This window comes from Larus michahellis, chromosome 6 (assembly GCF_964199755.1).
Source record: "Larus michahellis chromosome 6, bLarMic1.1, whole genome shotgun sequence".
Classification (NCBI taxonomy): Eukaryota; Metazoa; Chordata; class Aves; order Charadriiformes; family Laridae; genus Larus; species Larus michahellis.
Genome location: NC_133901.1, coordinates 27,199,950 through 27,429,676, shown reverse-complemented (window position 1 = coordinate 27,429,676; position 229,727 = coordinate 27,199,950). Strand labels below are relative to the sequence as shown.

Here is a 229,727-nt window from a genome sequence, read left to right as displayed (position 1 = left end):
TCCAGCTCTCTCAGCATCACTCCAGTCAGTACCGCCGAAGGTGGCTGGCAAGCTTGGTTCTCCCACATCATTACTGGCTGCAGCTTCTCTAGGGAAGGGACAGGTCACGGGCCATCACAAGTTCTTTCTAGGCACACACCTAGAAAGCACGGCGTTCAGCCCTTTTAAAGCAGAGTGTTCAACCTGGTAGAAACACGGAAAAAAAATAATAAAATTGCAAGAGACATAGCTACATATATTCCCCCAAACCGGGTAGAGGTCCCACAATAAAACTTACCGTCTCCTTTACAACTTTTTGTGACTAGAACATTTTTTACACTTGAATTTTCTCAATTGCTCACTCCCACCACCTTTTCCCCAGTGTCGAGGGCATACGCTGTCTTCCGTGTCCGGCTTTGCCCCACCAAACCCTGTACTCTCCCACGCGGAGGCACAGATGTGCTGAACAATGCTCATCAGGTATATGGCATTTAGTGAGTCTCAGGCTGACTAATCACATTTTATGTGCTTTCCCAGACTGACTGTATCCATTCTTATCTCTCATCTCAAACTGTAAATCCTTCAGGGCAGAGACCAGCTTTGTTACCTGTTGTATATTACCCAGCTGACAGGGGCCAAGGATTTCACAAGCTCGGGTGGTAAACAGCGTAAATATAATTTTGCTTTAAGAACATTTGCAAAGTTTTTCTCCTTTGCACATGATTTCTAAATCAGCCAGGACAAGAACCTATCTGGAGATCACGTTTGTGTACGAAATCTGTCCTGTGCCAAAACTAAGATATCCAAGTAGCAGAGAAAATAAATCAAAACCTACTGTTTATTTATTCAGTCTCTTTAATGTGTATATATTAGTGTGTTCCACCCTGTCTTTTCTGGTAGGGCTGTATAAATATGTGCCTTAGCTCAGAGGAGGTATGGGACCCACCTCCGCAGTGCGCAGGCACCCAGCTGGCCACATCTGGTCCCAGAGGCTGCAAGCACACCTCTGCTAGCCCTGGGCCACCAAGCCCTGCCCAGGGACACCTCTGGCCCTCTTTGTTTGACTTTCCTGGCAAGGGTGTGAGATGCTTAGGGGATGAAGTCCCCTGCCCACTCTCTCTAATCCCCATTATAGGATTACAGGCAAATAAGAAGAGCCTCATAAGAAAAGGGGCTGAGAGTGGATAAGGCTCCATGCCTTCCCCAAGTCACAGAGGGGAAGGACTTGGCTGTGAATGGACATGACATTCCTCCTCCTACCTCTATTTGTTTTCCCTGACCTCAGTTGCTTGCAGGCTCTGCCAGCTGAGATTTTCAAGTTCAGCAGGTTGGCAACAGCAACGGCACTGCTGTCACACTGGGCTCTTAGACGTGGGCATAGGATCCGCACAGGATCATCTGACTCTTGAACTAAGTGCCAGAGCTTGTGAATGCACAGACAGGTATATAGTGACCCATGAAATGCTGGTTAGCAATCTGCAATTACAGTTTCACTCTTCAAGAAGGTGATACACATGCAGTTGAAAGCCACAAGTCTTTAAAAGTCTCATTTGAAAGCTCCTTTAACTACTTTGGCAAACCCGAGTTGTTAAACAATTTATTATCACTCCTCTGCCGGAAGAGCTTGTGAAACAACTTAAAGAGCAAATTGTACAAAGTGCCCAAGATCGTCACAGATGAAACCTCTCTTTTCTCTTGTGCCACTCAATCCTTTTTCCCCTCTTTCACCAGACATCCGGTTCATCTTGGTTTAAAATAGTCTGGCTAGTTATTTCCATTACAACAGCAGCGTATTTAATAAGTCATATGCCTTCAGCAGCAGGCAGAGTGAAAGGGGAATTCATTGCCCCACTTGCTGGAACAAGATCTTAAATAGTCACTTTTTATAGTAAATGGAATGAAAGTGCTTTCCAATTCCTCTCGCTAGCCCCACGACTGCCATGAGAAGCAGTAAAGGAAGTCACTCCTACCTCCAGGTTACTTGTCAGGACCTTTGAAGACGCTTCCCTCCCCAGAAGTTACCATCCCCTCTTCCCTCCTGTCTCCCTGCTGCCATAAAGCCATAACTGAATCACTGTGCCGCTACTTGGCGCATCCTTTTTCTTGATACTTGTCCTTTTTCCCCCTCCTCTCTTTATTTTAAATAACGCAGAAGTCTTTCAGTCAATAGGACTGCCAGACTTTGCCTAGCCCATATCACACCCAAAGAAAAGTGAGATATGAGCGCCTTTACCTGCTTTCATGCCTCCACTGTATTATTCTTAACCCTGCCACGCAGCGCACAGCCAGAAGCTCGCTGATGGATCATCTCCACCGAGGACACTGGTCTCCTGTTGACTTGCACAGGTCTTGTCACATCCAGCCCCTGGGCTGGGCTGAAACCCTTGGGCACCACATCAGCACTGGTGATGGTAAGACCAGAGCAAAGGCTGCTGCACTGTGCAGGAGGGGTGAGTTTGGTAGCAGTTGTCCCAGCCAGAGGGAGAAATTGCCACGGGCACCCAGCAGGTACCTGCAAAGCTACTGACTTCACTGGGATGTATTCCTGTAAATGGGAAGAGCTTGCCTCACACCAACGGACAGCATAAATGCAATAGTACATAACCTATTTACAGGTAAGCTAAGAAAAATAAAGCAACTATCTAAGCAGACCTAAAAGAAAAAAATATGCAGGTGAACCTCAAATGCAGGACTCTTGATAAACCATCACTTTTACCTCGCAGAGTACAATTGGCGAAGTGCAAGTGCTTGTGCATTTATTATTTGGCTCCAAGGAAGGGGACTGTGAAATGAATCTGCCTCTCACTGCCCACCCAGCACTGAGGACAGGTTCAAGCTCTCTGGCAACTTTCCTCGCTGGAGAAGGAGATATCCTCTCCAGCAGAACAACGCACACATACCTCTAATGGGCCTCGCCATCTAGCAGCACGATGTTTTGATTTCATATTAGAATTGCTTGAAAATAGGGTCTTTAATACCTCTATTGTTGTACCTTTCTCCCTCAAAGTATGTTTAAAGGACTTAATCAGACTCATTTCCTTAATTTCAGGCATATCTCTGAAAACGTATTATCTCAGGCTGATGGCATCAAAGAGTGAATTAGGAATATAGCCAAGTGAATAAAAACAAAGATATTTCCTTTCAGTTACTGTGCAGCCTTCACAGGCTGCAGAGCATTAGAGCTGATGAAATACCACTGGCGCATTCTTCAAGATCTGTGAATTAGCGCCTTGCTTTCATACCCTCAGCAGGAAGCGAGGACGCGATCCCCATTACACTGAGCCCGACAAGGGCCGTGCTTGAGCGATGAGCAGCTTTAATTTTGCAACACTGGAAAAATGTCTTTGAACTACTGCTGTTTGGTTTCCCAGCTTCCGAGACATATTTATCATAGCCAAGTTCCCCTACTGAACAAAAAAAAAAAACCCTGAATTCGATTTTTGTAACATGTGCAATGCTTGCTTTCACCTTCTGTCTTTGTGCAATCCCAAGCACAAATACAGATTGGGCAGAGAATGGACTGACAGCAGCCCTGAGGAGAAGGACTTGGGGGTGCTGGTGGATGAGAAGCTCAATATGAGCTGGCAATGCACACTTGCAGCCCAGAAAGCTAACCGCATCCTAGGTTGCATCCCAGCAGTGTGGCCAGCAGGTCGAAGGGGGCGATTCTGCCTTTCTACTCTGCTCTCGTGAGACCCCACCTGGAGTACTGCGTTTGGAGTCCTCAGCACAGGAAGGACATGGACCTGTAGGAGCGGGTCCAGAGGAGGGCCATGAAGATGATCAGAGGACTGGAACACCTCTGCTATGAGGACAGGCTGAGAGAGTTGGGGTTGTTCAGCCTGGAATAGAGAAGGCTCTGGGGAGACCTTAGAGCCCCTTCCAGTACCTAAAGGGGGCCTACAGCAAGGATGCGGAGGGACTCTTTATCAGGGAGTGTTATGACAGGACGAGCAGTAATGGTTTCAAACTGAAAGAGGGGAGATTTAGATTAGATATCAGGAAGAAATTCTTTACTGTGAGGGTGGTGAGACACTGGAAAAGGTTGCCCAGAGAAGCTGTGGATGCCCCATCCCTGGAAGCGTTCAAGGCCAGGCTGGAAGAGGCTTTGAGCAGCCTGGTCTAGTGGGAGGTGTCCCTGCCCATGGCAGGGGGTTGGAAGTAGATGATCTTCAAGGTCCCTTCCAACCTGAACCATTCTGTGGTTCTATGACATCAATTGCAGAGAAGCAGCAGCTCTTACAGCCATCCCGGGCCAGGCTGAAGGTCCATGCAGACCACCATCTCCTCCATCTCTGAGGGGAACTGGGCCAGAGTGGACAAGCATGCAGTAAAGAGCTGAAGCACACTGAAACCCAGGATAAGGAGACAGCTTGTGTACCCTCCCCTCAGGGAATCAAACATAAACCTCCCTGTTACTGCTGCTTCACCAGGGACTGCAACATGGGCAGGAGGGGTAGGAGGGAGGCATTTGGCATCCCTAGCTGCTCCAGGGGTTCACCACAGATCTCAAACCAAGATGCCCCTGTCCTGCCAGGTTAAAGAACAACTCCTAACCTGTGCTGTGCCTGGAGACACGATTTTAACAGCGTGGTCCAGGGCTGAGCAAGCAGAGTTATTGCTGAAGTGACTTATGCAACCTTGTTCTCACAGCACCTCCTGGGAAATCACCCGGCAGACCGGCAGTCGGTGCTGTCACAACAAAGCGGAGGGCCGGGAAGTCTTTCTTCTGCTTTATGCTCTCCAAAGTAAGGCTGGGCCGTGTCTGCTTTCAGAGAGCGGTGCGTCCCCTCTCCTTGGCATGGCACCTTGGAGAAGGAGGCTAGACAGGTTACGCTGTCTGGTCATTCGGCCCACTGTCAGTCATCTTCATTAATAACTTTTTCATCTCTGTTATTTCAACTAAATGGGCAAAGCCCACAAGTTTGTTACGGTCTGAGAAGCTATGCTTCTGCAATGCCCTGTGCCACCTAAGTGGCTCCCTGACCGCCCTGCAGACTGGTGGCATCGCTGCCCTTGGAACCAGTGTGCCCAGCCCCATGTGGCCCGGCACCAGCTGGAGCTAAAAGTGCTGGTGTGCAAACACCTTGTGCAAGAGCCAGAGGACATCAACTCACCCACAAGACACTGAAAAGCAGTTCCTAGGGCAGGCAGAAAGCCTTAGGAAGACAAGCAACAAGATCATGTTTGAGGCTCATTTTGCTTTTCTGGAAGTACAGACTTTAGAAGTTACCTGCTGTCCCTTTGCCCCCTGCTTTCCAAGCCGCACTGCTCAGGCTCCCTCCATCTCTCCAGCCTTTCCTCAGCAGCAGCCAGGCCTGGAGACGGTGCTGCAAAGAAACCGTGAAGGACAGTCACTTGCTGCCAGGAGACAGGGGTTTTCCATGCCCAGTGCTGCAGCCTAACAGAGATGGGCAGCTCCAGGCTTTCTCCTTCCCCCAGCCCATGCCAGAAGATGGTTTTCCCTAGCCCTCCTTCACTCAGCTCAGCAGGTTGGCAGCTCCAAAGCCACCACTTCTAAACAGCAGCTAATGCTGAACAAGAAGCAGCTAGATCCTCTCCACCATCCCTTGCCCTCTGGGGTCCTTTCTTTTGCATCTGTAAGGTATTAGCATAAGAAATGACTAATTGCTTTTGCAACTCCACCCTAATGAAGCAAGCTCATCTGCCTCCTCAGGACAGGTCATGCCCTGACAACCATCTGCCTGCTTGCTTGTTCCAGACATCTCTTGGGCTCTGCAGACATTGCAGGCTCCAGGGTGCGAGGAGACAAGTGGTTGCTTGTAGCTATGGGGTGAAGCAGTTTTCAACCCCCTGCCCCAGGCTGAGCGAGCCACTGCATGCTCTTGGTGGCTGGGAAACCTGGAGGGAGGACTGTGCAAGGAAGAGGGGACCTTGCGTGACAGCACGTCTATCCTGGTTTAACCCCAGCTGGCAGCTAGAACTGTACAGCCACTCGCTCACTCCCCCCAGTTTGGGTGAGCAAGAGAATCAGAAGAGTAAAAGTGAGAAAAAGTCTCGTGGGTTGAGATAAAGTCAGTTAACAGGTAGAGCAAAAGCCGCGCACACAAGCAAACAAAACAAGGAATTCATTCACTGCTTCCCATTAGCAGGGAGGTGTTCAGCCATCTCCAGGACAGCAGGGCTCCGTCACACACAACGGTTACTTGGATAGACAAACACCGTCACTCCAAATGTCTCCCCTCTTCCTTCTTCACACAGCTTTATAGGCTGAGCATGACTTCACGTGGTATGGAATATCCCTTTGCTCAGTTGGGGTCAGCTGTCCCAGCTGTGTCCCCTCCCAGATTCTTCTGCTCTCCTACCCTGCTTGCTGGTGGGATGGTGTGAGGGGCAGAAAAGGCCTTGTGGGTTTATCAACAACTAAAAAACACCAGTGTGCTACCAAAAGCATTTCTCACCTCAAACCCAAAACATAGCACTATACCAGCCGCTAGCAAGAAGGTTAACTCTGTCCCAGCTGACACCACGACAACGTCCCACTGGCTCACACGTGCGTGTGAAGGAATGCACCCGTGTGCTCATGCCTGTGCACTGCACCGGGGCTGCCTGCAGCCTTCCTGATGGAGATGGAAACCTTCCTGTGCTGATGGAGACGGAGACCTTCCTGTGCTGATGGAGACCTCCCCAAAGGGCTGTGTCCATGGAGAGGACCTTCTTGGGGCCCTTGATGCCTTCATCCAAGACCACACTGTTCCAGCAGCTGTGCCTGACACCCAGGGACCTGGCTGGACTCTCCTTCCCTCCCGTCCACAGCTACAAAACCAGCAGAGATTAATGTCCCCCTTCAGGCCCAAAGCAGGTGAGCTCAAGTCACCCCGTGGTGCAGAGGACACCCAGAAAACCTACTGAAACCGCTATGTCTGCCCAAACCTGACCTGGTGCCGGCCCTGGCCCTGGCCAGGCTGGTGACCACGGCATCCCCTGCTCACCTCTCGAGGAGGGGGAGCCCAGGCAGACGGATGTGGCTGCAGCCCCTCAGGAAAAGCCTCCTCCAAAGCTGCGCCCGCTCAGAGCATTCCCACCCTGGCCATTGTTTTGGAAATGGCTGGAAAAAGTCAGCAGGGCGCTGGGTGCGGGTGGGGGGTCAGGAAAAAGGAAAAACAGATGATTAGATTTTTTTTTTTAAATCAGCCAATAAATTATATTAACTTTTCCATTGACCTTTTGTCAGGTCACATTATCAGACTGGTGAATGTGGTTCATGAAGATAGTATTATGCTCAGATTTCAAACTGTGCAGAAAGTGCATCCCAAGCAATATGCCAAAATGGAAATGTCGGCTCTGCCGGAGGGGTGTGCTACTCACTACCCTCCTGAGGAAGGCCAGATCCAGCACCCACAAATATTATACATATTATTAAAAAGGTCTGGTTCCCAGGGAGGCTGGGGGTTTGATAAAGTCTGCCTCTGTCAGTGATGCCATTTACTGCTCTCTTCTTGAGGTTGTGGTGGCACTGGAGCTGCCTGCGGAGGGACCGGCTTGCCGCAGGCACCCGGGGTCGCCATCCTGCCCGTGCTCGGCCAGCAAGCCATGGTGCAGGCAGCTGGGAACAGGCAGCTTTCCTTGGCCAGGGCACGAACACTGGCCTCGCACCACGGTGCCACCTTTAGGATAGGATAATGCCCAAAGCACGGGAGGGAGGAGGGTGTGAGGGTGCAGCGACGTGTGTTGAGTGCCTGCACAGGTAAGGGGGAGCACTGATGGTGCTGCCTGCCCCAGCCTCAGGCAGGGTTTAGCGGGTGTCGGCAGGACTGCAGCATCGTGCTGCATTGTATCGGCTCCGTATCACAAAGCCAGTGGCAACAGCTCCTTCTGCAGCCGTGGCACCTTCCAGGAGTGCCGGCAGGGAACCAGTGTGACCCTGCTGCTCCTGGGGCTGTCCTGGTCCTCAGGGCTCGAGAGTCACTCTGCCCCTAGGACCACGGCGCCGGCACAGGCAGAGGTGTCCTCTGCCTCTGCCAGCCCAGCAAGACCAAAATTAGCTTCCCCTGCGTGTGTGACGGGTAGAAGAGCCACATTTGTATCTCAGGAAGGCATTATTGTACTCCATGAGCCCTATCTTATCAGGGAAAGGAAAATGGGACTTTGACAAATTGCCTCTGTCGCAGCTGGGGTAAGCACATGATTTTTGGTAATCGTCCACCCTGCCTGCAGCAATGCCACGGCCACTATTGTTCCCAGCCCCGGCGCTGCATCGTGCGGGGTCCAGGCAGCCGCGACCCTCCCGAAGGCGAAAGAGCATGGGGGGGCCCGGCCACACTCGCTTTGGCTGAGCCCCGTGCATTGTGTTTGCAGCCCTGGTGGGGATGCCGTTGGAGTTAGACTGATCCCTTTATCAGGAGCCTTCAAGTGCTGATAAAGTGACATCACCCTCTGGGAGCAGGAGCGGGGACTTGAACTCTTTTGCAAAGGGAGATGGTTATCAGCAGGCTCTGGCAGGGCCGCGCTCACTCTTCAGCCCCGCAGCTGGAAGCAGAGCCACCCTCTGAGCCGCTGACACGATAGGAAGGGTTTGTTTTGCTTTGCACAATGGCTGCTCAGATCCTGTCCAAGAGCAGTGCAGGGCCCTTCAAAGGCACTCACTCAGCTTTGTGCTGCCCCGGCACGGGGGGTGCAGCCTGGCCAGCAGCCGTCCTGCCCACAGGGCGCTCAGCCTGGCTCTAGGGACGGCTCGGTCCCTGAAACACCCCTTGCAACAGGAGGCACGTTGTTCCCAGTCCCAGGGCAAAGAGGATCATCGCCTGAAGAGCTTATGTCATCTCACTGGGAAGCCCAAGAGCAGCCCACGCACCCATCCCCGCCTGCAGAGCATCCCCGCAGGGAGGAAAGCAGGTCACTCCTGCCATCTCTCCACTCCTCGCTGCTGTGAGGCCACCCAGGGACCTGCCCTGGCAGGGCTGGGAGCACTGAAAAAGCCTCTTGAGTGGGTCCAGATACCTCACAAACCACATCCACTGGCAGAGCAGGGAGCAGCAGGTGCTCCACTCACCTCTGCTGCAAGCCACAGGGCAGAAGACGACCTGAAAGGCAGCTGTGGTGGCCATCAAGAGAGCCAGAACAAGCCTGCAATGATGTCACGCAGGGGACGCCTGCCTGGCCCACTCGGTCCACTTGCCTGGGAGGGGTGACAGCACAGAGGCCATGCCGGGTGCATGCAGCCAACATCATCGCACAACTGCCTGAGCAATGCGTGGCTGCAGCAGGTCCGTGCTGGGAATGCTCCAGTGCGCTCTGTACAGAGCTCTTCATCCCCCCAAGCGTGACTGTGGCTGCTGGTGTGGTGATCTCCATCAGAGGTGCCGGTGCCATGGGTAGCTCCCCAAATACCCCAGCAGAAGCAGCCACTGAGGGCTAGAGGGAGTGGGCAGAGAGGTGGCAGCAAACCGAACTGCACGGATGTGCAATCCTGCCCCGTATTAACGGCGCTTTGTGCCCTTTGTTGCTCTGCTGCCAAGTCCTGCTTCCCAAGGCAGGACGAAGGGGCAGACTGCCAGGTGCTGCAAGCATCACGACCGTCAATCCAGCTGCCACTGTCCGGATTCCTGCATGTCTCCCTGTGCCTACAGCTCAGCCCTCCGCTTCCCAGAGCTGGGCTGCCAGTGTAAAACCAAAGAGCAAAAAACCCCGGTGGGCCCGATACAAGACCTGACAGGGCTGAGACCACTGATTTCCCACCACTGCGCCCCAGGGCAGAGAGTGGGTAGAGCTGCAAACCACAGCGATGTGAGATGTGCCAAAGCCTCAGCACCCTCTTGCAGAGCTCCTCCTTTCGCCCGGGTCCGTGCAGCCTGTGACATCCCTTCCCACAGCCCGAGCAAACACTGCTGTGCCCCTTCACAGCTCCCACCCTGCGACCCCCCAGGAGAAGCGGGGCACAGCACCCATCCCGCTGCCGTCTGAAGTTCTACTGTTAATGATGGGACACTGAATCAGCCCTCGGTCCCGGGAGTGGCTCAGCTCTGGGGCCAGAGCGGAGCAGGGCAGCGCGGGGTGACCTCCTGCAGCCGCCCTGCCGCTCCCGGCGGCCACAGCCCGGGGCTTCCTGAGCCACAGGGGCAGACCCGGCCTCCCTCCCTGAACTCCACTCATCATTCATCCCCGTCTCAATGCCCAAAATAGCCCACAATGGTTTCCGCAGTTAATTTGGGCCTGCTCTGAGCCCGCAGGCTGTAATCTGAACTTGTCTCTGGCCAGCTTCACTTCAGACCTCCCTGTCCCCGTGCTCTGAGATGCAGCAGAGGCGTTCATCCTTTCCTTTCCTCTGCTGCCCTGATGGCGCCCACCCCATCACATCCCCTCTTTGGGACAGGACACCTCTTCAGACACTCACCTCTGTTCTTACTCAGAGGCCACTCTTGCTCCTCTTCTCGTGCCCTGCACAGCTCTGGGCGCTTTGGGGGATGCCCAGCCCTGCACACACACTGGCATGTCACGGATCCATCCCAGCAGCTCCCACACAGCCCTTGACCAGCCTCTCCTATGGCAGCAGCTAATCCTGCTCCCAGCTCTGTCCACATGGACACGCTCTCTGTCCTGTCACTCCGTCCCCCAGCCACTCAGCGGTGCTAGACCCTTTCAACACATTCTGCCACCAGCTTTGGGCGCTCTTCCAGAGCATTTAAAGTAAGATTTCTCTTGCCAGTGCGCAAATGATGGACACGGGTGGTCCCACGGGATGGAGCAGGAGCAGTCCAGGCTATCTGCTGCTCCAGGACTCATTGCAAAGCACCGCAAACAGGGCTGCCCTGTGCGACAGCCACCCGCTGGCTTGGGGATCCTGGCTCCCATAGGCATCCTCCCGCGCTTTAGAGAGGAGCCGAGGTGCCCACCCCACCGTCTGCAGCTGAGACTTTTGTTTCGCTTTGGGTTATCTTATCGCCATAGGAAAGGCAATACAGCAGAAGAATTTCCTTTCCTTTATGTTTCCAGCCTTTCCATTGTCTGGCGTCTGGATTTCTGAGCCTCGCCACTCAGCAATTCGCCCAGGCCTTTGGAAACATGAATGCAGGCGCTTCTTATCAGCAGGGGCTCTGCAAAGGCTCCTTTTGCTGCTGCAGACGAACCAGTCAGGGTCTGGCCACCCCAGGGCCCCATCCTCACCCCACTAAACTTCACCCTGTGCATTTGCCACTGCCCAAGGCAGGCAGCTCAGCCGCTCGCCTGGAGGGGTGGCAGTGCCAGGCAACGTGGCTTGATGAGATTTGACCATGGCAATGAAACACCGTAGCCTCCTGTTTCTTTTTCTCTTCCAGTTTATTTAGCCAGAGCAGAGCCCAGAGGAGGATGTGTACCATTGGGAAGGAAGAACAGCTACAAGCCACTAGCACCTCAGAAAAGACCGTGGAAGACACTGTCAGCCCAGGGTTATAGCAAAAAGCTCTTTCCCTGATGTGCTCCTTGTAGGAGCCACCACCACCACCCACCCTGGGGCAAAGAGCTGAGCTCCGGCTGCAGGGAGCAAGCTGGCCCCAGTTGTGCTCTCTACTGCGTTCCTGTGCAGGAAGATTTTCTCTTCCCCTGTGCTCTGTAACAGAGAGGAGCAGGAGAGCAGCCAGACAGGTCCCCAAGTCCCCATCCTGGACCCTCTCCCTCCAGACGAGTGTCCAGGCCGGCCAGGTCTTCCCCTGCAGCGTCCTGGGGATGGTACAGCAGGGCACAGCCCATGGATTTGAAAGACACAGATGAGATTTGAGCCAAAGCAGTGCTTCACGTGCAACACATCCATCAGCGTGGGCTGCAGGGTCCTGGGGATCCCCGCGCTGCAGCTGCACCAGCGCACACGTGGCCCAAGGCACTTCAACACGTCATGCCCCGTGGATGCAAACGGGCTGCTCCCTCCTGACCTTTCCGTGGGCTCCTACATTTCTGCAGCTTCCCCTGATCTGCACCATGCACTTTTTATGCACAAAATCATGCCAGGGCAAGAAATCCACCTCCCCATCACAGGAAGTGGCAGCGCCCTCCCTTATGGCAGCCGGCACCCACCAGGGAGCCCACGAGTGATGGGTCCATCCCCCACATACAGCACTTAAGACACATATAATCTTCCAGGTGGGTTTCTGTCTCGCTGGTCCTTGGCTTGTGAGGCTAGTGTTCAGCAGTCAGGGATGACCAGGAAGCATGGCAGCCACAGTGGGGACTGTCCCTCTCCTGCCTCGCTGGGCGGATCAGCAGGCTTCCACTCCAGAGGCTGCAGAGCATGACCGAGCAGGGCTTGTAACCCCAAGGCTGGGGAAAACACCAGCCCAACCAAGAGAGGACACTGCTGGTTTAAACCCAGCCGTGAGGCTGCACCTCTCCCGCAGCCCCAATTCCAGGGAGTGCAGCCAACAGCAACAGGAAGGGGGACCCTGCACCTCTTTGCAGCGGGACAAGGGTGAAAGGAGACACTGGAAGCTGTCACCACTCCATGCAGGCAGTGCTCCAGGCACAGCATGGCAGCCTGTGATAGCACCCCACAGCTTATCACCTCTCCCAGGAGAGCCCCGAGGAAGCACCTTCTGCTGGTTACTGCTTGCTCGGCTGCGGGGATGGGTGCTTGGGGTGTCTCGGAGGGGCTGCAGGTTGTCTGAAGGTGCCGGGGCTCAGCACGGAGCAAGGCTGAGCAGCAGGGCTGGGCCGGCTCCACTGCACTGTCATGTCTTCGAAGTCCCACTGTGAAGAGAAAGGAGCAGGTGGTGCCGCAGCCGGGTGGGAGGGATGGCCGGGCAGCACCGCTCCCTGGGGGCAGCACGGGGGACACGCTGCCTCCTGCCAAAAGGGGAATTGGCTAGGTTGGAAAATAGAAAGTATTTGGTTCTCCCTTTCTCCGCAACAACGCAAGCAAAGCTCAAAGCAGAACAAGGCTGGTTTCCATTTTTCTCACGTGCTTCCCCCACCCTGCCCAGGAACGTGAGGGGGGGGCTCGGGAGCACACGGGGGGGGCGGCCAAGTGAGATGTGGAGTGGGTCAAGAGAGGGAGAATCCCTTCTCACTGAGACCCCCACAGCAACAGTTCCTGAGCATCCCCCTGTGCTGCTGGGAGCAGAGCCGGTTCGGAGAGCCACCTCAGCAGAGACAACTCTTGCTAAACACCCTGTAAAGCCCCAGATGATGCTCAGGCTGGTTCACCACCACCAGCTAACATAAAGGGGCTCTGCAGGGGCTTCCAGCTTCCCTTGGCTCTGTGCAGGCACAAAAACCTGACTGAACGGCGGGAACTTCCCGTCAGGGGCATGACGATGTTTCTGTTTCTTTGCCTCAACTGCTATGACTCCTCAGTGACAAGGGGCTGGGGAATCAGAGGGGAACATTTCCAGGAGGGCAAACCCAAGCCTGCTCCATCCGGCAAGTGCAGCCCTCCCGCCCTGACACCACCCAAAAGGGACAGACCCTTTTCCCACCGCTGCAGCAAGAAAAAAAAACAAAAAAAAACACTGGGGCCGGGTTGTTCCTCTGACTCAGGAGTCGTTTCTTTTCCTCTTGTCCTCCCCATGACCTCTCTTTTTGGGCACCTCAGGCATTTAGCGCTGAGAGATTATACTCTGAGGTGGCCTGGGGAGCTGCTCCCTGCCCCTCTCCCAATATTTTTTCTGCAAAAGGGAAAGAAAAAAAAAATAACAACTAAAAAAAGGACCCCAACTCCTCACTTGCCAAGGCAAGAACTGCTTCTCCCACCGTGGTCCTCTTGACCACCGTTTTGTGCAGGCTGGCTGGGAACAGCTCGTTGGTGTGCCACCCTGCAGGGGTGTATGGTGGGGGGTCCCTGGGGACCAGCACCTCTGCTGGGATCCCTGGCTGGGACAGGACCCAGCACTGCTGCTCTGGGGATGCCCTCCTGCTCTGCCAGGGCTGCTCTCCTCTGCCTTGGAAAGGCCGGCCCCTAACGGCAGCAGAGAAGGATTTCAGCCTCCTCCAGAGAAGTAATGAAGTAGTTTTGGACCAGGCAGTGACTGCAGAAAGCTGGCGAGATGCTCGCACAGCAGCCCCTCGCTGCAGGACTCCCTGGTGCAAAAGTCATCATCCCACTGACCCTTGGGCTGAGGTGTCAGGAAAAAGTCAGAGACACCTGACCCTGCCAGGCAAAGGACTTTTTTGTGTAGTGCTGGCTCTGCCAAGCTGAGGGGACTGAGGCTGGTACATCACCTGCCATGGACCACAGCGTTAGAAGAGCCGCAGCACCCCGCAGCAGAGCAGCTCAGGGATGTGCAGTCGGTGAACGCATCCTGGCATCCCTCTCACTTGCTCACCCACGGTGCTTCCATTTTCAGGGGTAGAGTAAAAAATACTGCTCTCCCGCAAAACAGACTCTGCAAAGCACATTTTCTAGTAGGTGGATGGCCTCGGCAGCAGCTCTGACGTGCAGTGGCAGCCCTCTGTGTGAAGGACAGCCCCAGCCTTCTGGACCTCCAGGGCAGAGCTGGGGCCAGTGTTGCACCAGGGTGACCTGCACTGAAACCCTCTTGCAGCCAACAGCAGCAGCCTGGATGGAAAAGGCCCTTTGGAGAAACTAAGCAAGACCAGGTCTTGCACTAAGGAGGTACCAGGAAAGCTCTGAAAAGGTGCAAGTCTTGCCCTTCTCCTGATAATAAAACTCCACTAACTAGTAGGCAGACAAAAAGAGAAGGGACAATGTAACACTACCCAAGGGGAGCCCTGTGAAATTCCTTCTTTTCACAGCATCTTCTCTGTAGGACCACGTCAGCTACAGCTCAGAGTATAAAGACCTTTGAGTGAGCCTGGGACAGCCTAGAACCCTGGCTCCAGCCTTTTCAGGAGGAGCCATGGATGGGGACTTCCCAGGTGGGCAGGTGATGCTGCGAACAGGGCTGGCACACTTGTGCGAGATTCTGTGGTGGCTCACCTGCCTTGATAGAACAAGCTAGCCTCCATTCTCCTTTTCTGAGCTCTTCTGCAGAGCAGCCTGTGCACCTCAGCAGCACCCTGGGCATGTCTGAACAGGGATCGAGACCTGACCCTGACACCAGGGCTGTCACTCTATGGGGTGGATGCCTTAATGAACACAGTGCATCAGGGCAGAGCCCCAAGGGAGAAGAAACAGCGCCTGAAGAGCCAGGAGCAGACACTGACCTCGAGCTCCGAGTTGATGGAGGTGGCATCAGAGGAGCTGGATGGGGAGACCCCAGGGCACCGAGCCAGGAGCGGGGGGCAGGCAGGTGGCTGCGGTGGCACAGGACCTGCTGGACCCATCTGTGCCTCCCCAGGCAGCCTCGCCACGCTGTGACCACTCTGATAGGGGACAGGAAGCAAGAGGAGGACATCAAAGGGAGACATCACTGGGGAGAGCACCAAAACCCAGCAGCCCCAGTATGTTCACAGCACCTCGGGGCTCACATTGCAAAAGCATCTGCAAGATGCCGGCCTCTCCCTGCTGTGCAGGGCAGCAAGGAAGATGCATCCACTCCCGCCCCCTGCAATCTGGGCACACAACCTCTGCAGAGATCCCATTCCCTGCCAGAGGGGTGAGACCATCCCTGACACCCCCGGACCCTGCCCCAGCCCCAGGGGCTGCACCGGGCCCCCGGCAGCCTCTCACCTGCTGCACCAGCCTGATCATCAGGTCTAAGGAGTGGCTGGTGGCCACCATCCTGGGCCCAGTCCTGGGTTTTGGAAACACGTGAAGCGGGACCCAGTTTGCAGCCTGCAAAGGAGAATGAGCCACATCGGCTACAACCAGGAAAGCTGCGCCTGCACCAAGGGGCACAGCACCTGTCCCCATCCAACAGTAGCGTCGCTCCAGCCACACCAAGAACTGGGGACCTGGGTGGGTGCAGGATGGTGCTGAGCTGACACGTCTGGATCCTGCAGCCAGGCCCTCCCCACCTCCCAGAGGGAGTAAGGTGATGAGGGACCCCCACCAACCTCCCCCCCTTGCAGCAGCCACCGGGGCCAGGGGAGCATCCAGGAGCTGCACACCAGTGCCAAGCTGCTCCCCAGTCAGCATAGTAGGAAAATACATGTGGTCCTGTGGTGAGGGTGATGTTCCCAGCATCAGCCATGCCCTGCAGCATGCTGACCCTCCACATGCCTTCTCTGTGGGCCCCCAGCCCCCACCATCCCCCCACCCTCCCCTGGGGAGGCAGAGCAGTAATGCTGCTGAGCAGGGCAGCTCTCCTTCCTGCCCTTCAATCAGAGAGGGAGGAAAAAAAAAATAAACCTCCTCCTCTTCTGCTTCTCCATCATCTTCTTTTGCCTCCCCAGCCAGGGGGGCCCAAGCATCGGGGACCTCTGGTACAAGACGCTGGCTCGTCTGGCTCTTGGCGGTGCAGGCGATGAACAGGAGCTGAGCCCCCGTTAAGGGTATTTCTGGAGTAACAGTGCAGCCCCCTCCCCACACCCGTCCCACAGCCTGGGCACCTGGACCAGGAGAGGAGCCCCATCCACCTCCCAGCTGAGAGCAGAGCTGGGAAAGGATACAGCCACGTCCAGCGCAGCTGACCCCAGGGCGACAAGGAGCCAGGGCAGGGCCCTCAGGACATGCGCAGGCTGCCAGGCGTGGGTGACAATCGCTGCCGCGTAGAGGACGCCGGCTGTGGCCGAGCACAGGGTGGCCCACAGCCGCCTCCATGGCCATGGCTTTGCCCTGCACTAAGCCACCCAGAGCCTGCTTTGGAGCCACAGACCCTGTCCCCAGCCAGGGACACCGTCGCAGCCGGCACAGGGACCCTGCACCCCGCTGGGTATGGGGCAGCTGTGCCGAACCCTGCAGCTGACCCGAGGACTAAACAGCTGGGAGGGGCACCCGGCATCCCCCCCAGAGCTTTTGCAATGGGATGCAGGAGTCACCAGCATGGCTGGGAAGCCCTGCCTGGGACTCGGGGGCATAAGGGCAGCCGTGCCAGGCAGACACTTACTGCTCTGGAGAGTGCAGAGATCCTGGCCGTGAGGGCAATGAGGGCAGAGAGCAGCCCCAGGACAAAGCCCAGCACTTCCTTGTTGTCCTAAAGGAAGAAGAACAGGGGAAGCAGGGGAACACCTCCATCACAGCCTGCCCAGAGAAGGGGTCTAGAGAGAGCTCAGTGCATACCTCCCGACAGGAGCCCTGTCCCCACCGCCCCCGCCAGCTGCTCCAGGTCCCCTGGTGATCCCAGGGACATCACCCTGACCAGAACTGCCACGGTGTGGGGGGGCTGCCTCTCCTGACCCCAGCCCCAGGCGTGCAGGGGCTGGGTGTGTCCTGGGGAACAGGACCGGCCTTGGGCACCCCAGGGACACAAAGCCCCGGGAAGCCGAGATACCAGTTTGGGCAGTGCCAGGGCTGGTAAAGGGGAAAACGCAACAGAACTGAACCTGCCGGTGCTCAGAGCCCAGCAGCTGCCTGTGCCCTGCCTGCTGCCCACCCAGCCCTGGGGGGACGAGGAGAGGGCAGCTCACCTCCAACACCACCCCGAGCAGCCTCCGCCGGGCTCCCTCCAGCCGCTCCAGGGAGGACCGGGAGCTGGGGACCCACAGAAACCTGCCAGCACCCACGGACAGGGGCAGGGCAAGGGCAAGCAGACCATCCCGCAGCATCTGCCGCCGCCTCCTCCTCCTCCACCGGCGGGGTGGACCTGTGTGGGACACGTGGTCACTTTCAGGAACAGGTTTTGTCCCATCCCACCCTCGTGGGCAGTGCTGGGGCCCCCACCCTACTCCTCACCCATCCCGGCGGCCACCAAGCCACCCTCTGTTTGCCCAGGGTGCCACGCTGCTACCCCAGGTGCCACTGTCCCCACGGTGCCTGTGCCAGGCTGCCCACCCAGGGGCACGCGGTGCTCCTGATGCCCTCGGCTCAGAGCAGGCTGCTGCCAACCCGTGCCGATGGCAAGGAGGGATATCCCAGCCCAAACCTGCTGTCTTCTGGGACTGAGGCGGGCATGGGGGAAAGAGGGTGAGCAGGAAGCGGATGATGTCGGCCATGGCCATGTAGGCACCTGTGAGGACCTGGGGAGAGACACAACAGCTGAACCTCCCTGAAACGCAGAACCTCTGGCAGCAGCCCACAGCCCCCCAGGCGAGGGGCTGTATTTGCCGCGCTGTCTTAAGCCAGGCTGTGAAAATCCTCCCCCTCCAGGGCCCAGCACTCCAGGGCAACAGAGCAGCACACCTCCAGTCCCCCCCTACCGCAGGTAGCCTTTCCCACCTGGATGCCGAGCTGGCTGGCCAGCAGCGCTCCGATCGCGTTGCAGACGTGGCCCAGGAAGCTGTACAGGAGGCAGAGGACGGATGCCTGCCGCCGGCCCTGCCCTGGGCACCCGCAGGACAGCCTAGGGCAGAGGGACAGGCTGCTCTAGCCACACCGGGCACCGCGGGATGTCGGAGCAGAGCAGCCCCACAGCCTCCCGCAGCCCAGCCCCGGGGAGTTACAGGGAGCGGGCAGTGATCCAGCACAGCACGGCCAGCATCCAGAGCCCCCAGGACACACAGCCCGGCTCCCCGGCCAGGCATGCTGCTGGCCAGGCAGCAGAGCCACTGTGGCCTGTGGCTGGTGTCCCCATTATGGCTGGCTCTGAGCGTCCCTGGGCAGGGAGTGCCACCACCCACCCCACAGGTGCGGCACCCAGCACCACCTCCGCCCACGGTACAGCACCCAGCAGCTCCCCAGGGGTAGAAAGCACCGCACACTGCTGGGAGCAGACTCCCAGCTGGAATACAGCTCCCTAAACTCGGCAGAAGAGACCTGGCAGCTCCAGCTCCTGCTCTGCAGGGAGAATTGTATTTCATACTCCAAGTGCAAGATATGGTAAAAGGGAAGTTCACGTTCAAACCATATTCCCAAATCAGCTCTGCGTTTCTGCTGCAGGTATCAGTGCAGCAGGCAACATCACTAGCCAGGAAAATGAACCGCTGGCATTATAAAGCAAAGCCCCCTAAAAGGGGAAGCAGACCACTGGGGTGCGGAAAGTGCTGCGGATCCCAAGGAACAGACTGGAGCCGGTCAGAGCCCACACGCTCCCTCTACACGCACAAGGCACTTTAAGAGAACAGCACTCAGAAATGGAAAGTTGCCTTCCGCGGAAGGCGACGGGAGCAACCGAGAGGGGCTCATTCAGCAGGTGGCCGAGGCAGAGCACAAGGTCTCCTTTGTGCCCGCTCCACCAGCGACGCAGTCCCTGCGTTGTCCCACGCCTGCCAGCTGCTCCTGTGCGCTGTACGGAGCCGTCAACAGCCCTGCCAGCATTCCCCAGCCAGGGTAGGGCAGGGTGGATGCAGTTCAGCAACAGACCAAACCACCACAGGAAAGCATTAATTTAACCACGGTCCTCCCCTATCACCCAGTTTGCCCACTGCTCAATAGCAGCATAAAATATTAACAAGCCTTTGGTTCCACAGCTCTCGTTTACGGTCCTTCTTCTATCAAGGCAAGAGTCCTTTAGCACAGCCAAGGAGCATTTTGCATTTATCAAACCTGAGCAAACATTACTTGCTTCGTCATATTTACATTACCGTCCATCCATTCACGCAAACACTGCAAGTGGTTTGGCAGGTCTTGTGGCCAAAGGTTTCTGTGAGCAACAAGCAGAGTTGTCCCAAGCCCCAGGCTCTGGGGATTGCTGTCATTGACTAGGTTTGGAAGGGTCTGCACCAGGACACAGCCTGTCCAGCAAGAAGGGTCACGGAGACCCAGTTGGCATGAAAGGGCTGAGAATGCAAAAGAAAACTCGGGTACGTGCAACAAGAACGAAGAATTCAAAATGCTTTGAAAGGAGAGACATAGAATACAAAAAAATATTTTAGTATTCTTCAGTAAAGTATACCCCCAACTTCAGTTTGACAGATAGTAGCTTCACACAAGACAGGACAAAAAGAAATGGGTTTCTGAGTAATCAGGTCCCTAAAGTATTATAAGGGACAAAAGCAGAAACCATCCCTCCAAAGAGGGTGGGAAAACCTGCTCAGAGATGGATTTGGCTAGGGCACAGCCTCTTCAGGAAGAAGAGGCAAAAATCATCTTCTCCAAGAGAATCAGATCAAATAGTCTCTCGAGAATTGAGAGATTCGGTACACTGACTTAAAATACCACCGATCATATTCATTCAGTGTAATTATGCTTTAGTTTTACAGGTGGCAGGGAAATACCTTCCCTCCAGTGATGTAATTAAGAACTTGCGAGCAAGGACTCCAAGGGAAGCAGGAGCCGAGGCGAGAGCTCTGCTGCCAGGGGACCCTCTGCATACACGATGCAAATTGGCTGGACAGGACAAGCAGAGAGTCACAAAGCCAGAACTAGCTTGGTTGCATGCCCCACATCTGCTGTGGCTTTACTTAGCAGTTGCTTTCATCTCTCCATCCATAGTTAAGTGCTGGGAAGTACAAAATTACAGGACAGCAATCCCTTTTTTAGTATCAGAGACCCGCATCATCTGCTACTCTGCTTCACCACCTAAAAACACCACCTTCACCGAAAAACAAAGCACATTTTGTCTTTGTGAGCCTTTCCAGTCCTATCATTACTCCCTGTGATAGATTAGGAATGAAGAGCACTGACCAAGTGCACAAACACTTTTTCTGCAGGGTGAGCAAGGAGTCAATCTCACTTAAATCTGACCCCAGATTTTTACCAGTCTTTTTACCATCAAATACTAATGTACTCATTCAAATCTGCTATTATGACACTTCTGCAACTAGGCCAATGCCTACAAGGTCACTGAGAGAGAACATGACACCACATAGGAAGTAAAATCTCAAGTATATTTAAGCACAAATTAGCACCAGATATTTGGCCAGTCACATAGAGCTAATGTTTTAAATTACCAATGGGAGGTCACACAGAAAAATAACTGATACCAGCTCAGTGCGAAGGACATAAAAGCAGCGTTTTCCTTGCACGGTGTGGCTTTCCTTCCTCTGCTCTGGTTTAGGCTGGGAAGATGAGTGGTTTCAGTACCAATTCTACAGAATAGGGCTGGTACAGCAGGGAAAGAAAGAGGGCAAAATAAAGATCCTTTCATGTAATTTTTCAACACACTAAAGTGTTCTGTCAAACCAACAAACAAGTTTGTTTTTAAAAAAAAAAAAAAGATGAGCAATACTGTCTCAAAATGTAACAAACATCACTCATTGAGATTCAACTGTTTAAAGATTTTAGTCAGTTTTACAGGGCTGCTTTGATCCCAACAGCTATAAAACACATCCTTTATAGGAGGAAAAAAAAAAAAAAACAAAACAAAACATTCCCGCATGGCTCCATCTGCTCCCATTGAAAGGATGTTTCAGCAGCAGTCAAACGGCTGGGCTGGCTTCCAGATAACACGAATGGACAGGTCTCTTTTGTTCTCAGAAGGGACGAGCTCCAACTATCAGAGCCCACGCTTATCCCCTGCACAGGCCAATCCATCGTACAGAGCTCCCAGGTGAGCTAGCGATGCTCACTTATCCTTTTTTTCCTCCCCTGCTCAGTTCAGGCCTGCAGAACAATGCAGTCTCTGCCCTGGAAAGGCCAGATACCGCTGCCACAGCTAAGCCTCCAGGTGCTTAGTGATCCTGCGAATTTTCTCCTTCCTGTTCCTGTTTCCGTGTTTTTTCCAAGGCTTTCTTACCACATTGCCAGGATTGGAGGTAGTCACAGGCACAAGACCGCTGCCGGGCCGGTATCCCATTGCAGCCCGGACCCCTTTCATCAGGGCACGAACGTTCTCCTGGAAGAGGAGACATAGTCACCATGAGACGAGAGAGTCACCACAAGGAGAGAGACCCATAAGAAGATATTTAACAAGGAACCGTGATATGTCAATAAAGCCAGACACAGGCAAGCTCAAACCCATCAAGACCTGCTCAGCCCCCAGCTCCAGAGCTGCAGGAAAGGTCAGGCCACAGAGCTGAGACAAAGCCTGCCAGCACGCTCCAGTGGTGTCTGCAGCCACGCCTCACCGCACCAGGTCTGCCACTGCAAGCAGAGGCACAGACGAGACACTGAGCTCCGCCAGACATTAGCTACGGCGCTAGGATTCATTCTCACAGTCTCTGCTTTGCACACAACAAATTGTCTTTGCAAATAAATCTGGTGTCTGTGAAAGCCAGAGACTAAAATAACTTGCTAAGTCTGGAGCGTGGGTAGCACTGCCGGGACTCAGCTCGTGCCAGCACTTTGGGCAGCCAGAGGAAGAGTCTGGTAATCCCAAAAATTCTTTTCAGGTCGTAGTTTTCCAAAACAGCTCACTGATTTTTTGAGAAGAGCCCAAGTTCTTGTTTTCAAAATGCATAATTATCTTTAGCTGTGCTGAAACAAATACTGTCCATATCCAGCTAACCAAGCAGAATGGATCAAACCATCTATGACCCATCCTCTTCACTGCTGAACACCTTGTTCTGGTCTTTGTCACGTGTGCAGACTTCATCAGTTACAGATTTGACATTTCATTATGAGTTACTAATAAATTATTTCAGTAGTGTAGGGACTAAAAAGGTCCTGTAGGATCTAACCAGAAGCATACAAGTTAAGAAAAATTCCCATTTTCCACTTCATTTTGACATTTCTCAATTAGATTTTAAATCAATTTGCATGCTTTTCATCTGATTTCAGGTTCTGAGCCAAAACAACCAAGTAGTACTAAATCAATTGTCTTAAAGAAGCTTATCATGACCCCTAAACGCATCACTTCAAGAAAGGAAAGTTAGTTTGCAGGATCTGTTAGTCCAAAAGAGCCTCCTTCCTTGTCTTTCTTCCCTCTCCTGTTTGCTCAAGATTGATGTTAGGCCCATAACGCTGAGGGTCACCCCGCTGACCTTTTAAAAATCAACCATGCGTACCTCATTAGCCATCTTTCAGTCACCTAGGACACTCCCAGCAATTTAGAAGATAATAAAAGGAACAGAGCACTCTTGGGTAGAAATTACGTGCAGATGCCAATGGCATCTAACACCATTAATGCAACCCAGCACCCCTCCATCTTCAAAGCTCTTTTTTCCGGTAACTATGACACACCAGTGCTGCTGTAAAAACTCCTAGAATAAATCTCCTCCAGAACTTACCTGGTGGAAGAATGTTTTGTCTACCACATTTTCAATTTGTTTTGCTTTGGTATTCTTCTCAGGCTTCACCTGTCCACCGGCCTGCATAGTTCTGCTCTCTGGGCACCTTTGATGCTGGTGCTGAAAATCATTTGGGTCAATGCCAGGAGGCGGATGGCAATATAACAGCTTCCCCTGCGAAAGCAATGGGATACAGTTTTTACCAAAAAAAAAACCTTGGAGAGACACACAGAGAGGAAAGAAAACAACTGCAAAGCTGAAGAAGGGCCCCAGGGGCTCACGCTGGCAGAATAACTATTAGTACACTCGATTTCTCCTCCCAGGCAACAACTGGCTTGATTTTAAACCACCATTCTACCTCTACTTCAAAGCACCATTTCCAGCTGCAAACAATACAGTGCAAAACTCTCAGGAGTACTGGAGGATCCAATTAAGAAACGCTCAATAATAAGTTGCAGAGCAGTGCTGTAGAAGCACGCAGCATTACAACGCTCTTAACGGCAGTCCTTAGCACCAAATACTGATCCAACTATAGAAAATGGGTTTGTTTCCTGAATATCTGCTGCATGTTTTAAAGAAACGATAATTCGTTTAGCTAGCACCTTATTTTTAAGCAATCATCTTTTTCAGAATCAGCAGCAGGAGAAATTTCATTTATTCCTTTAAAACATAAAAATAACCCAATTTAGAGTATTTTAATATATGCTGATTTTATCCAGAGAAATAGAATTCATTTTATTGTCCTCCTTCCTGCTCCAGTGAAACCTTCAATTCACCTCCTGTCAGGAAAGAAAACCCAGATGTAGGAAAGCACTTACACTAACATAGTCTTTTAAGACATATCGAGCTGATCTTGGCTGGTCTGGCTGTCCATGAGATGTCATAAAGCCTCTCATATCTGGAAGACATATCCAAAGTACATTCTCTGTCAGTACAACAAGAGCATTAACACATCCTCCTCTGCCGCTTAATTGCACATTTGTATCTTCTCTCCAAAAAAAATCTCCCTTAGAAAGTGGGTTCTGTTGTGGAAAGCAGGGAGGAAAGGGGAACACTGCTGGCTGTAGGGGGGCTGCAGAAGCATCCTATACCTGAAAGGAATTACGAGAGCTGACATCCCCCTACCACCAGAAAACCTGCTGGCTTTGTATTTTTGTTTTAAGGACAGAGAAGATTAACTGCATCAGAGAATCAGACAAGGGAGATAAACCTTCATTGCTTTCTTCCAAAATCGAATTCAAGACAGTTGATGGGAGGTATCCCAAAGGATGAGAGCCCCACACCACACTACACAGACTGGCAGGGCATTTCACTAACATCCTCAACACAATCACTACATCTGTTGGATGAAACTGGCAAAGCACCACTGCAACACACACGAGATTAGCTGTTACCGAAGGCCTTTCCCGAGAGAAGGGGAAGTCCTAATGGGGAGGTTCAGTGCATGACAAACCTGAGTCAAGCTTAATTTTAAAAAGTTCTCCTAAGGTCACATTCAGGACCACACACACAGCCTAGGCGACAGGTTTTGAAGGGATCATCACTCACATCCATATGCTGTTAGCAGCTCTTCAGCTGTTGGCGTTCGATCTGGATCCTCGTCTTCCCTTGGCCTTATGATATTTATTCCATAGGTTGCTTCCAAAATGTTTCGTGGGATATGCTGGCAAACGTAAGCTAGTGAAGGAAACCACCTGGTGACTTTCAGCTGCACAAGTAATCTTGCCCTAGTTACTCCAAGGGCACACATTAAGAATTAATTTTGTCCAAAACCAGAAAAACAATGCAAGTCTGACAACAAGTTAAACTTGAAATGAGATGGGGCAAGACCAACACAGCATGGCTTTTTTTATCTACTGTGTGTCCCCACCGCCCTCAACACATGAGAACACGTGACCCCAGCAAGGCTGGAACATGCCACATTGCATACTCCAGATTCAACATGTGCAGACTCTCTCACAAACCCCATGCAAAGGATATTAGAGAAATGGGTGGGACATGGTCCCTCATCTGGTCTATGGGCAGAATTCCAGAACAAATCATTTCTGCCTTGGTAGAGATGAAAGATGGCATCACCAGACCAGGGCAATCGCAGAGGCATAGGCCAGGCTCCACATACAGGGTCTACACAATAAATAACCGATGAGTTCACCAAGGCAAGCCAGTGTCCATGAAGGAAAAAGGAACAAAAAAAAATAATAATCAAATGCATAGATGAAACAAGGATGCAAATGAGAGTAAGCAGAAATTCTACTAACACAGACATCTGCCCTGCTGGCCCCAGACAACGAATTAAGGAAATCTGATGTGGAAGACAGCAGCACTTCCAAGGTTCATAAATAAGGTGTCCAGATGAGGGCAGCAAGACCTTCAGCTCTCCGATCTGATGGGAGAGAAGAAAGCGCTCCAGAAACCTTTAACTGTGTCGGACCTTTTGAAACAGGTAGGAGATTCCACAAGTACAAATCCCACAATGCTCATTATAGCATTGGAGTTGCTACCTCAAAATGAAGGGCTTGATCAATATGAGAGCAGCGTAACTGGATTTATTCACAGCAGTGACTGTGGACAAGAAAGACCGTTTGAAAGCTTGACCTTAAGCTATTCAGAGGTTTTCTCCTCATCACTGGTGTTGAAAAAAGAACGGCCAAGCCACTTAAATAAAATCTGGAGATGGAAAAATATCTTCCATTGCACATCAGCTCCCATGAGTGACTCTCAAACTGTACCAAGAGTTTGGAAGAAAGAACTGAAGTTCCAAAACTATATACATCAAGCCCACTCCTCTGCAACCTACTCTGCTGGGCAGAGTTCAGGGTGACAAAGAGTTCTCACTGAGTCCACGTGGTTGCAACTAGTTAATAGTGAAGCACTCTTCCATGGGGTGAGAAAAAAAGAGAATAAAAAGATCAATGCTCTTTGTTAGCAATACCTGAAAGTGTTTCGTACGGCCTGGTGTAGCAGACACTGACACCTTCTTATTTCCAAGGATTGTGTTGATGGTCGAACTTTTGCCAACATTAGGGTAACCCACCTAGATGACAAAGAAGTGGAATGGTAACAGTGATACCAGGCAGCGGAATGCCAGATGACTAGCAGAGCTCTGACACAGAAGTACTTTAATAAAACATACTAAAAGAACTAAAGCAAGCAGTGGGGCACACTGAACTCCAGGAACTTCAAAATTAATCTTTGCACAAAGCACTCAGTGATTTGTGCTTGCTAGATTTCTTCACACTTACAGGAAGCCAGGCTACAGGATTAATTTTGCCCGTGGAAGGCATATGGAACTAAAAATTTAGATTAAGCAAGTTCTATTTAAGCACAAAGTCCAACTCACCAGCCCAACATTTACTTCCCCATCCTTCACCCTTGGTCCATTGTGCATGGTTTTGAATATCTCCAGCAGCTCGTTTCTCTGCACCAGATGGCTGAAGTTCCTGATGTTCCTGTTCTGCTCCTGCACTACTTGCTGCACTGCAGCACCATCAGTCTTGCTTTCCATCCTCTCTGGGGCAATAGCATTTACTTTGTCCCCACCTTCATCTTCAGAACAGGTTTGCCAGGCCTCCTCTTCATCATCTTCACAGTCTTCATATTCATCACTACTATCATCATCACTAACCAGAACTTGGTTTATGGTTTGCAAAGCATTGCCTGTGGACGTGCTTTCTGCACTATCTTGTACTGTATTACCTTCTTCTTCTTGACTGTAGCTTTCATCCTCAGAATAACTCGGATCCTCTGCTACATCTTCAGTGTCTGGCTCCTGCGTGAACAGTTATTTCATAGGTGAAATGTAAAGACAACAGTAAGTCTTGGTGTTGACTGCAGTCGCTGCAGCAGAGTCACCTATTTTTCCATTAGCCAGATCCCGAGGACTGACAATTCACTCCTTACATCACACAGTGCTTTTTAAGGGTCTTAAGTACAACAAAGAAACAACTAGCCTGTTTTAGGACAATGACAAAAGTATTCCAAGAGGGACTGTTAGCTTCATTGTGAAGTTGTTAGAGGTTTCTCCCCAGAAGCACAACTATGAACACACACACACACCCCCATAACATCCTTACACATAGCAGCAGCAGAGCCCAGGAAATATTTTTTTTTTTAAATTATCCAATGCTCCTAGTAACAGGAATGAATGTAAGAAAGACCTTTTCATAACAGCAGTATCTTGAACTTTCCTTCCAAAAAAGACAAGCGACCTAACGCTTTCAGTCTCACTTTTAAAGCAATCTGTAAAAACATTTTACCTAAGAACTGTGAGCCACCTGAACAGATTAGGTATTTTTGAAAAGAGACGTGGGATATTCCATAGTTGAATAGTGATGGCTGTAACTGATGAAGCCAGTAAAACACGAAAGTAGGATTTACAGATAACACGTAACTTGAGGCAGCAGCAGAGTTTGTTCCACTGGGCAGAATGGGAGAGAAAAATCCTCTGTACAGATAACCATGTCCCTCACCGCATCCCTCTTGGAAAGGATTCCAATTCTTTCAACAAGTTAAGAGTCTGCAAACAGATCTACAAGGGCTGTTTCTGTAGGTGTTTATCAGTAGCCTCAAGGAACAAATTTACATTCTACTTCAGTATTATTTATCAAGTCATTAACCTTGAAAGAGAAACTGCAAGCACCACCAACAGTGTCTGAAGGACGTACCACTTGGTTCACCGTTTTCCTCTCCTCACTTTTGTCTCTATTTTACAGCCACACAGGTCCTTAGAATAACCCTTCCCCGACAAAAGGACGGTGCCTTTCCTAGAAAGGTACTCGGGTATATCACAAGCATAACTGCAAAGCAAGCTATCAGAGGCAGCCAGCATGTACCCAGTCGGAACTGGTCACCTACAGTACCTTTGCCTCCCCCGAGAGCCGTCTGCACTCTGCCAAAGCTGACCAGAACACCACCTTAACGCCCTCTTTCTCGAAGAACCGTGCCCAAGCAGACCGCTGCTCCTCACTCAGCAAATCTGCTTTGTTTATCAGGATCATGTTCTCCTTGTCATTGCTGACTTCTTTAACATAACTTTCCTAAAGAAAACAAGAGAAGGATCAGTTCGTACTCTGGATTAGGCTCCTCCTCCCCCCAGGGAGATATAAGAGCAGCAAGACAAGTTACCCCATCCAGATCCACATGACTGTAGCTAAATTTGCCATCCCCTGGGCTAGATGGAACTGGTGTTTAGCACACAGCTACAAGAACAAATCGGAGCATGCAACTACTGCAATACAGGTTGTTTCTGGCCCCGTGTGTGAATGAACACCTTGTCTGCTTAGAGCTACAACAAGATATTAACCAGCACCTCACAGGAGAAACTCCTAAGATCAACTATTTGAGCAATTTCATATCTCGTTGATGCAGTGTTCTATAGCCTATCATTACAAAGTCGTCACTTCAATAATTCTTGATCCTTCACTTTCAGTGCAGTAATCCTCAACCATTTTCATTCCAATATGCTTTTAAACAGAACAATTCTTTTAAGTGCAGACACTTTTAATTGGTAATGGAGAGCAATATAATAACTGCAATATAACATCTGCAAAACTACCTCTAAATCCACAATACTCTATGTGTAATATTAAAAAAAACATTGAAGAAAAATAATTTGATGCCAGAATACTTGCATAAATAAATCAGACATCCACTTAGGCACAACAGCAGAACAGCTTCAAGGTAGCTGAACGTGTTAAACGAAAAATAAATCATATAAACTCTAAGAAACAAGTTGAAGACAACACTCAAGAAAATGGTTTACTTACCAGATCTTGGCATCTAAACAGAAGGGGGTTTCTAGCATCTACTATCTGGACTACAATATCACTGCAAAAATAAAAGAAAGCTGATAAATTATTCTTTCTTACTCGCCTCAAAGAAAGCATCAAGGCACAGCACATGGCTCGCTTTTAGATTTTGCTTGGAATTTTAATGGTTTTAACTTTATTATTCTACTAAGCACCTTTACTGAATTAACAAAGCGTCTCAGCATCCCGCATGCCCCAACAGAGCCACACATGTGCTACATGCCAGCACTGCTGCGCAGTATTTCTGCCTCACATGCCTAATTCTCCTGTACAGCCAGCAAGGGGAAAACAGCCCTGCAAGTTTCGCCAATTCATCCACCCTTCAGAAATGCTCAGCAGGCAAGAACCAGAGCAGTGGTATCCCATCCTTTAGAACATTACTAAAAACTGTGGTAACAACTTTACTTCTGTTTATTCTCATCCCCAAAGTGCGGCAGAGTGGCTACAGAGAGGAAGAAGAGGTGGTTTTCCTACACAGTGAGATATTCTGGAACACTGTTGCCCACTTTGCATGGAGCAAGATGTACTAAGTCTCCCACAAATGACTTACAGATACCAAGCGTTTGCTGTCAGGCATCTTCCAAATTTATTTTGCGCTCTTCGTGTCACACAAAACATAGAACAGTGAAAGAATTAGACTCCAGTAAAACATGTTGCTCCCCCATGCAAGCAAAGCCTAAAAGTGTGCTTTTAGGAAACATCTTCCAAATACAGACACCAGGTTGCCACCATATATGTGAGCAAGACTCAGTTCTACAAATTAAATGCAGCAGCTTCAGATACCAGAGGCACCCATGTTTCTTTCTTCAAAAGGAAGGGGAAAATTTAACTACACCCTCTCCCACTAAAACTTCTCCAGGCATATAATTTAAAATACTGGTTGCCAGATATTGATTCTATTTGTTTGACAGGGATTCCTGCTAACTCAGGACAGCTTCAGGTTGAATGGAAGAATTTCAAGCCTTGCTAGGCAGTTGGTTACAAATAAATAAATAAAAATCAATAAAACCCCCAAGGGAGTCATTTAATAAGCCACATGGGTACAAAGAGGTACTGAACAGTTACAGCAATTCAAAGATCAATATGAGAGAAAGCTGACACCACAGTACTGGGATGGGATACAGAGAAGTCACTGAATCACGCCACTGGGAGCTAGTTTGAAGCAAACACAATAAAAGGCTGACAACAGATCAAATTATCCAGCAAGGCAAGGGACTGGACGACTTTCATGTTCGGTTCTGAGACAGCATCCTCACTCTACACAAAATAAAAAGCTCCAACAATAGAAAGGCATTAATAACACATTCCAGCCACCTCAAAACACACAGTACACTCACACTGCACATCATGATACCCTATAGTGGATGCGCCCTACCCAGCTCTCTCCTAGCCAAAGACCCAGTAGCGCCCAGTACAAAGCCACTTCTGTGAAAGGACCAGCTCACCATGACCTCACTGCTGAAGTATTTTTCAATTTTAGGAAAATCAGACGAGATGATCTCAAACTTAATTACTAGTGAAATTAAATGCCCCAGTTAGATTAGTGTAGCAGATAGCACTCCTATTGTATTACAGCTCGGCAGAGCAAACAAAGCTATTTCTGTGATATGACAAGCTGTTGCCTTTCATGCACTGGTGCAATTTCTCTGCATGGCAAGAGGCCAAGGACCAAGAGGCTCTTTCTTTCTCAAAGTTATTTAGTTGTTCTCCCTTGCCTCCTGCCCCTGAACGTCAGGCTGCAGCTGCATGGTTGAGAAAGAGGAGAAAGCATTAATCTTGACAAAAGATCTCAAAAACACGTTCTCAAAGGAGGCCTCCCACACAGAGTTACTGGAAGAGGCCAAGAGCAGCAGCATCGGAAGAATCATCAGAGACTCGCAGCGAATCGCCTGCAGAATTGCAGTGCTGAGAGCTAGCGTGCACCACTACACAGCTGCCCTTCTTCACATCACATTTTGATCACTTCAAAACCAAGTCACTTCAGTGCTGATAACAAAACATTATTAACTGTAATCGTTTTTCCTGTGCTCAGCCACTTGAAGCTTGAAGCCACTTGAAGGCTGCAACTCAGGAAAACACATTAGATGTTACTTTTAAAAAGCAGACAGTGATATCCTTTACCTTCTTTCAATGACTCTCCAAAGCTGACGCCAAAATTCCAAGTTTCGTTCAAATGGGGTTAGAATTAACTTTTTTTCTTCTTCAAGGCTAAGGCAAAACAGAGAAAAGACATCATATTTGACCCATTTCAGGTAATAATCACACCACCAGCTCTTCCTTAGATCCAGGCGGCTTTAGTTTCAGAGACAGCTATCAAGTCAGACTCATACAGCAGGTACTATTTCTGTTAGTTTTGCATTCTGGTTCAGCAGTAACACAATGGCTCCTGACCATGCCAGCTGAGAACTGGTAAATAACAGCAAGAGTAAAAGCTCATCAAAAGCCTGCCACAATAATAAACCAGGGAAGTTATCCCAAACGCCAGCAGTTATTACTCAAAATGAGTACCACTTTGAAAATGTAACAAATTTGAGGATGGTACCTGACATGGTTCTACACAACGTTTGACTCACTGTTACCAGCATGCGAGGGCCTTTGCCCAGGGCAAACCTGGGGTCACAGGGTGTGAGCAGATGCCACCTGGCTCTCCAGGCCAGCAGATGCAGCACAGGACCAGCACAAGCTGCTGTATGCAGGCTGGTAGCGCTGCACTCTGCTCAGAGCAGCACTGTTGCTCTTAGGAGGCGCATTCACCACTCCTCCACTTCACAGGCAAAAGCAGAACACCACACTCCATCCTGAAGAATTTTAACATACAAGAACACGCGCACACAAGACAGCTATGCACAGCTCACCACAAAAACATGTCTGGACTGTGGCTGGGCTGTCCAGCCTCCTGGAACAACTACAGGGAGCCACTGACAAGACGTTACTTTTATAGGCCCAGCAAGGACAAATACAACCCACTGCTTCCTGTGTCTTCAGATGCCAGCAGCTACTTACCCAGACACTAGTGGCATACTCACTGGGCAAGCTGTCGCCTCCATTCAAGAAAGCTCTCCCTCTCGGCTTGCTTCAAGTCCTCTGCACTGGTTGTCCTATCCCAACGTGGCCTGTAGAGCAAGCACATTTTGGAGTGGTCAGAAGCAGCCATTAGACCCGTTACATTACTGCAATAAACACCGATAAACAACACAGGCACCACGCATTCAGCTGTGCTGAAATGGTTACAGTTGAGATATACATGCACCTGTTTTCAATAGCTTTAAGTACACCTTTTTTCATTGTTCCCTCAGAACTCCACTAGCTAGGAGAACGCTATCCTATGCATATTAGCTCTCACAAAGCTGTTTTTTTAAGCTAAGATTTGCAGGGCATTTAAGATGGGGGACTTATCTCTCTGTCCACCATGCACGCATGGCACCCGCATGGCAGGCGGGCACCTGTGCCATGGGTTACAGCAAGCTCGTGCAGGCCAGGTGGTGCCTTCCCCAAAACCAAGATATTGACACAGCAGAGGGCTGCCCCCAGGCTTGCAGCCACCGAGGAGCTGAGCCCACTCAGCAGAGGGGGATCTACGGCTGGCCGTGCAGGACTCACCTCCGCGGGATGCGCAAGAACTGACGGTTCTCCTCATGCAGCTGCCGGACATGCTGGGCCTCCTGGGCCGTGAGGAGGCCCGTGCGGCTCTGGGCTGACACGATCTGGATGTTCAGACGCTCTTGCAGGAAGGGCGAGACAGTCATACAAAGCCAGCTGTCCCCATCCCTGCCTGTCACCAGCCCTGCTGGTCCCTGCCACCCCACCCGCTCCCTGTGGACCCCCAGCCCTGGCTCAGGACCCCACCCTAGCCAACCCCAGACCCTCTCCCCTAACCCAGAACCGGTCCTGGGCGCCCCCCGGATCCTCCTACCCAGCCTGGCACCGGGTCCCTCCCCGGGCCCAGCCGCAGCCCAGGACCTGTCCCGGCCCCTCACCGGCAACGAAGCGGGTGCCGGCCAGCTCGGCGGTGGCCAGGAACTCCTCCAGCGGGCTCTGCTCGGCCGCCGACCGCAGCTCCGGGCCGCGCTCGCCGCCCACCTCGCTGGCGTGCAGCTGCCGGGACAAGACACCGCCGTCAGCCCGGGCCTCCCGCCGCCCCGAACCCCCCGCCGCCCCCGGCCCCGCCGCCCTACCCATGAGGCGGCGCCCCGGCGGTCCGGGCCGCGCTGCCGCTGCAGGCAGCGGCCCAGCCCCTCTCCTCGCTTCTTGCCCATGCCGCCGCCGGAGCCGGAAAGGGCCGCCCCGCTTCCGTCTGCCCGTCTCCGGGCCCTCCGCCGCGCCCCGCGCTCGCGGAGCAGCGTTCCGGGCAGGAGGGTTCCGGGGTGGCACCGCCACACTCCCCGCTCCCGCCGCCGGGCGGCGACACGGCACCGGCCCCCCCGGGACCGACCCCCCGGGACAGACCCCACCGTGACCGGCTACCCCGGGGCCGTCCATGCCCGGCCAGCCTCTCCATCGCTCCATGCACTCACAGACCATGCATCCACACGCTGTTCTAGCCAGCGAGCCACCAACACCTATCATGTCCCTCTGTCCATCCCCATGCTATCCTGTCCATCTATCCATCCATCCACCCAGCCCCACTCTGCTCTGCCCATCCTTCCTTCCTTCCTTCCTTCCTTCCTTCCTTCCTTCCTTCCTTCCTTCCTTCCTTCCTTCCTTCCTCCCTCCTCCCTCCCTCCCTCCCCACACTACCCTGCCCATCCGTCCATCCATCCCAACGCTGCCCTGTCCATCCGTCCATCCCCATGGCGCTCAGCACAGACACAGGCCCCTCCAGCGCTCCCCGCCCCAAACCCAGCTCTAACCCTCTCACTCTCCCAGCAGCCCCCAGCCCCACCATTAACGCACAGGCGATAACAAACCCCGGGGCAGGTCCAAACACAGCGCCCCGAGGTCTGTGGCCAAGGGGGGATGCGTGGGGCAGCCAGCCCCAGCAGAGCCCACGGCAGCACTGATGGCTGCAGGGGGCAGTTTCGCCCGCCGGTTCAGCCTGGTGCAGATGCTGTCTCTGGAAAGCAAACAACGCCGTCAGCGAGGTGTGCGAAACCCTGTCCCGGCAGCCAGTGATGGGGCAGGGGTTTTGTGCGTCCCTCCAGGGGAAGCCACGAGCTCCCATGGCTGAGGTTGCCTCTGTGCCCTGTAACACACCCAACACAACGCAGGATCCCCATCCCCGGGATCCATCATCCCAACAGAGCTAATAGCACATACAAGGAACGACGGTGACTACAAGAGATCCTGGGTGGAAGGTATGCTACAGCGTAGCTGCCAAAATCTAGACAGAGCCCGGGCATCTCTGCAGGATGGAGGACGTTGCCCGCCCGGCCAGGGAACCATCAAACAGGTTTCGGTGGCAGCAGTTGTTGCGGCCAGTCCAGGTCAAGAGGGAAGAGAAGGTGAAATTAATAAACAACTCGATCTGTTCTTGCACAGTGAACTGATTTATGAACCATTTCTCCTTTATAGGTGTTGGGTGAAGGCCAGGCATTTTTGACCATAACTCTGTAACATGTATCCTTTGTAACTGGAGAATAACCCAGCTAATCCGTGGAAAACAGAGGCTCTGCCTACACAGGCAGGCAAAGCTCGGCTTGAGGTGCTGCACGGCAGCGTACAAACCCCCGCGGGCTGCAGTGGTCTTTTCTCACGCTCAGCACTACGTGATGCCTCCCCATGATAAACACTCGTTAGGGAGACGCAGTTCTTCCTTTCTTCTCCTTTTCAAAGCCGGCAACCGTACGGCATAAATTTCCTGAGTACGTCTGAACCCTTGCCATGCTCATCCCAGGCTCTGCCACCACCGCCAGCCTGGCCCGGCCCCTCCTTTGCTTCCCAAAGGCAAATAAGACAGATGAAAGGGGACTCGGCGTTCGGCTTTTCATTTACACAAAGTGCTCCAGTGGAAGGCTGGTGGGCTGCAGACAGCATGCAGCGATTTAGTAAATTCATTTTTAATCAAGTCATCTTTAATAAAACCATCTCAGGTCTTTATGTGGGCACTGAGGCAGTAATATAAGTGCTCATTATTGTATTTCTTTTATACTTCAGTTAAAAGTTACCTTCCTTCTGTGCTGCATAATCATCAACCAGAGCAGCCAGCCAGCCCGGCCTTTCCCCACGCCTTGGGTCTGGCAGCACTTCTAACCCCACAGCCGAGGCACACGCCATGCCGTTCCCAGGCTGCCCAACCAGGGGTAAAATGCTTTGATAATCCCATCGGCACAGCCCCGGCACCGCCGGGGTCCTTGGCTGGCAACACAGCCAGCAGTATGGAGCGCAGAGCTCGATGGCCCTCCATGGGACATGGGCAGTCATTCCGGTGGCATGGACTGGAAACAGAAATGCTCGGGGACAGGCAGGAATGCCGGCACGGTGGGAAAAGGAGACTCAGGCTTGCTCCACCGCCTGTAACCCTCTGTGCATCCTGGGGGCGGTGAGGTTTGAGGGTAACCCAAAGAGCAAAGAACTGTGCGTTTTGATTGGGATGGTTTTCCCACATGTTGCCCTTTTTTCCCATGACATTCCCTGTTTCCAGAATTAAGTGCTCCCAGGACAGTCCCTGCAGATATTTTCTGCCACCTTTGTGGGAGCTGCTGAAGAAATGCCCAAACTGCCCTCGTTCTTGCAACAGATCCATTTCTGGGCACTTCATAAACACTAAGGAATTATTTTTGTCCGCTGATGCCAGCAGCACAGCGAGGATCGCTTTGAGCAGAGCGGTGTTGAAGGAGATACAGACTGGGTGATCCCAGTAACAGAGACATCAGAGTTTTTGGCTAGAGTCTTAATTGCCTATTTCTAATTGCAACATTTCTCATCCCGCTCCTATTGCTCTGCTGTACCTACTGGAACAAGATGGGCTGCTTCTGGTTTTACCTAAACACGACAACTTGCTTCTCCTAGAAGACATTTCTGCATGGATTAATCACAAGCGGAAAAGGGCCACCAAGGAAGAGCTGCTGTCGCAGGAGCTGTATGGCAGTGGCTTGGCACCTGCATGTGCCTGCCGAGAGCACGGACAGCCACGGAGAGCATGGAGGAGAGGGGCACGCTGCTGCGAAGTCATAAACCTGTTGATTTGCAGCCCGCTCCCTTACGACGCAGCGGTGCCCACGGCATGCAAAATGAACTCGATTTTCGCTGCCGGGCCTTGTTCTCACAACTCAGTTCTTTGACAGCAGTGCTCGGGCTGGAGCACAGTGCTGTCCCGGGAGAGCAGTCACCCCCTGCGCACCGCCGAACCTCTCACCGCTCCTTTGGAGCGCGTTAGCCGAGCGCCCAGTGCTGCCGGCTCTTTGGAGGGGGGCCGTGGCTTTGGGACTTCTCACGAAACCCATCGCACGGACGAAGTACAATCTGCTGTCCTTCTAGCGCACCGCAATCATCGACTTGTGTCAAAAGGGCTGGCTTCCCTCCCAACTTCTTCTGCCCTGGAGCCAAACCACCGCTCCAGTTTTTGATGCAAATCCTGAGAATTATTTAGCAGCAGCAGCTCTTTTTCAAAAGCCAACGACACCAGTGCGTTTTTGCCTAAAGGAAACATTGTTCTTTCTGGACAACTTTTCCTCCATTTTCCTCTAAGGGAGCACTGGGAGATTTCAGGACTGTGTCTCTAAAATATTCATGTGATGGCTATTCATTATTCATGTCGGCTCACAATGCTTGATTCAGCGGTACCGCCAGCCTCAGCCTGACAAGCAGACCCATTAAGAAACCCCCCCCCAAAGCACCCCTGCAAGAACACCAAGACAATTTTGCTCTGTGCACAACTGCAGCTGCTTGAACCCTCTTCTTTCCAGCTGTTCTCAAAAGCATGCCGGCACCGTAGGAACAGGGGCAGCCCGCTCCGCAAGCTCCCCCATCTTTGGGTTCCCTCTAGGAAGAGGAGCACCAGTGATGCTCTGAAGCTGGGCAGCCCGGCCAAGGCTCAGCCCTGAGAAGGCACCGACCCCGCCGGGGCCCTTGGGCGAGTTTTTTAGACTCCGCTTCTTCCACCAGCCCTATGAAGATAAAATCACCTCCCCCGCCTGGCAGGGTGGGGGAAGGTAAATTAGAGAGAGCTGCCTGTGTCTTTGAAGGCGCAAAGCACTGGGCAGGAAGCCGGCAGGGGATTTCTCCATCTCCCCGCATGCCGGCTCTGCCCGGGCAGGCTCATCCCCGCTGCCCACTGCTGCCCGCACCAGCTCCCCCTCAGCGTGGGCAGGGATGGCCCCATGGCGGCAGCCCCCAGGACGGGGCGTCGAGCAGAGGGTACCACCCCAGCACCCCTTGGCTGGCAGCATGGCGGGAGGACGGGTGCCCAGCACAGCCCTGCTGGACCAGTGACACCTCCCTGAGTGTGGCGTGACCCCTCCAGGGAGGGCTCTGCCCCCCTGGCCTCCGGCTGCCCTTCTAATTATAGCTGCGGGCGCAGGAAGCGCCGTGGCAGGAAGCGGGGTGTGCCGCCCTCGGTGACTGAAAAACAACGGCGGCGGAGGTGTGCCACCACCGCCACGGCCCCGCTGAGCAGCACAGCCACGGCCCCGGGGCTGCCACCGGGCTGCGGCACGCCGAGCTGCGCCAGCATCACCCTTGGTGCACACAGGGGGACCCAGGGCCATCGCCACATAGACCCCCGCCATGGTCCTCACACCGCTCCGGTATCGCCTGTGCCCCCAACCCCGACCCCCAGAGCCCTGCCGGAGCAGGACAGGGTGCTGCTCCCCTTCGGAGAGGCAGGAGAGCTGCAGGGGTGGCGTGAGGCAGCCATTAAGGGACTTTAAGGACCCTCCTCCCTGAGCAGGAGATGCTGTCCCCCACCCCGCCAACTCGCTCCCGCAGCAGGTAGTCGTTTGCAGCTGCTGTCAGAGACACCTGTGTGGCAGCCAGCAGGGCTGGGAGTCACGGCACCCTGCTTGCCCCCAGTGAGAGCCCATGGGGCCCGGGCACCGCTCAGCCCTTCCATTTCGTGGAAAATCCTGACAGTTCAGCGTTTCCTTTGTCCTGCTTCAGAACAAAGAGTCGAAACTTCGACGTTTAGCACAGTTACAGAGCTTCTGAAATACTTTGTTTTGGAAAATACTGAAATGCCGGTTTGAAACGTTTCGCTTTGACTGTGTGACTTCGGCTGCTGCCGCACGACGAGCTCTGTTGCTTTCTGAGAGGTGAAAGCCAAGGATGTTTTCATATGCTGACAAAAATCAATCCATGCCCATGAAGTATATCATATCAACTTGTCATATCAACTTTTCCCAGTGCCTTTTTCCCCTTGCTCTCCCCAAGCAGAGATCCACATCAGCTCCAGGTCCCAGTGCTGGGCACAAAAGCCATCCCGGAGGCAGGGCTGCTCTTCGCAGGGTTTTACCCTCTCCCATCAGGTAGAGGCCCCGGCATCTCCCCGTGCCACCGGAGGGCAGCCAGCACAGGCAGCCTGGCATCACCCCCCGGAGCCCAGCGTGCACCCCACAGCCTACAGGCTCATGGTGGGGCTCCAGCGCAGACCAGAGAGGCCAGGAGAGGAGGAGGATGGAGGGAGGAGGGTCTGCCAAGGGCCAAGTGCAGCAGTCGCCACTGGGCTGCGAGGCAGAGATGGTATCTTACAGACTTTCCCACGCCTCGCACAAGCTCTCCAGGCAGGCGCACGCAGGCAGGCAATGCTCGGTAGCTGCTGGGGTATTGCATAAATCCAGAGCAGGCTGCTGTGCTCCCCCCGGGGCTACAGGGCTGTGCAGATAAGCCCCCAGCGTGCGTGTCCTACACAGCGCGGGTGGCTGCTGGCCTCACAGGCAAGGAGGGAGCCTCGTGCTCACTGGGAAGCAGGCAGCATGCCCTGGCCCCACGGGGCAGGATCCCCTCTCATTGTGCCTCAGCTTCTCCTCCTGGCAGTGAAATACAGATATCCAACATCTCAGGAATAGCCCCACGCTTAGGGCTGGTACCTTAAGCTTAACTGGGCTGCTCCCTGCTGCCAGACTGCACCCAAACGCTGCGGCACAGCTCCTCAGCCCAGCACAGGACTAGGAGGGGTCAGCATCTCCTTTGGGAATTGCTATCACAGGCCACCACAATTTGCAATGTGCTCTTCTGTTGCCAAAGCATGTGGCGATCCTCCATGCCCAGAACGGAAGCAGCCACCACACAGCAGGAAGGAGACAGTCCTAAAGCTAATTGGGCTCATTAATGAAGCAAGGAAGGCTGCAACGGTCTGGCACACCAACTGGTGAGCAAGCATGGCGAGGAATTGAGCTGAGACAGTTTCCATCCTCGAGCAGGACTGTCACCACAAGACACCTTCCCTGCAGCTGCACTCCCAGCCAGCCCCGAGGCAGCCATGCCGGCGGTGCTGCTGCTCCCCGGACACCCGCTGGAGCCCCCAGTGGGTCTCTGAGGGGCTGAGAAGGAAACCTCTGCCCCGAGAAGGCACCACAGAAATGGAAGTGCTGCTGACCTGGGGGCTGGGGAGGTGGTGGGGACGGGAAGGGGATTGGAGCTCCTCCTCACCTTACACGCTGCTGGGGTTTGCAGACAGGTTTGCCTATGGGCTGTCGGAGAGACACGGGGCTCAACAGCCTGCACAAGACATGCTGTGAAAATTCCAGGTCTTCATTCCCAAACATGGAGCACTTTAATTGGGATGGCAGAATCCCCCCTGGCACCAACCTCCCTCCAGAGGCAGCACTGCAGGGAGGCGTGGGGGCATCCTTGCCCACTCCATCCCACCTGGACCTAACACCTGCCTGCAGAGCCACCAGCCCGAGACCCAGAACAGGCTCCTCTGCCCACAGCTGGAGAAGGCAGGGCTTTGGCAAGCCAAGTCTGGCTCCCATGGAGAGGCTGCCGTGCCCACACATCTCAGAGGAGCGGCCGGGGTTGCTCTCGCCTTGCAGCTCGCCGGCACTGCTCAGGCAGGTGGCAGCTGCTGAGCAGAGGGCAGCCATGGGTCTGGGGGCATGAGCCCGGAGCTGTGGGCTTTCAGCAGGACACCTCGAGGGGAGAAGGCAGCTCTGTGGGCGCCATGGGAGTGACACACCATGTGTGGGTGTCACATGTCACCCTAAGCCGTTGGATTTATTTTACGTGCACAGCAGCGTCTTCTGTTTTCACCTTGCAAGACAAAGGAGACAAAGGAAAAGCACACTGGATGCTGCTGGAGGTGAAATGAATTAGCTGCACAAACCAAAGCTGCACAGCAGGACGGTCCCACAGGCTGGCAGGAGCTGTCTGCGACGTGGCTGCAGCGTGGTGCGAAGCCCCTCCTGCCCCCGCACCGACAGCACTACGGGGGGTCCCAACGGGTGCCCAGCACCCAGCCTGTATCAGGGCCGACAGCAGGGACCCTCCCCAGCTGGGGCAGGCTGCTGCTGGGCTCCGCTGGCTGGGGCAGACCTCAGCCCCTCGCCTGCCCTCCTGCAGAATCCAGTGGGACTTTGCCCTGGAGGCAGAGGGCTCGGTTCAGCATGGTGCCGAGCCAGGATGAGCATCTCCACGGGCGCTGGGCTTTATGCCAAGGGGTCCATCCAGCTTGCCCTATCTGTCCAAGGGCTTGTGTGTGCTGACTGGTGCGTGCCCAGCCTGTGCAGCTCTCCGACTACAGTTTTCCCATAGGAAAAATGGAACGTTCACTTCTCAAGGCCTGCAACAGCCTTCCCAGCAGTGTGAACGTGCTGCGCTACAGCCACCGAAGACAGGAAATGCAGGGTGTTACAGCTCCACACCCACCATCGGCCTCTGGAAACCATAGATGCGGTCAGGTGTCCCCTGGTACGAGCTGTGGCTGAGCAGCCTCCAGGGACGGCGTCAATGACGCTGCCCTCCAATGAGGGGATATTTTTGAAATGTAAGCAAATGGGCAAGTGCTTTTAATACCGGTCACTGTGGTTACTTGCAGTTCCCAAGTAATCTGCTAGATGGCATAATGTAATAATAATAATGATAATAGCGATAACGATACACGGGTTTGTTTTAATTGATCCAAACTCGAGAAATGATTTGTCAAATAATTTAAGCAGGCGTTTACTTATTTTACTGCACGAGTACGTACCACTCCCCTTCTGCTGAGCGTTTATTCAAACCCTGACGACGTGCCGTTCTCTGCAACCCTGGAATTTCTATTCTTTCTGGCAGAGGATATGATCCATGACACGAGAAGCTATAGCAACGACACAGAGACCAACTTTCTCATTGTGTCTGTGACTGTACCCGAGCAACCCCAGCGAGAAATTACAAGACAGTTCCTTGTTATTCGGCTGCCGCGTATAAATAAAGAGCTAAGCATTACTCATACATAATAGCTTTTATTTGCTGCAGGCCCTTCGGCTCTCAGAGCCGGACTAACCAAATCAAAGGGAAGATTATGTTGCAAGAGTGGGACTCCTGCACGGCACGCCCAGGCCGGGAAGGCTGCTGGGCTTTGGGGACTCCGGGAGCGTGGGGCCCCGCCGCGACCGTGGGATTTTTACCAGTTTGGGAGGTTTTGAGTTCCCGGTCCGTCCCCCCCCTCACCCCTCCCGGCTGCCCTCTCCATCCTCCCCGCCCCGCCGTAACACCAACCCTCCACGCGTGGTCGTGGGGACAGAGACGGGGGGAATCGCGGGCCGGTTCCTCGCTCCCCTGCGCCCGGTGCCGCAGCGGCCGGTGTCCCCCGCTGGGGGCCGCGCTCGGCGGGCCGGGACGAGCGGAGCCGGGAGGGAAGCGGCAGGAGGGGGGGGGGGGTGTCCGCCCGTCCGGGCTGGCACCGCCCCGTGCCCGCCCCCTGCCCGCCCCACGTCGCGGCGGGGCCGGGGCCGGGACCGGGTGGCGACGGCGGGCGGCGCAGAGCGGCGGCGGCGGGCGGGCGGCGAGCAGCGTGGCCGCCGTCTCGGCGGGCCGCGGGGCAGCGGGCGCTCCGCCCTCGGTGCGCGGGGGCCTCCCCCTCTCCGCGCCCGCGGAGCGCCGGCGCCCGCCTATATCTACGGCCGCGGCGGCCCTCCGCCCGCAAGGATGTGAGGCGGGCGGGCAGCCCAGCCGCCGCCGTGGCATGCCCCCCCGCGCCCGGAGCCGTCGGCGCGGCGCCTAGCCGCGGCTCCGCGGGGCGATGCTGCCCTGGAAGCGGAGCAAGGTGGAGCTGGTGGCGGGCGAGGGGCGGCGGCAGAGCAAGCCCAAGGGGTACGCGGTGAGCGTCCACTACTCGGCCCTCACCTCGCTGGCCCGCGCCTGCCCCGAGAGCGCCCTGCACCGCGTGGGCAGCATGTTCCGCTCCAAGCGGCGGAAATTCCGCGTGACCAGCGAGGACCCCACGTACACCGTGCTCTACCTGGGCAACGCCACCACCATCCAGTCCAAGGGAGAGGGCTGCACTGACCTGGCCGTCTGCAAGATCTGGAGCAAGAGCGAGGCCGGCCGGCAGGGCACCAAGATGAAGCTGACCATCAGCGCGCAGGGCATCCGCATGGCCCACGCCGAGGACAAGGGGCTGCGCCGGCCCGGCCACCTCTACCTGCTGCACCGGGTCACCTACTGCGTGGCCGACCCGCGGCTACCGCGCGTCTTCGCCTGGATCTACCGCCACGAGCTGAAGCACAAGGCGGTGATGCTGCGCTGCCACGCCGTGCTGGTCTCCAAGCCCGAGAAGGCGAAGGCCATGGCCCTGCTGCTCTACCAGACCTCGGCCACGGCGCTGGCCGAGTTCCGGCGGCTGAAGAAGCGGGACGACGCCCGGCACCAGCAGCAGCAGCTGGTGGGCGAGGAGAGCATCCCGCTGGTGCCGCTGCGCAAGCTGCTCAACGGGCAGTGCTGCTACAAGCCGCCGGTGGAGCGGAGCCGCAGCGCGCCCAAGCTGGGCTCCATCACGGAGGACCTGCTGGGCGAGGAGCAGGAGGAGCGGGCCATGCACTGCGACTGCGAGGACATCCTGGAGGCGCTGGGCGAGCCCGAGGGCGAGCTGCTGCGCGCCGGCGCCGGCCGCGGCGAGGGCCCGGAGCTGGGCCAGCTCCTCCGCGATTTGGGCGAGCTCAGCCTGGGCAACGACCTGCGCTCGCTGCGCGCCGACCTCCGCGTCCGCCGGCTGCTCTCCGGCGAGAGCACGGGCAGCGAGTCCTCCCTGGAGAGCAACGGCCCGGACGGCGCCGCCCCGCCCTGCAACGGCGCCGAGCAGCCGCCCCCCGGCGACCCCGAGACCGGCTGAGCCCTCGGCCGCCCCGGGGCTGCGCGGTCCCTTCCGGGCGTGCACGGCCCTGCCGGGGCGCGCCGGGGTCCCTCCGGGAGCGCACGGTCCCTCCGGGACTCACCGGGTCCCTCCGGGTCCCCCCCGGGAGTGCATGGTCCCTCCGGGAGTGCACGGCCCCGCCGGGACGCAGCGGGTCCCTCCGGGAGTGCACGGTTCCCCCGCGGCGCACCGTGTCCCCTCCGGCCCGCCGGGGAGCTCACGACCCCACCGGGGGTCACCGGGTCCCTCCGGGAGTGCACGGTCCCTCCGGGAGCCCTGGTTCCCTGCGGCGCCCCCGCGTCCCGCAGCATCCCGGGCAGCGGCCGCCCCTCCCGGTGCCGGTGGCCGCCGGAGCCAGGCCCCAGCCCGCCGCGTCCCGAGGAGGGGAGGCGGCCGCGGGCTGTTTACCTCCGGCTCAGCCCTTGAAGATCTGCCAAATTCCTGGAATAGCTTTCCCCGGGGAGGGCGGCGGGAGGGAGGTGTTGCGCCTTGTTTACAGTCAGAAATCTCACATCCGAGAGGGCCCCTCCCGCCGTGTTCTACATTAAAGTCACTCCATCGTGCTGTCGTGTCCGAGAGGTTTGCACTGTTGTGAATTTTTTTTTTTTTTTAATTATTATTATTTTTAAGTTAGACCCTTTTTTTGGGCCCCGGTCCTGTCCCCGGTCTCCATGCTCTAGATCTTTTGCTGTGCAAAAGAAGACTCTACTTGTGGCTGTTCACCTGTACATAGGGAAATGTATGCAAATACATTTTGTTATTTTTAAGAACACCACCATTGCGATCTCCTCTGTTTGCACATACGTGAAGAAAATAAAGATGACAGTTAATTTAAAAAAAAACTGTGGCGATTTGGCCTCTGTGTGTGTGCGTTCCTGTAAGGAGATGGGGGCGGGAGATCCCTTGGGATGCGTTGTAGCTGCTGGAGGGCACCGCGCAGAAAGGCCCTTGCAAGCACCGAGCGTGATTCCTGAGATTTCCAGCTGGAAATCTCACACTGTGGGGAAACGCACCGGGCACTTAAGGTCTCTTATAAAAGATGCAAGAAAGAGATTTTCTCTCCGCAGCCTCCAAAGATGGGGGCAGGAACGTGCGAGGAGCCTCGTGTTGGGGCTCTCTGGCTGGATCAGAGGCTGGAGAACGGTAACTGCGTGGGGCTGAGGCTGCCGTGGGGCTCAGGCGTGGGGCGAGCACCACACAACCCTCCCGGGGTTCGCAGTTGTCTGGTCCCTCGCCGCTTGCAGCGCCAGCCCGAGGCGATTCCATAACCTCAACCAGGGTAAGCAGTGAAGTTGATTAGCCACGGGAGCGCCATGGTATTTTTAGCTGTAAATCTGTTTGTAAGTGGCAGGCTCCCAGGGCAGCAGAGATGTTCCGGTTTCATTTGTCCCCAAGTGGAGGTATCAATTAAGACATAATTAATCTGGCATTTCTGATGTCTAAATGTTTTCCACCGTGCCTGTGCTGCAATCGGACGAGTTGCAGGAATGTCAATGAAAAGCCCAAGCAGCCGCCGGGGCCAGGCCGCACTCCTTGTGCAAGGAGCCAGCCTCTGAACTTGTAAATACCTCATTAAAACAGATTGCAAAAGCTGCCACCGCACGGGCGAGGAGCTTTTACTCAGTGTGAGTCAGTCCGAGGAGGCAGTACGCGCCGGGGTTGGTTTGCACGGGAGGGGGTAATGGCGACAGGGGGGAGCCCCCCTCAGAGAGGGCACCTTCCTGCCCAGGTCACGCTCCACCCGTGACGGGCAGTGCCATGCCGCAGGTGACAGTGAGCACGCTGAGGCCGGCGCTGCCGAGACACACCTCACAAAAGAAAACGTGCATCTTGCAGCTCTTTCTCAGGCGAAGCTCCTTCCCCAGAGAGGGAAGGGGCCGGCGATGAGGGGGAAATGAAACACCGGGGGAAGCGTACCCTGCAGTGCTTCCCCCAAGGTGGGGACTGCGAGGCTGCCTCCCCTGCAGCAGGGGGACCTGGGGTGCCCTGGGGGTCCCGAGCGCCCCAGGTCTATGCCCAGGGCTCTCCGTCACTGCCCGCTCTCTCCTAGGGTGCCAGGAGCCAGCAGAGATATGGCACCCCCAGAGCAGGGCACACCGGGGAATTCCCAGGCTGGTTTTTGCTACCCCCAGTTGCTGAATGACCGGGCGGCGTTTGCTTTTACATCCTCTGTGCGTGCTTTAAAGGCAGTTAATGGCATTAGCTCAGTCAATGCCTTTCCTCTCTCCAGAAGAGCCATCATGTCTGCAACGGTAAGGAAAGGTTTTTATCGCACGCCGGAGCTGAAAGCAGAATTCCCAGAGCAGCACCAGCAGCAGCCAGGGCCTGGAGCGTTTCCCCTTGAAGCCATTAGCAGGGCTACTGTGCAGATTCCTTAGAGGCCTGTACAGATCATTAGCTATAAATTTAGGGTCCAAATCCCTTTGTGCCTGGGATATTTTGGTACCAGAACCATTGAAAAAAAAAAATAAATCACAGAGATGTCTGCATTGCTAGTGTGAGGTTATTCATGTGGGCTTAACTGCTGTGCCCTGCCTGTAGCAGCATGCAGGGACCTGCAAATGAGAACAAGCGCACGTGAGGAGAAGGTCATTATATTTTCCGCACAGCAAGTCTGAAGGAGCATCTCCCCAGGATAAGGAGAGGAGAGAGCGAGACCCTCTCTGCAACAGGTTTGGATAAAGAGCTGAGCTGCTAATGATTTTCCTTTGGAACAAGTAGCTTCTTGTCCAGCTGAAAAGCCTGCTGCTGGCTGATGGCAGCCAGGGAGAAGAGCAGGGCTTTGGGAAAGGCCTCCGTGGGACACGCAGGCTGTGCTGACTGCCGTCAGGCTGCTCCCATCGCAGGCAGCGCTCCCATGGGTAGAGGACAAACTGCTCTGCGGTGGGCTCTGCTCAGCGCTGGGGCTGATGGCACCCCTGTGCCAGGGCTGCTCCCCACAGACGAGGTCCAGTGTCCCGCCGAGCTCAGGCTGTGGGCAGAGACTCGCATTCCCCTGGCGATTGGGCTCCATCCATCAGCGCTAACGCAGCTCTATGTCCAGGGATGGTGAATCAGCCAGCAAAGAGCAGCGCAGCTTCCAAAATGCAGCTCCCCACCAGCCAGCAGCCCTGTCCCACCGCCGCCTTCCCAGGGACAGGCCTGCAAAGGGAGGGCAAAGGCTCTGATTGCTCTGCCGGTGGGTTTGGACGGTGTGGGGAGAAGTCAAATGTGGGAGCAGATGTTTGCGGAATGACAAGTCAGGCCAGCAGTGCAAATCTAGTTACCGACACATCAGCCGGGGCTCGGTGGGCCGCGCTCCTGCCTGGGCTCCAGCAGCCCGTGGAGGTTTCCAGCCCAGCAAGGTGAGCTGAGCTCCACACAGCGCTGACCTAGCAGCCAGCATGTGATGAGTTGGCCAGAAAATACCCATAACAAATGATGCAGCACCAGGAAAGGCAACGATCCTTCTCCAGAGGCTTCAGCCTCTGGTTTGAATCCGGCATGTGGGGCTGATGCTTTGGCAAGTCAGCTTAGGTACCCCACCAGGCGCCTGAGACTTCCAGAGCGTGTTACGGCTAAACAGAGCATGTGATTATTCCAGGAAACAACAACGATTCCCTGAAGATGAAGAGATTAAGGGAAAAGAGCACTTGTTGCTAATACCGTTTGTTGACTTTGTGTATTTGCTGGTGTACTCCAGATTTGCTCCCATACATAGGTAATGAGGCTGGGGGGGGGGGGGCACACAAATGTGGAAGTGTTTGCAGAATCCCACGTGCAGCTTCTTGTTTTTATCTGCCCTTAGCATGCTCTTCTCCTGTCCTTAGATCTTCCTCATCCACAACAGGAAAAAAATATCATTTACAACAAGAAAAATTAGCCAGCGGTCAAGTGGAACACGCCAGGTCATGAAATGACTTTTAGCCCAGACTGCAGTACTGATTTAGATACCGAATTATTTGCTGTTCAGTTTGGTCGCATGCCCATATGGGTGACATCCGGTTTGGCCAGGGGTGAAGCTGCGAGAATTGCCGGCTGAGGGGCTGGTCCAAGGTCTGGTTGCACGTCACCATGTCAGTGGTGAAAAGCTCTTGCTTTTTGGGGTCTACAGGCAAAACCCAGTATGGAGTAGAGCTCCAGCCCCTGGGGCGGTTCTGAGTCACCTTCAGCACACACACACCGCGACTCTCGCAGGGAAGCAGGAAGGCATCAGGATTTCCTCCTCGTCGGTGTGCTGGAGAAGAGCAGCTGACCTGTCCCACTGCGGTTAGTCACCCCCAAGACACCACAACTATCCTATGGCCCAATTTTTAGCCATCACACCAACCCCCCCCCCCCCATTAATTAAGGGGAAAGCCTCCAAATCTCAGCCTGCAAAGGAGGTGTGGGGCCCGATCTCCTGCTCTTCATACCTTCCAAGGGGGTGTGGGTGACAGCAATGCACAGCCCCCCGCTGTGAGGACATGTTTTCTGGTCAAGGGTGGCCAGGATTCCATCGGTGATGGAAAAAATCTGCAGGGCTGCCCAGCCACCTGTGCCTCACCTCCCGCTTCTCTCTGAGTCGGGAGGTAAAAAAACCACAAAAACCTTGCATTTCCAAGGCCCGCAGCAGCCCCAGCTCCCGCAGAGCCTTGCGTGCTGCGAAGGCGTCTCCCCCTCCGCACCCCAGCCGCTGGTGGCAGCAGGGGGCTGTTTTCCCCAGCAGTTGGAGGAGGATGATGTGAGAGGACAGGAATGTGAGGGCAGGCAGCTGGGGCACAGCATGGACAGCGTGGGGTCCCAGAGGCCAGGCCAGGTCGGTTCATCCGCGGGGCTCGAGAGCCCCGCGGATGAACCGACCTGGCCTGGCCTCTGGGGTTCTGCTTCTCCCCGCAGCTCCATCACCCACCCCAGGTGAGGTGACACCTCCAGCTTCCTGGCCGGTGGTTCGTAGGGGGGGCTGCATCTTGGTAAATGCCCCGCAAGGTGCGTGAGCTGGGGAGGGGGGAGGTTGGAAGTGGCCGCTGCGACAACCCAGCGTGAAATCACAGCTATGCATTCCTAAAAACATGACATTCCCCCCTTGCCAGTGGGGGCTCTGCCCGGCGGGAGGGCTGAGCGTCACGAAAACACTCGGAGAAATGGTTATATAACGAAGGACCTGGGCCTGATCCTGCCCTCGGCTTGATACGGCGGCTCGTCAAGGAGCTGAGCTCCGGGATGCAGCTGCCCAGCACCTTCCAGGATCTGGCCTTGGTCACTGCGCTCCATGCTGCTGCCGAGGGGTGGAGCGGGGAGAAAGGCTGCAAAATGCTTTTTCTCCAGCTGGGAGATGCTCTGTGTCAGTAAGCCAGAGCCCAGCTCCCATTGTGGGCTTAAAACAAGCCCCACTGGTGGCAGAAGCTGGACAAGGTCTGGGATGGGATAGCCCAAGACTGCCGAAGGGCAGGAGCTGCTTGCTGCAGGCATCTGGGCTTTCATGGTACTGCCCTGCAGCTCCATCCCAGGTGACCTGGACCCAGTGGTGGCACATTATGGTACACATCATCTGTCCCTGTGCCCCAAACATGTCCTCATCTCCATAGGAAGGACGTGAGGTCATCTGTGGACAACTGTTCCCAGCAAAGGGATGTGCCTATAGATCTCCTCCCATGCTCTCCTGCTCGGAAATGGGGGGCAGCCGGCGAGCCCACCTCCTGTAGCTGATCCTGCTGCCACCCCATATAGAGGGGTGACATGCTTGGCATCACGTCCAGACCTGGACATCCCCACTGCTCCAGCACAGGTGCTCTGCAGTTGCCAGGGGACACAAGGAAAAGGCTGTGTGGGATTCATTGTTCTTCCCGCAGCACCGTGAAGTTGCACGCGGTCTGGTTGGATGCATGAGCAAGCTAAACTGTGACATTAATTAGAGCTGACAGCGTTCCTGGAGGGAGCCGGCAGAGCGACAGCACTGAAGCCGCTGCTGCTGGGTCCGTGCGCAGAGCTGGGCTCTGCAGCAGGCTGGCCTGGGCACGCCATGGCCCTCCAGTCCTGCTACACTGAGCTCTGTGCTCACTCCGGCTCCAAAAATCAGGGTGGCAGGTACACCCGCAGCCCCGAGGGACGGGAGACGTGGTGCCTGAATCCAGCACTGTCAGACGCCTCTTGCTGAACGTCTGCCCGGCATCACTCTGCCCTTTCCAGCCAGCCCTGCGTGCAGCTGGGCGCTGCCTTTCCCAGCCCCGCACGCTCCCCTCCGGCTCTCCCCTCCTGCTGTGGCTCCTGGCACCCGGAGCCCTACAGCCCTCGGGGCCGCTGTCTCTCACACGGCTCTTTTCCCATCCCAATTTCATGCTGAGTAAGAGCTGCCACTCGTTGCTGTTTCAGCAAGTACTGGAGAGGATCACCTGCGCTGGCACACAGTGCGGGCAGCCCGGAGCTGTGAGAGCTCCTCCTCCTCTGGGCAGGGAACGGTTAAGGGAATTAGGATGAAAAGTTGATATAAATAATTCGGTAGCTCCTGTAGGAAGATTGCGATTTAGCTTAATTATCATAATTACATTTTCAATCTCTCTGCTAATAATCAGGAGACAATAGAGCCAAACGTGCAGGCAGCTGCCTGCTTTCCCTACCAGCGACTTCTCATTCTGCTGCACGAAGCAGGTCCGTGGGGACGGTGAGGCATCCCTGGCAGGGATGGCAGGTAGGGATGCGGCATTTCCCCAGCACCTTGTTCTGGGCAGTGGGAAGCCTCATTGCCCTCTGCTTGGCACAGAGATTTTAACTTCAGCTACAGGGTCAGCAGTGGGATCATCTGAGAGCAGCCTGCTTCAGTGCAAAAACATCTTCTCTGCCCCTGAAAGTGGGGGAGAATAGTCTGGAATTACTTGTTTCTGAGCAGGGAGACCGGCGCTTTCTCTGCCCGTGCACGCTGTGGCTGCTGACCCCCAGGGGCAGGTGGGCACCCCAGGTCCAGCGTGGCCCAGGAGATGAGACCAGTGTGAGCAGAGAGCCAGACCCAGGCTGGAACATTTGTTGGCAATAGCTAATTAAAGTGAGCGTTAGCAATGATGGCTTTTGAACATGGACAAGCCTTCACCCTTCAGCCTGTTTCTGTCTTCACCCACCTGGGAGGAAACGGAGGCAGCCCAGCACCTTCCCTGGGGGGTCCCAGGAGAGCACAAACCAAAGGGCCCCAGCAGCGACAGGAACCCTAGCCAGGAGGCAACATGAGGAAGGGGAAGATGTGGCTACAGAGAGCAGAGGATGTGCTGCATCTCCACCATGCACCGAGGGGCAGCCAGGGCCATAGGGAAGCCATTCCCCATCCCACCTTTCCCCCTTGGCTGGGATGTAGCCTGACCCACCTGGAGGCATCCCCAGTGCAGGAACAGCAAACAGGTTTCTGCCCTGCTCCACCCTGGATCGGCAGCTGCAGCGCCCTGTGTCCATGTCCCACATCCCCAATACCTCCGCACATCCAGCTCTGACCAGTGCAGGGCTGGGGCAGGTCTACGAGCTCGGGCTCCCCCGGGGCAGTCTGTCACTGTCCCTGCAGGTGACACTGTGTCCCGTCCTGCTTCGCGCCTGCCATGCTGCTCTGGAAAGGTGCGGGATGAGAACTGAGCTGCTTATCCTTAGTGCTGCTCTGATCTAATTTTACTTTCTTAAGCAATGGCCAGGCTTTAGAGAGTGTCTCATAATGCACATGTATGTCTCTGCCTGGCAAGGAGGGCAGCCCCTGCACCAGTACAGCAGTTATCTCCCCCTCATGACTGCTACAAAAAACCTCTGGCTCCAGCCCTGGCTGGAGCAAGGTCTCAGCAGATTTCTAGCAGAGTATACAGCATGGTACAGCCGTGCAGAACACCCTAAGGTCCACCAAGATCTGCTGGAGCTGGCAGCCAGGAGGTACACGGCCATTGCTAGGAAAGGTCACCAGTAGATCTGCCTTCTCCCTTTTTGTCTCCCAGCCCAATCCCACAGACACCTTTTGGTTACTGATGCTTTGAAGTCCACCAAACCTACTGCCTTGGACCAGGTTTCACTGCCATTACTGAAGAGAGAAATGCCGAGGAAAGGAGACCCTCCAGGGGTCCCATCAGTGAGCGAGAGAGAAGACCAAGGACCGCTGCAGGCACAAGGTATTGCAAGGACCTGCTGCACAGCGATAAAAAGACTGAGAGTCCTTATCACTCACCCAGACTTGGGGTTCATCAGCCAGGCCATGACAGTCATTAGTCCTTCTCCCCAGTTTGGGCTGCCAGGACATGAGATATGACCTAAGCACGGCCACGCAGCATCACAGTTCCTGCGAAAGTGGTTCCATGGACACTTACACCCACGCTTCCTTGTGGCACCTTTGCAAGTAACACTGCCAGAAAGCTATTTCAGGACCCAACATGACTCTCCCAGGTGTCAGGTCCAATTAGTTATATCCCGTAAGGGAAAAACGTCCCCTAAAGCCTACTCTGGTGGGACAATGACAGTAAGACATGCCAGGTGCTCATCTGGGTTCCCCAAGCAAACCAGGAGCTAAACATAGCCCAGGGAAAGTGGCAGGAGGGGGTGGCTGCCATCCTCCACACCGAGGTCTCCTGGGGAGGTCTGCTCCCATGCTGGCCATCCCTTCTCTTTCATAACCTGACCTTCCTCTGATCCTACCTCACCAGGCAGCGGCCAGGACTCACCTGCCTGCAGCAGGACTACAGCAGGGATCGGTCTGAGCTCATCTTGGTGGGGCTGACTCACGCTTTACCCCCACAAACACACACACACACACACCAGCGCCCATCAAATCTCACTGTAGTTTTCCAAGGAAATACCCATTTGAAGAAAAAAAAAAAAAAGAAAAGAGTGAAAATAGTGAGAGACGGAGAATTTTAGGTATTTGATATTCTCATTGTCCTCCCCCACAATGGCATTATCCTTCTCTAAATAGACTCTGAGCTGAAGACATAACAACACGCTACTTCCCCCAAATAGCCCGAGCGAAACAAATGCAGGAAGCTTGGAGGGGTCGGAGCAGAGCTGTGGCCGGCCGGGAGCCTGGGCACCCCCGTGGCCTCCTCAGGGCCACCGGGGCTTCCAGGGACTGGCAGCTGAGCCGCAGCGAATCAAGACCCAGGGTCCCCCCCTCCAAAATGGGCGTGCTGCCCTCGTACCGCAAAAGGGCAGGTATGGGGGGTTCTGGCCATCAGCCCCCATGCCTGGCCCCGGTGCTGCCCCCCGTCCCTGGGGAAGCACCAGTGGGGCAGCCCTGAAGTGTGGGAAAGGCGACAGCGGGGACACAGACCCTGCACCCCGGCACGGCTGGGTCCTAAGAGAGGTCCTGCCTGCTCCCAGCATGGTGCCAGCCACTCGGGAGTGCCCGCCAGCCCAAACAGCCCCGCTGCCGGCTCCTGCCATGGGGCGACGGGGAGGGAAGCCGTGTCCCCTGGTTCGGTGCAGCCAAGCTTTGCCACTGGCACCGTTGCAGGGAGCCGTGCTCCTCCTGCTGCGCTGTGCATGGGGTGACGGGGATGCCCCGGCCTGTCAGCAGCCACCGCAGGGAGTTGCTTCATACGGAGACTTGCAGTTCCCCTGTAACGGCTGTGTGCCGCGGGGACAGCCCCCTCCCTGCCCTCTGTCCCAACGCAGGGGGGACATTCCCCATCCCAGGCTGGTGCCAACACCCGCCAAGCACCCGGGGCTGTGCTGGGACCCCCAGCAGGGGCCATTTCACCAGAAGCAGGGCACCTGAGGGCAGAGCCCCCTGCGAGACTCACACTGCCATGGGCAGATGGGTTTCGACCCTGGGGAGAGGCAGCTGAAAGCCGGAGGGGCAGCACCCGCGGTGAGGCTGTGCTGGCCCCTGCGGACATCATCTGCCTGCAATCCCAGCCAGCATCCATCCAGGTTCAGCTCTAATGCCGGGCACGGAAAATCTGCTGCCGGCAGTTACGGCACTTAAGCAACTTTTCACAATCATCTGTTAATGGCAGAATCAGCAGTGAGTCGCTCGGCGGGGCAGTCGGGCTCTCCCTCCCCGAGGAATACTGTTAACTGAAACCCAAGAGCAGAGGCAGGGATATTGCTCGATGAAGTGGTTTGGTAATTGTGAAAAAGAAGAACTTGTTTTCTTTGTCTTGCAACAGTAAATTGCACAACGTGACCTGCAGTGGCTTCAGCTCGGCAGGTTTTCAAGAGGAGGCTGTGGGGCGATTTAACGTTCAGGCTGTACGGAGGGAAAGGAATCCGAGGCTGTTATGGACTGTATGGTATCCATAAGGAGCCACGGGGGACTGAGGTGACAGTGATTGCACTGGCTTTGCCACTCAGGTGCCCTCGGCGGGCAGAGGTGAGCCCTCCTCTCCCATCGGGGGGGGGTGCTCAGAGAGGAGCTGGCTCAGCCCCAGGGCTTGCCCGTGTTCCCGGGGTAAGGTAAGCACAACAGCCCGCGTACGAGAGATGCATTAAGCAAGAAGAGCTTTTAAGAGCTCAGTTCGCTGGGTTGCCATAAGAACCATTACAGTGATGACTTTTAGCCGTTTGACATGAAAATACTCTTTGACAAGTGGCTCTGCAGGTCAGCCCAGGGTGGACGGACAGCAAAAGCCACCGGGCCAGCTCCAGGGCTGTGTAACAGCCCACGCTCAATTGGGATTAATTCCTTGCCTTGGTGTCACACCTATGTACCCCAGGCCCAGAGGTGAGCTGGATGTGCCAGGTGCAGGACAAAAAAAGAAGCAAAAATAGCGCTGAGAGAGGCCAGCAGCAGAGATTAGGATGAGTCCTGGCCAGGAGAGCCAGGTGAGCTGAGGACCCTCTCATCCCCTTCTTCTGCTTCCTTCCCTCGCCAGGTGTTCCTGCCCTGCACTGGCTTTACTGTTTGGATGCAAACGGGAATGCTCCAGCGTGAGGCAAAGGCCACGGACACCGTATATTTAATTCAACTCAAAAAAGGCTACTGGGTGTTAAAAGGAAAATGAGAAAAAAACCAAAAAAAAAACACCAAACCCCACAAAAACCTCCCAGCTCTGTTTTGTCCCAGTTTTAAATGGTAAAAATCTGTACTTTGTTCTCAGCTATTGTTGCAAAATTGAACCACTTTCAGCCTCACACCTTACTTAACCGCAGGCCACCTTCACGCAGAGCTGCTGAGCACAGCACGGAATCAAAGCTTTCACTTGGCCTAGAAACCTGAAGTGTGTGAAAGTCACTAAAACACACAGAAGCAGCCCGGGCTTTGAAGTGCAGTGAAGTCAAAAGCCAGCGAGCCCCTGAAGGACAGCTGGAGTGTGCTGTTCCTAAGTCACCGAGCGCATCTCCAGCCGAGAGACATGTTGTACCTCACAGCCCCGTAATGCCTTCCCAATAACCGCCGTGGCCTAGAAATAGCTCGGTGCTAGACGATGCTCTTAGGAGGCTGATGGATGTTGCTGATGTTCTGCAGCAGCCCAGCCACTGGCTCCCACCCAGCCGTGCCGCCCCTCTGCTCACCAGCACCAAGGACCTGGCTCGAGGACGTGCAGCACCCATGTCTGATGAGTGTTGAGCTTTGCTCGGCTGGCCAGGAGAGCAGCTCCTCTCCTGGGATGGTGATAAAACATCTCCTGTCCTGCAAATGATGCAGGTGCATTGGGCTCCCCCGGGGGCTCTGCCTCCGTGAGCAAGTCCAACAGGCAGAGCTGCCTGGACAGTGTTCCCATTTCTCTTTGGAGATGTATTCCTGGGATGGGGCTGAGCTCTGGCACCTCCTCCAGCTGGGAGGATGCCAGAGCTCAGGATGCAGGAGCATCCTGGCAGCTGGTGCCCTCCCAGTGTCACCGAGTCCTGCTTCAGCCTCAGGCTGCACACCCCACTGGACTCTGCAGGGCAAGGGATGCTCCAGCAAGGAGGACCACGGCCACTCCAGCCCCATTCCCAACCCTCCACATACCCACTTTGCTGCTGCCATTTGCCTGAGCTGGCCATGGGGCAGCTGCCCCCTGAGCTCCCCCCGCGTCCTCCTGCACCTGGTGGCTGCTGGAGAAGCCCTGACCTCTGCCAGGCCCTGGACAGATGACAGCGAAGGTAATTGCAGCCTGCCGGTGGCGTTCCTCCTGCCACCCCACCAGATCCATGCCCTCAGCAGCCATGCAGGATCACTGTGTAAAGCCGAACAGCTGCTGCACTTCATTTCCCAAGCGGCCGCTCTTCATCAATGAACGCAGCGAGTCCTCACCCGTGTGAGCACCGTTCACAAGTGTTTCTGCATGAAGCAAATGACCAGCAGCCCTGGAGGGTCACAGTCAAGAAAGTCGTGCTCCCAGCCATCCATCCTCTCTCTGCAGCGAAGGCAGGATGCTCCCGCTGCCAGCAGGTAATGTAGGGAGGATAATTCACTTATCAAGTCATTTAGTACAATTCTTAGTTATTAATACCATACTTTCTATTCCTTTTAGGTCTTGTGTAATCTCTCCTCTGCTCTGATTCATGCTACCCCAGAGAGTCAGAGCTGTGCACCACGTTAGCTCCACTTGCGAGACACGTCAGCTCCTCAGCTGCTGCCTGGCCCTGCCAAGGGGACCCTCTCCCCTTCTTCCTTCAGCATCACACCCCGACCGGTCCCCTGGAGCGCAGCAGGGACAGCCCGACCTCCGAAACCTGCCCCAGCTCACGGGCCGGGGCTCACTCGGCAGCACTGACTTGCCTGCAGCCACTCTACAGGGGAAGGAAAAAGCTTCCCAGTGTCTGTTTTATCTGTGTCCATCTTAAGCACTGCAGAAAGGTGTTATTTGAGCTCAGCAGATGGGTATATTTTTTTTTTTCCACAAGATTGAAACTAGAGTTATATGTGCAAAGCCATAAACTGTGTCTGACACCCATCTGCTCTTGTGCCCCTGCAGTATCTTTCAAACGCTGGCTCCCAGATCAGCCCTATGGGGGCCTGATTTGCACCTACAGATCCCTAGAGACCCCAGAATAGGCTCTGGGTGCTTTCCCCCTCTCCAGTTTGCCATCCACGAGGCCTATTGTCCTGCTCCTGGAGGCTGCGTGCGAGCAGCCTGGCTCCTGTCCCAGGCTGCAGCCCCGCGGCAGGGCTCCCTGCCCCTTTGGGGGGTTAATGGAGTTGCCACTGCCACTGGAGACACCTTGCTTGGCTGCAGCTCTCATAGCTTCATGGCAAACGATGTATCTCATATCAGGGGGGATGTTATTTACACAGCAGCTCTCGTCCTCGGACATCTGCAGTGAGATGACCGTGCTTCCGTAGAGCCCAGCATGGTGTGTTTGGCTGACCGCTGGTTCTGCCTCAGTTTCCCTTCTTGGTGGCCAAGCCAGAAGCTGGCACCCGCAGCCCTCCATGCTCCTTCCACAGGAGCACAGCAAAGATCCTGCCGCTCGTGCACTTTCCCTTTGGGACCTTGGTCCCGTCACCCCATCTGCGGGCAGGGAACCACAACCCACACCAGCCACCATGGGCACCGCTGGTGAGACTTGCAGGGACGTGCACAGAGGCGTTCGACAGCAAAACCAACGTCAGCCCTCCCTCTGGCATGGCCTGGAGAAAGGGGACGCTCTGCCTGGGTCCAGATGCCCCGAGCTGGCACGCGGTGGCAGCCAGAGCTGCTTTAGGTAGCTGGCCATGGGCTGTGCTGGGCAACCAGGCTTCATGAGTTATTTATAAGCTACAGGAGGGAGACGGCAATAAATAATATATTGGCACTCTCACATTCTGCACGCGTGTGGCTATAGATAAATATTTCATTCTCCAGGAATACGCATAGATGCTTGTTGATAAATAAAAATTGGAAAATGTTCTATTGGATGTTTTTAAATGTGACTCTCAACTTGCATCTGAAGAACAGAGTGTACCTTGTGTACAGCACAAAGATGCTAATTTCCCTCAGCAGAGGCTGCCTTAAATGTATCACTGCAGCGCTCTGGGCACAGTGCCTAGGGTAGCACGCACACCCCAGAAACATACGGCCCCAGCTTTTCCTTCCACACCATTATTTTAACATCACTTTTATAACAACACTATTCAAGCAGCTTCGCTAATTATACCTTGTACTGACTGGGCTCGGGACACAGCTGTCAGCCTTCTAAATATTAGCAGAGAGACCCAGAAGGCAGCACAGTTCCTCATCTAAGTGTCATTGGAGTTTGCAGTGTGCTCAGGCATGGTTGGTGATGCCAAGCTCGTTACTGCTGCTTAATTAGGCAGGTGGCTTTTCCCATTGGAAAAGCATGAGATACTGAGTGGGATGTGAGCAAATCCATGCGTCCCACCAGCACGGAGCTGCCGTGTGCTGCTCCCTATACCAGCCTCAGGGACCCCTGGGGACCCAGTGACCTCCTGGGCTGGAAGGCAGCCCGCAGGGTGACACAGCTGCTTGGGAAGCCCCAGAGCCTGCTAGCCAGGGCCAGCACTTGCCCTGCAGCATCGGCCTCCCCCAGCCTGGCACTGAGGGCAGATGAAGGGGTCACTTTTCCCAGGAGGATTGGGTTTCTTGAGCAGGTCACAGTGCTGGAGGTGGAACGATTTAGTGGGGCCCTTGTTTAACTTGGATCTCACCAAGAAGGCAGTGAACCTGCACGATGAGGATGCCCCGGCACCAGCCACTGGAAGCAGCACACTCCGGCAAACAAACCAAGTGCTGATCGCGCTGCTCCTGGCCGGTTCGCCTGGTAGACACCGATGCAACATATTGACATATTTGGACTTTTTCCAGTGGCCAGGTTTGGCTGCACTAGCTTGTGATTTTTTTTTGGGGGGTAACCCTATTTCTCTTCCGTGCCAAGTGGCTCCAATCCCAGTGGCACACAGGCAACTCCCAGCACTCACCACGCCGTCATCTGTGCCACCACCCAGAGCAACACCAAGGGATTTCCCACTTGGAAATCCCAGGGAGCGGGCCAGGCTGCAGCAGCAGAGCTCAGCGGGGAGACTTTGATCATCAGCCAGGGCTCGTCCCCATCAGCGGTCCCAAGCGGTGGAGCACAGCACATCAAAGGGCAAAGAGGAATAACTCCTGCTGAGCACAGCAGGGCTCTGTGCCACGAGAGACAACAACAGGCCCCCGGGAAGGGCAAGGCACATGTTTCTCCCTCAGCATGCCCTGCTGGGCATTTCACCCCGGGCTCCCCCCAGGAAACCGCCTGCCCAGCGCCTGCTCCATGGGGCACGTTGGCCCCATCACTCAGCTGGAGGAGGTAGAAAACACGAGATTCCACAGGGAGCCGGGAAGCTCCAGGTTTTGGAACCTGCGCTGCCAAGGGGACATGCCTGGCAGTGTGCCAGGGATGCAAGAGGCATCCCAGAACCTGCCCAGACCATGCGAACGTGGTGGCACAGGATCATCCCATGCAAAACACGACTTGGCAGGCAGTGGTGGTGGGGAGAAGCACTTTGATGTCGTGTCAGGCAGCTGGAATTACAGCCTCGTCGGCTCTTTCCTGGGGGGAGATCTACATCGCTGGAAGGAGGCTTCATGACAGGCGCGCAACAGGAGGGTACCGCATCAGTGCTGCCTGCTCACCCCAGCCATGTGCCACCGTCCCTGCTCACACAGCACCTTCATCCCCCAGCACCTTCTCCCACTTACTGCGCGGCATCACTGCTGTCTGCCAGGACAGGCTCATTTTCCCCATCCGCCTCCTTAGCAAAGCGGCGGCACCTTTTGCTTTTCCCCCACCTGGTACTTGCATGAAGCACAGAGGGAGAGATAATTTTGTTAAGCCTAAGAAGTCTGGAACCACAGTATGTGTATCTCCAACATAGGAAGCAGGGTAATTTTATTTCTAGTCTGATCTAATCCCTATGCCACAGGTCCCCACTTCTTCCAGCCCCATTAGGAAACATACAGGCTGTGTTATGTGGCAAGAAATAGGTTCAGAAGGAAGATACATCACTCCCATGCCTCATCGCCTCCTTCTTTAATACTGGTTTATCACCCTGAATAAACTGGAGTAATTGTGCAGAAAATTGGTCCATCCACATCATGCCCATGAGGAATTTCTTCTCTGAGTAACTGGCTGTCACCAGTGGCCAGACCCACCACTGAGAGCAGTTTCCCAGGAACATCAGGCAGCATAAGGGTGCTGCGGGGGCCAGGGCCTTTACCCTCCAGGGCAGCAGGGCAGGACCTTGCAGAGGGCCTGTCCCACCACCCTGGAGCAGGGTGCTGGGGGCAGCCCCAGCCCTGGGCAGCTCCATGGTTGAGGTCAAGGTGGGAAGCCCACCTACAGATGTGGATCAGCAGGGCCCACGGCTGGGCAGGCACAGCGTCTTGGTGCTCTCCTGCTCCCTGCCGCTCTGGAGAGCGACGCCATCACGTGCATGGGGTAGGGGCAACAGCATGCATCCCCAAAAGTAGGTGTTTCCTCCAGGCTGGTGTCCGCAGGCTGAGCAGGCAGGGCAGGCTCTGAGCGGTACCCAAGCATGGGGCTTTGCTCCCTGGAGGACGCTCACCTGGTGTCCTGTCCCTGCTGGTCCCGGCGTGCTGGGCTGGCGGGGACAGGCACAAGCAGGGTACGAGGACAAGTGGCTGAAGTGTCCTACATAACAGCGCAAGGGGTGGAGAGCCTCCACCCCAAGGACTTTTGTGCTGCCTGTGACAACCAGAGAGGAGTAAAAATAGTGCCTATTGTAGCGTGCAGGCAGCAGGCTGTGGCAGGGTTGTGTAACGGTGCCAGCCAGTGTGGGGTGGCTCTCCCAGGGATGGCGGGGCTGCTGCGGGGATGTGGGTCACCCGGGCACAGCCCAACACGGGGCCGGGCAGCAGCGGTCCCTGTGGGAGAGGAGGGGTGTCCCAGCCACTCTCCTAACGCCCAGCTGGGCCACCCCAAGTCCTAGTCTGGGGCTGCTGCCCAACTGCTGGGAGCAGCCAGCTCCATCCTCTGCCACCAGCCTGCAGTGGGAACCGGCGGCTGCACCCGCATCCCCCCAGCCTGCCCTTCCCTGGAGCAGCCCAGCTCCCGCAGCCTCTCCTCCCCACGCTCCAGCCCTGACCAGTATGCCAGCTCTCCCATGGATGCTCTCCAGTTCCCCTGCCTCCTCCTGAGCTGGAGAGCCCAGAGCTGGCCAGGGGCAGCCTCACCGCTGCCCAGGAGAGCGGACACCCACTCCCCGCTGCGCCCTGCTCTGCACAGGGATGTTTTCCCTAATGCTTGTCTGCAAAACCATGAGATTAAGACGGGAAAGAGCATGGATCACTTTCCAGCAGCCAGCACGGCACATCAGGAGCCATCCGGGCTGGACCTGTGGCTGTGCCAGGGCAGTCATGCCTCTGTCCTCACCCTGAGAGCGCTCGACGTGCCTGATTTTGCAGCTGGTGTGCTGCCGCGCTTTGCCGATTCGCTTGCAAATTGCTTTCCAATAGCGTGGTCCTGTAAAGTGTTTTAGCAAAAGCTGGATTCTGCTTTTTTATGGATTAAACACAGGTCCGTCGGCACCAGCAGGAGCTGGTTCCTCCGGCGTGACGCGTGGCTGCAGAGTAAGTGGGTCAGGGCAGCGGCTTTTGCAGACACCAGCCAGAGCCACCTGTGAGACGCCGTGCCCAGCACCCTGCTTTCCTTGCAAAGAGGCTCAAATAAAAAAAAATCACTTGCAGACGTGGCTCAGCACAGGAAAGCACCCGCCACTCAGGCATTTGTGGTTTTCAATGTACCACTGTGCCTTAACCTGGCCACAAAGCCACTGGTGTCACTCCTTGTTGGGAGTCAGGCAAAGGTCCTGAAAAGTAGGTCGGCGTGACTGTCCCATCCAGTGGCCACTATCCTGACCCACGCTGGGGAAGCAGGAGGGACGCATGTGCACATCTGCAAGGCAAGGGAAGGTTGTACCCCCCACCCTGGGCAACACAGCTTGTCCTGACGCTCCATCTGGCTCCTCTGCTCTCCTTAGTGTTGGCAGAAAGCAAAGAACTCAGGTAACAAAAGCAGAAATGCCGGTACCCACCTGCCCAGAGCATCCGAACCATACCCCGACCCATGGCAAAGTGTCTGCCACAGCAGGCACCATCATGGTCAGTGCTTTACTCATGTTCCCCTCTTTAAGTCCAGCTGGGTTGTCAGTGGGAAATGAGGATTGTGCCAAGAGAAAACAAACTCCATTTGACATTGCCCACCCAGAAAACACCACATTTTTCACTGCCTCCTTCCACCGTTGGGTGCAGACAGGATCAGACCCAGCCAAAGGAGCACCAGTGCCAAAAGGGGTGGCTCGGGCCAGTATTTAAGATATTTACCCCAGTAGCAACCCCCATCTTGCTGCTCCATGACAGCTGTGGGTACAATTATTTCTCTTATAAAAAGCCAGGAGAGCATCTCACTATAAATCTTGACTGTCCTCACCAGCACTTGAAGTTTGTCCCTACTTAATCCCTGTGTGGCTCTTTCCCTCCTTCTGGGGAGCATGCAAATACCTTTGGAGCTGATAAGTCCTTTCTATGTCAACTTTCAGGTTGGTTTTATACAGCAAAATATCACTTCATTATAATGCAAATGGAGGAATCCCTGGGAAGCAATCAGAGCGAGCAGGGTGGTTTGCTCGCATCGTTTCGTGTCAGACAAGCCGGGATGAAAGGACCGGCTGGCAGGAAGCACTGCCTGCAAATGCCACCGCGCTTTTGCCGTTCCTGTGCTGATCCTGCTCAGGCGGGCACAGGGCTGGAGCGAGCCAGGGCTCTTCTCCGCCCTGGCTCTGGCAGAAAACCTGCCTTTCCCCTCCCGCCTGGCTCCCACCAGGCTGCCTGATCTGTTGGTGCCACCAGAACAAATTCCCATTAATTGCGGCACCTTCTGCGGCAGACCCCAAGCCTGGTGCGTGCTGCCCAGCCAGCTGGGCACCTCCTGGCATCGCCCTCGTCCTCTGCAACCCCGCGCCCAGCAGCCGCCCAGCCCGTTGCCCAACACCTAACCTTGCCCCACAGCCTCCTGCTCAGTTCTGTCTCCTTCTCCTGCATCCCTGCTTCCATCCTCTCCACTAAGAGAGCAAAGCCAGCTCCGAGTAGTTCACTGCAGCCCTTGCCAGATGAATAACTGATGATCAGAGGACTGGAACACCTCTGCTATGAGGACAGGCTGAGAGAGTTGGGGTTGTTCAGCCTGGAATAGAGAAGGGTCTGGGGAGACCTTAGAGCCCCTTCCAGTACCTGAAGGGGGCCTACAGGAAAGATGGGGAGGGACTCATGTTAGGATGAGGGGTAACAGTTTCAAACTGAAGGATGCTAGATTTAGACTGGATATCAGGAAGAAGTTCTTTACTGTGAGGGTGGTGAGACACTGGAACAGGTCGCCCAGAGAAGCTGTGGATGCCCCATCCCTGGAAGTGTTCAAGGCCAGGCTGGATGGGGCTTTGAGCAGCCTGGTCTAGTGGGAGGTGTCCCTGCCCATGGCAGGGGTTGGAACCAGATGGTCTTTAAGGTCCCTTCCAACCCAAACCATTCTACAATTCTATGAATAAGCAGGTCCCCAGGAGGGGACAGGCTTGGGGCTGTTGGTCCCCTGCCCATGCATGCAGCAGGGGACCACAGTAGGCAACAGGAAGGAGAAGGACAGCAGCAGCGGGACCACCAGGAAAAGAGCTGGCAGGGGAGGGCATGGTGCATGCCAAGCAGCCACCACAAGCACCAGGCCACTGGCTGTCCCCAGGGGAAGGGATGGGGACCACGGCCACCACTCCCCGGTGTAGGAACGCCCACCTCCTCTCTGGGCATCCCTCAGAGCATACAGGGGCATGGGGACAGCACACCCTCCCCAAAGGGACACCCTGCGAGGACAGGGGTGTTAGCAGGTGTTGGTAAGGCAGGTTAGCTGGTTCCAGCTAACCTTGTCCTGGGCACGGGCAGGCAGGGCTGTGCCCGCAGCCCCAACCCGGGCATGGAGCATAGGGAAAAGGGGGACTTTGTCCCCATGCGGCCACCCTCTTCGTGCACAGGGAGACAGGCAGGATCCATGGAGAAGGAGAGGCTGATGGAGGCTCACAAGCCACAGACATCCCGTGCCATTTGAGTGCTGGGTATTTACAGTCTAAGAGGAAAGCCTCTGGCAGGGCTTAATCCAGCTGAAGCAATTGCGCTTAGATAAAGCCACGAGGTACAAATGGCTCGTAATGAGGGAGTTTAGCTAGATGAATATTTCTGGAGTAATTGCAGCTTTGCCTGATAACACAGGCAGCCTAAATGGGTCTGTCACAATCCCACTAGGCAGGGAGCAGGGAGCTCAGTGCCTGGTGACAGTGTTCCTGGCCCAGCTCTCCGGGGGTGCCCAGCTTCTACCCCCAGACCAAAAGGGCTGATTTCCCCAGGCACTGTGACATCCTGCTGTCGCTGCTAAGGTGTCTGCTGCGGGAGCACCAGCCAGGTCCTCCTCTCTGGGAAAGGCTCCTACCTGGCTAGCATCAAATATTTAGCTGGAAAGGGTCCTGGGACATGAGGCCACGTGTCCCGCCTGCCCTAAGGGGGCTGCATGCCCTGCACACCCCGGCACGAGGTTGCCCTGCTCCAAGGGCCTCCCCGCAGGAAGACACCAACATCTCTGCAATAATCAGCCCACTTACAAAGGTTAGGAAGGCTCCTCGCAAATCCTCCCCTCGGTTTCCTTCCCCCGAGCTTTTTCTCACCCTCTGCCTCTCCCTTGAGATAGCAATCAACGATACCGCAGGTTTAATTAATGTTTTTGACTTGCAGCACAGGGATGTGATTTCTCCTCTGTGCTTTTGCCAGAAGTCGCCTTATCCTGGCAAGTGGGCAGGTAACCCGGGCAGGCCAGACTGGCTGCATACCCGCAGCTGCTAACGAGGCGAGGGGTCGTGCCTTCAGGATCCCCAGCAGTGTTGGGCCAGGGGGAAGATGGCCCGTGCTTGGGCCAGGTATCGCATGCCGCTGCTGGAAAAGCTGTGAGCCATGCCAGGACCTCTGGCTGCAGAGCCTTGGGTTTGAAAAGCCCCTGCAGCGACTTTTCCCAACAGCGAAGAGGGACAAGGTGCTCCCATGAGACCCCATCCCACTGCCACCAGGCAGAACCAGCAGGGGCTACCGGCACAGGGGCACCCAAATAGCCCTGATAACAGATGGTACATTGCCGTCATCCAGGGCTGTTTCATGGCCTTTCCAGTTTTATCCAAGATACTCAGACGATATAAAATTAGGTTTGAGCCTTACTGCTAAAAAGAAATGTTAATAACATTCAGCCCGAGGGCTAAAGATGGAGCCACGTCTATTAATACACTGGCATCTTCACCCTCTGGAGCGGGATTTCTAAGCCAGCCTGCTCCAGCACAGCTGAGGGCTCGCTGTTTCTCAAGAGCCAACTTTAGCCATGACTCCCTTTCATGCAGGGTGGCAAGAGCACGCAAAGCAGGTGGCTACCTCTAATTACAGGGAGGGCTTTTTCCCTGGGGTGTTTAATTAGTCCTGATCAGCAGAGATGCACCATTAGAGCCCAGGCAATCTCTGTAGGTCAGCGTGGTCTGGAAGATGGTCAGGTAGCCCTAGGAACAAGGCAGCGGTGGAGGCAGGAGGAGGGGGGAGCTCGCTGCATCACCGGCACTCAGCAGGCACAGGCTGGTCCAGGGGCAATGGGGGCTTCAGGTCATTGGAGACATCAGTGCCCAGCTGGGAGGGGGCAGGGAAGGGGAACAGGGCCCTGAGGATGCACCGTGCCATAGGCCCCTTTCCCTCACGCGATGTATGTGTGAATGGGAAAGGGAAAGCTCGGACTCGCTCCTCTCCCAGCAGCACCTGCCCTGTCCTGGGTGGAGCAGGGAGACATGGGGTAAGAGGAGGTGATGATCCTGTTTTTCCCGGTCCTGCCTGCATTCCTGTGTTACTGCACTTCTGAGAGCCCCAGAAAACCCTCACATGGAGCATAGGATTTTGCTAAGCCTATTAATCAATTATTAAACTAAGTTTGGGAGTTAAAATCTTCCCAGAAAGGCGCTGACTGCACCCTCAGCAGGAGATGCCCAGCTTGTGTGTGGGCAAAACATACTCTTTGCAGTGAAACAAAAAGCCACGGGTGGAAAATGTACCCCTGGGAGTGGAGCCATGCCTCTTCCCAGCCCTAAATCACCCATGAGTGGGCTGTGACATTCTCTGCTGTGCTTGTTACCCCCACAGCACGTGAAGCTTCCCCACAAACACCCCTGGCTCTGCAAACTGCATGAGTACTGCCTGTAGGATGAGCAGGCTGTGCCCTGACCTCTCTTATTTTACTGCCAAAATCCCCGGGGTCCCTGGATTACTGCAGCCTCACGAAGCCGGGGACCAGCTAACCAACAGGGTGTCCCCACGCAGAACCAAGGACGCTTTTTGCTTGTTCTGCCCCAAAGCGTGTCCCACCGACCGTGACAAACCACACCTCTTCCCCATGGACCCTCCACCGCTGCAATGACCGCAAAAGCCCCATCTCGCATTGCCCTCAGCTGCCTCCTGCCCCCCAGGCCATGGGCTGGGTAGGGGGGCTGCTGGTGCTCTGGACAGCCTGCGCGTGGTGGGTGAGCGCTGGGCTCCTGCTGCAGCCCTGCCAGGCACGGGGGCCATCATGCAGTGCCTGCTCCCGCTCGTCTCTGGGGCCCCGAAATGAACCTTGTCAGCAGACACCCCTGGAAGGGGAGGAGATGACCAGGCGGGCACCCACAGTTGCACGGCCCTTGTTTCCTTAAGAAACCAGGACAACAACAGCCCTATTTCTACACAACCAGGTCAAAGTAGGGATGGGGCTTGCTGGAGGAGATGGGGAGCAATCCCAGGGGTGGTCACCCAGTCCTGCTCGCACTAGCCAGGCTCGGTCCCTCTGAGTACAGCTGGGGGATGGCTGTGCTGGACCTCAACCCCTGCCTGCAAGGAGAGGGCTGGCAGCTCTTCCCAAAAACAGCCGGAGCTGTAAACGCTGGGTTGTGCCGGCAGCTCTGCTGCTCGTTCACCCACCCCAGGGTGCTGCTGGTGGCTGCAGCAGGCAGTAACTGGAAGTGCTGGGCACAGCGTGGGCTGCCTACCAGCCGCTTTACAGCTCTGATGAGCAAAGGGCAGGAGGGACAGCAGGTCTCTCCATCCCCCCACCGGCACACGGCCGGGCTGCTGGGAGCCATCAGCTGGGCTGGGGAGGCTGCAGTCGGCGCTGGGGGGGGTGGAATTTGTTAAACGCTTGCCATGAAATGCTGTGGTTTCTGTGAAACTCGCAGCAGAGACCTGCTCACTTCCAGGCACGCCTGCCCGGGCGATCGATGCACACCGTACCTCGCTGCTCGCAAGGGTTTTTGATCAGTGAGCTCAGCCCTGCCTGTTTCCTATCAGCTGCTTAACTATTTCCCTGGCAGCGGGAATGCAGAGTTAGCAGGGACACTGCTGGAGCTGTGGGTAGCAAAGATGGAGTCAGGGATGCTGGGGGATCTCCAGGCTGGGCCCCTGCTGCACCAGACACATTGGGCCAACGCAAACCTTCAGGAGCATCCTTGTCCCTTGCTCCTGGTGGTACCTGGCTCTTCTCGGGGACCCCCAAGGCAAGCTGACAGGCAGCATCATCCACCCCCTTGGTCTCCAGCCATCATAGGGTGGCCATGCCAGGGGTGTTGTGGGAGGGGACCTGCTGGGCAGGGAGGCAGCAGAGCTGCAATGCCCAGCACAAATCCCGTTAAACACTCCACGGTGCTGAGCGGCAGCTCCGAGCCCTGAGCCTCCTAAAGGAGGTAAGGCTGCTTAGGACACCCTAAGCTCTTCATGCAGATGAACGCTTGAGGCCATCAAAAAGGTCTTAAAAAGCTTAAGGCAGGTAAATGTTTAAACTGCTCTAAGCCCTCACAGTGACACAGCCAGGCCAGAGGGAAGTCCCCAGTGTGAAGCCATCCAGGCAGAGCAGACCTCCAGGGCCACCAGGTCCCCATGTCCTCAGCTGCCCCCGGGGCTCTGTTTCTCCCCCAGCCCATCCCTCCATCCTCCCAGACCACATCCGCATGGCAAAGGGTCCGGCTGCCACGTCCCTCTCGGCACTGTATTTATTTTCTGTCTAGACACTGCTGGATTTGATATGCAGCCCTCCGAGCCCCAGCCACAGCTTCTGCTCCCTCTCATCAGGAGAGCAATAAAACGAATGGGTTTTTTTGTGGGCAGTTACACACTTAATTCAAACTCTACCCACTGAAAAGCCTGAATGAAATTGCAGAGTGCAGTTGGTGCCCCAGGAGTGTTTTCATAAATAAATCTGGAGGTTTCAGTGGGATCTTGAATACACAGTAAATAGGAGTCTGTCACAAGCGTGTGCTCTTGCTAAGAGACAGCAGAATATATCTCATTCACAACAGCAGATCAATCCACACAGATTTTCCTCAAGTGGTTTCTCAGTGTCACTAATGACGCTTCCCTTCTGGTTGCAGAGAAGTGAATTTGCAGTAACCAGATACCGCAAATTACTTCACTTGCTTCCAAGATGCTGAAGCTGCCCTCAAGCTTAATACTGCATGTTATTGCAGGTATCTGCTCTTCTTTTCTCTGAGGTACCATGAGAAAAGCCTTGCTGTCTGTCTGTCTGCCTCCCAGGTCTTGTGTTCCTACATGTTTATTTTCAGTGTGGGAACAAACTGAGCTCTCCAGTTCAGGCCATGCATTGGCCCGAGAGAGGACGCTGGGTGCAGGATGCTCACCCGGCTGGGCTTCAGCCTCGCACCCACAGTCGTTTCCCTCCCCAGGCTCCGTTAACTCAGCGAGTGCTGACAGCATAGCGTTTCCAAACCTACTCCCATGAGGCAGGAACACCGCGTTCCTTCCCGGAGCTGCCTAGCTTGGAGCAGGGCTTAATCTCAGACTCACTCTTTACTTTTAGGAATATTTATTCCTACAGCATCAACCTGCAGTTTGCTATTTAACTGTACTGGGATACACACTACCTGAAGCACACGGGCATTGCGAAGGCAGCAGAATAAATTAGTATTTTACTTTGACATAAGAAACATAACATCCAGCCAAGTGATCCGACATCTGCACACCATCCTTTTCACCCTCCTCCCCAGCCCAAGCCACCTTCCCACCATAGCAACCCACCCAGTGCACAGCACTGCTGCCACTCCTGCTCCCAGTCTAAAACGACCCCAGAAACACCTCTTGTGACCTTCCCAGCTTTTCCGGGGAGACAATACAACCACCAGTTGTGACCAGGGCTACCGTAACCTGCTGCTCCCTCTGCCTGGAAACTGCCCCGGCAGCCACATCCCCAGTCCCGTGCCATGGGAGGGAGGGAGGGGTGGCCGGCATGTGATGGATCACCACTTTTAGCCCTGTGACAGGCATGAGAATCTACTGTTGGGTCTTTCATAGGTTTTTATCTTGATGAGGAGCCATAAAGAAAGCGGAAAAGGCAGCCAAGCACTTTGATGTGGATCAGCACAGAGAGTTCCCAGCGTTCAGGCGGACACCTCAGACTCCCCAGGTCACCAGAGGACATTTGCTTCTTCCAGCTAAGGGCTCAGACCGCTGAGAAAACCCTGCTCCAGCCCCAGGAACCTGGCATGGGTGAAAATATGGTTGGAGGGAAGGAAGGATTTCCATATGAAAGAAGGAATCGACTTGGGAAGAAATAGGGAGGCTGCGGTGTGATGCTAACATGAAAAGCACACTCATGAATATGGACTTGGTAGAAGAGCCTATAAAACCCCATCTCCACACTTTGCAAATGCAGATTTATTTTGCATGCAGGACGAACGCTTGCATGTCCCAGCTCGGTACCGATACCCGCACTGCCAGAGGGGCTGTGGGCCCTTCCAGCAGAAGCCTGCAGCGGCACGCTCAGGATGCTCCAATGCTGCTTCCACGAGATTCAGCCCCTGCGAGGTTTCATCCCCAAAAGTGCTGCTTCCCACTGCTGGAATGGGAACGAGGGGTCTGCATCCTACTGCCTGCCACACCAGCTATTCCTTCTCTTCCTCTGTACGCAATCCCGCTCCATAACTCATCTCACCAGCAAAGCCTGGGAGACCCCAGGGTGCCAACACAGCAAATACCAGGTGATACAGTTCCCTAAGGCTGAAGTACCTTTTGTGTTGAAGGATTCTCACATGTAGTTCACGTTTTCTTTAAACAAAACCCAAGCCCTGATCAGCAAACTGAATCCTTCACCGTGGTGCTAAATTTCATACAAATTTCTAAACCTAAAAAAAGCAATCAATTATGACGCGATTTAAATAATAACCACACAATTGCATCATAAGAGACAGGAAAATAGCGAGAGAATTTATAAAAAGACAGGCTTACTCAGCTTTTAATGTAGCACGAGCGTTCACTCAGGCATCCTTGGAATGATAATTTTGAATTAAGGTTGATGATAGCCTGAAATAATAACCTCCATACTGTCTACAAGGCCTTTATTCTATTAATTCCTGCGTCTCAAGCGGGATGATAAATTCACTCACTAGTGGTCAATTAGCACTTTTCCTTACACCATGTATTTTCTGCAGATACAGTCTCTGCAATCCAGAGCGCTTGCAAAAAGCCTTTCCGTTCAACTGACTTTTAATGACCGAGAAGCTTTGCTGCTGGAGAAGCTTTGGTCCCTGGGATGAAAATAAATGGGACGTGCCTTTATGTCTCACTACTTTGTGCTTTGCCAGTTCTTTTTTTGTACAGAAATATCGCCTGAGTCCCCCAGACACGGACAGGCACACTCGTAACCCTCGCCCTCTGGTCTCTGCCACCTGGTTCAGCTGCATTTCTCCTCTCTAGGTTCAGACCCCCTCACGTTTTTTTAGGAATATCTTGACTCCGTGAATTGTCATTTATGTCCCACACCTGGTCTGTCACCAAGTTTGTGCCAGGATTCTTGCAAGGGTGACAAGGACACACACTGACAAGTGAGGCCACTGAGAGCAGGCACCACGAGACCTTACTTCATTGCACAGCCACCAGCATCCTGAGGACCCTCCTCTCTCCGGGACCCTTGGAAACTACTAGGGAAATAAAGTGCGAGTGACTCACTGCTGTGAGCTACAATGAAATACAGAAAACTTAGCAGAGGAGCAGCTCCCCTAGGTCACAGCAAGGGGCTACCCTGCTCAGGATCCGCTTTCTCCCAACATCCCAGCTCCAGCTCTAGCACACAGCAGACTCCCAAAGAAGGGTGCAAGAACAGGGTAAGTTTAATGGTACATCCCAGTCATGAAAATTTTGTGGCCCTGGGACTTCCTGAGCCAGGTGATATCTTGCCTTTATAGCCTCCAGCAGACGCAGCGTTGGCTCCCTGCCTCTGGCATTCAGCCCCAGCGGGGGACACCAACCAAGGTCCTTTTGACCGCAAAGCATCTTTTGCAAACGGCAAAGCCTCTCCAGCAATGCAGCCTCCGTGTCAGCAAGGGACACCACGGTGAGGCACTGAGAGGCTGAGGAAGGAAGACAGACAAGTTTTTGGACAAGTTCTGGGTGGGAGCCGAACACGGCATGGATTCCTCACCCCCAGCACAGGCCACAGCAGCACATCTGCTCCCAGGATGTTTCTCCAACCCGACGTGCGAATTTGGGAAATGATCTGGTTAGGAAAAGAGGTCCGAAAGAGGTGCAAGGGGAGACCCTGTGGGGACTGAGAATTGCCTTAGCAGCAACGCCTTGCAAGACCAGGACCACAGGAGATAAGAGGTGAGGAGAAGCAGAAAGCCACTGTCCTCAGCATCAATGAGATGCCATGGAGAGGAGGAACAGGGTAGACTGGTCCCTGCCACTGCCACAGGAGTACAGAGGTGACTCGAACAAAGCATCAACTAAATACAGTGTCTTGTCTATGGGCAGGAAAGGCAGCAGCAAAGAGCTTTTCTGATTTATACTCGGGACACAGGTACAGTAAGCAATTCAGTAAATAAAATGAAATGCCAGCTGGGAAGGGCTCAGGCTCCCAGGGCAACTTCCCCTTCAGAAGAGCTGATTCTTCAGCAATCTGACATTTAAAGTGTCCTAAATTTCTTAAACTGGACTCATAACTGGAAAATGCAATGGTGGCTACCACCTCTGTAGTGACAAAGGGGAAAATTGAAGTCCTGATTCCCCTGGCCCCTTCCTCTGCCTGGTATTTTTCCATGGCCTGGTTACCCTTTGGACACATCCCAAGTTCCTTCCTGTGGTGGTCTCTGAAATTCATTTAAATCAGGAAATTACCCTGCCTGTTTTTCTCCATAGACTACATGTGTCCAGGCTGACAAGTCACAGCAGGACTGGATGTCAACCATGATTTAACTCTTCACGTCCAGGGCCAGGTCCTTTTGAAGGACATCTGCCCTCTCAACTCCATGACACAAAACCCATCGGGTTTGATGGCTCCAGGCAAGCGTGCAAGGTCCACCGCATCTAGGAGAAGCCCATTTCAGCTACCCTTTGCTGGATCCTCTCTGACTCCCCTTGATCCTCCTTGCAGGGCAGACCGGGACTGCTCACAGCACTCAGGACATGGGTGCACCCCAGCTTTATGCAGGCGTATGCTCTACTGCTTGGTGGCAGCCGATGCACGAAGCAACATGGGGATGCCATCAGTATACAGGGTGCTGCAGAGAGTGCCAAGACATACGGCAGTGAGACCGACAGCGCTGCTGTGGCAGGCTGGAGGAGGGCAGGACATCTGTCAGCACAAGGGAAGGGGCTTCAAGGAGAGGAGCCACAAGGCTGTGCAGAGAGCGAGGCTGTTTCTCAACGAGACCAGATATGTTGCTACAGGATGGGACATGGCAGGGGTTGTTCTGCAGCCAACAAGCTGTGGGGGCTGAACAGATCTCATCTCCCCAAGGTACAGCTGAGCCACAAATGCCTTTAGTGATTAACATCAACTTCTTACAGCTACGTCAGCCTTTCTGGTGCATCAGCTCCAGACTTGGAAAAGTCTGGAGCACTCCTGGCACAGATGCATCCCCAGCGACCAAGCACAGGTGCCACACAAGCTCTTGCCATGAGCACTGGCAGCTGTGGAGGCCACAGCTGCTTAACAAGGGAAGGATGGTCACTTCTGCTTTTTAAAAGATCCCCCTGGTCCCCAACTCCAGAACAGATCAGACCCATGGTGGGGCATGGCAGCCATGGTGTATAGACAGATAGAGATTTGGGGTTGACTGTAGCCTTTAAACTTACATTGTGAATGATTTTGAGAGACCCCGGGTCCTTCTGTGATGATGATTCACTTGGAAAGCTCATATCTATGGGAAAACTTCTGATCTAGAAGCATATCTCAAGCAGACCAAGTGCGTGATGCCCGCTCCTACCACCAAATTGCCCAGATCAGTGCCACCCATCCTGGCTGGTAGGGCTTTCTGCTGAGAACCAAGGTCAGGAGAAGGGACCTTAAAACCAGGGCTAACCCCAGCCAAGGTTCCCATATCCTCCAGCTCAAACAGGCGAGAGTAGCCTGCTGCTAGAAGACAAGAAGAGTTGGAAAAGATGATTAATAGAAGCTTGGAAACAAAGCTGGCTTGATTTCTTTTGAAATGGAGAGCAGTTCCTCAGACAGCAGCCAGCGTGAGCCTGCACAGCTTCCAGTGGGAAGGAAGATAAGCGCTTGCCTGGACACAGTCCAACCCAGTGCGAAGGGAGACACATTGAGGAAGTGAGAAGTTCACAAACAAACCCATGGCTCTCAGTCCCAAGGCAGTGATGGACTCACGGGACTCCAGCTCGGGCTGGGGCCACCGTGGAGCACACTGCCCCTTACCCCTGGAGTCAGTGCCAGGCAGGGTGGCACGGTCACAGACACCTGAAGGTCAGCCACATCTGCATGAGGCAGAGCAGAGATCGGGCAGGAGATGAACCCTTCCAGCAAAGCCAGCCGGGCCAGGAGATACGGGAAGCTGGTTTACGGCCTTTGGCAGAAGCTCCAGGAGCTGTGACAGGAGCTGGGCAGGATGGAGAGCAGAGCTGCTGGCTGTTTCAAAGTCTACATTGCACCAGCCCTATAAATCAAGTGGGGAGACATAGTAAACTCATGGTGGGATTAAATGACTTTCTCGCTGGTATTATGCCAGTGCCATCGAGCCTTGCTTCATCCCACTCATTTCCAGGGGCTCTAAATAAAAGCTTCTTCCCTGCACTGTTTGTGATGTGGGTAAACGTGGGCAAACAAAGAACCAGCTCCTGGCTGGGGAAGGCAGCACCGAGTGTCCGTGCTGCGCACCGCCTTCTGCCAAACAGGAAAGATGAGGGCGAGCTACTCCAAACCAGTGTGGGCAGGGAGCTCTGGTCCCCCTTTCCCAGCAGGATTGCAAAAGACCTGGTGGCCTCCACTGGGCCGCTCCAGCTTGCGGACGTGGCAGGTAGTCCAGCCACAAACCACACATGCTAAGGGAATGATTCTTTTAATTAGAAACAAGCCCTATCTATGAAATAGCCTGCAACACTTAAAGTGATGTTTGTAAAGAAAATGTTTTATTTCCAGGGAGATGGCTCACTTATGACAGCTGTAAAACCCCATTAATGAGAGGATAAGAGCTTTAGAGCTGTTACGAAATCCACTGGCTCATTTCTTGTCTTTAGTGTTGCCTACAATTCAATTTGCACTCTGGATCATTTGTTTAGCAGACATTGGTTCAGCAAAGGCGAGTTAACTGCATCTAGCCCTTCTTCGTTCCCAAGGCACAGCCATGTGCTCCCAAAAGCTGGTCTGCGTGACCTGCAGGGTACAGCCACAGCCCCCCTGCCAGGATGGGGCCAGCACAGCCTCTCCCCACTGCAGACTGGTGCAGATGGGCCCAGTCGCTGTGTGCTGGGGCCTCGGCAGCTCCCCTGGGTCCCACCAGGCGTCTGTCCCCCGGCAGCCCACCCAACCCAGGGGTGCTCCTGGGTGCCTGGGGCAGCTCTGCAGAGCCCCAGCATCACCTTTTGGGCTTTACCCCCCCACCTCCACAGTGCTCAGAGCACCTTGCTGTAGCCTGTCCATGAGGGCAGGTCCCTCTGCAGCTCCTCTCTTGTATGGAGCAACAACCTGGACTCTGGCTATGATGGCACTGGAGGTGGGAAGAGTGGGGCAGCGCTCCATCCCAATCCTAATCCCTCTCCCACAGGGACAATAAAAAAAGTTAAATACATATATTCCCATAGGAACACCATTCAGCTTTGCACATTGAACGGAGAATCAATTAAACCAGACAGCCTCTCCTGGAGCTCATTCTGTACAGTATAATTGAACGCTACCGAGGGCTTCACCCACCCGTCTTTAACAAGGAGGCAGGAAAACTCCGCTGCAAAAGCTGCGGCACAAAGTTACACCAGGGCAGGGACGCCGACCCATGGGGTAGGAAACGTCTGGGGCAGGAGGGCTCCCGCCGCCGCCAGTCCCGGGCACCTCCTGTCATTGATGCCTTTGCGACGCCGAGATACGAGTGCGGCTCGTGTTGACTGTTGAGCAGAATTGCAGCGCGCTGTCTCCATTTATTTGATTTGTATCGCCTGAAGGAAAAATGCTTTTGCTGTCTTCATGCACTCTAAGCATTTGGCTTCAAAATAAGAGCTCTGGGGACCTGTCATCACACGCTCTCCTCCCCAGAAAGAAAGGGCAAGATCCAGTCTTTTCGAGCTGAATTGCAAAAAAGTGCTCCAGCCTCTGCTGCTGCTTCTTCGCCTTGCTCAGAGTCGACCTTGCAAAGGTTGTTTTTGAAAGCAGCTCTCTCCTCCTGCTGCAGTTTCACATTAGAGCTGTCACGTCCTGACTTCCCTGCTTTACCTGGAGGACTTTGATAGCCTTTGGAGGAGTCGGAAAAGTAGCAGCATGGCTCAGGCTCTTCCACCCTGAACAAACACTCTCAGGATGTGATCCGACATACCCTGGTCCACTGGCACAACACAAGTGCTCACCTGCCCAGCACAGCCTGCAGGACGGGAACAGGTCCTGCCTGCTGGGCGTCTGGGTCATTCCTCCCTGTCCGGTGAGCTCTGGCAGGATTTCCTCCTCTCCAGGCGTGCAGGGGGCCACGGGGGAGGTACATGATGGTACGAGTGTGCTGAGCTCAGCCCGGCTCCTCCAGCCTCAGGGTTGTGCACGGATGCACAACCCAGCAGCTCCCAGGGACAGTGACACGTTTGCAAAAGGCCTGGGTGAGTCCAAAAGAAAAGCACAGGGTAGAGCTGCTGGGAAAGAGCTCGCCTCTGTTCTTGGAAATAAGGAGTCAAAAATCCAGCTCCCCAGCTTCTCCCAGTGCAGATACTGGTTTCTTTCTCATCTCAGATTCATCAGTTTTGCGTAACGTGCTTTCCGTCGTGTGTAACCCAGACACCCATCCCAAAGCACATTGTGGGGGATGTCACTGCCTGCAGGGACAGAAAGCAGACGCAGTATGCCCTGGGCTCCACTTGCTCCCAGACCCCTTCACACAGCTATCTGGCATCTCCACAGCCCTGTGCACCCCCCCAGAGCGGCACAGCCCCCCTCCAGCCTGTGGCAGCCTCAGAGCTCATTCCTTACTCTCAGAGGAAGCAATGGATGGGGCTTTGAGCAGCCTGGTCTAGTGGGAGGTGTCCCTGCCCAGAGCAGGGGGGTCAGAATTAGGTGATCTTTAAGGTCCCTTCCAACCCAAACCATTCTGTAAAAAAGAAATATTTGAATTATTTATTTAGCAATTGACTCCAGTCCCTCAGATCAAGACAGTCAGAACAGCAAATCCAAAATAATGTTTCCCTAATTGTGCGTTACTCCAAAGCACTGTTTTGCTCTGAAATACTGAGCTTGCTCTGACAACACTGTTAGGGTTGTACCAGATCTCACTCCTCCTGTCTCTCACTTTCTCTTCCCCTCTCCTCCCTCCCCCTCCTGTTTTTCCCATCTGTGTTAGGAGCAGAGGAAGCGGAGGTGAAGCGCAGGCTGCTGGCTCTTCCTGCAGGCTCCGAATTGCCCAAACCAGTTGATTCAGTTCAGTCTCTGCATTTCTTTGCCCGCCACTGACAAGCTCTGCAAAGATCACGATGTGTTTACGCTTCTCCCCGCGCGATGAGGAAGACAAAACGGGAGCGCTCAGTGTACTGTTAGAGAAACTGTGAAGAGCAGCTCTGCAAGCGCGATGGTTGGAGGATCCAGAAAAGCTCTGGCCCAGCACAGGACCCTGGTTAAATGATTTACCGAGGGCTGCCAAGGGGCTGTGCAAGCATCATGCAAGGCAGCCTGCTGCTGGCTGCAGAATTTACCTGCTTATTCCCTTCGTTAGATTCCCCCCACCACTGTCTCCAAAGGAGGAGGAAAAAAAAAAAAAAAAGTCTTGAAAGCTCCAAACAATTCCGCAGCGAGCTGTGGTATTCAGGATGCAGAGGGAGGTGACCCCACCAGATCACGGTTCATTCAGCAGCGGCCCGTGGGTGTTGCTCACCCAGAGAGCGGAGCCAGCTCTGGCAGCTCCCTGCCCTACTTCTCTTTCATAAATGCATAATTGTGACATGGCGTTACATAATTTATCATGTTACTTCGAGATTGGGGCCATCCTTGTGCAGCTTATTCCTCTGGGTGTTGGAGCTGCCAGGGAGGAGAGACAAGAAGTTCTTGCAAAGGGGGTTTTCTCCATTGGAGGGTTGATTTTTGGGAGGCCCCATGCTGCAGCCCCGCAAACAGCCACTACTTCAGAAAAAGCTTTTAGAGTTGAGAACGGAGTCTGAGAGACCCTGTCCCATAGCACACAAGCTAAATGAGTCGCACAGACACCAAGGTCTTAGTCCAGAGCCATGCAGAGATGGCATCCCCTGCCTTGCACCACGCACATCCCAGACCTTGCACAGCTCCCCGGCACCCTGCTTTAACCACAGGGCATCTGCAACGACCCCAGGGCATCGCCAGAGGCTTCCCAAACAGCCTGCTGCTTTGCCAGTGCTCCTACCAAGGACACAAGAAATGGGCAGCCACAGAGGGGTAAAGCCCTCCCCACCTTCGGTGCCCATGGCCAAGGGACGGGCTGCAGAGCCACACACGGCAGCCTTTGCTGGACTGGCGTCCTCCCAGAGCAGGGTGACACACTCACAGCCACCAGTCAGACTAAACCAGCCGGAAAACATCTGTGCGGAGCAGCAGGAATTACGGCGCGAGGGCTCACTTCCCAGAAGGTGCTAACGCAAGCAGGGGCTCTGGGTGCCAACACCCCCACGGTGCCTCCACACCTCCCACGGGACAAGCTGCTCGTGTGCCGCCTTTTGCCTCCTCCACCCTCCAGGAGGACAGGGCTCAGCCCATCCCAGGACACGCATTGCCTGGTCCCGGCTCAGCCCCTGCACTCCCAGGGCAGGCACCACAGCCCCAGCTGCAGCTCCCTGTCCTTGGCACACGGTATTTATTTCACTGGGATCCAATATCTTGGCTCATCCCACGAGCCGCCGCTCTCATCCCAGCAGCGGCAGGACGGCCGGCTCCATCCCTCATCCTCCCTCGCGCCGGGGCGGCAGGCGCCTCTCGCCTCTCCCCCAGCCCGCCAGGGTGATGAGTTCTGCAGGCACAGCAGGACTTCCCGCAGCAACCCACTCAGCTGTTTGACCTGGAAATGAGTCTGTCAGCCCCGGGAATGATGACACTGCTCCAGCTCTGGAGCCTCCAGCCTTCACCCCAGGAAAGCATGTCCAGCTACGGGACCTACCTATCAAGGAGGGGGGAGCCAGCCAGCCACAGGCAGGACAGAGGCACCACGCTGCTGGTGGTCATTGCCGATGCCATTTCTCCCAACGCCACAGCTGTGACCCTGTGCGTGCACACCATCGAGGAACCCCGGCACAGCCTTGTAACCACTGCCTGCCCCCAGACCTCCCCACGAGACAGGGATGCTCAGCAAGGCACCACCCGGAACCGACGGCAGGCAATAAACAGTCCTTGATTTCCCCAGAGGGAACTTGCTCCTCCCATTAATATTTTTAATTGATTGCCACTGATTTTTGCTGTGTCGAAGGCTGTGGAAGAGAGGAGTTGATGCAGCATGGTACACAGGAGCTGTGGGAAGGACAACTGCAAAGGAAGGGCAAGGAACACCCCAGTGCCACCAATTCACCCCATAGCCAAATGGCCAAGGCACCAAGGTACAAGGTGGTGCCCAAGCACAATTAAGCAGCTTATACTCTCTGCCAGCACGGTTCTTGAGAGAGATTCACTAAACAGAGCTATTGTCCCTTTTTTTTTTTTTTTGGAGAAGACTACAGCCCTGCCTGACAAGCTGGGCTGCTGCCTCACGATACAGTTTCCTCAAAGTTTTTAATGCCACCTGACAATCCGAGCAAAAACATCGCATGCAAACAGATGCTCTGACCAAGCTCAAAGTACAAGAGAGAATTAGAGATGCCATTTGGCTGTTACAAGCGGCTCCGAGGGGATCAGCTCCCGGTGTTGCATAATTTAATATTTTAACCAATAAACTAAGTGACTAGAAAAATCTTTCCTGATAAGGCAAGCAGATGACACAGGCTGACAGTGCCATAAACAGCAAGGAGCACATGCCACTAGTGCCAGTGATCTGAATCACCCAGGGAACAGCCACAGCCCCAAATACACCTTGAAACCATGAACACAAGGTCAGGCTGGGACCTGAGGGCACAGGTGCTCTGAAGGATGAGAGACTCGGTACAGGGAAGCAATGGCTGAGGGCATGACCTGGGGGCCACAGCTAATGAAAGCCACCAGGTTGTCCCGTGATGGCAAGACCATTGATAAATGACTGTCCTGTGCGGGACATAGCACCCAAAGAAAAATAAAATGCAGGTTAGGAACGACCCCTGGAAGCATCTGGTCCAGCTCTCTGCTCCCAGCAGGACTGTTGCAAACGCTGGGTCAAGACATTTGAGTTTTGGAAACCTCCAAGAACAGAGACACCTCACAAACACTTCTCTAGTGACCTGGTCCAACACCATACCAGCCTCCTGGCACAAAAAAATGGGAGAAAGCTGCCCAAGCAGCAAAACAAGCCTTCAAAGGAAATAGCATAAAGGGCAAGACATTGCAGGCACAGTTAGTGAACACAGACACGTGGGAAGGGACACCAAGCCCTCCATCATTGCAAGAGGAGACCAAATAGCACCAAAGGGCTAAAACATGACACTCAACAAAAGCCATCTCAAAATCAATAGCAGTTTTTCTACAGCGCAACAGACCAAACACTGACCAGCTTACCAGGAGCTGGGGAACAGACTGCCACTGCAGGTCTTGAGCATGAGGAAGAGCAAGCCATCCACACACAGAGGAGAGCTGATTTATGCCTGCTTGCATGGCCTAAATAGCCTGGCCAGGACCAGCTGGGGTGCATGAAGCCCGTGGGTGGCCAATAAAAAAAAGTAAGTGAGGGCAAGGCACAGGTGAGCTGTGGTGGATTGGGTTGGGTGCCAAGGAGAGCTGTCAGCCTGACACAGCTGCCAGAGCCCTCCCAGGGCTGAAGTGTGGCTGCGAGAAGCCTCTGTGCCAGCTAAATCAGCCTTCCATCATACTCAGATGGAGAAGAGAAGGCTCCAGGGAGACCTTATAGCGGCCTTCCAGTACCTGAAGGGGGCCTAGAGGAAAGATGGGGAGGGGCTGTTCGCAAGAGCATGTAGCAATAGGACGAGGGGCAATGGCTTTAAACTAGAGCAGGGTAGGCTTAGAGCAGACATTAGGAAGAAGTTCTTTACAGTGAGGGTGGTGAGACACTGGAACAGGTGGCTCAGAGAGGTGGTGGAGGCCCCATCCCTGGAGACATTCAAGGCCAGGCTTGATGAGGCTCTGAGCAACCTGACCTAGTTGAAGATGTCCCTGCTCACTGTAGGGGGGTTGGACTAGATGGCCTTTAGAGGTCCCTTCCAACCCAACACATTCTGCGATTCTATGATGGTTACCTCTGTTAGCCTTTTTGTCCGGCTCATACCTACAGCCATTTGTCATCGCGGCTTCCTCGGGTGTGGGTGTGCGGGGCAGTGGCCGGGGAGCAGCGCCCTGTGCTCTGGGATGCTGCCCATCCTGTGGGCACTTTCCTATTTCCTTCCCCCTTCTTACGCTGAGTCAGTGCCGGTGTGGTGACAGTGAACCAGCATGCGAGCTCTCGCATGGGACCTGCAGCCCTGCGGGAGGTGCCTGGGTGCTGGGACGGGTGATGAGGCTTTTCGGGGCGTGAGGGAGTGAGCTGGGGAAGAAGAGATGCTGGATGTACAGCCCGGGGGCTGCCACGCAGTTTGGTCTCCGCTCTGTGGATGGGCAGCCCATGGGTTGCACCAGGCTCTGCTTCGACATGAGGCGCTGCTCAGGGAAGTGGAAGCAGATTTTGGGGTGAAGAGCAAACCATTTGCTGGGGTGAAGGTGGCCACGGTAGGAGAGAGGGGCTGGAGGAGGGTGACAGCTTGGCTGGAGAGCTCGCCATTCGCCAACCACCAGAAATAGCTGCCAGACAGCTCTTTGGTGATGCACAGGCAGAAATATGTCCCAGCCACACAGTGGCCTCCTTCCAGCAGTGTGCAATTAAAAAGCAAGTTTGCAATTTGATAATTTGTAGAGAAGAAATTAATTGCTACCTGTATCTTACCTGGGTCTGCGTGCTGCGATGACTGGCGCACACGCCCGGTCAGGACCTCCCGGGGAAGGGTAATTACCGGGGGAGGGAGCTGCAGGAGCCCGGCGTGGTGATGAGAGATGCCACTCGCCCTGCGGCCTCGGCCATGGCCATGCACCCGTGTGCATCAGGCACACCAGAGTTAGAGATATTCAAGTGAAAGAGCCCGTCCCCTGCAGCCGGGGTGGGACCCTTCCTAGATGCTGAACGTGAGAGACCCCCATCCTCTGCCACAGCCCCGGTCTGGGAACCACCAGCCTGCTCCGACCGTGCTCTGCTTTGGAGCAGGAGGGAGATGGATCAGGTCCCGGCTTGAGATGGCGCTGAGGTCTCGGCTCTTCAGACTGCCATGACACACCTTTGTCAGCAGGTTTCTTTGTATTTTCTTATTGCTACTGGAACAAAAACATGTTATCTGCGCGAAGTCCTAGCAACCCAGCAGCCGTGCTCCGTGGGGAGGGGTGTGCAGGGACCCCATCCCTGCCCAGCACAGCTGCGAGGAGCCGCTCACCCCGACGTGGGACTGGTCCTTTGGAGCATCGCCGCGCAGGGTGCCCACGTTCCCGCTGCCAGAGGAGCCCCCTCCCCGTGTTTTGCCTGCGGGCAGGTTTTGGGTGTTGGCTCCTGTGCTTTTAAGCGCATGTGGGGGTAGCATGAAAGGCTTATCTGCCTCTCCTGGGGATGAAAGGCAGCCATTGCACCCACCCAGCAGGAACCTGCCCAACCGCCCACCCCCATCTCGGCTCTGCCGGGCGCTGCTGCGACGCCATGGCTGGAGAGCCCAAGGGGAGCAGCACCCGCAGGTCGGTGCCTACACAGAAGGGACAGGGAGCAGGATGGCACCGCTGGTACCACAGCCCAGCAGAGCGGTCGGTGGGCTGGAAAGCCCCACACTGAAATATAGAAATGATCTGCCGGGGATGGGGCATGCAAATAGAACCTCATCGCGGTGGCCGAGAGCCAACCCAGCACATGCCAGCCGGCTCCCCAAAGATGCCACTGGGAGAAGGTGCAGGTCTCCATGTCACAAGCTTCGCAAGAGGTGAAGGCAACTGCAAAAATAAAGATCAGATTAAAAAGCATAAGTTCATGGCAAACTGCATCTACATCGGGAGCTCCCAAGACTGATGAAAGAAGCGGCGAGCACAAGGAGAAACCTCTGCCTGGCCCAAAAAGGCAGAGGATGACAAATCAAGTAGGCAGCAACCCAGAAAAGGAGAAGTGTTTGATAAATAGTTCAGCATTTGGGAGGCAAAAGCCAAACAATACAGCATGTTATAAAATAAAATATCGCAGTTATAAAACACTTTCCATCCTATGAGGGCTTCAGGAAGATGCTAAACAATAGCTACGGAGGTTAGATTTTTCAATCAGCAGGTCTGACACATCGGCGAGTGTAAAGGAGCCGGGTAAGGAGCCGTCTAATTAGCGCCTGCGAGTCCCTGGGACTTCCCCCGGGGTCCCAGCGCTGGCGCCCTGCCCCGATGTCCATGGAGTAAACAGGATGTCCCAGGCCGGTCCCGCTGACATCAGTCCTGTGCTGAGGGGTGAAACGGCCACGGCCGGCTTCTATCGATAAAGGTTTGAAGTGGGGAAATATCATTAGTGTCAATTAGCACCATTTTATGGAAAAGAGATCTTGGCACGTCTCTCTTCTTGAAATTGCCCGTATCAGTCAAACTGGTGACAGTGGTGATGTAAGAAGCTTGCGTAAGGCATTTGGCACTTCCAGCTGCTTGGAGTGAGTGCATTGGAAATCCAGACACTCCCGAGGTCCCAGGGCCTGGCTGCAAACACGGCACCGCCGCTCAGCCGGGTGCTTCCAGGGGCCTCCGGTGGGGATTAATTCTCGTCCCTCCATTATTTAACACCTTCTCAGTTTCTCAGCAAAGGCAGATGCCCAGGTTCCGTCAGGGTGACGCAGCCCTGGGAGCAGGCTGTACCGCTGGCACGGCACCCGGCACCCGGGCAAGGGAGGGATGCATCCGGGGAGGCTGGGGACTCCCCCACGCCCAAAAGATGCCTCCCTAGGGAAGGGGCTGAACGCAGCCACCCGGCGGGGTTTGCAGCCCCCGGAGAGCCATGCACAGCACGGGGTCAGCCTTTCAGGAGGGGGCGGGGAAGCCGGGTAAAGCCCAAAGAGGAAGCTGGGGAGTGGTGGAGGGATGGGAAGACAGAGTTTTCATGGAGAGAAATTCCTGGGACACCATCCACATGGGCCAGAAAAAGAGGTTAGGGGGCTAACTTGATCCCGGCTTATTAAAGCTCTTTCTGATGTGATTAAATCTTTGGCAGTGCCTCTGTTTGGCAGGCAATGATGAAAGAAGGCAGCAGTTGGAAATAAGGCATGGATATTTCAATGGGTGAGGGTAGCTGGCCCCTGAGATGCTCTGCCGAGGACTGCGGTGAGTTCCCCATCCCCGGCAATGCGGTAACCGAGGGTTGGGTAGGCTCAGCCTGCGTGCCCCTGACCTGGCTGTCCTGCAGGCTTGTCTCCGAAGCAGCACGCGGTCCCTGTGCACGAGACAGGTCTTCACGAGAAAAGTGTTACGGAGAAATCTCGAGCGGGTCTGTTTCCACCCCAGGAGGAGCCCGCAGAGCCTGAGCAGCCCCAGCCCTCAGGGGACATCCCACCCAGCCACGCTCTGGCACTGCAGCTTGCACGGGAAGTCTGGCCTGTCGTTTTCCTGCTGGGGACACAGCTGCTTCCTCACGGATGGGGACAGACACATCGCCTCCACATGCCAGGTGATGGAGGGCACGTGGCCGGAGGCAGGACTGCGGCCAAAGTGGGCGCAGCTGCCAACACCTGGTCACCCTGGGAAGGTCATGGTGCCCAACCAGACGCACACAGTGATGAGCTCCTGGGTGAAATGGTCCCCCATCCCTGGATCACAGTGGCCCCCAGCATGACTGTCATCTGAGATGAACACGTTTCAGGTGGGCAAGGAGCGTGACACAGCTCTGCTGCTCCGCTACGGACAAAATCAGTGCTTGCGGACCGTCCCCCTGCCATGGGGCTCACCTGCCTGCCAGCCCAGATCAGGGGGGCACTGGGGCTGTGGGCAGATGGAGGAGCTATTGGTGGGCTTTCATAAATATCGGCATAAACACAGCCTCAGGGAGGGATATGGATTTACAGCTGGCCTCTCCCTGCCTGGCTGAGCCCCATCCTTCATCATTTACCTGGAGCAACAAATCATGGCCCCCGTGTGCTTGCCACTTGCCGAGTTTCGATGGATGCCTCTCCTAGGAAAATCCAGGTGAAGACACCTGGTTGCTCCTTTTTAGAAGACAGCTTGCTGCTGACAAGAAGCAATAAAGAAAACTTGGCTGATTAATGTACTGTCTTCTTTGACATGCATGCTAGAAAGAGAAGAGTGGATAAGAAGGTGATGATGAGCAGCATGATTAGAGACCCACAAGGGGAAACGAGCATGTTCTCCAAATTGGAGGCAGCAGAGCGCAACACCTGAGCCATGATTAAAGATGGATCCTGCAATCTGTCCCTGTGTGGAGGCCACCGGCTTCTCTGTGATCCGGCTTGTAATTGGAGTAATTACTCAGAGTTCACCCTAAGGAGCATGGTGGAACATCGTGTCGGGTTGTTTCTCTCTCTGGTGACGTGGCAGCTCCTTCTAAATGGCTCTGAAGTACCTGGGTGTGATGCCGAAGGAGGTGGCCGCGGGCAGGCAGCTCCGTGCCACTGTCATCGTGCGCCGTGGCCACAGCTGAGCAGGGCTGTGCTGGCCCCTGCACCCAACCTGTGGAAATGGAGCGAGAGTCCCTCAGCCCAGCACACTTGGCAGCAGAGGTAGTGCCCAGAAATTAATTACCCGGCAATCATTTAATTCACACTCCTCTTTTCCCCTCAATCCTCCACGCCAGCACCGCTTGGCAGGCTGGGCTGCCCGTAATCCCTGCTCCATGTTCGGATCTGCAGTTAATCCCTTCCAGCGGGCAGCTGCCCTTCCTGCTCACTTCCCTCTGTGCCAGCCTCGGCACATCCCTCCTCGACAGCTCTCTGCCGCCGGCTGGCTACCCAGCGGTAGCCGGTCCCCAGGCCAGCTCCGTGGGCACGGTGAGGCTGTAGCATCCCCCACCTCGCTGCCCGACCAGACCTGCACAGGGCCATGGGGCGGCTGGTCGAAGGGCCGCAGTCCTGGTCCCCTGGTTCACACGGTTAAGCCCTGTGCCAGCCATGGGAACAGGAGATCGTTTATTTGCCACCTCAGGAACATAAGCCGAGGAGCGTGTTTTGCAAAGGACACGGGGCAGCTTGCAGCTCCAAAAACCAGGCCCACGGCACATGGCCGGATCCGGCCCCTCAGAATAACAAACCGTCAGCGCACGTGAAACATGCCATCCCCCTGGCAGGCTGCAAGGACAACAGGAAGGCTGAGGCCGTTGTTCTGTCATGAGGCGGAAGAGGGGGGAACCGGGTGGGCTTGACATTTGACAGCCCCCTCCCTGCCTCCTGACAGGGACCTACCTGCCAGATCCCACAGGAGACGCCCGTGGCCCCATGGGGCTGTCCGTGGGAAGGACAGCTGGCAGATCTTGCCCCGGCCCCTGCCCCGGCATGGTGGGGATGTATCCCGGGGTCTCACCCCCCTGCTCCCTCCCTGGGGCTGGTGCTCACCCAAGGCACCTTGTTGCTCCAGCCTCTCCAGGGATGCTGCTGGTGCCAGGCGGTGGGGATGGTGGTGTCACAGTCCATGTGTGGGGGGTCCATGGCTATGAGCAACAGGACAGGGACAGCCACTCGTGGTGTCCCATCTGTGTGTCTGATGCTGCGCTTATTCCTGGAGCCACTAGTGTAAGGAAGGACAGGGAAAACCCTGTTTCGGGAGTCCCCAGCTCGGTTGGGATCAGGGATCTGGGTCCTGGCCAGCAGCCCCTGGACCACGTCCAGTCACGCGTTGCAGTTGGGGATGGGATATGCAGACCCATCCCAGTGCCTCTGTCTGTGCATGGGCAAGGAAAGACCTTGGTTCCTTGCTTCTCTGCAAGCCTCATGGTCTCCAACATCACCAATAGCTTCAGCATGCCCGCCTTTGACACTGCAGGTGCTTCTCCTTTCACCCACACCATCAGCCATCAGCGTTAGGGGCTGGAAGGGACATTTCTGCCCTGCCCACAGCGACTGCTGCTGGCGCTTTGCCCACACTAGGAATCCGGTGGGACGGCGAAGCAGGGGCAGAGGGACCTGGCCTGGCTCTGCTCATCCCCACTCCAGCACAAACCAAGAGCACCATACATATTTTGTAACTTGAAGGGCGAACAACTTCGCGCTCCACAAGCAGCAGGGCGCAGACTGGCCCACGGCCCAGTTTCGGTGGCTCGTCTTCCCAACAGAGGAGCTCAGCAATGCTGGAAATCAGGCTGCGACGTTATGCAAGACCCGCGCACGGCTGATCCTGCTCCCCCGCGCCCCGCAGGGTAACCTGCCAAAGGCTCCAGTGCTGCCAACCACCAGGGCTGTCCTCTCCACGGCCGCAGCGCCTGGGGGACTCGGGGACATTGCCCCCCGGCAGGCACGGAGCCTGTGCTCTGCAAAGTACCCACTTGGCTGGAGCTCGTGGGGCTTCCCAGCACCGGATCAAGCCTGCAGTCTGTTTTCCTGGCTGCAGCACTGCTCTGCCAGGAGGTGTTGATGAACTTGGCTGGTTGCTAATTGCCAGGAAGAGCCCAGCATGGAGGTCGCGGCGGGGGCTGTTCTCCGGGAAGAGGGAGGTCAGGGCGGCCTCCGTGCAGGACCAGCTTGGTTAAACGGGAGAGAAGGGGAGAAGGGGTCCCTTCTTCTTGGAGAAGGGGTCGCACCAGCGGCCAGGCTGGAAAAGCCCTGCTGCTGGAGGGATGTTCCCTTTTAAACACCGTGGATTGACATTGGTTTGGAAAAAACACAGCCAAAGCCCTTCAAAATTTCCATCTGGGTCTCACATCTGCATCTCAAATGTAGATAGAAAAAAAAGACAAGACCACAATATTCAAAAAGTTCCTCCAAGGTGCATTGAGACCGCAGGGCCACGACTGTGTGGTAAGCTGCTGCTTGCCCCTCTGTTTAACAGCGACCGGCACCTCCCTCCTCACTTTAATTTTTTTTTTTTTAATATTTCCCCCCCCCGCCGCAGGTCATCTGCAGTTCTACCCTGGGGCTCCTGCCTTAGCTTCCCCCAGCAAAACGCCTGGCCGTACAGGCAAACACCCACCCTCCTGTTCGGCAGCGCTACCTCCTGTGCCAGGAAAAGCCCCGTCCCACCCTCTGGCAGGACACTGCCCGGAGAGGGTGACGTGGGGGACGTCACATACCTGCATGCTGTTGCACACCCATGTGCGCTCGCCCTCCTGCGGGCACTCGCCGCCTCCCCTGGCCTTGGCCAAACGCCCCGCAGCGCAGCGGGAAGGGACACGCTGCACTCGGGGCCAGGCCTCGAAGGAAGCCAGGCTGGGAGAGACGGTGAGACTGCTTAAAAGCCTTTTTTTCACTCGTGATGTCTAATAACGATAAGCCGCCTCAAAAGATGAAAGATGCCCTTTGGTGCACTTTGGAAGCAAGAATAAGGCAGGAAGAAGCGCCAGCCTTAAATTACTGTGAAAGCTGACACTACCTTTTAACATTTAATGTGCAAAAAGCCCGTGTCCCACCACGTCTTGAAAGAAGTCTCTTGCATTATAAGCGTGACCGATAACGACTGGAGATAATTCATGCCTCCTCCTGGCGGGTGCAAAAGCTGCCAGCAGATAATGTCTTTCATGCTACCATTTTTCCCTCTGGAGGCGTAGGTTTGCAACGTGTGAACATAAATCCATGCAGAAAGCCCAGTTGATGTCCTCCCAATGCAGAATATACTGTGGAGAACATGAGCCCCAGCTACGGCATGGCTCGGGAGCAAAGAACGGCCAATGTTTGGGGCTTTCACCTGACCAGGCAGAATAAAGCACTGCGTCTTGATTTATTTTGTTTTTTGATTTATAGACAAAGACTCTTTGATGCAAAGCCTCCCATGCGACACACATGGGAAGTGTTTCGTCGGGACTGAAACTGTTTATCAGACTTAACACGACTAGCAGCAAGTTTTTAGTTTCCTTTCAAGCTCTCAAGGCTTTAAAGGCAATACTCTTGGCAGGTATTTTCACCTAGCGTCATTCTGAAAGAGGGAAAATAGCTGAGGCCTCTGGGATTCACTCCCTTTCTGTGAGAAACATTTATCACCGTTCGTACAGCTCTCCGCAATCTTTATTTCTATCAGACGCCTGTGACCAAAGATCTTCCCCTATCTGAAAGCATTTCTTCCCCATCAAACACAGATCGTGTGACGCTCCCCCACACATACCGATTTTGTTTCTCGAAAATTACAGTTTCCAGATCAACTGGGCAAGGCGTTTTGCTGTCCCAGTACGCTCTGTGGGGCAGGACCTGCTGTCCCCAGAGGGGAGGCTGAAGCAAGGGGAGGACGCAGGGGCGGTGAGGGGCGATGCCTCCATCCTCCTCCAGGAGAAGGGAGCCCAGCTCCAGGAGAAGGGTCCCCACGCGTGGGACCTCCCCGGCATGCTCTCAGCCTGGGTTTGCAATGCTCCCCAGCAAGAGCCGCCCCATGGGCCAGGAGAGCATTGAGGACCTTCCCAGGAGATGCTCCTGGACACCAGGAACCTACCTGTGCCCTGTTCTAACAGCGGCGCTCAGAAGAGGTCCCGCAGGCTCGGCATGGGCGTAAGTGGGCTGGGAATGAGCTGAAGGTGCTGAGATCAATTTTTCTCCTAAAACAGCAAAACACTGACCACCATTCACTAGGGGGAAGGGACAGCTGTGTCCCACCTTTCTGCCCCATGGCGGGACACTGCGGAGGGAAGGGAAGCAGCCCCACAGCCTTCCCCACGCCATGCAACAGGCTGAAAAGCTGGGGGCCACTTTCGTAAAAATACCCCTCTTTTCTAATTTACTTTGTTTGAACAAGGAAAAAGTTGGCACAAGCAGAGGAACTGCCGGAGAGCAATCCCCAACGGCGGGAAGAGGGGACCTTGTGCTCAGCGTGGGAATCAGGCTGGAAAACCCACACCCTTGCACACAAACCCAAGTCTTCCTTCTGCCTTGTCCTACCACTGCCCTGAGCTGCTCTCCGCAGGGAGATCCCCCACCGGAACATCGTGCTCAGGATTGGGCTTCCCCAGAGAGGTTACCCCGGGTTTCTGCTCTTCACAATCTGGGCAGGGAAATGGCACGGCAAACATTTATATTTATTCATAACTCTGGAAAAAGCATGTATATGACCCCCAAAAATCCCCTCCCACTCCCCCCTTTTGTTGCAGAGGTTTATCAAAGGGCTGGAAGGCAACGGCAAGGCAGGTTTTGTCGCAGTGCTGGGCACGGCTGCTGGGGGCTCTGAGCTGCTGCGAAGGTTGTAGGAGACACCGGAGATAAGCAGCAGACAGCAGTTACGTGTGTTGGATACAATACCTTGGTTCTTCTTTCATCTGGAAAATAAACTATCAAAGATTTGCTTGAAAGGGGCATTTTCTCTGTTTTGCCATTGATTCTTCCAGCTGTAGAAATATCAGAGTATTTCCAACAGTTGTTTGTTAATGGTGGTTTGAAAGGATCAGAAACCATCGCCTGATTATTTCCAAGGCGGCAATGAAACTGAATTAACAATATTTGAAAACGTAAAAAGTAAAGTACAAGCAAATGGTTTGACCTTCAACAATATTTGCAGCTGATAATGGCAACGTTAAACTGGTGAGAGACTATCCTAATCACACACTTGCGGAAAATGAGGAGGAATATTTGCTTCCAGCTAATTGCTGAGCCTGTATGCCATGTAATACCACAGAGTGCTTTCTAAATAAATTATCGTTTGATCTTGAAGGTTGTGCAACAAAACTTTTCAATTGCCTTTTCTCATCATCAAAAGAATTTCGGGATTACAGGGGAGATTTCATTTTTTCGGCTGTGCGTACGTGGAGGTGCAGAGGCGTGCCCTGACAAGCCGGTCAGCTTTATGCTTTGCCATCTGCGACGATCTCGAGATGTTTCCCAGCTCAGACCCATTTCCTCGTGTGTGAAGCGAGGGCTGCCAAGCTGCTCCAGTCGGGGTCGGGGTGGTGGGGACCGGGCAAAGAAGCTGCCAATGCCTATGCCATGCCGCGAAGTCCAGGCAGCGGGAAGCAGCGCAGACTTTGGTACCACTGAGAGCCCAGGACACCCATTTTTTGCTGAACACAGCTCTAAAGAAAAGGATCCCAGTGCAGCTCCCTGTGCCCCCATCCAGAGCATCTCAGCTGGGTGAGGGGCAGCACCTCCTTTCCAGAGAGGTGGTGGAGGCCCCATCCCTGGAGACATTCAAGGCCAGGCTTGGTGAGGCTCTGAGCAACCTGATCTAGTTGAAAATGTCCCTGCTCACTGCAGGGGGGTTGGACTAGATGGCCTTTAAAGGTCCTTTCCAACCCAACCCATGCTGTGATTCTGTGATTCTGCCGTTACCCCTGCGCCCGCCCCGCTGCTGCTGAAGCGCTGCCCATGCAACCTCGGCGATGAGCCACTGCTACGCTACAAACCTCAGAATTCGCTGATTTATCATTTTCAGCTTAATTAATTTGTTTGTGCCATCCCAGGCAGGTGTCCCAGAGCGAAGCCTCTCCTCTCCTGGGGCAGGCGTCTGCCCCCTCCCCTGCCGAGCCGAGCCTCTTGACTCTCCCTTGGCTTTACATGGCTCTTAATTTCTTCCACAATGCTTCATACTTTTTTTTTTTTTTTTACAAGGCCTGGTTAAAAATAACGCGGCTTGATCTTCCGTATGTGAAAAACCTCAGAGAACATCTGTTCTCTGAAGGGGAAATTAGAAAAAAGCAAATGAACTTGGCTTTTTGCTATTACAAGACAGCAGCAGGGCACCCCGCTCTGCCAGGGCACCTTCTGTAGCAGCACCACCGGCCCAGGTCTCCGGCTTCTGCAAGCAAAATGAATGGGATCACCTGTGCTCCCCACACCTGGAATTTGGAGGAACTAGCATGCATTTTACTGTGCTGAAATTTGACAGCAGTATGAACCCAGGTTGGTCTGTAGCAGGAACCCTGAGATCCTGGTGCCTGCGCAGGCGATGGGCAGTGTGCGGGTGGGCAGCCCCCGCAGTGGTGCCGGGACCCCCAAGACATCACCAATGTCCCAGTGCCCTCCCTGTGGCTTCCAGCCACTGGGGATGTCTGCAGAGCAGGCTCCATCCGACAGCCCCTTCCCTGGGCAGGCGCGGGACAGCCACAGACGCCCTCCCGGCCAGCCCCATCCCCGCTGCCGGCCTCAGCACTGATGGAGCTCGAAGCAGGCCCACGCCTGCTCTTGCGTTACCAGAAGGTCGCTATTCTACAAGCAACTATAAAGGGCTCAGAGAGTACCAATTATGGTTTTCAGATAACTGATCTGCAAAAAGCAAAGTTATTTCGAGAAGGGTAAATGTAGCCGAGACCATTATATATAATTCATGTCTGCCCACAGCATTCCTGCTCTGCTGAGCATGGTGGCACTTTGAACTCCATGTCCTGTCCCAGATGCGATGCTGGGGGCAGGGGGACTTTGCTTTCTAGCACCTCTGCTTCCCCAGGAGGACTCCTGATAGCAGGAGGTCCCCCCAGAAGCGTGGCCTGCCACCCTCCCGTGCCGCTCTGGCTGCCCACACGCACCCCTGCCACAGCCCCGGGGCTTTTACAGGCACGTCCCCAGCACCCCGCGCCGCTTCCATCCCACCGTGCATGCCATGCTCTGGGTACCTGCTGAACCCACCCATCCCACCGGAGCAGGGCGGGCATCACCGCCCCATGAGGGATACGAAAATGAAACAGGGAAAAGGAGCCACTTCACCCCAGGACACCTGGTTTCCAGGTCGGCGTCCTGCCCCCTCTAGTCACATTTGGCACTGGAGCTGAAAGGATGGCCAGAAAATCTAGAAATTCCCTCCCAGCTCCATGTCAGACAGTGGTTTCTCAGCCTACGCTTCTCTTTCCCCTCTAAGATCAGGGCAATACGGTCCCTCCGCGGGGAGGCTGGGCTGAGCCCCGGCTGCAGAAACCAGCGGGCAGGAGGAGCTGCAGAATGGCAAACAGCGGCGATTCCACTCTGGAGCCCACGGAGTCATTTTCAGGCTGTGTGTGTGACGCTGCCGGGAGCCCCTCAGCCTGCCTGGTGCTCCTGCCCAAATTCAGCTGACACTTTAATTCATTAAGAACCTGGCACTCCGCTTTCATGACAAGTGTATGACTGCCTTGGCACTCCCTGCTCAGCCCAGCATTATTTAAATGCTTCCCCTATTATTATTCGATAATGCATCCTATTACACACAGCTCTTGAGGGAAGGAGAAGATGAAACACTCTGTGCATTTTATATCCTCGTTCTTTCCCGGAAAAGCTTCACTGAAGCAATGACTGGCAAAAGAAATTTAGTGGCATCTGCTGAAAAAAATTTTGAGGTTTACAAGTAAATGATTCATGATAGGATATTTTGTTACATTCGGTTTAATAGCGCTGACTTCTTGTATTTCCTATTTTTGCAATGTCTGCTGCTTTGAAAATGTGAAGCAGTGGTGTGTCAGCACGGGCAGAGCGTGCTGGCCTCCAGTTTCTGTGTGCTATTTTCTGAATGCTATTTATTTTCCTCTAGCTCAGTTACTGCATCTTTTAAAAATGCGGTGTCCGAAGCCTTGTTGGCCTCCCTCTTGCTCCAGGTCAGGCTTTTTTGACCTGGAAAATTTAATACCCGATGAATCTTACACCAGTTTTCCCATTCTTTTGCCCAATCTGGGAATCAAGCTGCTATCTCGGAGTTGCCAGCCTCCTCCTTTGAACACCAGCACGGGACTAGTATCCTCCTTGCCTTTTGCACAGGCATTGTAGTTTATTCCCATCATTTCACTGGGATATGCCCCAACCCCCTGGACTCCAGGCACTGCTGTTTCACTTCTGCTGCGTGCAGTGATTTACAGTGCCAGGACACCTTTTCCAATTACCAGACAAAAATTGCTGCTGGACACCTCTGCCTTTTCTATAGCACTAAGAGTTTCCCAAACCGCTGGGCAGAGACCCTACATAATTGCAAAAATTCATTTGTTCCCAGGAGAGGGGGTAAACGCTGCTGATTCTCCTCAATTGCACCATCCTTGTCCATAACCTGGAGGCTGCTTTAACCCCCGGAGAACCTCGTTGCCACCCTCCGACCTGACCCCAGCTCTGCAACACCCACGGGGTGTCCCTGCCGGGGGACCAGCAGGTGTATCACGAGTCACCCTGGTCATTTTTCCCCTGAGAAGGTGCTGAAGGCCCACAGCTTTCCCCCACGAACAAAGATTTTCTCCCTGCAGGCTCAGGCGAGGGCTCCTGCGGAAGGGATGGCGGTTGGTGTGACAGGAGGCGGCAGCCACAGCTGATGGACGTCGCTCTGCGCAGAGACCAGCCCCTGCGCAGCGCGGGTGGGCCGATGGAGCGGAGACCTGGGGCTCCGTAAGCGCAGCCTGCAGGGACAGGCACAGCCAGGCAGAGCACGGACCGGCGGCTTCGGCCAGGGAACCCCTATCTGCTCCGTATGACCCACATTTTCTGCAGCTCTTTCCATCAGCTCTGCATTTCTGCCTCCTGAACAGCTCAGCAGCAGCAGCAGGTGTCACCACTATCCCCCATTTTCCAGATAATGGGTTTTGCCGCAGGACCATAGGGGCTGTCGGTTCAGCTGAGCATCCTTTACCTGGGCAGCTCTCCGTGCCCCATTCCATGGTCGAGGGGCTCAGCGTCACATCCCTGTTCGTTATTTCCCTGCTGCTGCCGGTGTTTTTAATCACTCCATATAAAACTTCCCTCTCTCTTGACCATGGCAGGTCTTGCTGGAAGGGTAGGGCTTTGCCGTGCTTCCCAGGCAGCCAGAAAAGTCTCCCAGCGTAGAAAAGAGATGAGTTTGAAAGTAAAAAGTGTGCAGGAAAAAAAAATACACCTTTTCTTTCTGAGACACTGCCTAAACCCCCGTGTGCCACAGGGCACCCGCAAGTGTTTTGTTCCCTGAACGGAGACTGTCCCTACCACTGAAAAGGGCCTGTTTACCCTGAGCAGCTCCAAGGAGGGCATGCGTTATGACAAAGGCCCCAAATCTTTCAATAGCTGCAAAATGCACTGAGAGCGAGTGGTCTGTAGGCAATAAATGGAGCGACTACACGTAGTGCCTCCTGTGAACACGGCTCTGTGTGCAGCCCATGGCTCGCAGGGCTTTAGGTTTGTCACCAGTAGGGTCTCAAATGGCTGTTAAACAGTGGCTGAGCGGGAGCGGGAGGAGAAGCTGGCACCGGCGACAAGCATCCTGCCAGGGCTGCAGGATGACAAATCGGAGGGGGACTATTCAGAGGGGGACGGGAGCCCTGGGACAGGGCTTATCCCACAACAGCAATGTGAAAGATGGGCAGGGACTCTTTTATCAGTGAGTGTAGCGATAGGACGAGGGGTAACGGTTTCAAACTGAAAGAGGGGAGATTTAGATTAGATATCAGGAAGAAATTCTTTACTGTGAGGGTGGTGAGACACTGGAACAGGCTGCCCAGAGAAGCTGTGGATGCCCCATCCCTGGAAGTGTTCAAGGCCAGGCTGGATGGGGCTTTGAGCAGCCTGATCTAGTGGGAGGTGTCCCTGCCCATGGAACTACATGATCTTTAAGGTCCCTTCCACCCCAAACCATTCTATGATTCTATAATTCTATGAATGTGAGCAACATCTGCCCCAGGAAAAACACATCTGGCTCTCAGGAAAGCCCCTCAAATCTGAACATCCCCTTCCCCGGGCGGGCAACGCCAAAGCCTCCCATCAGGGCCAACCCGGAGCCAATTCTGGCAGCTCCGGACTCTGCTTTCTTTCAGCTTTTTCTTCCGACAGGCCAATTGCCTAAATTAATGTTGAGACTTTAGGTACAACACAGCTAATTCCCATGAAAAATCTCAGCAAGGTAATTTGCTCCAAGGGCTCCCCGCGTTAGCAGTCGGTTAGCAAACAAATAATTTCCAGAGGAGAACTGCACAAACTGACGGCGCTGAAAAGGCTAACAGGAGCGGGCAGCAATTTCTTAGCAATTATTAATTAAGCCACAGAGGCTGACAACAGTCAGAGACGGAGCTACTAAAACCCTGGCTGCAATATTCACAGGCGAGGTGCTAGGGAACGTGTCCCTCCGTGGCTCTGCAAAGCGTTTGAGGAAAAGCTCACAAAACAATGCAGCAACCTAACAAAAACCCGCGTTAAAAGGAAAAACCAGCAGTCGCCAACCTGTGCCCCAGGCTTACTGCTCCTCTTTGTGCCTCTTTCTGCATTCCCTTGGGGCAGATTTCATGCTGCCCACAGCTCTGCTGAAGGCAGAGGGGTGGTTCGAGTGCCCGCATTTCTTAGGGGAGGCAAAATAATAGCCTGGCTTTTTTTTTGTGGGTTTGGGTTGGTTTTTTGGTTTTTTTTTGTTTTGTTTTGCAAAGTCAGGAACTCCATCTGAGCGCTTCAGCCCGTTGTTATGGTTTGTGTTATTCTTGGCACGCTGACCGGAGAGCGCTCCGTAGGAATAGCAGAGAGCTGAAAAGTAAATATTGTATCCTGCGGGAGCAGGCGCGAGGGGAGGGGGGTTATATCGCTTAATGGAGCACCCCCAGCGCCTGTTTGGGTTAGGCTTACAGTAATTGCTCCCTAGGTGAGTTTGTACCAACAATCGATCATTTCAAATGGGAAAGAAGTACAAATGAGTAAGAGAATAAACACTGACAGTGTTACGAAACGCAGGAGAGGAGAGCAAAAAATCCCATGCTGCTCGAGCGCGGGGCCAAAGGCAAAGCTGGCCAGAAAACAGGGGATACGGTTTGCTTTTATGTGCGATTTCTCGTGAATGCTGAATCATACAAGGAAAGAAATTGAATTTTCTCCTTCAGCTCAAGCTACAGACCTACCTTCCGTGGCCTGATCTTCTACAAAGAGTTCCAGGAGACCCCTCTGCTCCCCCATCTCCTTCTCCATCCTGGAAAAGCAGGGGGCCCTCGGCCCGAGCCGCACTTTGCTATGAGCAAGCGGGTGAGGAGACAAGGAGCAGGAGGCCCACAGGCATGATGGAGGAGCTCTGGGCTGAGGAACCTTGGTGTAAAACCCAGGCCACTGGGTTTTACCAAACGGGTGGTGCCCAGTGGCAAATCGGTGCTGCTTAATGCTTTCTGAGCATCTTTTACCGTGCTTCTGCCAGCGGTTGCTAGTGCTGGTTGCGATGGTCCCAATGACAGTGTCATGGGGACCAGGAGAGGATGCTCAGGTTTGGCCTGGGATCCAGGAGAGGATGCTCAGATTTGGCCTAGGATCCAGGAGAGGATGCTCAGATTTGGCCTGGGATCCAGGAGGGGATGCTCAGGTTCGACTTTGTCCGCCAGGAGCAGCATCTGTCTAAGGCTGGGCTGTGCAGAAGGAGGGTGTTGGAGGGCAGGGAGGGATGGGGACGGAACGTCCCCATTCTTCCATGAATAATCACCGGAGGGCAGGCACAGGATGGCCTGGCAGCCGCCAGCAGGCTGAGCACTGGCTGTGGGGTGTCCGCGGGGGTGCTGCCACCCCGGCCAAGCACAGCAAGCTCTGCTTCTGCCCCAGCGTGGACCCAGCGGCAGCACCTTTCAAAAAGGCTGAGCTGGCAGCCCGACGCCGCTGCGGCTTCTGCAGCTGAGCTCATTAGTGCCTGCAATCAGCAGGGCATGAAGGGGAGATAATTACACAGGCAGCACGGCCCCGGCTGCGTGCAGGGTCTATATATAGCGCCGTGCGGGCCCATGCTGCCTGCGGTGCTTAGTCACGGCCCCGGGGACGGTGGGGGCCAGGGGGTGCAGGCACTGCTGCATGGGGAGCTGTGCCGCTGGCCGTCTGTGGCGCCTGGGGGAAAACCTCCCCGAGATGAATTAAAGGTTTCGCTTACCATGTTTTTCCCAGTCAAAAAAATGCAGCGAGTTTCCCAGTGGACTGCCATTTTGCACAGACAAAAAATGGAAACATTTTTTGCAAAATACCCAGGCAAAAGGTTTCAGCCTGGGGCCAGGGTGGCTGCATGGAGGGGTACCCCCCCTCTCAGCCCCCTCGCACCCCATGGAGAGGGAAAGATGCTCCCAACCCTGTGGAGAGCATCCCTCGGCCACAGGTGGAGGGTGCCCAGCGCCTGGCCCATCTCTGGGGGTGGCTGTGGGGCAGGGGGACACCTGTCCCCACACTGCCCTGGCTCCTGAGGCCAGTGTCACCCTGTGGCAGTGCCATCCCAAACCCACTATGGTGTTTTCAGGCCATCCCCGACACCCAGAGCCACCCCAGAGCTGCTCAGCCCCGGGGAAAAGCCACGTTTGCTCATCGGCAGCCGCTCCCCAGGGCCAGTGACATGAGCTGCCTGGCCTGTATTTCCAGCACAGCCATTTCCAAACAGACAGCAAGGTCCCGCCCTGGCACGCGAGGCCCACTGTGTCACTGGTGCCACCGGTGCCACCGGTGTGCCCTGGCTGGCGAGCGCAGGGCTGAGTCCCCACAGCAGCATCCTGGGCACAGCAGGGGCTGTGCACAAGGGGCAGCCCCGGGAGACGCTTGGTGTGGCCTCAGGACATGCCAGGGTGGTTGCAAAGCACCGATGCCAACCACGGGACTGTGACATTGCTCCAGGAAGCCCTGCCCTCTCTCCGTTTCGCCCAGCAAGCCTGGGAAAGCAGCCTGGCACTGCCAGGGCAGAGGCGAGGTGGGTGGCTCCCGGGGCTGCTCCTGACCGTGCAATGCAGGGATGTCCCCACCCAGATCACATCTAAGTGACAGCGGGCACCGACCAAGCGAAGCCACCCTCCAGAGTCCCTGGGAGGGTGCGTGCCCGCCGGGTGCAGTGCTCAGCGGAGCTGCTGCAAACCCTCCTCACTGCAAACCCCTCGTCCTTCAGGGTGCATCGCCAGGGTGCATCGCCCGCCCCGAATCCTGTCCCACTGCAACCTCCAGCACCCCGGTCCCTTGCCTTGCCCGGCACTGTGGGCCCTCATCATCATGGTTTTTGGTGAAAATTTGAGTCTAATACAGCAGGCTATTGCTTCTTTCACTCACCTTTAATCACTTCTTCACTGTTCCTTCCCTGGGGATGTGAAAATACTTAAAGCTGAGCTTTAGTGCTATTTAGAAATGGATCGTTCAGCAAAGCGGAGGGCTGCAGCCCGCACTGCAGCCTGGCATTCCCCTTACGTCGGTTAGAGGGAGGAGAGCCTCTCCCTCGGCAAAGATAAACATTCATTCACGGGCACAGGGGAAGGAGCCCAGGAAACTCCCGCCACACACTGCGTGGGCTGTTATTAGGTTAAGCCATAATTAGGTCCCCATCCCTCTATCTTGCACGTGCACGTCTCACAAACACACACCCAGACGCACAGACAGGCACACGCCAGCTCGGTGTGAAAAAAGCAGGGCTGAAAGCAGGTTAATGCCCTTGTGACCTCCTCCGACAGAGACCTGCGCAGGACCTGGTACGTGCTGGCCGGGCCGTCCCAGATGGGATTTATTTAGGGAGCAGAGTGCTCATGCCTGAAGCCCGCTCATTCACAGCACGGACAATTCCTGGCTCCTTCCAAACCAGCCCCGGCTATGGTGAAGATGATAGTTTTTTAAAATCCGGTTCGTGTGCCGGCCCATTTATTTGCATCCCTCGCTTGGGAGAGACATGGGATAATCACAGCGATAAGCTACTTGGGGCACCACATTCAACCGCCCAACAGATATACACCAACTACTTTTTAATCATGATAAGAAAAGCATGAAACCTCCTATCGCACAGGACTTCCGCTGTGCCGCAGAAAAACAACCGGGCATGTTTTACATCTGCAGCTTTATTCTCGTACAAAAGGTTAAAGGCAAAGCTAGAAAAATGAACCTATTGGTACACGCTCACTGAACGCTTTTAAGACAAGACAGGGCAGTAAAGCTTTTATTGCTAAGAAGAACCAATGGGAGGCTTTAAAGCTCATCTAGCATTCAGTTTTTGTTTGTAAGTAACCCAATTTAAAGCAGCATTTTAGTCTTTAAAACCCTCTCGCCTTTCTGGAATGCTTCAAAAGGAAGATGACCTGAGAACGGTGTCTGCTTTCCAGAGGGACCAGACGGATGTTCTGCATGAGGTGCAGAAATGGGCCACCGAGGAACGCCAAAACGAAACACAACTGCCCAGCTGTGGACTCCCACTGATCACGAGACAAGCCAAAGCTGCACAGCATCCATGGAACCGCACCCTGCCATGTGCAAAAGCAGCGGTCACCTGATGGCTCCTCGGCTGTCCCCATGTCCCAGTGGCCGTGTCACAGAGGGGCACCACGGACTTGCCCCAAGCAGAGCCAGGAGCTGAGCCCCAGGCATGGCGACTGCGAATGTTCTGCTCCAACTACTGGACTGATACTGGACGCTCCTGGGATCCCTAGGGATAGCCCTGGGATGCAAAGGATCAGGGCTGGCCACCCTTCCCGAGGGACTGCTGGTGCAGGGCGTGCTGCAGTCAGAGCTGCTCCCAGGGGCGGCGGGTGCCCTAGTCTTCAGGGATCGGGGTGTTGCAGTTCCCGTGGTAAATTTTGACCTCACCCTCACACTGGAAGTACTGGTCAAACACGTCGCTGTATCCATGGTCCCTCCACCATGTGCAAAGCTGCCGGTTCCACGTGCAGTCGAGCACGTGGAAGAGCTCTGGGTGCTCCATCCCCACCATGGTGAAGAAATCCTGGTCCCCGAGATGGCCCTTGAAGTGGTACTTCTCTGTCAGTTTCTGCACCATGGCGGGCTCCAGCAGCTGGTTGTAGAGCTTGGACTGCCTCATGGCTTCAAGGTTCAGGAGTAGGACGCCGCTGTTGAAACCGGGCAGCCCGTCAGGAGGGGGGTCCCCCACTTTGGTCTGGGGGTTCTCGCGGCGATACTGCCAGAACGTGTGCCTGCAAAGAGAGGAAAAACAGGAACAGGGGAGTCAGGGAGTGCAGCCTGAAGAGCAGCCACCTCAAGTCTGGGCACGTCTGAATCACAGCACAGGATCTACAACCCACCCAAGGGATCTTGCCGTGCTTGTCTTCTGCTGGCAGGAGGCACCCAGCCTCCTAGAGCAGCCCAGTGCTTCACAGGCTGTGGCCCTCTCCATCCCCCCGCACAGGATATCGTCCAGACCTCAGACCACTCTTCTTGCTCTCTCCTAAAGCCCTTTCTGTTTCTACCAGCATCACTCTGGTGAGCCAAGAGGACACATGATTGCGTGACTGCTCACACGGCTGTGCGGGGAGACAAAACCACATCCCCGGTGCCTAGGGTGAACCACCAGAAGTGCCCCCACTCCATGGAAATGTCCTGCAGTTAATGGGATCTCGGCAGCAGAGCTCCCAGCATCATTATTATTATTATTATTTGATTATGGGAAACTTCCGGATCAAAGATGGGCCCCAGTTTGAGGCTGTGCAAAAAGGTGGCTTGAAATAAATCTGAGCGGCAAAACTATTTCTTCAAAACAAAAATAAAAAAAAGAAATCCAATGGCAACACCTCATTAGCTAAATAAGCACTGCCTTCAGCATTTGCAGCCCCAGGAAGGCTCAGCTGTAGCAGCTCTGGCAGACTCAATCTTCACCATCTAATTTCCAGCTGCCAAGGAGAAGAGAGCGGCATAAGCCTAGCAATCCACTAAACTAACTCCAGTGGGTGATTCAAATGGGAAAAAATTAGACTACCTAAGCAGGCAGCCCAAAAATGTCTTTGGCTCCTTCCTCAGCCCTGGGGCAGTGAGCACCCCACCATACACACACCGGCTGCTCCCACGTGCAGGAGCTGAATTCATCCCATGCTATTATCCAAGCAGCTGGGGTTGAATCTGCCCTAAAAAAATCGTTTCTATTCAGACTGAAAGTCTTCTGCCTCAGGCAGCATCCTTTGCTGTAAAGCCGTGCAGCTGAGAGCTGACCGAGCCTGCGGTTCAGAGGAGGGCAGGAGGGACCCACGGCCCCCACCCCACCGTCTGACAGCCCAGGGGTGCCAGCACCGTGCTCTCCTTCCAGCCCTAACACTTAAGGTAAAGCTACAGCAGGGTTTTTTGCACCTTGCTGTGAAAACGTCTGGAAGAAACACTGCTAAACAGAATAAGCCAAGCCTGCCACTGGCTCCTGTCCGAATCTGTCAGACACCGACTAAAGCCTCCATGCACCTCCAGGACACAAGAATTTGTTGCTAGACAGCATGGATTTAGCACCCAAAGGTTTAACGTGGCCCCATTCTTGGAAGCTGAAGCTGGGCTAAGTCAGATGTAAGAAGACGCAGGGACATTAGCCCCTGGGACAGCTCCAGAGTAGCAGTAGGTACTCCCCCACTGGAAACATTTAAATTGAAATTTTTCTTGTAAGCAGCTGTGTTTGGCTCCAACGGGCACTCGCTCAGGAAATCCTACAGCTTCTACAGAGATCAGACTATTAAATCCATCCTTCTGGCCTGTCCTCTGGATCCCCGCACAGCACTGACAGACTGGCCAAGGCAAGAGCCAGGATTCAACAGCCACCAGCAGAATTATCCCGTCAGAAAACGTGGATCTATTAATGATGTCAACCGTGAGCACTTTTTTTTATTTCCTGATCCAGAAAACCACAACCATCACGCAGCATCACTTCCATACAACTTTTCATTTAGATGCTTTAGATTCAAACTTATGATATTTCTCATATCATTAAGGGTCTTAACACCACTCCCTTTCACCTGATTCAGGATAGAATGGGTTTTTCCAAGTGCCAGTTTTCCATCAAAGGAAGGCTCAGTTTTTTGAGCAGCCATCTCCATGCCTCCAGGGGAAGGGGAGCAGAGGACTCGCTGCCTCATCAGAGCCCATGGGCAGCAACGCTCATTTGATCTAAAGGGCAGGGAAGTAATAAAAGGGCTCTGTCCGTGCAAAGAGCAGTTATGTCTTGAGGACAGGCACCAGGCCACTGCAAAGATGACTCGTGGATGCTCATGAGAAAAGGAAGGCAAAGCGCTCTCCATGCAGCATTAGAGGGAAGCTCAGCCTGCAAAGACGAGACCCAGCCTTGCACCGATCAGCCTCCCGAGGTGCTCAGGTCCAGGGCTCTGAGCAGAGACCGGCTCAAGCCCACCTCTGCATACTCTGCTTTCTGTTTCTCCCTAGCAGTGCCAGGAAAGCCATCCCCGTGCCCAAAAAATGATGCTGAAAGCTGGCAGGAGGGAGGGGGGGAGCAGTGCCATGGAGGGAGGCACCTTTCCAGCTCCAAAGCAGCAGAGCCGACTACTCCTTTCATGTTCTTACCTCCAAAAACACACCCCGCCCAAGCTAAGGGATGAAATTACAGCGCCTGCAAGCAGCTACAATAGGTAAAGTGTGAGTGCCCAAGCCCTCAGCATCACCCTGCCGCAGCAGCCAAGCTGCAGTGGGGAGAAAGCACAGCTGTATCAAATGACTCAATTTTTGAGCAATGCCGTTCCCCAGAGGATTACTTGGCGATGGCTGGTAACGAGAAGGGAGCAACTTGCCCTTTTCTGCAGCGAGAGGGGACAGAGCGACAAGCAGCAATTGTTCAGCCCTTCCTCCCGGCGCTGGCGTGACGGGGCCATCCTTCCCCGGCCGTGTGTGGGGCTGGGGGGGGAGGACGGGCCATCCCCGGGGAGTGATGCTGGGGTGAGATCCAGGATGCAACGAGCCACAGGCGGCTTCGCAGCACTGACAGCTCAGGAACCTGCTCACAGCACCACGCCGCAGCCTTTCCAGCGCTGGGCTCGGGCCAACCGAGGGGAAGGTATTCTGGCAGGGCCGCTGGCAGCATCTGTTTAGCCTGGATTTCGCTCAGCTTTTGTCCTTCTAATAGAGGCTTTTGGCTCACTCCTTCTGCAGGGGCCAGAACAGAGAAGAGCGTGGCTGGAAGGCACCTCCACCCAGCTGGCAGAGGAAGGAGCAGCAGATAAGAGACCATCATTTTCTTTGGAGGAGATGGGTCTGGGGAAGCACAGCAACCAGCCGCTGCGCCCTGCGCTGCTCTGTCCTGCCTGACATCGCCCTTTGGCACCTGGATTAAATTTTGGCAAAACATGGTAGGGGCAAATCACAAGGGCTTGATGAGTGTGCTGCCAGGATCCGGGGGTGGCTGTGCTGCTGAGGGTGCAGTCCCCCCCAAGACAAACACTTTCCATTAAGGAACTAAAACTCTGGTTGGATGCAATGAAAATGTCTCCCCCTCCCAAGCCTCTGGAGCAGCTGAGATCTCCCTTGGGACTGGCGGTTCAGGCAGGGCTCCCCGCTCCCCCGGCAGCAAAAGCCAGGGCAGGACAGCATCCTGGAGATGCCGGCCACCGGGACGCAACAGGGCAGGAAGCTGCTGGCTGGGAGGAGGGGAGGAGAAAGGAAGAGGAGGCATTTCAGGCTTTTGTTAACCGCCCTGGCCTCTCTAGACGGGAGGGAAAGAAGTGACACTGGGCCCCCGACCCCATAGCAGGGTGCAGGGGAGCCGTACGGGGCTGCTGCCATGAGCGCCCGCCCGCAGCCCCGACAGGCTTCGCTTTGAGGAGCTGTTTATAAACAGACCCGGCGTGTGCTAGGAAACATCTGGAGAAGAGCATTTCCAAGCATTCAAATGCTGGGCCCGGGCAGCCCAGATAAAAAAAACCCTGCTTCCACCAGGACTTCCCTTGCTGGCCCAGTGCAGGGCACTCCGGCTGCACCTCCCCTGCTCGCAGGCCGGCGGCCACAAGCCCCAGCTTGCAGAGCTGCCATCGCACTCTTTAAAATGCCTCAGTGGGGAGAGCTGCCAGGGGAAGAAGGGACTGCTCCACCTATCAGCTGTATTTTGCAGGTCCTTCTCCTGCTTTCTTGCACAGCGAGGGGCAAACACCGGGTGGGGGAAAACTATGTCCAAACCCATGAATTTCCACTCATTTACTTCAGCTCTGGGTTATGGGACAACCTCATGGGATAAGCTGGAAACTGCTTGTAAAGCAGCAGGGTGCCCTTGCTGGCACGAAAGGCAGAGTGGAGGACTTACTGCCAGCTGGGTGACCAGCAGCAAGCCCGGAACACTGTCCCCACAGGGACACTGTACCCACCTGAGATGTTCAAGAGGCTGCAACCCTGCCACACCAGCTGCGCAGTAGCCACTGGCCTTGCTGATGAGGACGTGGATCCTCCCCATGTGGCCGCATCTCCAGAAACACGGACAGTCTGTGGGATCCCCTTCAGGCACTGCAGCCAGGGAACTGAGGAGCCAGGTCAAAAAGAAGTGAAGTGAAACCAGATGGCAGGCCAGCCCCAGGGCAACTGCGGTCACAGGATGCCCCTGGAAGGCTGCAGGGTCTCTGAACGCACTGCAGGAGCCTGAGCAGCGTGGTACCCGGAGCAGAAGGATGCACAGCCTCTCCCTCACCAAACAGGGAAGAGAAGCCAACAGCCATTGGATAAACCCATAAAAATAAGGGGCCTGCAAGACTGTGGATGCAATAAACATCCCTGGACCAGTAAATTCCTTGCTGGAGCTCACTCGTTTGCTCGCACTTCTTACAAGCACTGGCAGTCTGGGCCAGCTGCTTGGGAGGGCAGGACAGGCAGCAGCAATGCGCCAGCACCTCGAGGACATACTTTGTCACTGAGCCTCTGTCCTGGGGGTCAGGAGCTGGGGGACCCCAAGCCCCAGCCACAGCCAGCTGGGCATGGGGCTCCTGGTGCAGAAGGGAAGCATGGGCTGCCGGTCATCCCTCTCTGTGCCACTCCGACAGCAGCCCTGCCAGCCCAAACACCAACTAAAACAACAAGTGCACACTCTTGCTACCTCTAAATAAGCCTTTCGGTTCCCGAGCCAGAAAACAGACGGCTGGCGGCGTTATCCCCAGCTGCAGCTGCTGGCAAATGCCGCTGTTCCTGTGCAATAAGCTGCGAGGTGCGAGCGCGCCGTGCTCCTCCGCTCCATGCAGCTGCCTGCGCACCTCCAGGGCGGGCGGGAGGACGTGTGGCTGTGGTCCTCACAAGCAATGCCCAGCTGAGTGGCTAGTACCTGTGGGGTCCTGGCAAGCCAGCTGAGAAGACGGACAGGATGGGAGACTCAGTGGGAAGTACGCAGTGTCCTGATGGGGATGGGAGGACATGTTTGAAATGGAGGGGGAGAGAGCAAACAGAGGGGGCTAAATAATTGTAAAGACTTCAAGAGACAACAGATACAGGCTTAAAAGCAACCCAAGCAGCCTGGAGCACCCCGCCGACAGCAGCTTCTGGCCCGCCCAGAAGACAGGGTGTGGGTGGTGGAGAGGGAAGAGTGATGGCATGAAGATGATGGTGTCTTTTCCCCCTAATCCTCAGCAAGAAGTAAGAGCACTGCCAAGAAACCTCCCTGCACCCTTCTCCTCCTCTTGGCTAACCCTCACCGTGGCAGGCAGCTGCCAGTCCCTTACCACCTCTCTGACCGAGATTAACCCTCGGGAAAAGTCCGTCTGCCTTTCCTCCACCTCGCCGCCACCAAAAGGCATCGCTGCAGTCAAGATGAGCCCTTCCAAGTTTCTGCTGCAGTCTGAGGAAGGCAGCTGCCCCAGGGCTGCATCCAGAGCAGGATTTGACCCAGGCTCCCCCTTCCCGCCCTGGCACTGCCAGACCTTGGCTGGGCAAGCTCAGCCCTGCTGCAGATGGATGCTTTGCAACAAAGCAGCCCTTGTTGCTAATTGCCCATTTCCCATGTGCAAATGCTAAACCCCTTAAGGAGCTGGGGCGGCAGGTTCAGTACCAGCCTGGCCCAGAGCGCCTTAGTGAGGCTGAGCAGCTTGTGTAACCCAGGAAATCCTGGCTCCACGCTTCTCGGGAGCACCATGCACCCAGCCATGTGCAATGGCATCGCCAACACAGCAGCACCGCCAGCTCTGCAGGGGAAAATGTCACCCTGGGACAAAGCAACCCCAATTACTGGCCAGGGACAAAGGGCAGGATGCGTTGGTGCACACACGAGGATCACCTTACCCTCCTCCGATGGGTTCAGGGCGAGGGTCCAGCTCAAGCAGGACCTCCAGCCCTCCCCTGCAAAACGCTGACAAACCGCTGGACTGAACTCTTCATTGAAGACGTCAGTAATTACTTAATAAACTTTTCACGTAATGCACAAATTATGTCTCGTCTCTACTATAGCACAGCCTGCATGCCAAACTTTTAAAAGGCCTGTATTTGGAACAGCAAATTGATTCTTGATGATTACATTTCTGCATGGACTTAGCAGTCCAAAAATGGACACACTTAAATAGATGATTAGCAGCAACTTATGAATGCAGCTCACAAGTGAAACATTTCCTTGGGACATGGATTTTCAAGGCCAGGCCCCCTCACCATCTAAAATTTTTGCACCCCATGTCGGTGCTAAAATCACCCTCCGTATAGAAGTGGGACCATAAATCCCTGTCTGGGTCGCATCGGTTTCCTTCCCTGTATAGATACGATGCCCGTGGCACTAGTGGTGGTGCAGAGCCATCGGCTGAGTGCATCAGACCATCCGCTTATTCAGCGCTGGGGAATGACAGAGGCAGCCCATTCATGGGAGCACTCTAAAACACCATCCCTCTATCCCTGTTCAGGAGTCCTGGCCATAGGACATTGTGCTGCCACGGAGGAGTCCTGGCATGGAGGGAACTGCCACTGAGCTTCAGAGAGCAGGAGGGCACTGCAGGAACCTCCAGAGGATTGTTGGGAGCTTCCCTGTATGGCCCCAGCACCTCATCACTCCACAAAGCATCCCAACTATGCAGCAAAACCTCTCAATTTCCTGCTGTTTGTTTGTTTGTTCTTCCACCAAAGGGCTTCGGCTCCTTCTCCACAAAGTGGCGGTGAGGAAGCCCTCTGCCGAGCGACCCCAGCTGCCCTCCGGCTGCCAGAGCGGCCCATCTGCTCCTCCTGGCCCACCTCCGAATGCTCAGCCCCACCAGCCACTTTCCACAGCAGATTTAAGAGCCAAGCAGGGCTGGTTTGAGACCTCTGCAAGCATCTACAGCCCAGACTCCCCCCCCTACAACCCTGCAAACCCTTCACTGGGGCGCAAGGAGTCACGAATACCCGCACTGCACAGGCCAGTTTGAGCCTTGCCACTACCCATGAACAGCATTTTTCTTGGCAACACCAAACCAAACAGTGACCTCCCAAAATGCATCATAGCCCTGCTCTTTCTTCAGTTTATGCTCTCCCATGTCAAAAAAGTAACCACTGCAGATGACAGCAGTTGTGTAAACACCCAGGTGGATCTAATCACCTGCTCAGGAGGTTTAGCGTGCAGGGGCTGATGACCTACCAGTGCAAACAGGTACCAGCAACCCCAGGATGCCACTGGTGTGACACCTACCTGTAGACACCAAACCCAAGATGTTCAGGAGCTGAAATTGAGAAGTTCAGGACTTGAAGACAAGTGCAGGTACAGTAACCGATGTGTGCTCACCTGACACACCCTGGACTTGCGTGCTATGGCCAACAAAAAAAGCCCCATAGCAAAGTCATGGTGAACTTGTCAGGTAGCCCTTGCAAATGATGGTCACCACTGACATGTGCTCTCTGCAGACAGCAAAGTCCTTGGAGGGAAAGCTTGAATCCATGCTTGGAGAACCCCAACTGCCTTATCCAAACACACACAAGCTGGTTGTTGGTTGTCGGAAAAAATCATGTTTGTAATGCCCAGTATCTCAAAGGGGACAGTTATTATTATTATTATTATTAATAGTATTCATGCTAATTGATGCACAGTTGTGGTTGTCAGATCTTGTCCAGTTTATTCATTGTTTTTAAATGACACTTCAAGTTTGCTTGGCAATGGGAATAAGTGCAACGGGTCCCACATAATAATGATGTGCACAGATGTAAACAACAAAACCCTTTCACTTCTTGGACATATTTTTTTATCAGAAAGTAACGCTGAATTCCTGAAATCAATTCTGCTGCCAGTTTCTTGCAGGTTCTGCCTGTTCTGTAATTTTGACTGCTTCTGGGCAGTCATTGCCAAAGAATTCCTAGAAGTGTTCCCCCCATGTATCAAGCAGCAACAAATCAAGTCAAAGCCTCAAAATGGTTTAAAATCCAAAGCGTGCAGGGTCCGGCTTGCAGGACTGTGGGCAGTCACCATTGGCATCACCATGCTGGCGGGGCACAGGGAAAGCAAATTCTCCTGCCTCCTCCGACTGAAGGGCTTGGGAAACACAGATCCCATCGTGGCAGGCAACTCCCTGCTCCCCCAGGGCAAAAGCACTTGGAAAAGAGCAAAGTCTCCAAATCAGGGCAATCTGCCTGCAGGAAGAACCCACTAAACCAGGTGAACTCAGGGAGAAGCACCTGCCTGCTGGAGATGGTTATCTCCAACTCTGGAAAGCTCCATCCCAGGCAACAGCCCACCTGCATTGCTGTATCTTAACAACCACCAGCACTGCCTGGGCTGATACGCAGGGAATCCAGCTGCTCCTCCTTGCTCGCAGCTGTCAGCAGTACTTTGGGGTGTTTTTTTAGATCCCAAGAGAAGGTACAGGATGTACCGTCTCAGCCCAGATGCGCCAACAGCCCGGCCTGGCTGCGGATTCAGCGTTAGCCTGCTCACAGCCCAGGATAACTCCGTTCCTCTTCCAAACATCTGACAAACTGAGTTAGCACTGCTGCCGCTGAGCTCCCAGCAAATATCGAGCACTGCAAGTGCCATGCCTCCGGGTCTGGAGGTTGCACAAGCTTGCTTCCACTCATTAATGGGCTTCTCTAGGTTATTTTACCAGCTCTTAAAACAAACAAAACCCAGCAGCGCACAGCACACCTACAGCAGCTCCCACACGATCACAAGCAGAAACAAAGCCTTTGCTTTCCACAAAATAATGTCCTGTTCAAGCTCTCCCTAGATTTTAGGCTGAAACAAAGGCAAATGGCCTTGCAGCCATACAAGGACTCAAGCGTCGGTCCTTTGTAGTCTGTAGCTGTCCCTTTGATGTAGACATCCTCTCCTGCAGGACAAACTTTCATAATTTCCAGCACTGTGGATTCCCAAGACGCCTCCAGCTTTTATTAGCAGTGAAGATCTGACCCAATGGCAGGAACGGAAGCAGCAGCTGCCCATCCAGCCCCAGCTACATGCACCCTTGAACCTGAGAAGGTCTGGGACCTCTCCTGAGGTTCACCATCACAGGCAGTTAGCAGGTACCTTGCTCCAGCTGGAGCAAGGGGGTAAAAGCACCTGCCTGAGGACCTGCGGGTTAGGTCCTCCCCAACAAGACCTCCAAGGCGAGCAATGTGGGGGCAGCACTGAGGACCCCAAGCAGTGCTGGCACTGGCGGGCACCCTGAACCCACGGCCATGTGGCAGAGCCAGTAACAGCACCGGCACCACGTAGGAAGCAAAGAGGCAGGGATGGCCATGGGGATGGGAGCGGGGAACACGGTGCAGCACACTGGTCTGGGGTCAGCCCAAGGCTCCTGAGAGCAGCTGTGCAATCAATACGGCTGTCCTGCTTCCTCTTGCACACCACCAGCGTGACCAGAGGGACCTATAACCAGGAAACTCAGTAAGAATAATAGGGTTCAGGCTCTGCCTTCTGTAATCAGAGAGTTTTTAGGACATTTTTGGGAGTGCCGTAGTGTTTCCCCACTTCATTCATCTCAGCCGCAAGGCTGCTTCAAAATGGGGAGGCTTCTCCCTTTGGCACCCAGCAGCGCTGAGCCGAGTCAGGCTGGCCCAGAGGCCCCCAGGGAGGTCTAGGCTGCAGCAGCATCTGCATGCAGATGCCCTCACGATGCCCTGATGGAGACGTCCGCTGTGCCCCCACGCAGCCTCTGCTGCTCATGCCCGCTCAGGAGGCTGACCCACAGCAAGCTGTGCTTCTCTTACCCATCACTCAGACCCATCACAGCTCGGACCATGGCTATACCACTCGCCACGCCAGCCATGCACCTCATTCATGCCCTGGGGACAATGACTTTGCCTGCCAGCCTGGTAGCTGGCTTGCAGGCTGCATCTGCAATCCTTGCTTGCATGTTTCTTAGCAAGGCTAAGAGCACAGGAAGGCCTGGACTTCTCAATTTGGTCAGGATCCGGAATGGAAGGCCCAGTGCAACATAAATATTTATACAGAGCATCACCGCCCGCCCTTTGTAGCCCGGTGAACAGGACACTGCCAAGCACGCCTGAGTAGCTGAAATGCTGCAGGGGACAACAGGATTTTTAATTAAGGTTATGACTCTACAGAAGCAGTCCTTGCATGGAAAGCCTTTCGAACCAGGCAAACTTTAGATGCAGATTTTAATCTTTCCATCAAAATCTTTCTTGCTGAAGCAGGAGCTCCCGGTCTTGGCCGTGGTGTGGATCCTGTGCAGGCAGACACATGAGCAGGCATATGTCAGTGCTGGGAAGAGGCTCTGCCTGCAGGCCAGCATAAAACATCAACCTGGCAGGAGGCAGCCAGTGCTGCCACGGAAAGCCCACAAGTATCTATGAGCCAGCCAGTGCTGCCATGGAAAGCCCACGAGTATCTATGAGCCTAGTGTATGATACCAGTGTCCCCAACAATGCCGGCAGTGGGGGTAGCCCCTTGTGGGACAAAGCTCTGCCTGCGACCCCATCCACAGGGGTGTTGACCATACCATACCCCATGTCACACATTGGGTCCAAAAGCCTCAGGAAGGACAACATGACTGACTTACGGACAGAGTGCCGCTTCCCCCGCTGCGGCTGGAGAGAAGCAAATCTGACGCTGACGGCCTCAGACCGACTCCAGCACCCACCATGGGCTCCTGCAACCTCCCCCTCCGCACCCAGGACCCTCTGCCAGACACCATGCTGCCGGGCACGGAGGGGAGGTGGATCTGCAGGGCGACCCATGTACAGCTTCAGCAGCAGCTACCGCTCCCCACAGGCCACTTCAACCCACCCTGAGCCACCTTAAAGGACAGGCCAGCTCCAGGCTGCGCAACAGTTAAACCCCAGCGCTTGCCTTGCAGGAGGGCCAGGAGATCTTGTTGCTCAGAGAAATGCATTTGTCCAAGACAAACAGCAGCCGGGCATTGTTTCAGCATGAGTCAAACAAGTGGAAACGCTTCCATGCCATCCTGTTTTGCTGTCTGGAGGTTTCCCCCTACCTTCAGGATGTGCAAGCAGGCTCTGGGACATTTCCTATTTGCTGTTCTCTTAGTCCTCCGTTTCCTCCGAGTGCCTGTGCCCAGCACTGCTTGGTGCACCAGCGCAGCAGCCCCAGCCTTGTGTGGTCCCAGCCCGTGCCTGGGAAGTGCAGCCTACAGCCGGACAACCAACGGGCAGCTGCTGGAAACAGCACTGCCTCCCAGAAAATGGTGCATCGTCTACAAAATATGCTGGTCTGCACCCATTTACCACCTGCACCCATTTACATGCCAAGTAGGTAACAAGGATCCAACACAAATGGATTGATCTCCATCCATCTTCCCTATCGCTGCGGAGATGGGAAGATGGCACACAGACCCTTCCCAACCAGACCAGCCTACCCTGCCCCAAGGGTGACAAGTCCACAGCTCCGAAGCAAGCTCAGTAAAGCTCTGCTGACTCTCCCCAAGCTCTCTGACATTTTGCCCCATGTTGGCTACTCTGCTTTTAAGGCCTTGGTGTTGGATGCGTGCTGGCGCAGCCATGGTTCACCCCCACACAACTGCTGGCAAGGCTGCACCCACGCTGCTGCAGTGTCACAGCCACAGTCCGCAGCTTCAGGCACCCCGTCCTGCTTGGAAAACACCTCCTGGTCTGCTGTGGGAACAGATACCAGGATGCTGGCATCTCCTTCGTCTGCAAATCCAACCACATCACGTTGCTGCTTTTGCTGGGAACGCTTTGAGTACAAAGGAACAATGCTGGGATAAATCACACTGGGCAGCACTGGTGCGGCAGAGAGCTGTGGGTGAAGTGGTGAGGAAAACACAAATGGCGAAGGAGAGACCCCACCATCACCCTGTAACCCTCCCCCACCCCCACAACCACTTTCTCAACTGATGCTTCAAGCCTGCGCACACGGCAAGTCACACGGCTGGAGCTGGCACCTCTTATTTCACACCTAGAATGCGTTTTTATCTTGCTAGAAGTATAAAAATAGCGAAGATTGTTAAAAAAAAATAATGAAACAAAGACACTCAGGCTTTATCAGCTCGTGTTTTTGTCTGGAAACCCTTTTAGCAGCGAGGTGCGAGCCCCGCAGGGCGGAGGGCTCGGCGGGAGGGCAGGCTGGCGTTTGCACAGCTCGCCCCACGCCGGGTGATCTGGCGACAAGAAGGATCAGGAACTTGTTTTCACATGAAGATCAAAACAGCACAAGAAGAAAAGCACAACATAGCCCAAAGTGACCCAGAACATCCAAACTGCAACAACAGAAAGTTCAGCCCAAAAATGCAGCCTGTGAGGGCTGTTATTGCTTGGCTTGTTTGTCCCCACTGCAGGCGGCAGGAGCAGGGAGAGCACAGCTTCGGCTCAGGTCAGATATTCAGTGCTCAGCCCCGCGGTCCCGTGCCTTGTCCCCTGCCGTGCCAGAGATCTCTCCCTCCAGCGGAGCACCCCAAAGCTTAAATCTGTCCCCCCCGGCATGCCCTGTCCCACAAACCACATCCAGGCATCAGAACACCATCCCTGCTCTCTAGTTATGCGTGAATGTAATGCAGAACGGATCCCTGCAGAGACAGAAACACAGGGCAATTCCACTATGGACTAATTGCAGGCAAACAGACACTTAATTTATCCCACAGAGGCTGGGCTGCTAATAAACGGGATCTGCCCTGCTGGGCAGCGCTGACTGAGGCTGACAGTGTGACACGGCCCTGCGGTCACACTTGGCTGTCGCTGTTCCCTCCATCCCACTTTAAGGTCTAACAATTTACCATTCTGGGCACTAAAATCCTGCCAGGACACCCAAAGCAGATCCAGGAGCCCTCCATGTTCCAAGCGTGGTGATGCCCTATGAAGACAAGACCTCACCATCCATGTTCCTCTGGTCCCAGCTCTCCCTGCTAAGAGCACAAGCCAGGAGGGGAGATGACACTTCTGCCACGGGCAGAGAGATGTCTTTTTCCAGCGCGGGAACAGGGGTGACTTCTGCATTTTTAACAAATAGAAATGCTCTCATGAGCATGTTCTCAGCTGGCTTGGGCTTCTAGGAAACAATCGGTTGTGATTAATGACCATCAATCTCCTGCTGGTGAACTTCTCTCTGTCTCCACCCTCATCCAATCCAGATGTACATGCAGCAAGAACGGCTGCTCCAGATCTTTGCAGCTCTGCCTTTGCCCAAGAGTGCTGCTGGACATGTCTTAGGAGGTTCAGTTATTGATCTCACTATTAAGGCTTCCAGTAGGAAAGGAAGAGACAGAGAGAGCTCTTAAGCTTTTTTATCTATTCTCCAAGAACATTTACATTAAGATTAGCCAATCTAGCCAAGCCATCTCAGACACTCAAACTCTGCTCAGCTGTGAAGCCATTAAGGCATCCTGACTTGATGATCTGATTCACCCTGGATTAAAACAGAACCTGAGGTTCAAGCTTGGAACAATGCAGGCTAAACTAAAGCAATTTCTTTAAGCACCACCCTGAAGCCCACCAGTGGCCCATGAGTGGGGAAAGCTAGGCCACCCCTCGGTGCATGCCTCCCACCGCTAGCTGCCACCACAGTCGGCACCAGCTGGTGGACCAAGGGTCTGAAGAGCAAGTGACCATGGGACTACCCTCAAGTTTGCAACTCCAGGTCACCAGAGTTGCCCACTCAGTCTTCCCTGGCGGAATATTTCTTCAGCAGAAGGCACACAGACACTCCAGGGACCCAGAACCTCACTGTTGCCCAAATTCAACCCCTACTTTTTGCACTATTCACAGCCAAAACTCTGACCCCCGACATACAAACCGATGCTTCAGAATGCAATCACAGCGTGGCTGGGCAAACACACCTCCAGCAGATGTGCTATAATCTAGGCATGGATTTTGGCACCGATGACCAGGAACTTGGCTCTGGAAGACTTGCGATGGCGCGTGAGAACAAGGAAACCACAGCAACACTGTACGCTCCATTCATACCAACCTACAAGTTTCAGATTAAGTCCCCCTGCAGCGATTAAAGCAGGAAGACTGCCTCCCCCTTGATTTACTTCCAAAGATCAATCTGAGTTGAAGAGAAGATACGCCAGCCGCCCGCTGCCCACCCCCTGCCCCCCATGGGGAGCGGGCTGTACCTGTACACTGGCTGCATTTCCCTGGCAATCCCAATGACTGCTCCCTCCGGGAAGTTGTCAAACTCATCAAACAGGTCTCGGATGTTGGTCTTGTACTTCAGGTCCAAGTCTACCTGGATGATCTGTGTTATTTCTGAAAGCACAAAGAGAAAAAGTCATCTATGTAAGACAAAATTGTAACCAGTGATTACCAAAGACTACTTGATGAATTACACCCAATGAGGATTTGGTGCAATCAGCCCCATGGGCAAGACTCAGCCAATTCAGGGCAAACGCAATCCAGCTGCAACCTCTACATAAAGCTATCAACCTCCAACCATCACGACAGCATTTACCACCGCATATTTTAGACATTATTTACTTCAGAAACCATTTCTGGTGACCTCCTACTTCTACCCACGCACTCCTCCCCTCCAGAAGACTGGTTTTCCATACAACTGACAAAAGCAAGAGGTGGCTTCAACCCAGGCTCTCCATTTCTGGAAGTGCTTCTGCAGGAGCAGCCACCCAAAACCCCATGCTTACTCTCTGCTACCTACTTGTGGGAAAAGCTAACAACTCCACAGGTGTTTCCCAGCTCCAGCCCGCAGAGCATCCATCCCTGGCTTGACGTATCAGAGCAATTCCCATCACGGACAACGTCCATAATTCAGTCAGCCACCTGACACCCTCAGTAACACCTTCAGAAACTTATTAGCTGCCAGCAGCCTGACAGGGGCTTCCCCAAGGGCAGAGATGACAGCCCCCTGCCTGTACAGAACTGCTGGCGGTCTGCAGCAGCTTGGAAAACTTTATTATTGCCCATGGTACTCTGTCAGAGACAAGGAGGGTCGTGCAGACATGGAAGCATCTTCCATTTGCAGTAGGAAAGTCAAGGACGAGGAGAGGAAGGAGGACACTACCAAGGCCAGGCCTGAGCTTGTCAACAGGGTCAGGCCCCTGCCTGCATTCATCAGTCTCCTCTGCAGCACATGAGACCAACTGATGGAGATGTTGCTTAGGAGAGGGTGCAGGAGATAATGCCTCATCAAGACTGCTTGCCCCAGGCGGATCTGGGGATGTTGTACAGATTGCAGCAGGCCAAGTGGAATGTAGCAAACACTACAAGAGATCGGACCATCAGACGGGTTCCCCAAGGCCCGGGCAACGCCACAGTCATCTTCTAGCCAGCCAAACTCAGCCCTACTTGGTGACTTTGAGCAGAGTGGAGCCATCCCCCACAGCGTTCTGTAACGTCACCGCTATTTATATGTGTTATAAAAGCCAAGAGCAAATTGGCCAGCTTGCTTAGCATTCGGCACTAATTGGATTATAAAGACTGTGTCAACCTGTTTCGGCCCCGCTCACCATGCACAGGTGCCATTACAGCTTCCTGCAGGTTAGATGTGCCTGTCACCATCGCCTCCACAGCAATCGGCGAACACAGCCCCCAGCCCTCCTCCTGCCCACTGCTGGCAGGCCGGAGGATGAGCCCAGCCTGCCCTCACCCTCTGTGGCTACAGGCAGGGCTTCCCGTCAGGCTGGCACTTCCGCAGTGCTGCCCACGCTCCAGCCTTCACAACACCGTGGTTCCTCACCCCCTCGCCTCGCCGTGCTCGGGACAGCCTCGACAGCAGGAGGCAATTGCTCTGTTTTCAGCCCCCAGAGCCACTGTCGGGACGAGAGACCCGGCGATGCTGAGAGCAGCCAGGCATGAGCAGCTATCCTCCGGCGCAGGAACGTAGCTTTGCCATTTCAAATACATTCGTCACTTGGTGTTTGTGTTTCAAGCAGTCGCTGGGCTGTACAGCAGCTCTAAATTTTTTGCAGATCCTGCACTAATCCAGGGCTCTTGGCCATTGGTCCTATCTACCATGCTGTCCTCATTTAAGCAGGAAAAAGCCCCATGAGGTTAAGCAAGAAATATACTGCTTACTCTGCGAAGCATCCAAGCAGAAACATAAATCAAGGAGAAGCAGTATCTAAGCTACAACCCGGGCTGTATCTCAATTTATTTTTTAACATCCATCACTCTCTATTTGCTAAAGGGAAAGGCCACACTCCCTTCAGCCGGCAGAACAGCAATCCCCAGGCCTACCTCCTATTTACCACCACCATAATCTTCTGTTTGCAAAGATTTAAAACCCAGGCGTAGTAATTCACTACAGGCTAAAGCAGGTCTTGACCTGAAAGCAATTTCCCTCAGCCTTCCTAACTGCCTCAGAAATCGCGAGTGCAACTCAAGCAGATGAACAGGCGGCATGGAGGATTTCTGCAACAGGGAAGGAGACATGTAAGCCAAAGACCCCAAACCTCCCCAGCGATCCATACCACAGCCATGCAAAACCACAAATCCTTAATGCTACTGCACTTGAGAATATCCAGACTGGTGACAAAACTCCAGGGCGAGGAGAACCAGATCTCCAGGACAAGAAGACCCTGGACCTACAGCAGAAGCTCAGCCCAAGAGAAACAGGGAGGGGAGCCTGAGCCCCACAAAGCACTGCCAAGGACAGGGAGACGGGATGGGGTTCCCAGGGGATCCCAGCACAGCTCACCCCACTGCTCAGCAGCCTTCTGACGCCTCATCAGGTTTCAATTAAATCAGCCACGAGGCACGTCATCCAATTGTTCTCTAAAATTACAGATGAGCGTTAACTGCAATTAATCACAGCGGAGAATGAAAGCTGAGCTTGGGGGAAACTCTAATCCCAGCCCTGCCTGCCCCAGCATCAGCACCCTGCACGGGTCCCACACTGTGCTGGGGAGCCCCCCACGAAAAACTCACTAACAAATTAGACCCAGAGAGCGCAAAGTACTTTTCCTTTTCCTATTTTTTTTTTTTTAAAGCAAGCATGAACTGCAACACTGAGACAAAAATGAGCGCGGGTGACATTAAGTGCCACTTTGCCAGATGCAGCTTGCACGGATAGATTAATGGCCAAGACGATTTCTCTGCCTGGGACTGGCAAGGGGCCAGGCAGTAATATTTATGATGTATCATGCTCTTTCGCCCTTTTACCAAGCGCTTTGTCCTGGCTGCCAGGACAAAGGGGTGGAGGAATTGCGTGCTCTCTTAGGCACAAACTGCTTGCAGGGGCCCAGATGGAAATATGAGAAAAGGCTGAGAGTATTTTGCTCAGCAAGTGAGTTTTCCAACTTTGCCATACTGTATATTACCCTCTGCTTCATTCAACTCCAGCTCTTCCAGCCACGTGTGTAAAGGGGAGTTACGCCACTCAAAGTGGAGATGATCTCCATTAGCAGTGACAGCTTTACAGCACAGGCTGGCCCCATTTAACGCTCGTAATGTTTTACTGCAGCCTCATACCAGCAGCTGCAGGAGGCATGCTCTCCAGGCTCGGCTCAAACCCTCCCTCCAGCCACATACAGAGGAGAAAGACCAGCTGAAGGGATGCGTGATCCCACTCAGGGTCTGCAGTGCTGGAAACCAGGAGAGAAAGCCAGCATCAGTGCTCAAGCTGCCTTGCACCAGGGCTCAGCTGCTGAAGAAAGGGAGAATCAAGGTTATCCCAGAGCAGGACTCTACAGGGATGCTGGTGCAGACCCCCTCTCATGTGAATGCTCCCTCCTTCCCCCAAGAGCCTCCATCCAGCAAGGGGGCACAGGTGGGCAGAGGTCACTTCTCTGCGCCCTGCTGCCCAGCATCCTCTGCCGGGACCAGCAGAGCCACCCCAGCACATGGGCAGGGACCCTGGGTGCATGCCAAGGGGCCTATCGGGTTCTCTGGATGCTCTGAGCAGTGCCCAGGAGCCCCTCTGGCAGGACGCAGCTTCTGCAGAAGTCTGATGGCTCTTCCCAGGAGGCACCAACCCCATGGCAGAGCAGGGACAGAGCAGGACGGGAGCAGGCGGCCATGCAGTGAGCTGGACAACCCCACTGACACTCGTGGTGCAAGCCTTGGGAACAAATCACTTTTCTCAGAAGAGTCAGGTGGGAGCATGAGCAGCAGCAAAGGGGCACTGGGAGGAGAAGCACTGCTTTGGCCGACCCGGCTCTGGGGATGATGCTCAGCAAGCAACCCTGCCCATTGGTAGGCTGCAGGTCAAGAAGGGCTGGAAGGGTAATAGCCACTGCCCATAGGCTAGGATTATTTTCCCCTAGTTGAGAGGATGGCCTGCCAGAGATTTAAACAGTGGATGTAAAACTACAAGAAAGGGGATAGATGGAGGGTCAGGATGACAGGAGATGCGAACGCCGGGGACTGCACAGAGCCTGTGGGAAGCTGCCAAGCACATGAGCCTGCGGGCATGACTCCCTTGGCTGCTCTGGGAATGCCAGCTGACAGCTGGAAACTGGAAGGGAGCAAAGGAGATGTCCTTCTTGTCTACTTGCCTTTTCCTGCCCTGGCACCCTTGCCACCAGTGACTTGCTACCTCTCCGGTGCTGCAGGCAGCCAGGGCAGAGGCAGGTAGCAGCAGCGTGTACTCCCCATGCACGCCAATGCCGACACCCTCCGTGTGCACTCAGGGCACCCACAGGTCACCTAGTGATGGCCAAAACTAGTCTCTGGAGTATGACGTGATTTGAGAGGCTCCTACATGAGCTACAAACCTCCTGAATACCAGGCACCCCTGGGCACAGGTGTGGAGCGCCCAAGGTGGTTCACCAACCGTGTATTGGGCTCTAATATTTAGACAAGGCAGGAAAGCAAGACCCTGCAGCCCCCAGCTTGGCCTCTGCAGGCAGCACAGTCTACTCTGCAAGCAAACTCATTTATGCTCATTCCAACAACTTTCTCTGTACGGGGGTTGCTACCCTGGCAAAGCCGAGCCCAGAGCGCAGGTGCCGGGCTGGGGTGTAAGCGCTGGCCTTGGCTCCAAACCCTCTTCTTCCATACAAACCATGCCAGATCTGGGGCAGAGGGATGCCACCACCAGCAGCTGCCGTCACTCTACAGAGAGGGGAAAGGAGTGAAAATAATAACACCTTGTATCCAGGAACAAATAGCGAAACGGAGAGCTGTCATCACAACGCAAAGGGCAGAAGCTGTCTAACAAATAGCTTAGTCTTAATTGCTATTAATTGAGCTGTGGTTTAAACAGCTTTAGAGCAGAAGCAGCAAGAACTGAAACCTCCTGGAGGTGGTGCAGCTCTCCAGCCCATCGACAGGCTCGTGTTGGCCCAAGCTCAGCTCCCTCCTCAGAGTATAAAATCCTGCCTGCAGCTGGTCTGGCAACAGAGCCGCTGCAGGGAGTGGTGGGATGTCAGGAGGGGACAGGCCTGCCAGGCTGCACTGTACCCAAACCTCAAACACGCTCCTGAGGCAGACGCCTGTCACCCATGCTGGTAGTGATCTGGCTCTGCTTCTGACACCCACTGCACCAGGGTGCCTGTCTCAGCAAACCTGCTTTTAAGGACCTAAGCGCCCTGGTGGACCACTCCAACAAGGAGAGACTCCTCCAACATGTATCGGATGGGAGCATCCCGATCTCCCTGCCCCTCCTCTGTATCCCAGCAGCAATTTCTAGGGCCAGAGGCTGGCGCCTTGTGCCCATGCAGAGCAGAAGAGGTGAGCTCAAGGAGGACACCACTGCAACTGCCGATCGTGCCTTGCATTCTGTGCAACCCAGGCATGCCGCTCCGCCTTTCCCCATGGAGCCAGCAGCAGCGAGTCCTGCAACACAAGGATGCAGAAGCCCTCTCCATCCTTATGGAGACCGTGCAGGGGGTGCAATGGCCTCGCAAGGCCAGGGTGATGGGCAGGGACAGACAGCTGCCAGACGCTGAGCAGCTCAGAGACCCTCTGCAGGGACAGCAGTGGCTGCAGCCAGCACGGGTGACACCAGCCAGCAAAGGGACGGGAGTGTCCCCTGCTGGCTGCAGCTCTGGGTGTTGCGGAGCTGTGGCTGGGGGTCTTAGGAAGGGCCAGGGAGTGGCTATGCATTTTGCACTTGATTTGAACCATCAGAAGGAAGAGGGCCGGGTGGCCAGGCTCTCCAAGTTGGGTTCAGTGGGGCTGGAGGACTTAGGTCTGCTAGTCTGCAAATGCTGGGCACACCTGGACAGCTTCCCTTCCACTTTTCTTCATTGCTTTGAGTTTGGCTCTAACTACTGATGATTTTTTTTTAGCTGTCCCCATCACGACAGGATGACATCCCAAGGAAACCAGGAGCTGTGAAGGACCAGCAGTGACTTTTGGATAACTGCCCTGGGCAATAAACCTCCTGGAGCAGGGCGGCATCAGACCCTGCTCCAGCGGGCAGAGTGCCTGCCAGCAGCAACGCGTGGCTCTGCAAAGCCACTTGTGCTGGCTGCAAAACCAGGATCCTCCGCCCTCGCCGGCTCAGAGGGACCCACGGCCAAAGAAAACACCACTCCCATGTCCAGCACTGAGGCCAGGCGTGGGCGCAGGGCAGGCGACAGGCTCTGGAGTGTCCCCAGACAACCCAGAGGGTGCTGCCCAGCCAAAGCAGCCGGCTGCCCCCAAAAGGCTGAGCTGCAGCAGGCCCGGCATGGATATGCATGGTTTATTTACACAAACACACAGGGTTCTCCATCCTGCCCTTCCTTAGAGGCTCCCTGTGTTTGTCTTGCCCCCAGCCCCGCGCTGCCAGCTGCCCCTGGCTGCTCTCCCTCTTGCTGTCAGCGGGGCCGTGAGCGGCTTCCCCTCCGGCTGTGCACTCCCCCTGCCAGGCCTTATTTTCTCCACAGATAAAGTTTCCCCCTCTGCTTACAGGATTAATCACCACTGCCCGCACAGATGACCCCAACAACACCGCAGAGCCTTGCCCAGCAGGCGGCAGCCGAGGCAGGGGCACGCAGGCACCACATGCCCTGCAGAGCTCGCTGCCAGCACACCAGTGACTGCAGGGAGCTGCAGTCCCCCTCCCCAGGACCTGGTGCTGCTCCAGAGCCCACCCTTCCCACAGAAGACAATCCTACAAAGCCCTGCACCGGCGGGGCTTGCCAAGGTGCAGACAGCTTACCTTCCAGCTGCCACTTAAACACAGGTCCTGCCTCTGCCGTGCAGCCAAGGGTCCCCTCTGCACCCTGGGGCAGCCTAGCAGCCCCCCTCCCCATCAAGCAGCCTCCCCTCCCTCCAAACAGGGTGCCAGGGGAGGGCAGGAGGCGAGGGGGGATGTGCCCAAGCACTCTGGCCTCTAACCACACTGTGACACACGTTTCTGTAGCACCAATTAGGCACCCAACAAAGCAGAGTAGCGGCTTCTGCACAGCAATTCCAGCCTATCAGCTAATTAAAAAATTAGGCTGCCTGCCAGAGACAGATGACAAATCATTGCTACCACCCACGCAGGGCAGGCACCTGGGTGAGCCCAGGGGTCTGGTGCCGCAGTGATGGCCCCGGGTGCTGACAGCAGCATCGCTCTGCTCGCCTTGCTCCACACCCTGCAGCCACTTCCAGAGGGATGGGGAAGACTCCACAGGAGATGGATGCAGTTTGTTCCAGGAAATTAATTTTTCCTGTGCATCCAAGTGTCTCCTCGTAATCCATCAAGGTTTGAGGGACTAATATTTAGTGGTGCTCAACACCTTGGCTCTTATCCGGACTCCAAGGCAGAGATCGCTGAGCACACGACAGCTTTCAGGATGGAGCCGTAAGTGCTGCTTGCTATGTATTTTATATACAGTGCTGCTGGGGGAGGAGTGTGAAGATACTTTTTGGACCTGGAGGAAGAGCAGCAGGAAACCTTATAATCAGACAAAATAAGGTTTAGTTCCAGGTTGCCATAAATTACAAAGCAGTGCGGATGGAGAGCTGTGAAGCAATGAGCGGGTGAGACGGAAAGGGAAACCAAAAAAAGAGATACAGGAAAATACATGCATTAAGGTAGATGAGTTCACGTCCCGATTAACTGCACATGGTGGGAGAAGGAGCTGCGGGGCTGCAGGCAAATTTTGTCCTTATTTCTTCTTGCTAAGCTCTAACGAGCTACAGCAGAGCAGGGAGCAAGGCTGTGGGGGAGAGCAGCCCCGGCATCAGCGCTGGGTGACCCCCAGCAGCTTCCACCCTTTGGGGATGGAGGAGCGGGGCTGGCTGGGGAGGGAGGAGGGCAGCACCCACTGCAGCACTGGGTGCCAAGACCCCGCCACTCTGTGGGGAGGGGGAAAAACAGCCACACATGCCTGCCCCGGCCTGACAGATCTAGGACATCCAAAAATAATCGATGGTGGCACTGCAGCAAGGGGCGGCCAGCGGAAACGATGAGAAGCGACACCACCCCCAGGGCTGCGGGTCACGCTGGCCCCCAATGGCGGCAGTGCCGTGGGGAAGTGGCCTCTGCCGTGCCAAAGCTCCTGGGGTCTGCTGGGCACCTGCTGAGCAGCATCCGCATCCCCCTCATGGCAGCAGCCCTTTCCGGGCTCCTCCACAGCAGGGCGGGGGCCAACGGGCTCTCCTGCCAGGAGGGGCACGTCCTGCAGGCAGCTGGCCAGGGTTAGCATCTCATTTCAGCAGGTGAGGACCACCCTACAAGGCCACAGCCTCCAGCATTTACCTGGGGTGGGCTTATTTAGAGGTCTGCTGTTGCCTGCTCCCAAAAAGCACCATGAAAACAACTCCTATGGCACAACAGGCTTGCCCCAGCAGGGAACAATGGCTGGCACCGCTCTCCCTATTGCTCACAAATCCATCACTCCAGACTCCTCTCTTCTCCTCGCAGGATCTGACATGAGTGAGCGCAGCCCAGAGACAGGCTGGGGAAGGAATCTGGCTGTTTTTCACGTGTCTGCAGCGTGAAGCAGGGAGGGAGGTTATGAGAGAACATCAGAAACTATTAACGCTCCCTCCACCCCTGTAAAGATGGAAACATTTTTGCCAGAAAACAAACCCTTCAGCTATTGCAGTATCCCAGGGGAAATGTGGCTTGGGAGCATGCGGCTCTGGGGCCATCTCCCACGACTCCACCGCAGACCCCAATTTTCTGTGCCTCTTCACAACATCTCCACTTCAATAACGCATGATCGGGCCTGGAGCATCTGGGACACGGGTGTTTTCCTCCCAGCACCCTCCGAGCCCACTGCACCCCGGCGTACCCCAGTGTGGTGGGGCTCAGTGACAACGGCAACATTCAGCCAGCCAGGAAAGGATGAGGAGTGACACACCACTCTCAAAATGCTCATTTATTACAATGTAAGTCGCTGAATTTTGTGGGTAGCTGCACCAGGAATTGCTCCGTAGCTGACAGAAGGAAGACGAGGAGGTGGTGCTCCCCCATCTCCCTCTGCTGGGCTCCACCTTACAGACCTCTGATGCACATTTATTTTTTCACGGTGTGACACAGGATTAATGCACCATAACTCACTGCACACAGGTGCTGTCAAGGGGAAACATTGCGTGCAGTCACCTGGCACAAACAGAGCCCGACCCGAGCAACCCCACATTACGGATTTGAACACTGCAGCCGCAGTGGCAAACCCTCACGCACGCATGCCTGCCTACAAATTCCTGTTTTCCCAAATGCAATAGATCATGATTCTCAGGATGCTGCCTGCTTGCTCTTACAGAAGCGCGGTAGCAGAAGACAGCTACTTGTCAAGGCGCTGTTCCAGCAAAAAGGCAACTTTCCTCATACCTGCGCTTCACCCGTTCCCCCGTTTCCCAGGCTCTCCACCTCCCCAGCCAGCAGCAGGAGCGCTCCGGGTGCCCTGAGAAGGCAGCGCAGCTCAGCGCTCGCTCCGACACGTCTCCTCCCTGGCCTTTGCCCTCCCTCCATCTCCGCTCGGTGGGAAAGGCGTAAGCTGATGCTCACAGAGTTCGCTGTCTCCAGGCCGGGACTCCCAGGGCAGGCTAAGGCTGATATCAGTTTCCTGGGAGACCACGCTGGAGACAGCAGCTGGAGCCTGCTGCAAGCAGCACCAAACCTCAAGGGGCTTGGTCATTAACAGGCAGCTTGGACAAACATCATTATAATCTGGTCTACGCTTAATAATCACTACAGCCGTTGATAATGAGCTGGAAAAATGGCTCCATTCAGAGTCTGAGGCCAGGGAAACCACTGGACCTCCCGTTTGATCCCAGTGTGTCACAGATGTCAAGTCCAGACACCCGCTACGAAGCCGATGGCACGGCTCCTTGCCGGCAGCTGCTTCCCCGGACACAGTGCTGCTCACTCACCTGCAACAGCCAGCCGTGCTTCCCACGACCACACACAGTTGAACGACTCTCCCTCAGCCCACCAGCTGCTGAGGACACCCAGTTGCTAAACTAATTCCCCCTGAAAACTACCTGACTTGAGCTGAGGATGGGGGCCAAGAATTCCCTGGGGAGCCCACAGCTTCCCCAGGCTGCCCCTCTGGCACCCCCACTCTTCCTCCCCTCGTCCGCGGCACCAGGAGTCCGTTTTGTGATCTTGTCTGCCAGGCAGACCTGCCCAGTCACTACTCCTTCATGAGTCCATTAGGAGGGTGATAAAAAGCTTGCCAGGTCCTCTTTAAGTTACACAACTAAAATGACAAGTGATTAGAGGGATGGAAGCCAGTTGGGAAGTGAGAGGCCACCTCTGGATGGGCATACTGAAAAGGAAAGTAAAAAGGTCCAAGTCCTTGTCGTCCTTCCTCCTCCTCGCGCTGCTCTGCAAGTCCCAAGACGATTTCATGCTGGCATCGTCCTCATCCTGGCAGCTCCTCCCAAGCCTGAACTCTGCTTGTCCTCTCTCTGTGTAACTTTCCCATCACTTCTCCCTCGCAAAACCATTGCGATGCATCAAGCCCTCCTCCAGCTCCTCAGGCCCGGCCACACTGCATTAAAATAGGATTTATGAGCCTCAAGCACAGACAAGAGTTATGCAGTCTGCACTTCTGCACGCTGCATACCAAGTCCCCAGCTGGTTTAAATCAGATTAACTCCACTGATGTAAGACATTTAAGGCAAGAGAGTTCCATGATTTACACCAGCTAAGAAGCTGTTATATTATAGTTTGGCAGCTGCAGGTTTTAGATCTGAAGTTTTTTGGGCAAGTATCCCAAGCAGCAGTGAAATACAGAGTGGCTGATTGGCAAAACCCATTTATTCTCAGTGCAATATGCACGCAGCCAGCACATGTTCCACAAAAGTATTTAAAAAAACCGCAACAAACCAACCCTTGGCGTTCAGTTTTGAGTGCCATCAGTCTGTGAAGTCAGTGCAGCGTCACAACCCTAAGGCTCCAAACAAATCACTAAGTCATGACACTACAGAAACGCCTCCCTTCAAAAAGCGATAAATTTGGGAAACTAAAGCCAGGCAACTTCAATGCAAAGGTTGCTAGCTATTGAAAAAAACCTACAGACCAGCTAACACAAGTGCTAACAAATACACAAGAGAGCTTAATATTCAGATCTGGGCCTTCATTTCTGCTGAAGGATGCTTAATCTTCCAAGCAAATCTGGCTTCCACAATAAAAGGGCGCTAACACTATGGAGCCAGATGTGCCTGCAAAGGTGCACAAAAAGATGCAGTCTTTGGGACAGGTGAAATGGCACAGAAATGCAACAGGAAAAACGCTAACGCTGCCTGAAAGGGAGGGCTTAGTCCTTTCACCTTAGCAAAGTAGCTTCTTCATGCTGGTAGAGGCTGGTTTGTCAGAGCCAGGACAGCGGCAGAAGCCCGGTGCCATTCCCTCGCCACCTGCAAGCCTGGAAGTGGATAGCAGAGCTGCAGCCTTCCCTGATGCCTCCTGCCTGGTGCCAGCTGCACATCGGGAAACAGGGAAGGGGCCGGGGAGCCCCGCAAGCCCTATAAATCACCAGGCACCCAGCACAGTAAACATGACCTCCCTTGCAAGGGAAATATAAATCAGCTTTACTAGCAGCTTCTGAAACAAAAACTAAGCTCGTGAAACTGTAAAAATGCCTCTTTAAACATCCTGTGCCCCGAACAGACCATTGAAAGCCTCGTCAGGCTGAGGGAGAGCAAACAAGCTTTCCAAGAGATGAGACAACTCACAGGTTGACGAACTGAGAAAAGGCATTTCAGACTGAGCAGCTTCTTGCTGGCAGGCGGCACGACATGGATATCTTTAGCACACAGTTAAAGACAGGGTAGGGAATCGGGAGGAGTGAATTAGCCAGCATTAATACTGTCGTTTGTATTCAGCGTACTTCAAAGCAGTTGCAATGCAGACATCACCAGACAGAAAAAAAAAACCTACCCAAGTCTAATGGAGACCAAGTACAGCACATTCACTGGAGACCACAGAGCAGGGGTTGGATGGGACCCTCGGGCTGCCTTGCCCCACAGCCCCTGGGGAGGATGAAGCAGGCTACCTCCCTGCCTGCTCTTCCCTAATGCTTGCTTGCACAAATTAGCCATGGCCCAAATGCTTAATGAGCTAACATGGGATGGTTGTGGCCCCCAGACAGGGGCATGTCCAGAGGAAGCCTCACGAACCAGTGCAGAGGCAGGAGCTACTCGGCAGAGCCAAAATGGGACAGGGCTCAGCAGGGGCACTGGGGAGTCTCATGCGCCCACATCCCAGCAAGAGCAAGACTGTGCCTGAGATCGATTGCAGAAAATCTGCAGGGAATATTATGGCTGGGCAGAGGCTCCAGATGCTGAGGAAGCTGCTGGTGCCGGTGGTGCTACCCATGGGAACAGCTATTTCAGCAACACACACATGTGGGAACGGGCCACCACCGTGTGCCATCCACAGGCAGCTTCAAGAGGCTGGTCACCTCCCCCAGGGGCTCCCTGGCACCACTGTCACCCACACCCTGCCCTGGCACAAGGAGCTCACATGGCCAGCGGCTGGCCCAGGAGAGGATGCTTCCCTCACCAATGTGCCAGGCCAGCGGGGCAGCCAGCAGGGAGAGCCAAGGGCCAGCACCAGGAAGGGACAGGCAGGGCTGGGGGAGCTCCAGGGAAGGGGTTTGGCGCCCAGGGATGCAACACCCTCCTCGTGCGTCCAGTCCAAGGCTAGAGAGCACACCAGTCCCAGGAGAAGCACCCACGTGCAGCTGGGGAAGGAAAACACAGCATCAACTGAGTCAAGCCCCTTCTGCCAGCTGCCTTGTTTTCCTGCAGATTTATTGTTGTTCCCGCACTCGATAACAGCAGAGCGAAGGCACAATAAGGAAACTTAAGCGATCGGTGGCCGCTAATCAGCAAAGCTTTCCAAGAGCTCACCGAAGCCAAGAGGAAAGGCTCGACAACCGCTCTCTGCTGACGCTTGCTAGCACACAGCCACACCACTAGCATGCGGCACCTCTTTCTGCTGACGCCCACGGGGAAGGGGGCCGTAAGCACACACAGGGCAAGCACGCTTGCTCCTGTCTCTCCTCTCCTACCATCTCAGGGCACGGCGGCAGGGCCAGCTGCCATGCAACATGAATAACCTCCCACCACTCACGCCAGTGGAGACCTGGATGTGGGCAGTCTTGGACCGAAGGGTCCATCACTCTGCAGGAAGGAGCAGAACCCCAGGAGCCCACCCCAGAAGTTTATTAACTTTCTTTGCATTTCCAATAGCACTGGGTAACATCTCTGTGCAGACGAAAAAGAGAGGCTGTGCTCCTAGAGGCAGCCGCTGCGGCAGCTCAGTGGAGGCTTACCTTTGGGCATGATGCGATGCATTGCAACCGACAAGAAGAAGATTGAGTCGCTGTAGTAGGTCCCCGATCCGGCGCTGAAGTGCTTCTGCATCGCTTCAACGATTGGAAACAGCTTTTCTGTCAGCTCGTTCACATCATGGACTATTACCTAGGAGAGACACCAGAAACACCACTCAGCAGCCACCTCTGGGGACTGGCCCAGCGCTGACAGCCTTTGCTCAGCCTGCCCCGGCACAGGGCCGGGAGGGGTTGTTAAAGCATGAACACTGCTGGTGGCACCTCAGCTGCACAAAGGGGCCCAATTGCCCTGGCCCCTGCACTACCACCACAGGGTGAAAGCCAGCTAAGGCATCAGGGAAAGGAGGGAAGGATTTTTACAACCATTTCATAAAAGTGAGACGGACTCAGAGAGACTCAAATCCACTCATACAATCACGGCTGTTCAATAGTGGGGGTTTTGTTTTTTGTTTTTTTTTTCTGGTCTGTTCCCACTGCCTAATGCAACCACTTATCTGGTCTCCCATATGGAGTCCATCAGAAGAGGTGATGGTTCGCTCTGGGCTCTGGCATCCTGCCGTTCTGAGGCAAGCCAGACCACGTCACTTACCCTGAGGACCAAGACTTGCTCCCTGCTGCAAAGGCAGGCTGCCACAGCGCCAGGGACGCAGCCCGGATTTCCTGAACCTCAGCCCTGCATGCAGGCGAGCTCTGCAGCACGTCCCGCCGGGGCTGGAGGGAGAAAGGGAGGATGGGCCACAGCACACTGACAAAAATCCAAATATTAGGAGTTAAAGCACAGCCGAGCATCTTCTCTAGAGGGATCTCAGCCTGCTTGTGCTGGACTTTTGCTCGTGCTCAGACAGGAATGCTCTGAAATCCTCAGCCCTACAGCAACACCATCCCTGGGACGCCTGCGCAGGTCCTTGCTATGGGCCAGAAACAGAAGCAACTGCAAATGTACCTCGTCAGTTACTGAAACTTCACAAGCTTACAATTAATTTTGGTCAAAGTCTGACAAACAGGAACTTTCATGCAGCCTGATGCTCGTTACACACACAGAAGGATGCAGATCACTGAATCATGCAAGATAACAGGAGGGATTTTCAGGGTAATTAAGAGAGACAAGGGACACGACCCCAGTGCGGATAAGGGGGAGTGCAGGAACTCGAGTGTGGAGACTCGAGGTCACGCCGCCTTCTTCAGGCCAGGGAAAGCAGGAAGAGCACAGCAGGAACTGAAGGCCAGCGAGGACACAACTTTGCAGCAGTATGTGAATTTTGGAAAGGGGAGACTATACCCCTTGTTTGAGGGATACAGAGACACTTCCACAAGCCTTCAGCAGGAACTCAATCCCACAAACTCCACAGGTCCCTTCCAAACTAAATTATTCAATGGTTCTATGTTCACTCCTTTTTCCTACGAAAACTTCATCTGCTTAAGAGCAAGAAGCCCTGCACCACACACCTAAACATACAAGATACAGCATTTGCTTTTTTAAAATCTAAACCAAGTCAAGTGTTTCAGAGGGAAAGGCGGCTTTGGAGCCTGAGCTGGTGCAATGGCTGCCTTCTCTATGGGATGCCCCCTCTAAGGGGCTGCTTTGATGCCCAGCGAGGCTGGCACAGAGACAGCGAGTGGTCCAAGGCTTCTTCCTCCTGCACTTTCTTGCAGAAAACGTTACTCAGATCAAAGTGCTCTTGTGTCAGAGCACAGCTTGCTGGAGGCGGGGAGCCACTCGCGGGACTCTCAGTATGCCAAACAAGGTAAGGTGATAGGTTCATCCTGACCCCAGGCACAACAGCCAAACCCACGACGGGGTACTGCTGGAGGACAGTCACAGCAGAGTCCCCCTCCTGGGGAGGGCATCCCAAACACCCACCCTCAGCCACTGGCCCTCGCTGTCAGCCGGGCGCTGTATGAGAGCCCTCGTGCAGGCTCCACGGCCAGCATGTCCCTCGGCAGGGCGGCCACGCTGCTGCCGTCCTGGCTGCTGGGCTCGGGGCCAAGCCCCTGCAGGAGGACGGCAGGAAAAACACAGAACAACACGTACCAGGAAAGTGCATTGGGAGAGGTCATCAGCAGCCACACCTGGCTTTGGATAGCACAGCGTATTCCCCAAGACACCGCAGGGGAGGAAACTCCGTAACCGGTACCTTTTAGGGCAGCATCTCGCCCCGGGCCCTGCCAAGCTGCAGGAGCAGCTTCACCATCACAGTTGTCACCAGCAGCGCTGCAGGAACAGGCGGGAGATCGGCACAGCGGCGGGGAGCACATCGGCAGCACCAAGTGCTGCTGCCAGCAGTGATCCCAGGTGACCACACACAGCAAAACACCACCACTCTGCAGGTGCAAAGTGTGTGGAGCTGAGCACTACCAGTACCACCACCACCGAGATGCACGATGCTCTGCTCCCAGCCCAGCTCGGTAGGGGCAACGCTGGGGTCTGGTCAGACTGGAAAAGCAGGGAGGAGAAATACAGCACCTGTAACCACCCTCCTGCATCCAGCAAAGGCAGCCTGAGGTCTGCACAGCACATAAGAAACAGCTGAGCAGGGGGGAAAAAAAGTCAAACCAATTCCAGCCACCTCTGAAATGAGCCAAGCACCAGTGGACAAAAATCATGGGAAAAATACTCCTGAAACTCCAGACACAGCATCATCTGCCTTCCCTCCCCTGCCAAAGAAAATAGGAAAATTTGTGTCTTTTGCCCACCCTTTGGTTAGGCACTTCTGCAAAGCAAACTCCTCAGCAGCTCAATCTTCCTTCCGCAGCCACAGGCCGGCCAGCCCTTCCAGGACTGCGAGGGCTTCTCCTCGCCACACTGCTGACTTTAGCACAGCTTGCTGATCTGCTGCTAATTTTATACTTCGTTATTTATTTGTGTAGCAGCTTTCAGTAAATCCCTGTAGCTAAATCTGACCACATTTGCTGAGGACGTTAAGAAAAGTAAGTTCTAGGGGTTTCCTGTGCAAGCACAGTTTTATAAACACACATCCCGCACTGAGAAAAGACCCTTCCAATTGATTCACTAGGAAAAAACAACCCACGTTTCATTTCTCCTTAACTTTCCCTCCTCCTCATTCGGAGTATCTTTGCAGCTCTCTTGTATGCGCGGGGTGACGGCAGCTCAGTTACCTTCACCCCAGCATGTCCTCCCACAGCACCAGACCCCCATTTGGCAGCATCCTTCACGGGGCTGATCTAAACAAGCAACCAGGAAGAGCAACGAGCAGGGCGCGCAGTTAATTTTATTCTCGGAGGGGAACGGAATAAATAAGCGATATGAATCAGCACCGAGAGTCAGAGCGCGCAGCCCAGAGTTGCAGGAAACGGGGCGAGTCAGGGCTTTTTGTAAGCAGAATATTGGCTGCTGAGACATGCCCAGGCTCGTTCCCGAGCACTTCCCGCTTGCCAGGAAGCAGGAGAGGCTGCAGACAGAGATCACCCTGCAACCCACAGGACAGGACACGCTCTCACCAACTGCGGGCATAAAGCCCTGGTGAAAGCCCAGCAGAACCTCCACAAGCCAGGGCTTGGAGGACAAGCAGGAAGGCCAGGTCCTGGCTGGGTGCCGGCGCGCGGCAAGTCCTTCCTCCGACACGGATGCTTCCCGGCCAATTTCCTCCGTCCTCCCTGATCCCCACGCCAAAAAAGCCACACAGCGCATCGCAGAGCACCAGCTCCATCTGCCGCTCGCCATCAGCATGCTGCACTCCCAGCTCCGCATCTGGGACACATCTGTACAGGCACGGTGATGCCACGTCAGAACTGCCCCGTGAGTGGGACAGCCCAGCTCTGCCCTGCCCTGCACAGCCAGAAGGGCTGCTGCGCCCAAGCTGCTCCCATGCACCCCACTGTGGTGCATCCCAAAGCCCCTCTGCTCCCACCCTCCGTGTCCTGCCCTGGCACACTGCAGCCGGCTGCTTCACCCTTCAGATTTCAGAAGTTCATGACTTTGCTTAGGGAGAGACAAGAGCTGGCCCATCACCTTCCACTGGGGATGGGATCCAGATCTGATTCCTGGGCTTCACTAACAGAGGACCCAACTGATCCCAGCTCTGCTGGGAGGGGAGGGCAAGAACAGCTCCAAAACCAGAGCCCGAATCACACCCTCATGAAGAAAATGCAAAGTTCAGGGTTTTTAATCAATCCTGCAGCTCAAGCTGCCCTCTGAGCACTTTATCAAGCCTCATCTTTGGGCCTGCTCTAGGAAAAGAGCGTAAGAACCAGGAGGGTGTTCTGGGGACACCAAGAGAACCAGGAAAGGAGGGGTCTCAGGATGGAGCCAGGTCACTGCTGGAACCACCTGAGCATCAGGATCAACCACCTTCAACATCTTAGCAGCACCAAAGATCCGAGTTAGGGTGATGTTTCCTGCTGATAAAGAGGAGGAATGGGGTAGGCTACAGCAAGAATAAAGAGATGCTGTCACCTGCTGGCCTAGCAGAAACTGGCACAGTATTAGGGGCAAGACCCTATGCTTGAGAAGCAGCCTACGGCCTCTGCTCTGTACTAGGAACTCTACCTGAGAACAGGTAAGTGGATAGGTGAGAAGCATAGTGCCAAGCACGGGCTAGCTAACGAAACCAGGATACATCAGGCGCTGCCAGGAGAGAGGGAAGAAGCCAACCCACCGAGGAGATCCCAGTGAGATCTCACCTGAGCCTTCCAGACCACGCTATTCGCTTACACCCAAGAGATCAGTTCTGGTGCAAGATCTCCTCACCGAGCTGTGAGCCAGGCTTTACTGTGAGTCCACAAGCACCTACAAAGGCCCATGCCACAACACACATCGCTGCGTGTCCCCACCTCCCGCACCACTCCACTCGTGAGCCCGTGTCCCCTGGGAGCAGCAACGCTGGCAAGGCGGCCCGCAGAGGAATTCGGGTTCTGAGAAGAGCAGATGGCAGCAAGGCAGCCACACGCAACGAAGGGTGTCTGTCTGCAAGGGATCTGCGTGCCATGGTGGCTTGGGGGTCCTCCCACTCCAGGGGGACACAATGCAACAAACCTGAGCTAGGCTGTCGCACTGCACCCTCGTGCGGCACGGGGAACGCTCCTGAAGGTGCACAACCCCTCCAGAGTGCCGAGCACTGCGGCGCAGTGAGGAGGTTGCCCACCACAACACGTGACCCGACTGAGCACCAGCACTAGCAGAGTGCTGTTTAAGAAAAAGGAGAGGTACGAAGGACGTTAAGGTTACACCCCAGCAGAGTTCAGCTAATATTAAATACCTGAAAGACGAGAGATGAGAAGTTACAGGAGGAGCAGAGGTCGCTTCCAAGCAATACTCTGCAGCAGCGCCTCAGGACAGAAGAGGCAAGTTACCTGGGGTCTCTGAACTTAGCATTCCTCCAGTTTTCAGACACCTGTTTAACGTGAAGAAAAGCCTGCCTTTGCACGGACTGCACTGACCACGTTTTTGGGAGGCAGAACCGTTTCTCTGGCAGGTAGCAGGATGAACATTCGCACATGGAAGCACTCCGACCTTTGCAGGCTCTCCAATCCCTTTCTCAAGAGCCACCAGCAGCAGGGTGACAGCCTTTTCTGATCCCAGTCCCGCAGGACCCCTTGGGAAGCCATCTACGCACAAGCAGATGTGGTCCTTGTGCTGGGACGCTGAACCACGGCCAACAACAGGGTCTCTGGAAGAGGAGCTGCACTGCCCAGAGCAGCTGCTCCTCTCCAGCAGAAGTGGTTTCCCGGAGGGGTTCCCAGGCCGCGCAGCTGAGACCATCACACCAGGACACCTCCCCACAGGCCAGGGGGTCTGGGCTCACACAGAACAAGCCCTGATTCACAGGATTCATGAAACTGGGGAGAGATGCAGCCTTCTCCTGCAGAGATGGGAAGGAAACACCCTCCTGTCAGGAGCTGGACGTGGGCCGTCAGTGGAGAAAGTTTCTTTCCCCTAGGCTGCCGCCCCCTTTGTCTTGGGGGCAGGCTCCCTCCATAAGGCCTGGCGAGGCCCCAGACGACGCTCTGTCCGGGGTGCGCCCACCAGCCGAAGGATCCCGACGGCCGAGGCCGGGATCCCGGTACGGCGGCGCTGGGCTCCCCACGGGCAGGCCCCGCCGCCCCCCGCCGCCCCGCACCTGGTGCCGGAAGGCGGCTCCGCGCAGCAGGTCCCGCAGCAGGCCCAGGCCGATGTCCCTGCTGGCGCCCTCGGTGACCAGGTGGAGGTGCAGCGCGTCGCCGCCGCCCAGCCGCCCGTGCCGCAGCAGGGAGCGCAGGGCCACCTGCGCCTTGCCGCGCAGCGCCGGGCTCCGCTCGGCCTTAGTGAACATCAGCAGGAGGTGCATGTCGCGGCCCCCCGCCGCCGCCTCCCCGCCGCCGTGCTGGGGGTGGCGGTGCGCCGGGGCGGGCGGCGTGGCGCGGAGGCGGCGTGTGGCGCTGGAGAAGGTCTCGCCGCCGCCGCCCAGGTAGTAGAAGGCGCAGACGGCCAAGGCGGCGGCCAGCGCCAGGGCGCAGGGCTGGGAGCGCGCCCAGCCCCGGCCCGCGCGGCCCAGCGCCGCCATGCCGCAGGCGGGCCGGCCGCCATGTCAAGGGCCGCCCCCTCAGCCCGCCGCCATGTCGGGGGCGGGGCGGCCGCCATGTCGGGGGGCGGCCCCCCCTCCCTCAGCCCGCCCCACAGACAGAGGCGGCTGAGAGCATACAAAGGTTTAATCAAGTACAGTATTTACAATCCTTACAGCATGTACAGTCGATTAACTACAAAGGTAATAATGAGTTTCTCTCATTTACAATGGCAAGCTACAGAAAACTACATTCAAGTTTTGGATACAAAGTCTACAGACTTATTAAATGCGAACTAGGGCTGGTTATACATTCTTTACAGTTATATCTTAAGGGGGAAGGGTTCACAGGAGCATTTTACTGCTGGAATGCCTAAAAACACCAAGTACAGAGGACACGTAGATTAAAAAAAAAAACCAAAAAAACAAAAACCAAAAAACAAACAGATCATTATTTCAGACAGAGTAACCTCTCTGCTTGAGGAAATTATAATTTCTCAGTGATTTCTATCAAAACATGGAAAATCGAATCCTAACAGAAAAGTGAGCGGGATTTTTTCCTCCTCTATCATCTCCTTCCATGGGAAGAGAAACAAGAAAATACTGTATGCAGAAAGATAAAGCAAGTGTATGAAAGGCGATATACCAAAGTGGTACAGTCATCCTTTTCCCCAGTACTGCCTTTCTGAAGCTGTCCCCGCTTTAAAAATGTGCTTTTGTGCAAGGGAGCAAGACATTTTGGCTACTAGGGTGCACGAACAAGTGGCATAAACTCTAACTTGTGAAAAAGTGTCCATCTGTGAATGGGCAGAGATGGTAGTTTGCAAAACTGATTCTCAAAATACTTTATGTATCAGATATTCAGAATAAACAGCTCAGTCCTTTTGACAGTGTAAAAATACTACATCCTTGGTACTTACACACTGTTTGTAGTTCTATGAAACAGTCCTTTTATATTCACTGTGTCATTTGAGATTCTCATGATCAAAACGCAGAGTTAACATCCACACTTTAAAACAGATGGCTGCAGAGAAGCACCAGAGTCCTGGAAACATCACAGCCAATCCTAAACTTATTCTACTTCTCACCTTTTTTCATTAGTGCTACAAAGTTTTTGCTCCATCAAGGAGAATTCTAATAATTTGGACAATGTGTGTGTACTGATGTCATCCTGCAATACAGGTGAAACTTCCTCTTATATGGCGATTTCCTGACAGCAGTTGGAAGGTCTGGTTGCATTTTCTAAAACTATTTCAGCTGAGTATATAAACAGGTAAAATATAAAACCCCAGAGAGAAAAATGCAGTATTATTACAGGATCCTTTAAACACACTACCGTTAGAAGCCAGGAAGGATACAATCCAAAGCTTCTGAAATCAGTGTAAAGGCTGCCACCGATTTCAGGGAGTTCTCAGATGAGGTCCTAATTGGTAAGGAGGCTGAAGTCTACAATGTACTAATGAACAAACGAAACACGCGGTCAGACTGCAATACGTGCAGCTTGTGAAAGCAAAGACAGACTTCCACCATCTACCGCCCCGCCTTCACCCAAATTTACAGGAACAAATTCCAGCACGTCTAATATAATTCAGTGGCATGATTCAGTATGATAATTCAAAAATTTAAGTTTATATGCACTGTACTGACATTAACATAAAAGATTAAACCTTATGAACAATCAAAACAATACAGACCACTAAGGAAACACCACAGACATCATTTTAAACAACATGCAATGTAAGTAAATTCTACCTCTGAAGTCATGATGCATTAGAACATAAGTTGAGCTCCTCAACATTTGTCCTTCCAAGACACCTTTGGAACACATGATCTAACTCTGGCTAGGAAAAATATTATGAAATCTTTAAATGGGCTATCTAGTAAATGACTAAAAATCCACGTGAAAGCTGATTTTAAACTGTGTTAGTAATCTACTGTTTTGTACCTCACCAACTAAGACCTATTATACTTCATACCTATACAGACACGTGAACTGGAACTGAAGCTTTCTGTTATCTGGTTAAGAGTACAAGATGTTAACCCACAATGGAGCCTTACTGTCTTATTCTAGTTAATTCAAGTTCATATTATAATAAAAATCGAATTTTCTTATTATTACTGAGCAGAAGATCAGCACTCGAGTTAGATATGGAAATCCAGATATTCAGAATACTAATCATGCTGTGTATTACCGAGGGATGAATCCTTTGAGTTAGAGGCCCTGGAGCACTGAGCCTGCCAGTGTTTGGTAGGACTAAGCCCTCTATGAATTTCATGCAGCTTAATGGCATATTCATTGTTGCTGATGAGCAACACATCACATATATAACACATGTATTGCACCTGACCTGAAAAAAAGCTCTAACTGAGTGCAGCTGACACGGGACATCCTAGCGTACCTAAAAGGACTGGGAACGAGGCTGCCGGATCAGAAGTGACTTACCTGCTCCATGAACCATTCAAAGCTCCTGAAAAGAGTAATGCAACCTCTCGATCAGGTATGGTATTAGTCCTTTAGCATAAACAGACTGATAGTTCTTTCCAGACAGAAGAGTCGGGAATGCAGCAAATGGATCTGCAGAGCTACCGGAAAGAAACTTATTGTCTACAGGAAGCTGTCCTGCAAGATTTGTCACAGAGATTTTTATGGCTAGGAAGGAAAATCCCAGCCAAGATTCGAAATAAGTCTCTCAGACATTTTTCCAGCAGCATGGACTGAGATAGGGATTATGCCATTAAGGTTTAGGTAGCTTTACATTACAGCCAATCACACTATATAATGCCTGTCAAGTAGGTTGTAAAAGATAACTCTTTAGAAAAACCTATGTCTAAAGTGTACACTATAGATAGCCATATCTTACATTGTCCCATCTGTACACTGGGAATTTTACTTTCTCTAAGATCTACTAAAACATCCACTGCTGTTTAATACTGCAGACTAGGAAGTATATTATCATTTCATAGACAGCTATTTAAAAAACAACTTACTAGGAACTACTGCTTACAGGTGATACTCCTAAGTTTCTTATTATTCAGACTAAACACACTTTTTAAATGGGCAGAATCCGCTCTTCCTAGCATAATTAGAGCACTCACAAAGCAAGAACTGTTTTGTAAGATTCTTCTGCTTGGAAAAAAGAATCTATCGGACTCTTCTAAAATAGTATTAGGCTTGCAGCAATAATCATCCAGATTTTATGCATTATTATACACGATGCAAAATGATAAATATTTGAAATACCTTAGTCAAATTTAACATGCCAGAAAGTTTAATTTTACCATAGTTTACAGAAATTTTTTAGCTGATTTTGCTTATCTTCGCCAGCTTGGAGAAAAGCCAGTTTATTTCCTAAATTCATTTAAAACAGCAGGTTAGCATAATGCCATGCCTATTAGGCTTGTTAAAAAGTCACATTGATACTATGTTACCATAAATTCTCCTTAAGTTGTCCATAGGTCAGACAAACAGAGGATAAAGAATTGCATCTGCTGCTTTAGGGCTTCAGGTGATTACTATCTAGGTATTAAATAACCTGACACATAAGCACGTATCTACAAGACACCGCTTATACATGCGCATCAGCAGAGTGGAGCTCACTATTAAACAAAGCAAACTGTGCTGCTGCCCTCAGAATACAGCTGGAGACTATGGTCACCCGTTACTTTGCAAAAACATGCAGTGAAATTCCTAGGTTTTCTTGTGCACCCCTTAGTTTGGGCAACAGGTATACACAACGCATCTCTGCAGATTATATAAAGGATACCGCTTCCTGATATAAAGGATTCATTGCCCTAAACTTAGGGTGGCTGCATTACATATAAGATTTTATATATTCAGCTAGGGGCTAGTAAGTGAGAACAGCACAAAAAGCTAACAAACAGCATTCATACGACTGTTCTACAAAAACTCCATTGGCTCAATATTTACTTTCATGTCTCAAATTTCAAGTTTTGATGTCAAAATACTACAAACAAACCCCACATCATGTCCAGAAGGATTAAGTTTATTTTTCATGAAAGGTTCCACATGCTCATTTAGAAGTATACTTGCTGCACAGAAAGTTTAATTTAAGAGGGAAAAAAAAAAGAAAATAGACTGCTCTTAGAAGTTTGGTCCTCCAGGATATACACCTATTGTGACTGACCCGCAGTCACTAGCATAAAGGCCAGCCTGGTGTTAAAACTTCCACTGTGAAAGAGCTTGCAAAAAGAACAGAAGTTACCATGTCTTGTTATTAACAGCCTACCTCTAACCAGAGTCAGTGTAGGAGAATCTGTTAAGTTACAGGCCCACAAATAGAAGGACAACTCAGTAAGTCATTACCCAATTTCCCTTCCAATCAGTCCCAGAAAATGCAACCCAGACCTTCTTGTCAGAGGCACATTCTTCATGGCAATAGGGAGACAGATGACAGTAGGGGACACTAAATAGCAAAGCTGGTCTGACCATCCTGCCATCCAGAGTCTGCAACGCATACAGCTACGCCCTGCTAACTTTATGTACGAACTGCAGACAAACTTCGTACTTGCTAACAGGTACTATGTTTATACTGAGCTAGCAGGCATTTATTTTTATTTAAACATTTTCTTCATCTGCTGAGGTATACATACTGTAGAACATAAAACAACTCATACATTTCCCCAGCTACCACAATCTAAAGCTACATTGGAGTGGTCATTTTATCCAAACTATCTAACAAAATGCATATAATTCATTCTGTTGAAGTAAAAAAAGACTTGCACTATAAAGATCAGGTTCTTTTCCTTCTTGACACTTAAGACTTCTGGGAATCTGACTGCTGGAAACGATTTAGCTTCTCTGGATTATTTGATGCCATTTGAGAAAAGTCACGAAAAATGTCCTGATAAATTTCATCTCCTAGGTAGAAAAGAAAAGGGAAACAGTTTTAAACAATTTGTGATAGTTAACATCACCCACTATTGCACAAATGCCCTACTGTGCTACCGATTACCGTTTAACACTTATTCATGTATAAAGATTGCTTATAGATGGAATGATGCTGATGTGAACTCTTTGGGACTGTGTACTTGCATGCACGTTCTGTAGAAGCAAATTAAACAAAGCCAAACTATACCTGAAATAGTACCTCATGGGCAGCCACACAGAGGAAAGGTCAGAGTTAGAAAAGAAAAATGAAAGCATTTTAAAGCAATGTAAAAAGAAAAATGTTTATTAGCTATTGAAGAATAAAATCCTTCTTTTTGCAAGGAGGTGCTAACCAAGATTCTCTCCAGAAAAGCAGAATCAGCATAAAGAAAGATTTACTTGGAAACAGAGGTCAGAAGTCTTACAGCCAGACAAAACGATCCATGAAAGAAACAATCAGCAAGCAATAGTATAAAAAAAGCAATCCTAAGTAGAGACATCATTGTTCATAAATCCTTTTGGTCTATTTCTGCAGCAAATATAAGTGTTTACACGCATTACTGAACATTCATTACACCTTTTAGTTTTACCTAGAAGAGTGATGATAATTTCCTTAAACATCTTTCATTTGTTTTTTTATCTTTACCCTTTGTGCTTAAACACAACCCGACTACTAGTACATCTGCAAAAATGAGGGACAGCAGTGATTCCCACCAGGCCCGTCTTCCCTCCCCCTCCCCGTCTGCGCAGGAACGCACATTCAGGAATGATTACTTCTTGAGTCCTCGCCAAGGCATTCTTCTGCCACCTTAAAATGGACATTTTCACATTCTTTTATCTGCTGCAGCACTTTGGGCCTTGAGTCCAGGTTTCATTTTATAACATTAACCATACCCTATTGCTTTTAAAGGGAATTAAATAAACCATTTGGTCCGGTCAGGAACTGTGCAGCCATTCAAATTTCATTGTCTTCCCAGCACAGATGACCACGCAGGACAACATGCCAGCACTACTGTTCCTTGCTGATGGCTTGATTGACAGCATGACAAAGAAATGGACCCAAAGTCTCTCTCGTCGTGTATGTTGAACAGGAAGATTTTTCCCCCCCCCCCCAATATAATTGTGGAAGAAAGGTATTGCTCCACCACTTTTTTTCCAAAGGGCAGTTTAAAAAAGGATTTTTATGTGTTTAAAAGTTGGTACCACAGTGAAAGGTTACACTGCTTTGTTTTTCCATCTTTTAGTGCACATTTCCAATTCAGAACTACTATTTCCCCCCCCCCCGAGATGAGACTGCATTCACTTGAAAACACTTTCAGAAATTATTATTGACCTTCCAGAAATATTTCACATGCATGGCATGTGGGTTTATATAAAGATGTAATGACAACATTCTTCCCAGACTTTAAGAGATAAACGCATTCAATACTGTTCTACTGGGAAAAGTTAGTTTTAGTGAAATTCCCTTTTGGTTTTCAGATTTACTTTCAAGTATGTTCTAGAGGTGAAGCAGGCACAGGACATATTTTATTCTAACAGTTTCCAATAACTGCTTGCACTGGAGATAAGCACAGAATGGAGGGAGTTGTAACATTCACCAAAAGAAGACTACATAGAGCACAAAGCGGGATCAAGCTTGTATATAAAAGCAATTATGCTTTTAATACAGAAGTGGGTTCCAGCAGTGAACTACTACCATAGTTCAAGTTGCCATTTTTGGTTCTTTCAAATGAACTTGAAAGAAAAAAAACAAAAGCTATTTTTGCAAGATACATTGTGGCTCTAGTTTTGGCTCTATTACGTAACAAAAATATCCCATACAAAAATAGACTAAAATAAAGTGCCCCTTTAGTCTGTATGCTGCATTAAAATACTTAATACTGTAAATCTTTAATTATTTTAAAATCCTACTTTAAAATTGAATTCTGGAAATTCCCTTTCCAAGCAATGTTTTCACTAAAGTGCAAGTTTTATGTACAAAAATACTATAACAGTGCTTTACCATTTAACACCAGAGTAACTCAAAAGGCACACATCATACATTCAAGAAAAGACAGGACGAAAAAGTAGCAATACCGATATCAAATATTGAGCAGACATACTGTAGCACCAGAAGATGAGCACTCAAGTATTACACAGGAAACAGTACAATGGTGCATATGGCTTCTACCACCAGAAATGAACTTTTTGTGGAACAAGCTCATTTCAGCTAGTTCCCATTCTAGGAATATTTTGGAAGACCAACGGTACCTTGCAAAGCAATATATACATTCTGTCTGTAGCTCAAACCAGCCGGGTGTACTTAAATGAGAAATGTTGGTGCCATTAGCTACGTTAGTAGCTGTTTATCAACTGCATTACTGAAGCACAGAAAAAGGCAGCTGGCTTTACTCTGATGACAGCAAACTCATACATCGATATTTACCCTCACGTAGCTCCCAGCAAACATACAATTGTCTTGAAAATCCTTATTTTCTTCTAGAATCATAATTTTGGAAAAGAGGATTTCTAAAATAAGGGCAGTGCAAGACAATTTAACATGTATATGCAGTGAAAAAGACCTGCCTCCTCTACGACCACGTAAAGGTATCATACCTTGTGACAGCAGAGAGAGGTTTTGTGCTTACACGTACACATTTACACAACCTGTCTAGCAGACACTTACATTTAAAACACTCAAATACTTCAACTTTTAAAAGAAACTTCGGCAAATAAAGCGCCAAGGAAAGCAGAGCTATGCTATCCAAAGAAACAGCAAGATCTCCGGGCTGGGACACTGTGCTACAGCCTGTGGCCTGGACTTAGAAAAAATTACCCTAACAATACCCTCCCCCTGATTTTGGGCAAGCTCTACCTCTTGTGGCAGCTCTACTTCCCATTGTCAATCTTACCTGCTCACAAGGATCAGACACTATCTGTGAAATATCTAGATCAGATTGTATCAACTGCAGTCTCTAGATTCTACTGTAATACAAACTGAAAAAAGGTGAAGATATTCTCAAAGAAAGAGTTAGCCAGCTTTTTATCTCACCTCCCTAATTGAAGAATCTGTCTAAAAAAATATTTTAAACAAGATGTCAGGGAAAATAGTCTCCCCCATCTCCAGTTTAAACACATTCATATTTACATGGAAGTAGTGCCTGTATTTGTTATGAATGAAACCTTTTACTAAACATTTGTAATGTTCAGTAATCAACTAAGGCTTTTTGTACAAACTATAGAAAGAGATTTTCTGGTTTATAATAATTTTTGGATGACAGGTCCATTAAATGACCTAAAAATATTGATTTATGATTTAACACAGAGCTTTTGAATCAAAATACCTACCCCCTTAAAACAAAGGCATTTTACTATTTGAAACAGAGTTATTATTTTTACCTCTTAAAATAAACGAGGAGACTCAAAAATACTTCAGTATTTGTTACCTTCAGCCTGTCAGTGAAGTACTATGCATTATACCAGAAAACAGCTTTACATTCAAGATGGCAATAGACTCTTCTCATATTCGTAACCTGCTGCATTTTCTGAGTGGGGAAGTCTGACTCATTTAAGCTCATAATCAAGTATATACTTTTAAATTATCTATTGCTCTGCCAAAGAAAGCATTTGAATGCCTGAGCGTCTATAGTACTTGTATTGTTCAATTTCCTAGAAAATTTGTTTAAAAATAAATTTGAAAAACATCTATTCTAAGGAGAAACTTTAGGAAATAAATAAATTTGGTTTATTTAATAGAGTTCATCTGGGATATTGACATGGGACTCAATGTTGCCCCTTGAGTATATTCCAGCCCCAATCTGGTAAAAGACATAAGCACACGCAATCCTTATGAATCAGTGGAAAATACATAAGGGCTTCACCAGAGTGAGCCAAGAGTACTCAGCACTCAGCCTTAAAAATAAGGTTTGCCTTTCACTACTGCCAGGAATAGTGGCAGGGTTTTAGCTGTGTAACTTGACAATCAAGTGTGCCTTCATTATTGATATTTGCATGAGAATAAGTTACATTCCTATGGAAGCATACCATAATAGAAGAAACGGCTTGCATAAATATCACATCAGAACATAGTGTAAATTGGGACTGAGTGCCCAAGAATAATGTTGCACATATTCATTAAATATAATTTGTTACTTTCTTTTACCAGTTGGCTCAAATATCTGCCAATCCTTTTTTCCCCCCCATTCAAATGGTAAGACACTATGCATACAAAAATACATACTTAAGAATGACTGCTTTGTTTCTTATTTGTATCTTAACAAATAAAAATATTTAAAAATAAAATTTGAGGAAACAATACTTTCCTATTTCTGTCTGGAGTTATTTTGAAGTATTTGATGTACATTTTTACATCGATGTGCAAGCATTTTTTCTTAAAAAAAAAGAAAGAGAGGACCATTCCACAGGAAGGAGAATGGTATCCTGTAATAAGATGAACTCCTCAACTGCCTCCGAGCAACCCAGGCTGCTATTAAATAATGTCAGGTAAATCCTAACATTATGTGAATTTCAATGGAACATCAATAGGAGAAAACTGTGGACAACTACCAGCAAAACAGGTTGGTAATGGTTGTAGTAACATACACTACTGTAACAATGTACTTTAAACACTCTCCTTTTAGTTCCCCTAAATAATCTGACAAAGTCACACCAGTGAATTTCAATGAAACCTTAACACGTGTCAGTTGTTTATAAAAACCACTACTGTATGAATCTATCTTAAGTTTTCTTCAGGTCCTAAGAATCTAATTGTAAACTGATAAATTCCTGAATACACTTCTTGTACTGCATTTCAGTATGGTTATTAGTAGAGTATTGACCTGGCTGTCCATAGAGTCCTTCCGATTCACGCATTTCTTCATTCATTCGTGCTAAACGCAACCTATAATTTCGGAAACAAGAAGAACAATGTCATCTTTAAAGCACTAAAAAAAGACCGCAATTCAAGACCTACAATGCACTCCTGAACCTCACATCAGTGAGGTCATCTACGGATAGTGCACACACTGATTTTTCTTTTGCTCTCCCTGTTTTTATGTAAACTGAATTTTGACATTCCTTATATTTTAAACTTGAAACAGAATAGGAGAACCTAGTTACCTAGTCAAGAACAGAACATAAAACTTACAGTGTTACAATATCTGCATTCGCAGCTTCTACTGCTATACTCAATGGATCTTTCCCATCTTCATCAGTGGCATGCTGGTTTGCTCCTCGTTTTAGGAATAAACACACTTGTCTGTTTAGAAAGAGCATTTAAGAATAACTTTCACAACAATAAGAGAAAAAAAAAAGTAAATTCAAGCTGGATGCAACATATTTGGCTTAAATCGCCAGAAGTCTCTTGAACGTATCAGAACAGCACTATTCATCTAGAACAATTAAGACATTAAGACAGCAGTAAGCAAAACCTTGAGTTAATCCACATTAGAAAGATAGCTTAACTCAAATCACACTAGTGCAGCAAGAAGCCGAACCCTTTAGAGGCAAGACTCTACCTTCCTGTATTGTCTTATGTTATAGAACCAGGAACCTAATCCTTTTTACCACGACAGGCAAGACCCACTGAGCAGGATAAATCAATACAGGAAAGGACACTGTTCACAGGTGCCTCATGTACCCAGTAGAAGCTGATCTTATTTTTCTCTGCCATTATAATTGTTGGGCACCACCAACCAGATTATAATGTCCTCATCTGACCTGAGCGGGTACAGGGTTTCAGTTAGAAGTCACGATTCCAAAACATAAGATGTGATGTGGTACATTTTGAAATGAGATGTGCTCTCAGTGCAACACACAGGTGGGATGAGTCAGAAAAAGCCTTGGCCCGCACACACCACTATTTCTCTCATTTGTATCATATTTCTTAAGAAATCACCAGAAGTTCGGGCTCTTCAAAGCCTTATTAAATACATGTTTTTACAAAATGGACAAAAGCGTGTTTACAGGTGTTTTGCTAGCAGATGATACTGCTAATTCAAATTGCTATTTCCTCTCACCACTGAAGTTTAAGAAAAACCTAGATCACCTGAAATATATTAAAATGCCAGAATATTGGGGGAAATGAAGAAGCTTCACATTAATATCTATAATAAAGGCTGGCCATTTAGAAATTCTGGAGCAGTGAGTTACCCAGTGTGTCCTAGAACCGTGGCGTGGTGCAGCGGCCCTCTTCCTTTCATGTCCCTGATGTTCACGTTGGCCCCATTCTGCAGCAAGAATTCACAAGTAACCAATGAACCCTACAGAATGAAAGCAAAGAAAGAATTCAGCACCAGAGCTCTAGAATAAGAGCCAAACCCTTTCTGCCTTCTCACCAGAGTCACATGGCAAAGGAAATAAGAGGGATCTGCTTCCATATCAAATTTAAAAGCTAGTAGGTTATATAATTCCAAACAAAACATTAACAGGAACAAAAATAATTCAGAAATTACTTTGAGAGAACATTGTAAAGACAGCTTCAGCATCCCATTATCATTCATCAGTGAAGCAAGCAGTTCAAAAGGAACAGTGACACAGAAATATCCCTATTATTCCCCTTCCCCTCCTCCCCATCAGTCGGTGCTGTGTATCACGTACCCCTCGCACTGCCTGAATGAGTGGTGTTGCTTTGTTTTCTTCTACGTTGACCCAGTTTACTTCAGCTCCATGGGCCAATGCCTCTGCCATATCAGGAAGATTCTTCTCAAAGGCAGCTCGATACAGCTGCAATCCTGGACTAGGCTGTTTGGAGTCACAAAACACAGAAGACTCTTGCTTGTCTCCTTCTGAAAAGAAAAACAAAACTTCTTATCTGTAACCCCTGTTTTTATAATTCCTCTTGGAATTCTGACCAAAAATGTTAATTTCTCTGGCACAAGGTAGCTCAGGTTTTGCAGAATGCTGTGCACTGTTGCCCCATTCTGTCAGGAGAAGTCACAGATGCCTTTGGCTTGTTCCAGCATTCAGGCACAGCCACTTCACAGAATTATTACTGCCCAGAAAACATTCTCTCCACATTACTGGCACGTGTGAATAGCCTTCAATCTACCCATTCCACGTAATTTCTAAGAAATTATTTCAGGTTAGAAGTGTGTTTCATCCTATACTCCAAGATATGAATAAGACTAATTTCCCGCAGAGATGCAGTCATACACACACATCTTTATCTGCAACGGCTTGATACACCTCAATATGAGGCTAATACTGTTCTGACCTAATTTTTGTTACAAGATACCATTGTCATTTACCAGCTACTCACTGTGGCTATAATCTTTTGGACTAAAGCATAATCTTTCTTTTCATCTCAATAAAAGTTACAAAGAGTGAAGTCTGGGAGATAAAGACATTGTTCTACATAAGCTTTCATGAGTTACAGCATCATGTTTCTACAATGCAGTCAAAGAAAGGATCCAAGCCACATGCTGCTTGCCTACAAATCACAGCTGTGAACTACTGGATTTAAAACATACCTCAGAAGAGTGCTTTGACATAGAAGAATAAGTTTGCTTTATAAATAAACACTGCAGATATTTTGACAAGCCGTACTCAATACATCTGTCAGCCCATGATACTAATATTAGACAGCAAATAATTTCATCAATCAATTTATAAAAATTTTGAGTAAAGAGGAGGTAACGGTTAAAGACATGGTTAGTTCTATTTAAGTAGAAAACAGGAAAATTAAGCAATAAGGCTCAAATAACACATAAAAACCTATTCTCTGTGACTTAACTAGAATTCCACCTCCAAGGATTTAACTATTATAAAGAGGATTATGCATTTCTGTGGAGACTTGTCTGTATGAAAATGCAGCATTGCGCGCTCTGCTAAAAAACAAAGTTCTGGCTCAGTATCATCTGACTGGAAAAAACCATAATTCTCTGAACTCGTTCAGAAGGATTCAATGTCATACTTGCTACCAAGCCTGGAGGAGAGAAAGGTCACTCAAGCAATCATTACCCTTGTTAAAAATACCTCAGCCCACCAGGACAGAAGAGACATGAGTTGTACCTCTCATAACAGCATGCCAGCAAGAAGTAGTGATTAAATTTTCATCTTGAAGTACAAAGCCTAACGCACCTGGTTCATACAAACTGTTAGCTGATGTAGTAGAGGCAAGGTGTTCTCTGCTGTCATCAGCACTCTGCTGGATCCCACTGTCACTGCTTGGTACTGTTTTGGAGAGAAACTGCAATTACTACGCAGACTGTAAGCTACCTACTCTTCACAGATACCATGATAATAAAGCAAGCTCTTATACTTGGTCCTGAATACATGAATTTTTTTTATTGACTAGTAATTATTCAAAATTCTTAACATATCCATAGAAAAATATGAAGTCACATATTGCAACCATAACATTTATTATAATAATAATGTCAAAGGTTATTAGAAAGGAAAAGATCAGGATAAGTAAAAAAGCTTAAATTATTTCATGAAAAGACTAAGCAATGCAGTAGCCTGGAGACAATGGATTAAAGGCAGGGAGATGGCCACAACACACAATGGATCACTAGTGCAAATACTGAACACGCCATAGCTGTAGTACTTACTACTACGTAGTTTTGAAGAGGTATCAAAGTAGGAGAAGAGTGAATCTAGTTCATCAGGACAGAACAGAGACTCTCGCCTCGCCTCGTCGCTACTTACAGCAACCGCTGGGACATGCAAGTTAGCAAAGCACAAAGCAGGCAGTAAGGAAGGGATAGGGCAGGAGAGAACGTTATTGGAAAAATTAAGAAGGATGAAAATACGGAGGAAAGAAGGTGGTTAATATGTTTCTGAATGATATGCATCCCCACTCTAAATTTTCCCCACCTAAAAATGCACACATCTGAACAAGTCTTTTCTCCCCTATCCTTCTGAACTAGGCTACGACCCAAAGACAAATTCCAATTTCTCTGCATGAAGCAGGAAATCAATTAATACAAAAATATGTCACTTTAAAAAGAACGTGTGTAAGGAGAGAAGTGTGTAAATACCTTTTTGGGATGCCGCACTTTGTTCCCCTGCCAAAAGGGATTTTTCAGGGCCACTGTGCCTTTTCTCTTGTTGACTTTGAGGCAAAACTTTTGTTCCAGATTCAAGCAGAGATACTGACGTAGGCTCTTTCTCTACAAACTTTCTTTCCACATATTTTGCTCTGATGTATGCCTCCCTCTCCTGCCTGTCATATACAAAATCCCTGGAGTTAGTAAGCTAATATTTTAGTATTTTCATGTATTAAAAGAACATCCATTTCATACTAAAGCCAGTAATCAAAGCTGTAGTTTGCATTGCACATAAGACACACTTATGACATGTTTTCAGAAAGACTAAGAGCACGCCATCTAACTCTTTCTGGATTCTTGATTAACTTTTGCATAAGTAATTTTAAGTTCATATATGTATTTTTTCTTTAGAAAGTGGTATGTGGAAGAAATAAGCGTTTGCTACTGTATGTTACTTAGTATAGAATAGACTATTTTGCTGGAAGGGGCCTAACAGTCATCTAGTCCAACTTAGCACTTCTTGGTGTTAATCTTTTATGCATGTTTTACATTGTTAATAACCAATTAATACAGAATATATTTAGTTTCTTAGGTAAATACAAATTGCAACATTTGTTCAAGGAACATCCAGATTGCACAGGAGAAGCATAACAATAATAAGCCTCAGGCAGGCACAGCCACCAGTCCCATAACGCATACCAAAATATACTTTCTTGTAACCTGAGGTTATCACCTTAAGACATACACACCAGTTGTAACAAACTGATGAAAGGGGCTATAAAAGTATTACTATTGAAACTGCTGAAAAGCAGTTACCACTAGAAGGAATATCTAGCAAATCTCCTACATTATTTATATTATTATTGTCTCCAAATTGCCAACGCTTTATAAAACGCTGTTTTCTATACCATAAAACCGCCTGACAGCAAGCAACACAGAACTGGAAAACTGGTAAAAAACATTTTAAAAAGACATCTTATACAGCAGAACAAAACATTGGGAAGCTACCTTCAAATGCAAATTAGCATCAGAAAAATGGCAGAGAGCAGTACAACCATTAGAAGGCTGCTGTAAAGCAGCAGAGCTCACGTACAACGTAGGCAGAAAGAAAAGAGCATTCTGGGGATCAGGTAACAAAAGTCAAGCTCAAGAACAAAGTCACTGTAAAGAAGAGGCACAGCCGCAGGCTCCTTCCAGGAGCACCCACAGACCAAGTACAGTGGCTGAGATGGTACAAAGTAGACAGGCAACAAAACCAACATGCCCACATTGATGAGAGAGAGCAGGATGCTACAGAATTGTCATCAAAAGGAGGGAGGTCAGAAAAAGAACAAGCGAACAAAGGACCGGGGGGACTAACAGGAGGAATACGCAATAAAGATACAGAAAGGGGGGGGGACGGGACGACAGCAAAACATACAGGTGATAAGGGGAAATGAAGAGTAAACCAAAGGAGTGTTACACAGTTAAGTGGCAGCATCCTTTAAAGCTGGAGGTTGAAGGAAGCAACAAGAAAAGGAAGTAAGAGGCACTGCTAGTAAATTACTACCTTTGACTTCCAGGTTGTGGCTTCTTTACTCCCACTTTTTCCAACTTCGCTTCATATATTCTATTTATAACATCATTTCCCAATTCACACATAAGCTATGAAGCAAAATAAATACATTCAAATACAGTTGCAAAAGGCTTTATCTACCTATTTTGTTTTTAACCTCACTCAGCCTACCTTTCAGTAGTATTTTCACTGGTAAAAGTACACTTACAGAAATAAGCACGGTTTTATATCCTGATAATGAAACCATCAGTGAATAGAGAAACCAAATTCCAGGTAAGATAGCAAAAAATATAGTCACTCTTAAAAGCACTGTTCCCTTCTGAAAAAGGATTGCAAAAATGACCATCTGTCATTCAAGAACTTCTTTCGTGCAATCAGAATGACATCTGCAGCCTCATTAACAAAGGTACTCTCTTCCATCAGCTTTGCCAGTAGCTGTTCTTATCCCATCAGCAAGAGACGATTCAATCAATTCTATTTCATCTTGTTCAACAGATATTTTTGCTAAACCATAATCTGTTATGTCTATAGAAAAAGCTCAAAGACAAAAAATAGCCTGCAGATACCACTTGAAGGAGAATTTGGCACATGAAGTCCAACTTACCGATGAAAATGAACAGACTTCTTGCTTCTAATACCAGGTAGAGTTTTGAGCTCTGGTATTTACATAAACAGGACATGGGGTGTAGTTTGGGGTTTGTTTGTTTCCTCACACGTTGATACTAAAATTGTTTAAGGTCAAACCACAAGAGAAACACCCCTATGCACATTGTCTTTTGATTGTTCAGAATGGAGAAGCAATACCCAAGCACCAGAACATCACAGCTAGAAACAAATGCTTTGCAACAGTTATTCAGTTGCACACATGCATCCATGCGTGAGTTCCTATTTTGGTATTTCACTGTCACATGGTTTTCATAATCATGTTTCAAGCTAGAATTTTGGCACACAAGCAGCACAAGAGCAATTGCATGAATGTTCTCCTATAAGCCAGAAGGAATACGAAACCAAGATCCCACTGTAAGAGCTGGCATCTGAATTTTCAATCATGATCATGCTTTAGGCTGCTGTAACGCTTCCAAAATTTTTCAGCCCACTATTTTATTAGTCTGTAAACAGATTTCCATTTTTCTATGTTGAAAGTATCAGATGAAACTTAATACTTAAAGTGCATTTGTGAACCTGAAAGTGACGTCAGTTGTTCAGACTCTTAAGTTTGTAACAAGCATGACTACTACTACCCACTGCATGTATTAGAAGAAAGTGTGAATTAGAAAAAAAAAAAAAAAACAACACACAACTATATGCACTTTTGAGTATAAAATTTAAGACACACACTGGGTACAAATGCGTTTCCTGCATTGAACTTTCTAATGCAGTGGCTTTAAAATAACAATCTAAGTACCAAATAGAAACTAATTTCAAAAATACTATCATACCTTTAGAAGTTCAGGCTCCCATGAATCCAGCGTTAAAGATCTTACTTTTGAAAAGTGGACTCCCAAGCTCCTAAACAGCATGAAAAAAAATATTAACCTGTAACTGCATGCTGTGTCTTACCTCAGACAGCTTTACCATTAATTCATACACGTAAAGCAGTGACCTTAATTCTGTTTACAGGCAGGGGTCTCTAACCTTGCTTCAACATACATTCAAAAAGGCAAACACCACCCTTCATAGTTAAGTCAATGCACAAACCAAATATAGTTCTGAACAGTTCCCCAACCTGTGTATGCCAGAGCACTCGATGCACAGCGTGATTCCTAGGTTGATACTGGCCCAGCGAGGATCTGCCAAACCACAATCGCAGCAGGCAGCATTACCGGGAATACACTGAACTCGCTGGAGAGCACTTTCTCCCTTTAACAACTTCTCTTTTGTCTCACTGCCAGATTCTAGGCTTCCAGTAGAAGGGGATGATTTCTTCTCCTGTTTCTAAAAAACAGACAAGACACAAACAAAAAAAAAAAGAAACACTCAATTAAAGAAATAAAGGTCCTACAGTGTACTAGAAGCCTAGAAAAGCAACTTCTGCATTTAAGGCCAAGGAAAGCCATGGAACTGAAAAAGTGTTTAGCTTTTTAGAAGAAATACAGAACTGAATATAGGAGTATCCAATAATCCTATGAACTTTAATCACACTACAGAAAAATCTCATCAAAACATATAGGCCAAAATAACATTAGAAATATGAAGTGAAAGACAGATTAGATTAAACCATAGCCTTCAAAGTTTTATTGCATTTCCTTTTATTGCATTTCCACTGGAAGACAAAATGGATTCTTTTTTTCCTCCCCTCATAAAAAGAGGTTTTCTCTATTTTTAATTTTCAGGATCTAAAGGGGGACTTCTGTTTGTTTGGGTTTTAAACTCACCTCAGATTCATCCCCTTTCTCTCTATATGCTGTAGCAATACTGGTCTGAACAGCCTTAATCCATGCCTGTCGCAGCTTCTCCGAGTCAGCCTGAAGCATGCAGCTTCTGTGACAAATACACGTGTACGCAGGTTCAGAGGCTGACCAGGCAGCTAACATCAAGTAACACATTGTTCGATAAAATACAGACTCTGAAGAAAATTTCTTGCTATCACCACAAGTATATTGTTTAGTAGGCATCATCTAATAAACCCATTTATTTTGAAATAACAAAGCAGTTGACCCTTTATGAATTGCAAACTCCTTGTTTCAAAACTACTTTCAGATGATAAAACATATAGATATGACTCTTCAAATAACCCAGAGAATGGCTTAACTTCCTATTCCCTTTCTTTTGTTACTCCAAATTTTTCTTTTTTGTATCCTCACATGCAGTTTACCTCCATGACAATTACACAAGATACGGGTATTCATCCTTGATCACAGTTCATTCACTGAGATAAAGACAAAATTATTTTAAAGCTCTCTGACAAAGTATGAGCTACTTTTCACACCAACAGTCAAAGGAAGCAGGTCATGAAGTATAAAACTGTTCCCACGCTTATGGGCTGGAACAGTACAGGCAAGCAAGAGCAAAACGCGTGCTAAAGTGAACCACAAGTGAGGATGCAAACATTAGGACAGCAATTTATTAAGAAATTTAAGGAGTGGGGAGCATAGATAACATCCAAATCTAAAAGCAGGTTGACATTAGATCAAAAACTTAAATATGGTGACATCTCAAGATCATTTACTGAGAAATCAGCCTGTGCCCTGGCTGTGGCAGGACCGCCACGCTTCTCCAAATATAACCAATACGCTGCACTGCTAGAGCTGAACAATATTTTTTATTTGGTAGTTTCATTTAGTGCATTCTGAAATGTAATTTAACACTACTGAGATGACAGCTTATTAACATGTTTCTCTCTCGTTACACCAATCGGAAACTTGGAGAAACTGAGATCTATTTTCTATGTTATTAAGCAGCTTGGTAGTATCAGCTACTGCTAAGCCACAACAGCTCCAAACCACAAGCCATTTATGCATAAAGCACAAGAATGCATGTTTACTTTAATGCCAAAAGAAAACTAAATACTAGGAACACTTCTCACAGCATCACTTACTCTTAGCCAAAATTTCAGAAGACAGAATTGTTCAGATACTTTTCCTGTTTTGATCTATCCCAAGAGAAACGTTAATCTTGCGTTTCAGACAACTGAATGTAATGATATTTTTTATTTTTAAATAAACTTGCTTTATGACTTCTCCTTACTTTGTTGGGGAAACCACCTCAAAACAGAAACGTCTTTCTATGTCCTCACAGTGTTTAACCGTGCAAAGCCGCAAGTCTTCAACAACTACTGTGGGATTATCCTAAGAGACAAAAATTTAACAAAACAAGTCACGTAGAGGAAAGATAATAATGTTGCTAATAGTCCCAAATTATTTTTCATTTAATTCTATTTGCTTGTTTACACAATTTTTTCCTCAAAAAAAAACCCAACTGTAAATAAGTAGAGTCAGAGATACTTAGCAGAAAATATTTAGATTAGTTTCAATGTTTTGTCATATTTCATGAAAATTGTATACAAACATTGGAGAATTCCATTTTACCTACAATGCAATGTACTTAATAATCAACACTTTAAACAACAGTATACAAAGGAGTTCAAAGATACTTTAAGAGATGCAATTAGCTCACAAATAAATCACAACGATTACACCTAAATCAGCAGTATTATAAAGTGCCAAGTACAAAAACCAGAAGCTGAATGCAGTGGTTTTCAATATTTGATTCAATTCATAAAAACTCTATTCTAAGGTAACAGCATTTTAAAGGTGAGTTTTTAAAAAACATCAAAATGTAACTGGAATTCAGAACACAAAATGCCCAACTTGGATGTGCTCACAAACTCAACTGTTTGTTTCCTTTCCAACCACAAAAATGAAGATCCTTCATTTGATAGCACCAGCTAACAACCAACAGCCTCTCAACCTGGCCTGTTAATGTTGGAGAGAAATGAACTGTCATAAGCTCTGCCCCACCCCCTTTTTTTTTTTCCCTTCTCCATACCATTCTCTCGGTTTTTTTCCCCAACAGGAAGAACAGTTACAGCCACGTGGTGCAAAAGCACATTCAAGAACAGTAAACAAAGGAGCACGGGCCCAAATGTTGGTACTGACTGCTGAACTACCTTGTGTTTTCAGTATTAAATACATGTACACGGCATCCCTGCCTGTTCCTAACAAACATTTTCATGCCCCCCACAAACTGCTAACTTGGGTACGTGAGCCCAGTAAGAAACTGGAGGGAGCAAGTCCTGAAAGAGTTAAACACAACTGCTCAAAGAACAGCATGGGATATTTCCATGCCACCCAGTGTGTACAAGCCTTTTGGGACCAATAACTTTTAAGGCTCTTCATAAACCTTCTCTGCAACAGGGTAACAAAACCCACAGCAAATAAGGTCTGCACTTCCAAGTCACCATGCAGGAATCTCAAAAAATCTGTAAACGCAGCTATTAGTCTCATTTTACAAAGGGAGAAACTAATTTAGAAAATGCAGTAGGTTGTTCAAGATGACACGGGATGCCAATGTCAACACTGTTTCTCCTTCCCCTGATCCGTCAGGAAAACCATCACCCACACCCCAAAATACCCAAGTTTTTGTTACCTACCTTGAATTTCTTCTGGTAGACAAGTTGGTTATTTTGTATTGAGAACCAGCGCCTATGCAAACAGAGAGACACCCAGAGAATACGTAACTGATTTTTATAGTGCTTATTTGACCAAAACGTGCTAACATACAGTCTACAGAGAGACTGCATAAAAGAGTTCACAAAAGTAATGCCGCAGTCAGTTTTGGCAAGTATTTCATGAGAATAAGGAAAAAAAGGGAAAGCAGAGACAAAAGAGAAAAGAAAGCAAGGTTCAAATAATTTGAGTCCTAAACAAACGCATCCATGTTATGACAACATTAGTTAAGCTATCACACAAAACATTTCTATTTCAAAAAACATTTACTTCCGTATTTTAGCAGCAAGACACAATTTTAAGTAATTGTTTGATAACACAAATTCAGATGGTTTGAATAACAAAAATATTTAACCTACGTAAACTACTCGCTCCTGAAATATTTTTGACAGTAGAACTAAGAAATAACTTAGAGGCACTAAAAATACTACAGTATTGCCATCCCACGTAGGTTTAATGTCTCTCTATGTTTGGTATTTCTTAAAATTTTAGATGCTGAAATAAAAAGGTTGCATACAAAACCAAAGCAAACCCAAGGAAAACCTTTTACATAGGATCCTAACTTAAGCCTCAGCTTTCTAGGAAAATATCAAACAAAAGATTTAATGAAGGCATCCTATAAAATCCAGAAGATAACGTAACACTTAAACTCCTCTGAACTGTATCCTTCCTTGTCAAACTCACTGTTCCGATAGGATACAATTCATAGCGAATGGCAAGTTCATTTGTATTCTGGAAAAAGTCAGGACCGCCTCAGATCTTTAACGACTGTGTTTTATCAGACCACTGAATATTAAAAAAAACAGCAAATTTAACCATCCCTTTCTAGGTCTTCTGGGGATGCACAAAATAAGAGGTAACCAATCATCATTGGTTTTGAAATGACAAAAATGAAGGGATATAAAAAATAATTCCGTCCTGCACTGAAATTTACACTTTTTTTGTTGGTTCAGGCTTGTAATGTGAACCTGTGTTTATCATAGTAGAATTCCTCAATTATCTCAAATACCCCACTTATACCCCACATCACTTTTTCTGCACTGCCAATTAGTTTGGCTGGTAACAGTATACAAAATACTGCATTGCAACATATCTTCTTATTCTCCAAAGGTTGTTGAACTTCACCATAGAGTTTACTACAATTAGTAACAAAAGCTACATATATTTATTCAACCGCCACAAGCCATTCATGAAGAGAAGCACACAAACATTGTTAGGAAAAATTAAGACACACACAAAAAAGTTAGATTCAAATAAGAAAACCTAGTATTTGTTAGAAAAGTTAGTACTTAGTAGACAGATGAGATTCTACCTTTTAACAATTAACCTTTTCAAATGTTGTGCAGATATATTTAATTTAAAAAGCAACAACAGAATGTTCTTTTAATACTGATTTCCAATGTAATAACAGTCATCTTTTGGGGTTAGGATAACTGAACAGAATAAGGCAAAAAAAATAACTACTTTTTCAATTTATTAACACCAGTACTTTTGGTCACTGCTATTTAAAAGGTATCACCTTTATCATCTATTTTAAAAAAAACAAAACAGATGCAGTAACTAAGTCTCAAATATGAGCATAAGGCAGGTTATTGCTAATATTTAAATAGGCAACTCAACAAAAGAGCAGAACAGAAGAAACAGAAAATAAACTCGGGATTTTTTTTTATGTGCTTTTTTTGAACATAACACCAAATATAAAACCATGAAAAGCAGTGTCTAAATGACAAAGGGAAAAAAAAAAATGCAGCTTTGTCCCAAAATAACATGCAATGGAACAAATCCCTAATAATGGGCTTAGGTAGTGTAGTTAACTTCATTAATGCAATGCTTCATTTGTTCTACAGATAAATATTTCCTGAGGTACTAGAGGAAGTAAGCTCCAATCTGATCAACTGGACATAAGCGAGCACACACAATGTAAAACAGATTTGTCATCTTTAAAGCCTAGTCTAGAAGTTTTCAAAGTTTTCCAGCCCCTTTTTTTCCTAGTAGAGAAATTAAATCTTTAGGCAACACGTGTGCATTAAGTACTGACCATTATCAACGTTTCTTTACAGGCGTCATTCTGTCAGCAATAGGAGAGAAGCATGGTGAAGGGGAAAACACACTTGGGGAATCTTAAAGTAATTTGCACCGCCTCACTCAGTAGTGCTTAAATATAGCTTTTTGGGTTTAGAAACTGGATGTTTGCCATCACTTATACCTACACAATTCAAATGAGTATTTGTTAAATATGAAACAATACAAAATTAATTGAAAAGCATTTCAAATTTCTGAGAACTGAGAGTAATATAAAAAAGAAATCTAAAATTTGAGTTTTACATAAAAAATGAATCATGCTTACTGATTCTCAAAAGTAAACGGTTTTCTTCACTAGCTGCTATCAGCACGCAAATAAAACAGAGTGATTAAGAATGCACAACATTTAAAAGTTACATCTCTATTTCCAATGCAGTTGATAAGAAAAATCTCACCAACTGCAACTGGAGAAAGTCAAAACACTGATCTCGTAACGCTCAGAAGTTTGAGTGCAGAAACTTTGCTTTAATTCCTTTTTAGCTAAAACTAGCTCAATCTTTCTAATTCTTTTAAAGGTGTTGAGCAGCAAGTATAGTGACATCCCAGGCAGAATCCTTCTGTTATTTTCTTAGACTGAGCCACTTACACATCCATTGCAAGTAATCAAAATTAAATGCAGGGTTAATTAAGAGCTTTTTGCGTGCCAAAGAAACATTGGGAAGGTATAAAAGAAGCTGGTTGGTACCTGATGTGATCTGGCTTTTTCCTGTCATGTGAAAAAATGGGGTAGGATTAAAACATAAGGGAAAGGAGGAGAAGGAATGAAAAATGCAAAATGAGCAAAATAAGCAAAGAATTAGCATGATCTGAAAATACAGCAGAATTAAAAAGGAAAACATTTAAGGCAACCAACCTAAAAGCTATTCAGAACATACTGGTGTTTGATAAATGCTTTTCTCCCTACACATGTTTATTCATGCACATCTTTCTTCATGGTATGGGCTTATTTTTCATTTGAATTTCTAGGAACCAAAACAGCTTTCCACCTACTGCTCCACTATAATAAATGCACCTGATTTCAGTTCCTGATGCCTTAAGAAAAAAAATTGTGTACAGTAAGATATTTCATTTACAAACAGATAGACATACATTCAAAAAATAAGTTTCCATACCTATTACTGTAAGACTTTGCAGTATAAAGATGTCATTTTGATTCCACTGAAATATATTATCTGAAATACTTGTGCATATCATACACTATCCATTAAGTCACAATAAAAAGAGATTGCAAAATCTCCAGCTCTTTCAAAACACAGCAACATTGAATTGCAAACAGCTCTTGTGGTTTACTTTGTAACCTACTCAAACACTATTTGTTTCTCAAGCCAGTGTCACACAGAACTATCCCAACAGGAAAAAAAACAGGCACAAGCCCAAGTAACTCAAGTCTTCAGACAATTAAACCCAAGCTGCCAGCTGCCCCAGAAAGACACTACATCATCCTAGCCAGGAATTAGCTTGGATTGGAAACAAAACAAGTTTTCATTCATAAGAACAGATTTGCCCCCCTTCAAAGGGCTGCATTAGATGGTTTTGATCTTTTTCTCCTTCAGCAAACAGACTTTTCCCAGCATAATCCACTACGGTGTCCATGGATTCATTGATCAAGACACGCACACAGAAGCATTGCAATTATCTAATCTGTTAGCTAGAATCATACTGGTGTGTGCCAAACCCAGACAAAATCCATTGTACCGTTTCCTTTTCTCTTAGGTTTTTAATGCTGGCTGGTATACACTAATAGTGGTAACTGCAATGACTTTTGGTGCCTTTAATTCACTCTAAAAGGAGTACTTAAAAAGGCCTAGAACCATCAAAATTTCAACCGACAGCAACAGGGGGGAAAAGAAGCTACGGTTTTAAATACATAATACTGACAGTGGAATCGGCAGTTCACAAGGAAGATCAGCGCCATCGCCCTTGGTTCAGAACATCAGGAAATTCCAGTATTTCTTTCTAGGCAAATTCTTCTGGTTTTGCTTTAGCTGGTTGATTTTCCACACGCCTCCTCCAAAGATGGGCATATAATGAAGCAGCAAACTACCTATCTGGTAAGAACCCTGAAAATACCTTGTCTGGGTTTGGGGTCTCCGACTTCAACTCTGAATTCCCTCATACAAAATACACATTCTTCCTCTGGTATCTCATTGTATATTTTTACATACAAAACAGTTTAATGAAACGACAGTCCTTTTTTGTACTCTACCTAGTGACTGGAAAAACACTCTCACCTCTAATATATGGTAAACTTTAATCAGTTCTAATCTCCCTGCAGCTGAAATGGCAATTCTACGTAAGTAAAGCGTTCCCTCAGTGGAAACAGGCAGTGGAAAGTAGGAACGACCACTTCAGTGCCTACAGTGTAGAAAGCAATCACAAATTTATTAAGATAAAAAATACTTCTCTATTTTAATTAAAACATGAAAAATGGGACTAAATTCAGAATCTAATAGCTGTCTTCATTAAGAAAGTCTTAAACATATATTTTATGTATGATAATAGCAGTAGTAGTTTCCTAACAACTAGTAATGGTTTATGAATATGTGAAATACAAAATTAAAATGATTGCTTCAATTTCTAAACACTGTTCAATGATAGCACATACAGTGGTATTCTCTGCCTAGTTCTGAAGCATCCAACTAACCTATCACAGTGAGATAAATTATCAAGAATCTAAGATTAAAAAAGGTTAAAGGTTGAGCTTCATTGAATATTCCTGTGAGAAACAGAATTAAAAATTATAAGCAAATATAAATTATATAGTAAAAGCAGGTAGCTCTGACTCATTACTGAGCTGTTTACCTTGGCTCTTTTAAATAACTTATTGTTTGGATATGTTTTTATTATAGATGTTCAAACCTGTAACCTAACCTGAAAGAATGTCATTGTGTGTCTTGATTTAATTTTGACTTCCCTGGGTTTATTTTGTGTCCATTTACATTTACAACATACAGAAGTTAGTTTTAATCGAGTCCTACTCTCTAACCACCTTAAGGTTAAGATACACGTACAGTATTACTAGGTATGAAGCCACGTAGAAGAAGAATATTTCTCAGCTACCTTCCAACGCTCCTCTCCTGCTCCCCCCGCCACTTCCCTACAGAGCAAGGCCTTCATGCTGTCCAAAAGAAGAACCACCCGGAGAGCAAGCCAGAGTTTTGCCTTCAGTCACTTATCAAGAGGCTGCAGTCAATCCTGTGCAACGTGTTGCAAAAAGGATCCTTCCAGCCTGTTGAGAACCCAATAAAGGACACGCTCCTGCCCCATTACTGTGGATTTTTCTGTGTGTTTACGCTAGTGTTCAGACCAGGAACCTGCTTTTGAAGGGTATCTCAGTTTTCTCCCTTCACTGTCCTTGGTCTTGGAGAACTCTGAATTCTGCTTGGATGAAACTAACCCAGAAGGTATGTACAATTACAGACGGATAATCAGACCACAGGACCAGACTAGAAGTAGTCCAAAGCAAAATCCCTTACACTACTTGCACGTGACTTGCTAATACAGACACAGTCTTATTGACACCAGTGGCCCCTGCACCAGTCTACAGATTTAAGTGAAGCAATCCAAATTTGTTATAGACTTGTAAAGTTCCAAAGATGCTCAAGGAATTATAGAATAATTTAGGGTGGAAGGGACCATATATTCAAATGCACATTCTGGCCTTTAAAACAATTTGAAATACGTTAACAGAAGCACTGATGCAAAAATTGCAGAGCGTAAGATAGTAAGAAGAGCTCTATATCACAACTAATTGACTTTAAAATTCAAGAGCTGTATCCAACTATACTGTAAATGCTCCAGCATATATAATATTTCCTTGAGAAAAACCACACAGCCTTGGAAACGCAAAAGAAATCCTGTTCAGGGAGAAAAATATTTAAGCAATACTAAAATATACATTGTTAGAGAGACATGACTAACAATATATTTTGAATTCCCAACAAGATCAACAAAACTACTAAGCAGAAGTCACTGCACAGGACAGGAATTGCAAAGGATAACAATTACATGCTTATCTTTCAGGAAAAATAACTTGAGTCCTGGAGTACTCGAGTCCTTCACTGTGTTTCCCTGCTTCCGATGGTTATACAACTTCCATTTTACTTTGTCCTCTAACACTTATTTTCGCAGCATATACATTCTCATAGCTTATTGTATACAATCCTAATTATTGCTCTCTATCAACCCCAAAGGAAGGCCAAAATGCAATTACCGAGCCAGACTGCACACAACAAAGCAAGCTTTCCACACATAGGACTTCTCCAGACTAAAACACACTCTTAGAAAAAGGCTTGCAAACAACTAGGACAGAAAATAAGAAAAAATGGCTTTGAAGTGTCATCTCTATGTTAATTAACAAAGTCGTCCAAGTGTTCTGTCAAAACTGTGGAAACAGTGAGTTGCACAGGTTATAAATCAGATCAGAATTTAGCTTAACAAGCAGTATCTTAATAAGTTAGTAAATATAGATTCTGTATAATTACCTGTTCCAAGTCTTGAAGGCATTGCTGGCTCGCTTAAATAGATAACCTTCCATAACAATACCATTGGCTGCATCTACATTGTATTCTAGTTTAGTATCATCACTGGAATAATCCTAGTACAAAGGAACAAGACAAGAAAGAGACATTGCAGTTTCAAACGAAACTTCAAATATAGTCAGTATTAATGTCCAAAAGAGTAAACATTTAGGACTAACATTTTGCTTGCAACACTTATTCGTCACGCCATGACTCTCAGCTCCTGACTTTTTTTTTTTTTTAAGCATTTTTAAGAGATCAGAAGGCTGAAGATTTTTACTTTACCCACACACAAGGGGAATTTCTTGCTCAGGTATTGGTGACCTCTATGGCCAAGCAGAGGACAAACTTTACTGACAGAGCATCTGATGCTTCAGCTGTCTGCTCAAATGGTCTCATGTACATTCCAAAGAAAGGGAGAGTAAGGCAGAGGAAAAGGGGCAATGGGAGTTCAGAGTCAAAACTGAAAAGCAATTGCAGCCTCTTGCAGACAACTGTATAGATACAGTTGTGTTTTAGCATTTTCTCCAGCTCTGTCATCCTGACGAGTGAGCCAGATCAGAACTTAGAAGACAAGTACCCAAATAAAGATGATGCTATCAGTTATCTCTAAATTAAAGCCGTCAAGGTGCTGGTAATGATGATGATGGCAACAAGAACTTAGCAGTAATTTTTACTTTATGATCTTTGACAAGAATATGAAGCTGTAAGTAGGACAAGGGAATATACATTTCAATCAATCTAATAACAAATAATAACAGTTAATAACAGTTAATAACAGGTTTACAAGTTTTAGAGAGGTTAACTGCTTCACATCTCCAGCAAAGATAGAGTAGACTAAGTAGTAATACATGTGGTGATTATTTGCTTTCATATCTCATCTGAAACAGCATGGACTCTTCCCAGGGAGCTACGGAGCTCAGGTATTCAGCGACTGGGAGGCTAAAAAGCTACTAGGGGAGCATGAAAAAGCCCACATGGAATGACATCATTTGTCATAAGCTATCTCCAGAGATTAAATAATATGCATGCCATTATTTAATTTCACTGCTAGTAAAATATATCCTTAAAGTAGACTAGCAACATATGGCTTCCTCCCCTTAACTAGGGCAGAAAAGACATTACTGAAAATTAAGTTTCAGAACAAAAAAAGAAAACCAGGTTAAATACTGAAGACTCCAGAGATTTCATAACATCACTCTCCCATACCTTCAGCAGGTACTTTTTGTAAATTGCAAACATCAGCTTTCTGTGAATACTATGTCAGTATATCTCTGTTTTGTACTTTGCTCCTTTGGAATTTTTCCATACATATGAGAAAAGAGGCTATACAGCCCCCCTCACCCTCCCCCCCAAAAAAAATCAGCTTCAAAACCAATACCATTAGCCCTATATTAATATTCCAGCCTGCACACAAGTTTTCTGCTACATGCTATGTTTACTCTTATACATGCAGATGGTGTGGTCCAATCCAAGGTTAATTAAACAAGACAGTGAAGTGGTTACAAATATCAAAATGGGCCCTTTACACTCCCAGGCCAGCACAGCACCAAATTCCTTAAAATTACTCACAGTGTTTTCAGCTATTACCAATCTGAATAGATTTAACTAAGTTTGGAATGTTAATTCTAGATTTTTATTAATTCACTGGCAGAAGATCAATGCAAAAATAGAGTTCCAAAAGAAAATGGAACTATCATATCAGTACCATATACTGATCTGAATAAACATATAGGTTGCAAATAAAAGCTTCTCAAAAATCACAAGTTCGTGCATTTATTATTCAGCATTTAATAATTTTGATTTTCTGCCTGCTTTCTAGATCAGAACATGCTGAATATTAAAGACTTCATGTAAGCACAAACAGCCAAATATCACAGCACAATTTTAACTTAGTATTTCACGACTTATATGACATACAAATATTGTCAAAGTGTTAAAAGTCCTTTCTGTTTTTTTTTCTTATCCCCTCCAAATAATAAAAAAATAAGGAGAAAACCCCTGTAAGCACAGACTTAGTCTGATGTCACATTCCCTTCCCTCCCAAAAAAACCTGATAAATTACTTTAACTTACCAGCTCCCAAACATAATGAAACCTGCTAAAGATTTGCATCTTCCTGCCTCAGTGATGCCTGCAACTCCTTCTCTAGTGAAAGACAACATACATTCCCTTTGTCTTTTCTGTCCAAACTACTACATAATCACATTTTCCTCCAGGTTTGGAGAACTGCTGCAGAAAACACAACTGTCTTTTCTTTTTACGCTTTGAAGACATATACAAGCATGACAGGAAAACTCCTTTGGATCATTTGTCATGCTACATTTACAGTCCAAATTGCCTAAAATACTGAGCTTTCCTCATGAAGTGCACTTAGTGTCATTTTTAATGGCTTCCCCGACTGACCTGCACCTTTAGAAAATAAAGACACAAGAGTACACAGACAAATGTTTAATATTTTCCTAACTATATATAGCAGACTACCAACTGGGGGGCAAGGGAATAATGCTTCCATATGCTTTATCCATAAAACTTCATTGATAAAGTTGTGGTCAGGAAGAAGATGAAAAAAAAAAAACCACTTTGTTTCAATTAAAAAGATAAAAGTAGAGAAAGGAACTGGATAAGCTGTGTCTGATCTTATAGTCTCTGCTATTTTATAATTAAAGAATAGGAGAAAAGCAGTCACATTATTAGTTTATTTTTATCTAGGCTCATGGAAAAGTTTAGTGAATCACGAAAAAAATAATCAGGGGGTAGAGAGAAATACATCTGTATCTTTCCAGTGTCCTGCATAAGAGAATCACATGTCAGTAAACCCAGTCACTTTATGTGATTCAGATTTTCGTATTCCTTAAACAAGCACCCAGCTGATAAAGACTGAATTTTAAACATCGTTTATTTACTAATTAGGTGTCAGTTAGGACTAAAGCACGCTCCATCTAATCAGAACTACAAAAATTAAGCCAGTATAATGAAAGTTAGGTGCCGTATCGCACATTTCATTCAGATTTGAAGGAAGGAAAATCTACAGCTTCTATTCTGATACACATTTTTCAAGGTTGGCAGCTACTGGAAGAGAAACATGTAGAAGTGGGTTATATAAATGAAACATACAACATGCTTTCATGCCTTTCTTTTTTTTTTTTTTCTTTAAGTGTCTATGAGGGATAGCAAACCAGCTGGCAATGGAAAAAACTTTCATTTCCACAATTAATAGTAATCTGGTGGGTCACAGAATACTTACTATCCTTGACAGTGTTTCAGTGAACATTATTTTCATATGAACTTATCAATTTATTACACATAGTAGCTTTATTTCATAGCTTGCATGCTTTCTGTTCCTCTACGTACAATTTTTTTCTTGTTACCAAAACAAATCCTCATACTTTTGAGCAGCAGAGTCTTTGATTTATTTGCAATATGAAGACTGCCAGCAGGTCATGAAAGCTATTCAAGCCATTTTATCAGTAAATCTTAGGGATTGAGAGTACCAGCATTTTAACACTGAATATGTATTCAATATGTTTTTTACTTTAGAGAAGCAGAATTTTTAAGGTTTTTAAAAAGGCAGTAAATAGGGGAGCTCAAGTACCAAAACACCCATTCATTTGAAAGTAACCCATAAGTTACTCCAACATATACTAAACAGAAGACACTAATTTTGCAACTCCCTCAGTTTAGAAAGTTGCTTCCATTCCCATCCCATCAGCAAAAAAGATGTTTGTCATGCCTAAGTTGAAAGTCCCTTGAGGAAGGGCTTAAAACAACAACAGACACAGCAAGTAACAAGGTTTACAGTCCAAGACAAAGTGAAAGAAGGCGAGATAGTCACTGAGCATACAAGACATTTGAAATACTGGCACATATTTGTCTTTTGAGCCAGGAATTAATTTGCATTACTTCTCAACAGCAGCTCTGGTTTATACCTGCTTTATGACTCTGGTAGCATCTGGTTTCCTATCACCTTGTTTACTCAAGATGTTAAAAATTTTCAAATCATTCTCACTCCAGCTGTTTCCTGAGCAGTTCTTTGGATGCAGATTTTATATTTTTTTAATGAAAAAGGGATTTGAATAGAACAAAAACTATTTAAAGTTCAATGCAAACGTTTTTCCTGTATCATTTCCCTTATTTTAGAGCAAAATATTAGCTCTGTTACAAAACCAAAGTGCCATAATTCTGTTTACAGGTCCGACTAATTTTGAAATTATTTCTTAATTCAACATGTTACTACAGCAGTGGGCTGCAAACTGCTCAGAAAACAAGAGTTACAAGCCTTAAGTTATATTGACACTGTGACACCACTCTTTTGATATGAATCTTCCTGTATGAAAGTATACTGCAAAAAAATTCCCATAATGATTACGATATTTCTAGATTGATAGTATCTGTTGCTCCAGATTAATACTGAAAAAATAATTTCTTACACAAAAAAATTTCCTGCATATTTGCTGAGTAAACAGAACACAGAAGTTAAAACAAACAAAATAATTAGACGTTAGTTCTCTTAGAAATCAAACTATAGTGATGACCAAGCCCTTCATGACTTTTGTATTAGCCTCTCAGACAACAGCCTAATTAAATAGGATGACGATCATAAAGAAAAGTGAGATGAGTTATTAAATTAGTGCAATTATTCTGCATGCATATGCACATATATGCAAACACAGGTAGTGGGTGGGTAGGTGTGTGCACATGTGCACTTACCTATACATTTCAGAAAAGGAACTGTTCTTTATCCACACAATGAAGAAAAGGCATCATTCTGAAGCATTAGATTAAAACTTCAGTATATTAAATGCATATATACCTCATGGAACATTCAACACAAGAAGCAGAAGTTTCAGTAGGTATAAAAAAATGGAAGGATTTGGCACTGGAAGATTTGGGAACACAGGCCTAAAAGGCAGCCCACTGGAAAGCAACATCACAAGCCATGAGAACAGAACAGGGAACAAGGTTGCCGTCCTGGTCGGGCTGACCAGGTGACAAATAATGATATAAAGAACAAGATTCAAGGTCTAAGGCACTTCAAGATTCTGAAATCCTGATGAGCTGGAAGCAAGCTTGGTGGGAAGGTTGAGAAAAGCACATAGGAGACAAAAAACAGACAGACAACATGATTTGAGTAAGAAACCAAGAAAATGATTTGACAAGCTCAGAGGAATCTCCAATAAAGCCTAGATGCACTAATGTAGGAATTATCATCACAAAAATGCACTGACAGGACAGGACACACCATATACAACTTGAAACACAGAACTTTAGAGGACAACATACAATACAATCTGCCCTGATTATATTTTAGAGACAATGTAAAATTGTCATTCAATTAAACTAAGGAACAACATATAACCTCATTATGATTGCCATTCGTACTAGAAACCAAGAATATTTATATTACACACAGATACAGTTTATTAAGTTTCATGAAGCTTAAAAGCTTCAATAGCCATTAATACTATTAGAAATAGTTTACCTGGAAAGCAGCCTTAAGCAGCATTTGAAGAAAAAAAAAGACGACTGTAAACACCACTGGCAACAGCAATTCACAGTAACAAGTTATTATTTCTAGAGCCAATTAACAGATAATTGTCCATAACCTACATCCTTCACCAAGCACCACTGTCCTCTAACAGTAAACCCCTCAACTACTGCCTGCTCCTGAAAGCGGGCCTATTGAGCCCAAACAAATTAAAATTTGAGCTTCAATGTTAGTTCTCAGCTTCCATCTCTTTCCCATTTCCCCTCTTTTCTTCTCCTTCCCTGCCTGTAGTTATCTCCTGTCTGCCTCCAAACACAACACATCAGCACTTCCCTAAAACCCATCATTGTGTCTTCTCAGTTTCAGTTACAGCAATCCTAATGCCTCCCACCAGCTCCTGCAGGAATGACGGGATGAAGTGCCAAAAACATTTTCAGCAACCAAAAATGTTACCTTTTCCCATTAGTATTAAAATATTGACTCATACTAAGGCTACCTAAATTATAATATTGGCATGTTTTCATTCCTGAATTTATTTACTGATCAGTTTCCAAGTACATTAGGCTTTTTTTTTTTATTTATGCCACCTAAACAGATACAGAATGTATTTAAATGAGAGTAAGAGTGTTGCATTACCTTTAAACTGGTATCTAATCCCTTTCAAAAGTACCTGCAGTATAAGCTCACTAGTGGACAGTTCAGTGGAAACATTTTTAACTTCTAGCATTATACCTGCAAAACCAATACTGATCTAGAGCTTCTGAAACATCCAAACAACAGAAGTCATTCCCCCCACAACATGAATTATCTACATTTTTCTCAAAAAGCAAAAATAAGAACAATCAAAGATAAGCACAAATCTTCCCAAAACAGCCATTTAGTGTTATCACTTTCATATTTGTGTACGGTTGAACACCATACATTAGACAGCCTTTACAGAAGTTTACTTTTGCTCTTTCTATGCAATAGCAGCTGCCACACTACCTGAGAGTGCTGCACTCCTATTTGGCACAGTCCAGAAAGCGATACATATGACTGTAGGACTGTGCAGCATACACATCTCTTCCACAGATACACAGGAGGGCAAGATAGCAACTTTTACAGCTGTATTGAATCCAAGATGTAATAGGAATTAAGAGTTCTAATGAAATGTTAGAGTCACAGCATACAAATATATTCTACTGTTCTATTTATATTTCAGTCAAAACTAAACATAATATTCTGTTCTGCAATACAAAATGAACATCTGCAATCCAAGCCTGTGCTTAGTGATGTGTAAGTCTACTTCTCCACACTAAATATACCATCCCTCACAGTTACGATGCAGAGATGCACTGCTGGGGAGAGATGCTAGCGAAAGAAAAATGTGTGTGCAGTCTGCCTTTTACATTCTCTCGAGTACCTTTTGTTGAATAGTGGAGTGCTTTTGCTCCATATCTCTCTTCTCCTTTGCAGCATCTACAGCCAACTGATCCAGCTGTAAAGAGAAACAGAAAATTGGATCTTTAGACTTCAAGAGAAATTTGGCTCAGTAGATTTCATAATGCTGACAAAAAAGAACACATTATGTCTAGACATTGCATGACTTTTGTTTTGTTTGCATAGTATAATTACTTCTCTGGTCACAAAGTGTTTACCTTGAATAACCACTGAAGCCTTGTTTAAAGCTCTGCACTACCATCCTGAATTAACCTCTACAAGAGGTGTACGTTTCTCATAAGCCTTAGAAGAACTGTTTCAAAGAACAGCATGGTGCCAAGCATATGCGACTCTATACCGCATTGGTGCTCAGGCTCCGAAAAGAATGACTCATGCTTTAGCTGCTCTTGCTGCCTGCCCGGCCTATGCAGCAGCACTGGCACTAACGGCACAAACCAAAAGGAGCAAATGCTACTGATTTTTCCCCTCCACAAAGAGGGGGGGAACTGCCTCCCTCAACCAGCCTTTCCTATTGATCGTTTTAATCAGAGCACCCAGTAGCATTTGAGCAAGATTCCCTGAAATCTTAAGCAGAACCATTTAAACTGTTCCTAGTTTTAAGAAATAATAACAATATGATTTTGCAAAGAAGCAAGAGACTGTCACAACAGAGAGGATTTAAGTTAGCATCCTTACAGAGTCTGTGATAATTAAGAAACTCCTAAAAATTTGCTGCAAGCATGTCTATAACACTACTATATAAACTTTTTCCTTTTAAAACTGGAAGGGGAAAAAAAGGCAGAAAATTTAAGATAGCCTGTAAAAGAATAAGAGGTGTTTTGTGGCTTTTTTGGTTGTTTTTTTCCTTCCTATTGTTTCTTGAGGTGGTTTTGGGGCAGGGGGAGGGTTAGCGGGGTGTTGTTTTGGTGTGAGTTTTTTTGTTAGGTTTGTTTTTGTGGTTTGATTATTTTTTCCCCCCACAGACTTGATGTTTAAGCAAGAAATACGGTGAAGTGGAGGAGCAGATGCTGCCCAGAAGACCAGCTAGCTTAGTACTTATGTGACGTGCTACAGAATCTGACGAACTCCTCTTTATCGAGCCTGCAGTACAAGCCTGCCATTAACCCCAGTCACAGCATCGTATTGAGTAACGATGCAGACGCAATACTGAACGCAGAGGTCCAGCTCGCAGCTTGACATCTGTGGGACAGACCTCTTTCTACTCCAGGCCTGGAACAAGGAAGGCAGGAACAGTGTGCACCACCAGCTTCCAGCTGGAGTCTGTCACAGGGCAGAGGGCACAGCATGACGAACAGAACCTCTAATTCACACACAAATAGGATCGCTTCCACCCACTCTCATAACCACAAGCAAGAACCTCTGCCAACTCTGGTCATTTTCCCCGTGTTGTATTTCCCCTGCTTGAAAGGATACAAATGAGAGAAAAAAGGGACTATAACTGGCTCTTACACCCTTGTGCTAGACAGTCTCCAGCAATTAAGGAGCCATCAGATAGTTGGGACATCTGGATCCAATTCCATACTCTGTTACTTTTCTTAACTCTTCTCTCCCTGGCTTCTGCTCTGGCTCAAATGGCTATACCAGCACTTTCGCACCCTAGAGATATTTATGAACATGAACACGTTAAAGACTGAAGTGTCCAGACATCACATTTGCGTAGCTATATGACTTAAAAATGATAGAAGAGCTTCAAAACAGAGCCAGGGCTGCCATTGTGCTCAAAGACCATTTTGCACTAAGAAGCCTGGGAAACCCATTCTTTTGTGATAAAGATGAGACATGGTTCAAGGGCTGCTCAAGACTTTACAGGAATCAAGTTTCTTGCTAAAATCTCAGATTCAGTAATCTGCAAATGGCCTGCAAGAAATTCTTCCTCCTACCCTGCTAGAGGAAACAGAAGATAGCCACATTTAGATTAGGGCAATTACCTCTAATTTATCTTAAATACAAGTGTTTGCAGACCCATTTACCACAGCATAAGTGCCAAAACAAAGTTCTGAATAGCAGCTCATTTCATCATTTACTTTTTTACTATCAAGACAACGTCGCATCATTCCAGTTTCCAAGCTCAGAGCAGAATTTCTTCTTTTCACTCAGGTGAGCAGCACATCAACTGTCTTAAAAAAGACCAAGAGCATACAAGTCTCAAGAGCTGTGGCCAATCACACAACTAAACTATCAAAATCGCAGTCATTACACCACTACTGGGCAGCCTTCAAAAAATTAAGTTTTTCAAAATACTGCGTTTACTGGTAAATGTATTTTTATAAAGATATAGTGCTATAAGTGGTATTCTGTAGAGAATTAAGTCAGACTAAAGTGTTTAGCTTTTTGAATAGTCACCTCAGAACAGAAATCCAAGTAGGATTTTTTTTAAACTAATTCTGCATTATACATTAAAAGTGCCAAATGCCATCATTTCCATGCAAAAGCTTGTATTACATTTGTGCACCAGTACAGACTCCCCTACAATGATCTGATTCACAAGTAATTGTACCCTGACCTAAAATATTCAGAAAGCAAAGTTGCTCGATACTATTCCATCATGTAAACCAGTTATTTTGAAAACGCAAAACAAAATAATTAAAAGTTATACCTATACTATTTAAAAATCACTTCAATTTTAATACTTCATGTGCTGTTAAGCCGTGTAATTAAGGCCATAAGCAAAATTTACCTGTGAATGCAAAATTCACTTACCAACAAAAAGAATCTGACCATATTTTCAGAAAAATCTACCAAATCCCTGTTTCATTATGTCACAACATACCTTCTCTCTGACCTGTTAAAGGCAGAAGCTTCAACCAATACAAGCTGCAAAGCCATTAATGGTCAAACTTTCATAAGCTTTCATAAACAAGCCTGCTTCTGTCATGAACAATATCCACTACTTAAATGCCAAGGTCTGCCACAGAAGAATAATTCAGCAAGTTGTACAACTTTAGGGTCTTCAGCCTACCTTTGCTCCAATTGCAATATCTTTTAAGCATTTTCTGCTTTAGATTTTCTAAATTTAACTCCTTCAGTTGCTATGATACCAGCACCAAAATGAAAGTTACACAACACCCCTTACCAGATCAAGCAAAAGGATGACCAGCCATTCAAAAATAGCCTTGTGTTCCTTGCTCAAATAATGTCAATGAAATGGAAACATTAAAGCCTATCTGGTAGCATAAACCGCTGCCACCTCCATAGTTTTTGTCTCTTTTCCCCATCCCCTCTTCTGCAGGGGTACAGGACACACATTCCATACTATCAAAACACTACAGTTCAACAACTACAACCCAAAATGGAAGGATGTAAAAGAATAAAAGGCACAACTAAGGACAGTCATGTGCCCCTGAACCTTTCAAATGCCGCTATTACACCAAACCCGGAGGGCTGTAGCTGTACAGTCGCCTCCCTTGATGTCAGTGGCAGCTCAAGCAGCCTCTCTCTTCTCAGCTCCATCACTCGCCCACCACACGCATGCACACACACAAGCACGCACCGCCCCGACATGTGTTTGTACAAGTAATTAAGACCCACAGTAACCTGATTGAGGACTAGTCTAGCAGAAAAATAACTATTTTGACATTCGATTGTTGGAGTTATTTTCTACAGTTCCCAATCTGCTTCACTGCACAGACACAGAAGCAGGTTGAGGGGCACAGATGCCAATGGTGCTGTGGCAGGAATAACCAGCTCAGAACAATGTCATTTCGTAGACACCGAATGACACATCTACTTCAGACAAACACAAATAAGTGTCTGCTGTCACTTATTTGCTTCTGTATCTGGATAGACACTTAGAATTCGGGTTGGTTCTGTTTTGCGGATCAGGGTGGCAATAGAGGGTTTTGCAGCAGTGAAGTTGTTCCAAGTCCCTGGATAAAGGCAAAAAAAAAAAAAAAAAAAAGAGAGGGTTGTACAAGTATTTCCAGGCTCATTCAACTTGCACTGAAAACAAGTCAAGACACTGCTGAGTCTTCTTCCTGCACCACAGACAGATCTTCAGTTTAATATTGTACGTTCTTAATCTATCTTGGATAGCCTTCTTCAACGTCTCTGGTGTGCGGTTGGCTCTGGTCCATCTAACCTTTTCATGAGTCTGTCACTAAAAACCCAGAAGTTGCAATTGTGTGTTCTTATCAGAACTGGGCAAGAAGGATTCAACGTATGAACTCGGTTTTGCAGAACTTATTAAAATCAGACTTCTGTTTTATGGTCAAAGTTGCTAACACCAGTTTTCTTTTAGGCACGCTGCATAATTTATACAGTAAATAATTAATGTATAAAAGCAGAAGGAAAAAATCCTAATCTACTTTTTATTGTTAAATATATTTATAACATGGGTCATACACAAGAAATTTTAACACAAAGTAATCCAGTGTCCCGAATAACATACGATACCTCAAATGGCACTACGTGGTTATGTGTAAGTATATAAATCCTAAAGATAGTAATAATTTTATTATACAGACAACTTTCAGTTTCTATTTTCATTCAAACCACTCACACTGTATTTTTGTGCTTTTCCTCTATCATACTAGAGTTCCCTTTTTGTTGAATAAATTATGTCGTACCTGATATGTATGCATATATCATGTTTTCATCCATCCCAGCATATAGTTATGAATTTTTAAAGTAATTTATTACCTGTGCACCAAGATCTTTCATGTAGGGCTCAAGCTCACTAAAAAGGTCATAGCCTTGATGGAAAAAAGCCAGATGGGCATACATAAACGATAACATCTAGAAGGAAAAGAAAGTATATTTTTTAAAAGGATAAATATTTATCAGATAACACATAAATATATCACTTAACCAATCCACATGAACAAACTTAAAATACAATTCCAGGGTTAATTTCTGCTCTCTTGTGTCCTGGCAATTTTACATCAATATCTCATAGAGCTTCCAGTGTTGTAAAGCAACACGCAAGGTAAAAGGCAGCAAAGAACCAAGCCAAAAAATCTCGGAAATTAGTTAACAGGATTAAACCCATTAACAAAATAAATCCATGTAAGGGCAGAAAATTACTTCTAATTCATGTCATTGTTAAATCTGTTTAAGACCATCCAGTCTTAAAAAATAAAAGAAGTTGGGAAGATACAGAGCAGAATGGTAAGCAGCTATAAAGCTGTGATACAACTAAAGTTTTTGCTATTTAAAGGAATTAAGGAAATTATGGGAGTGCAACTGTAGCCCTTTGAAAGAAAAGCCCCATTTAATTTGGCAGTCTCTACCTCAGTTAACTTTTTACAGAGATAAGATGAAGCAGAAAAAGGGAATGCAATCAGAAGAAAACTAGCATACAGATATAGGTGTATATTAATTTAGCAGATACCATACTAAAGTGTATTGTATATTTGCTATTACAATTTGCTATTTACATAAAAAATACCATTTTCATAGAAAGAGATGAATCCATCTTAGAATAGATTATAAGTACTTATTGTTTATAAATTAATATAGCAGACCTAAACAGCATAATTATTGTCAAAGTTTGATTTTAACCATGAAACATATCAAAGAATCAACAGCAGTGAAATCCTTAAAGTGTCCAAATCTGAACCAAAAGGATTGCCTACAACAGTTAAGCATCTTTGCCCAATTATAGTGAAGGCCAAACTGACTGCCAAAGTGCCAAATGTACTGGTAACATTCTCGTGGGTAAGAGGACTAAATTTTTAATATACTGCTTTGCAGTCACATTTTTGATTTCAGATGTATTTAAATATCTTCTGTACAGAAAATAAAGTATATCTTACCGATTTTAAGATTTCTGCTCTCCTTTTGGACTGAAGAACGTTGATCTGGGAAAAAAAAAAACAAACAAGAAGCTTATTTTTTATTGTACCTGCACATTTTTTGCCACAGCAGTAAACTTCAAATTACTCCAAATAATCATATCAAAGCTTAAAACATTGGAAGAACATAACTTCTTTTAAAAAAGTGCCTTGTGAAATCTGATAACACATGCTAGTTTTGTCATGATATTAAAGTGATGCATTCAGAAAAAGCTTGCAAAGCTAGAACTTCACAGTGACAGTCACAACTTTCTTACATTAGGAGGGAAAATATAAGACACCACGTGTTAGCTAAAAGTAATGTAATACACATTTCAAGCAAGGAAAACTGGTATCAATTTTCAAGAGATTGAATTAATCATGTTTCAAATACCCTTTCTGACAGCATGAGCTAAACCAGCCCCCCAGCTTCATACAGCAGCTGCTCTCTGCACCACTGCGGGCTCCTGCCAGCGGAGAGGAAAGGACAGGGCTTGTTTATTTTTCCCCTCAGGCTGACATTGTCTGAAGGGCCCCAACACTGGGATATAGCCCCAGCCTCTGAAACAAGCAAGATCATAATAGCTTCAATAAGTAACTTTTCATACATACTTGCACTTTTAAGTTAGCTGAAGATCAATGGTATCGCCCTAGAACTTGAAGAATTTCACATTATATATAAAAAAATAACTGTTTTTTTACGTTCACCTAGTTCCTCTATCCTCTTTGTCCCCTAGTCTCTAAGATTGTCATCCAGAACTACAGATTGTACTTTAAAAGCCTCACTTAGCAGAAACATGCATGATTTTGTAATTTAACACCTCCATGTCGGTTTGAAATTTCAGCAAAAGAAATAAACTTACTGAAGCTATAATCAAAACCAGATTGTACTTCTATACTTAAATACTCAGTATTTTGGAAAAGCTTCTGCAGGAAAAATAATTAAGATTGTTTGTATAGAACAAACCCTCAACTTGTGAGGATAAAAAAAAAGGAAAAGAAAGGTTTTGAAATACAGTTGAAAGCCAATATAGCTACAAAGAGACCATAGTTGTGAAGTCATTTTTCCAGAAGAAAAGAATCACCCAAGTAGAAAGAATTCCTGAAGCTGAATTAATTTTTTCCTGCATTAATTAAGAGATGCTGAAACTTTTCCCCGTTACTTTAAATGCATCTTTATCATAGGAACTGCTCATGCTTTGAGCATACAAATTTCAGGAGGCAAACGATCTGCAGTTCAATGCACAGACAAGGAACCAGCCTACAGTAATGACTGCCAGCTTTCTCCCCCCACTACCATTTGCAGTTAGTAAAAATAATCAAGTGCTACATTTTAAACATCAAAATTAACTTTGTCCTTCGTGTTCAAAAGGCAGGAGTTCAGTGTTGACCACTGACCACCATGTGCCCGGACTGATCTAACCAATTCCACTTCATTTTACAGTAATTTATGCAATTTAAAGAACAATTAACTAAGCTTTAAATAACTGGCTGGACTGTCACAAATCAAGACGATAAAGTCTAACATAAAACTAACACCATTTTAAAGGGTTGTTCTGTGTTTGATCGCAGGAGAACCCCAGACCTATTTAGGAGCCCCTACCCTGTCGTACTATCTGAATTGCAATAATCCTGTTTTGCTGTAGTTGTGGGTAACTATGAAACAGACGAACTGTAATTGACTGAAAACATATTATTATTTCACAGGATTCAGCATCGTAGGACAAAGAACATCTCTCAACACTCTACAGGAGATCTGCACTAAAAAGCAAAGGAGTAGTTGTGTTCTTGATTTTCCCTGTGGCACAACGCCAAACTCCGAGGCTTCTAGACAAGTAGGATTTTTTTAAATAAAACCCAAAGCAAGCAGCTAAAATTGTAGTAGTAGCCAACATCCTGTATCAGAATTATTCAGGTAATTTGTATTTCCTAGACTAGATAACAATTTTTACTTCAAATACATAAGGAACTACAGCATAGACAACTCAGGAAATACATTTAGGTAATTATCAGGCAAATACTGTTTTTCCAAAATTAATGTTCAAACTGAAAATTCAACTGTGTCATTACAGCAACTGCACTGAATACTGAAGCGCTAAGCAACAAGAATGCATCAAGTAAATTAATTTTGCTCAGATTTCATTAAAAAAGAAATTACTTGCAAATAAAGTTATTCCTTTTTCTCTGAATCTCCACAGTTTGAGAACCTTACAATAAGAACTTCTAAAGGACATATTTCTAACTACATGACACACGTATATACATGGTTTTGAAAAACAACTTTTATTGCTGCACTTACCTGAAGAACATAATCCAGAGCTATGTGTCGAAAACATTTCCGTGTTGCAGTCAAAATATTGGTTGCTTCCTCTACTTCGTGTTGCTTATTTCTTTGAACTTGGGCATTTTTTACCAGAGCATTCTCTTTTTCTTCACTAACTTTTTCAAACTGTTTCTTTGCATCTTTAAATTTCCTAATATCTCTAAATAAAAAGGAAAGATGGATAACAAATAAATTCCAAAGCATGAAAAGTGTTTGACGATAAACCAGACAGAACATGCTCGTGACTGCTATAGCTATTTTCTTTGCTTTCATGTTCTTCAATAAGTGCTGGGATCAAATGGAAATCATACAAAATATGATAGAAGCTTCTCTATCTCTCTCTTCTGAGGAAAGGACAAAATTGAAAATTAAATAAATGTATCTCATGCTTACTGAGGAAAAGCTTTGGTAAGCACTTTTCCTCCCTCCCTAGACAAATGACAACATGTAATTAAGATCAGTAATTCATACTATCTCAACATTTCTGCAGCTGGATCTAAAGCCTCACTGATTTGGGGTGATTCTTGACAAGCTTTAATATGCAATTCTCAATTTATGGCTGGCGATTTTCAGGAAAGATGTTTCACCAACCCACTCAAATCAGATGTTTTTAAATTCTATTTTACCTATAATTTTCCCATTACAAGTGCAAATTAACTTACTCTTTAACGAAAGTCTGAAGCTGTGCTTTAATTGATCTTTGGGTTTGGTCAAACAGGATCTGAAATAAAAGCATCGTGTAGGTCAATAACTTAGGAGTGTCCATAACTTTTCATTTTAGACATATACATAGTTATGCAGAATTAGGTGGGAATTATTATTAAACCAACGTGGCTCTAATATCAAAATATAACACCCTTCAAAGTAGTTTTGAAATAAATAAAAAAGCAATAAAATAAGGAAATTAACACAAACCAAATGCCTCTTGCTGGTCTTTTCTTAAAGATTGTGGGTATAAAGGAGAGACGAAAGCTCCTGACATCTTATTCTATCATCCTGACAAGGTAAGACACACCCACTTTCATAGAACACGTTTATTATGATTATTAAACAGTCAAGAAAACTGCCGTACAAACAGCCTCGAAGAAACAACTTCATTAAGTAACAACCTCTTTTGAATCTTATAAGATTCTCACAATTTAACCAACAACTAAAAGGCAAATGAAACCATAGAAAGAACATGCCCTTAATCTCCAGTAAAACAACACTGACTGAAATTAGTGTTGAAAATGTAACGTATATGAGCAATTAGTACCACGCCCTTTACATAAAGTTTGTAAAAAACCCAAAACAACCAACACTGTGAAATGCTAAAAGAATGTCTGCTTCTTTTTTCTAAAATGAAGTGTTCCAAGCCACGCTTCTCAAATTTCTTATGATTTGCAGAGGGTGGGAGGAAGGGAGACAGAATATAATCTTCTCATTCAGACTGTAAAGATCGAGAAATTTGTTAAGTTTCCAAGGCCAAAGCATACGTGGATGTTAGACAACCCGTGTTTTCTCTTATGACCCCAGAAATTCTAACTGAGAAATGAAAATGCACGTTCTTTCAGCTTCACATCTGCCCTCTGAGTTTTAGGACAGAATGGAACAGGTCAATAGCTATGGGACAAATCCTTTTGCCACTTATCTTTGTGCAGACCACAAATGGTGCCTTAATTTCCAACTCCTCTACACCTCCCCTTCTGCATTACAAAAACATACAAGGCATGATCAATGGCATGATCAAGGCATGATTAATAGTCAGACCAGCTACCCCCAGGGTGTTCAGCTTCTTGGGCTGGAAGATAAGAATGGAGAACAGAACAACTCCCCTGTAATCCAGGAGGAAGTAGTTAATGATTTGCTTATGCACCTGGACACGCATAAGTCTATGGGGCCGGACGGGATTCACCCAAAGGTTCTCAGGGAGCTGGCAGGAGAGCTCACCAAGCCTCTCTCCATTATCTATCAACAATCCTGGTCAACAGGAGAGGTGCCGGATGACTGGAAGGTGGCCAATGTGACGCCCATCTACAAGAAGGGCCGGAAGGAGGATCCCAGAAACTACAGGCCTGTCAGCCTGACCTCGGTACCGGGAAAGATCATGGAGAGGATCACCCTGAGTGAGCTCTCAAGGCAAGTGCAGGGCAGCCAAGGGATCAGGGCCAGCCAGCATAGGTTTATGAAAGGGAGGTCCTGCCTGACCAACTTGATCTCTTTCTATGACCATGTGACCCGCTTTCTCAATGAGGGGAAGGCTGTGGATGTTGTCTACCTGGACTTTGGTAAGGCCTTCGACACCGTCCCCCACGGCATTCTCCCGGAGAAACTGGAGAACCATGGCATAGACAAGTGTACCCTCCGCTGGATAAAAAACTGGCTGGATGGCCGTGCCCAGCGAGTTGTGATTAATGGAGCAAAATCTGGTTGGCGGCCGGTCATCAGTGGTGTCCCTCAGGGCTCAGTTTTGGGGCCAGTCTTGTTCAATATCTTTATTGATGATCTAGACAAGGGGATTGAATGCACCCTCAGTAAGTTTGCGGATGACACCAAACTAGGTAGGAGTGTTGATCTGCTTGAGGGTCGGAAAGCTTTACAGAGGGATCTAGACAGGTTGGATCAATGGGCCAAGGCCAATGGGATGAGGTTTAATAAGGCCAAGTGCCAGGTCCTGCATTTTGGTCACAACAACCCCAAGCAACGCTACATGCTTGGGGAAGAGTGGCTGGAAAGCTGCCCGGCAGAAAAGGACCTGGGAGTGTTAGTGGACAGCCGGCTTAACATGAGACAGCAGTGTGCCCAGGTGGCCAAGAAGGCAAATAGCATCCTGGCTTGTATCAGGAACAGCATGGCCAGCACGAGTAGGGAAGTCATCGTGCCTCTGTACTCGGCACTGGTGAGGCCTCACCTCGAGTACTGTGTTCAGTTTTGGGCCCCTCACTACAGGAAAGATATTGAAGTGCTGGAGCGTGTCCAGAGGAGAGCCACCAAGCTGGTGAGGGGTCTGGAGAACAAGTCCTATGAGGAGAGGCTGAGGGAACTGGGCATGTTTAGTTTGGAGAAGAGAAGGCTGAGGGGAGACCTCATTGCCCTCTACAACTACCTGAAAGGAAACTGTAGAGAGGCAGGGGTTGGCCTCTTCTCCCAAGGGAATAACGACAGGACCAGAGGAAGTGGTATGAAGCTGCGGCAAGGGAGATTTAGATTAGATATTAGGAAGAATTACTTTACTGAAAGAGTGGTCAGGCACTGGAACAGCCTGCCCAGGGAGGTGGTGGAGTCACCATCCCTGGAGGTATTTAAGAAACGTGTAGACATGGCTCTTAAGGGCATGCTCTAGTGCCCAAGATTATTGGTTTGTGGTGGGGTGTTGTGTGTGGGGTTGTGGGTGTGGAGTTTAGTAGGTGGGTGCTTTTTTTTTTGGTGGGTTTTTTTTTTTTATGTGGTTGGACTCGATCTCAGAGGTCCCTTCCAACCACTAAGATTCTGTGATTCTGTGATCACAAAAAACAGAGGTGAAAAAATATAAGGAAGTAGTAGTTGGCCCAACTGAACACAATCTCTTCCAAAAAGTAAAGATCTTTAAGTGTTAAATAATTTTATTGAAAGAGCAAGTCAAGAACTCAGAGTTTCAGTTCAAGCAATGTTTTGTTTAAATGTTCTCAGTCTTAGTTTCCCTATTCACAACATTTGGGAATAAAAAAACAGGCAATGCCAAGTACTGACAGCAAAACCTTTACCAGCTTGTAAGGAACTAAAGGAACGAAAACACAACTAAGTCGCACATTAACAGTGGTACTATATCCTCCATCCAGTCTCCATTTTTGGAGGTTTTCAAGACCAAATGGGATAAAACCCTAAGTAACCTGCTCCAACCTCTGAACTGTCCCTGATTTAGGCAGGCAGTTGAACCAGACATCTCCCGAGACCCCTTCCGACCTGAACTGTCCTACATCTAACAGTAACACATGGAAGAACTTGTTTGTATTCCCTCTTTGGGAAACCAGAAAAAACAGACAACTAGACTAGATAAAGAACTTCTTGACAAGCTGGAAGTCACGCTGGGACTACTCCCACTGCTGACATTTAAGCTTGCCAGTGCCTGAGGAGAGCACCAATCAAGATCAATACAGAAAGAGTATAACCAGATGGGAACTCAACTGATTAGTGGACTCCCAGAAATAAGAACCTTGCAATTCTACTTACAGTAATGAAGACGAAAAAAAGGCAGAAAAATACACATAGTTTTTTTTCCTAAAAGAACAAGGGAAAAAATGCCGATACCACGATCTGACTAGATTTACAGCCTTTCGTACACATTACCTTTCACACACTCCAAACCAAGTCTAAGAAAGCTGCTATTTGGCCTAAGCTGTCAAAGCTACTCCCCCACTGCTGGATCAGTGAAGATGCTGCATTAGTCTGGTTCCTAGCCTGATTTGTAGCAAAGCCTCATATGAGAAAACAGTGTCATCCAGATCTTCTCAGTGGGACTACCTCCCACCCCTCCCCTCCTTCCTCTGGAGGATGCCTGCCCCTCCTCCTTCTTCCTCTAGCTGCTTCTCACTTGTGATGGCTCTCCTGCCAACGCGGTCAGCAACAGAACTGACACTCTGAGCTAGTAAATCCTGCTGAACTAAGCAGATTCACAAAAAGCAACGCAGGACCACATGTCTGGCAAAGCTCTACATCAGAACCTCATAACATGCCTTACTTCTTACATTCTTGCCTTCTGGTAAAAGTCATTGTTCTGCTCCCTGTGCTTGAGTATAGCGAGGAAGTGAAGGGCGGAAAAAAAAAAACCAGGACAGAACTCAGAGTGGCCCTACTTAAATCTGCAAAGAAATCTTCTTTTAGAATGCCTTGATCTTTGCTTTCTGCCTTCAAACTGCCCTAAAGGGAGAGCTGTGCTGTGCCAAATTTTGCCGAAGCACTTCAAGCCACAATCACGTAGAAAAATATCAGCAGCAAGAACATAGGACCTAGGTCAGATATGTCAAAAAAACTCAACATACCATATAGCAGAAACACAGTTAAGAGGGTAATTAGCAGCCAGAAGTGTGATGAAAAGCGTAAAATAGGGACGGTCAACTGGTTTCTTCTGCTCAATCTAACCTGCAGCAATTACCAACAGGAAGTAACACTTTCTCCCACTGCTGCTGCTTTGAACCGTTGCACAAGCTTCTCTCTACCATCAAAGTATCACTGTCCACTTACTTCCCTCCTTACAGTTTTCATTATATTAGGTATAGATACATACACCTCATAGAATGGAAAGGAAATCCAACTCAACAGTATTAACCTGCTTCCCTTTGTTTCCCTTCCCTTCTACAAGTGTGAATTTTCAAAAAAATGCCTAATAAGGCAGTTTTAGGAAGGTAAGTTAATGCTAACAAAATTAATTTCAGCTGAAGCTGTTTGAACTGCATTCTCTGTATCTCACTACATTTTAAACTCCTAGTGATATAAAAAAAATTAATTTTAAATGCCCTGCATATTTTCACCACTTTGGAGACACTTCAGTTGCTTTCCAGCAACTTGTTAGAAAATGAAAGAAAAACAGTAGGGGCCAAGGGAAGAGAAAGAAAACAGAAGAACTAACACATCCCTTTGGCTTTCAGAATACAAGACTAAACTCTTTAGAGGAGGAAAAAAAAAATAAAAAAAAAATCGGTTTTCAATCTGGGCAAAACCGAGCTCTCTGATGAAGTATGATATGCTAAAAATCACTATTTGTCTCAAATCCTAACATTTTTCCCTTTCTCTACACCTGTCTAAATCAGTCATACTGTCAAAAAGACAACTACACACAAATCAGAGATGCTTCACTTTGTGCATTATAAGGGATGGGGGGAAAGATGTAGAGATTACAGAAAAGGTAACTGTTATTTCAGCCCAGCAAAGAAATATGCTCCTAGTTAGTCAGTGCTGCCCATCAACTTGATTAAAAAAGATGAAACAATTCAGCATTTACTCTGTCTTACAGCACTGGGTTTTCGCAAAGCTTACAAATTCCAAACAAAAAATAAAGCGAGATAAAAATCTGCAGAAAAGGGGATGTTTATAAATACTTCATAAACAAAATATAAATAAAATATTTAGAAGTATAAAATGAGAGATATTTAATATCACTTAAACCACGATTTTGCAAATACTATCAACAAGAAAAGCTTTAGCATTCTTCTGTTATCAAATATAACTAGAGGCAAGCTATCAGTGTCATGTTTCAGCTAGAAATACTTACATTGTGATAATTGATCATTTCCTGTAAGGTGTCAGAGAACTTTGTCAAGCTGGTCTGTAAAGAGAAAAACAAAGTGGTTTAAGTTAAGCTCTACCAAATACACCGCACGAAAGCAAGGTTTCAGAGGTTTACAGCTTTTCAGTAAAGAACTTGAGAATTGATTTTCCTTGGCATGATTATTAAACTAAAACCATTATGCTAGAAGGAGAAAATGGGAGTAATATCAAGCAGATCTATTAAAGCTACAAGCAACAAAAATGTTACTGCTACCTACCTATACATAAAGGATCAAACTGAAGCAAAGCAGGAAAAATTCAAATTAAGTTGACTAAACTATGGGAAGTTCACGTAATTTAACACATTAATTTACAATATTTCATATTGCACTACTTAATATTTATTAATGTTTAGTACTTTTAACTCCATAAACTTGGTTAACACGCTGTAATTATCAGTAGACACAGATTTACTGTAGGAACTCCTGCCTCAGCTGATAAGCTTCGCAACACTGAAATCAATCTGTAGAATCAATGTCTCAATTAAAGACAGTTAGAAAACAATTATCCCTAATAGATTTGGATAACTGTTTATTGCTTACACAACAAGTGTAACAAAAACCTACTTGAAACTGAATAATGTAAGTTTTACTAGTTCACCATCGCACTACATTTCAAGCACGTAAATTTCCAGACAACAGTTTCAGTTGCACACAGACTGTACTGACGTTCCCAGGCATCACCTATTTCAACCAGCGTGTGAAGATGCACACATGTAATTGATGTTCTATTACATAACGTGCATTAAATATAGATGATACACACAGAGATGTGTAATATGCAGGTATAATTATGTGCACAATTTCATACCTCATTTCAAAGTAACATAGACAGGAAATGTATTAGCTGTTCCAGATTAGCCTACCAAGACATCAGTCTGCGGTTAACACCAAAATGGGGTCTGTGCATTTAAAAATTTAAATCTATGGATTAGAGAACGCCAGCTCCAGGACCCAAAAGAATTTTGTTTAAGTGAGCTGGCTCTTAGGATCTCATGACTAGAATCCCTTTATTTAGCAAAGTAAAAAGGGCAGCTGTTCACAACTTCAACATGACTTTCTGCACTACTCCCAAGATGACTACTCCTAACCTAAAACCTGTTTTCTGGAATGTGGAAACCCCTTGCCATTGCCAGTTAAAGCTGAAACTAAATAGCACAGACACTTGCAGTGCACCACAGTCAAAAAAATTCACTCTTAAGACATCTCAAAGAAAAAGGGAGCAAAAAGACAAATAATAGCATGAACTTCAACTATTTTTCTTGCCAACTGTTATATTTTACCCTTTTCAAGTTACACTTCTCTCCTTCCATTTTCACCTCTTAAAGAGCTTACCTCAACCAATGCATCTTTACAGGAATATTGTGCAAGGTCTCGAATCCCATTCATGAACTGCTTGTTGGCTGTACAGAATGCTTTCCCAGTATCAATCATTGCAATACAAAGCTTCACCAGCTAAAAAGAGGAAGAAATGACAAAGTGGAAGATTTTTGTTTTGGGGTTTGTTTTTTTTGTTTGTTTTTTTTTTTTTACACCATCCTATAAATATGAAACACACTGAGCTTAGTTAAGTCTAAGAAATAAAGATTTCGAAAGTTAAATTCTAAATTTACAGAGCCCTGCATTCTACGAAAAGCTTTCTATTGTACAGTGATAGTTATAAAAATACTATTCTAGGTCAACCGATAGGCCATTGGGAAGGTTACTACTCTTTATAATATTTTTATTTTTTTGCTTTATTGTTAACTGAGATTTTGCACATTATTTCAAGAGAGAGGGCTGTATGAGGGCAAAAAGCTCAGCAACTAAAACGTAACTGGTTAGAACCCAAGTATAAGTGTTTTGTGATTTCCAAGCCAAAAGCCCCCAAAAGAAACACACACCAGTTGTTTCATCTTGAGACACTCGATTCAGGCACAGGAAAGCAAAAGGCTCCCTGCACAAAGCACAGCTGAAGAGAGAAAGTTACATCTCAGAAGGCAAAAATCAATCATGTTTTCACTCATACAACAGACCAGTCTTTCTCTGGTGGGTTTCCATCCCTACCATTCACTGCTTAGGTCAGCACCTTAGCTGGCATGGTACTGCGGAGTCTGATATGAAAGCCATCAGTATCTTGTGATGGATATTTTCCCACTTTTTGAACCATTTAGGCACTGGGCCATTAATGAAAGAAAGAAGGATTAGAGCATTAGAAGGATTAGATGCTCTCTTGAGAGAGGGCGTATTATAATTGAGTTCCCCCTACTCTAAACAAAACGGAGAATAAAATCAGAAGATTGAATCTTCATCTCTGAGGCATTTTTCAAGGCTGTTAGACAAATTTTCATGAAGAACAACACAGAAGTACTTGATCCTATGTTGGGGCAAGGAAACCACCCAAGTGACCTTCCTGCCTTATTTACCCAGTAATTTTTATGTTGTCTCCAACCCTTTTAAGAAAAGAAGAAATCTGAGCATCACCTCCCACTTTCTGATGAACGGCCAAGTTGTTTTAACAATGGACAGGAAAAAAAATAAAAATATCACAACATGATCCTTCTTTTTTGCCTTCACTTTTGCTTACAGTTCACAATCCTGAACCCAGCATCCTTTCTTCCAGAAAGGAAAATAAATGCAGATAATGTAGCCCAAAGTCACAATTGTGGGACAATAAAGCTAAGTTTAGTATGAATAACTGAGCAGAAAAAGTTACCAACCAAGCCTAGATAAGTCATTACCCTCAGGCCATAGTTACTTCAGCTCACACAAGAAACTTGTCTTTCAACTTAAGCATTATACTAGATCACTTATACTTCACAATACAATTAAACTACTTAAATACTTACCTTGCATACTTGCTTTCTTCTCAAGGGAGCAAGATGGGCTTGGGTGTTTTTGTTTTAAAGAGTACTGTCTCAGGGCAAAGAGTAATACTGCAATTATAGCTTTTACATGATAGAATGGTAAAATTGGCACTAGACCCCTGCAAGAGGCTGGGGGCAAGGCCCTGAATAATGCCCCTTAAGGAATTTGAGAATTCTTTTCCCCAAAAATGACCCTTTTAGACTGGTGTGAAACACAAACTTCCAAGAGAGATATTTCAGATCCTTTAAATACTGATATGGTTTAATCCACCAAAACAGATTCATCACCCCTACAGTAAAGATGTGCCCTATATGCGTCAGTTTCACCAAAATTCACACCAAATCAAAATCAACTATCTTAAATTTATTTTGAAAGAGCAAACGGTTACATTAGTAACTACAAAAGGTAGAAATATTATTACAAAAAGTAGCAAAAAAAAGTCTTCAGACTTAACACTAGGCTTGACACTGACTTTATTTGTCTCTACATTTCTGCAGCTAACTCACAGCTGCAGGAAAAGTTCATATTCAAAAGGTAGCTAAAGAGGTGAACAAATGATATCTACCCACCACATTAAAACACAGGCAAAAATTAATTTTAAACATTTAGCATAAAATGCTAAGGAAAGGAGACTTTTTACAGATGTAAAAAAATAAACAAAAAAGCCACCCTCAAAATACTAGCAAAAAAAGAACAAAAGCCTCCAATATTACTGTTTAGGAAACCACCAATAACTGGATTGTAAGGCTCTGAAAAGATGGTAGATATAACCTTTTATACACTTGCACAGAGCATGAGAAAAAGCAGGATGAATTTTATGGTAGTTAAGTCCTCCAGACAAAAGTGAAGGAGATATATATATACACACACCTATCCTCCTGTGACTGTGCCACAGACTACCAAAGACAGAAAGCATTGACTTTAAATCTCTAAAATAAAGAGTATTCAGGTGTCCTCACAGTATGCAGTCATCATAAACCATAAGCTCTCAATGCAGAGATGGCCAAACCTTGGTTTTTAACTCACAGGAATCCACAGAATCATAGGGTCAGAAGGGACCTCTGGAGATCATCTAGTCCAACCCCCCTGCCAGAGCAGGGTCACCTACAGCAGGTTGCACAGGAACGCGTCCAGGTGGGTTTGGAATGTCTCCAGAGACGGAGACTCCACCACCTCTCTGGGCAGCCTGTTCCAGTGCTCTGCCACCCTCAAAGTAAAGAAGTTCCTCCTCATGTTTAGATGGAACTTCCTATGCTCAAGTTTGTGCCCATTCCCTCTTGTCCTGTTGCCGGGCACCACTGAAAAGAGCCTGGCCCCATCCTCCTGACGCCCACCCTTAAAGTATTTAAGTGTTGATAAGGTCCCCCCCTCAGTCGTCTTTTTTCCAGACTACAAAGACACAAATCCCTCAGCCTTTCTAGTTTGCATGGGGGTCCCACCATGCGTCTGAGTCACACATGGGAGGGGGCCGTATGGGCAGGAGGGTATCGCACAACCCAAATCCTCACTCAGCTGGGGGAGAAAAGCAGCTCACCCTGTCTGTTCCTGCTGTTCCTCAAGCCTGGGTCTCTAAGGCACAGCTGCACACTAGGCCCAGATCCGTTCCTGCTTGGTCAGCTGCCGCTTCCCAGCAATTAACTTTAAAACAAAACCTAAACACATCTTTTTATATTTTTCAGAATAGACGTTATTGAATTAAAAAGCTTACCTTGTCAAGTTTCAGTTCCAGTTCTGTCACATCTCCTTCTACTTCTTCTAAAGCTGCCCTGCATGGTTAAAAAAAAAAGTGTTTTCCTGGAAAACTTTACACAAAAATACTCTGGAACTAGGGGGGAAGGGGCAGGGACATGTTGATTTAACCCATTTATTGCCAGCAGTTTCACTTAAATTTCAACTATAAAACAGCACATATTTTAGAGAACCACAGAACTGAAGAAATTTTGACAGTCAAAAGAAGAAAAACTATATCACTGATAAAACATATAGCTTAGTAATAAAGATTTGAGATGAAATTTTATTAATCCTAATGTTTGTCACATTGAAATAGGTTTCCTCTATTATTCTATAGCCAATAGTCTATATGTTTGAGGGTAATAACAAAGGAAAGAAAGTAAAAATCTAAATGAAATTTCTTAAGTAATTCTTTTGGTGACTCTCCTGGCTCAAACCTACAAACTTACAACTATTTAATGAATGACTTTGCAATGAGATTATGAAAAATATAACATTTGCCATGAGTCAACTGACTTAGCATTAAGTTCAGATGGCACACTTGTGTCTATCACTTGCCTCTAATCTAGACTGGTTGCAACTTTCAGGCCAGTCAAATTTTACTTGCCTGTAAAAGTTGCTTTCATGAAGCATTTCTAAAGCATCGGGTTTTTTTCAGTTGAGAGCTTACATTTCCTTTGACACCTCTTTCCTTGCTTATTGCTATCTGAAAAAATAGAAGACTTAGAAATGCTGACACTGTTCAGCTAGTTCACGAACATTGCCGTTTCATCAGGCTATTGCCTTGAAAGCTTAAACGTACTAATTTCTGGCAACAAACACAACACTACAACAATCTATTCCACGAGGCTGGGATTTCACATTACACAGGGGTTAGTAGGAACAGCTGTATTCCCAACCCTTGCTCCCATTCCAGGGTGCCTCATTCTTTCAGTCATTCTGGCATAATCATTCACAGAGCCAAACTGCTCACCAGTTGTAATCTGCCTTGGGGAAAAAAAAAAAAGTAATAGGAAGTTTTCTGTAATGCTTTTTGGAAAGTTGGACCAGACACATTTCACTCCTACGAAATACTCTTCCTGGAAAATGTGAGACAGGTATGGAAGTACGATTTGGAGCAGGAATTTCTTGAGCCAGCTTTACCACTGAGGAGAGAGTACACAGAACCACAGCTTTACTGTCTCTTGCTAATTGTGTTCTAGTTCACATGAGTTCAAGCCAAGAACAAAAAAATAAAAAAACTGGATCAGGCCCCAAACTCAGGAAAAGCAATTTTTACAAGAACAGCTCTGAAAAACACTGCCAATTGCCTGCAGTTCTCAAACAGTGAGCATGACATTCCCAGCTTTTTGCAGATTTCACTAACACATAGTTGCATTCCAGTTTTTGTATCAAAAAGCATTCCCACAGTTACATCTTAGGTTTTATATCTAAGCACATTCCTGCGCAGTTACATTTTGGCTTCTGCCTCTTCTCTGGCTTCAGAGCATGAAAGATTTCAGGCAACATCAAATTTCCCCTTCTACTTTCTCTATTTTCTTCCATAAATGATTAAATTTCATTTGAGTCTCTAGAGTAAATCTTCCTTCAGAGAGCATTATGGAGAAAAAAAAAAAAAACAAACCAACAAAGGAAGGAAAAGTATCTCAATATTTAGACTGAAATTTTGTATTTGTTTGTTTATAATTACAGTGCAACCAGTTTTTAATTTGTTTCTTTGGCATTAACATAAAAGCATGATTAAGTAGCTTATTTACAGAACTGCAGCAATATCTGATAAGATTTTTTTATTGTTTTTAGTGTCTTTAACTAGCAAAGAGTTCTAGCTCCACAGGACTTAATGAGCTAAAAAGTTTACGATTCAAGATGAAGAAGAGAGATAAAGGCAGTTAGAGCAGGCAGAATGAAGACAACACATCTGCTCAGTAATTAAAGCTCTATTCCAAAGGGAAAATTTTAAGACAGAATAAGCTCAACTGAAAAAGAAGTAACAACAGAATATCAAAAGACTGAAAAGATGAGGAGCAGGTCAAGAAAGAAGGATAAAGCAAAGCAGAAAGAGATACCATAGCAGAAGGGAGACATGCAGCCCCTCCACCACCTGATTCATTGCAGTTCATCTTTGAACGACCACAGGCCCCTGAAGCACAGGACCAGTTCTCAGGCTATTTTCCACCACCACATGATGGAGGGAAGGCACATCTGGGCCCTACAGCTGGATATGGATCAAACAGCTGTTAGGTTCCAGCCAAATCCCATTTCAACCCCCCATTTCTTTGCATAAAACTGGATACTTTCACTGTTTCCACCATATAAAAACTAGTAGAAAAGTTATTCTCATGCAAACACATTCACAGTACTAGACCAACACTGGATTACAAGCATAAGAACAGCAGAGGGGATGCCCTCAGACTATCAGAATAGAGATACCTAATATCCAATAATACTAGATATCCAATAATGTATTAACACCATCTAGTCACAAAAATTGTTTCCGTACTGTGTTAGGGAACACATTAAGGCCAGCTGATCTGAGCTGCGCTGTGTTAATGCTATCCTTGTTTTTCTTAATTTAATACTTTTTGAAGCCACAGAACACAAAGGTGCATTTCTCTCTCTACAACATCTGTGTCAGAAATTACTTAAAAGTTCACAGAAAATTGTCATAATTCCAAGTAAATCTCATGTACACAGCCAAGACCCAATCTCCAGCGATAAACACAGGAAGTGGTCATAAAACAACGGGGGACTAAGTGCCAGACCTGACATGTACCAAAAATGCTACTCCTTAGTGAAGTGGGAGCAGGGTTTGTGTCAGGGTAATCTTAGCCAGAAGGCTCTGGCATTAGGAATAAGGATGAAATCTGCCTCAGCATATGAATCAAAGTCAAACATCTGTGGCTTGCCGAGATGTTCAAACACTGAATGGCAATGCGCAAAACCAGAACAGCTGTAAGCAGTGTAAGGGCGGGGGGACAATTTTCCTAAGTGAGCAGTCTCCCATACCCTTCATGGTCCTTAATAAGGACTCTCAGCAATGTGTTCTCTCCCCTGCAGTTCCTCCTCTCCTCCACCCCCTCGCCTCCTAAAGCCCAGTTTGGTAGACACAGCTTCCTGCACAGCTGCAGCGCAGGAGGAACATGGGAGATGATGGAAGAAAACTCAAGACCTGACTTAGCAGCCTTTTTAAATTAGGATAATGTCACCAGTTACCCAGGCCAGCACACAACAAAAGAAAGCTGAACTCTCTGGCGTCCATCACAACATTCTCCTTAAGTGACCAGTGAAAGACTTGCTTCCAGGCTAAAATACTATGAGACACCAAGAATCTCAAGAACCAAACAGAAAGATGGCAGCTAAACTCTCCTTGAAGAAAATTGGTCACTCTTAGGCCATGAGCTGCAGGCACACACCAAGTGAATAACTTAGTCCGGACTAAACCACTACACGCAGCCGACCATAATGCCAAGCACACTGTGGCCACAGATGAGTGCCTGCTCAGCCTGTTTACACTTACAGTGTAAAGGGTGGCAGTGGTCAATGCTTTTAGTGTCAGCTGTTCTTCAAACGATATCTAACTGCCATTGAAGCCACATCCTGCCTTTACTCTTTCATTCATTCACCATGATCTAGCTTGTGTTTTTAGACTGCCATCCTGAAACTGAGGAGGCTGGAATCAGTAGTCATTATAAATCAGATGGAGAAGTCAAAGGTGCTGCGGATAATTAACAATTAATTATTGTTAATTTTAGAATAAACACATCCCACTATAAAAAAATATTCAAAAGACTAAAAGCCCATTAATAAAGTATTTTCCCATAGTTTGGGTTTGTGGGGTTTTTTTTATTTTAATTGAGGAAAGCTTAAAGCCTAAATCTTAGATTCACCTCTTGAATATACTTCCAGAAGAACAGAAACAAGTACACAATCAACTGCTATTCAGACTAGGACTTCTGAATACATTCATGTATTTGGACTCATAAAATGGGAATAACAGATTCTCACCATCAGTTTCAATAACATTACTACTAAAGTCTTGCCTTCAAATCTTGGAAAGGCACAGCTCTCCTACTTGCACACATTCTATGCAGAATAGCCCCCTAATGCACAACTTTGACTTCACTGCAGGCAACGTCCTCTCAAGTAACATCCACTACAGTTCAATAGTATAAAGTTGATGCGCAAGACTAGCCACAAATTATCAATAGCTAAATCAAAGTATCTGAGTACACATATTCAAGTATAACTGCATTCACTTTTTCTTTCGTTTACTGCAGTATAATTTCATGAGACCAGCTGTGTATCAGAAGAGTAAATAAAGAAGCATTACCACGCTCCACTGCCAGTGGAGAACAATTCAGCCTCGAGAGAACATTGAACATGAACCAACAAGCAAATAGTACTGAGATTAACTCCCCTTTGTCCCCTTCAATTGCATTTTATTTTAAACTCTAAGGATATGTACAGCTCACTAATTTCAAGGGCCAAAGCTGGATAAAGATGGTTTGCAACTGGCTAAAGTAAAAGCAATTGATCATTCTCTCACGTTATGTACAAACCCAACCAGTAGAGATTAGTTGCAAGCTATCTGTGCATCCCACAGTGGTATCACAGCTCTAGATGTGTGCAAAAAAAAAAAATAATCAAGCTATATCAAAATTACCAAGCACTCATGCTATAGCTTTAAGCGATACTTCACGTGTCAGCTTTTTGTCTTGGTTGGACTTACTTCAGGAGCACTTGCTTCTACCTCGCTGAGGTCCTTCTGAATGGCAGACATCCAGCATATCAACTGCTCCCTCCAATCACTGTGTACTTCATTTGATTTCCTTCATCTATAGTCAGATATTAAAAGCTATCCAGAGGCATCTTAACCAACACGATAACAAGGAATACATTTGATACATGCGCATAATGGCATCAGACAACCACGGATTAAAAAAGAAACATGACATATTGAGGGACAAAGAAGTCGTACACTGAACAATAAGGCCTAATAACCTTGGATAACAGCACAGATACATACAAGAAGAGTTTTATAACTGATGAGATGTGTCATAACCATTAATATGGTCTGAAGAAAGAACGCTGTTGCGGCCTGTCACAGACCCCATTGAAGTCCTGGTTTGGCACCACAGAGATTTTTCCCTGCTGGCACAGAACCCCTCCATGCAGAGGAACAGATGATGAATGCTCCCCGACATGCTGCGATAAACTTCCTCAGTCATCATAGTACTCCTTACATTATTAATTCTTCAGTCATTGCCACAAAACATTTTATCAATAGCTTGGAAGAGCTTTACAACGTGAACAGTAAGACTTTGAATCAGAAATGTGACATTTTCTTCACCCCCACCCCGAAATCCTAGAAATTTTCTGCAAGCCTGGTGGATTGAAATATGGAAACATTTCCTGAACTGAAAATTATAGGTTGATGAATAAGCTGACTTTTCTCAGGTCCAGAGCAAGCACTATCCACGTTTCAAACTTCCCTGGAGAAAAGAAACAAGAATCAAGTCCTCAATATTAGAAGAGCCATTTTTCTATTCCTCCCAAGTCAGACTTCTCCTTTTGTAAAATAATACAATGAAATAAGACAAAGGCATTTACTGAATTCACTTATCATTAAAGCAAAAGTCTGCTTGTAAGTACTAGTTTTTAAGGTCGTCTTCACCTACAAAGTTTAGTTCATCCTCCGTAATTCATATGGTCTTTGATATAACAAACAAACAGGACAAATCCCTTTAAGATGCATGCTTCACTTGATTTGCTCTTTACTGCAAGACTACACATGTCCATTATCTCAAAAGATAATGAAAATTATAAACATATTGATCTTCAAAAAGGAAGAAGTTCTATTCCACTTCATATATATGGCTGAAAGTCAAACTGATTACCACTAAACTTGCAGCAGCATTTAGTGTATCATACACAGTCCGTAAGGACATCGGTGCTACCTGCTGGCCCTAAAATCTCAAGCTTTTTCTCTCATTACTCTTTTGCGGAAAATTGCCAGAAATGCCCAACAGTGTTCTTTTCCCAATAGTTTTGCCTAATAATTTTCCTCTAAGCTTCTCTACCTCAGGAGAGCCTGATAGTTACGTAAGCCTAAGTAGAAAATTAGCAACCCTTTTCTGCCACAAAGATTCTGATAAGCAGGATAGTCTTTCAACTTAAATGTTTTGTTCCTTTTGGGACAGCTGTTAACAAGATAGGGATACAATGGTGACCATGAAAGCTTCACAGAGAAGAAGTTGATTACATTGTGAAACAAACTCAGATAAGAATGCAACACATCACAATACCTGTCCCGCACAACTTTGACTAGCGTTCCAATGTCTCAAGAATGAGTCAAAAGCTTTTTAGGAAGCCTTATTACCAGATAAGGAAGTAGGACTATAGTATCAAGATGTTGCAACAAAAAAAGGGCAGCAGAAACAAGCTCGAGAAACCGATGGTGCTGTGCAGCAGCTTCTTGTTGCTGAAAACTTGCAAATATCACAGGGCTGCTTTAATCTTTTAAATCTCAGCAACTACCCAGGAGCTTGTACACAGAAGCAGCAGAAGGAATGAAGGATTTCAACATCTGAAAACTCAAATATGTAGTTAAGGTCAGGAAGTGGAACCATATATACAACCATCAAGCAACCAACTGTAAAGGATACGAGATAGGACATCCCTCCACCTACACACTACGCCCTATCTATTAGCCTCAAGATCCAGATGCTAGTCAGATGCTAAAGGGTCATGTCAACTTATCTTTTTAGAGCTATAAGTCATAACAATCTGAGGAAGAATAGAGAAATGAATCTCCGATTTGGAAAGATACCCCTTAGGTACCTCAGATGCAGTCAAGACAAAAGACAGGGTAACAGTGCCTGAAAAACAGAAAAGAGTAAATATCATAGATATATTCCTTAGTACCAGATTCTCGGTATCAATATGCTCAGAACTGATACAGCAAGACTTAACCACCTGTACAGAAAACCTCCTATAAAGTAGGGGCAACTGGAGATTAGAGTACTCTCTAACTAATCAAAGAGTATTCCTTACAGACCTCATATAATCTTAATATGAGTCTTGTGTTTGCTTTGATTTCAGAAATAAAAGGTAGTATCTGTCCCTTTCTTTCCACAATTCCCTTAGTTGCTAACTTATACCTACTACAGTGAGAAAAGCACTGCTGTGTCCAAACCCCCATAAGATGGCAAAGCCTTTATAACAAGAGCTGACCGTGTTTCAGGAGAGCTAAGGACCACTAGCTGTCTACAATAGCAGTTACATCAGGTGGATCTTCTTTACCGAAACTAGAGAAAAATTTCAGATTTGCTATGAAGACTGAGCCCTCAGCAAGTATTTGCCCTTTTTGTCTATTTCAGAAGCTGAATATTTTGGTAATACTCTTGACAAAATCAGAATGCTCTATTTGACAGTTAGAAGGGAGGCTGCAGCTTTGTTACAATAGACAAATTCCAAGATTGAATTTTTTGTTCTCACACTCACTTACCATAGGTGTATTTTACATGTAAATTAACAGTATTGTTCCCTCATACTGCAAAGAAACAGTCTTTGTTTGCTCTTTATGCCTTTGCGCTGAAGCAGCCAGTCAAATGAATCCAATCTCAAGATAATGGAGTACATAAGCATTAGGAATAGAATACAGAAATGCAGTTTATTTGTGTTTTCCTCAAATTTACTGTTTTCACATTTGGAAGAGCCAGTCTCCTTTCCTCTTCACCCTTCTCAAATGATAATGGGTGATCTATTAAAAAAAATAAGCATTTGGAATACTTTAACATAAAAACTACAAAATGCATATGGTACACCCACAGCCCTGGAAAAGGTTTGAATATTCTTTGGGTACATTTAGTATCTTTTCTCCCGCTACTTTTAGTCATCAGGCGATTTTAAAGACCCTGGGCTTTCGTTCATCTGTCAATGCTAATTGCAGGTAAGCTATTTCTCGGCCAAACAGAAGCTTACATGTCCTTTATTAATTACATACCAAAGGTTTTTCATCTCAAGTCACCTGCAAATATTTTCAAAAAATCTTGCAAGATCGATACTTATAATACAGTGGATATTTTGCAATAGCATGCACATTCAACACTTCATCTTCTTGTTTTTCATCATTCATTTTGGGATAAAGTAGGATAGAATAAACAGGCAAACATTTTTCTTCAAAATCAGACACTTGACAGAAGAAAGCACTCCAGGAAGTTAAATAAGTACTTTTAAAAATCATTCTCCACAAACTGGAGATTCTTCTGAAGAATAGTCCTGTAGAGAGGGTGTGCACACATGCACATACTTTTTAAACAGACTCTAATTTATCAACACACAAATTCAGCCGGAAGTTGCATCCTCAGTGAAACATCAGAGATTCCTCAGTCATCTTAAACAGTGTTTATCCTGAATAATAACCCTGACCAGCAAAGCCAGTACATTTGTTCTATTCTTGTAGCGTGCCTAATCTGATCAAATTCTGATATGTACACATAGATACCCGAGTTAGTCATCCAAATCGCCTTTGGAAACATGCGATTTCCAGGGTGCAGTTCACCTTATTCTGACACATATGGCTAAAACAAATCAAGAGGCACTTGGGATACAACTAGTAATCTTCACTAAGATTTGAAGAAGCCTAAGCCTAAAATCTGCCTTCAGAAGAGAGACGGCTACGCAGCACATGAGACGAACTCTACTTTTCCTGTTCAAGGAAGTTAAGAAAGAAGTGGCCTATTTCATTAAGTATTGGACTCTTCATACAGACAGGAACTCCAACCAACTTACATGAATGCTACAAGTCTAGGAAAGGCAAGACAACACCTACACTTGAGCAGTGAGTCTTTTTAATGCCTTTTGCTAGTCCCAGTTAAGATGACAAGGCCCAACACTGCTCTACTGACATTTATTCTTGACCCTCCCGGCTCTTACTTCAGTCATCTTAGACCTAAAGTATATTAGCAGCAGCATGTTACATAAAACCAATGATATTGTAGTAACAGCACATGTTCCCTATATTAAAGTTCACCAGAAGAATCCAGTCAAATGCAGAGCCTGACTACTTTCACGAAGTACTCTAAATAAATAAAACAAACACACACAAGCTTCACCCTTCTATCCTAACAGTAAGCAACACCCAGTCTGCCATTACTGCCCACTGACAAGCAGCCACAGCAGCAAGGGGACCACTGGAGAGCTGCAGTCTAGGACGGCATCAGAGAGCGGGGACAGGTTCCCCGGCACCAACTCAGACCAGCCACCAGCGCTGTGCAAAGCGGCCAAGAGAGCCCTGAGCCCAGATCAGAGGGAGCCATTCTAACAAAAAATAATTACAAAAATCACTAATAATTGAAGACTAAGATATTTAAAATGCAAAGAAATGCTGAGCATCTTTGATATCCATGTGTTCCTGTTTAAATTAACATCTGGCTCCCAGGAAGATGGAAGTCTGGAATTCTTTTGCACACAACTTGTTTTTTTAAATTTTGTCAGACGGAATACATTTCACTACATATGGCTTCTCCAATTTCTCTTTGTATTATATCCAGCTTAAAATACAAAACTACACTTTGGAAGTTTAGAAACTTCAAAAACACATCATGCAAACTGATCACTAGCTCTGCTTTATGTTTATTAATGCAAAATTGTCAACAGAGGTCTTCCTTTAATGACTGTTACTGAAGGCACATCATAAATTCATGAAAAGAAAAAAGGTAGTTTGCGCGTGCGCACTGACTACTGCTAGACTACCTCTCATGCAAAGGCACAATACGACAATCCCCATTGCTATTGACATATGAACTCTAGAAATTATTCAAGAGCATCATGCCTGCATATTGTAGAGTCTTAGAATTTCAAACAGGAAGTCACAGAAAGATTCACGCCACACGAGCAAGTTTGCCAACCATCTGACAGGCATTTTCTTGGTTCAAAACCTCCTTTCGTTCATAAAACACTCGAAGGGACTTTTTTTGCAGCAAATTATTTTCTTAGTCTACCCTTGTGTCTTGTCAGTTTGAAAATCAGAACATCATCACATAAATTAGATTCTCCTCTACACAGGCAGAAGTTATGTACAGTGCATCAAAACACTGATTTACCAGAGGTCTGAGGCCTGGCTGCTTTTAATATTCACAGAGTAAATGTTCAACGTAAAGTAATTATTCTGACACATCTGCAAGGTCTCCTCTTGAAGAGATCATCAGAAAGGCAAAACAATGTTTTAGTCTGCCTACTTTACTGGACTGCTTAAATTTTTTCAGTTTATTATCATAATGATAATATCTACTATTTCTCATGTTCTTGATCTAATCTCTTACTAATATGAAAGTTGCAACAAAACCCGGATTTATACTGTCACACAGAGAAGTACAGAAAACTCCTCCATATATTAAAATAACGTTACAGTGCACATGCTAATCTGCATTTTCTCCTGATGGTTGGTCTTCCATTGCTACGTTAGCTGTCATTTTTGTTACAAATCTGCCACTATCAAAAAGCAAACCATCTAAATTATTACCTAAACTCACAGCAATATCTGTCTCAAACAAACAGCACAGTTTCTGCTCAAAAAGATCACAAATGCATTTACAGAGTTTAAACTTCTACACATGTTTTTAAACGGAATTTTGCATGTACAAGGCAAAAAAAAAAGTAACTAAATTAGTCAGAATTTATTCTTGTATTTCCTACCCACGTAAACATAAGGTGCTGTAAGACGTAACATTAAGTAACCACATGGGGGGTTTTAATGGGTTTTTTTGCACTCCCTCATGACACTTCTGCATTTGCTTCTCCTTGAGATACTGAACTAATTGATTTAGCCAGAAAGGCCTGCATCAAGACCCAGGCAAAGGGTTCTTGGCTCTGTAAACCGTAATTTCAGAAGGAATGTTTCTGTAGTCACTGAAAATTAGATATTTTCCTTTCCTTTTTCTCTCAAGGCAGGTTATCAGGATGAAGTTTGCTTTGGAGACTTTTTGGAATGTTTACTATAGTAAAAATTCACCAACAACTTAAGTTTAAGGCACATTGTTCACTGCACAAAGTAAGAACAGGAAAAATGCTGACTCGAAATAAGACAGCTCTGAGTACAAGGTTGTCAAGAAGTTAAGCCTGAAAAAAAGATCACAGGACACTGCTAACTTAGCTAAATCAGCACATTTGCTATTCAGTGGCCAATGATTTCACAGATACGTACAGGAAAAAACAAAGCTACCCAAAGCTACCTAGCCCAAACCAGATAGATTTCTATTTTACAGCTGCCACCTTCCAAATGATTATTCTGTTTACTAACCCTGCCTTCCAGAGATTTTAGCATTAATATTCCTGCCCTCAAAAAATATAAAACTACCATCTCCATAACTTTAGTTCTTAATGTAATTACTTGAGATGTGCTTAGCCAACATAAATGAGACACTCCAGGCTAAAGAATCAAACCTCTTCAAATCTATATTTAGAACGTGAATGACTGCAAGAGCTTGTATAATTACAGTTACATTGCGCACACACACGCATAAATAAGCTGTCCTTTTAATTCTGCAAGTACTCATTAAAGATCAGTTGCACAGACTTAATTAATACCAATTCTTCAGCAATTCATCCTGCTGCTGTGCTACAGCAACATCGTGATGGCTAGCAGATTTTGTTACCACTTCCCATGGTAAGCTCCCTTCTTTTATTCCCAGATAAAAGCTTAAAAAAACCAAAACCAAGGAAATTAACATTTTAAGTTCATACTAGCAATTTGAGATATGGTTAAGATTCTTCAGTTTGCTGATACTTAACATAAATCATAATCAAACAAAGAAACAACCAGAATCAGCATTAAAAACCTTAACCTTTGTAAGTCATAATCACAACAGCCAACCTTTTTTTTTTTTTTTAAATTAAAACAATTTAGGTGCAAAACCCAAACCAAGACAACCTGATTTCAGGACACATTTCTCTAATCTCTATTAGGAAAGACTGTAACAACTTAGTACTAAATTTGAAAAGGCTTTAAAAGATTTCGGTATGAGAGATTTTGATGAAATGTATTTGAGGGATCTTCGATGAAACTTCTTTATTCTGGTATGATTACCATAGAATAAAATGCTTTAGCATTGGGTCCTACCTTTCAATACATCTTTCAAATGTACATTCAGAAAATAATTGACCTAAAAAAAGGAGAATGTATTCACAGATTTAAAAATAAATAAATCATTGACTAGAGTCTGAATAGAACAGCACATTCACTGTCATCTCCACAAAAGTCGAGAATTCTAAATCTGGAAGCACTCTGTTTAACTAACTCCATCAGACTCCTAGTCGTACGGACAGAGATGCTGTACACGTGTAACCCACCAGCATCCTGCTAAGATTGTCCTCCACGTCACTACATTTCAGCTATGGCAAGTGCTATTCTACAATCACATACTGGAAGTTATAAACATACCAACCATTTAAGTATGAAAAATGGTAAACACAAACTTAACAAATGTTTGGCAGCTTTCTTTTTCAACTTACTGTTTCTTTCTTTTTCTGTTGTTCTGCAATACTTTCTACCCTGCCTTGCCAAGTAAGTTACGAACTTGCTTTTCAGTCCTAAGTACCAAGGGAAGAAAGCCCAGACCAAACAATTATTTGGAAATTCCTCCTCAAACATCTAGGTAAGTCTGGGCAAAACAAACAGATTTTGTACACAGGCGGAGTTCTTGGTCACAATCCTCTTAATACCTTATATGTTGCTGAGTTCATCCACACGAGCAGCCTCAGTGACTTCAACAGTACCATAACCGCACGCAGGTTACCCACACTATAACCCCTGCTGGATCAGAGGGGTTTACTCGCTGCTGGCAGGACTGGGACACAGCAGGTTGAGAAGCAGGCTGCACTGCAGCATCGTACCCGCTGGAACCCTCCAACACAGAAGCTGTGTTTACTGATGTTTCAATTTCTACATGTTCTTCAGAAAGTAGTAAGCAAACCAAAGTATAATAGGTTAGGCACACACAATAATTTCTCTGACTACTGAACAAGACCTATTCCAAATAGGTTAAATAAGTCACTTTCTTCTGTTTTAAAGTGTTTTAAAGTGACAAAACACTTCCTGTCACCTGGGAAACAGGTGCTTAGTGACTAAATTTTGGTTACACAGTACTACAGAAGAGAGGAAAAAAAAAAAACAAACAAATCTGGAAAGCCACAAAGTGGCATTAACGACCTATTCAGCCTGCATCCCCTACATAAGCATGCGGTACATCTCAGCTGGCCCTGCTTTCATAGACCAGAATCAAAGCCTCAGAAGAAGAAAATGAACACAGATACCAGGGAGCTTCAGTGACAGCCAGTCTCACACTGCAAGGCGGCCTGCACAAAGCAATGCTTTAGTTCAATCGAAATGGAAGACTCCTCAGACAAGTCCCTTTGAAGGGACTACACTAGAACCACCAGTTCTACCCAGGATATACTTTTACCAAGAATGGTAATTGGCAACAGTTTCATTTATATTCTTTCACACACCTCATTCATCCATCATCTGTTCTGCAGCTGGGGTCTCAGGAAGTGAATACAAAATTAAATACAAAAAAATGTTAAACTTCACCAACAGTGACAGATAAGGACAAAGAAGTGACCTCAAAAATACACAGCTTTTACTGATGCATTTTTAAAGATTGGAACATACTGAAGGTTCTTCTAGAGCGTTCTTACGATTGCACACATCACAACCAAGAGAAATTTGCTTTTTCCATTATTTGTTGTTTATCAGGATTGTTAACTGTTACTTACAGCAGCTGTTCCACATCACTTAAACTTGCTTCTCCTTTCTAAAAATTTAGGTTCAGAGTGATTCATGTGGCTCACTCATTAAGAGAAAATGTTCTTAGGTTAGAAAAAAAAAAAATCAAAAGTGAAACATCAGTGTAAAAGCCTGCTCCATTAAACTCTGAAACTGAAATTCTCATTGTTTGAAGATAAGGAGAAAGTATTATTTCACATTACTATTTGCATATATAAAAAGGACTCCAGGAATTCCTGATTATATACATAGAACTTGCCAGCACAGCTCAGTTCTTAGTGCTCAAGGACCGCTCCGAGGCCCCTCCCCAAGCAACTTCATTTGATGGGAAGTGATCCACACATTGTAGAACTGCAAATGCATTTCCTTGCTAGATCTTTGGTCTGTCCATACTTTAAGAGAGGGAGTCATGAAGGAAAAGCATGTGACTTCAGTGAGATTGTTTTCAAAGTAGGTTAAAAAAAAACGATTGCAAATTTGCAAGAGTGTGCCTGAATTCACAGCCTTTTCCATGACCCTTTTCAAAATCAGTTTCTAAACCTCAAGTTTCCAACCCCAAATTGATCTGGTATGTCCTAAGTTTAAAAACAATAGGCCATCACTGCTTCAGGTTTTATAACTCAAAGATTTCTTTATCTACTGGAGGGGAAAAAAACGCATGCCTTACTATGAAATAGCCCATCATACTTCTGACATGAATCTTTATAGCCATTATTACCTAATCACATAACAGCAAACTCAACAGCAACAACCCATGCTCCCTTCATATGCATTTTAAGCAAGCAAGCAAACTTATTCTGTTGATTTGGGTAACTATGATATTCCCAATTGCATCTCAAAGCCAAAAGAGATCAACATGAACTTCATGAGACACAGATAAGCAAGAATGTCATGTGTCTGAAGCTGTATGTAGTAGCATGTTTTAAAAGATAAATAGCTCCCTGTGAAAACAGGGATTTGGTGACTCAGGAACTCTGATTCACCCACGTCCTCCCAGTACTCTCCATGACTATAAGAAAGTAAACCATGACATTTCTATACACTATATGCCTCCCAACAGGTTTATTTAACTGCTCTAACAGGTATACTGATGGGAAGGACGGAGACTACACCCATCTGCTCAGCAAGGTCAGGAGAAAGCTGCAACTCTGCTTTGCTATAAGATAAGGAACACAGCACAGGAAGGTGCCTTATGTCCACACTACTCCCTGCAAGAACGCTGGGACTTTGTCTTGACCTTGCTCTACATCAGTGCCTCTACCCCTCCTTAACAAAACCACTGCAGTAAACATCATTTAGAAGGTTTCTAGTATTTGGTTTAGGTAACTCATATTAACATTAAGAATGAGCAAAGTTATAACTGCAAATACTAATAATAATGAAAGATACAAACTTTTTTCAGAAATACTACAGGATTTTTGCTTCATGATTTTAACCACCTCATATCATTTAAAGGTTAGAAGGATGTTTTTGTGGCATCAAGTGATTACACCATAAGGTTTTCTGCAATTTCTCCAGAGGTAGTAGTATCAGAGACTGTCAGAAAGACCACAATGTACTAGAAAACCCTGGCAAAGGGTTTTCCACAGTTTCTCTCCTTGAATGAAAGGAATCAAAAGGAGAATGATACAAAGTGTGTTCAAATGAACTAGTACGTCTTAACTTGAAGAGATAGCAGCACACTTCTGCTAACAAGTTTTAGCCACAACTTACTGCTTTCGTAAGTATATTCTATACTTCAGCAGGTATCACTAATTAAAAAAATAATTCTATTTAATGGTATAGTTCATGGTTAAATTAAGCCAATCTAAGACTGCATTGTCACCAAATAGGATGAATTCACATTAAATATAGTTGTGCCAGAAAGTACATGTACTAGCAAGCATACCCAACTCAGGGCAAAGCTCTGTGGAACAGCTAAGCCAATATAAACCCTCCCCAATGCCTCAGGTGAGGTCTCACTCCCCACTACCTTCCTCTAGCCTTACTTCTGACAGTGAAGTTTCCTCTTCCTCCTCCCCATAAGCTTTAGTATGTTTCACACCCCTTGCAATGCTGACTCAACTCACTAACCTAGTAGAAAACCACCCAGTCTCTTCTGGCAGGGCAGCTATCTCACTGAAGGATCCAACAGTACAAGTCACAGTCACCAGAAAAACCCGTGGCAGAAGCAGCCAGGAACCATCCGGCAGCAGAGACAGGAGCAAAAGAGGGAAGAACAGGAACTCCAACTTCTGGTAGTGCTAAGCCATTCAAACAACCTTCTTCAACTTCCTCCACATCCCAGAAACACGCAATTGCTAAAGCTGACACAAAGAGGAGGCACAAACACACAGCCAGAGACCAGAGGAAGAGCAGGACTAGTTCCCTCAACAGATAGAGCTCACCCAGCCTGTGCCAACCACAGAGCCACAGACACTCCAAACATGGGCTCAGCACAGGACAGGAAGGTACAGCAGTGACACATCACATCAAGCCATGGAGCAGTTTGCCTCTCCATCAGCTAGCAGGTGATACCAGGCATGGAAATTAGGCCTACATGCACAGAGCAGCCATGCATCCAACAGAGAGGCAGAATTATGCTGAGTAGATACAATGGTGTAAAATATATCTATCGAGTGAATAAAAACATAGGGAAAGATGAAGGGGAAAGTTGCCCAACATAAGCAGAAGTAAACCTACAGCAATGACAGACAAGTGGTCACTCCGCTGGGGAAAAACAAAGAGTACAGGTCCTGTCTGACAACGGGAAGTAAGATTATACTGAGCTTGTTTAGTACTGGCACCCCAATAGCGGGCAGACTGAGCACAGACGCATGCAGCAGACACAGGCGGGAGACGCTGGGAACCAAAGTGTCAGCACAGCTCTGAAGAGCCGGAGATGGACCCCAGGGTGCTCACGCTCTGGAGCCCAGGCGGGCATTGCTGCGGCTGCCGAGCGTTTCCTGCACCAGCTGTTGCCACCCTTCACCCCCCACATCTGCTCACAGGCCGCTGCCCCCGGCCGTGTCCGCTGCAGACTCTGCTGCCTCCACATGAGCCCCGACCCCGCACACTGCCCACGCCGCCCCCCTTCCTTCCACCACCCACATCCCACTCCTTCCCACAGACCCCCACACGCTCCAGCAGGCCCCTCGTCCCACAGAGCCCCACAGCAGCCGCTTCCTCACACATGGCCCCCCAGCCCCTCGCAGACACCCCCTCCACACACGCGGCCCCCGCCCTGTCCCCCACAGACAGTCCCCCCTCAGCCTGTCCGCCACCCGTCCGACATAACCACCTCCCCACAACGGCCCCAGCCCGCCACTCTCCACAGAGCCGGTTGCCCACAGCTCGCCGCCGCCTGTCACCCCCCAGGGCCCTCACAGCTCCCCCTGGCCCGCCCCAGCAGCCCCTTCCCCGCCCCGCCCCGCGGCCTGTCCCCCCGCAGACACCCGCCCTCCGCTTCCCGCCCCCCAACAACAACACCCCGCCGCTCCACCGCGGCCTGTCTGCTCCTCCCGCACGGCCTCAGCCCGGCCCCTCGCTGGCGGCACCTGAAGCGCGGCGAGTCCTTCAGGCACTCCTCGAAGTCCACGGTCACCTTCATCTTCCCCTGCCGCGGAGGGCCCCGCTGCCTCCTCCGCTGCTACTGCTGGTGGTGAGCCCGAGGCGAGGCGACGCGAGCCGAGGCCGGAGGCCGGCCGCCAGGCGGGGCTAGGCGGGGCTAGGCGGGGGCGGCGCTTATGGAGGGGCGGTGGGGCCCGGCGGCTGCTGCGGGAACGCCGCGCCGAGCAACCCCTCTGCCCGCCTCCCGCGCCCGACCGTGACTGACGGCCCAGATAGCCAATGGACAGCAGCTCCTAGCAGAAACAGCCAATAAGACGCAAGAGCAGGCGGGGCTTCTCCCAAACCGGCGTAGGGCAGGGGAAGGACAGTCAGCCCATCCAGTTGCAGGAGCGGGGGAGCGCTCTGGCCATTCACAAGGCGAGAGGGGCGGGCATAACAGTGGGCCACTCAGCGGAGGCAGCCAACCGCCTGATGCCGCAGGGATTACTTCCTCATCGGGCGTCCTAAAGAGTGACAGCCTGCTGAGCCAACGGGAAAACAGCCGCTGGCTTCCCACCAATTGGCAAACTCCACTGGCCACGGCTACCTGGAAGACCAATCCCAGCGCTCATAAACACTGAGGGGGCGGTTCCAGAGCTGCGATAGGCTGGTGCGCCTGTCGCTCCGACGGATGACGTTCCCCGGGGACGGGCTGTCTCCTGAGGCGCCGTCAGGTGCTGCCCAGCTACTCGGCTTTAACGGATTAATTTTTTTAATTAAAGGCATTAATTAAGCAGGGGAACTTCTCCCTCGGGGATAAGACGCGCGCGGGAAGGCCCGGCGCCCACCTGAGCAGGTGAGGCCTGGTGGCGGCCGGCCGCCGCCCGGAGCAGCCGGGGCGGCTGGAGAGAGCCGGGTCGGTGGGAGGGCACCCAGCATCCCGCTCCCCCGGCGGGCAACTTCGGAGCCACCGCGGAGAAGTTACAGGTCCGGATGGTCTCCGCCGTGCTTCCGTTCCAGATCTTGGACATAACCGTGGATTTGCATTACTTGGGGGAGATTCAAAGTCGTTTTTGAAGGAGGGACGTGGACAGCGGGATTTTTTCCGTATAAAGAATATTAAGTGCCCGTGTTTGGGTTTTGTACAGAACACTCGCCCGAGAATACTTTTTGAAACAGCCAGAGGGCTGCATCATAGAGTGAAAAGGACCATGTTGGTCCTCTCCCACTTTGTAGTAAAGGACCACGGAACACTCTCGATTTCTGACGCCTTAGAGAGAAAACAGAAAAAGAGTTTTAATAAATTGGGCACTGCTTAGTGTTCCCAGATGTAAAAATGACAAAGGCAGAGAAGAGTGTCACACATCCTCACAGGCAGCATCAGGAGTGCAAGTTACTGTTGTCTTCAAGATAAACTTTACAAAGATGAAGCAATGTCAATGTCACACCAAGTCACAGGCTCCATCCTGCAGTTACAAGGATGCTGACGTGAGTTGACAATGTTCACGCTCAGCTCCTGCAACAGTTTGAGGAGCTGCCGTACCTGCTCCCAGGGAGCCAGCTCGCCCCCTGCAGTCTTCACACCTTCCATCCCTCCAGTGCCCCATCACCTGCACCAAGCTTCACTTCTGTGTTTTATCTCTCTCCCTTTTTCTTATCCTACCCATTCTCTCTCCCCAACTTCCTTTAGGTCTCACAAGGGGAAACAGTCAACATGGGAGGATGAAGGGGAACATAAGACTCTTTCCAAGAGGCTGAATGCGTGCTGTACCCTTACTGTCCCTCCCCTCGTTAGGGTGTCCTTTCACAGAAGCAGAGGGAAGCTTTTTGGTTCAGTCAATTGTGGTTTCTTTAATTTTTTGAAGACTGGTGAAATGTCAGATCCAAACTGAAAGTTATGCAGATGCAACAATTGTTTGGTTTTGTGAGCTGTCCCACAGGGCAAAAGCAGCAAGTTAAGAAATTTTTGTATCACTTAGGCTGCATTTATGTTGTGAAATCCACTTTTTATTTAAAGCGTGCAATTGAAAAGGGAGCCCAGCTCTTTTTTTTTTTTTTTTAATACAGTTTTACTTTCTAAGGAGTAGCTGGTGTTAGTAATTTTCCATTGCTCAATGGTAGCGGGTGATTACTCAATGCTGACCATGAGGAGGCAGACCAGTCTTTCTTTAATCCTACACCACACAAAGAAAATTACCTTGAAAAATGCAACCTTTTCCGTGGTACTGTCTTAAATTCACTATTCAGGTTCCCAGCGCTACCCTCACATCTAGGATGCCAAGCAACCACAAAAATCTGAAAGTATGTACAAACTGGGATACACTTTGATACAAGTGTATCAAAGCTACGCTATAGAGTACTTCCCCATTTGCAGTGATGAGGAAATTGCATTAGTTTAAATATTCATCTATGAACACACCTGAAAACTGTACACTAACTGACAGTTTCTTCTAAAAAGCTTCAAGAAGTCAAACCAATACATCTAGTATTAGTGCCATAAGGCAGTAATGAAAACAATGGTTTTATTTATGTTGCAACACTTAACAGTGGTTTCAAACAGAATAATTACATTTGTGAGGTGGTATTATAGTAAACACCACAAAAAGCATGTTACAGAAACAAAGAGTTCTGGTAAGATATACAAGTTCAACACAAGAGAGCGAGCTGTGGAAAAAATATTTGCAGTTTCCATAAACTGTGTACCACTCTGTGTGAAAGAAACTTAAAGGACAGAAAAAAAAACCCAACACTTTAAAGACGGAGTTAAGGCTCTTATTTGCAAATGATCTTCCTACTGGAAGCATATTGAAAATATTTTCTCTGAACAGGGTGCAGCTTGAGGACTTAAACCTGTGCAAGAAGCTTCACAATTATGATGCCGTGGAGCTCAATGTCCACATTAGTAAGGGCTGCGTGTCTTTTGTTTCCTCTTTATATCACTCTCTACTGTACGAACGAGGCTTTACTGTATGCACCCCAAGATCAAGACCTGCATGCAACCTAAGTCCCCATCAAAGGTAAAAAGGGAAAAGGCATTCCTTCTTTTGTCCCCATTCAGCAGGCAACTATAATTGATATTTCCACAATAGAAGGAGATCAGATATCCTTCTGTAAAAAAGTCTATATAGAGCATCTCTAGTTACTGCAAAGTGAACTTAAAAGCTATTTTAGCTTCTAAAATGCATGAAAATGTAAGCCTGGATAAAATTAAGTAAACCAGCCTTTCAGTTAAAAGCAGTGTCAGGTATCTTGGGTTGCACTCCAGGTGAGCGAGATGAAGGAACACGAACAGAATTTTTGACTAGTACAAGTTCCAAAATGGCATCTAAGATTTGGGGGCTTGGTGGCATGAAAAGAGAGATCACTCAGGCAGCTCAAAATCATTACTGATGAAGGGACCTACTATATATTCTGAGGTTTCATTTAAAAACTTCTTCATGGATTTACGTCTACTGTACCTCCCTCAAAGCTACATACCCATTTCATCCAGGATTTTGGAAGCCATTACAGGAAAGGTGTTTCCTGGAAGTTAGCGAAGCAGGGGTTTTTTTGTTTATTAAACAAAATGCTTTGCAGGCATTGTAAGGTGCAAAGTACCCCCACTGAGCACCAAAATAAAAACGTTTTGGACACAAAGTGTAGGAGAGGAGGGCAGGACATTAGCTCATTTTAGAGCTGCTTCTGATGGATTCTGCCTTAATTGCGGGTACTTGTAACAAAGTACCAGTAATCTGTTTCACAGCATCGTAGAAGACATCTGCATTACCCATACGCATTGGTCAGGTTCTGACCCATTCATGCTCCAGTCTGAAGGCAACGCTGCTTTGCCGAGTGCTGCCACTCAGCACGACTTTGCTGCCCTCGCTGGGGCAGAGCAGCCATCAGCTGGTCAGTTTGAAATACAGGTCGGTGCAGATATTCCAACAGCCTGAACACTGCAAGCTGGTACATAAAGGGTGCAAACTAATTTTTGAAATCCTAGTCTTGGAAGCCAAATTTAAAGCTACAGTAAGTGACTTTAGACGTCAGAAGTATCTAAATGCTTACTCTTTTTTTTCCTATAGAAGTGACCACGTTTGATACAAGAAGAAACAGCATTCTCCATATCAAAAAATTATCATCACCACACTGGACTGAATCAAAAGTTCAACTCTTTCTTGTTAAAAGATGCTATTAATCCTGATTCAGGCCCTTAGAAGACTAAGTATCCCACAACTGACAACCCTGTCACCTACTAAGGAGAGGAGACAGTTGGGAAAGGCACACTGCAACACCCAATTAGCACAACTCACAGGTATCTTTGGCAATGCATCCACTCTAATGAATTATTCCTGTATATGTCTTTCAAAGGACAGCATCCTATTGCCTAATTCACTCTCAATCTCTCTGGGATGTAATGAAAGCTCACACTTGAGAATGCATGTAACTGTAAAATAACTTTCATTCCTTTATTCAAACTTCACATATACAGTGGACAAAAAGACATTTTAAAATAGATCCATATCATTATATGGATTTTTGCAACATATCAAATTCAGATCAAAATTAAGATATACACTGTATTCCATAACCAAGCTAAAGCTTAAGTGTATACTTCATTTGTGTAATAAAACCTAGGAACTACTCTGAATACTGGAACATTCACCAGTCAAATTCCATTGAGTGGGAAGTTGTTTACAGCAATTTGGAGGTTCAGAATCCCTCTTTACAGGGGCTATACAAACACACTGTAAACAAGTATTTGAATTAGGCAGTTTCCTTTCTATTCTCCAAACAGCCTTCATTTTTTAAAAGCAGCTGCTGTAAGTTGCAATGGATACCAGAAGATTTAGACCAGTGGTTTTCAGTATGTAGCTTACCAACCCCGAAAGAGCAGGAGATCACGAGCAGTTATCTCTATATAAAATGAACAGGCCAGAGCCTAAACTCAGCTCATCTTCACAGTCCTGATGTGGATTTGCTCGTGGTTGGGTGTTTTTCCTCAGGTGCTAGTAGCACAAGCACTCCATGCAACTGGAAAGGACCAAAAGTTTGAAACAAGAGCCAGAAGAGTAACAGTGGATGTGGTTTTAAGAGAAAAGTTGGAGGGAACTTCCATGTTGTTATGATAAGCCAAAGAGAGCTCCACAAAACATGCAGTCCCAATGGAAGAGATAATGACAGTTAAATGCAAAGTTCAAGTTAGTACGTTTCCAGTGTAAAAACATTCCCTCCACCAGATGTTAGTACTGCCTTAGTCAGAAACGAACAACTGATTCCAAACACCACTCTCAAAAAATAATACAGCTCTTCTTCTAAAGACTGGGAAAGTACAGGTAATAACATCCTGAAATCTAGATTAACAGGTCAACATTTTACAAAGAAGTTGTAAGACTTAAATAATCCCTTTTTAAACTGCTTAACACATCTGATAAATAGCTTGCATGTCAATCTGATATATGCTGTACCGTTTGGCTCTTGAATCCCAAACCTTTCCATAAGAGATACCACACCAAGAACACTGTCAAATAAATAGTGAAAAACCAAAAGATACTGTCTGTTTTAAAGCATGAAGAGTTAACAGTACATTACGCAAGATAATCAGCATTACACATACAGGGAATGCCATTCTGGTTGAACAGATTATGAAGTAGTATTCTCCATAAAATACTAGGCACAAGAATAAATCAATTAGACAGTTTTTCCTGCCTAATGGACAAGTCTAAAATGAACATTCTTGGCAATACAACATTGTAACTGATATGCTTCTCAATATTTAAGAGCCTTAATTGCAAAAATCATGAAGCGATGTTTATATTTGTGTCTTTGACAAGCAGTTACAGTTCTGGACAGATTTCTTCTATGCTGTGTGCTCTACTTTCCAGCTGGTCACGAGTGGCATGTGCTGCATAAGAAAGATTACAAAAAAAATAGATAATTCTTCATACTCATTCAGTATTTTCAAAACACACACAAAATCCTCCTGAAAACATCTTTGCTTCTCCAAAGGTATTGTTTGCCAACCCATTTCAGAAACTTGCAAGCTTTTAGTTTGAGAGTGCAGAAACTTCCGAAACAGTTATTTAACCCTCATGTTCTGAAGAAATGGCTAACACCGTTGTTCAGCATACCAAGCATTGAATGCTCACCACCCCTGAAAGTGGGAGGATTTAACCCAGGAGTTAAGAGAGAAATCAATTTGCAGAACTAATATATGAGGTTCCTGAAACACAAGCAAGCATAGTACTTTTCAGGTCAAATTTCAATTCCAGGTGAGACACTTTAAAACAAGACAAGCTTACACAGTCTGTTGTGTTTTTCAGGAAGTTGTTAAACTCATGGTTTTGAAACAAAGAGCAGCAATAAAACAGAGAAAGCTCCTTCTCAATAGTGCTGTTCATATGAAAAAGACCACACTATATATAGATAGATATATATAAAAATATATACATGTGCACACCTGAAGATTCAGCGGCATAAAGCAAAGATCAGAGAAAACCACATCCAGATGATAATCTTCTTTAAGAAAGGCCAGGTAGGCTTCAGCACAAGTTAGACTTGGTAACAAGTGCAGTTTAACAAGCGGATAGCATGGCTAACAAGCAGAACGCATTTGTGTATGCTCCCAGCCTTCTCATTTAAGTCACCTTCAGGGTGATGCTCACTGTGGTTAAGGAAACACAATGTATTCTGTATCTACCAAAGGCCAAAGGAGCACACCCAGCCGTCAGCTGACAGCTCGGCTGATCAACAGTATCTGAGCAGGGTTATCACAGCACCAAACACTAAATGAACCGTAAGGAGAGAACAATAGTTTTACTGCTTGTCAATTGAACTGCTATAGATCACACCCTTGTATGTGATACTTCTGGGTAGCAGAAGTAGAGGCAGGTTTGCATTGAAATCATCGTGCTTAAATCTACCTACATCAGAAATCTTCCCTTCAATGATTTCAAAGATAATTTTTAAAGGAAAAGAGTTTGTGGAGAGGAACAAAGGTCACTATTTTGCTGGCAAAGTCTATTTACGTTGTTCATGGAGTCATAAATAGGGAGTAGCCAGAGAAATTCCAGAGCTGAAATGCTGAAGCAGGCAATCCTAATGCAGTCTATTACAACTTGAACTTTCTTTTCTACCAAAACCCTCGGCTGCTAGAATCCATGTGCATGGGATAAGTTACAGCTACTTGAGGCAAGAAAGGAATGACCCATCCACTTAAAACACTTGGTAGACCACGATGAAGACAGGGGCAAAAATATACAAACAGTTCTCACCATCACTGACTGGACTGGCCATCTTCATTTCAATCAGCAAGAAATCTCAGTCTGTAACCAAGAAGCGCAACCCATATTAGCAGACCTTGTGGTATCTGACAGAAGCCTTCTTAAAAACCTACCCTAAGTCTTTAGCCCCTTCTTCAAAAGGGGAGCGTAGAGATTAGAAGAGTATTGTTAGTTTTACTCAAATACAAAACAGACAGGATTAGAAGGTAGAAAGGAGCATCAGATAAGGGAAGCACAGAACCTTTAAGGGATTGTCATGGATAAAAAAAATTCCAACTGAGAAGAGGGTCTCAAACTGCCTGAAAAACAATCCAGGAGCCAGTGGAGTCACAACAGACCACTGAGAAATGCCTCTTATGTTGCATCTTTACCTGTAATGATCATCAGTACTATAGAAGTCATGTTATTCCACTGCAATAAAAATACACTGCATGCCAGCTCTCACTTACGTAGATTTACAGTCTCAGACATAACAGGTGAGTGGTAGCCACATCACCAGATGATCCCCGTAACCTCAGAAAGACGAAGTCGAATGGAAGAAATTAGCAAAATGTAGCTACAATACAACATGCAGAAAGAGACAGAGATTTCCTTTGCAGCTAAAGGCAAGCGTCAGAGTTGTTAGTCAGTTTAGCAGAGTGAAGCCAAAATACGCCATCAGAAAAATCATCTCCTGCATCACCCAATACACTGAGTAAAGAAAACTCTAATTTTCTGCTCCATAAAAAGGAATTTAAAATGCAACGATTTGAAGTCGAAGGGCTCTTTGAAAGTTATCCAGATGAATAATCTTTCCCCACGCTTATAGTCCTAACAGGGGAATCTCAGGAACAAGAAAATTAACAGCATTTTGATCCACTTCCACGGAGGAAACAAACAAATTGAAATACCGTTTTAAATACCCAACTGCCTAATATAACCAAAAGCACAGCATGACAAAAAGCACAGACTAGCAAAGAATCCAAGTAGCAAGTGTTAAAATCAGTTATTTGAGAAACATTCTGTAGCTCTAGTATCTGGTTTAATTAACATTTATGAGTAAGGAGATTCTTTTGTGCCCTCAGGATACACATGAAAGAGCAATAAAGAGATGTCATCTCAAAAAAGTTATTTCAGTAAAATTTTGACATTACTTTAACATGGCTATGTTGCTGAACATGTATCATCTCACTGCAGGAATTTCCTAAAATATGGGTAGTGGCAGAAGACAGAGAGGTTTATTAACAGTTTTGACCATATTCCATCATCCTTTGAAACAACCCTGCCAGAGAATCACACATGATGAGTCTGAGGGCATTCAATTCACCGGCCATTACTAAAGTGAGACCAGTACTTAACCTCAGAAGAATTTATGAAGTACAGAGACAAAAAGCTATGATAGTTGATGCAGAGATTAGGAGATAATGAAATATGAAGGTTTGTTAAGCAGAATGGTAGAAAACAAAAATGAAGAATTGAGAACTACATCAAGTTAATGAAAGTATTTCTATACCCCAGTTAGTTAGTGGGTTGATAAACTGGCAAACAGTTACATTTATGGAATCTATTGGCCATGAGCAGTCTAAAATTGATAATTACCAGTTGTGGCTCTGAAGTTGGTTATGAGGCAAGGTGGAATGGACTTCAACAATAGAGATGGAAAAATGCTGCAAAGGTGTGACTTCTTTCCACTGGCGAATGCAGCTGGGGAGCGGCGTTGCCTCTGTTTTACAGCAGAGAGCAGCGAGATGGCAGCTTCAGGCCATGGAGAAAGGTCATATGGTTGCCTATTGGAGCCCTCCTTTCCCCTGGAGAGTGAAGTTCTAGTAAATAGCCATTATAAGGCCTAAGGTAAGTTACTGGATAAAGTCAGTCCATTAATGGGTCTCAGACACGTACCAAATGACCCTTTCAGAACAATTATGAAGGCATTAGTCCTCCTGTAATAAATAATGGGACTAAAATGTGCAATCCACAGAACGTAAAACCAAGCAACTCTGCAAATCACCTTTCTATTGTGGGGAATTTAAACTAGTTTTAGAAGAGTTCCTAGTTCACATGGTTGTGAAAAGCAAATGTGAACCAAGTTAAACCCATGCAGCATCTTCCCAAGTCTGCAGACTGTGCTAACATCTCATATGAACAGATGAAAGAGGCTTACGGACTTCATTGCCACTAGTCTCATGAGCAACAGATGTCTATTTTTTTTAATGCAAAAAACTTGTTCAAAGTGCCATCACACACAGAAGTGGGTAGTGAACAGCTATATTCACCAGAAGGCCACCACAAAAATCAAAGACTTTTATCATAGGGTCTACCCTTTTCACCCAGAGAGAAGCTTAAAGATGAAAGAGAAGGTGTCAGCCTCTATAGTTTAATGAGTTTCCTATCAAGAGACAGCCCTGAAGCAGGTTCCAGAAACACCTCCCAGCTAAAAGTCCCAGACCTTCTTCCGGTAGCTGCATTAAGAGCAAAGCTGAGGGTCTTATTCTATACTATAGAAATTAACATTACTGCTTAAGGACAAGTGTATACTGAAGTCCTAACAGCAGTTTTACATTACAGTAAGACACGGAGAAGTTCTTACTTAGTAAGTTAGATACACTCCCCTGCACAGGGAGGAAGCATTCATGCTTGTTTCCCATTGCTGCCTACAGGATGGTTTGGGAGCAGAATGGGAACTGAACACCAAGCTAAGGCCAGGCTGTCCCGTGTGGCCACAGCTTTAAGTGTTCTGTACAAGACAACTCCTTTAAAAAGGATGCTGGCAACTTCACTACCAAGAGTCAGTTATACTGGGGAAATTGTATGAAGCAGAGGTGTTTGCTTTTCTGTTTTCTGTTTCTCACAGCAAACAAAAGCCTACACGCTTAATTAGCGATACTGATGCTTTTGGTACCATGCTAAAAAACTACCTAACAAGACAGCATGCAGTACTGCACATTGGGCGTTACACACTGTCCCCTTTCCATTCATTCTCACATTCGAGTGTATTCAGCTGAAAGGTGAAAGGACGACCAGTACATAAACATGCTTTTTGATTAATCAGTAGCTCACCATGTTCAGTAGCTTCTGTATTCATTGTTTCTACCTCTGCAGCATCATGCATCTCTTCATCTTCATCATCATCCTCTTCTTCACCATGTAGTTCTTTTGCAATGAGCTGTCTTGCCAGTTTGATGTTTCGTCCTTCATTGTAGTGCATTTTTCTCTTCATTTCAAACTGTTTCTTTTTCTCTGTGGACAAACAAATGCAAATATTTATTTTGTCCCTTTTTAAAAAAATATCAACCTATTCCTCTTCAGAGAGGCACTAACTGCTTCCTAAGTCAAATTTATTCCTACCTTGAAAGTCCATTGATTATATGATCAAGCAGTCACTGAATTAAGATTATTTTCTTCAAGCAGTGGAGCGTTCTTTTAAATGAGTCTGACTTAGAAAAGCGCTAGTAATTAATGGCCTGGCACAGCTGAAGCACTTTTGAAAGAACCTGTCTGCAAGTAAGAGCACATCTGAACCAAGAGAAGCATCCAGTAACAGCATAAGGAATTCCAAAGTTTCGCAAGCCTCGTTGCTAAGTAAACTTAAGGACAAATGGAGACATACTGGTGGGATAGAAAATGAACTTTTGCAGATGTCCGACTTGACTCCTGGCTAGCTACCAGAGGCCAGTTACGAGAGATCTATTTACCACATGTAAAAGAAAGTATTTTCCATTTTCCCAATGGCCTGAAGCCTAGCTTCACTCCACATATTAAACATTAGCAGGTCTAGCAGTAATGCGTTATAATTAAATAAAACTTCACTTATTGGCAGCCACAATAGTGCATTTTTAATTCCTTTAGAATAGTAAGGTTACACGCTCAAAGTTGGGGCCAGGAAAGATGAGAAGCAACAGCTAGATAACGCAGGCTGAAACCTTAGAAGTATTATTGTTTGTCTGTTTCCTCAAAATGTTCTAGCCCAAGCTAACACAAAACAACATCTCTATTGAAGATGCCTGAGGCAATCTGCTTCGGTCTAAATGTAGGTTTCCCGCTGGATCATTCTACCAGATGCTTTGAAAACAACAGAAATACCATCTGTGTGTTTGCAAGCAATTAGTAGCATCTTAATTGCAGTGGTACTCATTGAATTGTTAATCTGAACATTATTTCAGGTAGACTTAAGAATTAGTCCCTCACCCCAAAACCAGAAGAGCTTCTTATTTGAGAAGTCTAGCTTTCTTAAGAGGAATTCCCACACCTTAAGCTTCTATACAAGGGGGCAGCCAGTAACAGCAAACTCCACTTTACATGTAGATCCCAAACCAAACAGTCCTAATTAGAAACAAACAGCATTTTTGTTCAATTTTTTACTTACCCTTCAAAGACCATATACCTCCACTTTCAAATGACAACATCTTTCTGTTAGATAGTACTTTTTCTTCCCAAACTCTTCTTACTGAAAAACTGAAACTATTTGTAGAAAAAAAAACAAACAAAAACACACCAAAAGAAAACAACTTATGCCTACCTCGTTCTTCAGGTGTTAATTCTTCATCCTCTTCCTCCTCCTCACTGCTTTCCTCTTGCTTTGCTATAATCTTGGGTCCTTTACCTTCTGCTGCAGCTGCCAATCTACATAAAACATACAATACAAAATGCTGAAGCAGCAAGTTCCTCACTATTTAAAATACACGAAATTTGAGAACACTCGTAGAAACTGCTTTGTTCATTATTTTTGCCATATTTATGTGTACTAACAACCTCTAAGAGGTTTTAAGTACCAGTGGCACTATCAACCACCAAAAACTACTTCATTTGATAATAGCAAAAATGTGACTTCTAGAGAAAAGAGCAATACCTTCCCAAGAAGAAAACTATTCCAGAAAAGATAAAATTACCTGAACGTTTAGTCAATTTTATATGACAATACTTACTTTTTACTCAACACATCTGCTTTTAAGGGCTCATTTGATTCTGAATCGCTCACTGCATCCTCATCATCTTCTCCTACCATGCTTGGAAGGTAAACAAAAAGTAGCCTTTATCAATAATCTGCTGATTAAAATTTGCTTGATAAAACAGTCTAAACCTTACAATGCTCAATTAAAAGACTTCTTCAATGCTTAAAAAACTTACAAATCTAATTTACATATTGATATGAATGACAACTTTATATTCTAGTACACAGAAGTTAACTGAAAAAAAATAAAAATACAAGCAAACCAAGTCAAACTTATTTATTTCATTCAAAGCCTAAAGCTTGCTAGACACAGGCTTTCTGAAAATTGACTTTGTCCTTTTTGACAGTTCTCCTTGATATCCCTAAGCCTTTATTTAGAAGCTTTGTAAATCTGAATATGTTGCATATATCCAATAGGCCTGCACAGTCTGTCAGGTAATCAGCTATAGTAAGTACTACATCATCTACAAAGTCAATTTTCCTGTAAAACTACTATAATTTACTACCATTTTTGCAAGCCTACCTGTGATAAGGAGTACTTGGCTCATCTATTTTCATCAAGCCATAATCTTTGCCTGCTGGGTGGTACGTAGCTATGATGTTCATTTCATCCCACTTCTGGGATTTTTTACTGAAATAAGAAAACAAAGTTAAATGTTCTTATACTTTAAAAACAATTATTCTGTCTGGACACAGAAAAGGAATGTTTTGAATGTCTTTTGACCTCTTCTACATACTATACACAAAAAGTATTTTTGTGACACAGGCATGATCAAAGTATGGCTATTAAACACTGTTCTATTCATACCTTAGTTAAGTCACGACCAATTATCAGTGCAACTTAATTTCCCTAACAATTCACAATAGCTAAATAAACTCAATGATCTATAAATGTATTCTTATCCATATATTTTCTAAAAAGACTACCAGTCTTGTTCATTGTCCCATTAACTGTTTGCTGCTGTTACAAGTTACTGTAAAATCCTTCTTCCTCTTATTACAGCCCACAACACTTCAACACTTCCACCTCACCTCTGCTCAGTGAGCTGCTATGATTATTACTGAAACTGTTGCATAAACAATACCAACCAACCAATAACTTCCTGCAGTAAAATAAATAGTACTGAATAAGCTGGTTATTAACACTGCTTTTGTCATCTTAAAGTGGAATAATAAAACAGAACTGACTCACTGCTGTAACTAAGCTGAGGGAGTTTCACATTTTACACAGACAGGCACTGGGGATGTTACGTTATTTAGAATTTCCTCAATTAATCAGAGAAGGTACCATTTTATGTATATTTGCAGAAACAAAAGCCCACTCAGACTGACAATATATACAAGCCACAAGGAAAGCAACTGCCTTGTGGACAGAGGAAAAGTCACCCCTCCACTGATCTAAAAGCCACAGAAATGTTTAATCAACAGAACCCAGCAGGTTCCACATTGTCTCTAAAAAAGTTAGTGCAGGCTTCACACAAGGTGGTCTTTGCCTTAGACTAAACCAAGACATTTGACTTTAGAATAGTAAAATCATTCCACTATTTAGTGTTACGTCATGCATTAACATATTCTTGAAGTGTTGCAAATTATTATTTAAGGAAGCAAACGTTACAGGGCTTTGTCGTGGGTTTTGGTTTTTGTTTGTTTTATTTTTTTGGGGGGAGGGTGACAAGGTGCAGTTGGCTAGAAGACTTTAACTTAACTGCTCTTATTTAAACACAGACTGTTCCAATAACAAATCTGAAAAATATATTCAATCTCAACAACACAACTGCTCTTGAGCAGAATGCTATCTGTAAAACAAAACTGATAAAGCAAAATTCCAAGCACAAACTTTTACATTTATGGAGATACATTTTTAAATACATTTATTGTATTATCGCATAATACAACGGCAAAAAATAATAATAAAGGGATTAAAAAATATGTGTAGGAGTTGATGCTGAATCTTACATTCCAAAGATTTATACTCCAGCAACGAATATAAATTAAGTGAGCTTAATCCCCTAGCATATAGTAACCAATGACAAACTCTCATGTTTGAGGTTTCAGATCTATTTAATCATTTCGTTCGGACTGCAACACAAGGATTGCAACCTAAGCGGACAACACGTGAATCAGATCGTCTGCTCTGGCAGGGTGGGGAGTCATGAGCTTCATGATGACAAAGCAAGAGCTCTAGTCTAGGAATGCCAGTTATTCAAACCTATCTATTTAGGAGTTGAAAAATCACCAGTTAAACATCAGCTAAACACCCGCTTAAAGTTCAGCTGTGACTAACATAAAATGATCATACACAGTGAGCGCATGAGAATTTTTACTAGCTGTAGCAGTCGGACAATGGTATGCAGCTCCTATGAAGAGAGAGCTTAGTTGAAGAGGAAATATGACAGATGAGAGAAACTCCCATCACATGCTTTGTGTTCACCGCACTTGCACAGAGCGCATCCAGGTTTATCGCCTGGGCTCACAACTAATACCTAATAATAATATTGGCAACCTTATAAGAATCTCTTTGGCATACACTGCTTTCGAAATTAGACAGCCCACAGCTAGCAGTTCAGTAACTTATAAATACAAGACTGAGGAAGATTTTAGTGGCTTAGTTTTTCACGCTCATTTCTTTAAGCTCGGATTCCAACACCAAAAGCCTTGGCTGTGGAACATCTCCCAAAGCACAATTTAAAATTCAGCTAGGGAAAAAGAGTTGTAATTAGTGGCAAACAGACAAACATGTCATTTCACCCCTCCACATAAAAAGTCATCACAGGAGAGTGACTAAGTGCTCTAAAACCACACACCTCCCTTGACTGTCTCCAATTTAGCATGCTTAAGCATGCCTGAGTAGCATAACATTAATGACAGCTCAGGATCATCACAGGAAAATGCTTCCTGAGGTCCCTTCAGATGCAGAAATATGAAATCTAATCTTCCTTAGGAAAATCAGATTTGCAAAACCTCAGTGCTCATTTGTGTTCTCTCACATCTTTAAATAGATGTAATCATTCATTTTGAGACCACACCTTGACAGGGAAGAAGTCTCTGCAGCAGTATTACTCAAAGAAACACCTCTCTCACCCCACTTGCTTCTACCATAGCAGACTACTCTCTTCCGTGTTCCAACACAGCTGTTTGTGCACACACACATACACACACTTAGTTACTGTATAAAATGCCCGATCAGATCGCTCACAGAGTCTTACAGGAGCTTTAAGGCAAAAAATACCGTATTCCAGGAATGGCAAAAACATATCTGGCGTTAAACCATGATCTCGCCTCTCAGGATGCAGTTCCAGTGGTGTCCCAATTTCACAAGCTTCCCTCTTGCATCATGTTTTCATTAAGGAAGTTTTCCAAAGAACTTTACCATCACTAACAACAGTGCAAGGTCAATAATATGCAAATACATGAGAGCTCCACTGAACATGGTGCTTTAAAAGATGACAGCTGACACAATGAGCTCTTTCAACTGCAGCTATTTTTAAAGGTATTCAAATCTGAATTTCCATATTAGAAATAGCAGAGGCTGCTGATAGAGGTGCACAAAGAAAACAGATACCTGAATTTATAAACTAACTTTTAATCTTCATGGAAAATCGCAGTTGTATGGCTTATCATTCTTTTAAGTACAAGAGTCAGAAGTAACACTGATTTAATGAAGCATTGCCAACCAAAAGTAATACCTTCACACAAACCAGCTTTAAATACCCTATACTCATCTTTCCAGGAAATCTTCTAATGCAGCCTGCCAGGTTTAGCCAATATCCTTTACCTTGCAAGGCAATTTCAGAATTAATCTAATTCGACATTATTGACTCACATTGGTAAACAGGAAATAGAAGCTGGACTCCTGCCCACTTAACTGCTTTGGAAGAAATTACTGTGTACGATAACCAATAAAACATATTCAGCTCATCAGTACGTACTCTAATTTCTAATCATTCTTCAAGATGGTACAAAAGAGACTACAGAAAATTAAATAGAGGGCACCAATATCCAGTTTTACTTCATGTGGGGTGCTGTAGCACATACCTTGTGCTAAATTACATTAAAACTAGAGAACAGGAAAAAATCGCAACATTTGTGTGGCATATTGCTACTTACATTCACCTCCTTCAAAAACATCATCACGTTCCTTCAATTGCAATAATTTCTCTCTGGAAACCAAGAGCAGCTAACACAGGCAACAGAGCAAACCAAAAACTTTTTATTCCTACCTTGCTGACTTTAGACTATATTCATGACTTAACTAGGCAAAGAGGAGAAGAGGATTACCATAACACAAAAAAAACTATTGCATGTCCATTTTATTTTATTTCTCTCCTTGCAGTACTGAGTGAGGTCCCAAATGAAGAAAACCATCAAAAGCAATTTTATAAACACAGAGTTAAGATCAAGCCCTGGTCATTGTAATGTGACGGAGTGTCAGAGCAACGCTATGCAGCACGTACTGGGTGCTAACAGCAAGAAAAGTGCAAGAATTCTTACTGGTCAAGGACAGATGCTGGCTGGCTAAAAAACTCTTCTTGCATATTTGGACTAACTCAGCATGTTACAATCAAACCAAGATTTTCGTGTCATTCAAAACACAAACCACATGGCCAGTGCGTATTCTCAAGTGTGAGATCTTTAGGGATGAATCTTGAACAACTGAGAATACATCTTGTGTTTCGACCGAGAGGTCTCCTCCCCAAGGACCCACTTCTGGTTACAGAGAGGCAAGATACCTTTGAGGAGAAGACTGAGAATAAATCTCCCGTGGCAAAGCATATTTCCCAAACTGTAAACTATCCTTGCAGCAGCTGTAAAACCTTGTCTGTCCTTTTGAACTAGCACTTAAAGATAATACTGCTCCTGATAGCACTGCCCGAACAGCAAAGGATCACACCAGCTCTCTCAGCTGCCACGCTGCACTCAGGTAAGAGTCCAGCCGCCGTTCTCTGTCCTCCTCTCCCGGGCAGCCCTCGCTCTCCGCGGGCCGCGCAGCCCCAGCACCCCCGGCTCCAAACGCCGACCCTGCCCCGGGACGCTCCTCCGGCCTCGGCCGGGCGCCCGCACCCCCACGGAACGGGAGAGCCCAGCGAACCCCCAGCTGGAGACGCCGCCTGCCAGACCCCGCTGGGCACGGACCCCGGCTGGAAGCGGCGCGGCCTGCTGGGACCCGCCGCCGCCTCACCGCCACCACCGGGGCGGCGCGGCCCTCACCCGTGCTCGTCCTCATCGCGGGCCGGGCTGGCCCGCCGCGCCCCGGGAGCCGCTCCCCCCGCCGACAGCTTGCCGCCGCCCTTCTTCAGGATGCCTTTGATGGGCCCGCGCCCCGCCGCGCCCGCCGCCGAGCCGGCCGGCACCGACGGCGCCTCCATCGCCGTCCGCCCGCTTCCGCCCGCCGCCGTCGCCGCCGCGCCCGGCCCCGCCGCGCCTCAGAACCGCCGGCGCGGGCAGGGCGGGCGGGCACGGCGCCCCCTGGCGGCCGGAGGACCGCCGAGTCCCCCGGCGGCTGTGCGTCTGCGCGGCCCGCCCCCGCGGCGGGGGGACGACGGCAACATGGCGGGTTTCGGGGGCGTATCTGCCGTGTCCCTGGGGATCCCGGCTGGATCCAGGGCTGGGGGCTGCTAGATCCCACCCCAGGGCCTCAGTGCCTGCACAGCCTGCCACCCGTGAGCTGGCAGCACAGCTGCGGGGGGGTGTGGGCTACAGAGGGTCTATTTAGATGAGATATCAGGGAGAAATTGTTCACTGAGGGTGGTGACACGCTGGCAGGGGTTGCCCAGGGAAGCTGTGGCTGCCCCATCCCTGGAGGTGTTCAAGGCCAGGCTGGATGGGGCTTTGAGCAGCCTGGTCTGGTGGGAGGTGTCCCTGCCCACGGCAGGGGGTTGGAACTAGATGGTCTTCAGGGTCCCTTCCAACCTGAACCATTCTGTGAGTCTGTGACCACCATCTGTACCATAAGAAAGAAAGTAGGAATCTGATGAAGCAGTGATGAAATGATCTACCCCCACAATCTTAGCACAGCTGGGAGCCCCCGCGCTGCTGGCAGCGTGCTGGCGTGTCCCTCCGCCATCCCACCTGCCCATTTGGGTTTGTGTCACGGGAACCGCGGCATTATGATTTTAAAGTTTAAAGGGATAAAGGCTTAAACATGACAATTGTTTCTGATCCCTACTGGCTTCCCTCCCATCTCAGCCTCCTCAGGCTGGTAAGGATTAGCGACATGCTGGCTCCCAGCCCAGCTCCTGTAGCCCTCCCAGAGCAAGAACGGGCTTTGCTGTACACCCACACCGATCAGGGTCCCACCACAGTGAGGGTAGAACATTTCATGCAGATTTACGGTATTCTACATCCACATCGTTGTTTCTTCACATCAATGAAAGCAGCGGGAGATGGGTGTCACTGCCAGCCAAAGCCACGATAGGTTTGCTGGCATGGCTCTCACACCATGGGGGAAGCCCACACATCTGAGCCCAGAGAGCTGGAAAGACCTCCAGGAGCAAACCAGTTAACTTCAGATGTGGTTGGTCATGTCGCATTGTATTCCCGCTCTCGCAGTGCCATGGCCTCAGAGGAGGGGGAGACCCTGCACACCGAGCCCCCTGTCCTGCTTGAAAGATCACGCAGCTGGGAAGGTACAAAAGCCCCAAAGCAGATATTTTGATTTCGTTTTTAATGAGTTGCATCAATGCTATTCAAGCAGAGTTGTCGCGGTGCCCGGTGAGGACCTGCCAGAGCAGATGCGGTGCCAGCAGGCACTGGGCACGTACAGGGGCGGTGAGCAGGACATCAGGCAGAGCCTGCCATCTCTCAGGGTTTGGGGAGAAGCCTGGGGAGGAGAGGACAAGGGAGCAGACCCGTCTCTCTGTCTGCTTACAGGTACTCTCAGAGCTGACCCCTCGGGAGTGCAGGACCAGCCCCACTTCAGGCAAGTGACGTACAGACACTGCAGATGGGGCAATGCTGAATTTCTGGGCATTTTTAGACTTCTCAGACTTTAAATGCAAAGGGCCAGATCTGATTTCTAGCAAGGAGATCTGCTGACTTGGCAGTAATGTACAAATACAGGCCTGCACCAGAAAACGTTCGAGGCCCCCAGTCTCAGTTCCCAGGCTGCAGGACCGACCCTCCGTGTCCAGACGTTGCCGCTGGGAAGGCAGAGCCCATGATGTAGCTCAGACACGGTAGACCCCAAGCAGGCCCAGAAGCATCAAGACAAAAATGGGAGACAAATCTGGGGGCACATGACAAAGGTTTTCCCCCGGGACTAATACTTTCACATCACATCTCATACCCTTTCACATCCACATACTGGAGGACTCACAGCAACAGCAGAGCTTCACGTCTGCACTTCAGGGTTTCTTTTCTTCACGCATTAGCTTTGAATCAGCCAGTTACTCTGCAAAAGTCAGATCGAGATGAAAAAGGGGGGAGAGCAATAGAGGGAACAACAGCAAGGAGTAACTCAGGGCAGGCAAACTACCATTAGCGAAAGGATTGTTACATTTCTCTGTTACATAGAGAAATTCTAATGGATAATAAAGAAAGCAACAAAGTTCATCGCTGGTCTGGTGCTGTGTCACTGCATGCTGGGAGTTACATCTCGGGAGGGCAGTTCACTTGATCCGTGGGCATCATTTTCTCGGTGTCAATCTTGTAGGACTGGAGAACGCTCTTCAGGTGCTCCACTGTTTCTGGGTGCATCTCGGGAGCTCTTGATTTAATCCAGGCATAATCAATGTGGAAGAGCCAGAGGATGTTAGTGCAGGAGTAAACCAGCGAGTAGTTTTCATAGTCGGTGGAGATGACCCAGTAAGGGGCAGAAGGCATGACTAGGAGAAAGAAAGGCACTGTGAATGCTGTGGGTAACTGACTTGGAACTGCTCTGCAGCACTAGAGCCACGACTCCTGATGCTGTTCCCACTTTAGCTGCTCCTGAGCCACATAATTGTGGTCAGTACAGGGAGCTACAATTTATAAAAGCCTATCAGGACTCCTTGTTCTGCCCAGAGGGACAAAGCCCCAGCCAGGAAGGTCTTGTTGGAAAGTTAACACTGTGACCTGAACAGCTTGGCCAGGCCACCGACAACTGGCCCAGCTGGTGCCAGTGTGAGGGTGCTTGCTGGTGGGAAGGAGCTGTAGGGCTGGGAGCTGACACCGGTGATCTGAGGAGCACAAACCACCACCTCCCTCCCCACCACCCACTGCCCCACGCAGGCAGCTGGAGCCCAGGCGGTGGGAATCAGTTTGGCTCAGTCCATCCCACCAGCACGAGCCACCTCGGCCAAATTCTGTTCTCCGTCAGGCTGCTACGCCCAAAGCATTTGCACTGCTGAGGGACAGCCACTCCAGCTTCAAACCATCATGCAGAAAGCAGAGGTGGGTCCAGCAGGCAGGCGTTAAGTGCCCTGGGATTTATTTCTGACGCTCTCAAGAATGCTGGGCGATGTTCTCTGAGGCTCATGTCCAGTGAGGATGATTGGGGTTGCTCACTCTGCAGGCAAAATGGCTGCGGGCAATGCCTTAGCAGCGCATAGCTAAGTCTGGCTGTGCTCATGAACGATAATTGTCCTTTACAAGTACCCCTGCTCCACCCATTTCTCCAAATAACCCATCTGTGTGAGTGCTGTGAAACAGCCAAGGAAAAGGTGTGAGGGAGCAGAGTGAAAAGGGAGCCAAGGGGAGACTTCTGCTCCCTGTCCCAGTGTGGTTGCAGACAGAGGAAAGTGCTGTGACACGTGGATAAAATGCACTGCCCCTCTGCAGGCCCCTGTCGTGGGGTACATCCACCAGGGAAGAAAAAGCAAACAAAACCACCTTAGTAATGGTTATTCAAAGGCACTCATAAGCAGAAGCAGGGTGGGATAGAAACTATATCGCTGTGTTCAGAAAAACACGCCTATTCATGGCCCTTGTGGTGGATGTGGGGCTGCTTCCCACCCCAGACCCATCTGTGAAAGACCTGTAGGGACAGTAATGCTGCTCATCTTTCTGGCTTTGAGATCAGTTGGTGAAGAGTGCTCTACCCCTGTGGGGGCTCTTGCTGTAACTGCTGTGTAAATATCACCAAACCACCTCCTGCTGGTCACAACCTCTGTCCTAACCCTTCGCCACCGCCCCACGGTGCTGCACTGAAGTCACCGGGGCAGCTTCACCTCTTGCGTTGGCTTATTTTCCACCCTTGGTGACATGGCAGGGGTGCCTGCTCCATGCAGGTGCTGCTCCCCGGCCATGCCTGGCCCACAGCACTGCTGGGGCCGCTGGGGCTCCGAGCCTCCCAGCCACACACTTACACCAGTTAAAGCGGACGCCCAGCTTGGCCGGCTCCTTTACATCCATGTGCATGATTTCTCCTTCAACTTCGTTGACTTTGCCGTTGGAACTAAGGGGAGAACGACAAGGCAAGAAATAAAATCGCGTGAGTTTGAAATCACTTGGTTTTTTTTTTGCTTCCACTAAATCATCCCTCCTGATGCATCCACCTGCCAAGAGGTGGCTGAAAGACGTACCAGCAAACCACAGCATCCCCAGAGAGACAGCTCGTCCCTGGGAGGGGTTTCAGCAGCGCCCAGGGCACACCAGGTCCTGAGCCAGATGCAGCGGGGCAAATGCTCTCCCAGGTTAAACCACCCCAGCACCCCAGGGTGCCTCTCTCCGAGTGTTCTTCAGTGCCACAGGGACGGTGACAGAGAAGAGGGAGAGGAAGACCCCTCCACACAGGACGGGATGATCCCAGCACTGATCTTGGATATGCCAGGGAGCAGCTCAACTCCTGCTGGTTGTGGAAGGCACGTGTTCACATCTGTTTAATCACCTGCGTTTTTCCAGGTCACAGCACATTCCTCTGCACACAAATTACCTGTCCCTGCTCGGTGAGCCAGGGTTTGTTTCGCTGCTGGTCCAGAGCACTGCCCTGCTGGCAGCAAGCCCTATGACTTGGGCTGCCCATCTTATAATTGCATTTTTCCCTGGATGCCTCAACACCTGTGGGGCAGGAAAGTTTCATGCTTCCCTGTGAAACAGGAACACGCAAGGAGGCAGCAGCTAACGCTGCCAGCAGCAGACAGAGGTTGAGGGGCTGATGCTGGAGCCGTGCACAGTGCACACCTGACCCAAAATATTCCTGACATTTCAGGGTCCTGAGCTGCTGCGGTGGTGACTGAATGGTCAGATTAATGTCCCGCAGATTAATGCAGCCGCAAATAAATGTCCAGCTGTTTGCCAGGCGCTGCCCTCGCAGTGGAGCTGCAGAGACAGTGCTGCACAGTCAGCGGGCAGCATGGACGCTGCTCTCTGCCGGACACAAGGGATGTGTTGCTGCCTTGTTGTTGTTGTTGTGAGCCAGAACAAAGTCCCCTTGCCATGCCAGGAGCGCAGGGGACAGCACTGCGTTCTCGCCGCTCGCTCCCTCTCGTTCATTCAGCCACCCACAGCAGCACCCCACGACAGCCAGGGCTGGTGATGGGTTATTAATTAATCTTAATTAATATTTGCATTGGTCCTTGCAAAAAGCCGGGAGGGCTCGGGCTAATTGCAGACTATTGAGTATAATAAAGGACACAATCAGTGCATTCACTTTGCTCACTGATTTAAACTGGCAACAGTTGCTGATCCCCTTACACAGCAGTTACTGCCAGTGCAAGATAAAGGGTCCAGAAAAAGGCTGACAAATATTTGCTTAAATAAAAATGACCCGTGTGCTTCACCTTTCCTGCCCCTTTTCATCGGGTCCCTTTACTCTGGAGCAGAGAGGAGCACAAGGCACAGGCACCTCTCAGCACGCAGGGGCACAAAGTGATGGCTGCCGTCCCATAACCAGCCCCGTGATCCCCCCGGCACAGGACCCGGGGCATCTGTCTCTTCAGCCATCACTGGGGATCACAAACCAGTCAGGGGGGAGACGCAGGCTGTTTCACACTGGGGTCGCCATGACCATTTGATCTATTTTCCCACTACTCACCTCGGACAATGAGGCAGAGACCGGGTGAGCCCCAGGGAACCACCAGCAGAAACCAGGGACCCACATCTCTGTCGTAACCACAGCGAAGGCCATTATCCCAGCAGAGCTACTGCAAGCACAGAGTGGCTCCCCCAGACCCAGAAACAGGCAATTTGGAGAAAAAGGACCACCCAGGATGGTGAGAGGTGACAAGAGTACCACTGCTGCAGCAAGGACACGTCTTGAACGGAAACACTTACAGCAGTTCCTTGTTGATCACCTTGAACTTCCCATTCTCCTTCAGCGAGTAATTTGCCTGGATGCAGCTTCCTTTCTCGAAACTTGAGGGCAGCTTCTCTATCTCGTACCATTTCCCCAAATACTGGTAGAAGAAAATCCAGAGAGATGCTTTTAACACGAGAGGGCTGGGGCAGAGCAGCCTGGCTCATTTGCTGCCAGTTTTGCCTGCTCGGTTTGTTCCAGCACCCACCTCCGTGGGGCAGGAGGCTGTGGGGGGGGTGTCGGGGCCACAGACCCACACTGGCATCTCCAGCACAAGGTGTCAAGAGCAGACTTGCCAACCACCCCATGCACCCAGGCAGTTTGCCATCGGTCCCATGCCCCCGTAGCCTCGCTCGCTACCCGCTGTGAGATTTTTTAGAAAGCTTTTCACACCTTGTTGATATCGAAGTCTTCTTGGACTGGCGGATCTGGGCACGGTCCCATGTGAAACATCTGGCCTTTCCCAAAGCTGAGGAGGCCGAGCAGGACCGAGAGCCGCACTGCCGTGCCCAGCATGGCTGTGCCGGGATGCGGGTGGGAAATGGACCTGGAGAAGAGGAACATAGCAGAGCTGGGGCCCCCCTGCAGCAGAACTTTGTGTGAAATATGGCAAGAAAGACAGGATGCCTGCAGTGGGGCACCTCGGGGGCATGGTGAGGAGAAAAGGGTCATGAGAAGAGCATGAAGGCACTGTGCCAAGTAAGTCCCCAGCCCAAAATGGCCTCAGGCCCTGCCTGTGCTCAGGCTGTGCCCCACAGCTCTGTGGGCAGCAAGGCAATGCCTGCCGAGAGCACTTGTACCCATCACCCACGCCTGACACCTGGCAAGATGCAGGGGTGATAAACGCCCGAGGACACGCAGGAGCATCATCATCTGTCCAAGGCTGAGGGAAGGGGAGATGCAGAGGCTTTTGCTATAAAATGCTGGAGCAGCAGGAGCATGCTCCAGAGCCGGGGCAGAGCCATGGCCCCGGGACGTGGGAGCGAGCAGCATACACGTGCAGAACCTGCATGGCAAGAGGGACATCCCCATATGTGCCAGGGCTGCCTGGCCCTGCGAGGTGGTGGGAGGGACAGCGCAGCTGCCTTCGGGGTGGTCTTCGTGCGCCAAGGGGTACACAGCACTGCAGGGTGGGGAAGTTGGTCAAGACTCAAATCAGCACCAAATAAAACATGAACCGACTCCCAAAAGCATGCTGTGAGGAGGGAAAGAACATGTTTTCCTGCGGAGCAGAGCTGGGAGCTGCGCAGCTCACCCCTGAGCAACCCCTGGATGCTGCCCACGTGCTTGGGGCTCTGCTTGGGACAGGTTGGCACCTGCAGACCCTGCAGCCTGGGGCTGCTCGGCTCCCCTGGCCAGAAACTCCTCCACAGGGGCAGCAGTAGCTTTTTCCCCAAGTTTAAAAGAAAAGCCCAGGCTGTCACCTGCCACAGGGCATGGGCCCCGCTGCGGACACAAACACAGCTCCCATTTTGAATCTCTTAATTCAGAAACGTACCTTGGCTGTCGAGGCGGAGGGATGCTCTGCGGTGGACCAGGGCTGAGAGGAACAGCTCTGTGGCGAGCTTTCCTCCTCGTCCTTTTATAAGCATGCTGGGATCATCATTATTCATCAGTAGCACAAGCCACTCCCTGGTCCTCGATGTGTTTTGTTTTTTTGGCAGGCCAGTCAGCTGCCTCCGATCTGCAGCTGGTACGAAGCTGGAGATGGGCTGCAACTTGGCTGCTCACCCAGGCAAACAAAGGCACCCCACGTGTCTGGGTATCGCCCTGCAGCCGTGGAGCTCTCTGCTGTCCGGCCGCCCATGAGAGCCTTGGACCTGGGTGCAAACAGCAGGGGAGGGGGACAAGTGCCACAGCCTTTGAGGGGGGACGGGGACAGCAGCGTTCCCACCCTGCTCCCCCTGGCCCAGCAGCAGCCATCACCGTGCTCCCAGGGGGTGACGTGCAACCTCCTCTGCCGGGGACCGCTCAAGCCTTCCAGGCCACAGCAACGTCCTCGTCCCCATCACAGTCACTCGCAGGATACGTGGGAAGGATTAAGTGGCAGGAGGCTTCACGGGCTCGTCTGGGGAGCTGCAAGACCTCTCAGCAATTTTTCTTCTAGACTTTTACATCTCATTAGAAGGAAAGATTAGAAGGAAAGAAGGTGCAATTAGTTCTGTGCTGACCTGGCAGTTTTTCCAACAGGTGCCCAGCAAATGACTTTGACGGCAGAGCAGCCATCTGTGAAGGCAGCCAGTCCCAAGGGTTATGCAAGGGGAGTTGAGTAACGGACAGGATGCTCTCTGTGTTTAATTACATTTTCTTTTAATCTGATCTCTGTTGAGACTTTCTCTCTGGGTGTGTTTTTACACGCTGCATCATGTGCCTTGCTCACACATGCACACACACACTCCAGG

The 229,727-nt window shown here is 48.8% G+C and overlaps 6 protein-coding genes across 15 annotated transcripts; 1 reads left to right on the top strand and 5 right to left on the bottom strand.

Annotated features, from left to right (window-relative positions):
* Positions 1 to 20,652: 20,652 nt before the first annotated feature.
* LSG1 (large 60S subunit nuclear export GTPase 1) lies at positions 20,653 to 33,254 on the bottom strand. 2 transcript variants are annotated; one of them, XM_074592120.1, is made up of 14 exons: positions 32,936 to 33,118; positions 32,738 to 32,855; positions 32,361 to 32,481; positions 31,787 to 31,873; positions 30,882 to 30,968; positions 28,719 to 28,779; positions 27,813 to 27,989; positions 26,294 to 26,722; positions 25,886 to 25,987; positions 24,934 to 25,077; positions 24,502 to 24,625; positions 23,772 to 23,851; positions 22,954 to 23,127; positions 20,653 to 21,620 (listed from the first exon to the last, which is right to left on the bottom strand). In XM_074592120.1, the coding sequence occupies exons 1-14, from the start codon at positions 33,014 to 33,016 to the stop codon at positions 21,441 to 21,443; spliced, it is 1,965 nt and encodes a 654-aa protein (XP_074448221.1). In that variant the 5' UTR covers positions 33,017 to 33,118; the 3' UTR covers positions 20,653 to 21,440. The 2 variants fall into 2 exon arrangements, with proteins under 2 accessions (XP_074448221.1, XP_074448220.1); XM_074592119.1 differs by lacking the exon at positions 32,738 to 32,855 and having other exon boundaries at positions 32,936 to 33,254.
* Positions 33,255 to 41,253: 7,999 nt separating this feature from the next.
* On the top strand, positions 41,254 to 43,798 carry FAM43A (family with sequence similarity 43 member A). Its single transcript, XM_074592678.1, has one exon. The coding sequence runs from the start codon at positions 41,857 to 41,859 to the stop codon at positions 42,943 to 42,945; it is 1,089 nt and encodes a 362-aa protein (XP_074448779.1). The 5' UTR covers positions 41,254 to 41,856; the 3' UTR covers positions 42,946 to 43,798.
* A 54,396-nt stretch (positions 43,799 to 98,194) lies between these two features.
* Positions 98,195 to 137,380, bottom strand: XXYLT1 (xyloside xylosyltransferase 1). Of its 2 annotated transcripts, XM_074593192.1 has the most exons (4): positions 133,129 to 137,380; positions 127,034 to 127,181; positions 113,543 to 113,675; positions 98,195 to 99,298 (listed from the first exon to the last, which is right to left on the bottom strand). In XM_074593192.1, the coding sequence occupies exons 1-4, from the start codon at positions 133,549 to 133,551 to the stop codon at positions 98,902 to 98,904; spliced, it is 1,101 nt and encodes a 366-aa protein (XP_074449293.1). In that variant the 5' UTR covers positions 133,552 to 137,380; the 3' UTR covers positions 98,195 to 98,901. The 2 variants fall into 2 exon arrangements, with proteins under 2 accessions (XP_074449293.1, XP_074449294.1); XM_074593193.1 differs by lacking the exons at positions 113,543 to 113,675; positions 127,034 to 127,181; positions 133,129 to 137,380 and adding an exon at positions 103,439 to 104,787.
* A 151-nt stretch (positions 137,381 to 137,531) lies between these two features.
* ACAP2 (ArfGAP with coiled-coil, ankyrin repeat and PH domains 2) lies at positions 137,532 to 204,207 on the bottom strand. Of its 5 annotated transcripts, none has more exons than XR_012587753.1 (25): positions 203,933 to 204,207; positions 186,588 to 186,645; positions 183,368 to 183,487; positions 181,978 to 182,031; positions 176,414 to 176,472; positions 175,728 to 175,911; positions 173,411 to 173,455; positions 172,296 to 172,391; positions 167,620 to 167,694; positions 160,695 to 160,807; positions 156,896 to 156,916; positions 154,053 to 154,104; positions 152,648 to 152,748; positions 151,336 to 151,441; positions 150,687 to 150,895; positions 150,400 to 150,469; positions 148,955 to 149,049; positions 147,397 to 147,581; positions 146,968 to 147,072; positions 146,495 to 146,587; positions 145,013 to 145,200; positions 144,566 to 144,675; positions 143,562 to 143,672; positions 138,645 to 143,315; positions 137,532 to 138,427 (listed from the first exon to the last, which is right to left on the bottom strand). XR_012587753.1 is itself a non-coding variant. In XM_074593188.1 (25 exons), the coding sequence occupies exons 1-25, from the start codon at positions 203,983 to 203,985 to the stop codon at positions 138,324 to 138,326; spliced, it is 2,469 nt and encodes an 822-aa protein (XP_074449289.1). In that variant the 5' UTR covers positions 203,986 to 204,207; the 3' UTR covers positions 137,532 to 138,323. The 5 variants fall into 5 exon arrangements, 4 of the variants coding, with proteins under 4 accessions (XP_074449289.1, XP_074449291.1, XP_074449290.1 ...); XM_074593188.1 differs by having other exon boundaries at positions 143,254 to 143,315; XM_074593190.1 differs by lacking the exon at positions 146,968 to 147,072 and having other exon boundaries at positions 143,254 to 143,315.
* A 4,140-nt stretch (positions 204,208 to 208,347) lies between these two features.
* PPP1R2 (protein phosphatase 1 regulatory inhibitor subunit 2) lies at positions 208,348 to 221,555 on the bottom strand. Of its 4 annotated transcripts, none has more exons than XM_074593110.1 (7): positions 221,322 to 221,551; positions 216,637 to 216,744; positions 216,088 to 216,168; positions 215,682 to 215,785; positions 214,223 to 214,402; positions 211,178 to 211,228; positions 208,348 to 209,808 (listed from the first exon to the last, which is right to left on the bottom strand). In XM_074593110.1, the coding sequence occupies exons 1-6, from the start codon at positions 221,477 to 221,479 to the stop codon at positions 211,224 to 211,226; spliced, it is 636 nt and encodes a 211-aa protein (XP_074449211.1). In that variant the 5' UTR covers positions 221,480 to 221,551; the 3' UTR covers positions 208,348 to 209,808; positions 211,178 to 211,223. The 4 variants fall into 4 exon arrangements, with proteins under 4 accessions (XP_074449211.1, XP_074449210.1, XP_074449212.1 ...); XM_074593111.1 differs by lacking the exons at positions 208,348 to 209,808; positions 211,178 to 211,228 and adding exons at positions 211,523 to 211,699; positions 212,765 to 212,888 and having other exon boundaries at positions 221,322 to 221,555; XM_074593109.1 differs by lacking the exon at positions 211,178 to 211,228 and having other exon boundaries at positions 221,322 to 221,549.
* A 1,203-nt stretch (positions 221,556 to 222,758) lies between these two features.
* Positions 222,759 to 228,955, bottom strand: APOD (apolipoprotein D). Its single transcript, XM_074591546.1, has 5 exons — positions 228,824 to 228,955; positions 227,719 to 227,872; positions 227,304 to 227,425; positions 225,398 to 225,486; positions 222,759 to 223,936 (listed from the first exon to the last, which is right to left on the bottom strand). Exons 2-5 carry the CDS (start codon positions 227,839 to 227,841, stop codon positions 223,701 to 223,703), a joined length of 570 nt encoding a protein of 189 aa, XP_074447647.1. The 5' UTR covers positions 227,842 to 227,872; positions 228,824 to 228,955; the 3' UTR covers positions 222,759 to 223,700.
* Positions 228,956 to 229,727: the final 772 nt, after the last annotated feature.

Bases quoted from the DNA above. Each gene is read 5' to 3' on its own strand.
- LSG1 (XM_074592119.1), bottom strand. From the start codon at position 33,239: ATGGACGGCCCCGGGGTAGCCGGTCACGGTGGGGTCTGTCCCGGGGGG. The intron at 25,078-25,885 runs GTATTGCTAACA...TTTATTGTGTAG, and splicing joins GCCGTACGAAACACTTTCAG to ACCCTGTATGTGGAGCCTGG. The intron at 21,621-22,953 runs GTAAGTTCTGGA...CTCCTCTTCCAG, and splicing joins ACAAAACATTCTTCCACCAG to GAGAACGTTCGTGCCCTGAT.
- FAM43A (XM_074592678.1), top strand. From the start codon at position 41,857: ATGCTGCCCTGGAAGCGGAGCAAGGTGGAGCTGGTGGCGGGCGAGGGG.
- XXYLT1 (XM_074593192.1), bottom strand. From the start codon at position 133,551: ATGGCGGCGCTGGGCCGCGCGGGCCGGGGCTGGGCGCGCTCCCAGCCC. The intron at 127,182-133,128 runs GTGCGGGGCGGC...TGTCTCTCCTAG, and splicing joins GAGCCGCCTTCCGGCACCAG to GTAATAGTCCATGATGTGAA. The intron at 99,299-113,542 runs GTACAGCCCGCT...CTCTCTTTGCAG, and splicing joins GAAATGCAGCCAGTGTACAG to GCACACGTTCTGGCAGTATC.
- ACAP2 (XM_074593188.1), bottom strand. From the start codon at position 203,985: ATGAAGGTGACCGTGGACTTCGAGGAGTGCCTGAAGGACTCGCCGCGC. The intron at 154,105-156,895 runs GTACCAACCAGC...CTGTTTGCATAG, and splicing joins AAAAAGCCAGATCACATCAG to GCGCTGGTTCTCAATACAAA. The intron at 144,676-145,012 runs GTACGTGATACA...TTCATTCTGTAG, and splicing joins TCATTCAGGCAGTGCGAGGG to GGTTCATTGGTTACTTGTGA.
- PPP1R2 (XM_074593111.1), bottom strand. From the start codon at position 221,479: ATGGAGGCGCCGTCGGTGCCGGCCGGCTCGGCGGCGGGCGCGGCGGGG. The intron at 216,745-221,321 runs GTGAGGGCCGCG...TTCTTATTTCAG, and splicing joins CGCGATGAGGACGAGCACGG to TAAAAAATCCCAGAAGTGGG. The intron at 212,889-214,222 runs GTGAGCTACTGA...GCTGTAAAACAG, and splicing joins TACAGAAGCTACTGAACATG to AGGCAACGCCGCTCCCCAGC.
- APOD (XM_074591546.1), bottom strand. From the start codon at position 227,841: ATGCTGGGCACGGCAGTGCGGCTCTCGGTCCTGCTCGGCCTCCTCAGC. The intron at 225,487-227,303 runs GTAAGTGTTTCC...TTCTCCCCTTAG, and splicing joins GTGATCAACAAGGAACTGCT to TTCCAACGGCAAAGTCAACG. The intron at 223,937-225,397 runs GTAAGTGTGTGG...TCTTTCTCCTAG, and splicing joins GGGCGTCCGCTTTAACTGGT to TCATGCCTTCTGCCCCTTAC.